Source organism: Polypterus senegalus, chromosome 10 (genome assembly GCF_016835505.1).
Source record: "Polypterus senegalus isolate Bchr_013 chromosome 10, ASM1683550v1, whole genome shotgun sequence".
NCBI classification, from domain to species: Eukaryota; Metazoa; Chordata; class Cladistia; order Polypteriformes; family Polypteridae; genus Polypterus; species Polypterus senegalus.
The window spans coordinates 161,559,729-161,827,057 of NC_053163.1; the positions used below are offsets into that span (position 1 = coordinate 161,559,729).

General features: G+C 45.8%; 7 protein-coding genes across 13 annotated transcripts in view; 1 reads left to right on the top strand and 6 right to left on the bottom strand.

Moving 5' to 3' along the window:
• Positions 1 to 31,702: 31,702 nt before the first annotated feature.
• LOC120537902 (immunoglobulin lambda-1 light chain-like) lies at positions 31,703 to 50,933 on the bottom strand. The gene is made up of 4 exons (XM_039767164.1): positions 49,992 to 50,933; positions 49,591 to 49,910; positions 36,332 to 36,365; positions 31,703 to 32,192 (listed from the first exon to the last, which is right to left on the bottom strand). The coding sequence occupies exons 1-4, from the start codon at positions 50,059 to 50,061 to the stop codon at positions 31,864 to 31,866; spliced, it is 753 nt and encodes a 250-aa protein (XP_039623098.1). The 5' UTR covers positions 50,062 to 50,933; the 3' UTR covers positions 31,703 to 31,863.
• Positions 50,934 to 60,028: 9,095 nt separating this feature from the next.
• On the top strand, positions 60,029 to 185,664 carry LOC120537906. Of its 5 annotated transcripts, XR_005635411.1 has the most exons (8): positions 60,029 to 60,586; positions 65,061 to 65,166; positions 65,253 to 65,353; positions 65,432 to 65,482; positions 80,063 to 80,169; positions 179,576 to 179,739; positions 179,925 to 180,133; positions 185,626 to 185,664. XR_005635411.1 is itself a non-coding variant. In XM_039767168.1 (5 exons), exons 1-5 carry the CDS (start codon positions 60,053 to 60,055, stop codon positions 87,507 to 87,509), a joined length of 894 nt encoding a protein of 297 aa, XP_039623102.1. In that variant the 5' UTR covers positions 60,029 to 60,052; the 3' UTR covers positions 87,510 to 87,660. The 5 variants fall into 5 exon arrangements, 2 of the variants coding, with proteins under 2 accessions (XP_039623102.1, XP_039623103.1); XR_005635410.1 differs by lacking the exons at positions 179,576 to 179,739; positions 179,925 to 180,133; positions 185,626 to 185,664 and adding an exon at positions 87,408 to 87,492; XR_005635412.1 differs by lacking the exons at positions 179,576 to 179,739; positions 179,925 to 180,133; positions 185,626 to 185,664 and adding an exon at positions 87,408 to 87,492 and having other exon boundaries at positions 65,061 to 65,141.
• acer1 (alkaline ceramidase 1) lies at positions 80,683 to 91,101 on the bottom strand. 2 transcript variants are annotated; one of them, XM_039767172.1, is made up of 7 exons: positions 90,212 to 91,101; positions 88,576 to 88,679; positions 88,325 to 88,439; positions 87,667 to 87,805; positions 85,528 to 85,638; positions 85,246 to 85,383; positions 80,683 to 81,539 (listed from the first exon to the last, which is right to left on the bottom strand). In XM_039767172.1, the coding sequence occupies exons 2-7, from the start codon at positions 88,666 to 88,668 to the stop codon at positions 81,362 to 81,364; spliced, it is 774 nt and encodes a 257-aa protein (XP_039623106.1). In that variant the 5' UTR covers positions 88,669 to 88,679; positions 90,212 to 91,101; the 3' UTR covers positions 80,683 to 81,361. The 2 variants fall into 2 exon arrangements, with proteins under 2 accessions (XP_039623106.1, XP_039623104.1); XM_039767170.1 differs by having other exon boundaries at positions 85,501 to 85,638.
• On the bottom strand, positions 91,189 to 97,963 carry LOC120537908 (acidic leucine-rich nuclear phosphoprotein 32 family member B-like). Its single transcript, XM_039767173.1, has 7 exons — positions 97,631 to 97,963; positions 94,905 to 95,054; positions 94,456 to 94,578; positions 92,683 to 92,863; positions 92,481 to 92,602; positions 92,267 to 92,315; positions 91,189 to 91,924 (listed from the first exon to the last, which is right to left on the bottom strand). The coding sequence occupies exons 1-7, from the start codon at positions 97,682 to 97,684 to the stop codon at positions 91,848 to 91,850; spliced, it is 756 nt and encodes a 251-aa protein (XP_039623107.1). The 5' UTR covers positions 97,685 to 97,963; the 3' UTR covers positions 91,189 to 91,847.
• Positions 107,639 to 171,585, bottom strand: znf414 (zinc finger protein 414). 2 transcript variants are annotated; one of them, XM_039767166.1, is made up of 9 exons: positions 171,410 to 171,585; positions 148,937 to 148,981; positions 139,992 to 140,088; positions 138,107 to 138,302; positions 136,379 to 136,483; positions 129,483 to 129,588; positions 122,790 to 123,322; positions 121,871 to 122,023; positions 107,639 to 110,335 (listed from the first exon to the last, which is right to left on the bottom strand). In XM_039767166.1, exons 4-9 carry the CDS (start codon positions 138,162 to 138,164, stop codon positions 110,259 to 110,261), a joined length of 1,032 nt encoding a protein of 343 aa, XP_039623100.1. In that variant the 5' UTR covers positions 138,165 to 138,302; positions 139,992 to 140,088; positions 148,937 to 148,981; positions 171,410 to 171,585; the 3' UTR covers positions 107,639 to 110,258. The 2 variants fall into 2 exon arrangements, with proteins under 2 accessions (XP_039623100.1, XP_039623101.1); XM_039767167.1 differs by having other exon boundaries at positions 171,527 to 171,555.
• On the bottom strand, positions 182,561 to 243,386 carry myo1f (myosin IF). Its single transcript, XM_039767165.1, has 27 exons — positions 243,237 to 243,386; positions 241,760 to 241,849; positions 241,288 to 241,382; positions 240,830 to 240,917; positions 239,777 to 239,866; positions 235,514 to 235,645; positions 234,955 to 235,089; positions 232,419 to 232,551; positions 232,053 to 232,249; positions 229,780 to 229,860; positions 228,938 to 229,024; positions 228,540 to 228,626; positions 223,811 to 223,978; positions 223,440 to 223,525; positions 221,684 to 221,765; positions 219,063 to 219,169; positions 217,308 to 217,406; positions 215,228 to 215,372; positions 212,155 to 212,269; positions 206,960 to 207,129; positions 205,913 to 206,058; positions 200,869 to 201,015; positions 193,209 to 193,357; positions 192,429 to 192,509; positions 190,429 to 190,627; positions 188,494 to 188,663; positions 182,561 to 183,707 (listed from the first exon to the last, which is right to left on the bottom strand). The coding sequence occupies exons 1-27, from the start codon at positions 243,312 to 243,314 to the stop codon at positions 183,631 to 183,633; spliced, it is 3,234 nt and encodes a 1,077-aa protein (XP_039623099.1). The 5' UTR covers positions 243,315 to 243,386; the 3' UTR covers positions 182,561 to 183,630.
• Positions 243,387 to 260,892: 17,506 nt separating this feature from the next.
• Positions 260,893 to 267,329, bottom strand: part of LOC120538290 (A disintegrin and metalloproteinase with thrombospondin motifs 10-like) — a 161,334-nt gene continuing 154,897 nt past the window's right edge. Inside the window, exons 21-22 of the mRNA XM_039767753.1 lie at positions 264,850 to 264,953; positions 260,893 to 261,270 (exon numbers count right to left, since the gene is read on the bottom strand). Coding sequence (XP_039623687.1) covers positions 260,893 to 261,270; positions 264,850 to 264,953 — 482 coding nt within the window. The remainder of the gene's footprint in view (positions 261,271 to 264,849; positions 264,954 to 267,329) is intronic.

The following is a 267,329-nucleotide window of genomic DNA, read 5'->3' on the forward strand; positions in this document are numbered from 1 at the left end:
GGAACTGCTCTCCAGGGAAAAGGTGTGAGGCTTTATAGGAAGTGTGGAGGAAGTGATGTCATCCTCGGGGCCGGGACCGGAAGCGATGTGTCCCGAGTTGAGGCGGTGGCTCCTGGTGGGATTTCCCGGGAAAGGCCTGCAGGGAACTTAGAAAGAGCGCCAGTACAATGGCAGATGTAATATCATTCATCTCTAAGCTTTTCAGCTGCCTCCTATGCACACGTGTGTCACACCTTCATCACCCTAACCTTCGTTAGGCCCCCTGTCTTGGCCACCGGTCCCTTTTCTCCATCCTTAGTGTCCAACATTTTTGAGTTTTAAGGTAGATATTGAGTTTTACTTGATCAGGGAAAAAATGAATTTAAATGATTTTAACTCAAGTCTGCCAAATTACAAAATATGACAAAAGTGAAGGGGTCTGAATACCCACTGAATCAACTGCACGTCCATTATGGGGGCACAGGCACCAGATATGATCCATGCCTATTTGGGACAGGGCACACTGACATACATGTACATGCACACTCGCCTAACATGCATGTCTGTAGGTGGTGGGGAAATCAGAAATAAGGCAAAATCCCACCCAGATACAGAGGGGCCATTCAGCCTTCACACAAACAAGTCATTAAGAACTGCAGATGAGCGCCTTGAACTGTCACACTGCAGCACAATTAACTGGGCCACTGAATCGCACCTCTCCCAAAATGAAACGAATCCTTAAAGGAAATGCATTTTGTGCTTTTTAGAGTGAAGAACATGTTCCTTTTTCACGGCATGATAAGCAGCTTCTTCACTTACCATCATCATCATCATCACCATCACCACTCACTCACAGATCTTAAGCAGATGTGTTAATCTCTGACGTAGCACAAACTCAGCACAGCAGCGACCTATGAAGGACTGTGCAAGTAAAGAAAATGGCTGGCGATTTCTCCAGTTTTAGGGGCAATTTGGGAAGAGTCAGAGCAGTTAGGAAAATGCAAGAACGGAATGACTTCATCAATAAGGGTAATATTCTTTTCTTTTATTTTCATTTATTGCAAGAGCCATCGTCTCTTCTCACAATGGTGTCACTCCAACATTCATCAAGCATGAATATGGAAACACAGGCACTGGTATCAGAATGAGACTGAAGTGTGCGAAAAGAGCATGGCGACGGAAAGTGGTGAACCCTTGGAAGTCAGAACACTAAACAGAGTAGTCCTCAAATGGCTGCCACCCTACAGATGCAGCATGAACAGAGCCTGGAAAGCGATGGAGAAACCATGCAATGAAAAGGAATGACATTGGGGAGAATGAGACACCGGAGGAAAGTTGGATAAAAACAGATGACGCGTCAGTGAGGAGAACGGACAACAGACATAATAAAAGACAAGGCGTAAACTCCAACCATAGTAAACGGGTGAAGAGGAAGATGGCAGCGGACCGCAGAAAAGAAGAAGACAAAGTTGGAAAAATGAGAATTGAAGGCAAATTCCAGAGCGGGATGGAATAACATGAACATTTGGTGTCAATGTCAATTTATTTATATAGCACATTTAAAACAACATAGGAATGCTGTGGCCAAAGTGCTTTACAATAATAGAATAAAAGAAAACATACAAATAACATCAATAGAAATAAAATAAATGAACGTAAATAAAATAAATAGAAGTAATGTTACATAATCACAATGAGGAAACCAGCAGCATTACTGAAGGACACAGAAATGAGTCTTTAATCTCGTTCTGAATCGTCGACGACTCCTTCATGTGACGAGGCTGTCAAAGTCCGGTCTGTCCCCCTTAGTTTGTCACTCGGTACGACAACTGAGCACTCTGGGTGGCTGGTGTAAAGCACACAATTCAGATAAACAGGCAGCAGCAGGGAGCCCAAAGATTTAAAGATTTAAAAACTAGCAACAAGATTTTGAAATCAATTTAAAAACAGACAGGCAGCCAGCCAGTGTCAAGAAGCTAATATTGGAGAAACAGAATCAGACTTTCTTGCCCCAATCAGAAAGAGGAAAGAACCAACCGTCATGTTTCACAGGCTTAGTTCATTCATGGACATTTCCAAGGTCTCAGTGTCCGGAATACATTGAGGAAAACCAAATCAGGACTATCGTAAAGAAGGATGGCTGGGTGGGTGGATTTCTAGAAAGAGTTGCCTTTGTTCCTGTCCATTAGGTTTGGCTCAGACGGTCTAGCCAGGTAGTGGCGGTGTCTGAGATTTGGATGAAGTGCCGGATCCCTAATGAACTTCTCAGCTTCTTGCTAGGCTGCAGTACGATTTATTGATTTCGGTGGCACGTTATTGGACATCACATTTGATTGAGCACCATAAGAAACTTACAAGCGCCAAGTGTAGCTGCAGTTCTGTGACTTTCTACTGGCTATTTTAGAGAAGGCAGTGCTGCCATTGAACCTTCACAACAATACAACAGAATGAAACACTCGAGGAAGCTGAGCTCAACTAAAGACACCGAGCGCGCTGTAACAAGCGGATAGGTGGAGGGCTGAAAATCCACTGAAATGCACGCTTGCTCATCTTGTTGGTCTGCCTTCAGCAAGGCCCCTCTGTGAACAACCAGCGACTTTAAGTTTGTGAGTAAGATGGGTTCAGAACACTCAAGGTACAGACGTGTGCGTCCTATGGGATGATCCCTCATTGCACAAAGCTAACATCCTTTACTGAAACCGCAGGAGTGCAATTTATAACGCTGCCAGTGGAAATCCACAAGACGTCTGCAGCATTCGAATAAGCAGAACTCTCCAAAGTGTTTGGTGAACTGGAGGACCTCACATTAGAAGAAACGGAACTTCAAACATTTTATTAGAACCCCTCTGTAGGCAAGTGGCGACAGGCAGATTATTAAAACATACAGCTGCTCACCGAGTGTCTGTCCTTCATAGCGTATTGTACACGTCGTCTGCACCAAGACTGTTCTCCCAAAAACCTTTAATTACAGGAACGGAAACAAAGGAATTATACATAAAAAAAAAAAGCCGTTTAATACAATGTTGAGCAGTCAGTCACATTATAAGCATTCCTAAAGTTATTGTATACACTATAGAAAGAAGAGGATCACGAAGTGAAAATAGGAAAAATAAAAAACACAGATGCAATTAAACTTGACTCAGGGTACACAAGAAAACAATTAAAAATGAATCCTGTGATTTTAAAGACAGTTGTTACAAGATGACAACCATCTACACTCAAATCTATACCAAGAAGGCCAAAATGATTAAAAAAAATACAAGAGGAGGTGATAAATTATAAGGGGGTGATAATAAGGAGAATACAAGGCAGACAGCCTCCGCCTAACTACGTTGGTCTCGCTAGCTTCTTAATGGGCTGCCTCAGCTCACCACTGGCGACTTCTTGCCTCCCATCTCACTCAATTGTCCTTTCTCTCAGTTCTTGTTTTTCTTTAACGCTGCCAGTTTGTCTTTCGTTCTGTTGGGTGAGGCTGCACAGGGCGCTGGGGGCCGAGTAGACAGCTCAGCGGGCACCATCACCAAGCACACCATTTGCATTATTCAGAAGCCGTACCTGCTCAGTCAAGGCCAGGCGTTCTATTAGCAGACTGATGAGGCGGGGGGGAAACGTTAAGATTATACAAAGTTATTGTCTGTTATACCTGCATTGTTATCACTCTTTAATTTAATATTGTTCTGATCAGTATGCTGCTGCTGGAGTATGGGAATGTCCCCTTGGGATTAATAAAGAATCTATCTATCTATCTATCTATCTATCATATAGTGCCTTTCATATCTATCTATCTATCTATCTATCTATCTGTTATCTAGCACCTTTCCTACCTATCTGTCTATCCTGGCTACCAGCAATTACCACAGCGCAAACCAGTGGCTCATGCAGTGAATCCATGACAATACCGGAATCTCAATTAGAGCCACAAAGATCCTCCTGCCATTACATCCTCTGCTGGGGTTATGTGCAGGGTCAGAGGCATCCCTACGTCTCATGCAGGGGCACTAGGCTGGGACTCCTAGTGGTTGGTGAAATCCTTGTACCCTGTGCCCTTAGCTGACCCAAAATGAGCAGGTCAAGTGAAGATTTGATTATTTCATTATATACAGAGTAGGAGCAGAACACACCGCTGACGACCCCCAGAATCAACTGGGACAAACGCAGAGGGTCTCCCTCCGCTCTGCACAGAACTCACAGTACCAGTGGACAGGCCGGCCATGATATCCAGCAACCTCGGGGTGATCTCGTGAACCCTCAGGATGTCCCACAGGGCAGCTCGATCAACTGAGTTGAACACTTTGTGAAAATCAACAAAGGCTGCAAAGAAACTCTGCCGATATTCACGTTTGCGCTCCATGAGAACCCTCAGTGCCAGGATGCGGTCAATGGTAGACTTCTTAGGCGTAAAACCAGACTGTTACGGTCGCTGGTAGGTGAGCAGGTGATCACAGATCCTATTGAGGACGACCCTAGCAAGGACCTTACCTGGCACCAAGAGTAGTGTTAACCCCCTGTAGTTTTTGCAATCCAGGCGATGACCCTTCCCTTTCCAGATACGGATGACAAGTCCCGTTTTCCAGTCTCCCAAATGGGAGCAAAGATTGGTTGCAATGCCAGGAGGACAGCCTTACCAACAGCCTGGAGAAGTTCACCCCGGATACCACAGATCCCTGCAGCCCCTTGCCTCCCGACTCAGCTGGTTCACCACCTGTGCCATCTCAGTGAGATTGGGTGGTTCATAGCTAATTGGAGGATCAGCCTCAAGAACCGTGGACCAGAGATATCCAATGTCCTAGCCGGAGGATCAGCTTTGAACAACTGCTCAGAGTGGCCAGCCCAGCGGGTCACAACTGCAGCGTCATCTGTAAGAACCGTTCCAAGAGTCGCAGTCAGGGCAGCTGATGGAGGAACAGATTTTAGATGTGCGTAACGCTTCGATTCCTCTGTAAGCAGGATGTGGGTGGATAGACCACAGATGGTGTGTCACCTGCTCACACATTCCTCTAACAAACGCCTCTTTATCTGCCATCAGAGCCCTCGCAGCCGTCCTTCTCAATTCCCGGTACAAACCAGAGTTGCCATTGAGCCATGCACTGTGACTCCTCTCGATGATATCCAGGGTGCCTTGCGAGATGAAACCCCTCCTTCTGGGAACACCAGTAACACCAACACAACCCTCAGCAACCTTCAGGGTCTTGTCATGGAGGGTCTCCCACATCACATTAGGATCGGCAGTTGTACCCAAATCTGAAAGTTCCTCACACAAACTGCCTGCAAACTCATTAGAAACAGCCTGGTTTTGGAGTCTCATTCTCGTAATAGGTGGTCACCTACTGGACCTCAGCTGGATCCTAAGAGTAGCAACGACAAGTTTGTGGTCAGAATTCACAAAATGGCCACTTCTATAGACCCTGCAGTTTTGCAAGAGCCTCCAGAGTCTGCCCACGAGGATGTGATCGATCTCCTTCACCGCACTACCAGTATTGGAGTACCAAGTCCAACGATGCGGTTCAGGGCGCTGGCACCAGGATCCAGCAATTCACAGCCCCTCACCTTTTGCAAAGTCAAGGAACATGGAGCCACTTTCACCACAGTCACCAGACCCACAGGGACCGAGACAGTCCTCATAGTCAGCCCTGCTAGTGCCAGTGGCTGCATTGAAGTCAGCCTTGACCAGAGGAGTGTCACCTTATGGGCACCCATCAGCCATCGAGCGAAGCTACGAATAAAATGTCTCCCTCTCTGAGACGTAACTCACCATGGTTGGAGCATACACTAGCCAAGTTTCCATCCAGTTTTTTGCGACGTTTTGTTATCGACAAACAGAATATACATAAAAAAAAATGTGCGAAATTTGCTGTCTCCAGCCTGTTTCCATCCAACTGGCTTTTTATCGAGAAAATGGTGTGCGTGATGACGTCAAACAACAACAACATTTATTTATTTCTAGAGCACATTTTCATACAATCAGTGGCTCAAAGTGCTTTACATAATAAAGAATAGAAAAATAAAAGACACAATAAGAAGATAAAATAAGTCAACATTAATTAACATCGAATAAGAGTAAAGTTCAATGGCCAGGGGGGACAGAAAAAACAAACAAAAAAAAACTCCAGACGGCTGAAGAAAAAAAAATAAAATCTCTAGGGGGTCGGAGGTCATGAGACCACCCAGTCCCCTCTGGCCATTCTACCTAACATAAATGAAACAGTCCTCTTTGGATTTAGGGTTCTCACGGAAGGACTTGATGATGATGGTCATACAGACTTCTGGCTTTTAATCCATCCATCATTGTTGGAGCATCAGGATGCTTTGAGTAGGTGGAGGTGGTGCAGGAAAAAGAAACAGAAGAGAGAGTTGAGGTCAGTACGGATTTTAGAGCCACCATGAATAGTAATTATGATGAATTGAACATACAGAGTATCAGGATTAAGTTAAATTAAGTTAAATTGAAGTTAGGAGAAGGCCATGTTACAGTAATGTGTTGTCAGCAGTGTTTTAAAGTGCTCTACTGTATCAGCCTGGTGAATTCCTATCGGCAGGCTATTCCAGATTTTAGGTTCATAACAGCAGAAGGCCGCCTGCCCGCCTCACCACTTCTTTTAAGTTTTATTCTTGGAATTCTAAGGAGACACTCATTTGAGGATCTGAGGTTACGATTTGGAATATAAGATGTCAGACACTCCGATATATAAGATAGGGTGAGATTATTTAAGGCTTTATAAACCATAAGCAGAATTTTAAAAGTCAATCCTGAATGACACAGGTAACCAGTGTAGTGACATCAGAACTGGAGAAATGTGTTCGGATTTTCTATTCCTAGTTAGGATTCTAGTAGCTCCATTCTGCACTCGTTGCAAACGATTTATATCTTTTTTGGGTGGTCCTGAGAGGAGTGCGTTACAGTAATCTAGTCGACTGAAAACAAACGCGTGAACTAATTTAATTTCTTTCAGTGATATCAGAGGTTTAACTTTACTTACGTCATCCCCTCCAAAACGAACTGTCACATAAGTTTTGTTGTATCGCGAAAAAAATCTGCCCGTGAGCCGTTTCCATACATAATTGTGTGTATGTCGCAAATTATCTACCTTTTGTTTTCCACGTTACACCCCCTCCACGAAACAAAGAAATGGAGAGATTATTCAGACAGTTTTTTGAAATTTGCCAGCTTACTGTTATTTCAGTTTCACAAATAATTGGAATTGTACATAATATCCGAAGACGACAGCAGAATGAAGCAGTTGCTTGTCCGACAGCCTTAGAGCTCAAAGAAAGTACCCCAGTGCGACGAAACCCACGGGTATGGGAGAGACGACGGAATAAGACCTTCTGGGAGGAGGTGGTGGGGAGACACTTCACAGAAAATCTCTGGCTGCAACATTTTAGGATGACACGGCCGACGTTTGAGATGTTGTGTGGATTCATCAGTCCTGATGTTGCGCCCATCACAGGTTGCCACCAACCACCGGTTCCAACCCAAAAGCGGATTGCCATCGCCCTTTACAAGATGGCAACCTGCGCCGAGTATAGAGTAGTTGGAGAAACTTTCAGGGTTAGTAAAACTACCGTCCATCGATGTGCATATGCTGTGTGCACCGCAATTAAAGAAAAATGAATGCGCCGTTATATCAGACTTCCGACTGTAGCGGAGGCCAATGAAATTACATACCACAATTCCTTGGTGCATCTTGTGCCACAGATTTACGGTGCACTGGATGGCACGCATGTGCCTATTCTTCCCCCGACGGAAGGCTCCCGCGATTACATTAATCACAAAGGGTGATGAAACGAGACATTTGCGTTGGCACTCCTGGAAGTGCCCATGATGCAGCTGTGTTGGCAGCACCAGATCTGTACAGGTGAGCCTACCTTTCAACATTCCTTCTCAGTGCGATGACAACTGAATTAGTACTGTAACCTGCTTCCTTTAAGGTTTTTAATTAAAACTGAAATTTGAATTAATACAAAATAACGATGTTTAATAAAAAAAAAACTAAAGTTAATATTAATGAGAGAATTTCTCATATATGCTAAAACATCTGCCATTTAATAATAAAAAAAAGTTTAGATAACGAAACACACGGTTTATTCAATATTTTGACTGGCACAGTAAATGACCTTTGCGGTTTTTGTATTATGTAGACATCCTGAGAGACCCCCGCAGGCTACAGTTGATGTGGAGGGAGTTCAGGTACCCCTTTTAGTAGCCTTTAGGAGACCCAGCCTATCCGCTACTGCATTGGCTCATCACGAGAAATAACGAGTCTCTTCATCAGACCATGTGAACCGCTCCGCCATTCTCGTTTTGATTGCGCGTCATGAAAATGGATCATGTGACACATTTATTTGCGTTAAAGCCCTTTTTTTTCTGACAAAAAGTGTTTCCAATGTTGTTTTTGCGACATCTGAAGTATCGATATGGAATTTATGCGCTAAAGTTACACGGAAAAATATTCTGTCGACATGTACAACATTTTATCGATAATTAGCATTTCCATCAGCTAAAATTTGAAGCGCTAAATATTTTTTCTCAAAAACTCCTTGGATGGAAACCTGGTTACTGAGACAACAGACAAGGCACCCAGGGAGGGCTGTAATCCGAGTCTCATAATACGCTCGTTGAAAGGAGTGACATCGGACACCATCAGAAGAAGCTAATCCGCTGCAGCAACAGCTACTCCCCGAATATGACAGCCATCAGACTGACCAGACCAATGTAGCCACCTACAGAGATCTGGCCAGTCCCCAGTCTGCGCACCTCAGAGGGGGCCGCCACTGAAATGTGGAGTTTACGCAGCTCCTCCGACAGCAAAGGAAGATGATCATCTTGCCGGAGAGATGAGACGTTCCATGCGCCAACCCTTATGGGCCGCCTCAATTGGGACCCGAGTGCTGCCGTGCAGCGGGCGACACCTCAGCACCACACCAGTTCTGATCCCCAACAGACCTGACCCTATTGGCTCTCCAATGGTTTCGACTCTTCTGGGCATGAGGCTCTCGAGGGCTTTGCCCCATCCCCTTCATGGTACGAGCAGAGCTACTCCTGCGGAGAGCAAATAGGAATCCTTTCTGTCATCTCGGAGCTTTGTGAAGATTTTTTTACGGTGGCCGGAGTGCCAATCCTGCCATCAACCCCCATGATTTCCCTGCAAGTTGGAAGATCACTTGCAGGGCCAGATGCAATTTAACATCATACCCAGGACGTATGACAAATAAACAGCTGGTGAGAATAACCTCAAAAAGAATAAAAAGGGCAAATATATTACAGAAAGCAAAAAAAACAAAAAAACAAAACCTGTTGCTCCAAGTCTTGAAGCCTGCCTGTCCGGCTCATTCACTTGCACTTGACCTCTAAACGTCACATTTCATTACACACCATCTGCTTCGGGGGGAGAGACACCTTTAAACTCTGTCTTTGGATTTCTTCAATGCCAGGGTATACCCTCCTTTTTCTGAAGGGGCATCATGCCAGATGTTTCTTACGCCTGAGCCTTCTATTGATCTTAATGGGCTAAAGAAGACAGCACAGGGCAAATGGATGACAAAGCACAACCCACCTGGCAGTTTATATGGATATGCCCTGGAATAGGTAGCCTTTTCGGAGCGGAGGGGGGGATTGGTGGGGGTGTATATGCGTATGCTGCCTTCTGACAGCCAAGAGGCTCCGCAAGGTTTTGCCATTCCTGCTTGACTTCACTCTCCTCTCCATACTGGTGCCCCTTCCTCCTTATTCAGTTTTGATTTTTTAAAATAAAAACTTGCAAACCTTTCTGAAAACAAGTTTTCCCTTTGCAATTATAGATTAATGAGTGTAGACTAAAATGTCCTAAAATAATCCATTTAACATTAAATTTACAACAAAATAAAGTGTACAGAATGTGAAGGGTCTGAATATTTTCGTAATCTGCTGTAAATTCCGAAAAACATTTAAATACAGATCACTTGCACCAGCACAGGCAAATCTAACGTTTAATCTTAACAAATTGCTGCTTAATACTTAATACTATTTAATACTCAACACTAAACACTATTTCTTTTTCTTTCGGCTGCTCCCATTTAGGGGTTGCCACAGTGGATCATCTGCCTCCATCTTTCTGTCTTTTACATCATTTTCTAGCACACCGACTCTCTTCATGTCCTCACTCACCACATCCATAACACTCCTCTTGTACTTAATACTGATTACTGGTAATTGATACTTAGATCGTTAAAACTCGTGAGATTGTTACCTTAATCTATATATATGTCAATGTATGTATGTTCCAGCATCACTTCTGAACGGCTGCAGCGATTTTCATGAAACGTGGTACACAAGTTTCTAATTGGTTGAATAAAAGCACTGTAGGGTGAAATTCATAGACACAGAATTACTAGACGCCGCATGACCAGCAGCATCGTACGTCAACGTCGCCGCCATATTGCGAGTGGCACTGCTGTGAAGTAATGGATAATGTGCTGCTTGGGATTGTACAAACCGCTGGACGCTCCGAGCCAGATCACAGGGATTACATTTCATAGGTAAGGCTGAACAATTGTTTTGGTTATATTTGGCCATTAGAAAATCCCGTTTTATATCTTATTTTATCTTAGCACTCAAGGTCACCTTACAATAGCATTAGTAAAATCAAAACAAGAGAATGATAAATCAAAATGCAATAATTAGCAAACAAACAAAGATAACTGGCAGTAACAGGGACAAATTCACAATTGGTATGCTAGTTTGAAAAGCTAAGTTTTGAGAGCAGTTTTAAAATGTGTTGTTATTGAATCGAGCGGACGGATATGAGAGAGGAGAGAATTCCCGAGGTGGAGGACCAGGAGAGACACTCGAGCTGCCATAGCACTGAGTCTGACGTGTGGTACAGAAAGTCGAGCTGCAGATGAGGACCTGAGTGAGCGAGAGGAGTGTCAGTCTGGAGGAGATTTTAAATGTTCAGAGCGGGATTGTGTGTCGTATTCAGTAGTTAACAGGGAGCCAGTGAAGTCGAGAGAGAATACGTGTGATGTGTTCAGTGCATTTAGAACAGCAGGTTATTATCCTGGCAGAAGAATTTTGAAGAAGTTGCAAGCGATGGATACGTTTGTGTGGGATGCCAGATAGAATAACATTACAGTATATATCTATAGGTGAGGTGACTCGGACATTAACTGATACTTAAGTACTGTGCTGCGTAAGAATAGGACGAAGTCTAGAAATGTTTCGGAGATGGAAGAAGGCAGTCTGAGAAATGTTACTTATATGGGAGGAATTATTTAATAATATTATTAATAATAAACTACCTGTAGTAGTTTACATGGCACTTATGCCACTCGCAATATGGCGGACGCGCTGACGTAACGTGTCGACTAGGCAACACGGTGAATGCGGCATCTATCTATATATGTCTATGGTGAAATCAACCCTAACCCACCCGCTTCTGGGTAGGATGGGGGTGATCTTCCGGTCTTGTCTGCACGTTATCATTCAGTTGATACTCGGAACGACCACCAGAGGGCGAACTGGTGATGACTGCCAGCGTTCTTTATGTTAGGGCAGCACCACTATGGAGGAATATTTCGGACAGAATTAAATAAATAAATGCGTAAATAAATCAAAGTACTGTGAAATGTGAGCATAAATAAATAAATGTATCATGAAATGAGAGCATAAATAAATAAATGTGTCACGAAATATGTTTTTCGTTGCTTATTTATTTATTTCATTTTGTCCGTAACATTCCTGCAAACCGTCATGAAATACGACTTGAAATAAAACTGTCACTTTCACTCGTCAAAGTTGAGAGGGTGGGCTCTAACGCGCCCTCTAGTTACTGATTGGTGAATCGATAGCACAAGAATTAATTAGAAAAATGCTTACTACTGCCGATGAAATGGATTCTGCCGAAGATATTACGTATTTCAGAGAGAGAATTGAAGATTTATCGGAAGAAATTACAATGTTGGCGGCCCTTTTAGACTCCGATATAGATGAAACTGTTTTTGAAATTATCGAAGAACAGGTGGAACGGACTCGACTACACTCCAGTTCAGGTGACGCAGTTCCCTGCTCTGGACGTCCATCCTTTGACAGTCAATAGAACATCTTCTGTTATGCGGTTTAAAAGTACGACAGATTGCAGATCTATATGGTGTATCGGAGAAGACGATCACAAGGCGAATGAGCCAGTTTGATATACGGTAAGCTGCAACGTCTCTATTAGTTTAGGTACTTTGACATGGAATGCCCAAAGCAGCTCCAACTAATATTTTGATCTGAGTATTTGACCCTTGTTTTACGAGTATAAAGTCAGGTGCATATTCGCAGCTACTTTTTAAAACAACTGTACAGCTCTGATCAGTGGTAAAGTTGTTCAGATCAAAATATTAACGCTGGGTATTTCAGCTAGTAATACACAAACCCATAAATGTCAAGCGACAAAACTTACGAAAGTCCAAGTACGACAAAACGCAATGCGGATTTGCGTCAAAGTGACTGGGACAAGGAGAACTGAGGTAAGCCTGACACGTAACTGGATGATATTTCACTAAATTGAGTTTAAGACATCACAGATTCCGCAACACTGCAGTCCTGACTAGCGGAGCTGCCTAACGCCACTTAAAAACATTGCAGAAAGATAACACGGAAAGCTCCTCTAGACTTGTGCTCCCACATAACGTCACTCGTTAATAATAGTAATAAATCACAATATTATACTTACTTACCACAGGCACTACTCTACTCGCTGAGGCCCAAGTATTGGTACTGTATATAAGCGTGTGTCACGGCTCCGCTGCAAACCGACTACAAAAACCCGCCAACTTCGTAGGCGTGCCCTGTAGGACAGAAAACGCGGCTGGCTGTAACCACGCCCACCGGCACCTCCCGCGCTCTCTGAGAGCGAATGAAAAGCTCGAATCGATCGATTCTACATAGCGGGAAATAAAGCGGAACTTCGTCATTTCAAAAGCAGCAACAAGCAGGTGTGCCGTTTATACAATACAATACAATACAATACAATACAGTTTATTTGTTGTATAGCCCAAAATCACACAGGAAGTGCCGCAATGGGCTTTAACAGGCCCTGCCTTTTGACAGCCCCCCAGCCTTGACTCTCTGAGAAGACAAGGAAAAACTCCCAATAAAGAAGAAAACCTCGGGAAAGGCAGTTCAAAGAGAGACCCCTTTCCAGGTAGGTTGGGCGTGCAGTGGGTGTCAAAAGTTGGGGGTCAATACAACACAATACACAGAACAGAACAATTCCTTAAGACAGCATAATAATAAAAATTTTAGAATTACGGTTTAACAGTAGATGATATGACATAATTAGGTTTGGATATTTTTAGAGTCCTGGAGACCTCATCCATCTAGCTGCATCTCCATTTGGCCATGCCATGGCTGAAACGTTGCTCCGATGAAAGGACCCCTCTTTCCCATGATTCCTGTGATCCTCCATCAGGGATGACTTTACCACAGGCAGGCAAACAACTTGGCAGGTGGGCCGTGGCACCAATGGCCACATTTGAGTACCGAGAAAAGAAACAGAATAGGTGGGGGTTAGTATTCAAATATAATTATCATGTTACTTATGTTTTAGTGCTAATGACTAACAACAGATGCCGAGTTCCAGTTTAGAGCATTCAAATGAAACGAGCGAAACTTCTCGAGCGGGTAATTAATGGAGCAGCAGTGTCGTAATACAGCGTTTGTCAACCTTTAAGTACTTGCGACCCGAGTTTTAATCGCGCCCCCTGACGTTTTTTTGAAAGGAGCCCACTAATACCAATTTGTTCTTTTTTAATTAATGATATATCATAGATGCATATTTTATTATACCTACTTAACTTTTATGGACATGTATCTAACTCTATATTTATTTTTCTAGTATCAGAATGCAGTTTAAGATAATTTGTTTTGGTTTCAATAGATGGATTTTTCACATTTTCGATTCTTGTTTTCTTTTTTCACATCTTCGCGCCCCCTTTCTTACTTTGTGCCCCCACTAGGGGGTCCCGTCCCACAGATTGAGAACCACTGTCGTAATATCAAATGATTTACTGTTTAATGTACTTGCAGTATGTAGAAGGAAATTATATTACGTGCTGAGTTGGGAGGCATTTACTTGATTAAAATAAGTAATAGTATTCAGATACATGTAGTTAATTGGTTGCTAGGAGTTCACCTCCAGTATGTTCTTACAACATTCATCCATTTTCATCTTCATTCGTCTGCTGGATCCATCTCGGCACAAGGCAGGGACAGTCCCTGAACGTTGATTTAACATCAGCAGTTCATCAAACTTGCACGTCTTTAGACTGTGGGAGGAAACCCATGGGAAGCAGGGGAGAACATGCAAACCTCAGCCTCTTTACAGTGAGGCAGCAGTGCTACCCGCTATGCCATCGTGGTGCCCCTTGTATTACACCCATAGATAAAGTAGTAGTAACACACTGAAACCTTGCAATATATCACATCATGCTGACATTATATGTAATAGCAGCTCTAAAATGCAACAACGACAGGAAATGACAGTGTGATGCCGTTATTCAATAAATTGTCCTGGATTAAATCCCATGCCTGGCTGTACATGTGTGTTTTCATGGGTTTTCCTCCTGGTGCTCCGGCTTTTCTCCCACATTCCCAAAGACAGGCAGGTTAAGTTAATCGTCCATTCCAAAATGCCCCCAAGTGTTGGACGTGTGCAGGTGGGTCCTGCAGTGGACTGGAAATTATCCACAGAACTCTACTAACTTGTGCCCACAGCGATGCCAGATTAAGGTACAGTGCATTAATGTTACAATAAAAATGTTAAAAGTCATTTAAACAAAACATAATTTAGGCCGAATGGCTGATGTTAATGATGTTTTACTTGTGATGACATTTTAATTGAATTGAAAAACATATGAAAAGAAACAATCACAACTGTTTTAAAGCAAACACCACCACCCATCAGGTGATTATTAGGAGAAAATGAAGGGGGGGGAAATGGGGCAGAAGCCAGAATGCCCATGACGGAAAGTAACAGGTTCATCCCTAAGGAGGAATATTTCACACAAAATTAAATTAATAAATATGCAAATAAAAAATACTGCAAAATCTATTTTAATAAAAGGATAAGTATCTGTTTCCGTGTATCCATCCAATTGCTAGGTCTCTTGTCATTCCAACAGATGGCGTCCCATAAACATTTGTAGTAATAAAATGCGTTGCAGTTGTCATTCCAACAGATGGCACATCACAAATATTTGCGCTGCTTTTATGAATCCCATACCAAATGACATATAACCAAGAAATATATGTTGCATTTGTCATTCCAACAGATGGCACATAATAGACATTTGTAGTAATGTGTTTTATTAGATGATGTAAAGCAAACCATGTGAGAGTATATAGGGTGTTCCAGATCTAATTATGCAATTTTGATTACGCTATAACTTATTAAGTTTATTAAATAGAAATTCATCCCGCAAAATCCCGGATCATCGAGAAGTGTGCAAACTGACGACATGAAGAATCGTCTTTGCGCCGAACTGGAATTATCCCAGCATAAATTAAAGTCATCGAGACGATCTGGATCTGCATAATTAGATCTGGACCACGCTGTAGATGGGTATGACTGAGCGTGCCCTGTGACCGATTGGCATTCTGTCCAGCTTTCATTCCTATTTTCAGAATCAGAATCGGGTCAGGTCATGTTGGGGAGCAGGCACTGGCACAGCACGTTGAAGGATCCACCACATGACGACACAGCTCGGGGTCCTGGTTTGCAACCCAACCCCCAGGCAGACTCACAGTCCAGTACCACCCTCCGGAAATGGCAGACGTTACTTGGGCATCCCCTTGGCCTGGGCCAGCCACTCACGAGCCGGATCACCCTCGGGTAATCTCACCACATGGCCATAGTGCCGTAAGTGACGCTCCCTCACAATGCAGGTCATGTGCCTCACTGGGGACTCCTTGAGCAACACAAAGTCAAACCAGTGGCACCCAAGGATTCTCTGAAGAGACACACATGAAGGAGTCGAGTCTTCATCTCATGTCACTGGATAGCAAACACGAGGCACCAGGACTCTACAGACTTGGACCTTTGTCCTTTTATAGAGATATCAGGAGCTCCACAAACCCCTTTCCAGAGACTTCATCACCCCCCCATGCTCTCCCAATCCATCTACTGACTTCCGACTCAGAATCACTTTATTGCTAGCATGTGAAACCTATCAGAATTGACTTTGGTTAGGTGCAAAAACACGAAATAGAAGACATTACCAACTGCAGACAACACCGTTTCAGCCCACCATTAACCTGACCTTGTGCAGACAGCGTGAACTACACAGACCTTGACACCAGAAGAGGTCTGGGGCAGCCACCCGTATACTTGGTTCAGGCTGCAAACTTGAGGTTTTGGTTGCACAGAATTCACAAACAGAACTGACTGCAAAGGGGTGCTTGGGTGTCTTTTATGGCTGATTATGGCGGAGGTGATGTCATCTGGAGCAGGAACCAGAAGTGACGATCTTTGGGGGGCAGAACTGGACGTGACATCATCAGGGTGGATCCAGAAAGTGACGTCACCGGAATCAGGCAGAGCTTCCCATGTCTGGTCTGCAGAGATAAAAGAGGAAGGTTTTCTGCTCTCTGCCACCCCCTGGCCTGGCGTGGAATCACCTTCTTTTGGTCCTTTTAGCTGGTGTGTGACAACAGCTCGTCACATACAGCAGTCTCTTGAAGAAAAACATTTACAACTTTCAATAATACCCTCAAATAAATAGAAAAACTATAGAAAATAATATACTGTAGATATCAAATAGTACAAGTTGAGCAAGTATGAAGTATTTATGAACAGACAAACAGCACAGTTACCAGTTACATGTTGTAAAAACAGTTAGGAGTGACCCTATGGAAGTACATTTAGGATCGGAATACTTGGAGGAAAGAAGCTGTGGAGATGACTTGTAGTTGGGGTCCCAGTAGACCTGCGCCTCCATCTGCGATGGAAATGGAATGAACAGATAGATGCCTCCTGGGTGGCTGGAGTCCGCTGCTCTCCGTTTCACTCGGGCAATGAAGAGATCTTTTAATTTTGGGAGATAACAGCCAAGGGTTTTCTCAGCTGAACAAATCATCCACTATAAGAAAAAGAGGAGACCGAAGGAAACCAAACGGTGACGGAGGTGGCCACACAATGTAGCAGTATACGCCTTGATAAGCCAAGGATGAACAATCTCCACCGGGCCTTCTTGATGATGGAGGTGATGTGCTTGTCCCATTTTCAAGTATTAGTGAAATTTGCCCCCAGGAATTTAAACGACTGGACCACAGACACATTCCAGATAGTGACTTGTCAGCAGAAGTCAATCCTCATGCCGACTGCCTTAAGAGCGCTGAGCTCCAAGTTGTTACAAGACCTCCATTCTACAAGACGGCCCACCTCTCTTTGATAGGAAGAAACGTCCTTATTAGAAACTAGCTGTCCCCCCGCAGCTCCGCACACGTAGTAGTGAAACAGGACAAAGTTAAAAATAAAAAAAAATGTAATTCTGGCCAATCGTAAGATAGGGTGTTCAGCAAGGTCAAGGGGTCCAGCGGCTGGGGGGCATCTGTTGGTGAAGTGACACTCACTGATCTTGACTTTACTGACAATGGCGTGATCTTCAATGCAGGCTCTGACTGGGGGTCTTGAGAGTCTGAGTGTCTGGGCTTGCGAGGGTCCTGATAAAAACCAAAGAGCCTCTTGGGCACGGCCATCAGCAGGGGGTCTGTCTGCGGAGAGAGTGTCGACCTTGTTGAGAGGCTTACTGACCTCGGCGGTGACATTCATGTGACTCTGGTGACTCTTCCTATGACGTCAGTAGATGGATTGGGAGGGCATGGGGGGTCATGAGGTCACTGAGGGGAGTGTGGTACAAAAAGACGAAGGTCCAAGTCTTTAAAGTCCTGGTGCCTTCTGTTTGTGAGACATGGACGCTGTCCAGTGACCTGAGATGAAGACTGGACTCCTTTGGCACTGTGCCTTTTGGGTACCGTTGGTTTGACTTTGTGTTGCTCATGGAGTCCTGAATGAGGCACATGACCTGCATTGTGAGGGAGCGTCAGTTACAGGACTACGGCCATGTGGCGCGATTACCCGAGGGTGATCCGGCTCACAGGACCTGAGTAGCTGGACCAGGCCAAGGGGTCGCCCATGTAACACCTGGCTGCGGCAGATTGAAGGTAATTTCTGGAGGGAGGGGCTGGACCACGTGTCTGCCTGGGGGGGGTTGCCAACCGGGATCCCGAGCTGGTTGGTCGTGTGGTGGGTGTGGCAACGCTCTGTACCAGTGCCTGCTCCCCAACTTGACTTGAATGCTCTGACATCAAAGATTGGCACTGTAGCTGACTGTGTTCAGCTTTGACGGGAGAGCGTGGGGCGAAAAGCGCGTGGCCGAGATATCTCCGGCAATCAGCGGCTCCCCTCTAAAACACACAGAGCTCTGATCTCTACCTCTCAAAAACATCAAACGTTACTCCTTAACAATCTCTAGATGATAATGGCTGCTGAACAAACAGGCATCGCTAGCTAAGCTTGAGGCACGGTGCGCTCCAACACGTGGCGAGATGTAGAACAACTCGAACAGAGGGTGGCGCGGGAGTGAGGAGGCGCTGCCCACTTCCCCCTCGCGCAAATAAATCGCTACCGCAAGCGAACTCTGATACTTAGCACGATGAGAGAGGTCGCAAAATCAACTGGAATGTTCAAGCAAATCACAGAAACGAGCCCGATCTCAATCCGTTAAGAAGATCTCTCGTGAAAAGCGGACAGACAGACAGAAGGATATATAGAGATGAGACCCACTATTGTTGTGTCATCTGCAAATGCAAATTAGGATGCGTACAGAATTGTCCATGGATCTACAGTCATTTGTATAAAGTGAAAACAGGAGGGGCGAAAGAACACAGCCTTGGGGGGGCTATGCTAATTGACATTGGATTCGACAGATGGGGGTCCAGCCTCACATAATGCTTCCAACCTGAGAAGAAGCTCCTAATCCAATGTCAGTCACCATTTGAACTCACCTCTGCTAATGTAGCCTCAAGCAACCTGCTCACCTGTACAGAAAGTTGGTTGATGCATGAAGGATGTTCTCGTTGTTTAGTCTGGGCAGCTTTCCCAGAAATCACGATTCCTTAACCCCTCGGTCCTGCGTCAGAAAAGGAGCCTGGCAAGGATGTTACCTCTCGCCGTGTCAATAATGGATGTAATGAGGTTATTAGAAATAAACTTGATGCATTAGGATTAAAAGTCAAGACGGAGGTAAAGAGTTTAGGGGTAACTATTGACTCTGACCTGAATTTTAAATCACATATTAATCAGATTACTAGGACAGAATTTTTCCACTTGATGCCCAGGAGGACCGGAGGAGGGCTTGTGCCTTCTCCAGACCGCGAAGGGGCATCCGCCCTGGTTATGTTGGGGGCCTCGGGTAAAGGGTGTAGGGACCCGTGGCCACCGCCAGGCGGCGCCCCGGTGCCTGGATATCCCTGGAGCCCAGCACTTCCGCCACACCAGGAAGTGCTGGGGGGAAGACGACAGGGGACACCCGGACGGCTTCTGGGTGCGCAGCCGGCACTTCCACCACACTGGGACGTGGCTACAGAGGAATGCCAGGAAGCAGCTGGAGCTCATCCGGGTTCCTATTTAAGGGGCCGCCTCCCTCCAGTCATTGGCGGAGTTCGGGTGGAAGAGGACGGAGCTGGAGAGAGGATTGGAGGCGGCCAGAGGGGCAATTTGACTGTGTGCCCTGGACATTGGGGGAACGGTGCTGGAGGCACTGGGAAGTGCACTAGTTGTAAATATATTGTTAATAAACGTGTGTTGGGTGAACTTACGATGTCCGCCTGTGTGTGTCCGGGCCAGCGTTCACACACTTAAGAAATATAACAAAAATTAGACCTCTTATATCATTGCAAGATGCTGAGAAATTAATCCACGCTTTTGTTTTCAGTCGACTTGATTACTGTAACGCACTCCTCTCAGGACCACCCAAAAAAAGACATCAAGTGATTATAATGAGTGCAGAATGGAGCTGCTAGAATATGAACTAGGAAAAGAAAATCCGAGCACATCACCCCAGTCTGAGCGTCACTACACTGGTTACCTGTGCCATTTAGAATTGACTTTAAAATACTTGTGGCATCAGGCCAGGGCTGGAGCCCAGCCGGGACGCCCAGGAGGACCGGAGGAGGGCTTCTGCCTCCTCCAGACCGCGAGGGGGCATCCGCCCTGGTTATGTTGGGGGCCTCGGGTAAAGGGTGTAGGGACCCGTGGCCACCGCCAGGCGGCGCCCCGGTGCCTGGATATCCCTGGAGCCCAGCACTTCCGCCACACCAGGAAGTGCTGGGGGGAAGACGACAGGGACACCCGAACAGCTTCCGGGTGCGCAGCTGGCACTTCCGCCACACTGGGGCGTGTCTACGGAGGAGTGCCGGGAAGCAGCTGGAGCCCATCCGGGTTCCTATTCAAGGGGCCGCCTCCCTTCAGTCGATAGCGGAAGTCGGGTGGAAGAGAGACGGAGCTGGAAAGAGGACTGGAGGCGGCCAGGAGAGAGGCGGCCATTGAGACTGTGAGGCCTGGACATTGGGGGAACGGTGCTGGAGGCACTGGGCTTTGTGGTGCACGTGACTTGTAAATATGTGTGTGGTGGAGCCAACGATGTCCGTCTGTGTGTGTCCGGGTTCAAGTCCACATCCTGCTTATGGTTTATAAAGCCTTCAATAATCTGCTCCATCTTATATTTCAGAATGTCTGTCACCTTACACTCCAAATCGTAACCTCAGATCTTCAAATGAGGGTCTGCTTAGAATTCCAAGAGCTAAACTTAAAAGATGTGGTGAGGCGGGCAGGCGGGCAGGCGGGCAGCCTTCTGCTGTTAGGCACCTCAAATCTGGAATAGCCTGCCAGTAGGAATTCACCAGGCTGACACAGTGGAGCACACGGCTGAACACTCGTTACTTTAACATGGCTTCTCAGAGCTTCATCTTAGTTAAATCCTGATGCTCTTTATATTCATTCAATTATCATTATTATTCATGGTATTCATATTCAAAATCCGTACTAACCCCTTCTCTCGCTTCTGTTCTTTTTCCAGTTTTCTGGGGTGGTGATCTGCGCCCCCACCACCTGATCAAAGCACCGTGATGTCCCTCCATTGATGGATTAAAGGCCAGAAGTCCACATGACCATCATCATCATCAAGTTCTTCCATGAGAACCCTGAATACCATGAGGACTGATTGAGGTCATTTATGTTGAGTAGAATACCTAGAGGGGACTGGTTAGGTGGTCTCGTGGCCTCGGACCCCCTGCAGATTTTATTTTTTTTTTCCAGCCATCTGGAGTTTTTTTTTTTGTTTTTTCTGTCCTCCCTGGCCATCAGACCTTACTTTTATTTTATGTTAATTAGTGTTCCCTTATTCTAATTTTTTTCTTCATCATGTAAAGCACTTTGAGCTGCATAATTTGTATGAAAATGTGCTCTAGAAATAAATGTTGTTGTTGTTGTCTATTCATCAACCTAACATTACATATTGTAAGAGACGGCCGGGACGCCCCTGAGATGGAAGGAAGGGGGACACTGCCTCCCCCAAGACACTAGATGGCAGCTCCCCAGGACTGCAGCGGTGCCCCGGATTCCCACAGGGCACTATGGGACATGGAGTGGGGCAACTCAGCCCTGCTGGGTAGTGTGGGGGCCGCTTGGGGACACTGTGGGAAGATGGTGGGAGAATAAATCCTCTCCTAGCCCGGAAGTAGTAATGGATCACGAGGACGGAATCCCTGAAGTACTTCTGGGCTGATTAAAAACCTGAATTCTCCGTCTGACCCGGAAGTGCTGGCAGGTCACATGGGTGGAAGAGCAGAAGCACTTCTGGGTCAAGGACTATTTAAAGGACTTCGGGACACCCAGCAGGTGAAGCAGAGTCGGGTGGAGGTGGATGAAGCTGGGCTGGGAGGTGTGGAGGAGATAGAGAAAGAGAACTGTGTTTAGTAGTATTGTGTTACTTGATTGCTTATTGATGGCTGTGGTGCTTGGGGGGCACCAGACAAGAAGTGCTTTTACCTGCTGTCCGGAGTGTCTGTCTGTTGGGTTTAAAGGGGCAACAGTGGCCCACAAAATGATGTGGATAACACTTCAAGGGTTCTCTGGAGGATTCAGAGTTGTTGAAAAGACCACCAGCAATCTCATCTGATGGCCGTGTTTATTTGACCACATCACCAGAAGAACTACTGGAGCTTATGTGGCGAGTTCAGAGAGCTGCAGATGAGCATAACTTGCCAGTCAAAGCAACGCTAATGAAAGTAAAGCTGACGACCAGTGATGAGGTACCTGGGATAAATGTGGATGGGGGAACGTTGGAGCAGGTGGGCTCCTGAGTATCGAACGAGGCTGACTGTGCAGTGAGGTCTGGCCGTGCGTATGGCAGTGATGGTTACGCTGGAAAGAAAATGAAAAATACCAGTCAGTCAGCACAACAGCAAAGCTGCATTTGACAAAAGCCTTGGTCTGGCTGGTAGCGACGTATGGGTACAAGGCCTGGACGTTAACGAAAGAAGAGACGCACCCGGGCTCTCATGGACCAATGCATCAGAAACTGCCTGAGAATCTCACATGAAGCTGATGACTGCTGAGCAAGTTTAGACGCCAGCTACAATGCAAAGCTAACTGCTGAGTCCCATTACAGGTACTTTGGGCATGGGATGGGACAGCCAGACAATGCCATTGAAGGCAGTTTGGTGGCAGGAATGGGTCAGAGGGAGAGGAGCACCGAGACTATGCTGGTGTGACAGCCACATGGCGTGGACTGGCATGTCTGCTGAACAGCACTGACCCGTCTGTGCAGCCAATCGTTGTGAAGCAGTGACATGGCGTGATTTTAATCCCTTGTGTTTAAAGCTTATTTGTTCAGCCTCTTAAAATGCGCATTATTGTAAGATCTTAATCAGGATGCCATTGCTTTTTTTAAAAAGTGTCAATTCTCCAAAGAGCAGATAAACAGGAAGAGAGAGCGGCGCAGATGTTTGACATTTGTGAAACGAGAGGGCACTGATGCTATTTTGAGTGTGGGGCTGTCCTGTCAGCTTCCTGCCAGTGCTGGTTATGGCACCTTCTGAATGTGTGATTAGTTCTTCTGTTGTTTCATGTTGGCCACAGAGCTTTCATTTTGCTAGAAACATAAGAATCTGTGCAGATGCGCCAACAGAACGCCATCCAGTTGTTATTCTGGTTTTGTTCCAATGCAGCTCGGCTACCACTGGGCACCTAACAAGTTTCAGAGGCGCCCAGACCTGATGGATAATGGGTGCTGCTCCTTCCATATCGGGCAGGTCAAATATGGACTTGGTGTATCCTCCAGAAAATATATGTTACTAACGTCAGGTGGAGCTGATTTATGGTGCACTAGAATAAGCTAAGAGGAAGGTTTACACGAAGAGGCCAGTCCGGCCAGGACATCTGATCAGTCCCTACTGACCCAACTGCCATGATGGCTTTCAAACAAACAGCCGCAGTGTGGCAACTCTGGAGGGCATGGCGGCCGCTCACCCCGACACGGACTGACGCTGGAGGCTCGCTCATAGAAACACAAGAGGTTTTTATTTCTTTTTCCTCGTGGGAAATGCCTTCTCCATTTCCCACAGGCCAAACACAGTCCCCCAAGCACAATACCACGCAATGATTCTTCTTTCTCTTCTCTACTCCTCCTTGGCAAGCTTTGTCCCCTACCACCCGACTCTGGCTCCCTGAGTAATGTCCGCTGGCCCCCTTATATACAGTATGTGCTTCACTTATGGGTGTGGAGGAAGAACTGCCCATGCGCCCCCTGGCAGCGCCCACCGAATCCCAACAGGGCTGTATCCAACTCCATCTCCCATGAAGCTCTGCAGGAGTCCAAGGCGCCGCTGCCATCTAGCGCTCCGGAGGAGGTAATGCTCTGTCCACACTTGTTGCCCTGGCCCTTTCCAAGGAAGAGGCATCCCGGCCAGGCAAGGGCCCTGGTCATCCACGACACACGGTTTTGATCATTTTCAGTCAAATGACTCTTAGATAGTTTGAGCAGCCGTTCTGTACGAGTTGGGAGAAGAGGAAGGTTGATTTACAGTGTAAATAAGTCAGAAATACAAAAATAAAGATTTGGGGATTGGCCCTGTATGTTGTTGGCAGAGCAGTCAAAAAGACAAACCCGTCTGTAAGCTGCAAAACAACGAAAGACAAGCGATAAATGGCGACCCAGAGGACTTGAAGTAGGGTGAGGAAGTGAGGTCATCAGGAAGGGAGGAAATGACTTGATCCTCGAAAGAGAGAGAAGGCTTTATTACTCTTTGAGGGCGGATGAGGACTAAAGTCAACATTCAGGTACAGCGGGCGATAAAAGCTGTAAAGCCGATAAATGTGAGCGTTACGTTAGACGTAGAGACTCGTTGGGTGTGCGTGAGTAGCGCAGAGTAAACGTAAACTAGGGGTGGGCATCGATCTGTTCTTAACTTACTTTTTCTTTTTGTAAAAACTTGATTGCTTTGTATGGATTGTAATAAAATTAATAAAAAAAAAAAAAGAGTGAACGTTGTCTAGAATGGCAGCAACATTGGGCAAGAGAATGAAGAGAATGCGCAAAGCAACAAACTCTGCGTATGTTATCTCTTTTTTTGTGTATTATTGCTGAATTGGACTCTGACTTATCGAACTCTGATTTCAATGCAAACAATCTGGAAATCGAAAATGAGAGTAGGATGTAGTGCTGAACACGCTCGTGTAGCTAACGGCAGCACTTTGACATTCACCCTGGGAAGACCACACAGACGTAGATCTATGGCCGCTGGAATTCATCAGATGACGCGGTGTGCACAGCGTGCCAGTGGGCACTGGGATTGCCCGCCGCTCGAGTACTTCAAGCTGCGTTTTGTTTTTCCTGAAAGTGCCTTTCAGCTTATGAGTGATAAGACAAACAGAAATGTAATAAGTCTGTGAATTTACACACTGCAGGACCTCATGGGACATAAACCAGTGACATTTGTCATAAATTAGAGTTTTATGCTGATTTATGTGTGAAGCCATTGCTTGCTTTTTGGAAAAATATTCAGGCCTGGGACAAAGGGAAAAAAAATAATTAGCCCTGAAAGAGTTAATACTCGTTTCCAACCCTTTCCCCGATGTTTTCAGACCTGGAATTGGAGCCTTTGGCTGTCCCCTAATCGCACGTGTGTGACAACAGGCAGATGAGCCTAACGCAAGATCAGAGCAGGCCCTTCAGTCATCTAATGCATGAACCTCAGAACTGCTGTCAATGTCGTCTCAGTGAGTCAAAATGTCTGCTTACCTTCTACTTGAAGTGCAGTAGCGTTCGGCATAATATGGAGACCATGGCAGAGTGCTTACTGATGGATTGATATGCTGTTGGACTGAAGCGCAGCGTTTGACACCAGTGACCACTCGATTTTACTGCACAGGCTAGAAGATGACGTTGGGCTTACAGGCAGTGACTGAGCTCGCTTGGTTTAGTTCTCATTCATCAAATCGACTCCAATACGTGCAGAAATGTGCTGACGGGACTCCATCATGACACACACAAGTGACATATGGTGTCCTGCAGGGCTCAGTACTGGGACTGTCACTGTTGTCACTTCACAGGCGTCCACTGGGATCTCTCATTAGGACACATCACTCGTATGCAGATGACACTCAGTTCTACCTTTCATTCAAATCAAATGAAGTTCCTCCGATGTTGTCTTTAATTAGTTGTGTTAGTGAATTAAAGGAGTGGATGGATGAGAATGACGCGTCTTTAAACACAACGATAAGACAGAGATGTGAATTGTTGGAGGGAGTGACGCTGATCACCACAATATTCTGTCATCGTTTAACTCAGTTGGAGTCTCCATTAATTTTACTGAATCAGCCCACAATCTCAGAGTTCTCTTTGACTCTAGCAGGTCATTTAAAGCGCACCTCACACAGTCGTCCAAATCAGGTTTCTTCCATCTTAAAAATGTTAGGAAATTCAGGCGCTTTCTAAATAAACAGGATTCGGAGAAATTAATTCCTGCGTTTATTTCTAGTAGGATTGACGACTGAAATGCGGCGTTCACTGGATGTTCAGACTGTTCTTTATTCAGCCTCCAGTTAATCCAAAATGCGGCTGTAAGAATTATTACAAGAACAAGAAAACACGAACACTTAACTCCAGTCCTTGAATCCTCACACTGGCGCTCAGTTAAGTTTAGGGCAGATTTCAAAATCCTCCTTTTAACATATAAAGCATTAAATGGCGGAGGTCCGGCTTACTTGTCTGAACTTCTCATGACTTACAAACCTGAGCGCACATTAAGATCTCAAGATGCTGGTCTGCTTAGGATTCCAAGGATTCATAAACTAACAACGGGAGGTCGAGCTTTTAGTTACAGGACCCCTAAACTGTGGGGTGGTCTGTCTGCCACTATAAGAGATGCCCCTTCGGTCTCAGCTTTCAAATCCCAGCTGAAGACTCACGACTTCAGTTTAGCACACCCTGACTAGAGCTGCTGCTCACCCTCACCTATTCTATTTCTCTTCTTGGTACTCAATTGTGCCACTTGGTGCCACAGCTCACCTGCCAAGTTCTTTTGCCTGCCTAAGGTAAAGTCATCCCTCATGGAGGATCGCAGGAATCGTCGGGTAGAGGGGTCCTTTCATCGGATTGGTGCTGTTTCAGCTGTTGAATGCCCAATTGGGGGAGGCATCTTAATGGCTGAGGTCTCCAGGACTCTAAACAAATCCAAATCATATTATGGGATATCATCGACTGTTAAATTCTGCTACGTACTCCTTAAATTTCTGTTTTTATACTGTATTGAGGATTTGTTCTGTTCTGTGTATTGTATTGTGTTGTATTAACCCCCTTTTCTTTTTGACACCCACTGCACACCCAACCTACCTGGACGGGGGTCTCTCTTTGAACTGCCTTTCCCGAGGTTTCTTACATTTTTTTCCCTATAAGGGCTTTCTTATCTCCTTAGAGAGTCGAGGCTGGGGGGCTGTCAAGAGGCAGGGCCTGTTAAGGCCCATTGCAGCACTTCTTGTGTGATTGTGGGCTATACAGAAATAAATTTGTATTGAGAAGTTCGAAAATGGCTGGACAAGTGAGAAGGTCATACATGTCCACTGCTGACAACAACATCGAGCAAGTCTGTATCATCATTCTGGCAAAACTGAAAGGCGCATTAGAAAGCAGTCTAGCTTCCACTAGAGCGGCTGGCCTCAGCATTCAGCAGGCCAAAATACACTGCAAAATAAATTAAATCAATATACTGTGAAATGGCCCAAGAAACATTCAAAATGCCTAAAGCAAGAGGATCAGCGTCAACCCCTGGCTTGTGCAATCAACTAAGAATCTTTATATTAAAAAGTATTTATTGGAGGAATAGAAAAAATACATTAAAATAGCTCAAAGAAACAATAAATTAGTAAAAAGGACTTGTCTTACAGAAGAAACACAAGAAAACCAAAGTAACAGAAGCAAGAACTGGTCAAGAGCCAGAGACCAAAATCTAAGAAAATACAACAAAATCCAGTAAAATGACCCACCTTGGACTTCAATTCCAGCCTACCTTTATAGGGCTTGCTCTTAAAGGTGATTGACAGGTGGCCCTACCTCTCAGGGATCCACCCACAAAATACAAGGAACATAAAGGAAGAGCGAAACACACCTAGATACCACTTAATGCTTTGCTGGCACCAAGTCTCCTCAGCTCTCTGCTCACCTGCGCTGCTGTAATTGTGGGTGTTGATGTCTCACCTATGCTGGTATCTGCAGAAGGATGGGCTGAGGTTGCAGAGGTGAGAGTAGGTTAGGGTGGTCAAACCTGTTAAAGAAGTTGTTCATTTGGTTTGCTCTCTCCACGTCGCTCTTGATCGTGGCACCTCGCTTCGAGGTGCAGCCAGTGATGATCTTCATCCCATCCCACACTTCCTTCATGCTGTTGTTCTGCTCCTTCACCGCCCTGAGCTGGACTTGGAGTTCCTTCTGCATGCACTTGAGCTCATGCTGATCACCATCTTTAAAAGCCCTTCCTCCCCCACACTATGCGACTCTTCAATTCCACCCGGGGGGGTAAACATTAACATTATACAAAGTTATTGTCTGTTATACCTGCATTGTTATCACTCTTTAAGTTAATGTTGTTCTTTATCAGTATGCTGCTGCTGGAGTATGTCCGGGGTAGCTGATAATTCTGCCATGAACAGATCAACACCATGGACGGTCCCAAGCCTGGCGGCGACAGTTGGAGGGTTTGGTGCAGGGCTAGCAACCCTGTCCTGTAGAAATGACAACTGCTATGGAAACAGCGAGAAATCGAAACCAACATCATGGAAGTCAGCATTGATCATCCTAAGACAGCAAGATGGATCCAGTAACAGAAACATATTAATGAAGTGGCAGTTTAGTTTGAATCCAGCTGTTCAATACAGACATATTAAAAAAGTTACGATCAAGTGACACAGCACCAGTGTTCATACAGTGGTGGCCAAAAGTTCTGAGAAGGACCCAAGCGTTGGTTTTCACCAAGTCTGTTGCTTCAGTGTTTTTAGATGTTAGATGTTTCTGTGGTGTGCTGAAGTAGAATGACAAGCAGTTCAGAAGTTTCAAAGGCTTTTAGTGACAATGACATGAAGTTCAGAAGTTTCACAGGCTTTTAGTGACAATGACATGAAGTTAATGTACAGAGTCCATGTCTGCATGTTTGAAGAAAGCTGTGTGGTGAGTGGGCACCGGCTTTGGCGTGTGGCACAGGGGTTGAGTGACGGTCAGGTGTGAAGACAACTGTTTGTTCTGCAGAGTGCAGGGGAGCAGTGGGGAGCAACCAGGTGTGTCTCAGGACGTGAGGACATGTTGTCGTGTGGCAGACTGTTGTGGGGTACAAAATCTGTAAACTTTATTCTGTAGTTTCATTATATTTTACTCAAGCCAAACAAAATGAATTTAAACACAGGACACATCAAAGCATATCTTCTTCCCCATTGTACCTCACTTTTAAAACAGTTGTTCAAACAGATTGCTCAATTGGTTTACAGCCTGGGAAAGGAAGACATGCTAGTAGTACTAAGCAACATCAAAAGTTTTATTGTTTGGGTAAAACGGACGTCCTCAAGATGAAAGAATCTGAGCAAAATTCATCCGTCATATTGACAGCCAGGGTGGCATGGTGGCGCAGTGGGTAGCGCTGCTGCCTCGCAGTTAGGAGACCTGTCTGGGTTCGCTTCCCGGGTCCTCCCTGCGTGGAGTTTGCATGTTCTCCCCGTGTCTGCGTGGGTTTCCTCCCACAGTCCAAAGACATGCAGGTTAGGTACATTGGCAATTCTAAGTTGTCCATAGTGTGTGCGTGTGGTGGGCTGGCACCATGCCTGGGGTTTATTTCCTGCCTTGCGCCCTGTGTTGGCTGGGATTGGCTCCAGCAGACCCCTGTGACCCTGTAGTTAGGATATAGCGGGTTGGATAATGGATGGATGGATATTGACAGCCGGCCAATCAGATGTATGCAACAATCATGTGTCGTGAAACCCCTGGCATGAAATATAATATAATAAATATGCCTCATCTGATGAGCGACATTACAACAACATCATTTATTTCTAGAGCACATTTTCATACAAACAGTAGCTCAAAGTGCTTTACATAATGAAGAATAGAAAAATAAAAGACACAGTAAGAAAATAAAATAAGTCACCATTAATTAACATAGAATAAGAGTAAGGTCCGATGGCCAGGGGGACAGAAAAAACAAAAAAAAAAAAACTCCAGACAGCTGGAGAAAAAAATAAAATCTGTAGGGATTCCAGACCACAGACCACCCAGTCCCCTCTGGACATTCCACCTAACATAAATGAAACAGTCCTCTTTGTATTTAGGGCTCTCACGGAAGGACTTGATGATGATGGTCACGTAGACTTCTGACTTTTAATCCATCCATCATTGTTGGAACATCATGAAGGTTTGAGTAGGTGGTGGTGGTGCAGGCCACCACAACAAAGAAACCGGAAAAAGAAACAGAAAAGAGAGATTTGGGGTCAGTACGGATTTTAGAGCCACTGTGAATAGTTATTGTGATGAATTGAACATACAGAGTATCAGGATTAAGTTAAAGTGAAGTTATGAGAAGGCCATGTTAAAGTAATGAGTTTTCAGCAGTGTTTTAAACTGCTCTACTGTATCAGCCTGGTGAATTCCTATTGACAGGCTATACCAGATTTTAGGTGCATAACAGCAGAAGGCCGCCTGCCCGCCTCACCACTTCTTTTAAGTTTAGGGATGAAGACGTCAGGAGAAGAGAACAGAGCGACATCAACGTGCGGCCGTTTCCATCTGATCGTCAGAAAAGCATCTCATGAACGAGATCACAAGCCGCCTGCGACATTCATCCTTGTCACCTCTACTTTTTCTAAAGACTATACATATATCCAGACTTTGCTATCAGTCCTGTTTTCTATTATTCTTTATTCTAGTGATATTCTTATTCCTGTAATAAATACCACGCTGTATTTAACTTGCAATGCTTTGTCTTCATGTCTGGAGTGATTGAAGTAATAAAGTCAATTTCTTTGAGCACCTGGAGCAGCTGGATGTTTGCAGTACGCTCTGTGCTGCCGGGTTTATTAAGTCTGAGGGTGAGAGCTCCACCTAATAGTAGGGAACAGGACATCAAGTAAGGCATTCTCAACTGATAAATGGCCGATAGTCAAAGATGCTGAGCCTTTGTATGTTTAAATGTATTCTTGGAGACCAAAAGTAATATTTAGGTCTGAGGTATCAATAAAACATTGCATGTTGTTGGTGCCAATAATAAGTAAGGCTCTTGAAGTGCTGAGGGTGACTGGCTGTGTTATTCCTAAGGCATTTGTGTGGTTTAAAGTGCTGGAGGTTAACCAGCTGTGTGTGTGTGTGTGTGTCATTCATAGGGCACTGTTGAGGTGAGGGTCCAAGTGTGTGTGTGTGTATATCTATGCGTGTGTGTGATGATCTTAAGGTACAACAGTAGATCAACCTGGTAATGAATCTGATGAGTACACCTGCCCCTAGGTGAAGGGTAAGTACAGGGAGATACCGATAACACACAGACTCAGACCATGAAGCCTGTTTAGTTCTGGGTAGAGGTGACGGCATGGGGACCTCATGCAGGTCTTCAGAATCCTCAAAGGCATTGCTGGAGTCAATTCAGCAGAATTCTTTCAGGTTAATAGTGAATCATGTACTTGAGGACACCAATGGAACTTAAGGGGAAGGGCATTCAGGACTAAAGATGGGAATCTGGAGCAAACTACCAAGCCATGGAGTTGAAGTAGAAACTTTAAGAAGGATCTGGATGAGATCTGAGGACAGCTTAGAATGGACAAATGGACTGAATGATCTCTCGCTTATCAAATTTCTTGTGTTTTATTGTCCAGCTAGTAAGTTATTTGAGGCAGCTGTCCATAGACAGGTAACTCATACATGAGGGGGGCTATTAAGCAGCTGCATAGGAGTTGCAGTTTATTGAAGGTAGCTGCTCATGGCCACTTGGGGGGATTATACAGCAGATCTACCCAGCGTTGACCCACACACCATAGCCAGATATAACCTCGTAGCACATGTGACCCAAAATAACAAACACAATAATACTGAGGGGCATGAAGAACTCCACAGGGTCAAGCTGCTCACAAGATTGGCCACTACGACCTCAGCCAAGTCATCAAAAGACAAGAAGATGTGAAGGTTTAGAAGGATTTATTCATCATGACGTTTACAGTCGTGTCAGACATCAATGATGTTTATTTACTAACCAACTTTAAATTCATTAAAGGAGAAGACGAGTGAAAGATGCCACCTCAGGCTCAGCCTCTGAGCACGCGTTAGTGGCAGGCGTGGAGTCTAACAGCGGGCATCGTCCAAGTGCGCCACAGCCCTGGAGCCGCTCCCTTCTGGCTTTACTTCACACGAGAACTTCCTCTCAGTGCTGGTCCACTTTATAGCTGGCAGGCTCAGGTAGCTGCTGATGGAGAAGGTGCCATCATTGTGCTTGGCAGCCAGGCTTGTTGTCACCCCAGATGTCACCTTCACTCCACAGGCTGTCCAGCTCACTTCAGCAAAGGGCACAGAGAGTTTTGTGGCGAGACACACCAGAGTGACCAGGCCATCCATGGAGATCTCCTCATCCGTGGGGCCAAACACCTTGATAGACGGTGAAGGAAGTGAAGTATCTGTAATGGAAGACACACAAACAAACTTACTTTTAATTCTTTGGGCCATTGTGTTTCTATCTGAAGTTTACAAACTGACGCTGAAATGGAAGTCCAATGAGACCAATGAGCGTCGCTAAGAGGAAGGCCTCGGACATCACTTTGTGGTCACTGCTGCTGGGACTTTATGAGCAGCTCTGGCACTGGTCAGCTTCAGTCTGCCTCCATTTTGGGGTTGGCACCCTTTTACATTCACACACACACACCTGTGCCAACCCTGCTACACTAAAATAAATACTGGAACACGGAGACGTGGCGGGGAACTTAGGTGGGAATGATTCACAAATGATTCATCCAACAGAACAGAACATAGAACCACAGACACGTGGAATAAACGAGCAGGTAGTGGCAGGGCCATCTTAACGCATGGGCACACTGGGCACCACGAGCATAGGGGCCTCATGCTAATCTCTGTATGCTGTGACCTGCTGAGTGGCTGTGTAGGTAGGGCCACCTGTTAAGACGGCCCTGGGTAGTGGGCTTCAGGGGGCTTCAACTCTGGACTCCAGGTTATTGTGAAGTAATTAGGAGGACAGCCTTAGAGCGCATTGTTGGGCCGAATGGCCCGTTCTTATCGATCCTGTTTGAATGTCCTCATCCCCACCTTACAGACGGACTTGTCACACTCTGGTGTCTCACAGCCTCACCGCCATACTTAGGGTGCGACACTCTCTCAGTACTGCGGTGGGCTGGTGCCCTGCCCGGGTTTGTTCCTGCCTTGTGCCCTGTGCTGGCTCAGATTGGCTCCAGCAGACCCCCATGACCCTGTGCTAGGATATAGCTGGTTGGATGATGACTGACTGACTGACTGACTCAGTAATGGAGGTTGAGCCTTTATGTGTGCAGCACCCTAAACAACTGAAGCATAAAGTGGCAGGGGAAGTGCAGTCTGGTGGGGCAGAACCAGCAACCTGCAGCCCTTGAAGGTTTTAGGGGACACGTCCATGAGGAGTGTGTGTGTGTGTGTGTGTGTGTGTGTGTGTGCTGCATGCGATGTGTTGCTGGGACTGCATCATCGTCACTGTTCTCAGATGGCATGCATTGGACTCTGCACACATGACAGTAAACTTGAACCTGAGCCGCACAACAGGAGAGGAAAAGGAAATTTAACATCTTCTACAGTCTGCAGTGGTCCTTCCGTTCTCTGGAGACAGCAATTCAAAGTCTGCGAGGTTTATGACAGCAGAATTAAGTTCAATGTAAGGAATCAGCCTGGGCCGGGGGCCGGGGGGCCAGTCCACCACAGGACACACTCAGGCTCACACCAACACTCACACCTCGTCAGTTTAGATTTGGCGAATAACCCAAAAACACGCGTCTCTGGGACCGGGGAGTAAAGTCACGTGGCCACCAGCAGAGAGGGCCGGCACCGCTCAGCAAGCAGTGAGGGTCTTCATCATCATAATAATAGTCTAAATATAGAAAGCAGACTTTGATTGATTGATTTTATTTCTATTTATGTTAATGTGTATGTTTTCTTTTATTCTATTATTGTAAAGCACTTTGGCCACAGCATTCCTATGTTGTTTTAAATGTGCCATATAAATACATTGACATCGACAGACTGTCACAATCAATTTATGTCATCATCCAGTTGATGTTTAGTGACCAGAAGATGGCGACAGAGAGCCTCAGACATCGCAATACAGTCCAGAATATAAGAATATAAATACTTTACAATAAAGAGTTTTTATGCCACAAAACACCTTCCAATGAACACCTCTGCAGTAATTAGCCACAATCTTATATGATATATAAAGCAGCCCGTCACAGTCTTGTGGGCTCGTATGTCTGTTGTCATCCAGTTGACGCTCTGCTGTGCTCCGTAAACGCAACCGACAGTTAAATCGCGAAAAATCCGTCGTGTTAGGCGATTTGTTTGTCGTTTAATGTTTGTTCTTGTTAGCTATTCATCTTGCAATATTCTTACTGCACGATGGCGCAGTGGGTAGCGCTGCTGCCTCGCAGTTAGGAGACCCGTCTGGGTTCGCCTCCCGGGTCCTCCCTTCGTGGAGTTTGCATGATTTCCCCGTGTCTCCAGTTTCCTCCCACAGTCCAAAGACATGCAAGCTGGGTGCATTGGCGATTCTAAATTGTCCCCAGTGTGTGCTTGGTGTGTGTGTGTGTGCCCTGTGGTGGGCTGGCACCCTACCCGGGGTTTGTTCCTGCCTTGCGCCCTGTGTTGGCTGGGATTGGCTCCAGCAGACCCCCGTGACCCTGTAGTTAGGATATAGCAGGATGGTATATTCTTACTGTAACAGTGCTGTAGTGCTAATGAATTCAATCAACCTAATAGTAATATTAATTTATTTGACATTTTTTCTTTCGGCGTCAAAAATTCTGCATGTAAAAACGTATCATCACTACACCACAAAACAACAATGAATCTGTCAGAAAAGTTTAAACAAGGCTCCGCTTTTCCCGTCGTCCTTACACTGTACCTTGAACGTATTCCGCGATTATATTTTGATGAATAAAGGCTATCTATGATATTATATATATAAGATAAGTAAGCGATTTTGTTTTTTAACTACCATAAACCTCTTCTATTTATTTTGTGGATTCAGCGGCTCTCTTTTTGTGAACGAATTGTCATTTGTCCCGCAGCATCGCGGCCAACGTGTTGGTGTTACACGCACACAACAAGGCACTTCAGTGAACAATACAAGCACATTAGTGAGTCTTCAGTGTTTGTTCATTTATTTTTATTTTGAAAGTTGTGTTTTTTTTATTATTTTTTTCTCAAACAATTAAATAAAACGTTATTTCATCTAATAATAATAATAATAATAATAATAAACCAAATGAAAGAAAAACTAGCAAAACATGTTACACTAGCGTGGATTCATCCCTTCATATTTAATAAACTCACCTACTGTATACTTTGGTTTGCGCTGAAACTAAGCAGAGAAAAAAATAAAAGCATTAACAAAAAAATCACTCGAGTTAACGGAAACTAAAGACACGCTGGCCTTGAGTTTACTTGTAAACGTCAACTGAACTTCAATGGTTTAAACTCGGGTTCGGTTCACTGAGCAGACCTGTGTTGAAAAAATTATTCTTTTTGTGTGGTGCTTCTGGGCGCCTGGATGTTAGCAGAAAGAGAACATTCTAGAAGACGAGGCTCCTGAGGTGTCTGAGCTCGATACACAAATGTACAAATATAACGTCTGAAACAAATGACCTCCGTCTTCAAGGAAGGTGCCTCAGGCTTTTCTTGTTGCAGGCTTCTTGATTTTAGCCCACTACTTATCTTCAAACGCTTTAGAAATGGTCGGACCTCTGTCCAAAGACTGTGTAATTGAGCTGTTTTATTTTTTATTTATTTCTATTTTGCCGTCTGCTCCTTAGTGGATTTCACTCTTGATTTTTGTTTATTCGCCCACACAAATTAAACGGCATCAGAAACACATGGAGGGTTTCAGTAAGGTGACCTCAGTTTCCAAAAAGTAAAACGTTTCCAAAAATTGTATTTTTGTACAGCCGCTACGTACTTTGAACGCTTTAATGGATTTTACTCTCCATTTACGATAGTTTGTTTGTTCACCATGTAAAGAAACTTCCTAAATTTAAACAGTTTACCTCAGAAATATGATGCATGTTAGTCAAGTGACCTACGCTTACAAAAAGTAAAACATTTTTAAGATGTCACGTTTTTGTTCAGCTAGTACACATTATATTATATAGCAGCTTTTGTATCTATCTATCTATCTATCTATCTATCTATCTATCTATCTATCTATCTATCTATCTATCTATCTATCTATCTATCTATCTATCTATCATTATATAGTGCCTTTCTATCTATCTATCTATCTCACTATTATATAGTGCCTTTCATATCTATCTATCTATCTATCTATCTATCTATTGTCGAGCACCTTAAATGGCTGTCTGTCACAAAATAATTAACAGAAGCATAAAGCCCCCATCAGAGCGTGAATACAGTACGGCGTCTTCTTCACCTCGTCCCACGTCACCAGACCCCGACCCCAGCTCTCTATTGTACTAATACAACAACAGATCATGTGCTGATGTTCTAAAATGAAAGATGTTTTTTCAAAAATAACCTGCACCCGAGGAGAGATGTCTGATCTTACCTTCGACGATTAGCTTGGTGCCTCCTCCGAATACCCACCATGATTCAGTGGGGAGCGCTGCTTGTACAAAAACCCACCTGGTTTGGAAGACCCCTTAAACAAGTGAGCAGGAGGGGCCGCACCACCAAGCCCCACAGGTGCAGAGTTCCGCGTTCTGCCCTCATTTGTATAATTTGCTGTTGTGTTTTTTTCCTTTTCCCCCTGTGAACTCAGACAAACCACTTCACTTGTCTTCTTCACTCCACTCCACTTCAGCATTTCACTGAATGTTCAGGGCTCACCATAAGAGCTGGTGAAGCTCACCCTTCAGTCTGATGTCTGGCTGTTGGTGGATCACATCTGTGATATTAGAGTGAAGACCACAAAGAGACAATGACTGCTAAATGTCATCTGGATGTCCCAGACTGTTGTGTGACTCACCCACTGAACTCAAAAAGCTTTCTAAGAGGTCTGAAGAAATTCAGACAGGAAATGCAGGAGTTCACAGAAAGGAGTCACAGGAGGCTACAATGCTTGCTAACTGAAGTCCCTTGTTGGTCAGCTGACACCTGCTATGCTCCTCTCTCCTAAACTGACCAAAGCGTTGTAAGATCTCCAAACACAGCCAAGGAAGCAGACCTGAACCTAGACACAGAATTACTAGACGGCGCATGACCAGCAGCATCGTACGTCAACGTCGCCGCCATATTGCGAGTGGCACTGCTGTGGAGTGAAGTAACGGATAAGGTGCCTCACACATGTGCTGCTTGGGATTACAAACCGCTGTGCGCTCCAAACCTGATCACAGGGATTACACTTCATAGGTAAGGCTGAACAATTATTGTAATTATATGTGGCCATCAGAAAATTCTGTTTTATAATCTTAACTTTAGCTACGCCAGGCTAAGCTAGCAAAGCTGTGCATTTATGAGCTCAAGTGAGCCTCCAAACAACGTATTCAGTCACTAACTGTGTAGATGTTGTTAGCTGTTAACGTTTCTCAAACTCTGAAGGTCAGGAAGCAGTCTGTCCTGTGACGTGTGCCATGCTAGTCTGGTGCCAGACGCTGTACTGGCATCATATGATCAAAGCTACCACTTGCTCACATTAAAACAAAGGAGGGTCCAGTCGAGGTGGTCAAAGTAGCCGAGCGAGTTATCTGACAGTCGACATTCAGACAAGATGTCAGCGTATCTTTGATCAGTCAGTCTGTTTGGGCTGAGATTGGTTCAGACATCGAGGAAACACAGTTTGAAATTGACGACCATCATTTGATGTTCATGTGCTCCACAAACTAAGGCTCACCACACTGACAGACTGAATCCTCAAATTACAGGATCTGAGTGAGGAGAGGAGTGCCAGTCTGGAGGAGATCAGCGAGGTGTGGAGAGCTTGAAATGTCAAGAGCGGGATTGTGTGTCGTATTCAGTCGTCAAGAGGGAGCCAGTGAAGTCGAGAGAGCATCGGTGTGATGTGTTCAGTGGATTTAGAGCAGCAGGTTATCATCCTGGCAGCAGAATTTGAAGAAGTTGTAAGCGATGGATACGTTTGTGTGGGACGTCAGCTAGAATAGCATTACAGTAATCTATAGGTCAGGTGACTCGGGCATTGAGCGATACTTCAGTACAGTGCTGGGTAAGAACAGGACGACGTCTAGAAATGTGTCAGAGATGGAAGAAGGCAGTCTGAGAAATGTGACTTATATGGGAGGAATTCCATCCATCCATTATTGCTGGAGCCAATCCCAGCCAAAAAAGGGCACAAGGCAGGAAACAAACCCTGGGCACAGCGCCAGCTCACCGCAGGGCACATACACATTAGGGACAATTTAGGATTGCCAATGCACCTCACCTGCATGTCTTTGGACTGTGGGAGGAAACTGGAGACACGGGGAGAACATGCAAACTCCACGCAGGGAGGACCTGGGAAGTGAACTCAGGTCTCCTAACTGTGAGGCATCAGCGCTACCCACTGCACCACCATGCCAACCTTATGGGAGGAATTACTTAATAATAATAATAATAATAATAATAATAATAATAATAATAATAATAATAATAATAATAATAATAATTATTATTATTATTATTTAATAATTGCCATTATTAGTATATAAATGAACATAAATAATTGCATGTAAACGATTCGCCAAACTCTGTTGTATGTAAATGACACAGTTTTAAATGTTGTTGTGTTTTCATCAGAAAACCCGGAGTCCACGTCTACCTGTCTTAGTTTAAATGGCACTTATGCCACTCGCAATATGGCAGACGCGCTGACGTATCGTGTCGACTGGGCAACACAGTGAATGCGACGCCTTTCTATATATGTCTATGGTCCTGAATCCCACCAGTCTGTCCAGAGGAGGTGCACAAGAAGGCAGCCTACTTCCACTGACTTGTCAGGCTTCGGCCTCCACTGGGCCAAAGTGTGCTTTTAATTTTAGCTCAGACGTATACCAAGAATCCTCAATAATGCAAAACGTCTCTCAGGAGAAACAGGGAAACCATGGAAAACTGTTGGCTTGAGCCTAAAAATAGTCCTCCAAAGTATCTTTATGAATAACACAATACAACCTCGCAGATGGCGCAGTGCTAGTGCTGCTGCTTTGCAGTAAGGAGACTATGGAAGATTGTGGGTTCACTGCCCGGGTCCTCCCTGAGTGGATAGCGCTTTGAGTACTGAGAAAAGCGCTATATAAATGTAATGAATTGTTAAAGGCTCCGCATATGAATCACAAAAGAAGTGCCAACCAGGCAATTGAAAAAACACCAAATCCTAAACTAAGTCCATAAAGAAAACCCTTTATCTGAAGGTGGAAGTTCCCCAAAAGGTCCCCAAAGAGGGGAACAAAACTCAGAATGAGAAACCAACAAACTGCCTGGACTTCAATTCCCAGCATGCCTTTGTAAAAGACTGGGGCCGGTCCTACAATGGTGAATCCACCCACAAAATACAAGGGACAGCAGAAAAGCACAATTACTACATAATAACTGAAGAGAATAAAATTAACAGATAAAACATAATTAGACAAATAATAAACAATCAGAACAATAATGAAAATAATGAAAAGAAGACAAAAAGAGGCGCTTGAAGCAGGAACCCTGGCTTGACCATAACAGCACCCACTTCCTGTGATGAGGCTTTTTCTGTTTTTGGCTGGGAGAGGTGGAGCTGGTGGAGACTGGGAGGCGATGCTGCTGCTCTTCATCCCCATTATTGTACAAGGGGGGTGCAGACTGTATAAGAAGCTCGTTACCATCTCTCTCCTTCCCCTGGTGTGTCCTTAATTCAGCCCCCTTAAGTGACATTGCACCCCCCCTCAGCTCTGTCTGCGTCATGAATTTGGAGCAAACTGAGCCCCAAAAATACCCCAAAATGCCCAATAGAGGGGGAAACCCATCAAACCCTGGCTAGTAATAAAAGGGCAAATGGGTCTCTATGAATAAAAGATCTCATTTTAAAAAAATGTTCACCTTGACAATAACCTCCAAGAAGGTCAAAAGGCATTGAAAAGCAATCCCACCGCCACATACCCAGCAAGAATGGTCAAAAACAGAGCTTGTCACACACGTGCCCTTGGGAGGCAGTCAAAGGGATCAAAATGGGGCACTGAGACCAGAGCTTGGTGTTGAATATTAATGCCTCTTCTCCTCTTTCTACACAACTTCTGAGGAAAAGACCACCTAAAGCGATCACTTCCTACCCGCTGATGAAATCACGCCATTTCCTTCCTACAAACATGCCCTTCCTCTTCCTCTGCTATAAAAGCCTGCTGTTTCCCATTCAGTCAGTACCAACTTTTCAAACTCCATATTAGTCAATCAGACTACACTTCAGTTGTAGAAGATACGAGGCGGGTCCCCAACTCCTTGTGCTTTATTTACAAGCTTTAGTGTCACAAATTCAGGAAATCACAAAAGGCACAAGAAATCTTTATGACTCACCAAAAACATCAAATGTTTTCAATGAACCGCAAGGGACTGCTTGTTTTACCAGCCATTATAGGACAGAGGGCTGCAGCCACTTGATGGTGATGGGCAGGTGGTCACTTTTGGAGAACCAACCACAAAATACAAGGAATGTAGTAGAAGAAAACCAAACGTAACCTTCAGAGGTAGTAAAGAGAGCAACTACCAGGGAAGTGGCGAAAACAAAAATGAATGAGAAGAATGAACAGGAACAGCAAGAAGGCCAACATGAGAGAATCCAACAGTCAGGCGGTCAGGGGCCACAAAGTAAGTGTAAGAGTTAATCTATCTATCTATCTATCTATCTATCTATCTATCTATCTATCTATCTATTATATAGTGCCTTTCACTCTATCTATCTATCTATCTGCTTCCTTCCTGTTTCATTGTCGCAGTGCATGTTGGGTAGTTGTTTCTGGCCCGAGTTCTGGTGGTGGGCTCTGAGTCTGGTGAGGAAGTGTTTTGTTTAACTTTCTTTCCCATTTTCATTTTCTTGGTGAATTGTTTCAAAGTTTTTCCGTTTTGTTTTGTGTGAAGTGGCATCTGGCCACAGCAACCATAATTGCTGCGAATTTAGAACGATTGAGCCGCCGCCATGGGATAAAACTTCTCTGTGATGTTTTTTTCCCCTTAGAAAGTGCGGTGTTGGCGGTAGGCAATGTGATCGGTTGTGAGAACATTAAGTCCGCCTCGCGAATGAACGGCGCAATCGTATTATTTTTGAGTTCTGTCGATCTGGTGCAGACGATTGTAGAGAAGGGTGTAGTGATCGGTGGCTCGTTCGTGCAGGTGTCTCCGTTAGTAACGTTATCGAATGTCTCCCCATTTTTGAGGAATGAGACGATAGAAAAAGAATTAGTACGTCACGGTCGTTTAGTTTCAAAAATCCGCTATATTCCTTTGGGGTGCAAGTCGCCGGAGTTAAAACATGTAATGTCTTTTAGGAGACAAGTTTACATGGTGCTCAACAAAATGGATGAAAGTTTAAATGTTGCTATGAGGTTTAAGATTGATGGTTTCGATTATGTGATTTTTCTGAGTTCGGATGAAATGAAATGTTTTGGGTGTGGAAGTGAGGGGCATTTAGTTAAAAATTGTCCAGTGAAAGAGAACAGAGCAGTTGTTCGTGATAACCTGCATGTCACTAATGACGATTTACAAGATCGGCCTTTACAGCTTAATGGTAATGAAAACACAAAGACACCAGAGGAAGCGCGGCCCGAGGAGAGTGTAAATGTTTCTGAACCTTTAAATAAGGGAGATGAGTTGCTTGATGTGGAGATGCACAGACCAGCATCGATGGGGGACATCGAGAATGAAAATGCAGCACAAGATTCTGCTACAGCACAGGGAAGTGTGTGGGGAGAGATTGAAATGGAGGAAGGCGATGATAACGCACCTGAGCCATACGATGGGTTTAAACGGCCTGCTAAAAAAGACAAGCTGGGAGGAGGAAGGAACCGCGCGAAAACGCAGTAATGTTACGGCTTGTGCTGCTGAGGAAGGCGAGGGTCCCACTGCAACCCCACCGGTTATGCAGGGCAGGTACGCGGCCCTAGCTGAGGCAGACAGTGAAAACGCGGCTGGGCTGAGTGAGGGAGACGAGGAGGCGGAGGGAAATGTCGGATAGTTCAACTGTGTCTGACCTACAAGAAGGTAGAGGGGGTCACAGTGCTCAGAGTATCAGAACATTTGTGACGGAAACTGAGGGCAGAAGGGGTGTAGATGTGACCGATTACTTTCCTGATGTGCAACTTTTTATCTCTTCAATACAAAGCCTAAGAAAAGAAAAGTCCTCTTCTGTCTTGTTCACTGATAAAGAGCTTCTCAGATTAAAGAATCTGTCAAGCAGGCTGAAGAAACAGTTCAAACTAAATAAGCAGTAATGGAGAGGGCAACTGCACCATTTCCAAGGTCCTGTGTATACTGGGATCTGTGGTTTATTTTGACTATTTTTATATTTTCATTTAACATGGCTTGCTTTAATGTAGGAAGCTTAAATATTAATGGTGGAAGAAATAATAATAAGAGGCTAGCTTTGTTTGAATTCATAAAGCAAAAAGACTTAAAGTTACCTTTGTACAGGAAACCCATATAGACAGCAAATCAATGGGAGTGGAGTAGGGATTGGAAAGGGACATTTATTACAGTAACGGTACAAATATTAGTGCTGGAGTAGCCATTTGTTTTCTAAGAATGTTCACGTAGTTCTTTGTGATGTTGAAGAAATAGTGAAGGGGAGGCTGCTCAAAGTGCGCGTCAAACTTCAAGGCAGTTCTTTTACTTTTATTAATGTATACGCCCCGAACGATGGGAATGAGAAAATCGCTTTTTTTAAGAAGTTGGAGGGTGTGCTGACACAATGTTCTACAAATGAAGTCCTCGTTCTAGGTGGGGATTTTAATTGCACCCTTGATACTCAAAAAGATAGAAATAACGGGCTGGAGCCGCACACACGCTCAGCCCAGGAATTAGAGAGAGTTGTGAGCGAGATGGGACTGGAAGATGTGTGGCGAAATAAAAATGGGGCACCAGACAATATACATGGGGGAGGATGAATGGGGGGATTATTTCAATGGCGAGGCTTGATCGTCTTTACTGTTTCAAGCACCATATTGGTTTATTTAAAAACGGTCACATTACCCCTGCAGGGTTCTCAGATCACAGTTTGGTGTCTTGTTCTGTGATCCTAACTGATTATAAGCCTCATAGTGCCTACTGGCATTTTAATACGCTCCTCCTTCAAGACCAAAGTTTTAAAGACTCGTGAAGAAGGAGTTCACCAGTTTACAGCAGTGGTGGGAGGTCAGGAAGACCCACATTCGTTTATTATGTCAGGAGTACACCAGAAATGTCACTAAGTCAATACAGGCTGAACTACACTGAAATCATTCAGATTCAGAAGTTTCTACAGCAGGGTCCAGATGTCAAATTGTTAGAAACCCTTGGGGTTAAAAAGAAGGGCCTTGCCCACTTATTGGAAACAAGGGCTCGGGGGGCTCTAGTGAGGGCGCGATTCCAACAGATAACTGACATGGATGCACCAACCCAGTATTTTTTTGGACTCTCAACATAAGGTCTTACATTGCATAAGACAGGATAACGGTGAGGAGACTCAGGACCCTGGTGAGATAAGGCGGGCGGTCCGGAGGTTTTATGAGACTCTTTTTGCAACAGAGGAAGGTGAGGCTGAGGAACAGCAGACCTTCTTGAAGGATTTACCGCACCTTCATGATGCAGACTCCGAAGAGCTGGAGAAGGAGTTGTGCTTAGGAGAGCTCACTGATGCACTGAATGAGTTGAATAATGGAAAAGTCCCAGGTATTGATGGCATTCCAGTGGAATTTTATAAAGACTTCTGGGATATCATTGGTCCTGATGTATTGGAGGTATTCCTCTACAGTATTAAAATGGCTGTGTTACCTCAGAGTTGCCGCAGGGTGGTAATAACACTACTGCCAAAAAAAGGTGACCTACAAAATCTCCAAAACTGGCGGCCTGTGTCCCTCCTTTGTGCTGATTACAAAATCCTGTCAAAGGCGCCAGCTAACAGATTGCGAACTGTTTTAGCTCAGGTGGTGCATCCTGATCAGAGCTATTGTGTCCCTCATAGAATGATTTTTAATAATATTTTCTTAATTCGAGATATTTTTGCAGTATCCAAACTCTTTAACTTTCCAATTGGTCTTATTTCTTTAGATCAAGAGAAGGCCTTTGACAGGGTCAGACATTCATTTTTATGGGAAGTCATGCAGGCTTTTGGGTTTGGGGACCGTTTTGTTAAATATATTCAGCTATTGTATAGTGACATTTCTGGTGTAGTTAAGGTCAATGGTGGTTTGTGTGAACCTTTTGATGTCAGAAGAGGAGTCAGGCAGGGGTGCCCTTTGTCTGGAATGCTCTACGTGTTGGCCTTGGAACCTTTTTTAGTTAAACTGAGAGGAGTGTTGACTGGTCTATCAATTCCATGTTGCACTGCGGAGCCTGTTAAGGTTTCAGCATACGCTGATGACATCATCATCGTCATTAAAAATCAGGAGGACGTTGACATTTTGCTTCAATGCCAGAGATCTTTTGAAATTGTTTCATCAGCTAAAATAAACTGGGGAAAGAGCAGTGCTATCTTACTGGGCAACTGGACTGGTTTAAAACCACCACAACTGGTTGGTGACCTGCAGTGGTCCTCTGAAGGATTGTTATATTTAGGAGTGTTTCTTGGGGATGAACACTTCATACGAAAGAACTGGGATGGAGTACTGCAGAAGGTGAAGGATCGGCTTGCTCGGTGGAGGTGGATTCTACCTCAGTTATCCTACAGGGCAGGATGCTCATCATTAACAACCTCATAGCCTCAGGACTGTGGCATAAATGCATTTGTTTAGAGCCTCCTGCACAGCTGCTTCAGAATATTCAGGAAGTTTTAATCAACTTTTTTTGGGATGGCCTGCATTGGCTTAGGAGAAGTGTCCTGTTTCAGCCACTGGATGAAGGTGGGCAAGGCATTATAGATGTGTTTGGAAGAGTTGCTGCATTCCGGCTACAGACTTTACAGAAATTGTTGTATCCTTCTGAGCACCAGCCGTGGATGGATTTGGCACAACGTTTTTTTGACCACATTGAAAACCTGAAATTTGGAAAACTCTGCTGCTGTGCCAGGTGAATAAATTTGATATGTCGGACATACCGGACTTTTATAAGAGTCTTTTAAAGCCTGGCAGATGGTGACAATTAAAGGGGATGAGGACAGCCTGTCATTGTTCTGGGTTTTGGAAGAGCCCATTGTTAATAATGTGAAGTACAGTAGTTCAGTGGCACTGTCTCAAACTTTCATTAATCATCTTAAACATGGAGTGTGCACAAAACTAAAACATGTTATTGACTGTGAAAAGTTTTGTTGGAAGAACACAAATGAAATGCACACCAAATTGGAGTGCGGTCAGTGAGAGTGGTGCAGACCTTTTTAACACAAGTGAAGGCTTCACTGTCAGCTGAGAGCTCGGCACTCCTGAGAGACATGTTTAATGAACGGACTCATCCACCTGAGGATCCTGATTTTCCTACACTTCTGGTATCTCCCTCGGGTGACTGGACAACGGCGGAGCCGAGCAAATTTCTTTCGGTGGAGAGGCTGATGGACCTGCCATTACCAACGGCTACAGGGAAACAAATGTACTGGCTGTGCGTAAAAGTGAGACATCGAGACTCCCTGAGGACGATAACAGACACTCCATGGAGGAGAAAGATGGACTGCACAGAATTCTCAGAGCCAGCCTGGAGGTCGCTATACAAGCCACCATTGACCAGTAGGGTGGGTGATTTACAGTGGAGGGTCTTACATGGGATCTTAGCTGTGAACTCCTTCTTGTCAATTATTATACCTGGGGTGTCTGACTGTTGTTGTTTCTGTGGGGAAAGAGAGACCGTGTTTCACTGTTTTATGTTTTATACAAGGCTTGAGCCTTTGTTTAATTTACTAGAGAGGCTTGTTGGGGGATTGGAAATGGAGTACACTAGGGTGGGCTTTCTGTTTGGGTTTTAAAAAAACTAAAAGAAACACAGATAATGTGAATTTGACAAACTTTATTATGGGGCAAAGTAAATTAGCTATTTGGAAAACGAGAAAGTATAAAATTGAAGGAAATGGTCTGCAAGATCCGATTGTGTTTTTTAAAATTTTAATTTTTACAAATCCACAAAAAATATGGACAAGTTTAAAACAATATGGTGTGTGAATAGTGTGCTGTGTGACTGTGATAATGAGGAACTGCGGTTTGTTTTTTAGGGGTTTTGTTGGTTCAATTGTGTTTTTTTCAAAAAAAAAAATTAAACATGTAAATGTATTTATAATAATATAATGTGTAAGTTGTATATTCGACTGATGTTTTTTGTCAATAAAGTTTGTTTTTAAAAATAAAAAAATATCTATCTATCTATTATATAGTGCCTTTCACTCATCTATCTATCTATCTATCTATCTATCTATCTATCTATCTATCTATCTATCTATCTATCTATCTATTATATAGTGCCTTTCACTCTATAAAGCCAGAAGTCTACGTGACCATCATCATCAAGTCCTTCCATGAAAACCCTAAATCCAAAGAGGACTGTTTCATTTATGTTCGGTAGAATGTCCAGAGGGGACTGGGCGGTCTCATGGTCTGGAATCCCTGCAGATTTTATTTTTTTCTCCAGCCGTCTGGAGATTTTTTTGTTTTTTCTGTCCCCCCTGGTCATTGGACTTTACTCTTATTCTATGTTAATTAATGTTGATTTATTTTATTTTCTTACTCTGTCTTGTATTTTTCTATTCTTCATTATGTAAAGCACTTTGAGCTACTGTTTGTATGAAAATGTGCGACAGAAATAAATGTTGTTTATCTATCTATCAATCTATTATATAGTGCCTTTCACTCTATCTGTCTATTATATAGCGCCTTTCATATTTATCTATCTATTATATAGCACATTTCACATCTATCTATCTATTATATAGTGCCTTTCACTCTATCTATCTATCTATCTATCTATCTATCTATCTATCTATCTATCTATGTATTATATAGCGCCTTTCATATCTATCTATCTATTATATAGCACCTTTCATATCTATCTATCTATTATATAGCGCCTTTCATATCTATCTATCTATCTATCTATCCTTGTCACTCAGACGTAAATTACACAATAACGTTATGATACGTCCTTCTCTCTACAGTAATTCGTGTGGTGGAAAGCCAGACGGTGTTAGCGGCTGTAGATATTCTTCATGATATTGTAAGTTGATGTCTTCATCTTCCGCACCATCACCACCAACTGTTCCATCAGAGTCTACTGATACGCATTGAATCGATTTGCAGTGTAACTGATCGTTAATTATCATGTTAATTTGTTTGACTTCATTGTTTCTTGCTGCTACGATTGCCTGTGTACTCATTTCTTCTGCTGATAACTCTTCAGGATAAAATTCTTCAATTAGATTTGGACTTAATACATCTTCTTTTATTGGGAACTTAAAGTGAGGAAAACATTAACATTTCTAAGAGCTGAGAGCGCAGAAGCTGTGCCTGCCAAATGCATTCACGTCAATGAGAGGACCGCGGACGTGGGCCGTGAACCGTAAATGGAGGAGAGGAGGGCAGGGCTGGAGAAAATCTCTTGGCAATAATCTCGTCTCGTCTCAAGATTTTCTTTTATATTTGAGAGACATGCCTCATCTGAAAGCGACATCAGAACAAGAAATAAAGACACGTGTGACCAGTTTTATTTGATCATCAGCCAAAGAATTTCAAGGACATCAATTGCTGAATTAAAAAGCCATCTGGGTACATTAATCTTTCACATCTTTCATTTTCCGTAAGCTTTTTCTAAAGTCTATACTTTACTACCAATTTTATTTTCTGTTATTCCTTGTTCTATTTGTATTGTCATTCATTGTTTTCCAAGTTCTATACTTTGTCTTTATATTTAGAGTGATTGAAGTAAAAAGGTTGATTTCTTTCAGCACCTGGGGCAGCCGGAGGTTTGCCATAAGCTTTGTGCTGTGAGGTTTATTAAGGCTGAGGATGTGAGCTCCACCCAATAGCAGGGAACAGGATGTCAAGTAAGGCATTCACTGTTTGATAAATGGCCTATAGCCAGGGATATTGAGCCTGTGTATGTTTGAATATATTCCTAGAGACCAAAGTAATATTTAAGTCTGAGATATATCTAAGACATCGCTTGTTGTTTGTGCCGATAATAAGTAAGTCCCTTGAAGTGCTAAGAAGGTGCTGAGTTCTGTCTGTGTTATTCATAAAGCACTTCTGTGGTCAAAAGCGCTAGAGATTAACCAGCTGTGTATGCGTCATTAATAGGGTCTGTGTGTATGCGTATATCTATGTGTGTGCGTGTGTGTGTGTGTGTGTGTTATTTTTAAGGTACAGGAGTAGACCAATCTGATAACAAACTGGAAAGTTCACATGAACCTGGAGAAAGAACGCAAGGGGTAGAAAAAGGGCAATAACACGATAAAACACAACATCCTCATCCGTAACACAGTTAAGGGTTTACACAGCCACATAATCGACTAATTTGCAGAGAAATCTTCCACCATTAATAGGGTGGCCAATAACCTGGTTTCTCTAACCAGAGTAAGGATTTACATGGCATTTCAGGTTTCTGTGAATAAGCAGGTTATCGAGGCACCTCATGGCATCACTCTTAGAATGCCCAGCACTTCATGACACGATCACGAGCGTCTGTGGGTGTGCCATACTGTTGTGGGCATTCACAGGTATTATGTGTAATATGATGGACTATTTGCGAGCACCGATGAATGCTCATCTGTCAATACAATGCATAGACCCTTAAAAATTCAAGATGGGTCCAGCTGCAGACCTCTGCAGCTCTGCGGTTCAGTAGCTTCACTGGAGAGCCAATTGGATTGTAGATTTGTGTCACCTGGTTTACTCGACTTGAGTCCCATAACTCCTCCCCCAAGCCAAATCCTAACCAAAGTGAAAGCAGGTGTTATCACTAAGGTATAATATAAAGCGACCACCTCACTCTGGAGGTCTTCAGCTGGAGTCTTTGGGAAAATCTGGCTTCTTTAATGTCACTTCAGGGTTGTGTGCTTCCTTTTCAGCCATTGCTTCTTTCTGTGAAGGATTCTTTGCAAATGGAATTTGGGCATTGAAAAAAATCCCTAAAGTGTGAACAAAACGAAAATTGTTCATGTTTAGTATACGCTACCTCACAGGATACTGACGGACCACGAAAACCTGAGCTGAGCCTTGTATGCAGTGCTTTTAAAAACCTGAGCCCCCTGCAGCTGCACAAAGCTCTTATCACCGCTGCCTGGTTACGTATTACACCTGATAAATTAAGGCTCTTTCTGGAACCTTCATCTGGATGGTCCTTTTGGGAACCAAAAACTGTTGCCCTGTGGAATCGCTCTGAAGAGCCGCTTTAGCATCTTCATTTTAAAGAGTGTAGAATCCAGCGAGCAGTCCGCAGGGGTCTCGTGTGTTACCGACCACAACAGAAGTGAAAAACGCAACAAAAAGAGATGACCACGCTGTACTTGCACATCATTGGCTGTCAGATAAAGGGGCGGGCAAAGTCGTCAAGCAGCCGCCGCGTAATTTGACACGCCCAGCAATTCATCGGACCATCAACCAGATGAGCAGCCGCCGTCCGTAAATCTGACACACCCCTTGTGACATCGGCTTAGGCACGCCGTGTCGCTCCGCTCCATTGGAGCGCGGAGTCCTTTCGCTTCCTGCGCTCAGCTCTCCCTTCTTGTCCCGATCTGTGCCTCTGTGCTACAGCCTGATTCTCTGCCGACACCCACTTCTCGCAGTAATACATCGCCGTGTCGCCCACTTCGGTGCCCTTGATGACCAGCTGGTTGTTCTCTTCGTCTACGCTCTTGCTGGTGAAGCGGCTGGACGAGAAACCGCTCCCGTAAAAATTAGCCTCACTGCTGAACCTCTTGTACTCCAGGATGAGCTGAGGCGTTTCTCCCGGGATTTGTTTAAACCATCTCGTATACTGACTCTCGCCCCTTCCAATCCAGCAATTAATGGTGGTCGTTTGCCCGACGGGGACATTCAAACTGGCAGGCTGAATCAGCGCAGAGGCGGCGCCTGTAGGATAACGAAATGAGAAGACCCGTTAAGCCAGTCGAGTTGGAAGAAAATGGCTCTCCCGGGCCTTTGACTGCTTACCTCCGATCCAGAAGGAGAGACAACAGCAGAAGAAAGCGAACATCATCACAAGGAGCATCGAGGAGTTCATTCTGATTAAATCACGGGCACCATCAGTCCTTTATAGCGGCAGGCGCGCAAGTCATGCAAATCAAGTGCGACTTGGACGACAGGCGGAAAAAACAGACTGGCAGCGACAAGGTTGAAAGTAAATCGTCGTCTTTCAAAAGTAGTCACAGCGACATTGGGACGACTAATTTTAGTGAGGCAATTTATTTGTGACATGATAGATAGATATGGATAGGTGGATATGAAAGGCGCGATAGATAGATAGGTAGATGTGAAAGGCGCTATACAGAACATTAAAGATATCCAACCATAAACCGCCTACAAAGAACCCACCTTCAAACAGAGAAGTTTCATTAGTGAATTGGCCCAAGAAAACGAACGCGACGGACTGTAAAGATGAAAAGCAGCAGGCATGAAGAAGCCTTTAGAGCGCCATGTAAACCATGGGGCTAACAGTACTAAGTGTCATGGGTAGGATTGGGGGGTCTTATTTATAATAATAATAATAATTAATAAAACGAAAATGCCCATGTATAGTATTTGGAGGAGGAGGAGGAGGAGGAGAGGTTAGCAGTACGCAAAGATACAGCGCGTTGCCGACCCACTAGTATTTGGAATCTGGAAAAATGTAGGATAGTACGAAATATGGCACAGGAATCTGTCACAGTTTTTAAATCAACTCCAGCAGCGATTATTAAACTTTATGGAAGAGAATCTGCAGAAATAAACAAAAGGCCTAGAAAATTAAACGGGTGAGGAAAATGGAGCCGTGAGAAATATTAAACGTTCGGACAGAATATGCTGGAGTGCGCTTCTTCTGGAAAGTATTGCCGTATCAATAAAATAAAAGAAGCGTCTTTTCAAATTATTAATCTAAGATAATCATTAAAGAATATTCATTGCACGATTTAAGGACGATGTTGATGTGATGCGTGTATTCTGTAAAACTGAGAAAAAAAAAAAACATCAGACACTTAAAGCGTGTAGCTCATTATTATTATTATTATTATTATTATTATTATTATTATTATTAGCAGTAGTATATGACTTGGACATGTTACGGTTAACCCTAATTTAGGTAAATAAACATAAAGGTGACATTACAAGATAAAATTATTTCTCTGTACTGTAACAATAAAATAACAAATAATGGGAAACGATTTCTTAACTTATCTAAAATGAAAAAAGAAGAATTATTCCTTAGAGAGAGACATTCTAAGATTTATTTTTACTAATTTATTTTCTTTCAGAATTTTTCTAGCATTCATTGATGTTGTTGTAAAGTAGCTTTTCGGGTATTTCACCATCTTTGCTGCTAATTGAATATTTAGAAGGAGTCGCCTTGGGCTCTTTTCTCACACACAGCTGCCCTCTGCGCTCTTCACCTTACTGGTCCTTAGTGGCCCCTTATGGTTCTTTACTGGTTTTACGGTTCTTCACCGCTTAAAACAGGACCTTTGGGTTCTGGAAAAGGGTCTTTGCATGTGAGGTTTGTTACTTTGGGCACTGCAAAGGTTCCTGAGACGTGGAAAGAACAGAAAGCTTGAATGTCTAGTTGGTTACTAGCAGGCACGACAGATTACACGACACGTGACGGACAGATTACACCTCATTTCAGGAGTGGACCACCGAATCGACAATCTGATTAAGAAGGCAGGCACAGTTATGGGACCCTCTGGAGGTGGTAGTGAAGGAGAGAATGAAGACAAGTGAGGGTCGTTACGAGCAAAGCTGCACATCCGCTCTCTGACCAGCACTGAGGACTTTCAGCCAGCAGAAGTGTGTGAAGAAACGCGACTGGGGCTCCGTTATGCCAACACAAATACGTCTGCAGCGCAGCACCGGGACTGGCACTGCTCTTTTTGACTTTGGCCAACTCAGAAGTGTTTCATTTTTTTAGTTACTCGGGTGTGAATATTAAAGGGGAGGAGTGGGGAGTGTTGTGTGTTAAAATACAATTACATTACTGGCCTTGTGTAAAAAGCTACATTTCGACCTGGGGCCAAATAAAGTGCTGTCTATCTATCTATTATATAGTGCCTTTCATATCTATCTATCTATCTATCTATTATATAGTGCCTTTCATATCTATCTATCTATCTATCTATCTATCTATCTATCTATCTATCTTTATATAGTGCCTTTCATATCTATCTATCTATCTATCTATCTATCTATCTATCTATCTATCTATCTATCTATCTATCTATTATATAGTGCCTTTCATATCTATCTATCTATCTATCTATCTATCTATCTATCTATCTATCTATCTATCTATCTATTATATAGTGCCTTTCATATCTATCTATCTATCTATCTATCTATCTATCTATCTATCTATCTATCTATCTATCTATCTATCTATCTATCTATCTATCTATCTATCTATCATATGGCACTCGTCGGTATTTTCCACCTGTCTGCTCTTTCACGCAGTCTGTTTCGGATGTCAATTAATCGGAGTTTCTTTTCGGAGCCTTCGGTGCACGATGGGGTGTTTTGGGCACTAAAGCAGGTCGCCGTGTCGCATGTCATGAGTGTAACGATGCTGACGATATGCGCGTAATTATGACAGAATTGTTTGTTGTATGAGTTTTGTTCTCTTAAAACAAAATTTTAAAAGGAAGCATTTGAAGAAGTTGGGGATTTTTCATGGATATACAACAGTGAATACAAAAAATTACAATATTTTGAATATTCGTCAATTCTTTTATGAATTTAGTGTCTGCATGTCTCACTTTGTTAAACGTTTTTGATTTTTGTAGCTGGTTAATGTGTTCATGTTTGTTCTGTTCCGTTATTGTAATTTGAATAACAGAAACACTCCATTATCTTAAAAAAGAAGAACAAAGTCGGAGGTAGAGCCCATTCAGACAGAGCGCATACGCCACTTGTAATTGCCTTTAATAATGACATTGTATTTGATACTATACTACTACTGCTAATAATAATAATTATAATAATAATAAAATGCCAAAGCCTTCCGGTTCACACAGACATTTTTCCAACGCCTCCTGACTCAGCTGTCAGAGAAGACCCCCAAATGTGAGGTGCCGCCTGACTATCAATTTTTTCCAGTTACGTAAGACGCAGAATTTTTTAGGGTCCTTCCCCTATTTTGTGGTCGTCAAGAACACCAATAAAATTATATGTTGACCATTTTGGATCATATTTAGTGAAGGGAATGCCCCCCTTATGACAGAGTAAACTAACAGGCATCTTCAGCAAAAACGACGAGGAGGCCTTGAAGTTCGCGTCATGGGGTTCGCTCCCTGATGGGACACCGGGGGTCACAAGACTTTAAAAGGAATGTTGGTTATTCAATCATGCAGGTGGAGTGTCGTTTCCTGCTGTTTCGATGTCGCTCATCACGAATGTGATCACAGTTTGGATATTTGATTCTGTAGCGGTGGTCCTCGCGCTCGCCCCCTAAGAGCCCGCAGGCACTCCCAGCAGGTTCAAAAGCCCGCATTTCATAAGCTTTCGGGTTGTTGTTTTAGACGATCTCAGGGTCGGCGATCGCGAGTATGATGTGCTGTTTGATGTTTGGTCCTTTGTAGCCCACTAGGGACATGCAGATGGTGAAAATTAGGAGGAATTTAAACTACGATTGAGAATATTTAGACTTGAAACATTTGAAATTGAAGCCCACATTTGAGTATTTTAAGCATCTGACGCAAGTCTTTAATCTGCACTTCTGCCTGATGAAGTCAATCCTCACATTTCTTATCTCAAAGAAGGCAAGTGAGACTAACATAAAAAAGTACATCATCTGCATATAATACAACGATTTCACTTAATGATTATTTAATTCCGCTTAAAATGATTAATCGATCTATTGTGAAATAGCGTAATATTTAACGTAATGAATAAAATGTTTTTCACGTTGTTAAACTGCTTTCATCATATTAAAGCAACATGACTTATGCCAGTAAATATTTTAATGTTTTGCGGCCTTTTCTGGACGCCGTGCACTTCACCGAGTTACTCAGCTCTGATTCCTTCTCAGTTTTAGAAACTCTTCGCACACTTCGTGGTGTTGGACGTAACGGGGACTCAAACATCAACTATCGACATTTCGTCGACATCAAGTGCTTAACAATGAGCAAGACTTTTTTATTGTTTGGGTATTAATAATTGGGTTGTATGAAAGGTAAAGGAACAAAAAAAATATATGCTTTCCCTATGTAGGGTGGGCAACACATTTGCCAGTGTGTATGTGCACTGTAAAAAAACAGTGAAAATACATTACATAAACCATATATTTTCACAGTTAAAAAGCTGTAATACATAATTACAATAAATAGATAAATGCATATAAATGTATATTTAAGCAGTGGTTTAGTATCAAGTAATTGTTTCAGCTTGCAAGACTATTTAATGAATAATTGCTGTATTGTAGTAAACTCACAATGGCACAGAATTGCACATTTGCATACACTTAGTGTATTTGCATCAGGGAACGCCCCCTTTTCAGCAAAGCTGCAAATTCTTCCGTACAACCTCCATATTTTTACACTGTGAAAAGCAAACACTGAGTGATGTTAGCAAAATACATTTTCAGTGTGTTCTGAATTTTTCTATGGTTCTGTAAGCTGATTTATGCGGAGTTATTCTCGAAATACTGGCAGATCAGTAGCACACCCAGCATCAGAAAAGCGACATTTCCTTCACCTCTGGACAACATGAAGTGTCGTTTGTAAATATCGAATTACAATCTATGTCTATCCATCCATTATCCAACCCGCTGAATCCGAACACAGGGCCACGGGGATCTGCTGGAGCCAATCCCAGGCAACACAGGGCACAAGGCAGGAACCAATCCTGGGCAGGGTGCCAACCCACCGCAGAATCTATGTCTAATTGGTTGTAATTTGTAACTGTGTGAGTAAAGTTACTTTTAAATAATAAAAAAACAAAACGGACTTAACGTTTTATTATATTGAAGTATTGCTGTTACACCCGTGAACTGTTTTAAAATGACGTCACTGAACTATTTAGCATGAGTTGTTTTGATTGGACTTCGTTGTAAAATGGAATTTATGTAACAGTTTAAAGTAAATGTAATGAGGATAGAACTGTAATTATTGACTTCATTACGTTTAAACTGTCTGTGCTCCTCACAGTCTTTTCATACTTAAATTAAGGTTAGAGTTACCTGCCAGCCGTTTAACCGTTAAATGACGGCCGGACTTTTTAGTTTGTGTAAGTTAAAAATAACTGAACTATCATAAACGAGTTTCTACAACTACACAAACCCCATGTCATTCGTCAAAATGAATTGAGTAAAAGTGTCCGAGGGTGTGGCGAGTCCTTTCTGCAGATATCCGCTCGTAAAACTGATGCCGCTTTACTGAGTTTTGCGGCTCCTCGGAGCGCCATTGCTTGTTCGAGCAGCATTTCATTTCATTCTCGGGTCCTTTGACTTCTTGGTCTTTGAAAAGGCTAATAATATGTTAGAAGAAATCTGAGATCTTGAATGTATGGTATAGGCGGCTGCCTTGCAGGACATAACAGATTAAGAAAACTTGAGCTTAGCCTGAGTTACCAGACGTGTGCAGTGGGGGGTCTTTTTAAAGTCACAAGTCGGTGGCCATCTAGCTGTGGTTATGGGTACTGTATGGGGTCTGGGACACGTCGAAATGAATAAAGTTCTATCCTGGAGCCTTCAAGTGGAGATTTAATGGCGTTAATGTGACATTATAAGAGAATTCTGTGAGGATACACAGAAAGAGGGCATCGGAATGCCAAGTCTTATTGATTACTATTAGATAAATAACGTGAATGGCCCCATTTTCTTAATTTTTTTTCTAATCACATAAAATATGCCATTAACCGTATATTTTCAGAGAATAATAAATATATTTATATATATGTTATTAATGATTTCATGATTACTGCCCTGTGGCCCTGACACCAGTAATAATGAAGTGCTATGAGAGATAAAGTACATCCACGGATGCCATCCCTGCTGGATTTGACAACCATCAGTTCACCTACAGGAGGAACCGATTGACAGAGGATGGCATCTCCATAGCACTTCACACAGCCCTGACTCACCAGCAGTGCCCTAACACTTATGTCAGGATGCTATTTGTCAATTTTAGTTCAGCGTTTAACACTGTAATCCCAGACAAGCTGGTCCAAAAGCTTCATAGTCTGGGTCTGTCCACATCGCTGTGTCTCTGGATCAGGGACTTTCTCACCATCAGACCTCGGGTGGTTAGAATTGGAGATCGTACATCAGCCACACTGGTTCTGAACACAGGCTCGCCACAGGATTGTGTGCTCAGCCCAGCACCCTTCACGTTATTTACGCACGATTTGCTCTGCCATCCATGCCACAAATATGGTTGTGAAATTTGCGCATGATACGACCGCGGTGGGTCTCATATCAGAAAATGACGAGACTCACTACAGAGAGGAGATACGACACCTAGCACTACAACAACAACAGCATTTATTTCTGTCGCACATTTTCATACAAACAGAAGCTCAAAGTGCTTTACATAATGAAGAATAGAAAAATAAAAGACACAATAAGTCAACCTTAATTAACATATAATAAGAGTAAGGTCCAATGGCCAGGGGACAGAAAAAACAAAACAAAAAAAAAAACTCCAGACGGCTGGAGAAAAAATAAAATCTGTAGGGGGTCCAGACCATGAGACCACCAGCCCAGTCCCCTCTGGGCATTCCACCTAACATCAATGAAACAGTCCTCTTTGGATTTAGGGTTCTCACGGATGGGCTTGATGATGATGATGATGGTCATGTAGACTTCTGGCTTTAAATCCATCCATCATTGTTGGAGCCTCAGGATGCTTTTAGTAGGTGGAGGTGGTGCAGGAAAAAGAAACAGAAGAGAGAGTTGAGGTCAGTACGGATTTTAGAGCCACCATGAATAGTAATTATGATGAACTGAACATAAAGAGTATCAGGATTAAGTTAAAGTGAAGTTAGGAGAAGGCCATGTTAAAGTAATGTGTTTTCAGCAGTGCTCTACTGTATCAGCCTGGTGAATTCCTATCGGCAGGCTATTCCAGATTTTAGGTGCCTAACAGCAGAAGGCTGTGCTCTATGGTGCTCAGCCAACAACCTCATCTTGAACACCAGCAAGACCAAGGAGGTCATTGTGGACTATAGGAGGCCCAGAAGAACAGAACATGAGGAGGCTGTAATGTGTGTGGACAATATCTGACCTGGTCTTTGAACACATCTCACCTGGTAAAGAAGGCCCAACAAAGACTCTTCTTCCTCAGGAAGTTGAGACCTGCTGGATTCTCCTCTCGGCTGCTCACAAACTTCTACAGATCTGCTATAGAAAGCGTTCTCTGTCCCAGTATGACGGCGTGCTACGGCACAGGACAGGAAGGACTTGGCATGGGTGGTGAGAACAGCACAGGGGATCGTGGGAAGTCCTCTCCTAGACCTGGACTCTGTATATGCTGGAAGGGTGCAGAAGAGGGCCAGATGTTTAGCTGCGGATCTCACCCATGCGGGAAATGGACTGTTTGCACCACTGCCTTCGGGAAAGCGGTACAGAAACATAAAAACACGCACCAGCAGACTGAAAGACAGCTTTATCCCCAGAGTTGTGAAGTCCATCTGCCCTGCTGATACACACACACACACGTACATCTGCCCCTAACCTGCCCCCTGTAGTCACGCACACCCACTCACTCTGCCTCGTAATCCTCCCCTGCGGACCCTCACACAGATCACTGGTCTCTGCAGGCCTCAGGAAAAGTCTGGACTCTTTTATACTTATTATGTTTATTACATTATTTATAGTCTATTGTATGGGCGGCACGGTGGCACAGTGGTGGCGCTGCTGCCTCGCTGTAAGGAGACCTCGGTTTGCTTCCCAGGTCCTCCCTGTGTGGAGTTTGCATGTTCTCCCCGTGTCTGTGTGGGTTTCCTCCGACAGTCCAAAGACATGCAGGTCAGGTGGATTGACGATTCTGAATTGGCCCGAGTGTGTTTGTGTGTGTCCTGCGGTGGGTTGGCACCCTGCCCTGGATTAGTTCCTGCCTTGTGCCCTGTGTTGGCTGGGATTGGCTCCAGCAGACCCCCGTGACCCTGTATTTGGATTCAGCGGGTTAGAAAATGGATGGATGGATGGATAGTCTATTGTGTATTTTAAGTATTCTGCCTTGAGGCCGCGTCGTACCAACAAAAGATTTCGTTATGTGTATGCATAATGACAATAAAGAATTCTACATCTACATATATATATATACAGTATATATAAAAGGTGGGCGCTTTTGCTAAGATTTTAAGAAGTGTTTTTTGAATGTTGATCAATGAAAAGCACCCACACTTTTATTTTACGAGTGATGTATGAGAGACTTATTTTTCACTTTTTAGTACACTTTTTAACTTAATATAAGTGTGCTTTTTAAAAAGTATTATATATATATTATTTTCAACTTTTTAGTCTTGGGTTTGTTTTAGTATCATTTTGTAATCAATATTTTAGCACTTCCATTAATACTTCTATCCGTTACTAACGTCAGCTGTTGGTGAAATCTTCAACTATTGTTCATATGTAAATTTCATTTCTTAATTATCATGGATTAATTGCTCAAAAGGGCAGCACGGTGGCGCAGTGGGTGGCTCTGCTGCCTCACCATTAGGTGACCCTTAAGGGTTCGCTTCCCGGGTCCTCCCTGCGTGGAGTTTGCATGTTCTCCCCGTGTCTGCGTGGGTTTCCTCCCAAAGACATGCAGGTTGGGTGGATTGGCGATCCTATATTGTCCTTGGTGTGTGTGTGTGTGTGTGTGTGTGTGTGTGTGTGTGCCCTGCCCGGGATTTGTTCTTGTCTTGGACCCTGTGACCCTGTGTTAGGATACAGCGGGTTGGATAATTGATCAATTAGTGAAACTGATTATTGATTCATGTATTATCACCGAAAATGAGTAAGTGTACAAAATGTCAAGTCATTTGGACATTAGTTAAATATCGATTACAAGATTTGTACCAGACAACAAACAACTGAAGTTAAAATAAGCGTGGTAAATAAATAATAATATAAATGAATACATTAAACGGTTAAAACGATCCTTTTAATGAACCTCGTTCATGAATATTTATATTTCAGCATCAGGTGGCTATTCAGCGTGCACGAATATTTTCTGACTGCAGTGTCGCCATAAACTCACAAGGATGCTGAATTAAAACACCGCGATTCGTCGAACTTGAACTCTCTGACTTTCTGGCTTGACGCAGTTGTTTCTAGCGGTTTTGTTTTTTTGGAGATGATGCCCCTGAGGACTGGCACTTTGGCACCGGATTTCTGCTGTTCAGTACAAACTTTTTAACGGATCGTCCCCAGACGTGTGTTCTCTTTGCGTGCCGCCTTCGATCCATCCTGGGGTGAAGCCTGCCTTGTCCCCCCCCCAAGCCACCCCGAATCAGACAGAAATGTGTATGTATGTACATTCTTCTGTACTGTATTGCGTTTAACCTGCACCCCGAATACGAAGGCGTTAACAATGCACCGCATTTATGGATTACGACACCGCTTTCCGTGGAGCTTACTGAGTTCGGACGCCACGATGCCCGCTCCTCTGGTTTCGGACACCAGTCCACAGAAGGACTGAGGAGGCCGGAGATCGGTCTTCTTCCAACTAAGGTAGAAACTCGATTTCGTTGCTATGCTACCCATAATAAATGTGACTTAATCCGTTCATTAAACGAGCGAAGAAATTGCAGCGCTGCGTATACACCGTTCAAAAAGTCGCCTTCTACCAGCAGAGTTCGGCTCGCCGCTCGAACAGCCCATCGGATGGGGTGTTTATGTCACGTGATTTGGATTTCGCCAATGGGAGAACGGGAGTCTCCCGCTGAGCAGGAAGGTCCCGTCACCCTTCGATTGCGTCACGGGCTTAGGCTTACCGGTTGCCTGGTAACGCTGCCCTTTACAGTGGCCGGACCCTCAGCAGCACTTCAGTCTTTCAAAAAGCCGCGGCGGGATCCGCACGTGTACAGGAAGACAGACAGGAAGGATGCACGCTTTGTACGACACCGCGGGCACGTTTCTGGCGGCGCTGACAAGGCACACAGAGGTACCTGAAGTCCAAGAGCCGCAGTCCTCGCTGGTAGCCGACCTGGTTTTTCTCGAATCGGCGCCCGTGAACGTGCTGCTTGTGGCCGGTGTCACTTGCGTGGTGTGGCGTTTCTGCGCGCGGAAGAAGGCGGCCGCCCGTCAAGCACGTTTTACCGGCGACATCTGTGAGTTGGCTTACCGGCGGCTGTGGCTTAAACAGGGCGAGGCGACGGAGGCGCTGGGCATTGGGGACGAGCGCTGCGCTAAAACGATGTCGCTAAAGAGGCGAATGCTGAAGGAGGAGGAGGAGGAGGTCGACGTGCGAGGGGCTGCGGCGGAAAACGCAGAGTCTAAAGGGGAGACCCGAGGCCCGCCGTCGCCACAGCTCGTTCAATGCCATCGTTGCAAAAAGCTGAAGCGAGCGAGAAGCGGCAAGCAGGGAATCGACGAAGAAGGAGACGGCCATCCGGCAGCAGAGGGCGCCAAACACAAGGTGAATCATTCTATTGATGTTTATATAGCGCCTTTTTAGAACGAGTTTACACGGAAAACCTCTACGTTACAAATGTTACAAAATGCCTAACGCATATATGTAGAATACAGAGTTGGCCAGCCAGTTAAGAAATTTGAAACTGCTAAGCTTTCATAAGCCCAATTAATGTTACTGTCATTGTGATACGACCAGCTGACAATGGAAAAGAGGAAGAAAAAATCTCTGGCCAGCAGCACCCCTGGTGTAAATAAACCCTTGGGGCAGTTCATGGTTGGTTATAACAGAAAGAGTCAGACACGGTCACATTCTCTGGACACCCCGGCCAACTGGCCGCCCACTTGGTGCTGGGCACTCTACCATCATCATCATCATCATCCTCATCCTCAGTGCTATAGCCCATGTAGGACGCTGGCCTTGAGGAGGACACGGCTTCAGTCTTCTTTGTTTTCCACTCTCAACATCTGAACCCCAAGTCTTTTTAGATCCTCTGCCATATTAGATTACAAACTTTAAGGAAATTCAGATACACCATCAGAAACCTAAAAACAAGGATAGCAGCGGCCTGTGTACTGGTATTTAACACGGACCCTTCCTGTCAGCATGTCTTTACTTGGCCACGTGTGGCGTTTGTGCTGTAAAAACAAGGATACTGACTTTGAAGACAACTCTTGGGATTAATAAAGTATCTATCTATCTATATATCTATCTATTATATAGTGCCTTTCACTGTATCTATCTATCTATCTATCTATCTATCTATCTAATACAGCCAATCAAGTAATTGAGAAGTAAACAAATGAAATTAAACTTAATGAGTACATCAGCTTGGAAGCCCTGAACTGCCTGATAGGGGTCGCAAGAAAAGACCCCCAGAGGCGTTTCTGAGCACACCCCGGTCGGATGAGCCTGTGGCCGAAAGTGCTCTAAGACAGCGCCACCTGGAGGGGATTTTTTCATCCCATTTTGCCACCATCCTCTCTTCCACAACAGCCCCCAGTGTGTCCGGGGTTCACCCTGTGATGGCCCGGGCTTTGCTGATAGGTTTGTTCAGACGTTGTGCTTCTTTTGGTCATTTTCATTTAATTTCTGCACTGTGTGAAAAATCTTCAGCATCCTTTGCATGTGTCCTACTCAACATAATCTTCCTCTTTTTATATTCCAAGTTCTCCATGCATTTTTTTTATCTTGTACCTCATTGGTATTAACGGCTCATCCTTAGACCAGCGGTTCTCAGACTGTGGGGTGTGGTGGGGGGTAACGCCGAATAAATGAACAAGACGTCAAAATTTTACATTTTTATTTCAAATTTAAATTTGCAAGCATATAATCACAACGAATGCATTATAACTAAAACTAAAATCAAACATTTCTAAGGCATAAATCTAATGACCAATATGTGCCTGCTTTAAAGTACACGGCCTGTCCAGGTTTGGTTTGATATTCGAGATATCGGGACCCTCGGAGCTCCTTTTCTGTTTGAAGTTTGTTTCAATGACGGGCGGCGCCAATGCCGCTGCTTTTATAGTCGCGTATTTTCAATCCAGAAAGTTCGAGACGTGTCGGTGTCTGTCGCCAACATTCGGGTCACAGCAGATCAGCTGAAAATGCGGCGCGACGTTACGGCAGCACACTGGCAGCGTAGCCAATATTGGCGGATTGAGTTCAATGAGTACTGCGTGTTGGTTACTTTCATGATACAACTAACTGCGGTGTGATATTTGGCGGACGAAAATACGTTCGTCTCGCGCAAATTGACTTTATCGGTGTCCGAGGTTTTTAAAGATTAAAACCTATTTAATCGTTTCTTTACATAAAAAAATAATGAAATAAGAATAAATAATTTATTCTTTGTTTTTGGGATTAGAATTACTACCAAAAACCACACAAGGCATTTTAACAGTTATTAAAGCACAATTGCAAATATTTCATCGAAGTTAGCCAAACGCACGCAAATCTTATGGAAGTAAAAATGACAGGATACCGCGACACCGCACGAGTGTCCTACCTTTGTTAGTTGTATCGCTTGTTATTCTCCATCCATCCATTATGCAACCCGCTATATCCTAACTACAGGGTCACGGGGGTCTGTTGGAGCCAATCCCAGCCAGCACAGGGCACAAGGCAGGAAACAAACCCCGGGCAGGGTGCCAGCCCATCACAGTGGGTTATTCTCCTCTGTTTTATATTATACAGGGGGAGCAGAATTATTCCACGTAAGGGGTTTGCGAAATATGGAAGTTTGAGAACCGCTGCCGTAGACCATCTTTAAGATCTTTCTGTCCCGTCTCTGTAGAAGGTTTTCTTCCTTATCAGTGGAGTCCACATTTACACTCCGTCTAATGTCTGTTGATCCTCCGATTTAAAAAAAATATGCTGGAGTGCGGAATAACTTTGGTTACTGGCTGTTGCAGAGCATGGCATCCACTTGTGCCGGGTGGTCATCCTTCCTCTTCTGCAGCCTCCCGAGTTTCTCTGGCGTCTTTCTCTTGGGCTGGAGTGCCGCCTGGTGGTGTAGCAGCGCCACAGCCGACGAGACGCGCAGCGGAGGAGTGTCAGTGGCCGCTCACAATTCTAGTGATGGCTAACTAAGGAAGATTCAGTAGGGTGGAATAAAAAAGATGAGAGCACTCGCATAAAGAGGGATGCCAACTGTGCTTTTCTGGCAGGTGACGCCTCACAGGTCACACACACACACACTTTAACAGACTGGCTGTCCCATTTTGAGCCCCCTTACAGCAGTGACACCCCCACTTACGGAGACCAAACATTTCCATCCACCTCGGCTAAAAACTTCCAAACTCCACGTGTTCTCTGCATTACGTCCACAGGGGTGTCTCGTTTACAGTTTACAGAAACGTTTTAAAAATAGGAAATGAGTCACACGTAACGTTTTGGAAGTACAGTGTAAAGGAGGAGCGGGAAATGTGGGCTTCCTACGCAGCCTTAGTGAGGCCGGGTTTCCCCAATCTATAAATACAGTTTAGGGGGTACACCCATTTCCCCCCCCACCTTGAGTGTTGCGATAGGACGTGAAACACGCGTAACGTTTGTAAGTACACTGCAAGGAAGGAGCAGACGAAATGTCCAGTATGGAGAGCGAGAGGATTAGTGAGGAGTCGGTGAGGGCTTTGCTTTTTATATGTAGAGATCGTACTTTATAACTTCTCCCCATCTTCCCTTCTACATTTATAACTTAAATGACAAGCAGGACTTGAGTTACACTTTAAATAAAGTATTATTGATAATAGATAGATAGACTTTATTAATCCCAAGGGGAAATTCCCATACTCCAGCAGCAGCATACTGATAAAGAACAATATTAAACTAAAGAGTGATAACAATGCAGGTATAACAGACAATAACTTTAATGTATAATGTTAACGTTTACCCCCCGAGTCGCATAGTGTGGGGTCTCCTCAGTCTGTCAGTCTGTCTGTCTCTGAAGCTGCTCCTCTGTCCTGAGATGATCCTGTTCAGTGGATTCTCCATGATTGACAGGAGTCTGTCTGCTCAGCGCCCGTCGCTCTGCCACGGATGTCAAACTGCCCAGCTCTGTGCCCACATTAGAGCCTGCCTTCCTCACCAGTTTGTCCCTCATCTTTATGCTGCCTGCCCAGCACACCACCGTGTAGAAGAGGGCGCTCGCCACAACCGTCTGATGCAGCATCTTATTGCAGATGTAGATGGACACCAGCCTTCTAATGAAGTATAGTCGGCTCTGTCTTCTCTTGCACAGATCATCAGTATTGGCAGTCCAGTCCAGTTTGTCATCCATATTCATAAATACTAACAATAAGCAAAGTACAAGTGAATATTGGCAGCCATACCACCTGGTAAATGCTGACGTGTAGTGTCAGGTGGCACACAGACTTGCAGTTACTTTAAATGTCTTGAGCTAAGGTCTCGTTTGAGGTCAGCTTTCTTCAGAGCAGGCCGCATGCCCATCTCAAAATGGCTGCCGCGCTTTGCTCTTCATTGTGTTGTCCTTTTCAGTTCATGGTGTGTGAGAGAGAGAGAGAGAGAGTGTGAGGGGTAAAGCAAGCCAATGAAGAGATTCTCTGTCCAAACCCTACAGCCAATAGGGTGTCATGACTTCAGGCAATATTTAGACCCATGGGGCACCACACAATACCTTTTACACCTGTGCCTGCCAAATACCATTTGTTGAGCTGATGTTTGCCAGCTGGGCAGTCTGGCTTTCCTGTGGGGTTCACTGGCCAAACTGGTTTTGATGCACTTCCCCTGACCCTGTCCCAAAATTACAAAGAGACCCCATCCTTAAAGAGGGGTTGGGGTACTTAACTGTACAAATAAAGACGTCCAAGATATTTATCAACTTGTACGCACAACTTCTCACCACCACAGAAGGCTCACGTCTATAGAGTTTGTGGTACGTTCTCGCTCGAGCAGGTGCCCAATAAACTTCACCCCCTTATTGGCGGAGCTCTGTGACGGTTTCTGTTGTTGTTTGCAGGTCAATGAAGAAGAAGATGATAAGGTGAACTTACCAAAGCAGCTACAGAAGACCATCCAAGACGTGGCCGTCATAGACAGCGTAAGTCACCTGAGAGCTGACAACGGTAAGTGGGCCTCTGCGAGGCAGATTAGTGGGGGCTCCCAAGTGGCCGGGTGGGCTTTCTCATGGCCGCTGTGTCTCCTTTTTCAGAGTACAAGCTGGTATTCGAAGAGTACAGCGTGGGCCCCTTGCTCGGGAAAGGCGGATTCGGTATGGTCCGAGCGGGAACGTCAAAGGAAAGCAGCAAACCTGTAAGTTCCGTTTGTTCTGAACTTGCGCTTGTTCTCCTGATTTGTTTTTTTAAAGTCATCTCTTCTGTTTCTCCACAGGTGGCCATCAAATTTGTACAACTGCCCACCAAAAACGAGTGGATTCATTTGGTAAGTGCAGGAGCGCCTTTCATGGTGATTGTGTGCTAGTATTTAACAGTTAGCACGTCTTTACTTGTGCAGATGTTCTAGCAGCACCCGCTTAGTCACACGATTTTCCCCAAATGGGTTTCCTTTTCATATTTTCTGACATCACCTGTAGTCGTATCTCCAATGGCCTCCACATCAACTCTTTGTGATGCTCTGCACATCCACCCGAGAAAAGGGGGAAAAACTACTAAAAAAAAAATGGAAGAAACCTCCGGAAAGGCAGTTCAAAGAGAGGCAGACCCCTGTGCTGGTAGGGTGGGCATGCAGTGGGTATCAAAAAGAAAAAAGGGGGTCAATACAACACAATACAATACACAATACAGTTTAAAAATAAACATTTTACAAGTACAGAGTAGAATTTAACAGTAGATGATATCCCATAATATGATTTGGATTTGTTTAGAGTCCTGGAGACCTCCGCCATCAAGCTAAACCCCCCCATCTGACCATTCCACAGCTGCAACAGTGCAGGCCCTTCTGTGATGATATAACGGATCCCAAATTATGTGCCAGTCCACCCCTCTTGGTATCATCTGCCAACTTGACCAGCGTGTTCCTTATATTCCTAGCTAAATCATTTATATTTATTAAAAATAGCAGCAGGCCCAGCACTGCCCCCTGCTGGTCACCACTCTTAACCTCACCCAATTCTGATGAGGTTCCTCACACCATCACCCTTCCTGTGTCTGAGCCAATTCTGCGCCTGTCTACACACCACACTCTGAACTGCCACTTTGTTTAATTTGATGCCCACCCCCTCATGTGGCACCACGTCAAATGTTTTCTGAACAGTCATTACGTGACTTTGGGTTGTAGGGTATGCCAGCCTTGTCGGCGGCGGCTGCTGATCTCGTTGGCACTCCGTGTCGGTTTACACGACTGTAAGTCTCTGCCATGTTGAATGTAGAGATGCCTGATGACTTCCAGCACCTCTGTGCTCACAGCCAGCCAATAGTGGGCTGCTTGACGGGGCTGCGGCTGTCCGGCGGGTTCTGCTCCAATCTCGGATCATTTATTTATTTATTTTATTTTATTTTATCCCCCCCCAATTGTGGTATGGATGATATGAGACATCAGACAGACGAGCTTCTCTTCTCTTCGTTCATTCGTTGGTTTTCAGTTCCCACAAACACAGAGCCGCTGCTACGACTAAAACTCAAAACCAAACCTGTTTGAATGGCAAGTTGCAGCCTGGTTGGGTTGAGTCAGTGCCCACGTTAGATGCCATGACTGCAGGTAACGGGTAAGATTATGTATAGGAAGGCTGCAAATCTAGAAAAGTCGTGTACTGTGACATGGCCTTTAGAAGACAGCATTTCTTCTTTGCCTCTGTCACTCTCAGTGTCACTGCTGTGCCCACATCAACATGTCCCCATCTCCTTCTTCCTATGTTTTTATGACGCACTTTACATCTGAGGACACCCGGATGGCTAATCTTCTTGTATCATGTGGAGGTTTCCTCCTCGTGCTGCCCAAACTCTTTAAACGGCTGGCATGTTTGCCCCGTGGCTCAGGGGTCTGTGTAGGACCAGGCCTTGCCCAAGTGTTTCTGCTGCCCTGTGTGAAGCTGTCAGTCATTAAAACACAAATCGCTGACATTCAGAACCGCATTTCCTGCGTCCTCGTTGAGAATTTGAAAACGATTTCTTTTGAATCCATCGTATCGGTGGGCTTCGCCGTCTGGTGCTGAGAGGTAAGCCACACAGATGACTGCTCTGTTGTATGAGAAGGCTTGCTGTCAGAATAGAAGAGAGTAATCGTAAACAGGCCGAATATAAAGAGTGTCATGGATGCCAAGTCCGTCGAGCACACGCTGTCCCGTTCAGCGATGAGGCAGAACTCCAGCCTCGCCACATTTGTGTCCGTCATGTGGTGAGGAGTCACAACAGGCACATAACGGAAGAAAATAGCAATGCATTTATGGTGGACGCTATGGCATTACAGGCCCCTGATCCCGGACCCCCACTAGACCCCTCACAGTCTCCTTTTCAACATGACACCTTCTCGTAGGCTCTCCTTTGCTGCACCTCCTCTTCAGGTGGGCTTTGTCCTCTTTCTCTCATAAGTCCGACTCTCCTCAGTCCCTTCAGGCCGTACTTGGGGGGGACGTCCGGCCCCTACTGTACTGCACCCAGGAAGCACTTCTGTCCTAAAACTTGGACTCTTTCTCTCAGCAGGGCCGCCAATTTGGACTGCAATTCCCATACTGCCCTGTGGGCTTACACATGGGAGGCCCACCAAAGTGACGCTGCCACGTATGTGACCCTTCCAAACGTCCATCGTAGAGACCCTGCATGTGTCCATCATCTGCATCCACCCAGTGTCAACATGAGATGAAGAGTATGGAGGTGGATAGTTGTATTGAGTCCCAGTGTTGATGAAGTCCTGCGCTGTACTGACTCCCCCCCCGAGCCCCCCATTGCCATGCTTAGTGTCTGCCTTGTTCACCTAAATGGCTGAGCTGGCCCTGATCACGATGCGAAGTTTCCGACTTATCCAGAGGTGCCTCCCTCAGCCTGGAGTTGCTCGCCATGTAGACGTTTGTAGGACGGGCTGAGCGAGTACTCGGGTGGTGTTTGTGGTGGAAAGGCGCTATATAAGGGCGCACAGTGACCACCATCCACACGGACTCCATTTGTGACCACACTCGAGATGTGAATACCGTAGCGTAGCTGTGCTTGCTGTTGTTCCACAAGTTAACCATGAAAACCCCAATCCATGCCTTCATTCACTCTGTTTGTATCCCAGCCTGGCGAAGCGACCAAAGTTCCGTTGGAGATCGGCCTGATGCTGCTGGTCTCCAGTGACCCTGCCCACCCTGGCGTTATTCAGCTGCTCGACTCCTTCTGCTGGTCTAGTAAGGTTGTGCTGGTCATGGAGCTGCTGGAGTCGTCCATGAGTCTCACGGACTACATGTTGAAGCAGGGTGGCTGTCTGATGGAGCGACAAGCAAACCTGATCTTCTCTGTGGTTGTGAACTCGGTGCAGTACATCCACTCCAAGGGGGTCTTTCACAGGGACATTAAGCCTGATAACATCCTGATTCAGTTGTCCACTGGGCAGGTCAAGTTGATAGACTTTGGTTGTGGTGCGTTGCTGCGCGAGGAGGAGTACACGAGCTATGCGGGTAAGGAAAGCAACACTTGTTTCTATAGCGCCTTTCACGATGAGCGAAGCAATGTAGGACTTTGTTGTGGTCACGCAGTGCAGGGTGGGATTACAGGACAAGTTGGGGGGCTTTGCAAGCTGATGTTACTCCTGCACAGTCGTGGTGTTTATGAGTTTACCTCATGAAATTGTGTCCTGAAGTGAAGCATATTGTATACATTTGTGTTTTATAATGGCTGCTGGGGGTCCCGGTGTTGAAGTAGCAAAGGCGTCAATTGAAGAAAATGGGCTTTCTGCCTTTCTGAGGCGTGTTGGTGACAGCAAAAGTAAAGTGGGAATGGCAGCACGAATCAAATGTACCGATTCAGCAGTGGGAGGAGTTACGACAGCAAACCGTCCAATCGCCAAGCTTGTCCTACCTCTCCTGCTTTAGCGCCGTCGGCTCGTATTCACGGCTCCAATCTGGACTCGCCGGTTTACGTTCCGTCCTGTCACTTTGAGAGAGTCGTGCCAAGCGGCAGCGTGCCGGCCAGCGGTGCTCACCAGAGTTTCATCGTACTTTACACGCGTCACAGTAAATGCGAACCGAACTGATTGCACTTCATTGTCGTTTGATTGAAAACACCGCTAACCGTAAGCCACCTCACCCTACCCGATCTGCACATCGCAAGTCAGGTGCTCCCTCGACAAAACGACAAGCCTTAGCACATGGAACTGAGAGCAGAGTGACGCGCCACGAGCCACATAGCGCATTGTTTAACGAGGAGGTGGTGACAATAGAACTGATGACATTTCTGAGGGAGTAAACTCATTGGCCCTAAAGCCTGTCAGTCCGTTAATACACGGGGGACGTGCAGACCCCAGGCTGACCCTGGCACTGTGTTGGTGGACCACCCTTACCTGATTAAAGTCCACGTCAGGCGCCTGTAACCTCAGTTCACTCCTCGTCACTTGACTGCACGCTACACGTGTGCCAGACCACCAAAGCACAGACCTGCGACAGGCAGTGAGCCCCCCGTATATCGTAAGGGCGACTTTTTTCAGTTATTGTTGCAGCATTTCAGTCAGAGTTCTTGTTTTTTTGTCAAGTGTTTGATTTTTGTTACTTGTTGTTTATTATTTTTATATTTCTTATGCCTGCGTTATATTCAGTGTGATTTGTGGGTGGTACCCCCAAGAGGCGGGGCCATCTGCCCATTACCATAAGAGGACCGCCCTCTGCCCTGTAAAGGCAGGGTCTACCCACAATTCCTTGTGGTTCATTTGTATGCCCTTGGGAGTTGGTGAGCATCTCGGCTTGGGATTTTCTGTCCTTTTTTTTTTTTTTTTTTGTGAATTTCTGGATTTTGTTTGACTTTGTTTGCTAGATTTGTGTTTGCGACTTGTTTGCCTTTGCAGGCCTTCCCTGCTGTGCCTCTTTTGATTTTGAAAATTAAATCTTTTATTTGTGAAGGATTCCATGTTGCCCATTGCCTGGGTTTTTGATGGGATTTCCCCCCTCAAGTGGACATTTTTGGAGCTGTTTGGGACTCACGGCCTTCATTACAATTGTGTTGTTGTCTCAAGCAGGCCGTGACATTGTGTTTTAGTGCATTTTAGATCACCACTCAGCGCTGTCTTGTTGTTAAATCTGGACATTTGTAACTTCAAGGGGGACCAAAGTCCCCCATCCCTGCCAGTCTCCAGTCTGATGTTAATCGAAATCAACTCTCGGATTGAAACTCCGCTCACTGATCTAATAACACGAAATCTGGGTGCTCCCCTGACAAGGTCCTCATAGAGTTTCTCACACTTCAACCGCTCCAAAGATGATAAAGGTGGGAAAACTGCTGGCCTGGACACCTAGGAGGCAACATTCAATGTCAGTGACAGCGAGGAAGACGAGCAGCAAAGTGAAGAGCACAGCCGCTCCTTTTTAAAATCACATCCGTGGTTTGTGTTTTACTTTTTATTTTATTTTATTTTTTTTTACCTTCTTAAAACGACATGCAGGTGCTGTTTTAGTAAGCGTGCGGAATCTCTTGATGCCGATCAGTACTCCGCAGCACTTCGGGCTTGGAAAATGGACATACTCAGAACGTTTTAAGGCTCTTCACAACGGGACCCCAGCAACCCATTCGCTAAATTCTAAAACAGACTGCGGTTTCGGTTTACATTTTTAAAATGCAAGGCAGTGTGAGGTTAAGGAATGGACCTCAAACCTGAGGCTGTGGGTTCAAATCCTGCTGCTGGCACTGTGTGTGTGACCCTGAGCAAGTCACGTGACCTGCCTGGGCTCCAGTCGGAAAACCAAAAGAAATGAAACCAGTCATAAATGTTGAAAATCACTTTGGATAAAGACACAAGCTAAATAAGTAAACGTACAACATGCTTCACTTTAGAACAGTGTCACGTGGCAAATTGTTGTATGCAATGATTGTGAAGAAAGAACTTTGGTGGTTGAGAGTAGCAAACGTAACCTGCAGAGGTAGGAAAGACAGCAAATACCAGGAAAGTCAAATCAGGCCTTGTGGTGCAAACAAAATGAATGAGCAGGAACAGCAAGAAGGCCGACATGAGAGAATCCAACAGTCAGACGGTCAGGAGCTGTGCTGTGACTTGGAGGAGAGACGTGGGCCGGGGGCAACTCTCTGTGCCAGGGTGGGGTGTGGCAGACGGTCTTTAGATCTTCTGTAATAACTGAATCTGCTTATGTCTTATATAGTGCCTTTCTTTATCTGTCTGTCCGTCAATCTATCTAATCCTGCCAACTACGCTATCTATCTATCTTATCTATTTATCTATCTATTTAATCCTGGCAAGTAGATATATAGTCAGATAGCGTAGTTGGCAGGATTAGACAGACAGACAGACAGATTATCTATCTATCTATCTATCTATCTATCTATCTATCTATCTATCTATCTATCTATCTATCTATCTATCTATCTATCTATCTGTCTGTCTGTCTGTCTGTCTGTCTAATCCTGCCAACTACGCTATCTGACTATCTATCTGTTTATCTCATCCTGCCAACTATGCCACCTGTGTAGTTGGCAGGATTAGGTAGATAGATAGATATGGATCTATTATATAGCGCCTTTTCATAATGCTCAATGTATTTATTTATCGATTGATTGATCTGTCTGAGCTCCTTCAGGTCACTTATCGTCTGACAACTGACTGTCATCACTGTATGGCAGCGGAGATCTAGCAGTTTAGAATTGGAGCTCCTGAACTTCAGTCCAGACTCTTGGGTCCTTCTACTGTACAGCAGCAGTTTTGATGCCCGTTTCATTTCCATGAATGCCCTCCCTGTGTTTCCAGGTACGCTCCTGTATGCTCCTCCAGAGTGGTTTACTTTAAAGAGGTACCGGGCTGAGCCAGCGACCGTGTGGTCTTTGGGAGTGACGCTGTTTGAACTGGTGTATGGGAATGTGCCATTTCTGCAGGAGGAGGACGTTGTGAAAGGAAAGGTGACCTTCAGGAGTGGGGTCTCCACAGGTGAGAAGGGACTTGGTGTCAAAATGTCCTGCTGTCTGGATGTGCGTCGTGCTCTCTGAGTTACTTTAAGCCAGTAAGAGTAGGACATGTCACTGTTCACTGCTTATTGTCATTTTACACTTACACAGTTGAATAGGAAAGAATGAAATTGAGTTCCTATTGGATGTTGGTACAAAATAGAAATTCAAGACAACCCAATAACACGAGCATTACGGGCAAACAACCAATGACGTGGCAGTAATGACCGAAACAAAGAATCGGTCTGTGTGCTGTCGGGAACTCGGGGGTCCAACAGCCTGTGGCCATTCCTGAGTCTTTGAAGAGGCCGTGACAAGGCTCAGGGGGCTTGACTGGTGGAGTTTGCTCTGCTGACACGCGTCTTGGTGGGCGGTGGGCAGTGAAGTGCTCATGATGGACTCCTCACGGTGGTAGAATCCAATGTCAGGATTAACTGCTGCTGTAGGCCAATAGACTTCCAGGCAATCGGATAGAGTGGCACAATGGGCAGGAGATGAGGTTGCACGTCTGTTCATGAATTAATATTTAAAGATAAATAAAAAGCAAACAGAACGCGGCTTTACAGAGCAACCCACCTGCTGGTGCCACTTGTGCAGTGTCGGGTGGCACATCAGCTCGTAGTTACAGTTGAGTCCCTGATCAGCTGTTCTTAGCCGGCTCATCGTCTGACTTTATGCAGCTGTCCCCCTTAGTGGCCTGTCCTGGTCACATTTACTGGGGTCATAAATCTATAGCCTGTCCCTTATCCTCCAAGCCTTTGTCCCTGGGGTGGGGTGGTTGGCTTATAAAATCTAAAGTGGTCCCCTAATTAAAGGTCTTCACTTACCTGGCAAGTCATAAATGTCCTCAAGGAAGAGCTGGCTCATGAAGCTGCCCTGCATTGTAAAGTCGGGTAGTCTGATAATAACCCAAACATTTCTATTGTTAATATTTTTTATTATCTGTCAGCTGATAGGCTTGATTTACCCACCAATGCATTCTTTTTTGTAACTTTTGAACTGATCTAATTAGTCAGAAGAAAAATCCAACTGCAGCCTTCATAGTCGGTGCTTTGGATGTTTTATCCCGAGAGGCGGACCACCGGATGTGTATGCCAGTGTTGTCTTGCCTGAGGCTGGCGTCAGTCACATGGCACAGTTTCTAGTTGAAGGGGATGTCAGGCCTGACAAGTGCAGTCGCCCGGGTCTGTCAGACTACACACCTGGCGGATGTCTGCTTATGTGACCAGCAGTGTGTCGGATATCTCGTGTTGTACAGATGGAGACGTGAGCCTCCCAGGTCCTTCGTACCTTCGTTCTCGACTCTCGCTCATCTCACCCACGCACAGAGCCTGTCTATGACTTGCGACGGAAGCAGAGCTGACTGATTTTATGGGGGTGGCTGGTCAGACCGAGTCGCTGAGGGTGTCCGACTACACGAGTGCCGGTCCTGTGAGTGGACCCCCAGTGCCTCCCGACTTGCTAAGATTACGTCCGTGAAGTCTGCGGCTGACAACCACTGGAAATGTCGTGTATGTCTGTGACATGGCCGCAACGGGCACTGAAGCTCAAACCTCCAGCCTTGGCCTTCTAGGAAGTCACGAGGCCTCGATTCTCTTGAGACTATGAAGGGTGAACGTCATGTGCGGCGTATCTTTACCAGGGAGCCCCCCTTCCTCTGCAGATCTTGGTGTGGGGTAGAAGGGTGTCAGCTTAGGGGGCATTGGGGCTCCTTTAGGAAGAGATGGGCCCTGTTCCACCATAACGGGTTACCGATGTGTTGGCGCTTAGTCGAGGATTGTTTAAACTGGGTATGGCGATGCTTAGAATTGTACAGGGAGGAACAAACAAAAGTGTAAAAATAAAAATGTGTATAACGTAAATTGTGAGCCAACATTTAAATGTAAAAGTAAAATGAAGAACACATTAAAAACAGCTTGGCCTAATGGTGCAAATACCAAAAAGTGAGTTGGAGTTGCAAGTAGAGGAGCGTAAGTGCGATAATACAGGCAGGCCGCTGGTTACGGACATCCGACCGACGACGTACAAACGGGGCCGCAGCTGCGACGCATGTGCCTACGTAACTTCGGCCTGGGGACGCTGCAAGCGTCCCTCGGGCGGTGACCCACCGAGGCCACAGCTGTCACTCGTGTGCAGGACGGAGGCTTGATGGGGCGGATCGCTGCCCGCCCACAATGCCACTGCAGCTACTGCTCCTGACTGGACGCAAGCTGGATGGAGCGGAGGGGGCGTTTCACTGCCCGCCCACCACACACGGCTGCCCCGTTCGTTCTCGGTGGGCGGCTGGTGACGCTGCAAGCGGTGACCCGGTTGTGGCTGAACGGGGAGGCGGGAGGTTGCATTGTAGGGTGGCTGCCTGTTGAATGGGGGCGGTGGTGGTGGGTGATTCACTACCCGCCTTTGCCAGCACTGTGTTTGTTCTCGGTGGGCGGACGCTGCAGGCAGCATAGGGTAGTGGAGGTGACTTTGTGGTGAAGCGCCCCTCGCCACCCTCATTCATTCTCGTTCTTTACGCACATAGCAGGAAGTCGTCTCTCGCCAGTACATCGGACGTGTTGACGACGGGTGCCTTCCTGCTGTGATCGCGTGTGCAGTTCTGTGCTGAGGAGCTCATCTTAACCTTTGGTCTTCACCCTTCAAGAATGTCTCTGAAACACAAACCTGATGCAAGTGCTGGCGAGACAGTAAAGAAGAGAAAAACCAGCGCCATGGAAACTAAAGTAGAAATAGTAAAAAGGTCAGAGAGACGTGACACTCCATCATTCATGGGCAGAGCACTTGGTTACAGTCGGTCACAATAGCATTTATTATAATAATGGACCTGCTCCGACTTAAGTGCAAACCCCCTGTCCCTATCCGTACGTAACCTGGGGACTGCCTGTACTGTATAGCAATCACAGAAACCTGGCTAAACAGGAAAGATGGCGATGAGGGGTACACATTTATTAGGAAGGACAGACAGAACTGAAAAGGAGCTGGGGTTGCTCTTTATGTCAAACAGAATTTAATTGCAAGTCCTCTTCAGCTGGACGATGAGCCCCATCTTAGTGAGGACGTCTGGCTTCATCTGCAAAGGGAAAGAGGTCTTATTGTAGGGGTGTGTTACAGACCACCCAGTGCAGACAGAAATTGCAACACACACCTTTTTTAGTAACATTGAAAGGTCAAGTTTATTGGGGGGCTATAACTGTCTGATTATTAACTGGCATAACCTTACAGATGGTGGAGTTTTTAGACATAATCAGCGACTGTTGAAGCACCAACATGGGGTGCAGTCTGTCTGGATTTAGTGTTTCGTAATAAACAGGATAGAATTGGGGGTGTAGAGGTGATTGGACCACTAGGGTCACGTGACCAGAATGTCATACAGTCCTCAGTGTTTTGTAAAGAGTGCAGAAGCAAAGACTAAAACTGTGAAGTTGAACTTTGGTCAAAACAAATTTTGAGCAGATGTGACAAACTCTGAGGAGGATAGACTGGGGTGAACTGTGAAATGTGGAGACAGTCGAGGAGCAGCGGAACGGGTTTAGAAATGTAATGCAGGACAGGACAGATACAGACGTACATTTGGAATTAATAGGAAACTCTACAGTGGGTTAATAAAGAGTTAAAAACAATCTGCAAAGGGAAAGTAAGGCGTATAAGACTAATGACTGCAAAGTGAATCACATGGCGGGCAACCATTAAGAAGAACATCAGGGAGGCTGAAAGACAGTTGGGGAGGATCAGAGCAGAGAAGGAGAAAGACGAGTGAAGAGATTCTTAAAGCAGTAGAAGAAGAGACGAGGAGGAGGTGAAGTGCATCAGGAATAGTAAAGGGGGACTAAAAGACACAGACAGTGAAATAGCAGATGAGCTAAACTCACATCATTCTGAGGTCTTCACAAGTGAGCCAGCGGATGAGTTCAGAGCAGTAACAGGGACTACTAAGGAGGTGCTGAGGGATTTGGAAATTAGAGAGAGAAGAGCTGTGATGATTAAATAGGCTGACATCACACAAATCACCAGGAGCAGATCAGATTCACCACAGAGTTCTTAAGGAGGCCAGCGAGTTCAGATATGAACCCATGACACACATTTTTAGGAAGTCACTGCGCACTGGAGAGATTCTGAAGGACTGGAAAATGTCAAATATCATCCCATTATATAAAAAGGGTCACAGGGCAGATCAGAGCAACTATAGGCCAGTAAGCTTAACGTGAAACATCACAGGAAAATTAATGGAAGGAATTATTAAGGAGAAGATTGAGCAACACATGACAAGGACAGGACAGTCAGCGTGGGCTCAGAAGAGGGAGGTCGTGTTTTACTAACAGGCTGGAATTCTAGGAAGAGGCAATAAAAGGAGACGACCAGAGAGGAGCAGATGAGATTATTGATGAGGACTTTCAGAAAACATTTAATAAGGTGCCACATGAGAGGGTGGGCATCAAACTAAAAGAAGTGGCACTTCAGGGTGATGTGTGCAGATGGGTGCAGAATTGGCTCAGACACAGGAAGCAGAGGGTGATGGTGCGAGGAACCTCATCAGAACTGGCCGATGTTAAGAGTGTTGACCAGCAGGGGGCAGTGCAGGGGCCGCTGCTATTGTTAATATCTAGAAATGATTTAGATAGGAATATAAGTGACAAACTGGTTAAGTTGGCAGATGATACCAAGAGAGGAGGATTAGCAGAGAATTTGGAATCCATTATATCATCACAGAAGGACTTGGACAGCAGACAGGCTTGGGCAGATTTGTGGCAGATGAAATTTAATGTCAGTAAATGTAAAGAATTACACATAGGAAGTGAAAATGTGAGGTTTGAATACACAATGGGGGTCTGAAGATCGAGAGTCCACCTTATGAGAAGGATTAGGAGTCGTAGTGGACTCTAAGCTATCGACTTCCAGACGGTGTTCAGAAGCCATTAACAGACTAAGGTCAGGTTATATAGCGCCTTGACATGTGGAGGACAAGTCACAGGAGGTTCTGCTCAGGCTGGTGAGGCCTCATCTGGAGTCCTGGGTGCAGTTTGGGTCTCCATAAAGACATAGCAGCACAAGAGAAGGTCCAGAGAAGAGCGACGAGGCTGATTATGGGGGGCTACAGGGGAAGAGTTATAAGGAAAGATTAACAGAGCTGAGCCTTCACAGTGATGAAGAGGAGACCTGAGTGAAGTGTTTAAAATGATGAAGGCAGTGACTTTAAAAATGAACCACAGACATGTGGAACGAGTGACTAAATAGTGTGGTGGACAGTACATCTTTACAAACCTTCTTCACCTCTGGACCTGATGTTTCTCATCGAGCTTGTTGAGCTCCATGGCCTCCTCTCGGCACAGTTGCTCTAATGCTCTGTGAAGCCTCTGGTGAAGCCTCTGGTGAAGCCTTCTGTTTCCATCCATTTGCTGGTTGCTTGCAGCTGCCCCTCGCTGTTTGGGGTCACAAAGATGTGATGTTCTTTTAGACAGCTGAGCTGGACAACAGGGACAGAAGCGCATGCTAGGCTGAGTGGTCTGCTCTCGTCACACTTGCTCTGGTGGTCCTCTTGAAACCTGACAAGGCTAACGGACTCCAACGTTGAAGCTCTTGAGCTTTTACTCACCAATCACTGCTGTCTGTCTTTCTCTTGAAGTCTCTGAGGTGATTTCTTTTGGTCCCGGTGGTCCAACAGGCTTTGCCCAGCACCTTTAGACCTGATCTTGCAAAGATTATTGGTGTAACGATCTTGAGGGAGATGCTGTTGAGGCAGGTGGCTTTTAGTGGAACTTCACCTGCTCTGCTGTTTCTGTCACGACGTCCATGACCTCCTCCTTTTAATTCTTCAATGTGGCTGGCTGGGCACCTGCCTGAGGTGTTTGTCCACTGTGGAGCCTCATCCACTATGCCAGCAGTAATTATGCGGGTCTGTCCAGTTTTAGCTGCCAGTCGGTGATAAGTTAGAAGCTTCTCTCAGAGGAGCAGGAGTTTCTAGAAGTAAGCAGTGACTGTTAAGTAGCTCAGCATCTCAAAGCAGCAACGCGGGGGGACGCCTGTCTGGATTTAGTATCTTGTAATAATCAGGATAGGGCTGAGGGGACAGAGGTCGTGCTTGAGGGGACAGAGGTCCTGTTTCTACCTAAGATGGCTGTGAGAGTTCAGAAAGCTCAGGGTAGAAAGCTGCTTTACATGAATGTTTTTCCAGCTTCCCATAGTTCACCATAGTTCACCATGTCCCCGAGCCACTGTAGTCTCCCAGGTGGCACTGGTTTTTCCAGTTGAGCAAAATTTGAGTGCGATGGCAATTTGATAAGTGACTTCATCTGAAGGTCGGATTTCAAGCCTGGGATTGAAGGTCTCCTGATGGTCCAGAGATCTCTGATATCCGCTGTCATGGAGGTGAATCCTGAGTCCATTTGAGCCGTCTGATTAGTGGACGGGAAATGTAGGTACAGTGCTGTGAAAAAGTTTTTGCCCCCTTTCAGATTAGGTCTCCAACCATCCCTTTTCTGTCTCCCTGCCACCTCCTCTGACTCCATCAGGAAGATGCCGAGGCTTTCCCAGACATGATGTCTCCAGTGCATACTGGGGTCTCCTCCAGGTGGGACCTCCCTGAAATGGCTCCCCATGGGGATGCCCAGGCAGCCCCCTGATCAGAAGGCCACACCACCTGAGTTGCTTCCTTTCGCTGTGCTCTACTTTGATGTCCGTGTCCCTCATGCCATCACCAAGGCTGAGCCCAGGTGCCCTGTGATGGACGCTCATTTCGGCCGCTCGTACCTGAGATCTCAGTCTTCTGGTCAGAGTCTGCAGCTTGTGACCCCAGCGGTGAGGGTTGGTGTGCAGACTGACTGGTAAATCGAGAGTTTTGCCCTTTGGCTCAGCTCCTCCGTCACCACGACTGACCGATGCCAGGACTGCGGACGCTGAGCCAGTCTGCCAGTCCATCTCCCACTCCCTTTATGCTTCGCTTAAGTCAGGACCCCGAGATCTTTAAACTGCTCCACTTGAGGCAAGACCCCATCCCAACCTGGAGAGGACCCTCCACCCTTTTCCAGCTGAGGACCACCGTCTCGGACTTGGAGGTGCTGACCCTCATGCTGCCTGATTTGTGTTTGTTTGTCAGCCCTTTGGACAAAATGGAGTTCAATTGCTGCTTAATAAGCTCACGTCATGAAGTCACGCGGCATCTGTGTAAAAGTAACGGCGGACCCCCCATAGTCACTCTCTTGAGCAGCAGAGCCGACTTCATTCATAAGTCACGTCCCCTGACTGCACACGACCAGCCCTGGAGAATCGAAGACTTGAGCACAAATGTTCTAGAAGACCCCTCACTCAGGTGGGCTTCAGTTTTTAAAAGACTGCCCTTAAACCTCTCCTCGCCAGTATATTCCGTGACCCCTGACCCACTTTGTGCCCCCTTAAACGGCTCCGTCCTCCTCTCCTGCGTTTTGTGGTCTGCCCCTTTGCTCCTTTCAGATTTTATTTTTTTACACCTCGATGGACTGGACTTGATTTTTATTTATTTGTTCTTCTGCTGCTTCTCCTCCATCAACACGAAAACTGATCAGCGGCTAAGACCCCCCTGGCATCTCGCTGCAAGATCCAGGAGTCCTGCTTGCTAAATGGCCGGGGGGTTCATTCCTTTCAGCCCCTCGCAGTCGTTTGTCTCCTCCGTCCTTCGACGTATTTATTTCATCTTTCTTCCTTTTCTCTTTTTCGGAGATGAGTGACACGTTGTGTTTCTGCTGCCTTTACGTTTTACACACCCGGCCCTCCCATCTGGAGACCTGCACGCGCCGCCGTGTTGGGGGTCTTGACGCTTTTGTTGAGTATTTGTGTCTTTGTAAAACTCAAATCCGAGTCGATAACAGAAACGTCTTTCAAGGCCGAAGCTGCAGAGACCCCCATTGCGCCTCACTGTGTCCCCCAGTCAGCTGATGCCCGTTCTCTCCTCGTGTCTCATTGGCAGAGTGTCAGGACCTGATCCAGCACTGCCTTCACGTGCAGCCCACCGAGCGCATCATGCTGGACTATCTGGAGTTTCACCGCTGGATGACCTGACGGCGCCCCCCGGAGGTGAGTGCCCCACCCTGCGCGCGTTAGGGTCGCTCCGTGTGTGTGTGTGTGTGTGTGAGAGACGGTGGGCCGCCCACATTTGCTTTCTTCGGCCCTGCGTGATTCTCCTCAGCCTGTCTGATGTCCCCGAGCCGTTTTTGGATGTCACGCCCATGGCTGTGACTAATGAGTGGCAGGTGAGCCGTCGTGTCCCCGTCACAATCCCACTAATGCCCCGCACTGACTTTGGGTTTCGTTCGTAACTTCAGCTCCACTTCTGTCCTTGTCCCAAGTGCTGGACATTTGTCACTTGTCCATGCTACTTGATCCCAGGGGCTTTGGCATTTCGGGTGGCAAGCTACCAGGGCATAAAATGTGAAGTGCCCCTGGACGGGTGCCACTTGTGTTGAAATTCACCGGGCATCGGTAGCAGCATTCACGACTTGCGTTTAGAGCTCATTCGGCGTCATTCGCTCTGTCAGTTGAGTTTCTGTTGTTGTGTTTTAATTTTTATTAAAATAAAAGACAGACGAGTTCTGTTAAAATACAATTTATTATCCAGTGGCTGAAATGAGCTTTGATCACAAATTAGAAAACCTGAGACACCACTCAAAAACAGGTGACGTCTGCAGAAGAGCGCCCCCTGTGGCCAGAGACGGGCACCACGCCACACACACGTGCAGAATGAGAGTATTCGGACCGATCTGGAAATGCCAGCCTTCTGTTCAGGCGGTCGAGACCCCGATGGAAACGCCAGTGGGATGACATTTGATGACATCTCATCTGCCACCTTGAGCGAGTCCGTCCCTCCATCTCCTGTCCCAATTATGTCATTCTGTATGTAGCCCAGGGGGATGGCAGGTGCCAGTCCATCGTGGGGCACACTGGTGTGGTCATCCATATGTGACCAGTTACCAAACAGAGGACTTTGGGGAACTTTCTAGATGTACTTGTTGGTCTGAATGGCCTGCTCTCGTCTGTTATCTCCTTTGTAGATGCCAGTTAAGCTAAGGTGCCCGCTTTTGGGAGTAGGTGAAGATTCCACCACAGGAGCACTGAGCACTTTGGCGGATTCGGCCCAAATCAGTTCTTTCAAATGCGGAACAGTAAGGCCCTTGATGCGTGATGTTACCCTCGCGGTGATTTGTGTGCCACGTTAGACTGAGTTGTCGTTCACAGTGGGCACCGGAGTCTCTGCCGTCCACCATTCCCTTCAGCACTGTTTCTGCAGCCTGGCCTTGTAGTTCACTGATAAATATGGAAGTGCCACCTTCCAGTTGTCTCCCGGCCAATAATGAACCTCTGGTTTGGCAAAAGGAATTTCATACTGGGCATCAAAGTAGGCAAAGAGTGTGCAGCCATGGGCTGATGCCACCGAGATGAGGATGTGCCTGTGGACAGAGAAGCAGAAGGAGAAGGTGAGGGATTGGCGAGTGCTGATGGCCGTGGCAACTTCACTGTTTCACCTCCATTAACTTTTCTTCATTCAGCTCAGCCATCTTATTAAACCTGACCAGGGCTGTGGGGCTGCTGGTGCCCATCTCAGCATGCATTGGGCACAGTGCAGGGGTGCCAGTTCTTCACAGGGCAAAATATCAAACCATGAGGACAATCAGACAGCTAAACGGACAAACTGGGGGGCCTCCCAGTAAGTCGTGGGCAGATCCGGTGACCCTGAGATTTGATGTCACCTGCCTGAGCCGCTGGGCACTGCCCTGTGTGCCTCTTTTGCTTGGCACATTTCTGGACTGTTGGTGCCAAGTCAGGATTTGTCTGAAGTGCCCATGCTGCTCATTGGCACGTTGGACTCTGAGCACCTGGCACTGCTGCGGGTAAGCATGGCCAGCACTGATTCCTGGCCTCTTGTTCTGGGGGGCTTTGAACTCGAGGGTCCGCAGTAGGGGGACACTTTAAAAAAATAAATAAAATAATAGAATAGCAACTCGCCCCTTCAGATGCTGTTGTAAATGAAAAATGTTCAGCTGATCACAAAGTACATAAGGAGGTTAAGTTCCAAAATTTAGTGCTGTGAAAAAGTATTTGCCCCTTCCTGGGATCTTCATCTTCATCTTTTTCTTCACAAAGAATGGCTTCAGCCCTTTAGACAAAATGCAACGCCAGACAAAGGGGACCAAAGTGAGCCCCATTCCTGGAGTGCCTGCCACCTGATACTATTAAGGGTCAAGTTCTCTGATGGGCAGCAGGCCTGTGTGAAAAGGTAACTGCCCCCTTGGCTCCTGAACGTGGCCAGCCCTGCTAACCTAAAGCTCACAGTGAGGGGGGCGTCGTCAGCACAACAACAGCGGACCTCCATCAAAGGAAAGGTCCAGTCAGTTTAGTGTTACAAAGCCATTTCTGAGGCTCTGGCGCTCCAGCATTTTCTCAAATGGAGAACATCTGGAGTTGGGGGAGTTGACTTCTCAAGGAAAACCAGCCTGGCAAAATGACCCCAAGAGCCCAATGACGACTCATTCCAGAAGTCACGGGGGATCCCAGAAGGACATCCCAAGAATGGCAGGCCTGTCCAGCCTCGGATAAGGTTGGTGTTCAGGACTTCATGACGAGAAACATATGGAGGAGAAATTGAGATTTAGGGGAGAGCAGCAAGGAGGAGGCCTCGGCTGTCCAACGGCGAGACGATCGTCAAGCCAGACGAGTCAAAAGCAGAACGCTGTAGATGGCACACAGGCCAGCATGCTTGGCGGCAGACCTGCGATGAAGCATGGAGGTGCTGCTGGGACGGGCAGGTCCTGGTCCTGGTGCTGGTGAGGCCTAACTGAAGGACCCAGGAAGTGAGCCAAACATCCTTAAGGGGACCATCCAGCCATCAGATGCTCGTGTCTTTGGGTTTTGTGGCAGGACGAAGAGCCAAAATGCAAAAATCAAGCTGACAAGTCAGTGACGCGGCCCACTCGGAGTCCTCACCTGAACGCCTTAGTGAGGACCTGAGATGAGCGGCTGACACTCGCAGACCTGCCGATGTGTCTGACTTGAGACAAATCGGCAGAGGGGGCCACCATTTCTTAACAATGAAATGAGTGAAAGTGGAAGGTAGACATTAAAGCAGAGGACGCGTTTAGCTGCTCTTAACGACGACTGCAGCCCCTTTGTCAAGAATTGAAACTACGGGGGCAAGGACTTTTTCACACGGGTGATGGGAGTGCTGGATTACTTGTTCCTTGAATGAAGAAAGACGTGTGTGTCACTTGGGTCTAAAGGCATTCATTGTGTCAAATCTGCAAGAATGGGACCATCAGCAAGGGGGCAAATACTTTTTCACAGCACAATTTTAAGTCCCAAGAGTGTAGCACTTATTTAACGGGCATACTCCTATTCCATTTTTAGTCTAACAGACCTCCTCTTGGGGACGTGTGCTGCGTTTGTCACTTAATGACGGGTCCCTGACCTCCTGAGACTCGTGAACGTCTACACCGTCTGTCACTGACGAGCTCTCCATGCACGGTGGGCTACGATCCCACTGCCATGGCCAGGTGACTTTATACCCTCGCTGGCAAAATGATTGTCTTTGGTCTTGATTTTCTTTTTTTTATTGCAGAAATCGACACTCGGGCAATAGGATGGGGCAGCAAAACTAACTGAGATATGTGGGGGGCTCGGGTACCTTGTGTGTGTAATAGCCCCCCAAAAAACTAGTTTCTTTGGCTTTGGGTGACCATTTGTATTTTGCTGTTAATGGTTATGGGACAATTAGGCTTATGGAGTCATTTCTGTACCGGGTGCAAAATCCAGTCACATTGTGCCAATCGGCGTGCAACAAGTCGCCAGTGCCACAACACTAGGGTGGGCAACAGCCTAACCTGCAAAATGCCACCTTCCTTAACTGACCTTGAAATGATGGCATCTCTGACTAGACCACCCTCTAGCATCTGAGCTCTCGCACTGATAGGGACCCTCAACATGTCGCCCCCTAGTGCCTGAGCTCTGCCCACGTTGCCCCCTAGTGCCTGAGCTCTGCCCACGTCGCCCCCTAGCGTCTGAACTCCATCTCTGATTGTAAGTTTGACTGCATCGCCCTCTAGTGTCTCACTCTGGCATGAATATCCCTGGCCATAGTGCCCTCTATTGTCTGAAATCTGCTACAGATGCTACCCTCGACTTAAATGCCCCCTAGTGTCTGAACTCCGTTATAAATTGGACCACATTGCCCTCTAATTGTAAGACTAATCACTTCATCGCCCCCTAGTGCCTGAGCTCTGCCCACGTCGCCCCCTAGCGTCTGAACTCTCGTATCATTTTATCAGGTCCTTATTTTCACACTGGCCGAATCCAGTAAGCCCCCCCACTCGTTGCGTGTGCTGACCCCAGGGGTCCTGTGAGCAGAACTTCCCATCCTGGACGCGTCGGTCCTCCGTACCTGAAGCCGCTTCATTCTGTAAGACGATGGCAGAAGCAGAGTGGGCCAGTGCCGACTAAATTGTCTCTGCTGTGCTGGCCTGAAGTTATTCTTAGTTCTACCCACCCGATGGCCAAAGTTTCTGTTTTTTTTTTATCCCACAAGGACCCTCAGGATGCCCGTCACTGCGAATTTATGAAATGAATCCTCCGACAGTCCAAGCAGCGGGCGCTTAACTTGCCACCGTGGAGCCTTTTGAAGCCTCATCATGCTGATAACCCAAATTGTTCTTTCTCTTCAGTTCAATCCCAGGCGGGGGGTCGGGGGGGCCGCTGACTGATTGTCCTCTCTGACCCCACTTACTGCCTTAGTTAATTAGAAGGCCCGACACGACCCGCCAAACATGTAGGAATGGCGACCCCTTTGAGTGTCACATAAGCCAACGTTCTCGGGCCTGCTTAGCCTGCTTCAGGCCTAGTGGGGGGCCGGAGCCCACCCATATAGCATCTGGCATGAGACAGGAGGAGGCCATTGCCAGTTGGGCTGAAGGGCACATCTTTGGGGTGGGATGGCGAGAAGGCTGCACTCAGATGTTGAGTTGGGATCAGTGGGTCCAGGAGGTGGCAGCGCCCACCTCTCATCACTGTGACGTCAAGTGTGGCGATCATGTGATGCCATGGTAACACAAAAATACGAAAGCTCCCACCGCCACGCGGACCACCCTAATCTGAGAAGGCGCTCACCAGAAGCTGTGCAGGTAGCAGAAGTTGATTCTCCTCCAGAAGCCACAGAGCAGGCGGTCACTGAGCCAGCAGGAGATGGCCAAAGCCCACCAGGCGACGGTGGTGAAGGCGAGTCGCTGAATCTGAGGATCTGTGCAGCTGTGAGGAGGAAAAGCAAAGAGAAGGTCAGACTGAGGGGTCCGCCAGCTCATGGCCATCGAGGCCAACACCCCAGCTGCTCGTCATCGGTGTGTGACGCGGCTCCGAGACTCCCACCTCTTCATTTCCTGGCTGAGGACGTACAGGATGTGCAGCGTGATGGAGTTGAGCGCGTAGGCGTTGACGGTGGGCTTAGCGAAGGAGAAGACGGTGCTCAGGGTGGCCGTGATGAAGACGAGTCCAGCAAAGGTACACCTAAAGTAGGGAAAGAAAGAACACATGGAGAAGTGAGGGGGCATCAGACGAGACCACCACAGAAGTGTTCTGTCCTCTTGGACTGTGCCCACCCTCTTCATTTGGGCTTATCTGGCCTCCTGCCTCATCCTCACCGTAAGCCTTTTGATGAACGCCATTGAAAGTCTTGATGTTCTTTTTTGTGTGGTGAAGCCCGAGCAGCGGGTCAACTACAGGGGTCTGGTGTCATGGGGGGCTTTGGCCCACCCGGCCATTTCCTCCTTTTGCCCACCTTGTGCCCACCTTGTGTCTCCTCATCACAGGTCCATACGCACTTCACACCTACTGGACTTTCCTGGACTTTCTTCCAAGTGTCCCCCACTGTTGCCGTTTCCTCTCATTTTTTATTCTCTCCTTTCTTTTTTGAAACTCCGCACATTTGTCTCCACATTCTCACTTGTGCCACATCCAGTTTTACTGCCCGCGTCTCTGCTCTGCCCATCCCGGCTGCCCTTCCTACTGTGAAGGACTGGCATTTGTATGGAAGTACTGGAACCATGGGGGCACTTTTTCACATGTTTGTTCCTTGAAGAATGAAAGTTGTGTTTTAAAAACTGCTCTAATGCCAGCCAGCCATTGTGCCAAATGTGCACCTGCAGCAGATGGGGGCACTTACTTTTTCACAGCGTGCATGCCTGTCACTCCACACTTTCCTCCTTTCACTCATTTGGCAGATTTTTTTTTTCATGCCACATACCTGCCAGTGAAGTCTGTGCCATAGAGGCTGTGAAGCCACTGGGTCCCCCTGGCACTGACAGTGTGGGCACAGTGTGGTGGGCACTGTAAGATGACTGCCTGCTGCCCCTCTATGCTCATTGTAGACCCTTTAAATAAATCATCTGGAAAGGTGGCGCCACTTCCACATTGGCATAGCTCAGGTAAAGCACTGTCACTTGGCTCCGGCTTCAAGTCACTGTGCCCCATTCTTGAAGCACTAGGTTGGCAGCCGAGCAGATGCCACGCCCTATCAGTTTGAACCTCTGCTGCCTTGGCTGAGGTGTGACAAGGCGTTACCTGCTGTTTGCTGTAAGATGATCTCCTTCATAGCCACAGCTATTGAGTTTCAGCGGGCATTGACCCGCCAACAAAGGCTGTCACGTGGCACCTTGCAGAGACAAAGGGACACCTGACCCAGCGCGGCGTGTCAAATGTCTTAAGGGACCAGGGGATGAATCAAGTGGCGCAGGCCCATATGCTGTCAGGCTATGAGTTCAGCTCTTTGGGTGGGGGCACCGATGCCCACATACGAACACTCTGCAGGGATCGTCTGATCAAACGGGCACCTGCCGTCCATCCTCTGACTTATTCCAGTTCAGGGACACTGGGGGGGTTGGCAGCACTGGATGCGACACAAGCCTGGGCAGGGCAGCAATTCACTGTGGGCCCCACTCACCCAAATTAGAGCCCCCTGATGAACCCCTGCCATGCAAGCGTTTGGGGTGCAGAAGGAACCCTGAAAAGAACACGGGGAGAACACGCCAAGCACATGCAGACCAGAGAGGCAAAGCGCCAGTGGCCACGCTTGGTCTGAACTGGGGGTCCTCTGACTTGGGGCTGGTGGGCCACAGTGAGTTTTGCTCCACGCCAGTTTCTTTTCCTTCTCGCTAATACGCTCTTTGAGAGTCCCGACCCCCTAATCTCATTTTCTGTATTCCCCATTTTTAATCGCTTCTTACTGAGCAGCCCACCCTCTAGATGGGGTCCGCTGACACCCGTGTTTCATGTTTCAGGATGGACGACTGCTGATTGGGAAGAGGAGATCAACAAGGTGGGGGGCGAGCGATGGCAGTAGAAGGGGCACAAAACAACGAGGAGAGTCACTTCCACCTTAGCCCACCAGGATCCGAGCTGAGCCCCCCACTTTGAAGCCTTCCCTTTGTGTTTACAATTCAGTGAGCAGGAGGGGCTCAACCGCAAAAACAAGCCCTCAGGGTTCACCACTGGGGGGTCCTCCACGTTTGGTGCCATAAATCCCCTCGGGCTCCTCACCTGTCCTTGATGAAGAATGGAAACCGGTGGCGTGGGAACCAGAGGGTGTAGCCGATGGCCAGGACCCAGAGGATGGACAGCTCGTCCAGCAGCTGCCCCATGTAGCTGAGGGTCATGTGGTAGTAGGCTGAGAAGACCCCTGTGAACACAAGAGAGACGAGCTGGCATTAGAATGACTGAGTAGCAACACACGGGCACTCAGAGCGACCACTAGGGGGCCACGATGCCAGTCCCCAGCCGAGCTTCTCTTCATTGTCTGACAAGATGGGCCAGAAAGAGGGGGCACACCAGTCACACCATCAGTCATTTTCAAAACCACTTAACGCAGTTCAGGGGCACAGGAGGTGCAGTGCCTACCCCAGCAGTACCCTGAACGGAGTGCCAGTTCATCAGAGGGCACTCTCTCTCACATCACACAGACCACAGTTTGAACCCGGATCCCAAGCACTAAACACTGAGCCACCGTAACTGGGCCGTAAGATGTGGTCCATAATCAGGCTGGGATTTGAACCCAGATATCTTCAGTGGTGTGCCACCCACCCAACCTCCTCATGATGATTCCCCCCACCCAAATTTCACAAGCAGTCTGCCTGTGACCCCAGACAACGAGTGGACAACATGGCTGGAGCTGCCCAAAGCGGCGGTGACAAAGAATTACCAACGATCATCATCATGAGCCACACCAGGTGCACGGCGTGGGTCCTCTGCTTGGCATACGGGTGCAGCAGGTACATCATGATAGGGGCAAAGATGAAGAAGCTGGCACTGCTGACCTGTGGAGAGATGACAGAACACCCACCATGGTGATCCAGGTTCAACCAGCACACACGATCCTGACTGGACTTGAGCAGCGCAACTGCAGCCCCCCCAACTCCCCCACCCATCAGAGTGACGGCGGCCCCTCCTCACCGTATTGTAGAATTCGGCCACCCCCTCAGAAAACTGGAAGTTGTCTTCACACCAGTCCACCTCGGAGCTCTGGTAGGCGAGGACACTCTCCATCTTTGTGAGTCCTGCAAGACAACAACCACAGTGGACCCATGAAGTGGACAGCTGGCCACAGGTGACCACTCAGCTCGCTGACTTGGGCCGGTGGGCTGACCACCATGAACACTCTTTTTACTGCCACCTGTACCCGTAGAAGCACATCTGTGGTCACTTGGATGTTTCTGATGGAGACCAAAGTGTGGCCCTGCCTGTGACGTGTCCGCTCATTCTGACCCCTGTTGGCACAAGCTCCCGGTGGACACTGTACCCCCAGAAAGTCATCTGACCACAGGGTAAAGCCATCAGTAAAGTCACCCCGGCTCTCTGCATGTATCCTACAATGTCTACCAGCTAAAGTGGTACCCTGGCCTCCTGGTCTCACCTCTACAGGTCACCTCCATGGACAGAGTGGCCCTTACAAGAGACACAGGGACTCCAGTCTAGCACCCCCTCTAGTGGACACTAATTTCCCTTCACCTGAAAAGCACAGCATAGTGGGGACGCCTGCTGGCCACATTTGACCGTTGCACTTGATGACTGATTCTGTCATTCTGCCCCCTGGTGCCCCCCATGGCACACTGCCAGCCTGCTCCTGGGTCACCATGCACGTTCATCGGTGCTGACGGCTTGTCGCCCTCTGGTGGCCCCACACTGTCCTGCAGGTATCCCCTCCGCGGCACCGAGTAGCATCTGCTCCTTTTGTATAAACTATCATGGTGGGCTTTCGATACAGAAGGCGCTATATTAAACAGTGACTGTTAGATTAATCTAACAACAAACCGCTGAGTCTGCTGGGTGCTCCTGTGATGGTGGCAATTTGGACGGGATTGCACTTTCGTTTTGGTAAAATGCTGCATAAAAACATTTCGATTGGAAAGACCCCCAATGCCTGTCAGAGCGGCACTTACAGGGTGAGGGTACAGCTTTCATTTTCTAATTTGTCCCAAATAAAGGAGCCCAACCCTGCACGGAATGAACGATAGTAGTTTCGCAGACTCCCTGAATACCTGGCGGTCACTTGCCTGTCGCCTGCGGTGTCGCCCGCCGTGCCGTGTTATTTGTTCTGGTATGTTTGTAGGGGTAGGGTGTTGGATGTTAGCCATTATGGATACAAGAAGTCGATCAAAATGACAACCTTCAGTTGGCCAACTAAAACAAGACAACATGCGAGTTTTCTGTCATGGACGTGTTTGAAAGGCAACCGGCTTCCCGGCCATCAGCACGTCCTCCTCACATCTGCTTTGTGAACCGCGCAGGTGACAACACCGGCAGCCGCCAGTCCAGTCGGGACGGCTGGGCATCTCCAAGCCTCCCCCGTAAAAGGAAAGTTTTAAGAAAGTCGTCAAAATCCACAAAGAGGCGGCCAGCCGGGGGTCCCACCCTGCTGTTATGTTCAATTGGGGGCATCAAAAGGAAAAAGGCGTGAAATGGAGAGAAAAAAAGGCAGCCGTTAACGGCGCACGAGAGCCGAAGCCCAAACCGGATGGCCGTTAAACCTCCCACTCGGACGCCAAACCGCCGGCTGTCCCAGGGCTCCCCGAGCGCCCCTAAGCCTTACCTGTGCCGCACGCTCCCAACTGCAGGCGCCCGGTGCGTCAGTGGCAGCTTCAAAAGCGTGCGTCTCCTGGAAACGCCAGCGCGCCACTCACGCTACCTGCGACAAGAGGTGACGGTCACCACCGCTGCGCTCTTAAGAACACTCGTCACCCCAGCCAGTTTTTCTGGTTTATTCACAGTAAAGAATCCGGCAGGACAACTTGGTGTCCATTCAAGAGGACCGGTTCTGCGATTAAGACGTTAATTAGGCGGCGACTGCTGCGCGGACGAGAGCCAAGTAGACCTGAGGTAACAGCCACCCCAGAACAGGTTAGATCACCCACTATCGATAGATCTCGCCAGGGAACATCCCAAAGACCACCACATCAATAGATGCAAACCGTGAGTAGGGGGTGTCGGTCCAAATGAGCGGAGTCTGCTGCAGCCAACACCAGCATATACTGGTCTCCATTTATCAGGTCACACTAGAGTAGCTCTCTTGCTGCTGCCACAACTCCCCCACGAAGTCAGTCCGGTGGGCTCTCGTTCAGCCAGCTGTGTGTACTGCCAACAGCACAAGCTGCCATTACACCAGAGTGCACGCTGCCCACGTTTAGTATTCCAGTTAAACACAGGCCTTGGTAGTTAAGACAGTGTGCAGGTGGATGGGCGTTCACATACAGACGGGCATTAGTTACTTAACACCAGTCTCTGCCCACATAGCAATTCTTTGCTTATCCTCAGAGGCCAGACAAGACCCCCAACATCAACACTGGGGCTACTTTTCCCCCCATTCATGACCCTCAAACCACCCTTTATGCGTTTTATGTTCCTGCACAGTGTGAACTCTCATCCAAAGCAGCATCTTTACCATCTCCATTCATCCCCAAGCTGTTGTCCAGACTCCAAGTGAAATTAAACTGACAAGTTAAGAGCGCATATCCATCCCATCAGAAAGGCCAAGAGCCACAGTGCCAGGCCAATGAGAGACAAAGGAGAAAAGATTCCAGTATTTATTGGTCTAGTCGTGTTGTACATTTTCCTCTAATCTACATAAACTTCTAAATGTAATCATTTAAAAACAAAACCTGAAAAATTTATAAATACATGATCAAAAATATGTCTAAGCCTCAAAACTATACACAGGCTGAAGACTGGACAATGGCAACACAGGGCAAGTGCCCACCAATCCCTCCATCCAGTGTAGGCAGTCCGCTAAAACGGCATTTAACCTGTCAATTTAAAAAACCCCACCACTCCAGAATACTCCTCTGTAAAAAGAGGCAAAATAAAAATAGCACTGGAGACCACCACAGATTCATATGTACATACATTTACAGTTGTTAAAAATGAAGTAAAATACTGTTGTGTGGAATGAAAGGCAGTCTCAATGCACAAACCCCAAATAGCTTACACGGAGGAGACGTGGCTCAAAGTGCTTCAAAACACACTGAAAGCTTTATATTTATATAGAATCTAAAAAGAGTCTCCTGGTTTAAATCAATTACCAGCAAACTAATGGAGTAGAAAAGAAAAAAAAAGGTTATCACATTGAAAAAGCTTTGAACCAGGTGACCTGGTCACCCCAACAAGTCACAAGTAACTGTAGACACTCCACAGCCACCCATGTGCCCAAGTCTGACAGTCCGGAGAAGACTTCATTCATCATCCTCATCTTCATCCTCTTCTCCTTCATCTTCTATGTCCCTTTTTCTTTTCTGACCATGAGCTGCATCTGGAATGAGGAGAAAAAAGTCAACCATTTTGAAATGTCAATTTTTTGTTTTAAAAAAACACCCCAGTAAAGGGAGGGAGGTGTGCGATTTGTATATACACAGAAAAATGACCCTTCAATTACTGATAGGCTGACTGAACCAAAGAGCACAATTTCCAAAAAGTAGGCTCCTAGTTTACAGTCAAGTTTAAGTGAGACAGGAGGTTAAAAAAAAAAACACTCAAGCCAGACTTCTACCATCCAATATGTGATGGCACAGCTGCAAAAAATTTATATATATATATATATACACACACCCCCCTGTGGAGTTTGTAGGCAATTTAAGCTACTACTGATACTTACCATCTTCATCCTCTTCATCCTCACTATCATCTTCATCCTCATCTTCTTCCTAAGACAAGATAGCTACAAGTTAAGTATCCAAAAAAGCCAACTGCACCACATCCAAGAACTTTAGTTTGTCACTACGATAGACATTTGCTTTAAAGCAGCTCATCTGCACTTTTAGGTTTAAAACCAATTTAAAACTATTTCAAGCAAACATTTAAACACTCACATCTTCAACACCATCCTCCTCTTCCTCTGCATCCAGCTCATCCTCATTGACTCCATCTTCATCAAATTCCCCTTCATCTTCATCCTCTTCCTCCTCCTCTTCACAATCTTCGTCATCTTCATCTAAAAAAGTCACAATACTAATTAAAACCAAACTAAAATTGAAATCCATGCTACAGGTCACTTACTCCTTGGGGGCCTACCATCATCGAAGTCCTCATCAAGGCCATCTGGGTCAGAGTCTGGAGCCTCTTGATCATCTGCGTCAAATCCATCCAAATAAGTGAGCTGTGGCAACAGTCCCAACACACTCTCCCGATACTCCTGCAGCATGGTCACTTCACAGTTGAACAGATCCAGGCTACGTAGGTTGGGAAGTTTTTTCTGTAATAAAGCCACCCACCATTAAACAGGACACACTGAAGCAATATGTATTGCACATTAAGCAGTATCAAAAGTTTAACAGTAAGGACAGAGTGCCAGATCTTCAGTTTGGAAGAAACCAGAATTAAAAGGCCCCAGAATGGTCTAACCCTGACCAGGTCTGCAAGTGCCAACTCAATGCACTGCCTTATGGGTCTTAAAGGCCAATTCCAGTATCCCTATAAGTGTCCAAGATGTCTTCACTGCAAACCTATTGCATTCAATGAGAATCTTATCCATTATCCAGCAGGTTACCAGGTCCTTGCACGGATGGTACTGAATGACAAAAAGCCTAAAAATTTACCATTAAAAATTGATCTCTGTCCAGGGTCAAAATTCTTAAGTATATGGTAGCATTCAAAATGTGCAGCAGTTTGCAAAAGTAAAAACAAATTCCTATACAACTTAGGACACTTAAAATGTCACAATTCTAAAGCTGAAAACATTTAGAATGTTAATGGGACAAACTACTCCGTGCAGGTGAAAAAAAAAAAAAATGTCAAAGGTGGGTCAGAACTAACTTTACAGGATGAAAGAAAAAGCTGTTAAAAAGGTGTTAAAATGCTGAAAATGGAAAGCCATTTTAGGAAGATTAAATCTGGCTCAAATTTGAACAAAAACCAAGGTTAAAATCATGGGGCTAGTCAAGTGTGGTAGAGGGTAGTCCTTTGGGTCAAAGAAAATGTCACCAATACAAAAGGTGGTGCCCCCAAACCACACCCCACCCCCCAATCTAGACAAATACCTTACAAAATAGTACTTTCTGAAGTTTCAATTGACAGTCTGCTCATCTCACTAAATTTTTTCTGAATTGTCAAGACTTCTGATGTACTATTGTTCCAGATGTTTATGATCTTACTGTTAAACAGATGTTAATGTGGCAAGTGCCAATGTACAATGAAGCTAAAGTTGCATGAAAAAGTCAGTTTTTAAATTTAAATATGGTTCAAAGCATTTAAGTGCAAAGTCCAAGTTTACACAAAGGTACTTTTCACCCAAACTATAGAAATGGAGGAGAAAAAAACACAAAAAAAAAGATTAAAATGTGGTATGTAATACTACACAAATGTTTGCAAATACCATTAAGAATAGTATGGCATCTCCTAGAAAAGTTTATAGTGAAATACAGGACGACCAGTAATAAACCTACTTTTGTATCAGATGCCAACATGTACATCTGCATAGCATGACAAACCTGTACAAGAAATGAAGCCTTAAAGGAAATTTCATGCTGAAATGAATGACAACCTGAGATGAGAATATATCCAGGTCTGCAAACGAAAAGCAGATGTAATGCAATTTCTAGATTAACACAAGACACTAATTTAGTGCAGTGTCAAGTTTAATATGCGCAGCATAATAAACATGCAGAAAAGAACTGAAACAGTGGACGAGTTATCTATCCTCATGACTTCGTTTATTACATGTACATTGCTTTGAATGCTAACAAGGCTATCTAGAATGTCTCCCTTAAAAGCAGCAGCCACAATAAATGGATAGCATTATATCAGATATGCCACAGTAAGACGAGTGAAAACCGTATTAAAAATTACCAATGGGTCCAATGTACTGAGATCTTTGATTTTGTTGCCACTGAGATTCAGATGAACCAGATTAGGGGTCTTCTCCGCAAGAACTTCCAAACCACCAGATATTCTGTTGTCACTCAATTCAAGCTGCAAGAAACAAAATACTTAGTAATTTTGTAGAAATTTACACTGTGTAGCCAATTCAAGTCTGTGGGTCTTTAATATAAGACACCCACCACAGGTGCCTACAGAGCAAGAACCACTCATTATCCTGGCCAACTTGTTAAACATGCAGCTGGGCAACTTACTCAGGTATGTTAACAATGTAAACACTCCCATTAAAAAGCCTTAATGTAAACTGTAGAGGGAGTTTGTTTTTGGTCTTGATGTGCATTGCAGTATGGCTGGGTGTGGCAATTCTATAAATTCACTCCAAGTGTTTGGATCGTTGAAAGTTTAAGAACAGCACTCACCTTTCTCAGTTTAGGAAGCTTAGGCAGATTAGCCACAGACAACAGGTTCACATTGATCATACTAAGGAACTCTAAATTTTCAAAGTCTGCTGAAAGACCAACAATTTTCCCATCATCTGAACGGCAGTTATCCAACACAAGCTCTTTTACCTACAAAGCAAAAGACAAATAAAATATTAAGATGCATCACACTAAACCTGCAAAGCAGATGATTAGTACTACTTAATGCCAAACCCGGACAATAACTCCAAATCTTTAGTGTCCTAGGAAAATGCAAGGCAACCCATTTTCAGGCTGACACTGCATTTCTCAGGTCAAAAACTCCACATGCTGTTAATGACCATAAAGTTTACCACACAGCACAGGTTCAAGTGAATCAAACTGCACATTTTAAAAGCAGTTATACAAGGTCTTAGTAAAGCTAAGAAATAAGACCATCGAGGAGTACAATACTACCAACAGGGTGAAACAAGTTTTTGGGGGCCACACTAGACTGGGAGGGAGATAATCTACTGCCACATGTCACATAAGGAGGGGATTACAAGCACTGAAATACAGTGGACATTTCATGGAGAAGCACAATGAATTTTAAATGGGCCTATATTGTGGAATACAAGATAAAAACCAGTATTAACATTAAATTGCTGCATGACCCAACAGAAGTAAGGCTCCTCATTAAGCAGCATATGGATAGAACAGAATGGGTCACCTTTAGGACATTTGCCACCTACCTTAGAGGAAAGGCCCATGGTAACCTCCCTGCAGAAAAACTATTCAAGGCTACAGTACTCTGGGTTGTCAAAGGAACTTTTACCATGCAAGCTTTAAATAAATTTGTTGCTGAAGACTGGACAGAACACACTGTGCCCATCTTACACATTGGTGCAACTCCAAGTAAATAAAGATCTCCACTTTCCACAAAACACTCAATTTGAGGGAAACGGGACCTCCATGTTTTACAGTTTACCACAATCTGGAATAGGGAGTCCGTTGCCCTGAACCACCAGTGTTCAATCAACGCAGATTAATAAAACAAATGTATATAATTATGCTTTGCGAGTATGGGTGTCAAGTCTTGTGTGATGTGTTTGAGAAGTCAGAGCTGTAGTCATGTTACACTTCAAGCAGAACTGCGGATACACCAAATGCAACTGGGGACACAAACACGTTACAAATGTGGTACCCTCAAGTGAAGGTGCAGTGCGGGTTTAATTTGTACATAAAAACACACCTGCGTGAAGGTAATAAAGGATTCCAGAATTAAACATTAAAGCAACGATTCACTTCAGAGCAGCGACTAAGATTACCTTACTGAATGGCTTTTTTGTTTTTAAATCTACACACAAGAAAAATGTTTAAAACGCCAATGAAAAAAGCTATAAAACCAAAAAAAAAAAACACATACTGGCATCAAGCGGGGTGAACGCACACTGCGTGTACCCCAAGAAGGTACACCGGCGGGCGCAGACGCACTCCGAACACACACTGCCATGCACGGAACGGGGGGCAGCAGGCATCCGCCCGCCACCACGCGAATAAAAGGTCCACGATAAAAGCTAAGGCCCAAAAGTTGCGCCCACCAGTTGAAGTGCCAACGCCACAACTACTCGCAATCAACTGGCCAAAGGGGTCACACGGCGCCAAATCACTTCAGCCCCCATGTGCCTGCAATTGATATGGCGCGAAGTTTGAAAAGACGAGGCCGTGGCTGTTAGCCATTCCAAGGTGGGGTGGAGCAGCCTTCTAAACCTTTAGGCTAGAATTTGACGCTCGATGCACAACTTATGACCAGGACATGAACGCGGTGCAGAGGTAAAGGATATTATTTCGTGACCGTTTAAAGCGCATTAAACAAAACAACGCACCAGCTGCCGCGTGACCTTCAGAAGCGTCTCGCGATAGCTAACTCGCAGAAGCGGGAGCGCGCCCCTGCCTGAATAATCATAGGAGAAGGGGGTAAAAAAAAAAAACAAAACACCACACACACGTCGCGGGGAAAAAAAAAAAAACACACACACACCGTCGCGTGCTAACAGACTGTATCACCGACTTTACGCAGGGAAAAATAAGCTCAGACCCCTCTTTAAATGATCGTAATAATCGGATTAGAAGTGCAACGATAAAGAATCGCGAAGCTACAACACGCCCCCATTTCACCACATCTGTTGTAACTGCGCGTGCGCGACCTAAAAGCCAGAAGCAAGCAGCTCCGCCCGGGACGGCCGCCTAACCACCTAAATGTAACACACATGCAAACGACATACCGGCGCAAGCTACAACAACTGGGGAGTGCGAGAGCTGTCTAAGTTACACAGTTAACTATATTTGGTACGCAAGTCTCGTACTTCACACTTTTCCTGAAACCGGCGACATCTTCAATGTTTCTTGCGTGAAACGTGTCCCCCGTTAAAAAGCGCCTTTCAGATGTCTTTTCGGGTGCTCGAAGCAAGCCTGTAACCGCATAAAAATAAGTGAGCGTAAACGGCTACGTCCGTGGAACGAATGAGCCTCTTCGGCCCACCATGTGCTCCTTTAAGAGTTCGAAGAAGTGGCCCTGTCTTGACACGAGAGATCCTCTAGACCCAGAAGTGCTCTCCCACGATGTGAGGATATTAAGATTGCCACCCCGGACCGGAGACACGGCTTTAATTATTCCTGAAGATCCACACCACAGCAACTTTAAAACGGCCTACCACGCGCGCTTTCGCTACTTCTCGCGTACTCACCTCCGCCGGCTTTCTGTTTCTTAGTTCCAAGTTGATTCGGTTTTTCATCTCCATCCTTCCTAACTCCGACAAAAAATATACAAGAGCCTATCGAAGTTACCGTTACACCAGTTTCTTTTCTATTTATGAAATTAAACGAAACACTCTTCCAAAACACGAGCCGAGCAAGCGCTCGAGTTCTCTGCGCAAATTCAGGCGCCAAGTCCTACAAAAGAGTTCACTCGAGAAGGACCGGTCCACCGCGTGTTATAAGCAGCTCTTTCACCAATCAGGAGAGGATAAATGGGCGCGCGGCCAGAGACCTTGGAAAACAGCGGACCAATAGCATCACAGCTTTCCACCCACTTCCGCTGCGTGGCCGGTATTAGCTAGAGTGTTACGTAGTTATGGACGCCATGTAGCCTGGGTATGTTTGCACAGATGCGATATATTTCGCTTTGATGTCTTAATTTATTATTACGCTTAATTCACCAGACTGTTCTGTATTGTAGTAGTATGTATTAAAATACATAGTGAACATGTTAACTGTTCTGTTTTAACTGACATATTCCATGTATCCAGCCATCTTGTGAACCTGCTTTATTCAACGCAGGGCAGATGAAGTCCCAGCAGACATTTAAGCCTGAACGTACCGCAACGTTTGATGTTGTTTTATTGGCTTTCAAAAGTACCAGCGAAAGAAGCAAGCAGTGAGTGGCTCTTTATATAGAATGAGTGGCATGACATTTTTCACAAATTTTGACATTATTGATTCACGCTTTTTAATGTAAGTCACTGATAGGCGCACCGTTTCAAACTTTTCACCTTTTTAGCTTGTGTGATGCTTTGTTAACGTGGGATTTTATTTTTAAATTCATAACGCCTGCTGATCATGTTGACGGAATTGCGCTACATAAGACGACTTGGAACTGGACAATGAGCCGTCAGGACGCGCGACTCCGCCACACGGTACGATTTTCGGTCGCTGACTTCATTCACGCAATCTTAGTGAGTCGAGGCGCGCTCCCGTGAATTTTGATCGCGTAATGTGACATCCCCAGCGACAGAACGGCAGGGGAAAGAGACAAACGTGTCGTAGTTGTGGTCTCTGTGCAGGGCTGGATTAACCATTAAGCAAAATAAGCAGATTCTTAGAGCATCAAGGTAAGGGGGGGTTGGGGGCACAACAGAAATTTTCCTTTGCCGGATTTACCATGGACCATATGGTGCAAAACTGCAAATGATGCAGATGAGCCAGGTTCCACAAAAAAGGGGCTCCCAAATTAAATACATATGTATACAATAATTAAATAGTAGTAAAAGACATTAATGATATACAATATATTTAATGTTGGGAAAACAACAAAATGTGAATCTGGTCACTGGCACACAGTCCACCGAAGCTCAGGTGATCTTTCTTGTCTTGCTCATGTCGGCTGGCCTGCTCAGTCGTCCACTTATATATATGGGGGCACCAAAATCTCTTCCAGTGCTTAGAACATCTAAAGGTCTTAATCCGGCCCTGCCTCTGTGTCTGATAGGAGTGTAGTATAACATATACAGTTAAGGTGCAAAGAACGCATTGAAGTGGGTGTCATGGGCTGTGCAGAAAATTGAGGGGCACCTCTGACTGATGTCACATGCTTGTCATACTACAACTCAAAAAGGAAACTAAAAAGGCTGAGGTTGCAGCCAAAATCACCACACCTGTAAAGCTGTCAAGGCATCGTGATAAGCAACTGGAAAGTTGTGTAGTTTGACATCCCCTCTGACAAGATGTCTTGTAATGTGTGGTCAGATTTAGCTGACTGAATGAATGACCTTATACTTACAAACAGGCCCTGAATGAATGGCCTTGTAATCTGATGTGGTAGCTGGCATCAGCTGGTATCATCGCCATGAGGTATTTCTTGTTATAAAAGGTATGTTGTATACAATATGTTGACTGAGAGGTGGTGCAGGATTTTGGACAGAACTCTGATAATGATTTATTTATTTCATGTGTATATTTATGATAATGACTGCTTGATAATTTATTTCACCTGTATATTTGGATTTATATTACAAATTACAACTGAATATTTGCACATCTCATTACTGACAGACTAAGCGACCTCCACCGGGGCTGCACAGTAAGGTGAAGGTGGCATTGGACCCGAAGTCCTAATGAGTGCATGGCTTTCAATGGCAGATGTGGGTCTAACAGTATAGTGGTCACCACTGCCATATCTAAGGGTTGGCAAAATGACCAGCCGTCCCAGCCAAATATGCACCCCCACCCAGTCTCTTAATTTTACTTAACACAAAAATTTTCTCCCTGCCCTTCCCAGGACACCATTTACTCCTTGAGGGACTTGATGGCATAAGGGACAGAAGTGATTTGTTAAAGCTGGCTGCTCTTTTTGATCACTCGGCTCACCGCTTATCCAATCCATCTATTTCTGAGCCCACTTAGGTGGACGTGCTCTGGGGACGCCGTCTTTTGTGACATCACAAACTTCCACTTGGGTCCTGTGCACAGGCAGGTCTGGTTCGAAGTTTGGAGGTTGGTGTTATTTTACTGCTCAAACTACTCAGTAAGGCAGTTAAAGATTTGCTCAAAAGTTTTTGTGAAAATAAAACCAAATAGTAATCATAAAGGCGATGAGCAACTCCCCAAGGTTCAAGATGAAACGTGAAAACAGTTGAGTGCCTTTTTGTATGATTCCTTTTTAGGGAAAGCACCATCACAAGGCTTGAAAGATTCATCAGTCTATCCCACAGTGAGCAGAATGTGATGCCCCCCACTGCAGCATGGCAGGGCACATCTACGCACCTCCAAATGACTCGGCCCTGAAATTTGCAATCTGAGCTGCAGAAACGTAGCAAAGCGTTTGAGCTCATCCATCCGTAGCAGATGCTGGTGGACTTCAGAAGGCTGTTGGTCTTCCAAAGGGAGGTCATAACAACACTCTATGGACAGGTACATGATCTGAAGTGGGAAAGAAGGTCCTCATGATCAAACTTATTATAGTACACAGAGTTGGCAATGGAGTGCGGAGATGTTGGTTTTAAGGTCAGGTTCTACCCATACAGGTCAGATGCCTGGGTTTTGTTGGCAAAGCGGTAGTTCAACTGCTCCATGCTGCTGGCACAATGGGGTCAAACCTACAGAAAGTCACAAAGGAATTGTGAGGGTCAAGAGAGAGCCAGCTAATGGCTGTAGCTTTGGAGGAAGGACAGTAGGGGGCCAAATGTCAGCAAATGGCACTCGCCAGCTGGCGAAGTGTGACAGGCAGGAACCAACATCCCACCTGTACAATGGTGTGGTATGCTGGCTCATAAATAAAGGCCACTTAAAGAAATGTCACCTAAAAAGGTCACATTTTTGGTGCTTTACCAAGAGGTTTGTAACAATGGCTGATAAGTCGTATCTCACTTTTTCATGCAGAACAGAAATAATAAAGTTTCTGACAGAGGAGACGTCTACAGGACAACACTACACAATATCAAAAACACGCATGACAAAATCTGATGTTACGCATGTCACATAATCCACGCATCAAAGTCATCCAGTCGTGTGCTCGTGTTGTCATAAATTTTGTGAAATAAACCCAGTCGCGTGATGCCAGCCTTACAAAGTGCAGCTGATGCTGCCCTCCGAATACAAATGTGGCGGTGGGAGGCAAGTCGTCATTTCCTCATGTGCTCAGTTCTAGTTTACGACCTCGTTCTCCTGAATTGCTTTATTTAAGACTGGTGTGGCCTGCCGGTGGTGGGGTTGGACTGCCCTTTGGGGGCTAGGGGGGTCTGACCCTGAACCTTTCGCTTTTCCTGCCTGCTCTGGATGGATACCATTCAATAAGAGAACGGCAGATGGCGCCAGCACCAACCGTCAGGGCGCATACTATGAAGTTGGGGGCTCCATTTTGATTCTGCCCTGCTTATTTCGGGAGGTGTTCTTTATGGCACCTCAAGCCCATCAACAGTGCACTGATTTTTGATCTTTTTCTGGCTCTCGTTTCCATTATGTACAATCAAGCACTTCATGCCTTTGAAACCTGCTAGTTGTGGTCAGACATTGCTGCTAAAACAAAAGGAAATCTTGCCATTCTTTTGGACTCAGTGGGCAGTTTTTATGACACTGAACTTTAAAGCTGTGAGTTTAGTTGTTACTTGTACTCAAAATGAGACCCCGAGCAAGTTAATTAACATTCCTGCGCTCCATCTGTAAAATGTTTGTGGTAAAAATTGAGCGATATCTGGGTGCTACTATGGAAGAGACACTCTATAAGGTGAAGTTTCCATGTATTGGTGGCCAAGCAGAAACTCGCATTAAAAACCCAGGGCAGCCACCATCTTCTGATAAGTCAGCACTGCCTCCCTCCTGCTCAGGTGAGCTCTGGTCAGTGGGTTAGGGTTGTGTCCCCAAATTCCAAGGGCACATCTTTAACATGGAAACATTCAAATTAAGCCAATCACAAGAAAGGAAATAAAAAAATAAAAAAAGGGACATCTAGGAAGCCAAGGTCAGGATTCATTTCATAATTTAGAGGACATTGAAAAGTAAATGTACCGACGATGCAAAAAAGTTTTTCTCGCAGATGTCCATTTATCCATTTTCTTACAGCACTTATCCAGAGCAGGGTTATTGGGAAAGCTGGAGCCGATCCCAGAAGTCATCGGGCGCAAGGCAGGAACAACACTGGGACAGGGAGTCAGTCCATCCACCACAATGTGAACACAAACACAGAGGCCAGCTTTGTAATTGCCAGTCCACCTGACCTGCACATGTGTTTTAAAGGCGCACATTCAGTCTGTGAGGCTGCCGTGGTTCATTTCTATCCTCATCCTCATTTGAGGACAAATGGTAATGTCATAAAACAAATAGTGAGCCACACCTGAAGGCCGACTCACCCCCCATGTGAATGACCAGCATCTCAGTCTTTGAATGGTTCAAACAAACAGATGAGGAGACCCCAGAGGTCACAGTAAGCCAAGTGCAGCGCAGAGTGGCCGGTCAATGTCATGAACAATTCTGTCACCAGCCAGTGTGGCTGGCATCAAAGCACCATCCAAATGTCACATGGACAGACATCACTTTGTAGGAACCATGAAGAAGTGCTAAGAGTAAAAGCTGCATCAAAGCTTACAAACCACACTGGAAACCAGAATCAAAAAAACATCAGAAAAAAGTTTAATACAAAGGTAATCGCTTTAAAATACACAAGTGCTTGGTGGCAAGAGTTCCTTAAAATGCCCTATGCCATGTCTCCTCACTTTTACCAAATCCAACTTTCAGTCCTGGATTTCATCAACTTGATGGGCAAAGTGCAGGGTCGAGCTGATGAATGGACCAAGTGAGAAGGGCTTGCTTTAGGGTTGGGGGGTAATGGCTGCCTACTCAGGATCTTTAGATCAACTTTTTGGATGTCTTCAGGGCACACAGGAAAACAAAAGTACAATGCGTTTAGAAGAACATGCAATCAAAGCACATGATAGGAAACAAATATGGACGGGAACTCAGAGAGCCAATTAAAACAAGCGACACCCTGACCCCACCCACTCACAGTTAGCCAGCTACAAGGCCATCTTTATTTCATCAGGCATTTCTTTTTTGGCCCCATTTATTGCAAGATGAATTTCCAGTAAGACATTCTGGGGAACATGAGCAGTGCAAGACAGAAAGTGATGACAAATGCCAAAAAATGGGACTGCCACGTCAGGTGGTGACGTACTATCTGTTACACTGGGACAGGCTGGATATCGATATTATAAAAACATATTGGGTACATGCTGATGCACTAAAAGGTGAAGCTCTTGGATGACAATACACGGCACACACAGTGAGTGCATTAGACTTTAATTTAAATATATAGTGAACACAAGTCCCATAAGTCATGGCCACAGACGGCAGTATAAGGCCCTCTTATATCTGATTTATGGGTAATGTCCACAAGTTGACAATAGAACAGGACTAGTTTAGCATCGTCCTTGCTGACACCAGAGCAGCCTCTCAGAGGAGATTTCTTCACCCTCACATGTATAATGCCCTGACCTATGTGCCAAAGGCGCCACAAACCTTCCAGCTAATCCCCACTTACTTATTTCATTTCCTTCCTGGGATGTGCAATGGGAGCGTCTCACATTCACATTAACTGAATCACTTGATAGTTTTTCAGGGTGTTTGGTCTACACTCACCGTTTTATCTCAACAACACTTTTAGTGCACACCACAAGGTGTCAGCATTTGAAGTGACTCATTTGTGGTGGCACAGGGACTTGGAGCCAACGACTGTGCCAGTGACCTTTCTACTTCAACAGGCACGAGCACCAACTTAACCTAATTAGCTTTTACTTTTCTTAGAATATGTAGTGCCATGTATATTTTATATATATATATATATATATATATATATATATATATATATATATATACATACACATATATATGTATATATATATACATATATATATATATATATATATATATATATATATATATATATATATATATATATATATATATATATATACATATATATATATATATATATATATATATATATATATGTATATATATATATATATGTATATATATATATATACATATATATACATATATATATATATATATATATATATATATATATATATATGTATATATATACATATACATATATATACATATATATATATATATATATATATATATATACATATATATATATATATACATATATATATATATATATATATATATATATATATATATATATATATATATATATATATATACATATATATATACACACATATCTCTCTATTATAAAAAATCTTGGGAGAGAAAGACTAGGGAGACGAGACATGATCTTCAACGTGAAGATCACAGAAGACACTTAAAAGACCCTCGAGACAAAAGAGATTGGCCACCGAGCGTCTTGTGGGGACCTTAAATATGACCACAGGCAGCAAAACACTCAGTCGTGTCATGGCTTTGAGCAGACACAGATCCAGGGCTCTCAGCGAATATAAAGCGTATAAGGACAATACGTTATAGATGAAACATAGACGACTAAGCGAAGAAGAAAGAGCAGTGTGAAGAAAAGAGACTCAAAGGCATTGGAGATGAAAAAAAAATGCAAAAAAAGAAAAAGAATAATCTAGGTGCAAATTCAGAAAATGAGGTAATCAGCCTGGAACAAGTGGAATGTTCAATCAGGCTCAGAATTAAAAGACAAAGTAGAAGTTCATAAAGATGTTCAAAAATGTTGGTGCTATACACATGCAGAGCAGGTTAGAGAATGTGAAAGCAGTGGAATTCAAAAGGCTCAAAAAAAAGTTGGCACGATACAAATGCAGAGAAAGTTAAAGAATATGAAAGCAGGAAAATTAGAAAGTATCAAAAAAAAGAAAGTAAAGATCGCAGTAGTACAAACAAATGGAAATTATTACCCGTAAAAGGGAAAATAATCACCATGGACCTCATGTATAAACAGTGTGTATGCACAGAAATGTTGCGTAAGAATGTTTCCACGTTCAAATCGTGATGTATAAAACCTAAAGTTGGCATAAAGCCACGCACATTTCCACAATACCTCATACACTGTCGTACGCCAGTTCTCCGCTCAGTTTTGCAGACTGGCAGCACCCAGCATCCAAGCAGTGCTACTGTTCCTGTGTGGTTTATTTTTCTTTTTCAGATCCACGTCCCTGACGCGGCTTTATAAATACACCGAAACTAACCGCATATTGTTTATTAGTTTAGTGCATCTGATTGTAATTAACCTGTAACAATATAATGCTCCACAGAATGGCCAAACTATTCTAAATACCGTAACTGCTTTAGCGTTGTTACTCTCACTGCACTTTCTTCTTCTTTCAGCTGCTCCCGTTAGGGGTTGCCACAGTGGATCATCTTTTTCCATATTACTCTCGCTGCACCACTCGGAGCAGCTGATCAGAAAGAGAATTATCGGTATACAGCATCAAGCACACACTGCCTCAGCCATGCACACAGTCTATTTGAAATTCTTCTTACATGGCAAACGCTTCAAACCTTTCCTGTATGGACCTCGCGGTTCAGAAAGAGTTTCATCCCAAGAGCTCTAAACGCACTCAATCAGCCATCAACTGCTCCTTGTAGAACTGTTAGGACTTATAAGTACAATCACCTCACTGTAAACTTGCACTACAGTTATAATATCGCACAAACTGAGCCACTTTATAAAGTGCGTATTTACATATGAAGACGATATCATTTTTAAGATGAAATGCAGCAAAATATGTTTATTACATTATACAGATAAAACTTTAACTTCATTTAAATAATCTGGTGTCGCTGGCTAGCAAAGATCTGGCGCTCCGCTCACGATTGTTCCTGCCTCGCACTGTATGCTTCACGGAGACGGGCGTGAAGGATAGGATAATTAAACATGTACTATGAAGATATTTCAATGTTTCTTAAAAGTTTTGAAGAATCAACGTTGTAAGCTTACAGATGGCTTAACGTACATTACAGAGCTGACTGTGTGGCGCTCGGTTACTTGGAGAAAGAAAAGGAAGGACAGGAATTGGAGGTTAGTATGTTTGAAGAGACAGTACTGCAGGGGTGGTCTTAGGCATGTGCAAACTGTGCACCTGCACAGGGCCACCAAGCCAATATATATTGAATATAAAACAGAAAGAGAAAATAACGACACAGCTAAAAACGGCAAACTTCGGCAAAAGTTAAACGCTTGTGTCATGAGCACAAGGTGGCTATGCAGTGTCTGCAACAGATGTGGCCATCCACCATGCATAAGATACCACATTGATATTGGCGGGCAAAGGGGCCACCGATTCTTTCTCTGCCTAGTGCCGCCATGAGCCTTGAGTCGCCCCAGAGTACTGCTGCAATAAATTATTTCATCGAAGGTCGCGCACAATCACTGCACCACCGAGTTCCCATGTTTAATAATGTGCTTTAACTCGTATCATCATGAAAATGATATCATGTATACATCTCAGTATTTTAGTTATTCAGAGAGCTGTAATGGATTCTGTGTCCTTTCGGAGGAAGAAAGACAGTTTAAGAAGCAAGTAGTGATTCACACACATAGAAGAACACATACAAAACAAAGCATTTAACGTGCTACTTTAATTACGATGTGATTTGAGAAACTGGTTAATTAAATGATTTTAAGATGAAGTTTATGATGTTCTACTTTAATGACAAAATAAACTACGTGATTAAAGTGGAAATTTCAAGATTGAAGTTGACATTTTGTGCTTTTTCCCCCACTGTGTGCCTTTTTTTTTCTCTGTACCCTAATAAGTTTTCATATGACACTCAGATGGTGGGCTACGACTCATCTTTTCACGGCGACTTTGATATCTGACAACTTCTTTTATTATTTCGGGCACTGTGCGACTTTGTGAACTTGAGCTTTCGAGTTTCTCCAACAGACTATGTCAGTCGATCAACTTCCTTTTGTTGTTTATATCACTGTTTAAATCAACAAGTAGTACGTTTTTCTTTGCCTCCACTTGGTATTCGCTAAAATTCTTCAATTTTCCCTCTTGCTTTTCAAATTGTCTCTGCACAGAACACTGAACTTAAGGGATATTTATATTGATTTGCATATTCAAAGAGGCGTAATTCTGGGAGGAGTTGGGGCGGGACAGCAGGCGCGTGCACGAGCGTTACTTTTCACGCTGACCGGGATTTATGTAGCGGAAGAATGCGGAAGTTGGCGAACGCACAGATTTATGCATCTGCATTTTTCTGTGCGTAAGCACATTTCGGCTTTTGTGCTTATGTCATGTTATAGTGTGAGTTCTACGCACAGCGTTATGCATGAGGCCCCAGGTGTCATAGAAAAAAAAGCAGGACAAGGCAAGGTCAGAATTAAAAAGCAAAGAGTAGAAAACAAAGTAAAACATCATAAAGAGGTTAAAAAACAAGAGGGTGAAACACATGCAGAGCAGGTTAGAGGTAATGAGAACTGGAATTCAAAAGACCCAAAAAAAAAAACGCAAGTGCAATATACATGCAGAGCAAGATAGAAATATATATATACACACACACCCATACAGTGAGGGAAATGAATAGTCTCTAATTTTTATGGTAGTTTCATTTTAATGGGAACAGACAGAATCTTACTTCCCCCACTGTACGTACACACACACACACAGTACATACATACGCACGCACACACACACATATATATATATTTTTACTGATGTGCTGCCAGTGTACTTACACACATTTTCCTCTCTCGCTGTCTTTTCCTATAATTTCTATTTTCTAAATTTCGCATTCCTTTCCTGTCCAGTCACACAGATAACTTAAAGCTCTAAGAAAGTCTAATTAATTAAAACCAGCTTTACCCTCATCTTCATTTTAAGTTTTCTTGGTCAAAGGTGTCAGCCAAACCATAAGAGGTGTGTGGTGGCCGTGTCTCCTTTCCACATCGGTCACATTATGTATGATGCTCACTCTGTGTGCCATGCTTGAGTTTCTGCTCTGTTTCAATTGGCGTAACTAGTAAATAAACACTAAATAAAAATTAAAAATAAATAAATAGCTCACATGCATCTTCCAGCAAACAGTTGTAATGTGCATTCCGGAGATGTGAATTTGCTGCCTCCATCCCTCAAAGGCAGTATTGCGAGTGGATAATGTGATCTCCATTTAAATGGAACGAAGTGGTGCAGAATTATTATCCTGATGTCACTTGTATAAATTATTTATTTTCAAACAGACATTTAGCCATCACGTTCCACTCTCTGCACTGCTTTTTATGGTTGGTTCTTCACCCTGAATTTGACCACAAACAGGTGAAGAAACTGCACTAAATTATACTCTGCCTTGGTCTCAGGCCCAATCAACACCCTCGCTGGCGCCCTAAAATGCTTTTTAAATTTTTATTTAAGCATTTAGACTTGAATTATGCTGGCCTTAATAGGAATGTGAAAAAGGCTATTTTAAAAACATTCAAACAATTTCATTTTCCACTAAACTCTCACCAATCACCCACTTCAATCACTCCAACAACTTCTAATTTAATTGGGGGCATAATTTCTGTTTAATTTTTTCCCTAAACAGCAGGGCAGTTAAAAGGGAAACTCTTAACTAGAGAGAGAAAGGGGACCAAAAAGAGAAAAAAAAGAAGCGTCAATCACTTCCGATTCTCTACAGTCCTGGCATTGTCCCGCTGTCATTTATACACAACACAAACGAAGTTCTTGTAATTTACCTAACAGAAGCTAACTCCATTTTCCTAACTCTCTCTCCTTCTTTCTCATTAAATGTTTCTTTGTCTGCACTTCAAAGGAAGTTGAGGCAGCACAATGAGAGCAGCTCTCAGGAAGTGCTCCAGACGGGACGTTAGCAAAGCCTTACCCTGCACTCCAGGCCGGCACTTCAACAGGGAGGCGGCTGGTTGAAGTCAACTCAAATTGAAACCCTTTGGTTTAGTAAATTCTAGTGGGCTTATTCTTGCTGCAAGACGATATGTAACAATTTATTTATTCAAAAGAAAACCAAACAACATCATATAAAGAACAAAAGTTAAGTATGTCGGTGAATGCACTTTCAATTAAAAAAAGTAGAAATTTTACCCTAAAATGTTTGTGCTTGGTCTTGTGACTTTTTTAAAAAACATTTTTTTTTATTACTTCTTTCACCTTCAACCCCACTAAATCCCATACAAGCCTGGTGGAGTGAGGGGAGCCTGTCCTAGAATCCATTCCATGTTCAATTTGCATTGGCTTTCCCTACAGTAGCAAAAGCTATAGACACACAAGGCCCTCAATTGTTACGAAACATCTCCTCAGTCGCATGCATTTGTGTAAATTTCTCATATTCGAATTCCTTCTGTTTAGCATATTAAACACGACAACAGTGAATAATTCAAAAGTTCAATAAACAAGACTGAAACAATAGCTCTTCATTGACTGCAAAACATAAACGATTTCATAAAATGAACAATCCAATGTGAGAAATAATGAATGAAAATGTCAAACTGTAGTGTACAGAGAACTCTAGTGCAACATTAAGTGTGGAATTTAACAATTCTCTCGGAAGACAACCTGACTGACCGAGAGCTAAGTGCTAGCCACGTATTTTTCCAATTTCATAACGTAAGGACATTTTTACAGAAAGAAAGCCCATCATTGGAAATCTGAAAGGCTTTATGTAGAAGAACACATGAGGCGTCTCACTTATTACCCACCTCACTCGATCCAGAATGGCATCAAAGGAGCCCAGTGACCTAGCAGGTTCACTTTATTCTGCTTGGCTCCTCTTCTACTGTAATAGGCTATGGGGACCTGGGCACGCATGGAAAAACTGTTCAAACTGTTAATCTGAATTATAAATAATTAAAATACAGAATAATCGTTAATTAAGAAAACTAAACCGCTATACAGACTTTTCTGTCTGTATAACCTGATATGCAGAAGACAACTTCCAATTTCAAACTAATTCTGAAGTTCTTCTTTCCATCATGCAGTTAAACCAGAAAGGAATCAAGCCGAACCAACGCTGCCCATTTCCAATTATGTATACCATTGAAAAGAAGAATCCAGAAGCCCAACCTCTAATCCCAATAGACACTGGAGTTAAATTTTAGAGCACGTTTGTCCATTATTAACTGTAAAGCACAGTTCCCCTGCTGAGAAGCTGTCATAGCTGAGAAAACAGGGAGCTCTCCATTTCCGGTGTCAGCTTTGAGTGAAATGATCGAAGGCCGACTCCAAACTCTGCAACAAAACAACAAAAGAGTATTAGAGAAACACAAATGGAATTGTTCACCTCTCCTCTATCTAATGGCACAATAACGAGACACACTGGAACAAGACAGGACTCAGCCATGCGACCAGACTCTACTGATGTAGAGTCTAAAGTGATTAACAAAATACCTGGCAAATAAATGGACTATAGAAAGCCCGACATCTTCAGGCCGGACCTGAGGAAGCAATGACCCCTCAGATGTCTGTCGACTGTCTGATGGCGGGGGGTGAGCTGGAGTCGAGTACAAGTCTGGCCTTAGCAGTGAAGCTAAGCAACACATCAAATATTGGGGACACGAGCTAACAGCCAACACACACTTGGATTGGGAGATCATGCTTTGCAATATGCTAGAATTTTATAATTAAGAAACAAATGCCATTTTATTAGAGTGACAAATACAATTATTATTCTGATTTTAAAAGCTTTTATAAAAAGGTAACACAGAACAACAGAAGCAAATTCAAGGCACAGTAATGCAAATGGATGGAATGTTGGTTTAAAAAGGCAAAGGAATGGGTTATGTGGAGGGGATGTTTTTGTAATTATGTGATATTAAATATGGAGTCACATAGAAATTAGTACTGAGGCCGTAGCTCATTTTAACCGGTTATCTACATCACTTTTCATCTTTTATCCCAGGCCTGCTCTATCCTCAGGAAATATTCCAAGCTCATCCAAGTAGTACTAATAATAATAATAATAATTCATTACATTTATATAGCGTTTTTCTCAGTACTCAAAGCGCTATCCACACAGGGAGGAACCAGGAAGCGAACCCACAATCTTCCACAGTCTCCTTACTGCAAAGCAGAAGCACTACCACAGTGCCACCTGTGAGGACAAACTAGGGTGTTGTACCGTGTTAGCCATTATGAATGTAGTGAGAAGTCAAGCAAAATTACCCCATTTTATTGGCTAACTAGAAAGATTACAATATGCAAGCATTCGAGGCAACTCAGTCCCCCTTCTTTAGGCGAGATGTAATCCTGAAGAATTGAAGAAGGGGCCTGAGTTGTCTTGAAAGCTTGCATATTGTAATCTTTTTAGTTAGCCAATAAAAGGGGTCATTATGCTTGACTTCTCACTACAGCTCATCCAAGGGAATTTACAGATTTTCCTAGGCCAGTCAGGAGACATATACTTTCCACCGTGTCCAGTGGGCTGTGCCTGTATGGAAAATGACCAGGGACCTTGCCCCACTGGGACGCCTGGAGAAGCAAGGACTGGAAGGGGGGCAATATCTTCCCTGGTGCGCAAGAGGGCAGCACCCCTGGACAGCATCAGGGCCATGGATAAGAAGCTGGGAAGCTCAACCTTGTGGGGGTCTGTGGCCACCACCAGGGGGCACCTGGACAGCTCCGGAAGTGCTGCCGGATGTTAATTAGGAAGCACCTGGGGCACTTCCGGTTGCAGTATAAAGGGGGCCTGCTTCACTCCACTCGGGGAACCGGAGTCGGGTGAAAGCTTGGAGCTTGCAAGAGAGGAGAGGAGGCGGCAGTAAAGGCAAGACGACTTGAGAGAAGTAGAAAGAACTAAGCTATTGTGGCTGTGCTGTTGTGCAGAAAATAAATGTGTGTGTTTGGACATCATGTGCCTCAGTGTCTGTCTGTGTCTGGGGCATCTTCCACAGCCTGGGATAACTCTTTCTACCAATACAACACAATTTATTTTTGTAGAGCCCAAAATCACACAAGGAGTGCCACAATGGGCTCCAACAGGCCCTGCCTTTTGACAAACCCAAAGGCTGCCTTGACTCTATAAGAAGATGAGGAAACCTCCTGTAAGAGCCAATCTTAGAAAGTCAATGCTTTAAGTTAAACTCATATTAGTGTTTGCTTAATTTGAATAGAATAGCTATAGTATAGTCTTGGACCCCCTGTAAGTTAATATGAGATGGAACGTTCTTGCTATATCTGAGGAACGGTGTGTTTACTGACTGTTTAGAAATGGTGCAGCTGTATAAAGAAACTTAAAGAAATGAAACAAGATTTATAAGCTTTACACAGAACTTTACTTTTCTTTGCAATATCATTTTTTTCTCTATTGTTGTACAAACTGTTTTACTTTGAAATTTTATTAAAGTTTTTAAAATGAACATATTTTGTCTGTGGAATCATTTCAACACGTCAAGCTTTTGCTAAAATCCAATGAAGCATACAGAAGCTGCAGAACTTTTTGGCAAACGCAGCTACAACATCCCCTACCAAAACCCTCAGCTGGCTCCTCATGATCCTTATGGGCAGCACTTCTACCCATAAGTTCTCATCTCATCGGTTAAACAGCTAAGCAAAGATTCTCACATCAGCTGCTTACACTTGCAATGCTCATTTTAAACCTGATGGACCACCAATGTATTACTGGAGACACACCAGTGAGTTGCACATACGTCGTCCATTTAGGACTTGTTTTTCAAGCCTTATTACAGGGCCTATAAAAAGTATTGATGTCACTGGAGGTTCTCACATTTTATTGTTGTATAACACAGAGTCCCAATGGATTTGATTTTCCTTTTTTGAAACTGACCAACACAAAAAGACTCTTTAACATCACAGTGAAAACAGCTCTCTGCAAAGTGGTCCAAATGAATTACAAACATAAAACACGGCATTGGTTGCATAAGTATTCACTCTTTTTAATGTGTTACCCTAAATCATCACTGGAGCAGCAAATGGGTTTCAGAATTCCCATCAGTTCAAGAGAGATCACCTGCCAGGGGGTTTTCAGTGATTGTATAAGGAAAAGCCACATGTGGTGACTCATTATGGTGGCATAAAACACAACACAACTCCATGAAAAGCCTAAGTCAGAGGATGGAGACAATAATATCCAGTTAAATCAAACATTGAGAAAAGAAAAGAGTATGGCACAGCTGTAAATCTGCTAGATCAGGCCGTCCACAAAAACTGAAGACAACGGGAGAGGAAGGGCACCAAGAGATCTACGAGTAGGAGTTACAAGCTACCCTGGGAGACATTGGAGAGACTGTGCAAACAACAGCTGTTGTCTCACCTGTCACAGCATAATGGGATAGTGGCAAAGAGAAAGCTGCGAAGATCTTCTCTGCAGCAAGCCCTGGAAGGCTGGTGAAGGTAAAATGAATGCAGTAAATTATATGGAAATCCTGGAGGAAAAACCTGATGCAGTCTGCAAGAAACCTGTGCCTTTGGAGAAAGCTGCACAGGAATGAGTTAAAAACAATTTAAACATCTAGGAGTGAACAAAACAGAGTCCAGATCTCAATCTAACTAAGAATCTGTGGCTGGACTTGACAAAGACTCTTCACTCCCAATCCCCATGTAATCAGACAAAGCTTGAGTAGTTTGGTAAAGGAGTTTGAAGAAAAAAGGGAAAAGCTGCTAAAGGGAGACCTGCGCACAAAGATTCAAGGCTGTCATGGCTGCCATCTGCTAAATACCGACTTGGAGGGGGTGAATGAATACTCATGCGTTCGATTATTTTGTGTTTTGTATCTGCAATGAATCTCTTTGTAGAGATATTTTTTCACTTTGTTATTCAGTGTCAAAAAAGACAACATCAGTCCACTGTGATTTAATGTTGTGTAACAATAAAATGTGAAAACTTCCATGGGGGTGACAACTTTTTATAGGCACTATAAACCTCACTTTGACTCTCACCTTTAGAGTCAAGCTATCCAGCACAAAAATTCAACACAGACGTAATGATGCAATTAAAGGAAACTCCTAAAGAGAAAAAAAACGGCTGAAAAAAGCTGGAGAATCACTTCTAAGGCTCTGGGACTCCGCTGAAGCACATCATAAGAGCCATGATCCCCAAATGAAAAACACTTAGGAGTGCAGTCAAATCTTCCACATAAAGTGACTATTATATTACCACTCGACAATTCACTCTGAGCCAAGTTAATTATACTTTTGCCTTTTTATATTAGTTTTTATTTCTACATTTTTCTGACCTTACCTGGAAATTCAGTTTAGTTTTAGTTTTCCTTTATCGTGTATTTTTAGTTTTAATTAGTTTTTATCTCAGAAAGACATTTCTATTTTATTTTTTAGTTTCAGTTTTAGTTTTAGCAATTATGGTCTGGTTAAAGAGCTACTACAGAGTATAGTTTTGTGTCACAATCAGGCAGAACTGTAGATTTAATGGATTTGAATACATTAGTGGACACTTACTCTACCACATGGTTTACTATCTGGTTTTGTATTTGTCGGATGAAAGCAACCATAATCAAAACCAGATACGGAATATGAACAATTTTATACAATTTTATAATTTTTTAAATTAATTTGTCATTTGTGTTGAACAAATTTGGACTGATGTTTGGCACTTTTAATCTTTTTCCTTTTATTGCCCAAAATGGGCCAATCTGTAATGAAATTTCGGTGAATTTTAAGGTTTGAAGGTTTTTTTTCCCACTCTAAATGTCAATAGCACACAACATATCTCACTCCAAGACAATGTGCTTATAATGAATGCCTTCAATATTACATTCAAAAATCTCCCATGCTGGGCTCTATTGATCTCTGATTCCATCTCAGGCACATCCAATTTATAGACAGAATTTTGCCACCTGCAGACCTGAAAAGATACAAAAAAAATCAAAAAACAGATTCTACTGTGTTCTGACAGGTGTGATCATGAAAATCATGGGGGCTTGGAAGAACAGAGGTCTTAGGCCTGAATCAATGAGCAGACCCCACCAAACTTATTGAGGGAAACAAAGTAACACAAGCCATGTGGTGTGAAGTTTAGCGGCAGTGAGACTTGAATAACCCACCATAAGAATAGTAAACCCTTAATGAGGAGAGCAAGAGCAGGATATAGGTGGATGGGAACAAAACAACAGAGACAGCATCTGAGTTTAAGAGCAATATATATGGCATTATCTAAACTTGTTTATCCAGAGCAGGATGGGAGGAAACCTGGAGCCTACCCCAGCAGGTTTGGATGCAGGGCAGGAAAAATCCCTGGTATGCAATATGAATGATAACGATGATGTTAAGTACAGAAGGAATATGCAGAAAAATTGAAAAAAGGGGGACAAATATTTTAAAACATAATTCTGCTACTGGATTATTTTCACAAAATCAGGTATTTTGAGCTGTGAATATAAACTAAAAAAAGATAAATTAATAAATATAGCAGCGTTTCTCAACCTTTAAGTATTTGCGACCCGAGTTTTCATAACAGTTTTAACTGCGCCCTTCTAACGTTTTTTTGACAGGAGCCCACTAATACCAATTGGTCTTTTAATTAATGATATATCATAGATGCATATTTTATTATACCTACTTAATTTTTATCGACATTTATCTAACTCTATATTTATTTTTCTAGTATCAGAATGTAGTTTAAGTTAATTTGTTTTGGTTTCAATAGATGGATTTTTCATATTTTCGATTCTTGTTTTCTTTTTTTCCCCATCTTTGCGCCCCCCCTTTTTGTTACTTCGCGCCCTCCTAAGGAGGCCCGCCCCACAGTTTGAGAAACAGTGAAATATAGAATAAACACAAAAACACATCGGTATGTTTAGTTTTTCACCAGTTGGCGGACTCTCTTCTCCTACCTACCTGTAGTTCAGTAGAGACACTGCCAGCTCAGGAATTTTGTACCGCTTTATTGTTAAGCGACTTTTTTAAAGCAAATGTGATTGGTCAGCAACAATATGCTGATCTTGTATGATGACCTACTCAGTCTCACAATCAGCGCCATTTTATTTTCAGGAAGGATTTCTCCAGTGCGAAGTGGTAGGTGAATTACTGTCAACAAAAAGCAGGTACCTGAGAAATAAACTGAAACGTTACTCATTCGTGATATTTCTATCCATACGGTAAAGGTTTTGTTGACCACCAAATTCCAATTTCAGGCGTTTAAATTACATTTTGATATACAACAAGTGCAAAGAAATGCGGCACAGTAACTTGCTTTCTATTTCACAAACTTGACGCGCCCATATTCAGCCCGCTCTGTCACTGCAAATGCTGCGTGAATACCCGCTGTCCGTCACCAGCCGCCGTTCACTGGATGAATACATGCAGGCAGCTCATGGTGGATTCATTTCTGTTTTAGAGTTAAAAGTTACAAGGGTTAAAGACTAATGGGAAAACTATCCATTCAAAAATGAAAACTAAAAATACTTTAGTATATTATTATTTTATTTCACTTAGTCTTTCCAGCTACTTTGATAGTTTCACTCAGTTTTAGTTTTTCATTTTGGCTTTGTTAATTATATTATTTCAGTTTATGAAAATGTTTTTTTAATATTAGTTTCAGTTTTGATTTTAGTTTTTGTTAACTATAATAACCTTGCTCTGAGCACTAAAAAACATGTTAAAAGCAACTTGACCAGACATCCTGCATTCCCTGGTAAAGCTGCTAACATCAGTCTTATGGAACAGTCCAGTTAAGAAAGAAAGAACAATTTAATATTGGGTTTGCTGAATCTTGCTTTCTTTTCTTTGTATTTTTATTGTTTTGTTGTTTTCTCTAGACTGAATTGTTGCATTGATTAAGTTATTATTCTAAAACCTCGCTTCCACTCACAGACCTCAATATGTGCGTCTTGGGAACTGCAGGTCTGACATTGTGTGCAGCAATACAGGAGCGCCGCAGGGGACTGTACTTTCTCCTGTCCTGTTCAATCTATATACATCAGACTTCCAATATGACTCAGAGTCCTGTCATGTGCAAAAGTTCGCTGATGACACTGCTATTGTGGGCTGCATCAGGAGTGGGCAGGAGGAGGAGTACAGAAAGTTAATCAAAGACTTTGTTAAATGGTGCGACTCAAACCACTTACATCTTAACACCAACAAGACCAAGGAGCTGGTGGTGGATTTTAGGAGGCCCAGGCCCCTCATGGACCCTGTGATCATCAGAGGTGACTGTGCAGAGGGTGCAGACCTATAAATACCTGGGAGTGCAGCTGGATGACAAATTGGACTGGACTGCCAATACTGATGATCTGTGTAAGAAAGGTCAGAGCAGACTATACTTTCTGAGAAGGTTGGCATCCTTCAACATCTGCAGTAAGATGCTGCAGATGTTCTACCAGACGGTTGTGGCGAGTGCCCTCTTCTACGCAGTGGTGTGCTGGGGAGGCAGCATAAAGATGAAAGACGCCTCACGCCTGGACAAACTTGTTAAGAAGGCAGGCTCTATTGTAGGATTAAAGTTGGACAGTTTAACATCTGTGGCAGAGCGACGGGCATTAAGCAAACTCCTGTCAATCATGAATAATCCACTGCATCCACTTAACAGGATCATCTCCAGACAAAGGAGTAGCTTCAGTGACAGACTAAAGAGATCGTTCCTCCCCCACACTATGCGACTCTTCAATTCCACCCGGGGGAGTAAATGCTAACATTAATTTTATTTTAATTTTTTATTACTATTTAATTTAATATTGTTTCTTTGTATCAGTATACTGCTGCTGGATTATGTGAATTTCCCCTTGGGATTAATAAAGTATCTATCTATGTATGTGTTTTAAGCAAGCTGACATACAGTACAGTCAGACAGAACATGTAAAACTTCAAGACCGTTCTCTAAAACTTCATTCATTTTCTAAAGTTCCCACTTCAGGGGCACACTAGAGTCAGTGATCCCCCTCAGGAGAAATAAGCACAAGATGTGACATACCCCAGAAATGGCCACCTGTCATTAGGTTCACATAAAGACGTAACATGCATCATCACCCAGCCACTTAACAACACTTCTTTGGGTTGTCAGAAGAGACTAGTCCTTGCAGGAAAGCTTAACGCAATTCAAGTTAAGACCCTTGAGAGTGGAGAGGCAGCTGAATCTGAAGTGACACACTGCCACTTGTGCCCTCTGTAAACAAGTCTTCTTTCCCTTACCTTGCCTTCTCATCACCTATTTCATGTGGAGTCTGTCTGCTTCTTGTATTCTACTCTATTGATTGCTGTTTATACAGGTTATTAGTTTCACCACAAAACTCTTAGTGGTTAGTTTAAAGCATTTGACTTTTGCCTTGATGTATTATTCACTTTAATCATGGGGGTTGGTGGCAGGATTGGCACTCCGGCCACCGTAAAAAAAACTTCACAAAGCTCCGAGATGACAGAAAGGATTCCTATTTGCTCTCCGCAGGAGTAGCTCTGCTCGTACCATGAAGGGGATGGGGCAAAGCCCTCGAGAGCCTCATGCCCAGAAGAGTCGAAACCATTGGAGAGCCAATAGGGTCAGGTCTGTTGGGGATCAGAACTGGTGTGGTGCTGAGGTGTCGCCCGCTGCACGGCAGCACTCATGTCCCAATTGAGGCGGCCCATAAGGGTTGGCGCATGGAATGTCTTATCTCTCCGGCAAGATGATCATCTTCCTTTGCTGTCGGAGGAGCTGCGTAAACTCCACATTTCAGTGGTGGCCCCCTCTGCGGTGCGCAGACTGGGGACTGGCCAGATTTCTGTAGGTGGCTACATTGGTCTGGTCAGTCTGATGGCTGTCATACTCGGGGAGTAGCTGTTGCTGCAGCGGATTAGCTTCTTCTGATGGTGTCCGATGTCACTCCTTTCAACAAGCATATTATGAGACTCAGATTACAGCCCTCCCTGGGTGCCTTGTCTTGTTGTCTCAGTGTATGCTCCGACCATGGTGAGCGATGTCTTGGTGAGGGAGACATTTTATTCGCGGCTTCGCTCGATGGCTGATGGGTGCCCATAAGGTGACACTCCTCTGGTCAAGGCTGACTTCAATGCAGCCACTGGCACTAACAGGGCTGACTATGAGGACTGTCTCGGTCCCTGTGGGTCTGGTGACTGTGGTGAAAGTGGCTCCATGTTCCTTGACTTTGCAAAAGGTGAGGGGCTGTGAATTGCTGGATCCTGGTGCCAGCGCCCTGAACCGCATCGTTGGGACATGGTACTCCAATACTGGTAGTGCAGTGAAGGAGATCGATCACATCCTCGTGGGCAGACTCTGGAGGCTCTTGCAAAACTGCAGTGTCTACAGAAGTGGCCATTTTGTGAATTCTGACCACAGACTTGTCGTTGCTACTCTTAGGATCCAGCTGAGGTCCAGTAGGTGACCACCTATTATGAGAATGAGACTCCAAGACCAGGCTGTTTCTAATGAGTTTGCAGGCAGTTTGTGTGAGGAACTTTCAGATTTGGGTATGACTGCCGATCGTAATGTGATGTGGGACACCCTCCGTGACAAGACCCTGAAGGTTGCTGAGGGTTGTGTTGGTGTTACTGGTGTTCCCAGAAGGAGGGGTTTCATCTCGCAAGGCACCCTGGATATCATCGAGAGGAATTGAGAAGGACGGCTGCGTGGGCTCTGATGGCAGATAAAGAGGCATTTGTTAGCGGAATCTGTGAGCAGGTGACACACCATCTGTGGTCTATCCACCCACGTCCTGCTCACAGAGGAATCGAAGCGTTACGCACATCTAAAATCTGTTCCTCCAAGAGTCGCAGTCAGGTCAGCTGATGGAACGGTTCTTACGGATGACGCTGCAGTTAAGACCCGCTGGGTTGGCCACTCTGAGCAGTTCTTCAAAGCTGATCCTCCGGCTAGGACATTGGATATCTCTGGTCCACGGTTCTTGAGGCTGATCCTCCAATTAGCTGTGAACCACCCAATCTCACTGAGATGGCACAGGTGGTGAACCAGCTGAGTCGGGAGGCAAGGGGCTGCAGGGATCTATGGTATCCGGGGTGAACTTCTCCAGGCTGTTGGTAAGGCTGTCCTCCTGGCATTGCAACCAATCTTTGCTCCCATTTGGGAGACTGGAAAACGGGACTTGTCATTCATATCTGGAAAGGGAAGGGTCATCGCCTGGATTGCAGAAACTACAGGGGGTTAACACTGCTCTCGGTGCCAGGTAAGGTCCTTGCTAGGGTCGTCCTCAATAGGATCTGTGATCACCTGCTCACCTACCAGCGACCGTAACAGTCTGGTTTTACGCCTAAGAAGTCTACCATTGACCGCATCCTGGCACTGAGGGTTCTCATGGAGCGCAAACGTGAATATCGGCAGAGTTTCTTTGCAGCCTTTGTTGATTTTCACAAAGTGTTCAACTCAGTTGATCGAGCTGCCCTGTGGGACATCCTGAGGGTTCACGAGATCACCCCGAGGTTGCTGGATATCATGGCCGGCCTGTCCACTGGTACTGTGAGTTCTGTGCAGAGTGGAGGCATGATCTCTGTATTCTTCCCAGTTGATTCTGGGGGTCGTCAGCGGTGTGTTCTGCTCCTACTCTGTTCAATGCTTGTATGGACTGGGTGTTGGGTAAGGTCGTGGGGTCCAGCGGCTGTGGGGCATCAGTTGGTGAAGAAAGGTTCACGGATCTTGACTTTGTTGATGATGCTGTGATCTCTGCTGTGTCAATGGAGGCTCTGATCAGGGTGCTCGAGAGACTGAGTGAGGAGTCCGAGTGTCTGGGCTTTTGAGTGTCCTGAATAAAAAAGAAGATCCAGGCCTTTAATGACCTCTTAGGCACGGCCATCGTCAGCAGTGTGTCTGTCTGCAGAGAGTGTTGACCTTGTTGACAGGTTTACTTACCTTGGCAGTGACACTTTCTATGAAGTCAGTAGGCGGATTGGGAGAGCATGGGGGGTCATGAGGTCACTGGAAAGGGGTGTGTGGTGCTCCTGATATCTTCAAAAGGATGAAGGTCCAAGTCTTTAGAGTCCTGGTGCTTCCCGTCTTGCTATATGGTTGTGAGACATGGACACTATCCAGTGACTTGAGACGAAGACTGGGCTCATTTGGTACTGTGTCTCTCCGGAAAATCCTTGGGTCCTGCTAGTTTGACTTTGTGTTGCACACGGAGTCCCGAATGAGGCATATTACCTGCATTGTGAGGGAGTGTCAGTTATGGCACTACAGCCATGTGGCGCGTTTCCCAGAGAGTGATCCACATCATAAGATCCTCATTGTTGGGGACCCGAGTGGCTGGACCAGGCCAAGGGGTCGCTCATGTAACACCTGGCTGTGGCAGATACACAGAAGCAAAAAATGCTACTAATGGAAAGTGAGGATTTTAAACTTCCTGACTCTGCAAAAAAGGAAGGCCTAATTGAACAACATGCTATGCTAAGTGCCTTGAGCATGGGAAAGGCGCTATATAAATAAAATGTATTATTATTATTATGCTAGATATCTTATTTATATCTCATTTTCTTGTATTGTTTTTTTAATGTGTTTAATGAATTGTAAAGTGTCCTTGAGTGTATGAAAGGCGTTACATAAATAAAACTTATTATTATTACTATCTGCCAACCCATGAGGGTACTGTAAAGTCAGCTACAGCACATACAGTATTAGCTCTCCTTCACTCAGAATACACGCCGTTCTTTCTTTACAGACCTCAAGAGCTCAAAGCTCCTCAGAAACGTCAGCACGGACACAGCACCCTAACTGGAAGTTTCCTTAAAGCAGATATTAAACAGAACATTTTGCCTAATGGCACTTGTTACATTTTGTCCTCTGAGGTAGACAGGGATCTACTGAGCAGTTAAGAGACATTATGAGTGCCTCCCACCTGACGCTAACACACATACCCATGTCACTTGACAGGCGCCCGCTGGAGCTCTTTCGGTGCTCTTCAACATGCTGAGTCATCTCCTCACGAGACGGTGTGGAGTGCGGGCACTGCAGGCAGTTATAGCGCCCTCTTGTGTGCTCCCAGACTATTCGGCTGTTGAAAGACTGCCCTATGAATGAAAGGAAGCAGAGGGGTAAGCCCACCAATTGACCAGCTGGTTACACGTAAAGTATGAAATAAAATAAAGCACAACATTCTCAGGGATTGAAAATTGTTGGATTAAAAGTTTATGTCTTCAAGAACTCTGGTAAAATATTATAACTAGCACAAGAGATACTAAATTATGGTAGTTTTTAACTAGAAGATCAAGCAAGACACACATGAGTAGAAATGAAAGAGATGACAGTCGTAATGATGTGTAAATGAAGTTGCTGCATAGCACAAATGACTAGGATTATAGTAACTGGCGCCGCAGCAAATGAAAACATTTTCCTGTTGTCACACACGTGCACATGGGAGGCATCTGAATAGACCAAAACGATGTAGTTCCATGCCAGGCCAGGGGGTGCCAGGGTGCATTATACCTTCCTCTTTTATCTCTGCAGAACAGACACAGGAAATTCTGCCTGATTCAGGCCCGAGGACGTCACTTCCGGTTCTGGGCCTCAGTGACATCATTACCACCTGCCGGCCTTAAATACGAGACAACTTCCACTGTAACTTTAGTTCTGTTCTGGACTCAACTCTGTCCACATCTGTGCTACTTGTTTGTCTTTTTGCAGCCAGGCCTCAAGTATACGGGTGGCTGCCCCAAACCTTTTTTGTGTGTCGAGGTTATTTATTTCGCACTGTACAGTAATTACCACCTGCAACTTACAACTGAAAAGCAATCTAGCATCAGTACCAACACCCAAAAAAAAAAGATGCCAGCTCACCTTGATTTTTCTTCCATACAGCATTGGATATTGGAAGGCCTCCCTGGTTTGGAACGTACGGTCGGAGACGCTGTTGTGCAGCTGTCTGGGGGAGAGAGTAGGCAGAGGCCTGCACATACGGCAGCAGGTTTGGGGAAATTGACGTGTTCTGAGCCTGGCCTGTAAAGCGCATTGGTGCGGGTGCAAACAGAGAGGGCCCAAGCATCTGGAAAGAGTTTGAGGCCGAGCTGACCAGAGGCACTGCATCAAAAGCAGTAGTGAGGCTCGGTAAGCTACATGGCAGGATCGCCGAGGAGGTTGCAGCTTGAAAGGAAGCTGGACTGACAGGAGACTGGACCATGCTAGAGGCCGAGGCAGGGTCTTTATCCAGATGCTGGATGCTATTTGCCAGTTTTGGTGGTTCACAGGGTGGTGTGCCTGTTTTTGCTTTCTCAAGCTTCTGAGGTGTTCTTTGTTTAATAACTTTTGAGCAGATGTGGAGGTGTTTGAAGAGAGCTCTGTGCGTTCGAAACCTCAGCCTGCAGTTTTCGCACCTGCAACCAATAAGAATAAAGAGAATTCAATGTATCACGGTTTAACAGAACACACGAGTACCAAACATTAAAAGGCGCAGGCCGGGAGTTATTTGAAAGCATCACCTCACTGGAAAAAGCATCTGAGGTATCAAACCCGACTTGATGAATTTTTACTTCTGTAAAGCCTGCAAATGGGCTCTAATGCCGTTTTGAGGTGTAACCTCGTCTAAAGCCAGCTTCTGGTTTCTCTACTTTGCAACTCGGTAGATGGATTTAAAAAAAACAAAATAACGTGTCAATAAAGGCCACGTTTACAGGATTTCAGCCCAACTGTACTTTCTAAAGAGGCTCTTTAACATCTTTAAACAGACAGCTTAGTTAGGACTCTCATTTTTTTATTGTCACATTGATGGGAGCAGAAAGATTTGCCAGTTTTATATCTGTACTTAATTTTATAAAGACGTACATACCAGAAATTCTCTTAGAGGCAGCATCTTTAATTATACTGAACTAATGCTTATAAAGTGCAGCAGTAGACACACACACGAGACACACATGACGTCATATTGGTGGCCGATTAGGATAACGTCACGCACCTACATCTACATAGAAGTGTGCAGCAATTCAATACAAATAACAAAATGCCACTGAAGAAAGTGCTTCATAAATATGCAGCTAACAGAATTTAAATTGGCTAATTAACAACTTTTGGTTATAAATTCATTTTTGCTCATGTGCTACCAACAGTTGTAACAGTTTATGAAAACGCTCCAAGAACAGCAAACAGCTGGGATGTTAAAAGTTGGCAGAATAAGGCTGGGTGTATCACTGTACTGTGCCCACAGCCCGACTGCCATCGCCAGGTGTGGCCCACAGCCCACATACGTACTTTGACGTTACCTGTGCTGGGATTCTAAATGAAGAGAACACGTGGCTGGCCACCTTGTACACACGAGTTGTTCCCAGCAGTCTGTGATTTTAATCGGACGTCTCTTTTACTTTCACATTTTGTTATTCCCCACTTCCCATCTTGCTGTGCTAATACAGATGCCCCTTATCTTTTTAGACAAACAGCAGATATCATAACTTTGTTCCATTTATTTCTTTTAAATATCTAAGCCATAATCACTTATGTGGAAATGTTGCTGAACTATACGCTCTTTAGCATTTATTATTGTATGTGCCCGTGTGTTTTACTGTTCCTAACTGGACACAATTAAAGGAGTTAATGCTGCATAAAAAGTATTATCATTTATAACTCACAATAAGAAACAGCTACAATTGTAAGATAAGGCAAAAATACAAACGACAAACTGAAGGGCATTTCTGGTAACACAATTCCTTCAGCTGCTCCCATTGAGGGGTCACCACACGGATCATCTGTCTCCATCTCTCCCTGTCTTTGACATCATTTTTCTGCCACACAGAGTGCCTTCATGTCCTCCCTCACCTCATCTATAAACCTCCTCCTTGGCCGTCCTCTTCTCTTCTTGTCTGGTGGTTCAATCCTCAGCATTCTTTTCCCCCCCGATGTACCACTCCATCTCTCCTCTGCATGCGCCCAAACCATCTCAGAGTAGCCTCTGTCACTTGGTCACCAAACCGGTGTTGTCCCCCTGATATCCTCATTCCTAAACCTGTCTACCGTTGCTACTCCCAGCGAAAATTGTAGCATCTTTAACTCTGCCGCCGGTCTTTTTGTCAGTCCCACCGCCTCCAAACCAAACTACATAGTTGATCTCACTACTGTTTTACAGACCTTCACATTCACTCTTGCAGGTCCTCTTCTATCACAAATCACTCCTTCCACTCTTCTCCACCCAGCCCACACTCTCTTCTTTACCTCTCTGCCACACTCTCTGTTGTTCTGGACTGCTGAACCCAACTATTTAAATTTGTCTTCCTGTGCCACCTCTGCTCCTTGCAGTCGCACCCTTCCACTACCTTCCCTCTCATTCAGCACATGTACTCCTAATGACTCTCATCCCCCTTGTCTCCAGTGTGTACCTCCATCTCTACAGGTTTGTCTAAACCTGCTCTCTGATCTCACTGCGAACATCAAAGTCCATGAAAACTCCTGTCTGACCACATCTGTCAACCTGTCCATCACCAAAGCAAACAGAAAAGGGCTCAGAGCCGATCTCTGATGTAATCCCACCGTCACCTTGAACCAGACTGCCATTCCTACCGCACACCTCATCGCTTTCACACTGTCCACATACATTACCTGCACCACCATCACATACTTTTCTGCTACACCCGACTTCCTCACGCTGCACCAGAACTCCTCTCTTGGCACCCGGTTATTCACTTCCTCTAAGATCACAAACACGTAATGAAATTAAAGCAGAAACCCGCCGGCTTATTAGCAAAGATTTCAATTACAAGTGCCGCTCAAGAACTGTGTCCATATTAAGGCGTTGTTATCCGAGTTTATCAACTTTTTAATCTGGAATGAGCTAATACTATTACCATATTTTCTGATTTTTAAATTAAAATAGGCTCTCTCTGATTTAACATTTTGAGAAACCCCACAGAAAAAGGCTACTCTCTTGTAATAACACTTCAGATTTCATGAGCACTCACGGTGTTCAAATTCTGAACACAATCATCTTTCATTGTAATGGAATCATTTCAGTTTATTATTATTTGATTACTGCTTCATCCCTTGCCAATAAATGCTCAATTTTAAAAAAAAAAAACTAAGGAACATTTCAGTAACAGTAGTATTTCAAGATTTATTCACATCATAAAAACCTCAGTGCAGAGCACAGAAACAACCAACCACCACAACTCATAAGGATCTCATCAGAGCAGACCAAGTCTTCATTAGTAAAACCATACACTGATTACAGCATGAACGGAGATCATCAAATCTGCATGTTTACCAGTCTTTGTGCATTAACAAGAATAAAGTCAGGAAACAATCTAAAATGATAATGCTTACATTTTACTCAGAGCAATAGCTAACTTAATAAATAAGAAATCTGATATATCTGAAATAAACGATTTGACAATTTAAATAAAACTAGATCATGTAAGATTGCAGATTAAGAGGTCACATCTTACCACCCCAAACAAGTCAGGTTAAGGGCCACACGTAAGACGTATCCCACCAAATAAATCATGCAGGCCATTATTGCACAAGTTGTATTTTACTTCTACACAAGTGGAAAACTTCCCCTTTAGCCTGAACCATTTTACAAATGAAAACTGAAGTTAACTAAACACTGAAATCAATGGTGAGCGGCAATTGAACTGCTAATTTTTGGGACTGATAGTTCAGCATTTGCCTATCCTAATGTTTTACTTGAATGCATGAGGCGGGACTCACTTTTACAAGACAAGAGACCCTCTTGAAGGTTTTGGAGAAAATGGGTGCGGCAATGACAATTACAAATGGTGTGCTTTCTCCCAACAGAGGAGGAGTGTGAATACTGCTCCACCACTAAACAATTTACCTAAAGAAGAAGGGTAGCAGACTCGAGCCTACTGAACCTTTCAGCTCAGTAAGTGGGCAATTCACACAAACACGCACCTAAAACGACAGCATTAACACCTAACAGCTTCTTAACACACGAGTGGAGGAAACTTGGCTTGGAAACAGCAACTTCACCATGGCTCATGGCCCAAGTATCACTCGGTATAGTTAAGTCCTCATATCCAGGCCACAGAGATGCTCTGCTAAATACTGAACAGACTGGCATCAGACTCGCCTAGCCCAGATCTAACAGAACACAGGATCTGTGAAAACCGACCAGGTACACATTTTTGAAATTTTCTCAGTTACTACTTTTCTTACACGTCTAATTTGTGCTTTTCACTTCAGACCAGAAAGGCTTTAGAGCAAAACTAGTTCAATGTTCATGGTTACTAAACAATCACACTAAGACGTTGATCACAGTAACCTGGTCAGTCCTCATCTCGTTGTTGTCAATGAGATTTCACTTTCAAAACGGTCGTAAGATTTTAGAGCAAAGCCACTTTACACTATTTACAACTACAAGAAGCAGTCGATTTAGCACAAAGTCTTAAACCTCAAACAATGGTCAAGCCTGCTTGCTTATAAACTGTAGCTTTTCCATTTTATAATCTGTAGAGGTTGTGCTGAACACTCTTCCTGGGGATGATGTGGCTTATAAATATTTTCTTTTTACTGAAACCACTTGGATACGTGGAAGTGACCCTTTCCAGCATTTATGGCTTCACCAATGCGTGGCATTTAAATAAGAAGAAGGGCCTCGGCCACCTGCAGGAAGGTGCAGATGGGGTGGGAACTGCCAGGGCCTCCATAATACAAGACTATTTTAAAATATTCTCCAAATACTGTCATTATTTTCTTTTTTGACCACATTTTGAGTTGAAATAACATCCGTGTAGACAAAAATATATACATTTCATAGAGCTAGTAAAAAAACTTTTTTTTTTTTTTTTTTAATTATGGATTCAAAGTATCTCAACAAATATTAAGAATTCTCAGGACAGTGCAGAACACACTTTGGTATGGGGGACTCCTAGTGAAATAAGCCTTTTACATTTGGAGTAGGATTGGAAAACAAAAATGAGATTTGAATGTGTCACGTTTCAGATATCAACAATATTTCAGATATTGCTTGAATACCACGTGTACTTAAAACCATGTCTACAGAAATCAAAGGAACTATTATTTGGAAACATTATTAAACTTTAATACACAAGCAATACTTGTGAGCTTCCCCTTGGGAATAATAAAGTTTATCTAATCAAACTGTGCACTTCTCAAATACTGAAAAAAGTCCATTAAGGGCGCAACCTTTGCTCCCTTTTAATTACTGAGCTTTATTGCAGCTCAGGCTTTATTCACACAGAGATGGATTTTGAATTACCACTTGTGGTACACTTGTAGTAGCAATGCATTGTGCAATGGAAAAATACCAATAAAATGCACAGCTTCTACACTTCCACGCATCTCACAATGCAAAAGTTGGCACTTCTGCAAAAATCAGCATAACCCCAACCACCCAAAAAATCAAAAACTAATTGCATATAAAAATCATAACATTTGTCCTTGGTGTTATCAATGAGTTATTATAAATACTGCAACACTCCTACTGTATCTATTCACATACACACACACAGCATACTGCAAGGTATCTTGAGCACTGGAAAGGCGCTATATACATAACATTATTATTATTACTCCCGCACTGGCCACTCATTTGTAATTCAGTTATCTGTGCCATTAAGTGGCTCATTTGTGTGTCTGCAGTATTGATGCAATTCATTAACACATATAACTGATAATAGTTTTATATAAACTACTAATATGGGTAAGACTTTATTTTAGGTGCTGCAAAAATGCATCTATTACTTGTATACTGATATGTAACAAGACATGAATTAAGGTGTTTTTTATTTCAATGCATGATTCTTTTTTATCTCCTGGTGCTAAATTCACCCTTTCAGACTAATAAAGTACTAACTATTTACCTGTTATATTATTGCCTTTCATATTTATCTATCTATCTACCTTTGCATGCTGTCTTTCCTCTGATTTATTGCTAAACTGATAAAATGCACGCACAGCCACTTCCTCCACTTTGTGCTCCAGGAGTGTAAATTCCCAGTTTTCATGTTAGCAGGTTGCTCTTTCTTTGAAAGACGACAGTAAGTTTTCTTAAAAGGACATCAAAAAATAAATAAAACTTTGAGAAAATGTTCAGGTTTATCTTCAACCAGACTGGTGCACCGTGTTCTATCAGGAGTACATTAAATTCTCCAATGAGATCTCATCAATGAATGTAAATATGATATACAGTAAGCGTAGCATCATATTGTAACAATAATGTATTTCTTGACAACCAGGGATTCTGCAGAAAGACATGTAAAAGACACACCATTAAAAGAAATGTGCTCCTTGACTTTGCATAGAATGTCCTTTGCTCTCAAACATTTACTCAGGTGGCCTCTCTGTCTATTATTCTGAAGCAGTGGGCAGCATTTTAAAGTCCTTGGGGGTCCTTGACACATCTAAGATATACATTTGTTTTGAATCACTGAGAATAAACAAGAAAAGTCTGAGGCTTCATTCTCTTGACACAAAATAAGCACAGGCATCAGAAAAGTATTTTATTTATTTAATAATAATAATAAAAGAAACCTTACAAGACAAACGCCAGCTCTAAATCTGAGCACTTACAGAAAGTATCGGTTGGGTTTGTAGTGTTGTCGCATGTGGTCCATAAGCTGCTGCATGCTGGAAAATGCTGCCATGCAGTTAGGAGAACAGCAGTTAAACAGTTTACCTGAAAAGAGAACACAGCCAAAAAGTAAATTCATCACTCCATGATTACTGGAATGGTGTAAGAGTTATTAAAACTGGTATTTGTCTGGTATGACACTGACTTTCTCTTTAATGTCGACTTCAATCTTGGCTACAAAGACTGGTGGCTTATCTATTAGGAGTTAGATTCAAAGCTTCCAATTATTAGACATTTAAGAGTTTTGTTGTTATGATGTTCATGTCTCTTGGCCTTGCATTAACATGGCTGTCTTCCCTCAGTCTGGGGGTCTGTTGTGTTCTTCTGCTTGCCTGATTCTCCCATTGTGGCAGGGATAGACTAACCTACCTGTATCCCCGTCCGGGACATGTCAGGTTTGGCAAAAGAACAAATAAACACGTTTGGCACTGGAAAAACACGACAATCACACAAAAGATACTGTTAAAATGGAAAGTGGACGCCTCTCTGACGGTCAAAAAGGCTTCCCAAAGGCCAAAAGACGTATTTGGAGGTTCACAGGATGGCATGACCCTTTTCTACAGAACTGTTAACTGAAAGTGCTGCAACCTCCTTGGTCATTGTACCACCTGGCAATATCCTCGCTATGAACAAAAGCCACAGAGTAATATGCAGAGCTTCTAAAAGGAAAGGGTGCTCTCGCACTTCTGTGGATGAACTCTTTGTACAGACTAAAACACAAAGCCGTAAAGAACTTATTTGGCACCATGTGCCGTACTGTGCCACTTTTCTTCTATCTGGTAAACAGCTTCGGTCTCCCAGGTGGCATTGTCATACTTACCCACAAGCTGAGAGATGAATTCATTTAGCATTCTGACTATAGAGTCTCGTGTGCTCCATGTAGTTTTGATATTTACTGCTGCAAATGTATTTTCTATTAATGTTTCATTTATGAGATTTCTCCAAATCAAATTAAACTGCAACAGGTGCTGTGATGAGAAAGTGAATGACTAACTCTTCAATTGTTATTCTCTTAATGCTCCTTAAATATTACAGAATCAAGACGTAAAGCACAGGGTTGTGCTACACTGCCTGGAAGATTACTCTGTGTATTTACAATTCTTTCATTTAGAGTGTTACCTGAATAGCCTAAATTAGCTGTCACTCACTTTATAATGATGTTGTCAGTCCCCTCTTTGAATGTTACAGTGGACACCAGCATCACTTATCACTTATGTGTGTATAAGCACAATACGCCAACATTATTTTATTGACATTTAGGCTTTGAACAACACAGCTAAAACACATTAAGAGAATATTAATATAGCATACGGACAATGCTTACTAACCTTTACCATTGGCCATTAAATCCTAAATGTGCACACATTAGTGTTCCACTGCCAAATTATCTATGAAATCAGAAGCATCAGCTGTGCACACATGAAGAGGCCACTACACAATTTGCTGTGTGATAACAACAATAGTCTCAGCTTTCTGCTTATTTTCAGTTTAACTTCTGCTCTCAAAGCAGTTTTTTTAAAAGCAATAAAGAGAATTTAAAACAGTTGTCTGAGGCAACAGACTGTAAATGACCCAGAGTACACTTCAATTCAGCCCACGCTGTGGTGGACTCTTCTGCGGATTCTCCATATGCAAAGCCCCAGTATTTCACTGTTCTTAAAAGTGCATGGTGAGGAGTCCATAGTCCAGCATTCTAATAGAACAACAAACAATGTGCCCACTTAACAAAAAAGCAAATCCACTGATTAAAAATGGCAGACCAATCTGCATATTCCCATATGATATCTCAACAACGTACACACGGTGGCGTATTTGAGCCACACAGAAAAAAATAAGGACTAATGAAAATGTCTATTCTGTGATTTAAGTGGAAATTTCGCATTTAATCTTGAAATGTCCACTTTAACCTCTTAGTTTACTTTGTCATTAAAGCAGACCGTCGTAAATGTCATCTTAAAACCGACCTAGTTGTTGAATCGCTACCTGCTTCTGGGGCTTCCTCCTGACCTGACAGTAGCGGCAAGCAGCATCGCCACACAGAACACATTCAATTTATAACATTCCAGCTCTCTGCACATTTAGAATTCTTAGATTTATACTTGATATCACTTTCATGATGAAATGCATTAAAATATGTATGTTACATTTACAGGTAAATCGTTAACTTTGTTTAAATAATGAATACTGTTAATAGTTAACATGTTGGGGCAGCATGGTGGCAGAGCGGTAGCGCAGGGAGTCATGGCCCTTGTGATCCCTGCCTGGAGTTTTCATGTTTTCCTGGTGGGTTTCCAAAGACATGAAGGTTTGGGGGATTTGGTGAAGCTACAATGACGCCGGTGTACGTGTGTGCACCTTGCGATGAGCTCCTGCCCCGTCCAGGTATTTTGTTTCTGTCTTGCGCCGATGCTGCTGGAATGGGTGCATCTCCGGATTGATGGATGTAATCCTTTTCAGAGATATTGTGACAAGGTGTCCTCGGAATTAAATGGATGTTTCGGGCACACGTGTCACGTCGCGTGAAGTATAAACCTGGCCTTAGGCGCCTTACTTTTCAGATGACGATCTTGAGCAGGGCTTATTTTTGGGGTAGGGCTTATATTACAGAGCAGCCTGAAAATCATGCTAGGGCTTATTTTCAGAGTAGGTCTTCTTTTCGGGGAAACAAGGTATTATAATAAAAAGTCATCCTTTCCAACACAAACAGTCACAACAATAACTGATATGTCACTAATCAGTAGGACTTAACCCCTACAAGTCAGCCGGGCCAACACACAAGAGACTTTGGTGGTTTATGAATAACTTTGCATCATAATTACAGATCGACTGGCCCAATCATGGATATTATGATCCTGCAGGCACGGAGGGAAAATGTACGCAGTAGAGTCGCTCAAAGCAGCAGTTGGGGACTGTTATAAATAAAAGTGACAATTTATGAAAACAGAAAATGAGAAACTGTAGTTGGGTGGAAAGACCTGCGCTCATCACAACTTGCTCATTTATAACTAGCTGGGGTGCCTGGTACTGTGCAGGGTGAGGGCAACAACTACATTTTGGAAAAAACATGGCCTATGGTGTTCTCCAGTGCAAATACAAAATCTTTACTTTTATTTTGGCTGATGCCTTTATCCATGGTGACCATTAATGATACAATTGGTTACATTTCTTTTGGTTTTCCAATTGGAGCCCAGGCAGGTCAACAGTGTCAGTAGCGGGACCTGATCCCACAACCTCACGGTTTGAAATCCAAGCCTTAACCACTATGCCACACTGCCTAAAATCTGTACCAAATTTGATTGAGATGGGTTCAATTGTGCAGATTTGAACTCTGGACAAACAGACATAAGCACATATTAAACTTTATAGACGTACACAAATGGCTATGCACCACATGGTAAACACTCTACTTCCTGGTATAAAAGATTACTGGGAGCACAAGACACAAAGCAGGAAACTAGCTGGATGGGATGCCAGTCAATCATAGGGCCAATTTTGAGTCTGCCACAAACCTAAAAGTCAGATCTTCAATGTTTGAGGAGATGCCAGAGCACCTGTGGGAAAACCAGTGTGGGTAGGACCAGGATAGAGGCTGAAAACATCGCACCGACTCGGTGGAGATGCAAAAACTTACACTAGACAGTTACCGGGCAGCAGCACTGCCCACTGTACCAGCTATGAAAAGTACTTTTACTGCTAACATTTTGTAATCATCGCATCTGGGCTTTAGAGCCTCTCCAAAGTCTCTGGCATTTACAAAAAATAGCTCCAAAATTGTGTGTGTTTGTGTGCATATACTGTACATACATACATTTTAACAATTCTGCTCAAAAAAATTAAAGGACCCCTTTTTAATGCGAGTAGAGCATCAAGTCAATGAAACTTGTGGGCTGTTGATCTGGTCAGTTAAGTAACAGAAGGGCTTGTTCATCAGTTTCAGCTGCTTTGGTGCACTAGAGGGGGGCAACAATGAGACGACCCCCAAAACAGGAATGAATGGTTTAACAGGTGGAGGGAGGCCACTGACATTTTTCCCTCTTCATCTGTTTTTGTCACTTGTTTTGCATTTGGCTACGGTCAGCGTCACTTCTGGCAGCATGAGGCCATACCTGGACCCTACAGAGGTGGCACAGGTAGTCCAACTTCTCCAGGATGGCACATCAATACCACATGTCATTGCCAGAAGGTCTGCTTTGTCTCCCAGCACAGTCTCAAGGGCATGAAGGAGATTCCAGGAGACTGGGAGGCAGTTACTCTAGGAGAGTTGGACAGGGTCGCTCGTTGAAGGTCCTTAACTCATTAGCAGGACCCACCGCTATCTGCTCCTTTGGGCAAAGAGGAACAGGATGATCACTGCCAGAGCCTACAAAATGAACACCAGCAGGCAGGCCACTGGTGTGAATGTCTCTGATCAAACAATCAGAAACAGGCTTCATGAGGGTGGCCTGAGGGCCGGACATCATCTAGTAGGCACCATGGAGATCGACTGACATTTGCCATAGAATACCAGAATTGGCAGGTCCACCACTGGCATCCTGTGCTTTTCACAGATGAGAGCAGGTTCACCCTGAGCACATGTGACAGAAATGAAAGGGTCGGGAGAAGACATGGAGAACGTTATGCTGCCTGTAACATTGTTCAGCATGACCAGTGTGGTGGAGGGCCAGTGATGGTCTGGGGGGGCATATCCACGGAGGGACACACAGACCACTACAGGCTAGACAACAGCACTTTGACTGCTATTAGGTATTGGGATAAAATCTTTGGACCCATTGTCAGACCCTATGCTGGTTCCTCCTGGTGCACAACAATGTGACGAGAGTATACATATATATATAAAGGAAAACACCTCTGTTTTTAGGATAGTTCGGACATAGCCTGGAGGTATGTTTTGGGTCACTGTGTTGCTGTAGGACAAACCCTTGACCTACTAGATGCTCACCAGAAGGTATTGTGTGGTGCTGCAAAATGCTGTGGTAACCCTTGTGATTCAGAATGCCAGTCACTCTGTGCAAGTCACCAACTCCGCCTCCAGCAAGAGAACCCCAGACTATCTCACTTCCTCCTCCGTGTGCAACAGTTGGCGTCACACACAGAGGAACGATCGCTTCACCAACTTGACGGCACACAAACACCCTAAGTGATGAACCAAACATTTCAAATTTTGATTCACTGGTCCATAAGACTTTCTTCCAGTCTGCAGTAGTCCACAGCTGGTATTTCAAGGCCTTATTTTGTCCTGTAAGGAATGGCTTTCTTACTGCCACTCCTTTGGATTCTGTTGGCCACTACTGTACTCAGTGACACTTTGATTTTTTTTTTGGCAATTTCCCTAAATGTCAGGCCTACACTTCTACCGGTAATAATGCTCTGCCTCAATTCATTTAATGGCCGTTTTCTTTCCATTACCACAGAATACTGTCCAAGTAGTACTTCAGAGGATGTAGTAACACAGTCTGTTCCAACTCTGCTTTAAGACAGACAGAGGGTTTTGAAGTAATCAACAGAGGTTGGGACACCTGTACAAATTGTTTGCTTTAACTTGCAAGGCTTAATTAATTTACTTTAACTGCTGCAGAACATCTGTAGGTTGTAACCTATTAGTTGCTCCCTGAAGAAGGCCCATTTGTAATATTTACATTTTTGCCAACCTGTACTTTGAATTTAAACCACTGACAATTTACTGCTTACCTTTTCAACATTTTAGGTCTTCTTTGCATTTAAACTGATTAATTTTGAAGAAAAACGGAGGCGTTCTAAAACTTTTTGACCAGTAGTGTGTGTATAAATTCTCAGACCATCTTAAACTGATTCTGGGTTGCAGGGACTGGGGCCTATCCAAGCAGCACTGGGTGCAAGAACAGAAACAGTCCTAATAGAGCACCACCCATTACTGGGTCCACTTACAAGAACACCTACATTCACATTCAAAAAAGAAGGACACCTTTAGCTGACATAGAAAAGGGGTCACTCTGACTAAAAACAAATCTATTTCACTGCCTTTAAAACTGATGACTACACTTTCACTTTGTCCCACTTCTATTTCTGATTGAAGTGCCTGATCAACCTTCTCCATTCAGCTCGGCTCTGTGCTTCCTCCCCAGTCAGAACTGTTTCCTTCAGAACTTCTTTTAGTTTATCCATCCTCCTCTGCTTTGGCCTCCTTGATTTCTCTTCCCATGGTCTTCCATTCCCACCCCTCTTTTGCCCACATACTGTAGTCCTCGTCTCTCTCCACTGCATCTCCATATCACTTTCCTGTACTTTGTTACATTTCCCTCCCACTTTTGTTGTCCCTCTGATTGTCTCATTTCTTATTCTGCCCTTTTTCGTAACTCCACACATCCATCTCAACATTCTCATTTCTGTCATATCCAATTTCTTCTCCTGTTCTTCCTTTAAGCTTTCACTGTGTAAGACATATTTATAAGCATAAATATTAAAAGAAAACTGCACTGAATGAAAAAACAGACAATTTTCAATATTGTCTCAGCTCCTCAGTATTGGTCTGACTGCTACTAGCACGCTTGGCAATTGTTGACACAAAATAACAATACAGTACTAAATTTAAATGCATAAATATACATTAGATTTTTCACACTTTACCTTTGCAAATGTAACAACCCATGCAAATATCATACTCTTCCCATTTATTATTCATTCCTTTTTTTAGGTTTATTGCTCACCAGCATTAAGTCTTACAACTTGCTTCTCCATTGTTATAAAGTGGGTTAAACAGAGCCAAACGTCTGACCCAGGAGTTTAGTAGAATATCAAAAATGTCAACCGTTTAAAATGTCACATTTTCAGCTTCAATCGCATGCCACCAAAGACGTACCTGGCAAGGACTGCACGAGGATGTGGCTTTCTGCATGATTCTTCAGTTCCTCCTGGTCCTGGAAGTTTTGTCTGCAGCCAGTGAATGTGCACCTGAATATTCTTCCTATGAAAAAGGAAAGAATCGTGACAGTAAATATCAATAATGCAGGAAAAGTAAACTGTAGAGGAACAATTGAAAGACTGCGTCTCCAGCCTGTCTTTCTATATTTCAAAAAGGTAATGACACCTTACTTATTTTTTCTTGACACTGATACATGTTGACACAGCCACTCACTTTCCTTTTACCTCAGATATCGGAGTTGGGAATGATGTCACACTGCTTTCCAATAAAACATTCACAAAACCAATATGGGCGCGTCCAGGAAAGCCTGTGTCATGTTTGCCCTATCAGAATAAATAGTATTTGATAATAACGCATTACGCCATATTCTGCATATCCAAAAACTGTAGCAACATGTCCACAGGTAGAATTTGGACAGCGCTGTGCGTACGACTCATTTAACGAGACACAAAGAGACAGAAGTGCCAATTGACAGTGTAATACTACAGTTCTCACTAAAGTTTGTGGAATACTTAGTCATTTTGAATCGACGTTATAAAGTTGGACAAACCTGGACTTGACAGAACAGCCCTGAGTTTCCGAGTTGGAGATCAGACTTAAGGGTAGATTCCAGCTGAAAACTCGGACTAGGAACTCAAATATTCTGACTTCCCACTTCAAATGGAATAGTTGCATGACTATTGATAAAGTCTACATTTCAAAAGATGTCAAACTGCATTAACTGAATGCGTATTAGCTTGGTGCAAGGTTTAGGGGCTAAAGGACACGGTCACTTTCTTACAGATTAGTTTGTCATTAGATGTCTGATGAGACTGGCACGTTTCAATACAACATCAAAGGCACACAACTGCTCAGGGTGGACGCTCCCACTCGCTCTCTAGGGCCGTCCACCCTGAGACGTAAAGTCACGACTTGGGGGTTTCAAGCCGCCACTTCTACCTCTGCACTAAAGGAAATCCGCATTAGCTGGCAGCACATGTGGCGGCTTTTCCTATGCAGTGGCTCTCTCTCAGCTGCTCAGACGCCTGCCGCCATTAACATGTTAACAACACACGTCAGTGGTTCAAAGAAACCGAAACACACACAAAACAAAAAGAAAATTAAATAAGAAAAAGCAAACCTTTTCAGTCAATATAATCTCACTCTCACGTGCAGTTTGTGATTTTCAGTCTCTGAATGGCCTTGTTATTTTTTCTTTTTTAACATTGATGATTATCAAGAACGCAATTGTGCAGAATCTCTTCTTTAAATTTATTTTATTTATTTATTTATTTATTTTTTGCTGCAAACAAATTTAAAAATCATTGTGGAAACTGAAGAAACAAACAAAAAACCCAACACTCAACAGCCCTTTAAGCCTTCAGTATGTTGATACCATTATTTTAATCAACAATAACTTCAGCTTCCAATGAAAATTATTTCTCTAAAAAAAAAAAAAAAAATGGAGTCTTCCCAAAAGCTACCAAGGCAAGTATGGTGGAAAGGTCACAAAAAGACTCCTTGTGCTCAATAGCTGACTTTTTAAGAAGCACCAAATTCTGCAGCAGTTTCAATGTAAATTTAAAAAATACACAGGCAGGGCTAACAAAAACCTGAAGCGATTTTAAAACATGACTGTAACCTGACAGTTATGAGTTTATAGCACCAAAGCAAAGGTTCAAATACCTTGCATAACAGCAGTAGGCTGCAACGTTCTCTTTGCACTTGTTGAGAATTCTGACATTTTGATGCCAGCCAGGGCACCAGGCACATGGTAAGAAAATCCAGCAGCCAAAAATGATGTGATGGCTGCTAAAGTTGGCAAGAGCTTCAGTAGAAGACAGGAGAGCCTGGCAGCTTCAAGCGCAGTTCATAAGTGCTCCTAAAACGAAACAATCAGTACATGAATGTCAGTCACATCTGGGAACGAACCCGTGGCTTCTGCAAGATCTGCACAAGGAGTCGGGCTGGTCTCTTCACTCAGTCCGTTCATTCTACTTGTGTAAGGTCGAGCAGTTTGCAATTTTCAAACGTCCCCAAACACAACAGGCACAACATCACTCTGAAACAGGTCAAACGCTGCTTTGGGAAAGTCACCATTTTCATTTCATTACCAACTCATATGAAACATGCCAATCAGATGTCAATTATTACAAGTATTCACGAATGCATATGAACTTTTCCCAGATCATAAAAGCACCATTTTAATAAATGAATAGTTTTACTTTTTACATGTGGATCTGTAGGCAGTAGGGGGGCTTCAGTGATCCACTGACAATGTTCTTCTTGCACATTCTGAGAAACTCCCATCAACCACAAACGTGTTAAGTAGACACAATAGACACTGCTTGAGAATAACGCCTATTGTCACTGTCTCATGGTGAACGAGACAGCAGCATCTCACTCAGCTTCAGAATTTAAAAAGCTGTGGAAAAGCTCTGCCATATTCTGCAGTTGCCGTCATCATTCTCAGCAGCGCCCATACTGGCCATAAAATGGAGTTCCTATGAAGCGTTAACGTGCAGCTAACGAGCACTGAAAGCCTCGACTTTAATGAAAATGTTCAAAACAACAGATTTGTTCAAGTAGTTTTTCAAACACAAAGGGGCTTTTTCGCCAAACCAAACCTTTCCTAGACTTGCTTCATCCACTTCCCCTAAAATAACTGTATAAATTCTTGCTTACTGTAAGAGCCATTTGCTAGTTCTTTAAGTTATATAAATATTAGTGTGTAGTCTATGGAGGTTCTTACAGCCCCCATAAGTTGAATTGAGTTGTTATATTCTAACTAGGGCGCTCCGGTTTCCTCCCACAGTCCAAAGACATGCAGGTTAGGTGGATTGGCGATTCTAAATTGGCCCTAGTGTGTGCTGGGTGTGTTTGTGTGTGTGTCCTGTGGTGGGATGGCACCCTGCCCGGGATTGGTTCCTGCCTTGTGCCCTGTGTTGGCTGGGATTGGCTCCAGCGGACCCCCGTGACCCTGTGTTCGGATTCAGAGGGTTGGAAAATGGATGGATGGATATTCTAACTATTCCTAGGCTCTCTGACAACACATTATACTCGGTTTGTGACCTGCCTTGCCGTGTGTATGGCGCTGAGGGCACGTGGTTTAAAGACAATGTGGTCTATTGAATGTGTAAAGCGTGCAGAAGAAGAAGTAAAGCATCTTTAAGAATAGAAAAAACTAAAGTTTGACAAGAAAAGCTACGACATTTTTTCACATTTTTTGCCTTTTATTCTACGTGTGTAACAACCTTTTTTCTTTATTCTTGTGTGGATTATGTGCTTTGAATTTCACTAAATATTTTAAAACAAACTTTTGGACTGAGAGATTTCACGCGTTTTACCCGTCTGTGCTGTAATCCTGCCTTACACACCCGCAGCTACACATATCATGGCACCAGAGAGTGACAACGTTTTACAAGCTGGTGGACATGTAAGCAAGAAATTTGTCGATTTCACCATCCTATGATTACATAACGATACTACTACTAAAGAACAGCAGGGGTCCAATACTCCTGAGCAGTCCCAGAACTCTTTGCGAAGGGGCATGTTTTTAAGAAACACTTACCACATTCATTCAGGAGCCACAATGTTCAGAACTTCAGGTGTCCTTTAAGCATTTCAGGTTCTGCAGACACCATTTTCACCCTGCATGTAGGGTCCATCTGAAATGAGCATCATGAACATCAGAATTATGAGCAGAAGAATGAAAGCTCAGTTTACTATATTAAAAAAAATGCTAAGGTGTGTGCGTGTGTGTGTCCAGTCCCTCAGAGCAATCTAATTTGGCCAGTTTGGCTTTGGTGACGAGACAAAAGAAGAAAAGCGAGTGATGGACATGTGAGAAGGAGTAAAGGCATATGACACACGGAGAGAGAGTCGCCTCCAAAGACAACAAATATAAAACCGAGGACAGTGGGTGAGAATTCCGCCTCAAAAATAACGAGAGTCTGAGAAACAGGCTTTATGAGAACGTGCTCGAGAGACGGAGCGCCGGTGAAAAGAACTTCAGACACACAAGGATACCGAGGAAAGTCGCCTAAGGTACACAAAGGGCAAGAGAAAGCAAATGTAGCACGGTTAGCAAACAATAATGTCACATTAATGGCCTTCATGCAAATCACATGTGCCTTGTGCAGAAAAAAAGATGAAAATTCTTTTTATGTGAAACATTTCAATCTTAAATATGTGGTCAGCTGTATTTCACGGAGTGTTTCAGGTAACTCTGAGTGTAATCATTTTATAAAAAAGTTACTTAAAAAAAGCTGTTGAGATCTAAGAATGAATTATACAGAGAGATAATATCAGTAATATCAGAGTCAGGTTGGACAGCATGCACTGGTACAGTGCGCTCTCACACCCACCATACAACGAAATGGCTCAGTATCCTGGTTGGCAAGCCCCCAGGGCAGACATGCAGTTCAGTCCCACTCTCCAGAAATGACCCTCTATCTGCCACAGCCAGGTGTTAAGTGGGCATCCCCTTGACCTGGTCCAGCCACTCTGGCCCTCTACAAGGAGGATCCTTTGACCTGATCACCCTCTGGGAATCGCACCACATGGCCGTAGTGCCGTAACTGATGCCTCCTCACAATGCAGGTCATGTGCCTCATTCGGAACTCCATGAGCAACAAACACAAAGTCAGACCAGCAGTAACCAAGGACTCTCCAAAGAGACACAGTGCCAAAGGAGCCCAGTCTTCGTCTCAGGTCACTGGATAGCGTCCATGTCTCACAAACAGGAAGCACCAGGACTCTAAAGACTAAAGCAGAGATGTCAAGAGCACCGCACACCCCTTTCCAGGGACCTCATGACCCCAATGCTCTCCCAATCCATCTACAGTCTTCATAGGAAGAGTCACCAGAGACGAGGAAAGTAAACGAGGTTGACACTCTCGCCACAGACAGACACACTGGTGATGGCTCTGGCAATACACATTTTCACTGGAAAAGACGTAAAGGCAAACTGTGAGGCAACTGACAGCTAAATCTGATATGAATAACTTTTCAAATGTAATGAGCCTATTACATGATAAGTGGGGTTGACAAAAGTACCGAAATATCAGTAAGTACTGATTTTAACATTTCAAATTACTCATTCGTCATGGGGTCAACTCTATGGAGAAGGAGGAGGTTAGGAGCCCACGCTGATACAGCACATTGCCGCACCCACCACATGACAAACCACCTCAGGATCCCAGATTAAGACTCGAGTGCAGCCATGCAACGGGCGACACCTCAGCACCACACTAGTTCAGATGGCATTCAATTTAAATGTCCTTAAGGTTGGCAGTGGCTTTTGATAGTTAAGTCTTATAGGCTATCGACTGTTTCCACTCACTCGGAGGTGTTAATAAGATGGCAACTCCAGTGACGTTGGAGCCTTCACCCCAAAAGCTTAACTGACAAAGAGGGCAGCTGGAGTGGCATCTGGAAATACACCCAAGTCTGTACGCAAAATGTGCTACCACACAATAATACCAACTAGAGGGGCTTACACACCCAATTTAGGCAAACACTTGAAGGACTGACACGCGAGTCAAAACAAAGAATTTCAAGAGGCATCTCATTTCTAAATTACTACAAACTTGTACACGGCTGCATTTCAAGCAGGGATGTAACTTTTTTTTATTTCTACAGGTTAAAAACGTTTTTATAGTCAGCTAAATGTTTAACGTTTCAAGACTGGGGTCTGCAATTATTTTTACCCCCACTTTTATTCTCTGCTGTTCGTTCTGCACTCTTTAGCACTGGAGCTCCGTCGCACCCTCAATTCTGAACCCCTCATTGCAAAGTGTGCTGTTGTAGCGCCTTACTCCTCTGATTTTATTACATACAAGTTTTAATTTTACTCATCCCATTTTCTATATAATGTGAGACGCTATAACTTTTTAGACTGTGTGCTCGTGTTCTTCCAGCGGTGCTTCAGAGTGTCTATTAAGAACGCCAAGGCTCAAACAAAAGTGCACGGTGGCTTCTTGAGAAGAGGAGCAGGTTGACGTGCTGGTCTTTCTAGCACAATATATTTGGAAGTTACAAAGACATCAATAGTCAAATGTCTGCTGTTAGCATTGACGCAAAGCCTTCAAGTGTGTCACTGGTCTGTTTGTGTGCGACTTTCTGAAGGTAATATTAATGTTCTTTTTACTTGTATGTTGATTACTCGCTTGTTTTCATATGTTTAGGTATATTGTTTACAACACATTGCATTACCTATTTAATTAATGACATTTACAATGTCTCATTGTGTTACCGCAATAAAACAACTGGCTCTCATCAATAAAAAAAAAAAAAATAGAGTTGACTGGATTTTAGAAACTTTTTATTGTTTACAGAACTTTACTCTTACCTTTTATAAAAGATTACACAACTTGAAGTATTTGCATTTGGATAAAATTTCTATTATTTGTTTCCAGCACTATAAAGATTTTAATGCGTATACAATATCAATTTATATGAATTGAGTTACATTATATACTATAATGGGTATCAGAAATAATATCACATTTGAGTAGTTTTCTTTGTATCATACTGGGAGTTTGAAATTTGGTATCGATAAAAACAAACTGTTATCAGAAATAGTGAAGAAAGGAGCAAAAAAAAAAAAAAAAATAGATCTAAGCTCCATGTACTTGTGCTCAGAGCCCTTAACGAGAATAAGGGCAGCAAAAAAAAAAAACATAAAAAGACACAGAAATACCAGTTCAACACTCACTGTGCTGCAAATTCATTCAAAGGGTTTATTGTGTTTATTCTTTCTGTGTTTATCAACCAGTGTGCCAAGGCATAGAGTGGTGCGCCTTGAGAGCTGCCCAGGTGTGCAACAGAAACAATAGTGTGATGCACTTGGGTCTGAACCTGAGAGGGACAAGCGCCGCAGCTGAGGCCTGTCTGAGGAGCACACGACTACCCGGCGAAGCTGGCATAAAAGCAGGATTGTGAGCAATATGATGCAGACGTGTCTCCAGGTTGCCAGTGTCCATCGGCCTGGGTTGGTGGTCGCCAGCGAGTCTCACAGGATCAGTGCATAGTAGGCATACAAGTTGCCTATAAGTCAGAGAGTGGTGGGCAAAGAGACGATGCAGCTGGGATATGCCAGCTAAGTGCTCAGCAAGAGCCGTGCCTGCTTTTTTACTGGCTTCTGCGGTAGTCCCGACCCTTTGGACAGTTGAGCATGCGTATCTATACTAATAAAAGGCAAAGCACCGACTGACTGACTCACTGACTCATCACTAATTCTCCAACTTCCCGTGTAGGTAGAAGGCTGAAATTTGGCAGGCTCATTCCTTACAGCTTACTTACAAAAGCTGGGCAGGTTTCATTTTGAAATTCTACGTGTAATGGTCATAACTGGAACCTATTTTTTCGTCCATATACTATAATAGACTTCTGCTCAATGCCCGTGGGAGGCGGATTTACGTAATTTAGTGCCTGCCCATATAAGGCCGTCCGTCAGTGGCAATCCAATAGAAACACTGCTGCTAAATACTCACGGGTGAAGGACTGTGCTTATGCAGAGGAAGATGAGATGGTCAGGGTGGTGTTTGGCACAAACTCAGCGAAACTGCAAGAGAAACTTTTAAGTGCCGGGTCTTTGCTAACATTAAATGCAGCCGTGGGGTGGAAAAAGTCAATGTCACGCTAAAGGAAGACAGTGTAAAAAACCTGTGCATGCAGTGTGTCGCGTCTCAGATAGAGAGGAAGACGAGCTGTTTACTGATGCAGTAAGAAACAACCACATGCCGTGGCCAATGGTAGTGGCTTCGCCTCTAGCGCCAACGTCTGAGGTTCAATTCCCGAGAGGGGATGTACTAAGTATGTACGCGCGCTTCCCGATTTATTTTACCCTCACGTCCCCTTGGTTTGAGACGTATGAAAAAATATGCGGTTAACGCAGAAAGACAGATCACCAATTGAAGCTTTATGAATAATGGATACTTTATTGGCCATCAATGATTGTTTTGGTAAAGCCATACTCAGTGTATTCATTAGATGAACGGTAAAAAAGTAAGAGTGAGGGGAGGATGACTTATTGAGGCACGCAGGCAAAACCACAATAGCACGCGGGCTCGATGTACTGTAGTGAGCGTTAACTCGATCTGTATTGCGCAATCACATTTGAAAAAATATATCTTTTCAAGTTCTATTTAGTCGACACAAATATCTTTGGTTGGAATGTAAGGCGAATTTACTCTTTACATTTGTATGGTGAAGAAAAATTTATGCAATGATGCCTACATTTAACTTACATTCCTACCAAAGATATTTCTGTCGACTAAATAAAAATTCCTTCTATTTAAAATTTAAATAGAACTTGAACAGATACGATAGTTCATAATATCCAGGCAGACTTGCACATGAGAGCGGGAGTCATCCGTTTTAACAAACAGCGTATTGCACTGATACGAAATAGCCTGCCATTTAATTATTTAGGAATGGATAAATAAATTCAGATTTTGTACAAATAATGTTTTTCATTTTTCTTCCTTGATGATTTCTGGCACCCCCAGCAACAGTTGCTCACAGTACCGCCGCTCTCTATACGCAGAGTACGCAGTCGGCGTAGGGCACCAACCCCCAGGGGGGCACCATCCCAGCTGCTCAAAAAAATCGTTTTTATATTTTATAATAATAAATTAATATTAATAATATACATATACAAACAAACAAAAATATAAACGTATATATTGCATTTTACGGTGAACACAGAGTAGGCTAAGCACACGTGATGACGCGCGCGGCACGCCCTCACCTCTGTTACGGCTGCCTATTTGGCCATAAATGATAATAATTGAACAATATGCCTGGTCCTGGAAAGAGACATCAACAGTCCGGCGCCGAGAAACGAAAGAAAAAAAAAGCCCAAGATGAAGCCCGTGCATCACTTTCAGGTAAGTTCATAATCCTGTGAAACTTTATTTTATTCTGTCGACGTTAATAATGTGTTTTAATGTCAGTAATAATTTCACCATTAACGCATCTTTCTTAATATGAATACAAGCAGATCTAAATAAACAAAATGACTTAAAATGCATTATATTAAAACACAGAGGCAATTATGATTATTGATTAATAATGACCATATAGTGTCATTAAGTAGGTGTTTTTTTTATTATTTTATTTTTACTTCCGTAATATTTGGGGGAGGGGTCACAAAAGTAAATTTCTGCTTAGGGCACCCATGGCCCTGGTTGCTCGCACCCCAAAGAGTGTATGTATATATATGTTTATATATGTGTGTGTATGTATATGTGCTATATGTGCAGTATGTATGTATATGTAGAGATATATATATATATATATATATATATATATATATATATATATATATATATATATATATATATGTGGATATGTGGATGTATGTGTATATATGTATATATATATATATACAGTATATATATATATATATATATATGTTTATATGTGTGTGTGTGTATATATATGTGTATATGTATAGATATGTATATATATATGTTTGTGTGTGTGTGTAAATATATATGACAGCAACACTCATCACTCACAACAGTCACAAAACAATTACATTGACAATCATGTTACGTTATTTTCAAAATGTTTCCTTTTCTTTTTCATTACTTCTTTAACACACTACTTCTCCACTGCGAAGCGCAGGTATTTTGCTAGTCTTATATATAAACGTCTACGTATGGAAGTGTGTGTGTGCCTGCCCAGGCTGGAAGTGAGAGGTGGAGTCGGGCTAAGGGCTCCACCTCTGAGGATACACAAGCGAGGCCAGCATGTTGACAAAATGAAACATCCGCCTTTACAGAAGCGTGGCGAGCACATCAGCAAAACGGCATACCTTTTCATTTTCCTCCCGCCGTTAATACACAAGCATGGTGGCAAAATGAATCCTCCTAGGAGAGAGACGCCCAGAGTAGTTCCTTTCAATCACCTTGTAGCAGTGCTACATGATTAAAGTCGTCATAAATGTATTTTGTAGCATTGTCGTGTTGTCCTGTTGGTCTGTGTGTCTATGTAAATATGCTCCCCTGGAAACTAAAGGGGGAGGATGACACTGTGGAACTGTAGCCCCTCATGATAATTGATTCGCTATTTAAATGGAAGGACAGAAAGAAAAAAACAAACATCCCGTTCTACTAGACCGCCATTTTGCTACAGAGACAGAAGAAAGCACCGATCCAAATCATTCACCCCTTTGTCTACCTGCCGCTTTCAGCGCCTGACACAACATCTTTGCACCACAAAACCCCAGGGTTCTGGATCACGCCACGGACCGAAGATCAGCACGGTGAGGCTGTTTCTTGTTGTTTCGGGAGAGGAGTGAGCCCTCATTTTCATTCGTGTAATTTCCGTAGGACAATTTTTCCAGCTGAATGAGGTTCACAAACGTTCTCCATTTTCTGTTAAATCTTCTGGACTTTAATGTGCGTTTCGTGCTCTCTGTGTGTCTTACGGAGTTCGTGTTCAGTGTGGGGTCGAGGGAGGGTTTGTATTGGATGTTAACTTTGTGCTGCACTTTTTCTTTTTATTATTACTTTCCGCCGGACATTTATGGAGTTGAATGTTATGTCAGGGTTGGTTGGGGTGTGATATACAGTAGCTCACAAAAGTGAGTAGACCCCTCCAATTTTTCTAAATATTTTATTATATCTTTTCATGGGACAACACTGAAGATAAGACACTTTGATCCAATGTCAAGCAGTCCGTATACAGCTTATATCACAGTGTCAATCTGCTGTCCCCTCAAAATAACTCAACACACAGCCATTAATGTCTAAACCGCTGGCAACAAAAGTGAGTACACTCCTAAGTGAGAAATGCCCAAATTGTGCCCAAAGTGTCCATATTTTGTCTGGCTGCCCACCATTATTTTCCAGCACTGCCTTAACTCTCTTGGGCGTGGAGTTCACACGAGTTTCACAGGCTGCCACTGGAATCCTCTTCCACTCCTCCATGACGACATCACAGAGCTGGTGGATGTTAAGAGACCTTGTGCTCCTCCATCTTCCCCACAGTTTCTCAACAGGGTTTAGATCTGGAGACCTGCTTGGCCAGTCCAGCACCTTTACCCTCAGTGGTCATCTTGAGGTGTGTTTGGGGTCATTATGTTCAGTTTCCGAAGGGGGGGATCACGCTGTGCTTCAATGTGTCACAGTACATGCTGGCATTCATGGTTCCCTCAGTGAACTGTAGCGCTCCAGTGCCAGCAGCACTCATGCAGCCTCAAACCATGACACTCCCACCTCCATGCTTGACTGTAAGTAAGACACACTTGTCTTTGTGCTCCTCACTTGGTTGCCGCCACACACGCTTGACACGATCAGAACCAAATAAGTTAATCTTGGTCTCATCAGTTCCAGTAATCCATGTCCTTAGTCTGCTTGTCTTTCTTGAGCATCATCTTTAGAAGAGGCTTCCTTCTGGGACGACAGCCATGCAGACCAGTTTGATACCGTGTGCGGCGGGCGTATGGTCTGACCACTGACAGGCTGACCTCCCCACCCCTTCAACCTCTGCAACAGTGCTGGCAGCACTCATACGTTTATTTTCAAAAGACAACCTCTGGATGTGACGCCAAGCATGTGCACTCAACTTCTTTGGTTTCACCGTGGCGAGGCCTGTTCAGAGGGGAACCTGTCCTGTTAAACCACTGTATGGTCTTGGCCACCGTGCTGCAGCTCAGTTTCAGGGTGTTGGCCATCTTTATGTTGAGCAACAGTTCTTTTTTTTCAGATCCTCAGAGAGTTCTTTGCCATGAGGTGCCATGTTGAACTTTCTGTGACCAGTATGAGAGAGTGTGAGAGCGATGACACCAAAATTAACACACCTGAGACCTTTTAACAAGTCACATGACACCGGGGAAGGGAAAATGGCTAATTGGGCTCATTTTGGACATTTTTCACTTAGGGGTGGACTCACTTTTGTTGCCAGCGGTTTAGACATTAATGGCTGTGTGTTGAATTATTTTGAGGGGACAGCAGATTGACACTGTTATTATACAAGCTGTACACGAGCAACTTGACATTGGGTCAAAGTGTCAGATCTGCAGTGATGTCCTATGAAGAGATGTGAGAAAATGTGAGGGGTCTACTCACTTTTGTGAGATACTGTATATATACTGTTCAGGGTTTGTTCATTTTTTTATTATCATTATTAATGTATACTCACTTTATTAATTTGCATATGGTTTGTTGTTTGGCTTATTTTTGATCGTCGATTGGGGGACGTTTATGTGGAAGAAGTACGGCTTGTCGGGTCTGACATCCTCAACTTGCCAGGCCACAAGTCTTGCTGGGGCAGCTGCCGGCTTTGGAGAGCGATTCGCCCGTTACTGTACAACCTGACATCTCTACATTTCAATTTTTTTTTCTGACGATTCTGACGAGTTTCTAGGACCTCAGGCTTACACAGCTAGTACCATATAATGGGTATGTGGTGTGCCTTGGGATGTTTGTGGTTACAAAACTGTGCCAGCACAAAAAAAAAAAAAGGTTAGGAAACAATGCTGTAGAGGAAAGTTTTACTTACCAACTTTACCCGCTGCTTTGGAATTTGGATTTGCGATTCCTCTTTCTGTAAGAGATGAAATAAGAGAGGCGCAAATCAACAATGGGAATCGAGTTTAAAAATGTATGCTTGGTGCATTAGTCAAGTACATTCAGGGACTCTGTGGACTGTTTTGAGAGGTACAGCATTTGAAATTTTTCTTTACTAACTTTATCATTGACACAGAGATATCAAATGTCGTCCTTTTCCATTTTTTGTAGCCATGAGTCACATTCAAGAGCAGCTGTGATATCACCTTGATTTTTGCTTCTGTACCAATTTAACAAGTTCGGCATCCATTTGGATTGCAACAACAAGCACCCCCATACAGTTTTCTTGCCAGCCGCACCAACACGGTTCACCCTTCTCTGTTTCTATACGTGACGAAAGGAGGACTTGTAAATGAGTTCATGTCCTAAAGGCCTCCTATCAAGATTATACTTCAGGGCATATTTTAAAAACTGTAGTGACAAACTAGCCGACATCTTTATTACTTCATGGGGAGACTTCCCTCTTACTTCCAAAGGATGACAATTATTATACTAATTACACAAAAATTGTACGGTCTAAGTAACCACAGACCGGTGGCACCAACTCCAGTCATGATGAGGTACTTAGACATGAATACATAGAATATTCCAGATAGTCTGGACCACCGCCATATCCCTTACACTTTATACCATCCTCACATGTTTGTTTTATTCCGATAACCATTTTCTTTATCCAAACGTTCACGCCTGAGTCCTATTTATAGACTACAGCTCATCGTTTAATAATGATGTAACCAGAGAAGCGGTCCACCAAGCACCTCCGTTTTGGATTTGAGGCTGTCCTCAGACACTGAATTTTGGACTTCCTAACCAAGAGACCTCGGCATGTGCTGATGGGTGGCATCACAATCTCCATGCTGGGCCTCAACACGGGGACTCAACAGGGTAAGGTGCTGAGCCCCCTTATTTACTCCTTCATCGACCCAATTGTGTGGGACCAGACTCGGCTCCAACCACATCAGTAAAGCTGGTGATGACTCCACCATCACAGGCATAGTCACCATCAATGATGGTATGGCTTAGACAGAAGACCACAGTGGTGCCAGGTCAGCAAACCCAAGGAGCTGGTCATAGATGTCAGAAAGCAGAAGGCAGACGACACTGAAATCTACATCAGAGGGGAACCTATTGAAAGAGTGAGCAGATTCACATTTACTGGAGTGCCCATCACTGATAAAGTGAAATCCTCATTAGCACCTCTGCTCCCTTAGGCGTCTATCCAAGGGTGGCCTCCATTTCTCCTTCTGTTTTCACAGACTTCTAAATGTGCCCGGAGGGTTGGGGTTAGGGGGTCCATCTTCACTGGCAGAGTAACATCCTGGTCCAGCACCTGCTCAAGCTCAACAGCGTAGAGGGTGGTGTAGGACAAAGTTGGCTATGCCCATTTGGCACACCAGGCCTGTTCAGAAAGCAGATTTAACAGGGGTGTACAAAACCCCCACTAGCACTCCAAACTAGGTGACTGGACTGCAGCTTGTACTGGGATCTGCCTGGACTTCATCCGATAACAAAGGTGTAAATCAGAGATGATTCAACATCTCCAGTATCTAGAGGCCCCTCTACAGACCTCTTGAGACACAAAATGGACCCAAGCAAGAACAAAGACGCAAAGTTCAAGCGATGACAACTAGAATGGACAGAAGAACCCACCTATTAGAAGATAACCGATTTTGTAACTGGAAGCTGTACATGTTGATCAAACTCACCATTACATTATAGGTAGACCCCTTTTGCTAGGAGGACTGTTACACTTGATGACTTGACATTGAATTCCTGCATGTACGTGCGAGTAGCGTAGAGTAAGCAACGTCTAGAATGGCATCGACATTGGGCGAGACAGTGAAGCGAATGTGCAAAGCAAGATACTCTGTGCATATTACCGCTGAATAGGACTCTGACTTCTCAAACTCCAATTCGGATGTAACTGATCTGGAGATTGAAAGTCAAAGTCCAGTACCTGCGTCAACTGGTCGGTCCCCAGATGATCACGCAGCAACGTTTACCTGGGAAGACTACAACAGACACTCACTGAAATCTGATTTTGATGCAAACAATCTGGAAATTGAAAACGAAAGACAGCTACCTGCATTAGGCGATCGTAGTGCTTGTGAAGCTGACGCGCCTATGGCAACAATCGTCCTGGGAGGACTACAAAGACTTTGATCTGTGGGTGGCAAGTTGGCTACTGGACTACAAACCAGTATGGCGTGCCAGCGGACACCACAGATTATCAGCCACTCAACTACTTGAAATCGCCTTTCAGGTTGAGTGATGACACACACAGGTATGTAATGAGAGCGTTACTAGTATGTGTATTTACGTGGGCCGTAAACCGGAGTGAAGTCTGTTATAAATAAGTATTTGATGTTATGTGTGAAACCATTGCTTTGTGTGCTTTTTAGAAAACTGAAAAATATTCAGCCCTGGGACAAAATTAATAAAAAAATAATTAGCCTTAAAAGAATGAATCCAATCAGAAGAAGGTTCAACCTTCCTTTAAACTCACATGCATCACATCTCTGAAAGCAGAAAAATCACCTCTCACTCTGAGATATTCATTGAACTCCCTGGGGATTCTCTCCAGGAGGAGGAGGAGGAGGAGGAGGAGGAGGAGGAACTCTCCAGAATGACTGAAGTCACCCGAATCTGATCTCTGAACCAAACAGCTACGAGCCTCTTAATGGAGAGCCGATGTCGCCAACGTCTTATCTTTGCGGACTAGAAGCTGAGAGCCAGTCTGTCAAGCCAAAGCCGTGTGCCAGTAGTCTGATGAGGCTGAGAAGTCACCTCTTGGAGAAGGGCACTTCAGGATCTAAACTCCGAGGCCAGAATGAGTGAGGCTTTTCAATATGAAGGGGCAAAAGACAGCAGAAGACAACATGAGGAAGCAGCAGCACAGCACTGAGAAGGATCACGTAGCAAAGAGAAAGCATGAAGAATCTTCCCCTTGAACCCGGAGCAACAACTCCACACAACACTGGACACCATCCATAAAGACTTGGTATCATAAAACTATCTGTGCCAAGTGTGAGGGATTGCCGGTCGTGTATCCCGGCCAACACCCCCAAACCGCCAGATGGAGCCATCCCTGCAAAATGGAAAAGCCCCGAATTCCAGCATGGCATCATTGAAATTGGAGTCTTTCGTCACAGCCTTGCTGGATACCATGGGGGCCACCGGAGGACGATGCAGGGAGGCCCAGGGACTTATACTTTCCTTATAGCCCGGAAGTAACTCACAATTACGGAAACGGAAGAAATGATATACTTCCTGGCTGGAGAAAAGAGGAGTTGTGATCTGACCCGGAAGTGCTAGGAATCACATGGACTGGGGAAATCATAAGCACTTCCGGGTCAAAGACTTTAAAAGGACTCTGGGAAATCTCAGCAGTGAGCGGAGTTGGGAGGCAGGGTGGCTAAGCGTCTGGGAGACTGGAGGATTTGTTGATTGGTATTGAGTATAGTGGAGTGGTGGTGCTTTGTGCACTTTATTATTATAATAAATATTCATCTTTGGACTTTTACCTGGTGTCTGACCTGTGGTCTGAGGGTTCAAGGGGTCAAGAAAGCCCTAAACTGTCACACAAGATAAAGCAGAACTCTAACAGTAAAGAGCCAGCCTGTACGTTACTGGTTTGCCTGTCTAGAGTGTCTGCGTCCAGTCAGTCACCATTGTCCTATAATCCTTGAGTTTATCAATAAACTGAATTATTCTGCTTCTAATAACGAGTGGGCCTCAGCGACACTGACTCGAGTCTAAAGGCCAGAGACCCCTTCCTACAAGGGAGCACGGGAAGGTAAATATAGTAGGACCCTTACCAAATTATTGGATTAATCCGACATTATTATGACATCCGCCAGGGTGGCCACCTTATTAATTATTAGTCATCAAAATTCCTACAACGGTGAAGATGGAACAGAACATTAGCAGCAACCAATTAAGCTGTCTGGTATTCAGGACAACACGACACCCACTGTGTTTGCAACGGGACAATTAAAGAGCTCAGCCGTCCTGCACAGTCGCTTTTGTCACTCCTCCATTCAGGGCCACTGGCACTCACAGCAGTGGGTTCAGCGACAGTTTCTACCCACCGGTGCTAAGGCTGCCAGACAGTCAATCAGAAGAATTCAAAGATTGTATATGTGAGACAAGCTACGGCTGCTTTTTATTTATGCATTGATTTCTTGGTATTGTACTTCGTAAAAGAAAGAGTTTTATTGGACTGACATGTCAATAAATGCGACTTATTCATAGCATGTAAAATATTATTAATAGTATTTATAGAGTGCAGAAAATGTATTTTTTAATAGCATTTCACAATTTCATGCGGATAAAAAGACTTGTGGTTGCTACAATTGCATTCACAGACTCCACATTCTAATTGGTATAAAATTTATGATAACTGATGAGCTGTCACTGTAGTTCATTTTTTTAATAAATACTAGCAAACAGTTCTAATCTAGGTTGACATCAGGCAGCACGAGCGTCTGTTGCGATGGCGAGGCCCTGGCTGCATGCAGGACTCCATTGCCGCTTCCATAACTCGTATCGGGGATTTCTTTTGACATCAATAACGGCGATCAGTTGTGCAAAAGTGGAAAATATACAAGGGGAAATACAGAAACTCTCTCTAAGGTAAATTTGAAAAAGTAAATTAATTAGTGTCTTAATTCACATTAAATGCTTAAGACCCCATTTTTTGAAAGTTTACAAATGATTTTGTCACGGCCGACTCGCTCTCCTAAACCGGCAGCTACACCACCAAGACCCGTGGCCTGGCAAGTTGAGGACGTTTGACCTGACAAGCCGTATTTCTTCCATATAAACTTCGCCCAATCGACAATCAAAAATAAACCAAAAAACAAACAGTATGTAAAATAATAAAGTAAGTATATATTGATAAAAAAGAAATGAACAAACTCCAAACAGTATTCGTATATATCACACCCCAACCAATCCCGGCATAACATTCAACCCCAAAAATGTCCAGCGGAAACTAATAATAAAAAGAAAAAGTGCCGCACAAAGTTAACATCCAATACAAACCCTCCCTCGACCCCACACTGAACACGAACTCCGTAAGACACACAGAGAGCACGAAACGCACATTAAAGTCCAGAAGATTTAACAGAAAATGGACAACGTTTGTGAACCTCATTCAGCTGGAAAAATTGTCCTACGGAAATTACACGAATGAAAATGAGGGCTCACTCCTCTCCCGAAACAACAAGAAACAGCCTCACCGTGCTGATCCTCAGTCCGTGGCGTGATCCAGAACCCCGGGGTTTTGCGGTGCAAAGATGTTGCTGTCGGGCGCTGAAAGCGGCAGGTAGACAAAGGGGTGAATGATTTGGATCGGTGCTTTCTTCTGTCTCTGTAGCAAAATGGCGGTCTAGTAGAACGGGATGTTCTTTTTTCTTTCTGTCCTTCCGTTTAAATAGCGAATGATCGGATGCAGGTGATGGGATTGACAGGACCAATTATCATGAGGGGCTACGGTTCCACAGTGTCACCCCCCCCCCTTTAGTTTCCAGGGGAGCATATTTACATAGACACACAGACCAACAGGACAGCACGACGAAAGACGGGACTCAGCACAAAATACATTTATGAGGACATTTATTGAGGTGCCACAGCCCACCTGCCAAGTTGTTTGCCTGCCTATGGTAAAGTCATCCCTGATGGAGGATCACAGGAATCATGGGAAAGAGGGGTCCTTTCATCGGAGCAACGTTTCAGCCGTGGCATGGCCAAATGGAGAGGCAGCTGATGGATGAGGTCTCCAGGACTCTAAAAATATCCAAACCTAATTTTGTCATATCATCTACTGTTAAGCCGTACTTCTAAAATTTTTATTATTATGCTGTATTAAGGAATTGTTCTGTTCTGTGTATTGTATTTCTTTTTTTATTTCAAACGAGTACAGAGTGCGCTCTATTTGAGTTAACTGAGCGATAGCTTATGGCTGTTGCAAACACCAGGGGATTATTCCTGCTAGATTCAACAGGCCAGGCTTATTCAGGCCTAATTCAGGTTCCACTAAAAAATAATTGCGGCCACACCTGGCGACTGAGGCAGCTGAGCATCACCTCGTGGCATGCAGGGCACCATCTGGCTATTAAAAGATTTGCACAATGAAGGGTTGATTTTTTTGAATTTGCTGGTAAATAAAACTATAAAATACATTTATCCTTAACAAAGTGACAAAGGCTAATGTTCTTCAAGCCTCCCAAACGTTACTGGTGCCGCACACTGCACTCCTGTTTGAGTAATGGCACCTGTAGGCTCATTAGAAGCCCGCCATCCAATTCCTGGCAATACACATACAGGCCGGTCCTTGTTAAAGGACACCCTCCCGTCATCCTGACCCACAGCGGGAGTGAGGTTTGACCCTGGGGGCCTTCCAACAGGGGCTGAACTGCGGCTTTATTTTTGGACACACAGTGCAATGCTGGGACAGCGTAGCTACTAGCTAAACAAACGGGCTTGATGGCCTCCTCTCCTTTGTCAAATTTCTGATGTTGTTATGCATTTTGACATATAAATCAGGACGTGGATTCCATTTGTGGCAGAGGAGCATAACAACAGGCTATCAGCAATTAGGAGGATTTTAGAGTGATATGATCATCGTGGGCAGCCCAATTTACTTTACCACGCACACGTACCCAGCTTTTTCACTTAACAGTTTCTCGTCATTAACTGAACAATAAATACAGATTAAAACCAATACTAAAAAAATAAAATAGTCTTAAATGATTGTGAAATGAAATTGTGAATACCAAGACAATTCAAAGTATTGCTGATGTTATCACAGCACACATTTCAAACCAAGTTTGTCAGGAAAATCACTTTGTCAAGTGTGTGACGTGCTGTTCGGAGATGACGTCAGCATATGGAGTAGGCATCAGCTGGCTATTAAAGGACAGGCTCAATATATACAGAGTGAGCCACAATGAAGTGCCACATTTCTCAAGGTCATTGAGTGAGGTAGTGGGTTGGGGTGGGTGGTGGTGGTCCTTTAATTCTAATCCTAATTCTTGATAAATTCCAGTCAGGTTTTAGAACAAATCACAGCACAGAAACGGCACTCGTTAAAGTAGTAAATGACTTGCGGGTAAATACAGACAGAGGCCATTTATCTGTTCTCATCCTCTTAGATCTGAGTGCTGCATTTGACACCATTGATCACAATATTCTTAGAAATCGCCTTAGTCAATGGGTGGGCCTCTCTGGCAGGGTCTTAAATTGGTTTGAATCCTACCTGACAGGGAGAAAATTCTTTGTGAGTTGTGGGAATTACAACTCAAAGACCCCTGATATCCTATATGGTGGTCCACAAGGCTCTATCCTGGTCCGCTGCTCTTCTCAATCTACATGCTTCCGTGAGGTCAGATTATCTCAGGTTACAACGTGAGCTACCACAGCTATGCTGACGACACACAGCTGTACTTATCAATAGCACCTGATGACCCCGACTCTCTTGATTCACTAACACAATGTCTGACTTGTACAGTAATCCCTCCTCGATCGCAGGGGTTGCGTTCCAGACCCCCCCATGATAGGTGAAAATCCGCAAAGTAGAAACCATATGTTTGTATGGTTATTTTTATATATTTTAAGCCCTTAGAAACTCTCCCACACTGTTAACATTATTAGAGCCCTCTAGACATGAAATAACATCCTTTAGTCAAAAGTTTAAACTGGAGCACACTTCAAAGGAATGCGTGTCAGGAGCAGAGAATGTCAGAGAGAGAGCGAGAGAGTGCGCCCGAGAAAAGCAAACAATCAAAAAACCAATACGTTCTTTTGGGCTTCTAAGTATGCTGAAGCGTCGTGATAAAGCGGCATTTTTTAGAGGAGTGTCCGCATCCTCTCGGCAAATGGCCTCTGTGCAAACAGCCCCTCTGCTCACACCCCTTCTGTCAGGCAGAGAGAGTGAGAGAGACAGAGAAAAGCAAACAATCAAGCACCGCGCGGGAAGCATATCGTATATCATTGAGGGGTTTTAGTTAATATGTAATACGTGCTCTGATTGGGTAGCTTTTAAGCCATCTGCCAATAGCGTCCCTTGTATGAAATCAACTGGGCAAACAAACTGAGGAAGCATGTACCATAAATTAAAAGACCCATTGTCCACAGAAATCCATGAACCAGCGAAAAATCTGTGATATATATTTAGATGTGCTGACATTTAAAATCCGCGATGGAGTGAAGCCACAAAAGTCGAAGCGCGATATAGCGAGGGATCACTGTACTTCTGAATGGATGAATAGTAACTTTCTCAAGCTAAATAAAGAGAAAACTTAAATTTTAGTGATTGGCAATAATGGATAAAATGAGGCTATTAGAAATAAACTGGATACATTAGGATTAAAAGTCAAGACGGAGGTAAAAAACTTAGGGGTGATTGTTGACTGTAATCTGAATTTTAAATCACATATTCATCAGATCACTAGGACAGCATTTTTTCACTTAAGAAAAGTGATGATGAAAAGGATTATACCTTGCCTGAAGAAGGGGCCTGAGTTGCCTCGAAAGCTTGCATATTGTAATCTTTTTTTAGCCAATAAAAGGTGTCATTTTGCTTGGTTTTTCTCTACATTCACTTAAGAAACAAAGCAAAAGTTAAACCTCTGATATCATTGAAAGATGCTGAGAAATTAATTCACGCGTTTGTTTTCAGTCGACTAGATTACTGTAACGCACTCCTCTCAGGACCACCCAAAAATGACAGAATGCAGCTGCTAGAATCCTAACTAGAAAAAGAAAATCCGAGCACATCTCTCCAGTTTTGATGTCACTACACTGGTCACCTGTGTCATTCAGGATTGACTTTAAAATTCTGCTTATGGTTTATAAAGCCTTAAATAAACATGCCTTCCAAACGCACTTCAGCATTCCTCCTAACAGTGATGTCCCAAATCAGAAAACAATTCTAAATGTAGACAGATTGGTTCAACGTTGAACAGAAAATCTCCAAGCCGTCCTTGTACTGTACAAATGCGTGAAAACAGCCAAGCTGTTAGGGCATCCATTTTGCAGTCTCCTAGACGTTCAGCGCCCTTCTGCCTTCGGCATTTCCAACAGTTCGTTGATTCTGCACGAGGACCTTTCATTTCATACAGAATGATGCTTGTGCAGGAACTCACTGAGAGAGACTGGGAGAGCCGTAGAGAGCTGTGTGCCAACATTCTGCAAACCGGTTATTGAGATGCCATTGTCATGTGACATCAGCGACGAGGCACATTTCCATTTGAATGGTTGCATAAATAAGCAAAACTTTCACTACTGGACTGAAACCAACCCTCATGAACTTCATAGTTCACCCCTGCACAGTTTGGTGCGCCATTACAGAATTTGACATTGTAGGTCCTTACTTGTTTGGCCGGGGGGCAGGGGAGCAACAGTCACCGTCACTTCAGAATGTTACGTTGAAAAGCTAGAGAACTTTTTGTAGCCCGGCTGGACGAAATGGAGGTGATGGATGCCTGGTTTCTACAGGATGGAGTAACAGCTCATACGTTGTGAAGATCCATGCAAGCTTGGCAGGAGATGTTTCCGGAGAAGCTGATCTCCCTGCGTGGCGATGTCAGGTGGCCTTCATGTTTGCCTGATCTCGCTCTGTGCGATTTCTTCTGAAGTCAAAGGTATCCACACACAGTGACCTCAAAACCTTGAAGCCCTCAAGGATGCCGTTCACTAAAAAATCGCAGCTATTCCCCTTGAAATGGCCGAATGACTCACGCGAGCGTTCAGAAATCGTCTCCAAGAGTGCATCACTAATGCTAGACCTCATTTTGAAAACACGGTGAAAAAAATCTACTTTGTATCCCCTGTCTTGTGTCGTAATGAAATGTATTTTATCTTGTAGTGTTTTTGTAGAATAAACATCTGTAAGGTGGTGGTACTTTTTTTGGCTCACCCTGTATATGCCCTGCCACACAAAACTCTATAATTAAAAAAAACACCTTGACCGCACTGGTGCTTTACACATTGTAGGCTATGGGGCATGAAGGAAAAGCTTAAAAACTTCCCAAATACGTCCATTTTTCAAGCCAATGTGACATGTTTTTCACCATTCTGCTGTTCTGGGTGTTCATCTGTCATTTCCTAATCAGTATGCTATCAGGTAGAAACTCAAGTATTTCAGCATTCACTGCTGTTTGCCGAGGTGTCTTCTCTGCTTGTCACCAATTGTCTTTACTAGGATGTAATTAGGAAGGAAACCCCAAAGAATAAAAAGTGAAATAAAAAATGACAAAATAAGAGTTCAGCTTTTATAGTTATAGCAACAACAGAACTATTTCTAAATCTCTGTAGCTACAAACTCCAATCTCTGGGTTTCATTCACAGCGTTGGCTTCCAAACCACAGACTTGAAAAATTGACGGACAGGACCTTCGCACCGTAAGTCTCCTTTTTGACATTAACTTTCCGCCTTGCCTGTTAGTTCAGGTCCAGAATGAGTGGCGTGAAACACGGCAGTCTGGTCTATCAAAGAAAACCGAGTCTCTAGGCCGTGACAGTTAGCACACTTGCCATTCAACCAAGAAATCCAGGCCTGCTTCCCACCCAACTTCATTGACCAAACCAATGGGGCAGGAATCTCAGAAGCACAAACTATAAATAATCTATTAAAAAGTAAAGAGATATATAAAAGTAAAAAGGTTTAAATGATGAACTGTCAAACCACAAACACACACACACAGCACATTAGCGGTGTAAAGGTCCCACACTGCCACAGGAGAGGCCATATTGTCTCTGAAGTGGGGGGTAACAAGTGTAATCTCTCAACAACTCACTGACATCACAACTTTGCGGACCCCACTTCTCCATCTTATCTGAGGCTACTCAAGTCAGGTTTTTGAGACCCACATTATGGCCCGACTGCACCACCACCACTCTCATGCGGCTTAGAAATGGAGCACACGACCACACGACCACAACCACACAGTTAACTAAAATCTCAAAAACAAATGAAATCCACGAGCACATGTAGTCTAAACACAATCCCCCCTTCCCTACTTTACATTTACACTGCTCTTTTAAATAATAAACAGACAAGAGAGCAACTGTTTCAAACAGTGAGTATAACGAAACACTACAGTGTGATCTGTCGACAGAGATACAGTTAAGATGGCGGGGTGATGTTTAGCATGCTTGGCTTTCCACTACCAACTCCACGCTCGATTCCTGCCCATTACACTTAACATTTCTGCCAGTCAAACATTTCCTTTACTATTTCTGGCGAAGTCACAAGCTACTCTGGGACATAACAACACTTATTTACTAAACACAAAAGCATCATGGGTAATGAAGCTTGGTACCATATAATTTGTAATTACTTCTTACCATTCCACTTTCTCATCTGAGCAAAGGCAATGAAAATAAGATGCTTTCTTATACAAGTGAATCTCGTGCTACTGCATTTGTCTGAATGTCAAATAACCAAAAATAAAATGAAAACAACACAGCTATATAACAAACTGCTCAATCAGAGGTAAAAATGGCTCACTGACCGTGAAACTGTTAGCGCAGCTGCAAGGCTCTCCTCTGACTGTGCCAAGTATGCCTACTGAAAAACGATACACTTTATTTTTTAATCAAAGATATAATAAACATGACTGAGTGGTGCCTTTTATAAGCCCCGTGTGAATTATTTGGGCCAAGGTGCACAAAAGTAGAATTAGAATTGGGGATTGATTCATATCGGGTGGCATCGGTGGATCGTGGACTATCTTACAGACAGACCTCAGTATGTGCGTCTCGGGAACTGCAGGTCTGTCATTGTGGTCATCAGCACAGGAGCGCCGCAGGGGACTGGACTTTCTCCAGTCCTGTTCAGCCAACATACATCAGACTTCCGATACGACTCGGAGTCCTGCCACGTGCAAAAGTTCACGGACGACGACACTGCTATGGTGGGCTGCATCAGGAGTGGGCAGGAGGAGGAGTACAGGAACCTAATCAAGGACTTTGTTAAATGGTGCGACTCAAACCACCTACACCTGAACACCAGCAAGAACAAGGAGCTGGTGGTGGATTTTAGGAGGACCAGGCTCCTCATGGACCCCGTTGATCATCAGAGGTGACTGTGCAGAGCGTGCAGACCAATAAATATCTGGGAGTGCAGCTGGATGACAAATTGGACTGGACTGCCAATACTGATGATCTGTGTAAGAAAGGACAGAGCTGACTATACTTCATTAGAAGGCTGGCGTCCATCTACATCTGCAATAAGATGCTGCAGATGTTCTACCAGACGGTTGTGGTGAGCGCCCTCTTCTACGCGGTGGTGTGCTGGGGAGGCAGCATAAAGATGAAAGACGCCTCACGCCTGGACAAACTTGTTAAGAAGGCAGGCTCTACTGTAGGAGTAAAGTTGGACAGTTTAACATCTGTGGCAGAGCGACGGGCACTAAGCAAACTCCTGTCAATCATGGAGAATCCACTGCATCCACTGAACAGGATCATCTCCAGGCAGAGGAGTAGCTTCAGTGACAGACTTTTGTCACCGTCCTGCTCCACTGACAGACTGAGGAGACCCCACACTATGCGACTCTTCAATTCCACCCGGGAGAGTAAATGCTAACATTACTCAAAGTTATTGTCTGTTTTTACATGCATTTTTATTACTATTTAATTTAATATTGTTCTTTATCGGTATGCTGCTGCTGGATTATGTGAATTTCCCCTTGGGATTAATAAAGTATCTATCTATCTATCTATCAAATGGCTTCCTCCCATATTTCATTCAAAGCAAGAAAGTCAAATAAAGGCAGAATTTGGTATCTCTAATCAATTTAAAAATGGTATGAAGGCTTATCAATGACACTCCCTCAATCCACAGTCAAGACAGATTGTGTACAAATGGAGGAAATTAAAGGCCATTGTTACCCTCGCCAGGAGTGGTCGACCAACAAAGATCAGTCCAAGAGCAAGGCACACGTGTAATAGTCGGCGAGGTCACAAAGGACCCCAGGGTGTCTTCTAAGCAACTGAAGGCCTCTGTCACATTGGCTAATGTTCATAAGTCCACCATCAGGAGAACGCTGAACAACAATGGTGTGCATGGCAGTGTGGCAAGGAGAAAGCCACTGCTCTCCAGAAAGAACACTGCTGCTCGTCTGCAGTTTGCTAAAGATCACATGGACAAACCAGAAGGCTACTGGAAGAATGTTTTGTGGATGGATGAGACCAAAATAGAACTTTTTGGTTTAAATGACAAGCGTTATGGTTGGAGAAAGGAAAACACTGCATTCCAGCATAAGAACCTTATCTCATCTGTGAAACAGGGCAGTGGTAGTATCAGGGTGTGGGCCTGTTTTGTTGCATCTGGGCCAGGACGGCTTGCCTTCATTGATGGAACAATCAATTCTGAATTATATCAGAGAATTCTAAAGGAAAATATCAGGCCATCTGTCCATGAACTGAATCTCAAGACAAGGTGGGTCATGCAGCAAGACAACGACCATAAGCACACAAGTCGTTCTACCAAAGAATGGTTCGGTGAATGTTTTGGAATGGCCAAGTCAAAGTCCTGACCTTAATCCAATTGAAATGTTGTGGAAAGACCTGAAGCGAGCAGTCAATGTGAGGAAACCCACCAACATCCCAGAGTTGAAGCTGTTCTGTACGGAGGAATGGGCGAAAACTCCTCCAAGCCGGGGTGCAGGAATGAGCAGAAGTTACCAGAAACATTTAGGGGGGGTCACAGGATGTCCTTGACTATCCCAGCAATACCGGGAGTAAGGCAAGAAAAAAACTGGGCGGATGGCCCACCAGCACCATGCAGGTCATGATGGCATAGCCAATCAGAAAAGAATGTGCAACATGCAATAAAGTAACAGAAAACTAGAAATAAAGTTGTTTTATGTTTTTCCTTTGATCCAGTTATGTACTATCGATATCTTGAAACTGTATACTCTGGTGGCACAGCGGCCATTATTCATGCCTTAAATCTCAGGATGGGAATGCATGTTATTTACGTCACAGCACAATAAGGACTAATGTACTTTGGTGATTTGAGAACTACTGCTGACACAATTCCAGTATTCGGTAGTAAAGCAGGTAATCATACTCACCACTTAATACACAGAGAGAACATGCAGACCCCACGTAGACCCTAGCGCTGTGAGGCACTACCATTCAAAATGATTAGACATACAGGAATCCAAGGCAATACATACATTGGCAGCAGAGACACAGAACGTGGTTTACAGCCCACCATGCGGTACCCACCCAGATCTATAAATGAGACAAACATCAAAAACACTCGCAACTCGTATACGAGAACATTGCAATGCCTACGGTCTGTGATTTACACACATACAAGTTTGACCGGACACACATTTAAATGGGAATTCAAGGCCAACACTACAAGTGCCAGAGAACTGGCTGAATCGCGGTTATCCAATGAAAACGCCATTGACGGACATCTGGACATGAACTCAGCATATGCAGGCTTAAAAAGAGGAATATGCACATAATAAATAAGACTTCATGATCAAACCTCCTCTATGCCTAATCATTTTCCTCTGATGATGACTCCTGATAGGAGCTGAAAGCTTAACAATAAAAACTATTTTAAGATACGCAATTAATTTTCCCCCATTCTGGATTTCCGGCTACAAACATGCAGAACGCATCACAGACCTTCGTTTCCATAAACTATGTTCATCTGTCATTCAGTTCTTGTCACCTGACTGCAAGCACACTGAAGTGCCCCCTCGATTAGCTGTCACTGGAAGACTAAAGCATGCGTGTGCACGATATCAGAAGCAGCTGGTAATATCTTCACAGAATAACACAATACTTTTTGCAAAATAAAGCAATAAACAATGTTTGAGAGGCAGCGAAACGCTTCTGTAAAATAGTTTGACGGTATGTTCAGACAGATGCAATTGCAAGAAAAAGTAACTGAAGCCTTTGGAATTCCCTTGGTTTCAGCATTGATTCCTACTAAAATGTGGTCCGATCTTATTTTTATTTTTTTTGTTTTTCTCTTTCTTCGTCTTGTAAAGCAATCTGAGCTCCATCATTTGTATCATCCATCGTGTAAATAAATGTTGTTGCTGTTGATCTTCCAAGTCACAATTGCAGACACACACATCTGCCTAAACTAATAACACCCAACAGTTGGATGTTTTATGTCTTCATTGAGTACACTGAGCCATCATTCACAATGCAGGCCAGACAAAGGACGTGACCCTTTGTGTTAAAGTCTTCTCTCCAAGGCATTTTAATGAAGGAGACAAGACTGGAAGTGTGGGTTGTACAGGGGCCTTGCCCTTTAAATAAAGGCATACAAAGCCTGGCTGTAGAGAAATCTGACTAGTTAGTGTTGACCATGCCTCGGTCCAAAAAACTGTCAAAGGACCTTAGAGGATGCATTATGGAGAAGCCTGAACCTTGAAAAGACTACAAAGGCATTGCTAAAAAACCTGGGTGTTCATCACTCCAGACAAACTGTCAAAATATGGGAAAGACTGAGGGCTGTAACTCTCTCCCCATCCCCAGTAACGATCACTGCAAAAGAACAAAAGGGCAAACCTGAAAGTATAGAAGATAACAATCATACAGTCATGGCCAAAATTATCGGCACCCCTGGAATTTTCCCAGAAAATAGTTGCAATTCCAAATGTTATGGTATACACATTTTTATTTCCTTTATGTGCATTGGAACAACACAAAAAAAACAGAAAAAAATCCAAATCTGACATCATGTCACACAAAACTCAAAAACCGGGCCGGACACAATTATTGGCACCCTCAACTTAATATTTGGTTGCACGCCCTTTGGAAAAATTAGCTGAAATCAAGCACTTCCTATAACCATCAACAAGCTTGTTACACCTCTCAACTGGAATTTCCGACCACTCTTCTTTTGCAAACTGCTCAAGGTCTCTCAGATTTGAAGGGCGCCTTCTCCCAACAGCAATTTTGAGATCTCTCCATAAGTGTTCAATAGGATTTAGATCCGGATTCACTGCTGGCCACTTCAGAACTCTCCAGCGCGTTGTCTTCAACCGTTTCTGGGTGCTTTTTGAGGTATGCTTGGGGTCACTGTCCTGCTGGAACACCCATGACCTCTGACGCAGAACCAGCTTTCTGACACTGGGCCCTACATTGCGCCCCAATATCTTTTGGTAGTCTTCAGATTTCATGATGCCTGGCACACAGTCAAGGCTTCGAGTGCCAGAGGCAGCAAAACATCCTCAAAGCATCTCAGAACCTCCACCATGTTTGACTGTGGGGTACTGTGTTGTTCTTTTCTTCGTAGGCCTCATTCTGTTTTCTGTAAACAGTAGAATGATGAGCTTTACCAAGACGCTCTACCTTGGTCTCATCTGTCCACAAGACGTTCACCCAGAAGGATTGTGGCTTCCTCAAGTACATTTTGGCAAACTCCAGTCTGGCTTTTTTATGTTTCTGTGTCAGCAGTGGGGTCCTCCTGGCTCTACTGCCATAGCGTTTCATTTCATTCTGATGTCGACGGATAGTTTGAGTGGACACTGTTGCACCCCGAGTCTGCAGAACAGCTTGAATGTGTTTTGAAGTTGATTGGGCTGCTTATCCACCATTCAGACTATCCTTTGTTGCAGTCTTTTATCAATTTTCCTCTTCCGTCCACGTCCAGGGAGATTAGCTACAGTGCCATGTGTTGTGAACTTCTTGATTATGTTGTGCACGGTGGACAAAGGAACATGAAGATCTCTGGAGATGGACTTGTAACCGTGAGATTGTTGGTATTTTTTCACAATTTTTGTTCTCAAGTCCTCAGACAATTCTCTGCTCTTCTTTCTGTTCTCCATGCTTAGTGTGGCCCACTCAGACACACAGCAGAAAGGCTGAGTCCACGTTTCTCCGTTTTAACTGGCTTCAGGTGTGATTGCTATATTGCCAGCACCTGTTTCTTACCACAGGTGAGTTCAAACGAGCGTCATATGCTTGAAATAAAACGATTTAGCCACAATTTGGAAAAGGTGCCGATAATTCTGTCCGGAGTTCTTTTGTGACATGATGTCAGATTTGGCTTTTTTTCCTCTGTTTTTTGTGTTGTTCCAATGCACATAAAGGAAACAATTTTCTGGGAGAAATGGCGCATTTTCTGGGAAAATTCCAGGGGTCCCGATAATTTCGGCCATGACTGTATCTCAAATATGTAATAGCATGTATTAATGTGAGCATAGACAAGAAATAAGTAAAATGTATGCCAAGTGGTTGATTAATAAAGCCATGTGCCCATATTTCTTGTAAAATAGATGTTAAGGAAAAATATTTAATTTACTACATTTTCTCAAACCCTGTCATAAGTTATATAGCACATTAAATGCTCGGGGTTTGAGAAAATCTAGTAAATTAAATATTCATTTTACGATGAAGTTTAGTGTACAATGTTCGACTTTAATCTTGACATAAATGGCGAGAATAAAGTCAACATGTCGACTTTATTCTCATCATAAGTGTAGAAATTAAAGTGGAAATGTCAAGAATAAAAACATGTCAACTTTGTTCTCGACTTATAGTTTGATTTTTTTCTTCCCTGTGTCTGTATTGTTTTTTCTTCACCGTTTCCCTAATACGATTCTGTAGGGCTATAGCACAAATAGCATTAAAAATTCAAGTTGCGGTTTTATTATTTATGTATATAGCGCGTAGCTTGAAGCAAAGTCCATATTAATGCAATATACCTTAATGACGGTTCAGTTGGTAAAGATGTCATCACCAAGTTGCACTTGTTTTATTTTATTTTAATTTGGTGAATACTGTGTAATGTACCTGGGCTTGAAGTCTTGAAGTAATAGTATCATTACTGGAAGTTGCACTATTATTTATTTTATTGTTATTATTTATTAGTTTAAATATGCTGCAGATTAATGATGGTTTACTTTAACGTGTCAGTGGACAGAGATTGTTAAGATTAACAGAAAGTGTAGTTGGTTGACAAAACATATTCACACTTTATTCCTTTTCTGAGACGTGTTCAGTGACAAGCACCTCTGGATATTTTACAAAGTCTAAATGCCTCTTTGGATGGTTTAAAATATGTTGAAAAAATTATAATTTAAGTTTTTGCAAAATTTGTTCAATAAAAAGGTTCTCTATTTTGACTGCAACTGTCACGCAATGTGATTCCTTCTCTCCATTAGTGCCACCCCCTTGAAAACGATCACTTTATGGTGCCATGTGTGAATACTCGTGTGCACATTAAAATGTTTTTTGTACGATTCTCCTGACAGTGGAGTAGGTTACTCTTAGCCAGTCTACTGCGGTAATCGCAGTGGAAAATGTGGTTAACATCAACGCATGCATGGGAAAAAAACACCATTGAATACCACAAAACGGGTACAATTTAGAAAAATACCGCGATATAGAATTGTGGTCATACCGCTCAGCTCTAGCCTCTAATTTATTATACCTTTATGTTTATGCATTATATAATTAGTAAAGCTTGCAAATTGTATTTTGCGCTCATTACAATTCCTTCTGAACGCTTTGAAATCATTTTGCTTTGCTTTTTGTCTAGTGCCTACTGCCTCTTGACTCGTCTTGATGTCTAGTTAAGCAAGACGTTGAGCTTTTTGTGCCCCCTCCATATAATCTTAGCTCATATTTTTATGCCGCCTCAACGCACACCAAGGGTGCACCTGCTAATGGCACCTAAGAGGTCAAAATTATTCACTTTTACAAAACTACGAAAAAATAGGGATGGGTAATACAGGCAAGTGGAGCAACGTTTAATGCTGTTTTGAAGTCACCGATTACAAATATGATAACATTTTTGATATTTGTTCTTCACTGGTGGTCCGAGCCCTTGAAGCGCCATTCCCAGAAGGTTAAACATTTCAAACATAAGCAAGCAGAGTATTCATTTTAGATGACTTCAAGGTCAGTGACTATGAATACTGCGTTATCTTTGATCCTTACTTGGGGTCTAACCTCTATGGGTAAAAAAAAAAAACATTTCTGTTACAATAAAGAATATTTAGACTAAACACCTGAACTGAAGCATGAATATTTGGTGCGACTATTCTCATTTAATATGTAATTCTACCTCCTATTGCAATTCAAGAATCCCTCTGCATGCTTAATAAACATTTGAAGATGGTCTTATTTGGTGAATTTCTGTCTGTTATGTTTTTGTAACCGTGAAGTAAATTATTATATTTCTTATGATAACTCAGTCTATTTTGTTATGTCCACGATGATTCCTGATGGTGCCCATATTGTTTTTGCTAAGCATGATTCTTTATTGTAAAAATGTATCTGTACTTTAATTTAGCTGCTTCACAGCGAACCACAAACAACCTTAAGTACAAGTGAACAGCTGCTTCAAGCGAAGACTTCCTAGCTTGGCACAAGCACACCAAACAGTTGTCTTCACACCTGAGCTACACCTGAGCTACAAATCACCAAAATAATAACAATAATAAACTCTTTACATTTATATTGCACGTTTCTCTCTACTCAAAGTACTAGACACAAGGGAACCACTTCAACCACCACTAATGTGTGGCATCCACCTATATACAACACAATACAATTTATTTTTTGTGTAGCCCAAAATCACTCAAAAAATGCAGCAGTGGGCTTTAACCGGCCCTGCCTCTCGACAGCCCCTCAGCCTTGACTCTCTAAGAAGACAAGAAAAGACCCTTGTAGGGAAAAAATTGGAAGAAACCTCAGGAAAGGCAGTTCAAAGAGAGGCCCCTTAACAGGTAGGATGGGCGTCAAAACAAAGGGGGTCAACACAAGACACAAAACAGAACACAAGTCATCCTCCATGCAGTATAAAAATAAAAATATTACAAGTACGGAGTAGAATTTTACAGTCGATGATATCACACAATATGATTTGGATCTGTTTAGAGTCCTGGAGACCATTTGGCCATTCCACAGCTGAGACTGGGCCAGCCAATCCGATGAAAGGACCCCTCTACCCGACGATTCCTGCGATCCTCCATCAGGGATGACTTGACCTTAGGCAGGCAGGCGGGCAGTGGCACTGAGTGCCACTATATGATGCAACGGCAGCCATTATTGCACCAGTACACCCACCAGACACTAGCTGTTAGGTGGTCCATGAGGACTGATTGAGACTATTGACGTTAGGTGGAATGCCTACAGGGGGCTGGGTGGTCTTGTGGCCTAGAACCCCTGCAGATTTTGCTGTTTTTTTTTCTCTAGCCGCCTGGAGTTTTTTTTTTTTTCTGTCCTTCCAGGCCATCTGACCTTACTTTTATTTTATGTTAATTAATATGTTTGCATTTTGTCTTTTTTCTCTTTCTTCATTCTGTAAAGCACTTTGAGGTCACATCTTTTGTATGAGAATGTGCTATATAAATAAATGTTGTCATTGTTGTGAGGGGGTAATAAAGATAGCAAATTAGAGAATGGAGCGGATTAGGGGGCCAGAATGATTAGGCCATGGAGGGCAATTTAGCCTGGACATTGGGATAAACTCTACTCTTCTCGAAAGATGCCCAATGATCTGAGTACAAAGAGTCAGGACCTCGCTTTTATGTCTCATCCAAAGGACAGCACCATATTCACTGCACAGTGTCATTGGCATGCACATAGACACCTCAGGGTCAGCGCCCCCTGCTGGTCTCACCAACACCTCTTCCAGCAGCAACCCAAGCATTTTCCTAGATCACGGGTGACAAACTCCAGGCCTGGAGGGCCACAATGGCTACAGGTTTTCATTCTCACCCTTTTTCTAATCAGTGACCAGTTTTCACTGCTAATTCACTTCTTTTCCTTCATTTTAAATAGCCCTGTTAGAAGGATTCAGTCCTCTGAATTGATTTGTTTCCTCATTAAATGGCAGCCAAACAGAAATAAGGCAAGAAACGAGCCAACAGATGACCAGCTAAACTGGTGCTTCAAACTCCAACCAGTTTCTTAATGAGAAGCCGATGCTTGCTGTTAATTAAACCCGTTATTTAATTCCATGGCTTGTTGCGGCTCGCGTTCTGCCACAGCAGACATTTCCAAAACTGTCGATTTTCTGTTTTTCATAAAAATATTGTCAAAGTGTTTTGGTGATCTGATCGATCAGCCTTACTAAGACCTTCACCTTTCTTTATTTTCAGATATTGTGTGATGGGCACAGGTGAGCTGGTCATGTGGCAGCTTGTTCTGTGTCTCATTATTGTTTGGCTGCTAATTAAGGAAAAAGAAATAACTAAGGGGCCTGAGTCAAGTTAATTTAAAAGAAGTAATTAGCAGCAAAACTGGTCACTAATTAAGAAGATAATTAGAATGAAAACCTGCAGCCACAGCGGCCCTCCAGGACTGGAGTTCGACACCCTTGTCCTAGATGGGCTCCCATCCAACATGAAGTATGGCTGCTGAACCAAAGCCACACATCCGCCCACACCTGTGAGGTCCTATCCCGTTTCTCGACCCGATGCCACCTCTGCGTGGTCTCAAATCTCAGTCCAGACCCTCTTCATATGTAGCTCCTGGTTGGTGGAATGAGCTGCCCACCTGGATTCGGATTTCTCTCAACGTGTTTAACAAGCCTCTCCCGTTTAGTGAGTTTTTTTTTGTCTTAACTGTTAGGTTTTTGTAACTTTGCGGTATTTCTTCTCATTTCTTAGAAGCTCCCCGAATGAAGGCGGCTTACGCTAATTTCGACTTTTTACTTGTGAACTTGCTTCAGCGATCTGCGCCTGATATGTGAAAAGCGCTACAATAAAATAAACGGAGTGAGTGAAAGGAGCGTAGGATACAGGGGCCTACATCGGCAGTAAAGGGTACAAGTGTGGAACCAGCCCTGGACGGGACGCCATTCCTCAAGAAGTGCCACTGTCGCACGCCCCTTTTGGTGTCACTAACAGCGCCCTCGTCTACATTCCGTGGTGTCTTCATGCACTTTTCTGGACTTTCCGAAGCTGCTCTTGGCATTCATTCAGCTGCGCTTTAACTTTACCGTGCTGCTGACCCGACTCGTCTTATTCGGTGTTTTGTAAGGGACCTTGCGCACGGATGATTACGGGGATCCCCCCTCCTGTGCTGCGCAGATCGCTTCGTTCACTCGCCTCCGTTACGTTCTGACTGAGAGCAGCGCGCGGGACACCCCGCTGTGCTGACGCCCACCGCCGCCCCTCTTCTTCTTGTTATGGGGGGTCGGCGGATGAACCTTTTCAAGAAACAAAACAATGGAAACACGTGCGGCGGGCTGTTTATCTGCGAGCGCACCAGCTGTGCAGTCACGCACATTTTTTTTTTTCTTACATCGAAAGTGCCGGCGGATCAGCAAACAAAACCCTCCTTCAGCATTCATGTTAATTTGCGTTGTGCGTTGGCGCTCCGCGACACAATTACATTTTTTGTTTAACTTATGAACATAACCCCTCACGCCTCCAAAAAAAAAAAGAAAAATCTTCGTTACTCACCATAAGAAATCTGGAAACAGAGGAGCCAAATAAGACGGGAGTTTGTATTCAAAGTAAGTACGAAATATGGTGTTCACAATTCAAGACAAAAAACGTCAACAAACACTGGACACCAACCTCCTAGTCGTTCAAAGAATACGTGGACGACATTTTGAAACGCTGCTGTCGCGAGACGTCAGTGCGCGGGCACGAGCAACCTCCATTCCGGGCATTCCTAATAGCGCATGCGTGAAAGCGTTCTTCTCGGCGGGGACTCCGTCAATCTGGCGCGAGGCTCCAAGTCGAGGTAAGCGAAGGAAGGCAGCGGTGGTGGGCTGCTTTACAGGTACCCGCTCTGTCTTCCTCGACATAAAATGTAGGCATCACCCTTTTGAAACTGTATGTCATATTTAAATGAAACCTGGAATATTGTTGCATCTTGATATCATCATTTTGAAATTTCATATCAGACTTTACAGAAGGGTGCTCCGGTTTCCTCCCACAGTCCAAAGACATGCAGGTTAGGTGCATTGGCGATCCTAAATTGTCCCAAGTGTGTGTCTGCCCTGCCCGGGGATTTGTTCCAGGCTTGCGCCCTTTGTTGGCTGGGGTTGGCTCCAGCAGACCGCGTGACCCTGTTTTAGGATATAGCGAGTTGGATAATGACTGACTGACTTTACAGAAGGGGTGCCAAACTCAGATCCTGGGGGCAAGAGCAGCGTTTGGGGGTGGCAAGTGGGGCGACCGCTGCTTTTGAGGTCCACGTGTCAAGTTCGAGCAGATTTGTCAAGTTATATTCTCCAGTGTGTGTGTGTCTCTCTCTCTCTCTCTCTCTATATATCTATATCTATATCTATATATATATATATGGAAAAAGTTTGGGAACCCCTCTTAATTCATTGGATTTTGTTTATCATTGGATTTCAGCAGTGACATTAAATTTATTGGATTAACTGAAAATATGCAATATGCAGCATAAAAAAATTAGACGGGTGCACAAATTTGGGCACCCCAACAGAGATATATGACATCAACACTTAGTTGAGCCTCCTTTTGCTCCTTTGAGCCTCTAGACACTGACCTCCTATGGCCTTTGATGAGTGTCTGGATTCTGGATGTTGGTATTTCTGACCATTCTTCATACAAAATCTCTCCAGTTCAGTTACATTTGATGGACAACCTGCTTCAAATCATCCCATAGATTTTCGATGATATTCAAGTCAGGGGACTGTGACGGCCATTCCAGAACATTGGACTTCTCCCTCTGTATGAATGCCTTTGTAGATTTCCAACTGCACTGTTTTAGGTCATTGTCTTATTGGAATATCCAACCCCTGAGTAACTTCAACTTTGTGACTGATGCTTGAACATTATCCTGAAGAATTTGTTGCTATTGGGTTGAATTCATCCGTCCCTCAACTCTAACAAGGGCCCCAGTCCCTGAACTGGCCCCACAGCATGATGGAACCTCCAGCAAATTTGACAGCAGATAGCAGGTGTTTTTCTTCAAATGCGGTGTTCTTCTTCCGCCATGCAAAGCGCTTTTTGTTCTGACCAAATAACTCCATTTTTGTCTCATGAGTCCAAAGCATTTTGTTCCAAAATGAATCTGGCTTGTCTAAATGAGCATTGGCATACAACAAGCGATTCTGTTTGTAGTGTGAGTGCAGAATGGGCTTCTTTCTCATCATCCTGCCATGCAGATGTGCTGAATTGTAGAACGATGTACGCATACACCATCTGCAGCAAGATGTTCTTGCAGGTCTTAGGAGGTGATCTGTGGTTGTCTGTCACCATTCTCACAATCCTGCCTCTTCATGTCCTGCTCTTGTATTTTTCTTGGCCTGTCGGACCCGAGTTGGTTTAACAGCAACTGTGCCTGTGGCCTTCCATTTCCTGATTCCATTCCTTACAGTTGAAACTGACAGTTTAAACCTCTGAGATCGCTTTTTGCAGCCTTCCCCTAAACCAGGAGACTCAACAATCTTTGTTTTCAGATCTTTGGAGAGTTGCTTTGAGGATCCCATGCTGTCTGTCACTCTTCAGAGGAGAGTCAAAGGGAAGGAAGCACAACTTGCGATTGACCACCTTAAATACCTTTGACTACTCATGATTGGACACTCCTGTCTATAAAGTTCAAGGCTTAACGAGCTCAGCCAACCAAGTAATCAGCATTGAGTGGTGACAGGCATTCAAATCAGCACAATGACAAGGGGACCCACATTTGTGCACAGCCAGTTTCACATTTGATTTAATTTCATACAACTAAATACTGCGTCTCTAAAATCTTTTTTCAGGAAACACCCCAGTACTCCTAGGAAATGAAAGACATACCACTGGTATCTTTATTGTTGAAAGGAGAGTCGATTATTATGCTGGCTGAGAGGGGATCCCAAACTTTTTCATATGACTGTATATGTGTATATATATATATATGTATGTATATAATATATATATATATATATATACACACACTCCCCTAAAGGATTATTAGGAACACCTGTTCAATTTCTCATTAATGCAATTATCTAATCAACCAATCACATGGCAGTTGCTTCAATGTATTTAGGGCTGTGGTCCTGGTCAAGACAATCTCCTGAACTCCAAACTGAATGTCAGAATGGCAAAGAAAGGTGATTTAAGCAATTTTGAGCGTGGCATGGTTGTTGGTGCCAGACAGGCCGGTCTGAATATTTCACAATCTGCTTAGTTACTGGGATTTTCACGCACAACCATTTCTAGGGTTTACAAAGAATGGTGTGAAAAGGGAAAAACATCCAGTATGCGGCAGTCCTGTGGGCGAAAATGCCTTGTTGATGCTAGAGGTCAGAGGAGAATGAATGGGCCGACTGATTCAAGCTGATAGAAGAGCAACTTTGACTGAAATAACCACTCATTACAACCGAGGTATGCAGCAAAGCATTTGTGAAGCCACAACACGCACAACCTTGAGGCGGATGGGCTACAACAGCAGAAGACCCCACCGGGTACCACTCATCTCCACTACAAATAGCTTCGTGCCCTGGATGTGCATCCCAAAAATCTCCATCAACTGCAAGATGCTATCCTATGAATATGGGCCAACATTTCTAAAGAATGCTTTCAGCACCTTGTTGAGTCAATGCCACGTAGAATTAAGGCAGTTCTGAAGGCGAAAGGGGGTCAAACACCGTATTAGTATGGTGGTCCTAATAATCCTTTAGGTGAGTGTATATGTATATATATATATATAGAGAGAGAGAGAGAGACGACGCCCGCCGTAGCATACCGTGGTGTAAGAATAGGAATGAAAAACGGTGCATTGCCTTCGTCAACCGGATGAACCAGAAGAGAAATATATATATAAGAGATATATACTTGAGATGCTTCTAAGAGGAACCCTTTTAAAATACCTCTTCAAGGTCAAATTCTGTACACGTACGTCTTTAAAGACATTCCATAGTCCACCCTCATCGCCCGAAAAGGGTCGCCAGTATAATCCCTTCCTAAAATAGGAATAGCCCATTAGTCGCTGGGTTGGCTTCTCCTATCTATAGAAAAAAGGCATTGCATCCAGATTAGACTACGATGAGGTCATCCACAACTTTTCCAATCAGAAGGCAAGAAAAGTGAATTTTTGTCTCTGAACCTGGAAACCGGTAAGAGATTTCATGATGATACCACTACGTTCATTTCACACTTCCTGTCGAAACACTGAAAGTCACATTGTAGGCCATGAACATGTCCGGATATTAATGCACAAAAACACGATAACTGGCTGACGTGACATGAACGTGAGTTATGACTAAGATATCCTGCATATCGAGACTCAAAGTATACTTGCAATTTGGATCCTTTTCTAGAAGAGGCCCTGCTAATTTCCATATGACACCGCATCACATTTCGCACTGTTGTGGTATTGTCATGAATTATGAATTGCACTTTTTTAATAGATTATATGTTATATTCTGATAAAGTCCGCGTGTTATCTTGTAAAAAATTTAGCTGAAGACTGTAATGAGAAAATCCGGTGTATGTTAACATTCTTTTTATTATAAGTTTATACAGTCCACACATACCCGTAACAGCGTTTGACATAACCGGCCCCGCACACCCCTAAGGCTGCCTCTGCCCAGGGGGCACCAATGGCTGCAGGCTTTCATTCCAACCTCTTTGCTATCTGGTAACCATTTACTGCTGTCTAGTTAACCAGACTTCTCAGTCTTAATTACTGCCTTAGTTTCACAGGTCTGCAAAATTAAACCCATAAAGTGTTTGGATTTGAGTAAGATGTCCTAATTCAGGGCATTTGTAAGAAATGTAACAATTTAAGTCATGAGGTTATATGTGCACAGCAAACAAGAAGAGTTGCCTCAAATACCTGAAATGGCAAAAATGTGGTTAGTTCAGAAATTAGATTAGATTGGTTTAGATGATCATCATGCCGGAGAGACAAGACGTTCCACGAGCCTACCTGGCTGGGCCTCCTCAAATTAGGACCGAGTGCTGCCGTGCAGTGGGCGACGCCTCAGCACCACACCAGTTCTGATCCCCGACAGGCCTGACCCCATTGGCTCTCCGACAGTCTTGACTCTTCTGGGGATGAGGCACCCATCCCATTCATGATGCGAGCAGAGCTACTCCCTCAGAGAGCAGAACGGAGAGCCCCATCTGTCGTCTCAGAGCTGTGTGAAGTTTTTTTTACGGTGGTTGGAGTGTCAATCCAATTGCAGGGCCGGATGCAGTGTAACGTCATACCCAGGTCATACCATACCATCTGTTGGCGAAGAAAGATTCAATGATCTTGACTTTGCCAATGATACTGTGATCTTCTTGGAGTCAATGGAGGCTCTGATTGGAGCTCTCGAGAGTGTGAGCATCCGGGCTTGCGAGTGTCCTGATAAAGGCCTTTAATGATGTCTTGGGCACGGCCATCAGCAGTGAGTCTGTCTGCAGAGAGAGTGCCGACCTCGTCATTGAGAGGTTTACTTGCCTCGGCAGTGACATTCATGTGACTCTTCCTATGAAGTCAGTAGATGGATTGGGAGAGCATGGGGGGACATGAGGTCACTGAGGGGTGTTCCTGATATCTGCAAAAGGATGAAGGTCCAAGTCTTTAGAGTCCTGGTGCTTCCTGTCTTGCTATATGGTTGTGAGACATGGGCACTATCCAGTGACCTGAGATGAAGACTGGACTCCTTCGGTACTGTGTCTCTCCGGAAAATCCTTGGGTACCGTTGGTTTGACTTTGTGTTGCTCACGGAGTCCCAAATGAGGCACATTACCTGCGTTGTGAGGGAGCGTCCGTTACAGCACTACGGCCATGTGACATGATTATCAGAGGGTGGTCTAGTTCACTGGACCCAATGGCTGGACCAGGCCAAGGGGACGCCCATATAACACCTGGCTGTAGCAGATAGAGGGTCATTTCCGGAGGGTGGGACTGGACCGTGTGATGGGTTGCCAACTGGGATCCTGAGCTGTTTTGTTGTGTGGTGGGTGCATCAACACGCTGTACCTGACCTGTGTAGATGATAAAGTTTCTTAATCCCAAGTAGAAATTTGGACACGTACAGCAGCAGAAACATTAAAAAAACCAAACATGCAGGCTTGCAGGACAAATAATACAAACAATCAAAAGATAGATAATAATCAATCATTTGCATTGTACAGAAATAGCACAATAAACTTACGGAGATAGGCATTTAGTCTGGGACAGTGTGAGCAGTCATTGAGTTGCCTGCCGTGCCGGTGCTCAGTTATTTTGCACCCCTAGGCCAAGCTTATTAGTGTGCCCACCGACTGTTCGGTAGCTAACCTCTGCGACGGGCCTTTATCCCCCCCCAGCACCCTCCCGGATGTCTAATTCGCCTTAATGGAGGCATCGGCCCTTGTTGCCTGATCGCAGCCAGCAGAAAGTATCCCCAGAGGCACACCATGGAGGAACTAGCATAGAAAAATGCTGCTTTATTAAAATGGTTTAATAGTACACTGGTAAACCCTTTTGTTTCAATTGTGTCATGCATTTTTATGAACCTCAGTTCACCAGATATGCCTTACATCTCTTGTTCTTTGTATGTCTTGCTGCCTTTTATCACTGGACCTTCTACCCTTTACATCCCTCTTTCTTATGTGCTCATCGTTGCCTTTTTTTGTTGGACATTTAGGCCACATTGTGGATGCCAGACAGCGGGACACACAGACACATGCCACACAATTTACCATCTTATGCTGGCCACTTGTCTTTGTTCACTCTTGTGTGCTGGACGGCATTACGCCTGGGGAAGGACACAGAATCCTGGCCAGACAGACATTTTATCACTTTACTTATCTATAAAGGTGAGGTGAGCCTGTTGCTGAAAGTGTTATTTTTCATGGTTGCATCCAGTTTTGCCGCCATTCTCTTTTCCACTGTAGCTTCCAATGTGTCCAAAGTTAGAGCCCTGTGATGGATTAGGACTTCCTGATAATTTTGTTCAAGCATTGAACAATCCAGACAAGAACAGGCCACTCAGCCCTCCACAGCTCACCCGTCCTATCCAATTCATTTTTCTAAAATAACATCAAGTCGAGTTTTCAAACCTGTCTACCACACTACTTGCTCACTTATTCTGCGTGTCGCTAATGTTAGTGTGAAATGTGCCCTTCACAAGTTCCCAGCTGTGTCTCCGTGTTTTCTTGACAAACTCATTTTAAAGTTACTGTCTTGATTAACTGGACTAATGCATTCAGGCGAGATGTAATCTTGAAGATGTAATCTGAAGAAGGGGCCTGAGTTGCCTCGAAAGCTTGCATGTTGTAATCTCTTTCGTTGGCCAATAAAAGGGGTCATTTTGCTTGGCTCTTCTCTACATTCATAATGGCTAATACGGTACAACACCCTAGTACTGGAAATCCAGCTAAATAATATAAGATGCTCCAGTTTTGTTGCTTCCTCATAGAATTCCAGCAGGTTGGTAAAACACGACCTCCCTCTTCTGACCCCACGCTGACTGTCCAGTCAAACTCCCATTCTTGCAATGTGGAGCTCAGTCTTCTCCTAATTCCTTCCATTAATTATATACTATAGTTGCTCTGATCTGCCCCCTCACCCTTTTTATATAATGGGATGATATTTGCCATTTTCCAGTCCTTCAGAATTTCCCCAGTAATCCGGACAAACATCTAAGAAACTGGATACATGTATTCATGACTTATTAAAGTGCAGTGAAGAGGAACGACCCAAAAGCAATAGTGTTCAGCCACATTGACTCATCTGGAGATAATTTTACTTGGATTGCAGCTCGAGTTAGGACAAGAGGAAACTCAAGAAGCGGCTGAGGTGAGGTTCACAGATGAGAACCCAATTGACGTGTGCATCATTTGCTTCTGCCCAGCTTTCGAGTTAAAGCCACTGCACTACACTATCAATGACTCACACCCCCGTCTACTTGAATTGCTGTCCTCCCCTCCTCAGGAATTAAAAACTTTAATATGACCTTCTGTTTTACCTCCACTTACTGAGAATGTATACATGTAGATACCGAAGTAGACAAACACAGACATACAGACTTAGGAGTACATCATTGGACAACAGATCAAGAGAATGTGCCAACTTCAAAATGTTTACTGGTTACTGTCTGCCACTAGATGTCACTGTGGTGTGCTGTTTCAAATGTTTTAAATCACCGACTGTTTTTGTGAATCCGTCATTTCCGTTGATTCGGTCTCTTGTGTGCTCTATTGGTGCCATGCCTAATTGCCAGCTGTGTTGCACACAGAGCCACCTCCACAACTTTAGACAAAAATGAACCTGTGAGCCGCGCTAGCAGTTTGACTGAGTCACTGGGTATGTCAGACTACACACCTGACGGTCACAGGAGCGCACCACACCTGCCTCCAACTCTCTAAGATGAAGTCAACGACTGAAAATCCAGTCAGGTAATGTGACCAGGCCTGAAGCTGGTCATCGGGTGGCTGCAGGTTTGGCAAAAAAGAAACAATTGAGGCTTATGAATCTTAACAAGTGAACAGTTTAAAATTTAGGCAAAAGAAGTCTGCTCAATTAGACAGTAGTAATAAGTTACTAATTGAAAAAAGAGGTTGCTGTCAACATTAAGGAAAGGGAAGATCATTAAGGTTTGGGGTCCCACGGGGTGCCTAATGAAAGAAAAACAGTACAATTGCTGGATATGGCTTTGCTGCTTAAACATGAATTTCCTTCTAAAGGTCCAACCACCTCGGCAGCTACTTCTCAAATGAACATCGACTTCCGGTCAACGCCCGCTTTAAACTGAGCAGGAGGCGGAGCTTCAGATGGTCCTCTGGAAGTCAGGTCGGCTTTTTTATCCTGCAGCAGTTCCTCCGCTCTAAGGCAGGGGACATAACAAGAGGTTAGTGCAGATGTCATTTTATTAATCATCCCTTTGCTTCCCCTGAAAATAACCCATGAGACCCTCTCCGTGCTTACATGTGGGACACTACAGTGAAAACGAGTGTTCTCCGTGGCCCTCCAGGATGTGAGTATGACACCCTTGTAAGTTTTTTAATCATCACAGTTTCCATTCTGCTTTTCCAGATTTTATTCTACTGAATGCTGAACGGGGAGGGCAGCTGCCTCAGTGTCAGACCCCCTAGTGTGGTCGCTTAAATGACCCGAAAACGAGGAAGGAAAATCAAAATGATCATACGGAAGTCCTGACTTGAACCCAAGAGAGAGAGAGAGTGGCAGATCCTGACATGACTGGCTGCTAATGTGTCAAAATTACAGCAGTTCTGCAAAGAAAGGTGAGTGATGTGAAAGACTGACGTCAAGGGATACAAAGCGTTTAGCGGTAAGTAACACTTTGGGGGTATTTACTTTTTCACGTGGGTTATAGGGGTGCTGGAACGAAGCTTAAACATTGTATTGTGTGTTCCCTCGGGGTCTTTTTCTCAAATGCTGTCATTTCGTCTTAAGGTCTGAGGTTGGGAGATATGTTTTTAACAGCACAGCACCACCCAGACATTGAAGCCTTCAGCCTAATGCAGGTCAGTCGGTTGGGTGGTCTTTTAGAATTGTATATGGTCAGATAAATAACAGTGTAATAGCAACTTAATATCGAACACAAAGTAGACAAAGTAACACATTAAAATTGCATGTCTTCATTTTAGGAATATCAGAACTAAACAAGTTGGAGTTGTATATGGCTGAGCATAGTTATGATGACAGTAACAGAAACCTGCCTAAATAACAAAGAGGTGGGTGAGTATGACATGGACGGCTACACGTTACTTAGGAAAGAGGGGCAAAAAATGGAAAGATGGGAGAGTCGCCATTTATGTAAAACAGAATCAAAATGCAAGGCTTCTTCAGTTGGATGATGAGCCGCACCTTAGTGAGGACGTCTGGATTTGACTTAAACAGCATTAGGGTTGAGCCCTCATATTAGGGGGGTGTTATAGACCCCCTAAATAGAGACAGTACTTTCAATGTGCATCTTTTTAATAATATTAAAAAAGGAAGTTCATAGGGGGGATATTATAGTCACCCGCATTGTGAAGTGCCCATTTTTAAACCAGGCTTAATGGTCCATTGGATGGTGAACTGCATTTATGAACCTCTGTTTACCAGATGTGCCTTACATGCCTCTTTCTCTGCGCATCGTGTTGCTTTTCTCTCCTGAACAGTTTACTATCTTATGTCGCCCACTTGTCTTAGTTCATCGGACAGTCCTGCCCTCTTGTGGACACCAGACGATATTACTCCCAGGCAAGGGCATGAACGCCGGGGGTCTGTCCACTTTTCAGGAGAGAACTCCTTAATAGATTTAGATCAGGTTTTTTTTCTACAATTTTCTTCCGATTGATTTTGCGACTTCTCTTATTGCTCTAAGAATCAGAGTTTGCTTGTGGTAGCCATATATTCACGCTAATCAGAGACACAGGCCAAGGGGAGAGGGAAGCGTGATGTCAGGAGTGGGGAGCCAGACGGGGCCCCCCTCGTTGTCCTGTTTTACTATACATATATATTTGTGTGTGTTGACTAGCTGTTCCCCGCGGCTCTGCCCACGTAGTACTGAAACAGGACAAACTTTAAAAATCAGTTAAAAAAAACAAATGTAATTCTGGCCAAACGGATGGTACAGTAGGTAAGCTCCCACATCAAACGTTGGCACTGTATCTGATCGTGTTCAGCTCTGATGGGAGAACGTCCACCACGTGTGGAGAAAAGCACATGGCCGTGATATCGCTGGCAATCAGCTGCTACCCTCTAAAACACACGTAGCTGAGCTCAAAAATGTCAAACGTTACTCCTTAGCAATCTGTAGATGATAATGTCTGTTGAACAAACAGGTATCACTAGCTAAGCAGAAGCGAGGTGCGCTCCAACACGTGGCGAGAGGTAGAGAGACTTGAATGGAGGCTGGCGCCTGAGTGAGGAGGGCCCTACCCGCCTCCCCACTCCTGAGGCCCACAGCCTTTCTCTCTTGGATTCATGCTAATAAATCGGTAAGTGCACGGCAACTCTGATACTTAGCATGATGAGAGAAGTCGCAAAATCAACTGGAATTATAGAAAAAAAAAAGATCTAAATCCATTAAGTAGTTCTCTCATAAAAAGCGGACAGACATACACACAGATGGATGTTATATATATATATAGACTAGCTGTACCCCGCGGCTCCACCCGTGTAGCAGTGAAACAGGACAAGCTTTAAAAATCAATAAACAAGAAGGTATTGCTAGCTAAGCGGAGGCAAGGTGCGCTCCAACACGTGGCGACAGGTAGAGCAACTCAAACGGAGGCTGGCACGTGAGTGAGGAGGGCCCCACCTGACTCCCAACGCCTGAGGCCCCGCCTCCCCCTCCCCTCGGCCAACAGCCTCTCTCTCAGATTCACACGAATAAATCGGTAGCGCAAGCAAAGTCTGATACTTAGCATGATGAGAGAAGTTGTAAAATTAACCGGAATGTTCAAGCAAATTATACAAAAAAAAACCTGATCTAAATCTGTGAAGTAGTTCTCCCCTTTCCAGGTAGGTTGGGTGTGCAGTGGGTGTCAAAAGAAGGGGTTCAGTACAATACAATACAATACAATACACAGAACAGAACAAATCCTGAATGTAAAGAACTTACTTGAATTTTCAGAATTCAAAGGTTAACAGACCCTGATACCCACCCACAATCTCTAGAAGAAAATAAAAGAGAAACCAATTGAATGAAAACCACGGGAATGTGTCCAATAGCAAGTTTTATTGTGATCGTAAAAGAAGAACAACAGCCAAAGCCTTTTATTCCACACTCAAGTCAATACTGAAAATGAAAACAGGAACAGTAAAGCACCAGCCAGCGTGTGCACACTTCACAGTGGCGGCAGCATCTGTACAAATCCTCTGGGTCGCACATCTGGAGCTCTGTACATTGTGCTTGCCATGACAGGTGCTATATGTCTTCGTACGTGTGACATGAGTAACTGTGCATCCCAGCATGCAGTTCTTCAAGCATCACTTGTGTTCAGAACTGAAATCCGTTCGTTCGCCATATCTGTGTAATTCAGAATCCTCTGAGATCTCATTGTTGTTCAGCTGGCATATTTTGCCTTTTGCAGTGAAATGCTCATTGTTTCTAGAAGTTTTATATAACTGAACAGCAACTCTGCCCTTGAACCCATGCCACATTGGGGGGGGCTGACATGGCCTATCCGAGGTCCCGCCATGTGCCGTCGATGTTGCCTTTGCCCTCTGTGTGTTCCTTTCTCTGACGGGTGGCAGCCGAGCCGAGCAAACCTGAAGTTGAGTTACTTGGTTACTGATTTTGATTTCTTTGAAAGTGCTTGTTAAAAAAAGAAAGAGACGTACAAAAATAGATTCTGTGATCGTCATCTTTGTTTGTGTGCTTTGAAATTTTTCGTAGTCCCATTTTCCTCTTCTTTTAAAAGCGATTCACAGAGTCCATTTGCATTTGCTATTCAAGAAGCTAGAAGGGCGACTTCTCTTCAGCTCGTCACACTTCTTGTTGGTCAAGTCAAGCGACTTGCTAGTGTAGGATGGTCATTTAGAGAAACAGTGCAGTAGTCCTTGTAGTTCCCTTGTCATATTGCAACAGTCTCCTGTCTTTGCCCGATGTTGGCACGCACCTTATACAATGGACATCCCCCCACCCCCCCGTTAACAGTGGCTAAGCTTTGTGCAGCGCAGATTTTTCCCCTCCAGACTGCTGCACATTGATGAGGATGCAGTTAGTGATTGTTAACAGCGGCCTGCACCATCTGCATGGATACTGCTGAACTCTCCTCTAAGGAAGTCAAATTTTCTCCACGTAATTTCCTGGGAAAAGTCCTTCTCTTCCTCGAAACCTCCCTCGCCACCAGCCTGAAGGGTCTGGAAAACAACAAAAAAAGCAACACTTTAGTTTCAGGGACAGCGAGCTCCCCCGAGTGCCCAGGGTGTTTCATTGTTCTGCCAGTGTTATGCCCACAATAGTCTTGCAGCCTGGAGGCAGCTATGAGTGAATTCTACTTAAAAGTGGGTGGGAACGATTGGGCGGCTCCCTAAGTGGCCAATCCAAAGCCTTGTGAAGGCGGAGCTCCAAGTAGGGGTGGTGCTCTTGTGAACGTCATCTGACAGACAGCAAGTTTCCGATTACAAGAAACCGTCTACAGCTGAAACGTCTCCTAAAAAGCCCCTCTGTAAATGTGTGTCCGGTGTGAAGAGAGCGCACCGCATGGGTTAAAAATGAGCATAACCTGATGCAAGGGGAAGACCAACAGAGGATACATTGGCATTCAAAGACCTCGATGGACGAATGGTACATGTGAAATGTCGCAGCTGCTGTGTGTGCTCCCTGTCGTTCAGTTATGATTGTGTCTGAGTTGACATGAGCCTGAAATAATTGACAGCTACATTCGTGAATATCGTAAAATAAACGATGTGTCACATTCCATCCAAAGGACTGCTGCTAAGAGAGCTGATCAAGAAGAACCACAGGGGATGACGATTTCACTCCTCAAAACACCCCAATCAGACACGGTGGTGTGTGGCGCTCCCAGTATCTCTGCAAAAGGATGAAGGTCCAAGTCTTTAGAGTCCTGGCGCTCCCTGTTTGTGAGACATGGACGCGATCCAGTGACCGGAGATGAAGACTGGACTCCTTCGGTACTGTGTCTCTCCGGAGAATCTTTGCGGGCTGCTGGTTTGACTTTGTGTTGTCCATGGAGTCCCAAATGAGGCTCATGACCTGCATTATGAGGGAGTGTCAGTTACGGCACTATGGCCGTGTGGCGCGATTACCCAGAGGGAGATCCAGCTGGCAGGATTCTCACTGTTGGGGTAACAGCAGATAGGTGGACATTTCCGGAGGGTGCAACTGGGCCACGTGTCTGCCTGCCAACCAGGATCCTGAGTTGTTTCATCGTGTGGTTTGTGCAGCAACATGCTGTACCAGTGCATACTCCACAACCTGACTTGACGTGACACGGAGACCACCAGCAAAGCACCCAGTGTCTCCCTTCACATCTAAACAAATAACTAAAGTAAGTTGACGGTATTGTCTAACTGGAATTAAACAAAGAATACAGCCCCAGCATTTTATCACGTAGCATATCCATAGCCCACAGTGCCCCTCTAAAGCCTACGTGTGTCAGCATCTTTTGTTCTCTCCCTGTAACCCTGGCTGTTTGAAGTGCACGGACTGAAGGAATGGGGGGTTGTAGTAAGGACCCTCTGGGCTGAGTTTTTTAACAGATTTTTCTCTGACGTGAATTCCTGTTTAAGAGTCACGTCTGGCCCTGTGAGATTATGGCCACAAAGAGAGGAAGTGCATGTTAGTGTTTGAGGAATACATAAATCCAAATGTTAGTCATAAAAACGCAGACTCTGAGCTGATTCGATTACTAGCTAAAGCTGCAAAAACGTTTCCCAATGAATCCACAATGTTGGACACCAGAACAACAAAAAGTCAGTCAGCAGAATAAACCTCCAGGGGGTCCACAGAGAAAGTCTGGAGACCTCGGCCAACTAGCCACCCACCCCCTGCTGGTCATTCTATATTAGAGTCTGTGCTGGGCCATCCAGTAATCCCAGGGCTTTCTCAGGTGTCACTGCCATGGGCCAGAGAACAGCGTGGATGTACAGCGGTGGCACCAACCGCCACAACACGATGTGTGGGAGTCATTTGTATAGAAATACAGGGTCGCCCACATGCGCAATGGGAGGCAGCTAAAGGGCTCAGAAGAAGGTCATTCCCAGTCAGACCAGAGGGTGGCAGAGTGCTTTAATCCTTTCTCTTATTTCCCCGCAGACTAAATGCAGGAAATTCCGCCTGGCTCCCGTGATGTCACTTCCTGTTCCGCCCCAGAAGATGTCACTTCCATTCCAACAGAAGAGCCCGCCTTCTAATGGCTTCATTTCCCATAGACATAGAATTACTAGACGGCGCATGACCAGCAGCATCGTACGTCAACGTCGCCGCCATATTGCGAGTGGCACTGCTGTGGAGTGAAGTAATGGATAAAGATGCCTCACGCATGTGCTGCTTGGGATTGTGCAAACCGCTGTGCGCTCCAAATCTGATCACAGGGATTACATTTCATAGGTAAGGCTGAACAATTGTTTTGGTTATATTTGGCCATTCAAAAATCCCATTTTATAATCTTAACTTTAGCTACACCAGGCTAAGCTAGCAAAGCTACGCATATATGAGCTCAAGTGAGCCTCCAAACAACGTTTTAGCTAAATGTATTTAGTCACTAACTGTGTAGATTGTTGTTAGCTGTTAACATTTCTCAAACTCTGAAGGTCAGGAAGCCCTTAGACGGCATTTGGAGAAAGCTGTCCTGTGATGTGTGCCATGCTAGTTTGGTAACAGATGCTGTACTGGCATCATATGATCAAAGCTGCCACTCACTCACATTAAAACAAAGGAGGTTTGATGATTCCTTCTGAGGGTCCAGTCAAGGTGGTCAAAGTAGCCGAGCGTGTTATCTGACAGTCGACATTCGGACAAGATGTCAGCGTATCTTTAATCAGTCAGTCTGTTCGGGCTGAGATTGGTTCAGACATCGAGGAAACACAGTTTGAAATTGACGACCATCATTTGATGTTCTTGTGCTTCACAAACTAAGGCTCACCACACTGACAGACTGAATCCTCAAATTACAGGATCTGAGTGAGGAGAGGAGTGCCAGTCTGGAGGAGATCAGCGAGGTGTGGAGAGCTTGAAATGTCAAGAGCGGGATTGTGTGTCGTATTCAGTCGTCAAGAGGGAGTCAGTGAAGTCGAGAGAGCATCGGTGTGATGTGTTCACTGGATTTAGAGCAGCAGGTTATCATCCTGGCAGAAGAATTTGAAGAAGTTGTAAGTCGATGGATACGTTTATGTGGGACGCCAGCTAGAATAGCATTACAGTAATCTATAGGTCAGGTGACTCGGGCATACTTCAGTACAGTGCTGGGTAAGAACAAGACGACGTCTAGAAATGTGTCAGAGATGGAAGAAGACAGTCTGAGAAATGTGACTTATATGGGAGGAATTATTTAATAACAATTCTTATTATTTAATAATTGCCATTATAAGTGTATGGGAACATGCTTCAGAGAGGGGGCGCCGGTGAGGAGATGTCAATAAAGGCGTAAGACGCACACAATGACGGAGATGCCTTCAAAGACTGATTGTATACAACTGGACAGGAGGTGCGAGAGGAGCCTAGAAAACAATGACAGGGTCTGAGAAGCAGGCTTTATGGGAATGCACTCGGCAGATGGGGACGCCGGTCAAGAAGTAAGGGTCGAGATATACTTGATGCTACACGACGCGTACACTTGCAGATGCTACCGCTACGCAAGAGGTGTACTGACTATATTTGAATGTGTACTTTATGTAAATCTGGAGGACTCCACCGGGTGGCAGTGCGAGATGCTGTTGTGAAGAAGCAAAACAGACGACAACAGCGACACAGAAGATGGTACGTGAGACCTGTAAAAGTACTGCATTATTACGATGAGGAATATGTGACGCTTGAAATGAATGAAGAAAAGCACCATGAATGTTTCATACGTCAGCATTTAAGTTTGATGATTTGCTTCACCGCATCGTATCATTCATCAAACATCGAAGCGCACACATTGATCCTTTTGGATCTGCATTGCGGCTTGACGTCACACTGTGTTATCTTGCAATGGCCGAATCCCCACTTCTTTTCTCATGCATTTTCTGCTTTGCACCGACATATCCGTCTCGAATTTGTTTCCATTTTATCTTGTACGTTTCCACATCGACTTTCAAAGAGCTGCTGATTTGATGGCAGCAGTTCTGACAGGCGTCTTTGTCACTATGGAGATGTTGATTGTAAACAACAATGCCGATGTCACATACCAAAACTCTGACACACACGCCACCCAAATTTTTGTTGGTATTGCCACTCATGCATGCGCTGCGTTCATTTCTGACGACGTGCTCAGAGGACGTGTCACAAGGGCGCGTGGCAGCCATGATGTGTATGTAAGTATACACCAGCCCTAAGACACATGCTGAATGAGTCACCTTCAAAGTCTGAAAGATAGGAGGCGAGCAAGGTGCCTCGAAAATAATGGCAGGGTCTGAGGAGCAGGCGTTACAGGAACACACATGAGAGAGGGAGCGTTGGTGAAGGCACAGTAGTAAAGGCGTAAGGCGCATGCTGAGAGAATTGCCTTCAAAGTCCGAAAGTTTAAAACCAAGATAGGAGCGGAGAAAGGCATCTCAAAAATAAAGATAGAGACTGAGAATTAGGCTGCATGGTAACAAACTCAACAGAGGGGGCGCCGGTGAAGAGACATTCAGACCCCGTGAATAAGGAGTCGTCCCACCAGATGACCCATAGCATCACTTCCACCTCACTGTGGCCCCTCCCCTTAGGTCAGTGGACTGTGAAGGACCACCAGCCCCGGAATCACCGCTGTCTCCGTCTTCAGCTTTCTTTTAAATGCTGGACTTCTCACTCTTTTCACGTCTGTTCACTTCATCATAGCGATACAAATAAACGTACACTGGGATTTCAAAACAATTATTAATAAATGATAACCACAATGGCAGAAAATGAATAAAGAACCCTGATGTGCTGTGGCTATCGTGACCCTTTTGTCAGATAACTATTTATAATGACTTCTTTCTGGATACAAAACAGCCTCACCTTCATTGAGGATGTCGATGACGTCGTTGACGTTGAAGCTGAGCTCATCCGTGTCCTGCCCCACATACTGATAGAGCGCCCGGCACCGAGGCCCTTGTACGCGAGGCTGTGGCTTGGGTTGGCTCGCTGGTGGCGGGCGATGCTGGCTGATGCTCTTCTTCCTCTGCATCCTGCAAACAATATTAAAAATAGTGAGTGGCGAGTCTGTAAGAGGGCTCCTTGTGTCATGCGTGCCTCATTGCGGCCCCCCAGGACTCATGCGTGTGCCTTGGTGTAAAGTGACAGGGACGTCATGGCCTCTGAATTGCTGGGGTGCTCCTTGAGCTTCATTATCTACGAAACTTATCTGGAGTGCCTGGCAGTGAGAGGACCGGAGCTCACGTGGCTCAGCTTATTGTAAACTGACAGTGATGTGTCCGTTATCTGTTATCAGTCTATCATATAGTGCCTTTCACATACAGTGCCTCTCCTATAGAGTTATCATAGTGCCCTCCATATGTATTTTTCTATTATATAGTGCATTTCATATCTATTAGGGTGATGCATACATCATGTTAGCTGATTTTTTAATTTCTATCAAATAAAGTTCTTTATTTTAATAATTATTCTTTACATTTATATAGTGCTTTTCCTGCTATTCAAAGCGTTTTACACAACCACCACTAATGTGCAGCATCCACCTGGATGATGTTACGGCAGACATTTTTATTCCAATACACTAAACGTGCATGAGCCATTAGGTGGTGAAGGGTGAGTGATAGTTAGCCAGTTAGAGACAGGAGATGATGAGGAGGCCAGGATGATCAGGCCATAGTGGGCAGTTTAGCCAGGACACAGGGATACAACCTACTCTTTTCAAAGGATGCCCAGGGATCTTTCACGACCCGAGAGTCAGTTTTACATCTCATCTGAAGGACGGTGTCATTTATACAGCACAGTGTCCCTGTCACTGCTCAGGGGCATTGGGATCCAAATTCAGACCTCCGAGTAAGCGCCCCCTGCTGATTGGTTGTTGGCCTTGGTTATCATGGCAACGGAAAGTGGTGATGTGCATTGGACATGCGTTAAGAATTTCACTGAACTCGGTACTGATGTCAACTCGACTACTACTGTTATCTTATATTGTGCCTTTTACATCATATAGTGCCTTTCAGATCTATTTATCTATTAAACTGTGCATGTCCTATCCATTTTTCATATATGTATATACTGTCTTTCTTATCTATCAATTATACAGCTCCTTTTACATTTATTATAAATTATATAGTGACTTTCCTATCTATTATATAATGTCTTTCATATCTAGTTGTCTATTATTACAATTATATATTTAGCAGATGCCTTTATCCAAAATGTATTAGAGATTTCTATACTTTGCTGCCCTTCATACCTATCATATAGTGCCTTTCACATACAGCTACCCAACTATGTATTTTAAAGTGTCTTTCACATTTATCCAAGTATATATTTGGTATACTGTATTCATAGGGGGAAATGTCTTTTCTTGTGACCTCTGGAGGTCAGAGCACAGGGTCAGCCATTGGAGCAATCATTAGGTTAAGGGCCTTGGTCAAGGTCCCAGTGGAGCAGGATCTCTTCTGGTAGTAACGGGACTGGAACCGGCAACCTTCTAGAAACCAGTGGAGATCCTTAGCCTCTGAGTTGCCACTATCTATTATTAAGTGCCTTTCCTATCCATGTATCATATATCACCTTCTCTGTCTATCAATCATATAGTGCCTTTCACATCCATCTGTCTATCTTTCATATAGTGCCTTTCACATCCATCTGTCTATCTTTCATATAGTGCCTTTCATGTCTATCTATCTATCTATCTATCATCATATAGCGCCTTTCACGTCTTTCTCTCCACACAAAGCTCCTTTGCCACGCCTAAACCAGCCAACCCTACATAAACAATAAGCAGCACCTTACCCGGCGACCCCCTGGTCGGGCACGCTGAGGAAGTCCAGGTTGTTGGAGGCAGCTGGGGTGTGCCTGGCTTTAGAGGCAGCCCCCTGCTTCGGTAACATCCCGACTGGAGGCCGGTTCTGTTTCTGGGGGGATGAATAGGCCTGCTCATTGCCTCGGGGACCCTTCTGGGGGAAGCGAGCCGCTCCATTCTGGTAAGAAGCTGCTTCAACAGAGAAGGTTAGTTAGTGCCTGGCCTCGTTTTTGCACCTTTTATATTTCTAACGGCGAGAGGAGAGAGCGCATTTGCTCCTCACCCTCTACATGTTCTAAATCTGCCGTTGCAATTCCACAATTCACACTCATTCAATACAAATACAAGTATAGAGTGATATACAAATAAAACATGGATTTCAATTTTGACCTTAATTGAAATATTTAGTTGTTTTTAAAAGCTTTTAATTCTGACGCTTTAATCAATTTTAATACAGACTGTTCAACAAAAGGATAACAAGAAAAACAAAAGAATATTATATTTAAGGTCAAAATTTAGTTTTTAAATATTGGATTGTTTTTTTTTTTCTTAGCCTGATCCCATTTTTGATAAAACTGAAAACCGTTTATGGTCTTACCTTTATTTGTAAATGAAGTCCATGCGCCTATCCTTCCCCATGAAAATCTCCATCACTTTCTTGTAAAAGTCCTTTAGTTTTAAAAATCTTAAATCTTCCATTTTGGCAGTCAGTCGGAAACAATAATAAAGCTAAACGGCCCGCTGCAGTGCACGTGACTTTCTGACGTCGCTAACTTATCGGCGCCTCTTAGAAGAACAGCAGCAACGAGCACCCGTTGGGCTCACATGCGCCCCCTTCAGGGCAGGACGGTACTGCCTGCCTCAACTTGTGCCTTCTCACTGCAGTTTTACGTGCGATCAGCAAGACTAAATATGTCATTAAAGATATTAGCCAGACTGTGGAAAGTCAGGGTGTGTAATAAACGTGTCTGCACTCCTTAGATTGGCGACACACAGAGAGACAGCGACAGGCACGCGCCAATCAACCCCGTCAGTGTGTGAGGAGAGCGCAGTCCAAGGTGAGGTGAGGCTCGTCACTGCGCACCTCGCGTTTCTCTGCTGTATTTGAACAGGAAATGCGCCAATTCAGCAATTTTGACTACAACAATTATCACAATTATTAGAATCCTACATAAAACAAATGTGTAGCACAGAACAGTGGACACATTTATTTTTATGTTTTCATTATTAGTTTTTGGGCGGCACGGTGGCGCCGGGTTTACTTCCCAGCTCCTCCTTGCGTGGAGTTTGCATGTTCGCCCCGTGTCTGCGTGGGTTTCCTCCCACAGTCCAAAGACATGCCGGTTAGTTGCATTGGCAATTGTAAATTGTCCCTAGTGTGTGCATGGTGTGTGTGTGTGTGTGTGTGTGTGTGTGTGCGCCCTGCGGTGGGCTGGCGCCCTGCCCGGGGTTTGTTTCCTGCCCTGTGCCCTGTGTTGGCAGACCCCCGTGACCCTGTAGTTAGGATATAGCGGGTTGGATAACGGATGGATTATTAGTTTTTTTTACTTTTCATGATGACCTGCCTCCCCTGACCGAACGTCCCTGTGAATGCCATCCCTCATTTGTCTTTTTGTGGTCTTCTGTTTTTCTGTGTTGAGTGTGAGGCATCAATTTTATTTCATTACTTTAAAACGTGGCAGCACTGATTGGTTTTGTTCTTTCCCATTTTAAATGCTGCAGTCCTTCCAGCTGTGGATGGTGACAAGAAACTGCAAACTCAAATGGCTGGCAGCTTTTCTGCTCATTTAAGGCACCATCAGAGTTTAATTTACTTGAATTCAGGTGGGATGCGGGCGGCCTCGCTGAATAAATTGGGTTTCTCATCAAAGTAACCAGCTGGGCTCAAAGTCCCCCACAAGTGTCTGAGGAGAGAGTCCAGCCAGTTTTTTGGAGATTTTGAGGTCCGATGGAGGTCACTGTGGCCTTTTCTGGTCTTTCTTTCACTTACCAGTTGGTGGGCCCGGGGCCTTCCGAGAAGGAGCTTGTTTCCTGAGCCCTCTGCTCTGTGGGACCCCCTTCTTGGTTGGCTCTGTTCAGAAGAACACAAAGTCACATCGTTTATCAGGTTAGGTGATCTGGACCAGCAGAGGCTCTTGCAGGTTCGCGGCCCTCGCTCTGCCTATAATCAGCTAGTTGGGACTGTCACTAAATGAGTTTCAGGGGGCTTCAAACCCGAGATCCCCGGCCGCTACACCCATAATTGTGTGAGAGGACATCTTGATGGCCAGCTGTGAGACACACAGGCCTGTCCTGGTGTGTGAGTGGGTGGTCTGGGTGGTGCAATGGCGTCCAGTCCAGTGCTGATGTTGTGTAAGGCGCAGTGCAGGTGGGACACGTTATTACCACACGTCTGATCACAAACAGAACGGTGGAATACAAGGGGCCAACAGGCCACCACTTTGTGTCACTTGATTCATCCACATGGCTGAAGTGCCCCCATCAATTGTGTGCCACCCAGCTAAGCTCAGTGCTTAACACTGGGGTGAATGCGGGTGAGGTGGACGCCTGGGCTTTTTGGTTGGCTCAGCAGAGCTGACCTTTGACCCTGTCAGGTGTTCAGTTAACTCAAATCTAGGAACATCTCCCCGATATGGACAGCATAGTGTTGTTAACCAAACTATAACTGAACTTGACAATGAAATCAAATAAAATAAGATTTTTCAGTGGGCACAGCATCTCCATCTTAACTAGCAGGACCGGGGGGTCAGCATTGAGCTCAGTCACTTACTGGACGTCTTGGGGAGGCCGTCACCGATGGTCACCGTCAGCGTCTTGCCTCCGATTTTGAGCTGCGCTGCCTCCCCTTGGCCTCTCCCGAACACCACCACACGAGACCCTCCTCCTCCCCATCCCTCCTTCTTCACCTTGAACTCGATCCTGCAATGAAACAACAGCAAATTAAAGAGGAGGATCACAGGGCACCTGCCCAACTGGACGCTCTCAAGGAGCTAGAGGCGGCCTGCACGCTTGCGGCCCTTCAGTTCTCACTTACTCTGAAGGTTGTCAGCAAAGGGGGGCTTTCAGACTGTCAGAATGCTGGGTGGGCTGCACATCCACCTATCAGATTGAACACTAGGGGACTCAATGTAGACAATCTGAGAACTAATTGACAAGAAGAAGGGTGGCAGGATTGGAGCCCATGGAGGATTGGTGGCTCTGCTGGCATCTAGAAGGTCATGGGTTTAGAAGGGGTCGTACTCTGCTGGGCACTTGAGCAAGACCCTTAACCTGAAAATTGCTGTATGATATCTGACCCTGTGCTCTGACCTCCAAAGTTCATGTGAAAAAGACAATTTACCCTTGGGGGCTTAGTAAAGAATATCAAATCAAAATCAATAAAATCAAACGTGCCCACTGCCCCCTAACTCATAACGTCATCTACTCGGAGGCACGGCTGCTTTTTCAGAGTGCCAAGGAATATCCATCCATCCATTATCTAACCCGCTATATCCTAACCACGGGGTCACGGGGGTCTGCTGGAGCCAATCCCAGCCAACACAGGGTGCAAGGCAGGAAACAAACCCCGGGCAAGGCGGCAGCCCACCGCAGGGCACACACACCCACACACCAGGCACACACTAGGGACAATTTAGGATCGCCAATGCACCCCACCTGCATGTCTTTGGACTGTGGGATGGAAACCCACGCAGACACGGGGAGAACATGCAAACTCCACGCAGGGAGGACCCGGGAAGTGAACCCAGGACTTCTTACTGTGCCACCGTGCTGCCCGTATTATATTATATTATATTATATTACACTGAGATGGACTGGTGACCTGTCCAGGTGTTGCTCCTGCTGAAGCACAAATTGGGCATTGCCCATTCTGCTAGGCTCTAAGTGGCACACAAGGCCTGTTAAGATGGCTGGTTTAGCGAACCCGGGTCTTCTAACTGCGAGGCAGCAGCTCTACCCACTGTGCCACCATGCCGCCCATATTTGAATATGAATTCACAAATTCTGCAAAACTAAACACAAGTGAAAATTTGCACTCTATACAATATATACTAACACCACAAAAAAGATGGAATACGTAAATAATGTCTTAGCAGCGTGGCTGTGTGTGCCACCGGACGGGGTGTCAATGAGGAGTTCAGCATCCTAACAGCTGGATGGGAGCAGCCATTCCTGAGCCTGCTAATCCTGAGGTCTGATGCCGCGGTGTCGTCCACCTAAAGGTAACAATGAGATCAGTGCAAGGCTCGGAGGACTGGGATCGTTGATAGACTTCCTGGCTTTCCTTCCACACCACCTGACACGTACGTCCCCTCCAGAATGCACTACCCTGTGCATGGCTTTGCAGTTGGTGGCAGTGCGGGTGTCATAGCAGGCAGTGGTGCAGAACTAAGATGATGTAAGCATGTCAGGTCCCAATTGTCAAACGTCTGTGTTGTTGAACCTTCTTCACCACTTTTGCGGTGTGAACAGTCCACGTGAGGTCTTTGGTGATATGCAGGTACAACACCTGGACAGGGTGCCAAACCTCACCAGGGAGGACAGACACACACAGGTCCAGCCCATCTAACCTGCACGCATTTGGACTGTGGGAGGAAACTCATGCAGACAGTTGATGTCAAGATGGGTGCGACGAAGGCCAGTATCTGACATTCTTGGGCTGGTGCTGGAAGAACATCTTTGGACAGGCTTTCTTGACAATACATACAATGTTTTTACCTCACTTGAGGCTTTGTGACAGCACAGTTCCCAGAAAGTGAAATGACTCCCAACCCATCCCAGCTGCAAGTGGCAGGTGAACAGGTGGCAGATTCCTGTGGCTTTTGAATGATAAGGTCCAAATTCCAATTGCACCGCACTGGTCAGATGTTCCACCTTTCATCTGTAGATGGTCTCATCATTGAGAAGCGTCCAGCTGCCGTCAGGACCGTTTTAGGCCTCGGACAGAGCCAAGCACTTCAGACGCGATGAGGACCATAAATTGACGCCCCCTTCTAGAGCCCCGCCCCTGTTTGGCTGGTCAGCTGACGCCCCTCATGATAATTTCAGCTCCTGCACTCAAATGTGGATTCAGCATTTATTAAACTTCGAAACTATCGATGAGGTAGGTAGGAGGAAGTTGTTTTGGTGTCATTTATTAGAAACGAACTGAACAAAAAAATCTTCACATTTTGTATTTTATAGAATACGTTTTATATCTGTGTTTGCCGGGTCTCATTCACGAGTCTGCACTTTTCAATACGTGAATTGTATGGCGCGCTCACCAGAGTAGCGGCTCTGTGGGTGAGGGTCTACACTGGTAATCAGAAGACTGACCCCCACAGAAAAATGAGAAATGCTAAGGAAGAAGACGAAGATGACGAAGAAGAATAAGTTACATGCGGCACTCAGCTATGATTAGCACTACATATTCTTATAGACTCGAGTCGAATTTGTGTAAACAATCAAAACATGGAATACTAGGCGCCAGACGTTCAGGAGCTCTTTAGAGTCCAGTCTTAGTGGTCCTCTCTGGGTTCTATCATTAATACTGCTGCACAAAATGTGAATATTTATATTAACGATGCATTAATGGTGGCGGAGTTTACGCCCCAGAGAAATGACGCACTCGCCCTCAGAAGTATAAAGTCGTCGTTTGAATCGCCCAGCTAACGCCAACAAGAGCCGCCCAGAACGGCATCAGTGATAGGAATACCGAGACCTGATTTACAGAAGTTGTAATAGCGGCGCTCTGTGATATGAGAAAAAGCATCTTGGGTGTCCAGGCAGCTGCTGATGGACTATGAAGGAACAGAAAGGGTGGCGGTGGAGCACTGAAAGTGATGGGGCTGACTAGGAGAGGGGCTTCTGACATGTGAGGGGCGAACCCACCGTGTGGGAGATTAGAGAGAGAAAAGAAGGAGTGAGGAGTTCAGGGACAAAAAACAGGACAGGACGTGAGTGGCAGGAGACAAACCGGTAGATATGGGGAGCTTCCTTTCATTGCTCTGGAGGTGTCCTCCATAACCCAGATAACGAAGTGGAGGTCAGGGTACGGTTTGCTACAGAACTAAAGCTCCAAAAAAACTCCAGCACCTCGGAGTTGTGTGGGCTCATTACAATACAGTGCAGCATGCTGGAGAAGGAAAGACCAGTATGGGTGACATGGGCAGCTCGACATCTCGCATGGGGCACCTTCACCCAAAATACCGAATGGCCATTCCAGCCTCAATCCATCAGGGCCGCATGCTCCGTAGAGTCCTCATTATGCACAAAGAGGAGCGGCAGTTATGTAAATCAAGGGGTGCAGACATCAGGCAACTGAGGGGGACCCCCCTCCTCTGCCAGTCGTCCACATCTAGTACTTCTGCTCGTGCGTGGCATATGACAGGTAAGGGACGCGCACTCCGTTCATTCTGCTGTGTGCCGTTAACGAAACTGAAGGAGCGCGCACACGAGACACTGAGGTGACAACACTGACTACCCGCTGTGGACACCGAGGGGCGCCTTCAAACCTGGGGCCTTAAGTGGGCTGTGCCCAGCACTGGGAAAGGCCATTTATTAAAATAAGGAAGTTAGGGATAGGAGGAAGAATGCATAGGAATGTATTGGAAGTTTCTATTTAAACGGTCTATGCAGGTAAGGGTGGGCTCAGGATAGGCTGGATTGTTTATTTTATATTACTTTTTAAATGTTTATTGAATTTATTAAGGGGCGGCATGGTGGCACAGCTTTAGTGCTGCTGCCTCGCAGTTAGGAGACCCTTAAGGGTTCACTTCCCAGGTCCTCCCTGCGTGGAGTTTGCATGTTCCCCCCGTGTCTGTGTGGGTTTCCTCCCACAGTCCAAAGACATGCAGGTCAGGTGAATTGGCAATCCTAAATTGTCCCCAGTGTGTGCTTGGTGTGTGTGTGTCCTGCAGTGGCCTGGCGCCCTACCCGGGGTTTGTTTCCAGCCTTGTGCCCTGTGTTGGCTGGGATTGACTATTGCAGACCCCCGTGACCCTGTATTTAGGATATAGCGGGTTAGAAAATGGATGGATGGATGAATTTATTAAACACTAGCAAAATACCTGCGCTTCGCAGCGGAGAAGTAGTGTGTTAAAGAAGTAATGAAAAAGAAAAGGAAACATTTTAATAATAACTGTGGAGGACTGCCGGCTTCCCATGCCGGTCCTCACCCCCAGGTCGCCAGGAGGAGCTCTCCCGACAGCAGGATCATGCCCTGAGGTCCAGCAGGGCCTTATGGACTTTGTAGCGTTTATACACAGCCCTGCTGGATACCTTGGGGACCACCAGGAGTCGCTGTGGGGGGGCTTATGGGCTCTGTGATGCCGTATGACCCAGGAGTACGTCACGGTCATGTGATGGGAGGAAATGTCGTGCCCCCGGGTTGAAGTGGTGGATTGATTGCCCTGACCCAGAAGGAATAAGGAACTGTGGACTGCTGGGACAGGAACACCTCCGGGTCAGGGGCTATAAAAGGACGATGCCTCAGACCAGACACTGAGCTGTGCTGGGTGGGAGAGGAGGAGAGTATTGTTAGAGAGATTGTGTTCATTTAGTGATTAGTAGGAGTAGAGTGGACGGTGCTTTGTGCACATTGTTGTTAGATGAAAATAAAGAGTCTTGGACTTTTACCTGGTGTCTGGAGTTGTACCTGAGGGTTCAAGGGAGCACTAGCGCCCCCTACTGCCACATAACGTAACATGATTGTCAAAGTAATTGTGTTGTCATTGTCATGAGTGTTGCTGGCATATATATATACAGTATATATATACACACACATATAAAATATATATATATATATATATATATATCTACAGGTATACTAATAAAAGGCAAAGCCCTCACTGACTCATCACTAATTCTCCAACTTCCTGTGTAGGTAGAAGGCTGACATTTTGTAGGCTCATTCCTTACAGCTTACTTACAAAAGTTAGGCAGGTTTCATTTTGAAATTCTATGTGTAAAGGTCATAACTGGAAGCTATTTTTCTCCATATACTGTAATGGACGTTAGCCCAATGGCCGTGGGGGGTGGAGTTACGTGTGACATCATCACGCCTCCCACGTAATCACGTGAACTGATTGTCAACGCAGTGCGTAGAAAACCAGGAAGACCTCCAAAAAGCGCTTAAGAAAACCTGCATTATATAATTGAGAAGGCAGCGAAACAATAAGAAGCGAGCGAGTGACATATACTACCATATTCATGAGTTCTGCTACCTCGGAAAGAAAGCAAGGTGTAAACCTACACTTTAAATGAAGTTCATAGACAGGCTGCCGCTGGCGTTTCTCATGCCCACAGGTAATGCGGGATACAAGTTTAATGAGAGGACGCAGGATATAAACGAGAGTTTTGATCACTTTGTAACTAAGTTAAAATTGCAGGTGAAGGGGTGTGCTTATGCAAATTCCGAGAGACTGTGTTTGTGGGGGATTGACAGTTAAGGCGGGTGGGGGAGTCAAGTCATCATCTCCCCTCCCATTCATCTCATTTCACTCTGAGCTGAGCTCTGCAGCTAACGCCGTCATCCGAAGCAACTTCGTCAGACTGCCACCAAATACTCACAGAAAAATCCACAAGTTCATACACACGCTGTCTCTCGAGTTTCTCCACACTGAATCCTCCAGGCACTACTTACAAAAGGTCACATTGACAATCGTGTTACGTTATTTTTAAAATCTGTCCTTTTCTTAGCACAAGCACAGCCGAGAAGCTTCGATGCATGTGCTCCATAACGCGTTAAAAAATAATGCATTTAATCACACTTTCAATTCCAAGCAATGGGGAACTTCTGTCAATGCATGATGTCCTGGTACACCGATTACATTGATCAGCGCATCCCGATTCATTTCACCCTCGCACCACCTTAGTTTGAGAAGAAGTCTGAAAAAATATGAGGTTAACACAGAAAAACAGATCATAAATTGAAGCTTTATGAATAATCAATTCGCCATCAATAATTGTTTTGGTAAAGCCATACTCCGTGTAATCCTCCTTCCATTTTATAATTTTTCCGCCACTAGCCACGATTAAATGAACGGTAAAAAAGTAAGAGCAAAGTGAGGGTCACTTATTTAGGCAGGCAGGCGACAGCTCAATAGCTCGAATTTGGATATCAGTAGGTTCTGTTTAGTCGCCAGAAATATCTTTGGTAGGAATTGAAGTTGAATTTAGTCTTTAAATTTCTATGGTAAAGAAAAAGTTATGCAACGATCACTAAATTTAACTGTATAAAGTCAAAACTTGAATATATAAAGTCAGCGCTTTATAGCAACCAAACCACGCTTTTATCAAGGCTTCTGTCGGGTAGTCTTTTGAAATGAAATTTTCCTCCAATCAGTCGTAGCAACGCGCTTTCTTCCGACTGCAACATTTTTGTAGCTCTGATGCGCTGATCAATGTAATCGGTGTACCAGGACATCATGCATTGACAGAAGTTCCCCATTGCTTGGAATTGAAAGTGTGATTAAATGCATTATTTTTTAACGCGTTATGGAGCACATGCATCGAAGCCTCTCAGCTGTGCTTGTGCTAAGAAAAGGAAACATTTTAAAAATAACGTAACACGATTGTCAATGTGACCTTTTGTAAGTAGTGCCTGGAGGATTCAGTGTGGAGAAACTCTAGAGACAGCGTGTGTATGAACTTGTGGATTTGTCTGTGAGTATTTGGTGCCACCCTTCCTGTGTCTGAGCCAATTCTGTTCCACACCCTGAACTGCCACTTCTTTAAGTTTGATGCCCACCCTCTCATGTGGCACCTTATCAAATGTTTTCTGAAAGTCCTCATCAATAATCTCATCCTCCTCCTGTGTTGCCTCCTCATAGAATTCCAGCCTGTTAGTCAAACACGACCTCCCTCGTCTGACCCCACGCTGAATGTCCTGTCCTTGCCAGGTGCTGCTCAATCTTCTCCTTCGTAACTCCTTCCATTCATTTTCCTGTGATGCCCATTAAGTTTACTGGCCTGTAGTTGGATATGATCTGCCCGCTCACCCTTTTTATATAAAGTGATGATTTTTGCCATTTTCCAGTCCTTCAGAATCTCTCCAGTGAGCAGTGATTTCCTAAAAATGTGTGTCAAGGGTTTCTATCTGCACTCGCTAACCTCCTTAAGAACTCGAGGGTCAATATCATCTGGTCCTGGTGATTTGTTTGAAACCTTCTTACGAGTGCCGTCATGCCCTCCATTGTGCAGTAACGCTGAGACTGCACACACTAGGTGGTCTCATATCCTGGCATGTGCCTCCTGGTAGTTACCCCTAGTCTTCCTTACCAGACCCACTCTCCTTCCAGGCTGTGCCCTGTGAATAAGGCAGCCATTGACATCGCCTTCCCCACAAGGTGGCTGCCCAGGTTTGACTGTCTCATTTTGTTACAAACTGGGACAGAAACCAGAGGTGCCGCCTGACGCTCATCCGATACATTTGCTCACTCGGGAGGCCATACCTGTCTGAGAAGCTGAGGTGCAGTTTGCTTCGGGTTTGCTCTTCAAAGCGCTTGCACAGCAGACTAAGGAACTCCGTTTTGAAGGTGGACTCCAGCAGGCTGTCATATTGGGCCTCGTGGATCACAAAGAAGTCATCCTGCCTCGTGCTGTGGGGAAAAAGAGAGTTGGGTTATGTGAAGCACCGCCGCGGTCAGAGGCAGGCACTGGTCTGAAAATGTCTGCGGGTTTGTCACTATGTCACCCCTCAGCACTGGGCAGGATTGTCAATTCTGGTGCCACAATACATTCCAGAATAAAGAGACTCAGTGGTCAACTAGGGACCACCGTGTCAAAGAGACACCTGTCTGCCCCACACCCACAGTAGCCCTGCGTCACCGTAACTCTCGCTGACCAACGACGTCACGTGCTCCCTTTACCCCATTGTTATAAATTATTGGGGAAGTGGCAGCAGAAATGGAGCAACCAGCTGTAATGTTGTTCTGTTTAGTAGGAAAGAAGTAAGGAGTCTGGTTTCTTTGAGGAGGGAGCAGGAGATGCATGGACCAAAACTGTAGTCAGGAGAACATCTGAAGTCAAAACCGTAAATCAAAATGTAAAGTGAAAGCACAACATTTACTTGAAAAACCAATGCAGAAAAAACAAACGAAAAAGTCTCCTGCTCTAAACACCCCTTAGAAAAGAGACACCTAACGACATAAATAGCTGTTTGTTTTGAGAATCCAGAATCTTGGACACCATGAGGTCCACACGGTCTCCTTATTGACTTCCTGGAAGTGACATCACCACATGCAGCACCCTGGCATCACATGACATCAACATCCACAAAATGGCCTCCCAGACCGACAACAACATACAAGATGGTGGCAACATTTAGTGACTAATGAGATAAATTGTTATTAATCCATTGGTAACACAGACAAAACAACTCTATACGATCTTATAACAGTGGAACCCTCTGTAATTATTTTAACCAGCCGAGCCGATTGCAGTGCACAGTTGTCAATGCACAGCCATTTCCGTGGAGTTAATTATCCCTTCTTCTACTCAACAGCTTTTTAAGTAGCTCTATTCACCAATATCAGTCATTTTGTCAGTTAACGCTAGCGAGCTGGCAGCATGTAGGCTTTGTTCCATCGCTGTTCTTCTTTTGGATTTTGATGTTTTACCTTTTATAGGTGAACAGGATTGAACTATTTGGTGAGTACTTTTCAATTTATTTATAACCAGCCCGGAAGTAGTTTTCTCATGAAAAGCGGACAGACAGACAGACAGACAGACAGACATTGGATTTTATTTATATGTGTACAAGCTGTGTAAGCCCATGCTGGACAAACCTTGGGGTCATAGAAATTATTAAAATTGTCAGATAAAAAACTGAAAGGAACTCCTCTGGGCATCTCTCTCTCTCCTAGGAGGATTCGTTTTGCCGATGCGCTCACCTCGCTTGTGTATTAGCGGCTAAGCGAGTTTTCTGTTTCCTCAGAGGCAGAGCCCTAAACCCCAATGCCACCTCTCACTTCCGGGCCAGACGGACAGACAGACAGACAGACAGACAGACACGCATAGATGTTTATATATAAGACTAGGAGGCTCCGCCCTCTGCTCACTTTGCTCGCCAAACCTGAGGCCGGGCGCTGGGTCGCCATCTAAACCACAGCTGAGCCGCTCTGTTAGAGAAAGGGATTGCATTTAAAGATACGGTACAAGCGCTCACCCCCTGTTGGGGCCTAGTAGGCCGCCTCATGACTGTCTTGATATTTTTATTTATAATTTGAAAATGGAATAAGAATCTGAAAATCTAACAACATTACATTAAAGTTCGATAAACTATGAAAAGAATGATACCAAACATATATATGTAGGTTTTAAAATAAGCCCAATTTAAAGCGTGACAAAAAAGTGACATTAAAACGTCACTGTTGTACTTTTAGGCTCAGGAATTCATAGATGGATAGACAGATAGATAGATGTGAAAGGCACTATATAATAGATAGATAGATAGATATGAAAGGCACTATATGACAGATAGATAGAGCGAAAGGCACTATATGATAGATGGACAGATAGATAGATAGATAGATAGATAGACAGATGTGAAAGGCACTATATAATAGATAGATAGATAGATATGAAAGGCACTATATGACAGATAGATAGATAGATAGATAGATAGAAGTAAAAGGCACTATATGATAGATGGACAGACAGATAGATAGATAGAAAGATAGATAGATAGATAGATAGATAGATAGATAGATAGAGTGAAAGGCACTATATGATAGATGGACAGATAGATAGATAGTGTCAGGGATGCCAGGGGCCATGACCCGGCCGGGACGCCAGGAGGGACCGGAAGAGGGTCAGAGCCCTGCCTGGATCACGGGGTTTTGCCTTCCAGGTTGCTTTGGGGGCCACGGGTCAAGGGCATGGAAGCCTTTACCTGTAGGGGCCCGTGGTCACGCCAGGAGGCACCCCAGTGCCTTGGGGACCTGTTACCCCAGCACTTCCGCCACACCAGGAAGTGCTGGGGGGAAGATTTATGACAGCGCCCGGAGAGCAGCCGGGAGGACAGCCGGCACTTCCGCCACACTGGGGCGTGGCCAACAGAAGATTGCCGGGAACACCTGGGGCTCATCCGGGTCCTCTATAAAAGGGGCCGTCTCCATTTATTCGAGGCTAGAGTCGGGTGGAAGAAGGACGAGGCAAGAGGAGTTGTGGAGGCGGCCCGAAGACAAGGCATTGTGGCCAGGACTGTGACTGTTTTGGGGTTTGTGCACGTGACTGAGGTCTGAGTGACCATTGGCTGGGGTCTTAGTGACCTATTATTGTAAATATTTTTTATAATAAACGTGTGGTGGTGTTTTAAGACAACATGTCCGACTGTCTGTGTCCGGGCAAAGTTCACAATAGATAGAAGTGAAAGGCACTATAAGATGTAGATGTTACTAATTTTTTATCCATGCAGCTGCAGTCTGATTTATTCTCCTTTACTTTTCTAATAATTGTTCAATGTATTATTAATTTAATTTGATTCATTGTTTATGGTCTTTTAATTTCCATCTCTCTATTATAAAAAAAGAATCCTGGGAGGGACAGTAGGGATACGAGATGTGATCTTCTCAGAAGACACGCAGTCAGTGAGAGAACATTTAAAACAAGTTCTTGGCCGTCTGACCTTGCAGTTGTTGGATTGCTTTTGGCCGACACGCTTCATGTGCTCCCAGCTCTTAAAACAACGACACGCAGAACACGCAGCTCGCCAGCAGATGATCCGACGACATCTCCTTAGCGTGCGTTCAGCCAACCCCCCCATCATGGCATGAGCAGCGTTATACGTCCTACAAGAAGATGTAACGACGCCCGGGGCTGGAAATAAAGGACAAGTATTGTTTTTACTGAAGTTTTAAAGTAAAAGTGAAAAAAATGCATATGTAACAATTCCCATGAAAATAACGATCTGTTTAAATTGTATATCCGGTACATCAAACTCGGGGGTGGGCAAGCGAAGCACGTGGGGGGCAGAGCCCCATTCAATATAAAAATCTAATCCTTGTCTTGCAGTTTCCTCCTCAAATGTCCATCCCCATATCTGAGTATACCAGAGAGTCGAGGGGAGAGCACTCGTGATTTTTCTCGATGTCTCTGCATCGCTCTGTCACCTCCTGGCATTTCCATGCTCACAATAATCCTTGGACACGCTGTGTTAGCATAATGACAGGAGGTGGTGGCACTGAGCTTGTGTTCTAAAAGAGACAGAAGAACCGAGAATGGAAATTGAAGCGACGAGAACAGGAAGTCCTAACACAGAAATTCTTTCAAAAGCATCTAATACTTCACTTCTGTTTCTTTATTTCAAAGCCACCATTTTGTTTCTTACAAGCTGCCAGGTGCCACTCATTTTGCCAGGCAGACTAGCAGGAAGCCAAAAGGTGAGGACAGAAGAGACTAATGAGAAAGAGCTTTGAAATGAGTCAGAAAGGATATTTGAAAAGGGTTTTGTTATCAGCTAATCTGCACAGGAAATACTTTTTTTTCCCAGGACCTTTTATCCCCATCACAAAGTCTTTCAAGGGTCATGACCTCTGTGGACACGCCCCTAGCAACAAGGGCAGCTGTCCTAATAACGGTGGAAATGGCCCCACCATGGCCATGAACTGGGTGGGTGTCACATAGCATGTAAGTCCCAAAAGTACTTCCAGAAATGCCCACTAGAGGGGGAAATCCTGTTAAAAAAGCCCTGACTAGACACAAAAGGGCCTTGTAGACTCTTCGTGAAATAAAAGAGTATTCTTCATGTTCATGTTCTTGTTCTCCAATAGCAGTGATGCTTCATGGAGCACAAAGACAAAATGCAGTTGCCGGTAATGTGAAGACAGTCCGAGTCAAACCCGTCCCAATACAGAGTCCAAAACAGAGCAGGAGGTTGAAAATCGAGAAACGTCACCAAGTGCCAAGCGCATTCACAATGAACCACCAGGAGCTGTGGACGCCCCTCTGGATTTCCCGCCAGTGATTGGCAGGTGGCCCCGCCTCTTGGGGACCACCCACAAAAAAACATGAAGCAGACTTAGATGCAGATACATGAAATGTAAAGAATACTGCAGATCACAAGCACAAGAAAAGAGCAACAGATACAAATAAAGCAGGAACGTACATGAAGGGCACAAAACAAGCATTTGAACGCAAGCCAGGGAAGGAGCCAAGGCTGAGATATGACACAAATAAACAACTCCATGATTTGGGGGATATGAAAGCCCCCAAAGCAAGTGTGAGAACATTCAATTTTTGTATAATAAAGACACAGTAAAGTCCTGCCAATCAGATTGCTAACTTGGCCTGTGCCAGTGACTGATGGTGGAAATGCTAGTCTGCCTGATGCCCGTCCGCCACCCACCGCTGTCATCAGACGCCACTGTCACGTCAGGATGACGAATCTGAGTGAAGGTGGGGATGTGCCTAATAAACTGACACTTGGCGTATCGCCCGTCGTCATCTGCCTCTCAAAGTCATGGCGGGCACCGGTAAAACGGGCTGCTCGAGTACCTGAGAGACACACTCTGGATCGCAGAAATCTCCAGCTTTCTCTTGAGCACCTCCTTGATTTGACCTTTTTCCGGACCCTTCTTCACCTTCTCTCGTCCAATCAAATAAATTCCTTTGGGCGTCAGGATGAGGTCACGTTTTATTGACTGCAACAAGAGGAAGGGATGACAAGGATTAGAAATTTGTACTGCGGAACCCCCATTTGAGAGGGTGTTGAATGCGCAAAGTCGCCGATTTGACACCAAGAAATTGTGCAAATGTCATGTGACATTATTGGACATTGACTTGCCTGTGTCACATGATGTGAATGGAGGACATTGTGAAGGACAGCAGAGCGATGACCTGTAGGAGATGTGCCACCACCCCTAAGGGCACCTTACTTGCACATGTCACCAACCACTGCTTCTCCAGTTTTCTTTTTCCAGTTTTCTGTGGTGGCAATGCCACCTGATCACACTCGCCTTTGATCATGAAAAGGACATGGAGCTCAAACTATTGACGAGCCCTCTGGCATCAGAACTTCTTCTACCCAGGATGCACCAGATGGTGAGGTGTTAGCCTAAGTAACTCAATTTCTCGTTCGACTTCCTTCAACAAAGTGCTTTGTGTGTGGCTAGCATGGCGGGTCACGGCCTTCTGTCCTGTTTGAAGTGACGCTATGGGCATCGTCACCATTGCTGTTTCAAACAGAGAGTTGACACCTGAAACTCGGTTGAGTTATGTGTTGTAGTTCAGTGGAGTGACCACAGGGGGGCATCTGCTGCAATATGGGGTCTGAGTGAGTGTCTGTCATGTTCTTGGTGTGTTTGTGAGTCCTATTGTTGTGCCAAGCCATCTTGTGCCAGCTAGTGGGCTGTTGTTTCACAAAGAAGCCAGCAGATGACACCAACAAGCATGCCAGTTGTGTGTAGAAAGACTCAAGATGGCTCTGAGTGGAAGGAAAAATCCCCACCTACTAATGTGCTTTGTAGTAACTGGCATTGGTGCTCTTTAGAAAATCCTCGAGGTGGCATTCCTGCCTTAAAAACAAAATGGACGTAAGCCTACCTTGAAGCGGCGGTCAAACTTGTTGACGGAGTCGGCAAATTCAATGCGCTCCCTCTTTGTCAGGAACTGGCGGAGCTCAGGCTTGTCCTCCATCCCCAGGTAGTCCCCGACAAAGTTCCTGTTGATGCTGTTCCTTCGCCTCTCCTTCCAGTTGTACAGGATGTCAGAAGCTGTGGGGATGAGAACATCCGGCATCAGTCGGAGCTACAAGGGGCACAAGGTTGGGCTGGGCACAGAAAGGCCTTTGAAGATCTTAGGTGAAAGGAACACACGACTGCTTACTGGCACCTGCTCTGCCACCTCCTGGCCACCAGCTGCCCTGTGGTATTGGAAATTGTCACCGAGTGCCAGGACACCATTGGAAAGACAGCAGTGGACACCTTTGTGTGAAGCCTTCAGTTTTTTGGCAGCCGGACACACGGACTAACCTTCATGCTGCCAACTCCAACAGACCGACACGTTCATGGAGAAGGCCACGTCTGAACCCAGAACTGAACAGGACGGAGGTCACGCAGTCACAAAGGTCTCTCTAATAACCCATCAGCCTGTAAACGTGACGGACTCGGGACGAGCCATTGGGACACGGAAGGGGCCTTGCAGTCCAACGTGAAAAACACGTCAGCCACGCTGGGAATGCCATGGCTGTATTTTTAAACCAATGTAACGGTATCGTAATTAAAAAGGCAGGGGTGTCCATTTCGATCAAAGACATGAAAACTTCAGGGTGACCCCAACTGTTTATATAAAAGGGGGTCGAAGCGTACAGTCAGTCATCTGCACAGAAGGCTACTTAGAAAACTGAAGAGAAGCGACTCCAGGCTCGCTGTCCACGCTCATCTGTTTTTAATTGTCTGCTCGGAGTCGCTGGCAGGGGTCTCGGGGGGGGTCTCTGCCACATGCCAGGAAGTCCACCAGAATGCAATGCTTGTGAGTTTCTTTATTGTTTACTAGCCGTTCACTGCGGCTCCGCCCACATAGAAGTGAAACAGCACAGCGAGGAGGGCCCCGCCCACTCCTGACATCACACTCCTCCCCGGCCCACAGCCTCTCTCTCAGAATAGCGCAGATAAATCAGAACTGCAAGTGAACTGTGACACTGAGCACAACGAGAGAAGGCGCAAAATCAACCGGAATGTTCAGTCAAATTCTAGGAGGAAAAAAAGATCTAAATCCGTGAAATAGAAAAAAGTGGAGAGACAGACGGAGAGACGGACAGACGGAGAGATGGAGAGACGGATAGATGGAGAGATGGACAGATGGAGAGATAGATAGATAGACAGACAGAGAGACGGACAGACGGAAAGAAAGACAGACGGAGAGATGGAGAGAGAGACAGACAGACAGAGACGGAGAGATAGAGAGACGGAAAGACAGACAGATGGAGAGATGGACAGACGGACAAACAGAGAGATGGAGAGACGGAGAGATGGAGAGATTGAGAGATGGATTTTATAAACTCCCCAAAAAATTGAAAGGAACGCTTTTTAATGAGAGAATCGCATCAAGTCAGTGACACTTGCGGGCTGTTGATCTGCTCAGTTGAGTAGCAGAGGGGCTTTGGTGCAGTAGAGGGGGCAACGATGAGAGGACCCCCAAAACAGGAATAAATGGGTTAACAGGTGGAGGAGGCCACTGACACTTTTCCCTCTTCATCTGTTTTGTCACTCGTTTTGCATTTGCTATGGTCATTGCCACTACAGGTAGCATGAGGCCATACATGGACCCTACAGAGGTGGCTCAGGTAGTCCAACTTCTCCAGGATGGCAGGCACATCAATACATGTCATTGCCAGAAGGTCTACTGTGTCTCCCAGCACAGTCTCAAGGGCATGGAGGAGATTCCAGGACACAGACAGGCAGTTCCTCATGGAGAACTGGACAGGACCACTCGTTGAAGGTCCTTAACCCATCAGCAGGACCCACCAGTATCTGCTCCTCTGGGCAAAGAGGAACAGGATGAGCACTGGCAGAGCCTATAAAATGACCTCCAGCAGGCAGGCAGGCCACTGGTGTGAATGTCTCTGAGCAAACAATCAGAAACAGACTTCATGAGGGTGGCCTGAAGGCCCGACTATGTCCCCTAGTGGGCACCGTGGAGCTCGATTGGTACATAGAATAACAGAATTGGCAGGTCCACTTTTCAAAGGTGAGAGCACATGTGACAGACGTGAAAGGGTCTGAGAAGCCGTGGAGAACGTTATGCTGCCTGTGACATCGTTCAGCATGAGTGGTCTGGTGGTGGGTCAGTGACGGTCAGTCTGGGGAGGTATATCCATGGAGGGACACACAGACCTCTACAGGCTAGACAACAGTGGGCACCTTGACTGTTATTAGGGATCGAGATGAAATCCTTGGACCCATTGTCAGACACTACCGTATGCTGGTTCCTCCTGGTGCACGATAATGCCCGGCTCATGTGGCGAGAGGATGAAGGAACTGATGCCACTGACTGGCCCCCACCCTCCAATAGAACACCTCTGAGTGGGACATTATGTTTTGGGCCATCCGATGCCTCAGCCTGTCCAGGAGCTCAGTGATGCCCTGGTCCAGATCTGAGAGGAGATCCCCAGGACACCATCTGTCGTCTCATTAGGATCTCGTCAGTCTTGCATACAAACTACTGAGTACGATTGTGAGTTGCTGTAATGACATTCCAGCCAAATGGACTCGCCTGCCTGTCTGCTGCCTCATTTTGTTCCCTTTGATTTTCGGGGTGTCCCTGTGCCGGTTGATCCTTTTCATTTCCTTCCTTTCGTTCCTCACACATCACCATACCAGTCCATAGCAGTAGAGGTGGCCAGCAGGGTTTTTTTTCCCATTGAGATCTGATGGGTGTGCCTTTCATTTTTTTGAGATTTAGAGATGAATGCATTGACTGGCGCCCTGCCCGGGGTTTGTTTCCTGCCTTGCGCCCCGTGTTGGCTGGGATTGGCTCCAGCAGACCCCCGTGACCCTGTAGTTAGGATATGGTGGGTTGGATAATGGATGGATGGATGTATTGAGTGGCACTGAGAGTTTTATTAACCAGCTACAGTACATTATTACTCGTCCAAGACATACTTGATTAAATATTTGATATCTCTTGACCACGCGTACCCTCGCTGTTCTTCCTACGCCTTTCTTTGGTGTCCTGGCGTATCTCGACTCGTCTCTCATTTCAAGGCCTCCTTTCCTCTTTTTTGATGGCCCCCATTACTCCTCGTGAATCCGTCCTTCATATTTTTGTGCACTCATCTCGTCTTTGAAGGCGACTCTCAGCGTTCCTCCTTCACCTTTCCTCAGTTACCCTCTAGGCCGGCACCCTAACCCTAACCCTAACCCTAACCCTGTCTCAATCACATTCGACTGAGCAACCAAAACAAAAGTAACCAATCAGACCAAACACAAACTGACCAATCGGGTTGCTTGGATGGAGCGGAGACACACACACACACACACACACTCACAGTAGATGTCTGCCTCGTGTCTTTTGAGTCACTGGCACAGCACAGGCACACAGATGTTCATGGCTGACTGAACTGGAATGCTGTGGTTGTGTCCCCAGGTTTGCACTTCACATTCACCTCTCGGGATTCGGCTTCACTTGTCAACGTTCTTTGTGCTCCTCATGTTTTCCTCCTGATGCAGGAGGACATGCAAGTCAAGTGTGTTCAGTTTTCCTCAGTGCTCGACCCTCCATTGGTCACCCGTATGGCTGTCAGTTACGCAGAGCAGGGACAGAAAATCTGCCACCCCAGCGTCTCCAGAACTCCAAGGTACAAATAGTCACATTCCAAGGGTCCAATGTGGGGATCTTCAAGTAAAATGACGCACAAATGTGACACTACAGCATGAAGACCAATCCTGTGGGTGTGCTCATCAACAACATGGCCGTGACTGCGCAGGAAACGCTCAGAATAGTGGGATGTGTAAAGAACACGGGTGACAAGCAGCAGCCATGGTGAAGCCACCATCACGATGACAAAATAGAGGGTACAATACGGCGTAAGGGAAGGTGAAGTGTCTGAACACAACAGAGCCACTCGCACCATCCTGGAATCAGAATATGCAGACTGCTGAGCCCACAGGGTCCTACGTGATGGGTGGTCTGTGAGCACCACAACACTGGAGCACCACAAGGGACAGGCCTGTCACCTTTACTCTTCTGTCTGCACACTGCTGACTAGAAATATCACAGCAGGTCACGTCACCTTCAGAAACTCTCAGGTGATTGTGCGCTGATTTTGAGGTCTTTGAGAATTGTCTGCAACTTAACATAAAGAGCTGCAGCATCAAAGAGCCCCTGTGGCCGGTCAGCATTTAGAAAGTGGACACATTGGTGCAGAGCTGCAAGTACCTGGGGGTCCACATCAATGGCAGGCTGGATCACTCTCGTGACACACAGGACTCGTCTCCTTAATGTGAGGAGTGACGTCTTTTATATCTTCTACAGCTCTGTGAATGCCCACCCTGCCAACTTGCACGCCACTTCCAAGCCAAGAAATCGCTAAAAAGTCATCTTTCAAGAACAGCATCCTCATAGATGCTGTTGTATATGTTCCAGGGGAGCCACCATGGACAGCTCAATACCTCCCCCGGGACACTTGGTGGCAGCCTCCGTGGCCGACGTTGATTCCTCAGTCTCCCGTGTGGCTCCATTGGACATGAAGTCCTCCACAGCCTGGTTGGGAGCTGGGGTGGCCGCCAGGGGGTGCTGCTGAGACTCAAGAACCCGGATGGACGATTCATCAGCCCCACCCAGAGGTGCAATTGGGACCAGGTGGTCAAGTACCTGGAACACTTCTGGCTGGACTATTAAACGGGTCAGCCTCCGCCACTCGACAGCCAGAATCGGGAGGAAGAGGACGAGGTGGCCTGGGAGGAGTGGTGGTGCAAGGAAGAAGGGTTGTTTTGCTTACTGTTGAGTGCTTTTGGGACTGTGCTGGGCCTGTGGGGCACAGGAGAGGCACGTCCCACGGCTGAAGAATAAAATAAAAAGCCTGTGTGGTTAACACGTGCCTCTGTGTAGTCTGTGCCGGGTCGGGTGCTATATAGCGCCTTTTACAATGTCTAAGGATGCTGTTGTTCAGTTATGTTTTATTCAGATTAATTGTTTGATTTTTGATTGTACAGCCACCTTGGGGGTCTTGCTAGCTGCTCAAATATAAAATGTATAAATAAATAAGTGAAGGTGCCCTGCAACAGCTGGAGGCTTACCTTCCTCTCTCATCTGCTCATACTTCCTTCTTGCAATGTATTTCCTCCAGGCTTTCTGAATGGTCCGGGCAAACGTATCAAACTTCCGCTCCCTCATTTCTTCCAACAGGAAAAGCTGCAGGACAGAAAAGTGAAATCAGCGTGAGACTGTGGCAGTGCCAGGAGCCAATCGCTCATACAGGTACATAGACAGGCAGAGTGAAAAACGTTATGTAATGGATCCTAACTCTTTACATTTATATAGCGCCTTTCTCGCTACTCAAATCGCATTACATACTGAGTGGGGAGACACTTCAGCCACCACCAATGTGAGTGACGCCACAGCGGCCATTTTGTGCCAGTGTGCTCACCACACGTGAGCTATTAGGTGGTGAAGGGGTGACAGAGAGATAGAGTTAGCCAGTTAGGGACAGAATGACTGGGCCAAGGTGGGCACTTTGTACAGGACATCGGGGTACACTCTACTCTTTTTGAAAGATGTCCAGGGATGTTTAATGATCACAGAGAGTCAGAACCTTCATTTTACATCGCATCTGAAGGATGGCACCATTTTTACAACACACCGTCTCCCCATCACTTCACTGGGGCATTGACCAGGATAACAGCCCCCTGCTGGCCTCACCAACACCTTTTTCCAGTAGCAACCAAGACTTTTTCCAGATGGTCTCCCATCAAAGTAGTGGCCAGGCCTGAACTATCTATCTATCTATCTATCTATCTATCTATCTATCTATCTATCTATCTATCTATCTATCTATCTATCTATCTATCTATCTATCTATTATTATATAGTGCCTTTCACATCTATCTATCTATCTATCTATCTATCTATCTATCTATCTATCTATCTATCTATCTATCATATAGTGCCTTTCACTCTATCTATCTATCATATAGTGCCTTTCACATATCTATCTATCTATCTATCTATCTATTATATAGTGCCTTTCATATCTATCTATCTATCTATCTATCTATCTATCTATCTATCTATCTATTATATAGTGCCTTTCACATATCAATCTATCTATCTATCTATCTATCTATCTATCTATCTATCTATCTATCTATCTATCTATCTATCTATTATATAGTGCCTTTCACATATCTATCTATCTATCTATCTATCTATCTATCTATCTATCTATCTATCTATCTATCATATAGTGCCTTTCACATATCAATCTATCTATCTATCTATCTATCTATCTATTATATAGTGCCTTTCATCTATCTATCTATCTATCTATCTATCTATCTATCTATCTATCTATCTATCTATCTATCTATCATATAGTGCCTTTCACATATCAATCTATCTATCTATCTATCTATCTATCTATCTATCTATCTATCTATCTATCTATTATATAGTGCCTTTCACATATCTATCTATCTATCTATCTATCTATCTATCTATCTATCTATCTATCTATCTATATGCCTTCACATATCTATTCATTCATATCTATCTATCTATCTATCTATCTATCTATCTATCTATCTATCTATCATATAGTGCCTTTCACATATCTATCTATCTATCTATCTATCTATCTATCTATCTATCTATCTATCTATCTATCTATCTATCTATCTATCTATCTATCTATCTATCTATCTATCCTATAGTGCCTTTCATTCTATCTATCTAGAGTACATCTTTTTAGAAAGGCATTTTGTTAAATTATTTCTATAGATCATCTTTTTTGTTCATTTATTCTTATTTTGTAGCACTTTGAGATTGTTAAATATAAAGTGCAATATAAATACAATTTTTTAATCTTACTATTATTATTGACTTGAATGAAGTGTGTGGTTACAGCAGCCCACCGGCGTCCCATCGCGTCTTAGCTCTTTATTTCTTCACATCACTTTGACTGAATCCACGCACACCCTAATGGCGTTCTCCTTGACGGCAGTCTGAATCTTTAAAAATGTTACAAAACTACCTCATGCCTGTTTTTTTTTTTTTTTTCTATCTTTAAAATATTAGACTTTTTTTAAAATCGGAGGCTGCTGAGGAACATTCATTTCTAGTAGGGTTGATTACTTGCAGGCTTTCCGTCCATTCCAAGTGCTGCTGCAAGACTCCTTACAAGACCCAGACAGTCTGACCCCATAACCCCCATCCTGGAGTCGTTGCATTGACTTCCAGTTAAGTTCAGGGCTGATTTTGGAGTCAATCCTCCTCCAAAGAGCAGCTTCGCTATCAGAAGTCCACATTAATTACAAGTAAACACACCCATTAAGATTTGAAGATGCCAGCTTACTAAATATTAATAATACATCAGCAGTGGCCGAGCTTGTAGCTACACGACTGACTTGCCTGCTGTTATCGGAGAGGCTCCTGTTGTTATTCTGCTATAATTTGAGGCCTTTATTAAATTTTTTCAGGCTTTCCTGATGTTACGCCATCTTCACTGAAAACTCCCCAAAGTCCAGACTACTAAGAGATCTGTAAGATGGCACCAGTGCTTGTAATCAACCAATCGGCATAGTTCACAGGAGCCCCACCCACAATCGTTCCTGATTCAACAAAAAGTAGAAACCCTGCAGGAGGAGGAGGGGGAGGAGCTAAAAAGAGTACAAGGAACTCGACTCGACTTGATGTTTTCTTGGAAGAAATAAGTGGAGAGGACTGGCGAGCTTTGTTGGGCAGAATGGCCTGTTGTTGTCTAAACTGTTCTAATGTTCTAATTACAAGTGGCTCGAGTTCCTGTAGTGGGAAGGCTACAAACTTCCATGAGTTTCTAGAAACTTCCTGGCTTCTGAAACAAAAGTTTATTCATGGTGTCCTGCTGTGCCACTTGGTGCCAATGCTCTACTTGTAAGCTTTTTTCTGGCCCTTGGCAAAGATCCTACAGATACTGAGAATCAAAGATGAATGTCATCCTGTCAGACAGCCCAGCAAAGGCTCTACTGGAGGATATCCATGGCGCTGTGGGTGGTCAGTTAGCCGAGGTCGCCAGGACGGCCTGACTTTGTCTGTGACTTTGCATTACAGTGGGTGTGTGGATGCCCCATGGTGGGTGGCGGCTCGTTTTAGGGTAACACGTATGCACAGACATACCGACTCTGGGTTTTTGATGAACACTTTGCTTCTGCCCATCTGGAACTGGTCAGCGTCCATATTGACTGAGCGCAATAAGTGCTGGACACCTTGGCGCGCATCACCATGCCAGTAGGGCCACGTCTCCGGTGTGAGGATGGCATACCTGTGGGGAAAAGAGCAAAATCGTCAGAGGGTAAGAATGACAACAGTGGGATCTGTGGATGGTGACAGATAGATACATACATAAATGTGAAAGGCGCCATATAATAGATAGAGAGATGTGAAAGGCGCTATATAATAGATGAATAGAACTTTATTTGTCTTATGGGGAATCTTGGCTTTTTACAGAAGCTCATTAAATAAGGAAATAGATAGATAGATAGATAGATAGATAGATAGATAGATAGATAGATAGATAGATAGAAATGAAAGGCACTATATAATAGATAGATAGATAGATAGATAGATAGATAGATAGATAGATAGATAGATAGATAGATAGATGTGAAAGGCACTATATAATAGATAGATAGATAGATAGATAGATAGATAGATAGATAGATAGATAGATAGAAATGAAAGGCACTATATAATAGATAGATAGATAGATAGATAGATAGATAGATAGATAGATAGAGAAATGAAAGGCACTATATAATAGATAGATAGATAGATAGATAGATAGATAGATAGATAGATAGATAGATAGATAGATAGATAGATATGAAAGGCACTATATAATAGATAGATAGATAGATAGATAGATAGATAGATAGATAGATAGAGGTGGAAGACTCTCATAAAAGGTATAATAGACCCTACAGCTCCCCCTAGTGTCACCCAAGAACCCCGACAGGGCTGTCATACAGGACCGCAATTCCCAGCCTGCCCTGTGGGTACCCACCAGTGGGATTCTGCCATCTTGTACATTGGGGAAAACATAACCTGGGAAGCAGCCAGCCTCTGAGTAAGCCTTCTGTTCTGGCATGGCACCAGCACCCATCCTGGTGGGGATGCCAGATCTAGCATGGCACTCACAATAGATAAATAATTATACACACACACTCTGGTCTAAACACACACCAGAAGACTCCAAAGCAAGAAAATTAAAAAGAAAGAAGGCCTCTGCCTTGGCAGTCCCAGTCCCTGTGAGGCGCTATACAGGCGCATTGGCGTCGGTGCAGAGGGGTTTCTTAATCCGTTGTGTGAAAGTCCCCGGTGTTGTTGTGTCACATTGCTCATGATGGTCACTCCGCCACCACCTCCAGCAGGTCCAGATAGCATCCCACAGCTGAGCCTGGGGTGGGGACTGTGCTACAACAGCAGGAGTCGAGAGGTGACCACTCAGCCCACTCGTCACTCGTCCGTTTAGCTGAAGGCTTGAATGTCACCGTGTCTCCTGCAGGTCCTTCTTCAAGTTTGTTGAGGTTTCTGCTTCGGATCCATGACTCCCACCACAGTGTGTGTAAAGATGGGCTTCAGTCCTCCCTACATGTCCCCATCATTTCCTCTGTGTGGCAGTGTGTTTGTCCCTTTGTGTTTATATAGAACCTTCACAGAGGCTTGGCTCAGAGTGCTAAGTGTCCTGAGTGATGGGCACAGACAGTGACTGGCATGTGGTGTCCCTCTCTCACTTTCTGCTGTGTCCTGCCACCCCTGCCCTTCACCTCTTTTTGGGCACTCTGCCATTTCCTGCTTGCTAAGCATCTGATGATCCACCCGTGACTTCAGAGGAGGAGGATGTGATGACGTGAGGTGATCAGCTGAAAGAAGACGTCACATCACAAAGTGGCCGAGGGTCAGAGGGACCAAAACAGAACAGGAGGTGGAGTGAGTGGTGGGCGCTCATCAGCACAAATGAGACCACAGACCCCAAAAATAAAGCAGAGAAGAAAAAGGAAAGACAAAGAAGTCGAGCCCCAGGCTCCTCTGAGGCCTAAAATCCAAACAAACTCCACAGCAACAAACATTGGAGTGGGGGGCTCACCGGAAGGTGGGTGGCTTAAACGTTTCATTCTTGAGTTCCCATCCCCTCATTCCTCCCCTGCACAGTCACCCAATCGGAGAGAGAGACCCCAACACCCACCCAGCCCCTCACCTCAGCAGGAACTTGTTGAAGATTCTTCTGTAGGCAAAGCCAGCTCTGCGGACCCTGATGTTCTCCCGGAGACCCAGATACTCCACCTGGTGCTTCACCCTGTAGGTCAATGACAGTCACAGTAGGATTTACTCGGGGGTCTCATATACAGCAGGCAGTCGCACCGGCCCACCCTGCTGTGGCCCAGGTCTTCAGCTAACATGACCCCCACCCACACTAGTGACACTTGGCCGTGTAAGGGACACTTTGTCACTGACCTCCCAAGATGACCCTGAGAGAGTTGTCTGGGTACAAGTCAGGAGCCAAATCTGAGTGCGATGCCAACCAGGCACAGGGCACAATCAGGCACACACACACACACACACACACACACAGAGATATTACAGAAACACAAAGCAATTGTTTTTACCCATGAAGCACCTTGGGAGGCTGTTCACTGAAGCAAGTGCCGGTTCTAGTTCTAGATTTAAGTCTACAGTCCTGGCGTGTACTTCCTCTCGGTCCAGTTCTACTTGTAGACCTCGCTGCAGGCCCAGCTGGAGTTCTATATTCCTAGTTCTGCGTCGAGGTCTGGCTGTGTTTGTAGATCCAGGCCCAGGCCTAAGGGGAGTTCTGGTTCTAATTGTGGTGCAGTAGTCTTAGTTCTGGGTCTAAAGCTCTAGTCCAGGGTGCAGTTCTAGTTCAACATCTAATTTGCTTTCTAGGTGGAGGACAAACACAGAAGCAGATGTGCGGGTGGCCTATTTAGAGGCCTCACTGGACTGTTGATGGAATGACCAGGTCAGTGACGAGGAAGAGGAAGATGGTGGACGGTGAGATTTGAGACCGCAACTGAGGTGTCCTGCTGGGCAGAAAGGCACAGGGTGGTAAACCTGTGAAGGAAGCCTCACCACTCAGATGGCACGTGGCCTTGGCACTGACTCACAAGGGTCTGTGGGTTGTGCCCGGGTGGGCGAGGCTCTGACAGCTGCTTGGGTGTGCTGGAGGGCATCGTCACAAAGGCCTTTTGGTCAGGCCAGGCTTCCTGCCATGGCTTGTGTGTAAAGTGTTTCTTTTTGACGTCTCTGTGCTCTCTTCATTGTTTTTAATAATATTGTTAATTTCATTCTTTTTACTTATCATCCAGTTTCTACATGTGAGAGCAGAAAATGTCGTCCTCTCATGTTCCTTGTATTTTGTGGGTGGATCCGTAAGAGGTGGGGCCAGCTGTCCAACACCATTAAAGGACGGCCCCCCTGAGCCTATAAAGGCTGCTGGGAGTTGAAGTCCGGGGCGGTTCATTTGAATGTGCTCTGGTGTTGGTGCTTCTGTCGTAGTTTTCTTTGGGCTTTTTCTTCTTGTGATTATTCTTGGGGATTTCGAATTGGGACTCACGTGCTTCTGATTGCCTTGTAGGCAACTCTTTTTTTAAAATATTTTGTTATTTTTCCACCCTCTTGTGAATGAATCCTTTATTTATTTATTTATGTATTTATTTATTTCTTTGTGAGACTTGTCTCAGCATGCCAGAGTTTTACGGTTGTCCCCTCCCTTCCTTGACTACGTTACGTTAGTGTTTTGTCAAATATTTTGACCTTTTGAATCCAAAGCGCCATTTTGCCTGCCTACAGAGTGGGGACCTCAGGCTGCCTTGGAGGGCTGCTTGTTCAGAGCAGGCTGGCGAGGACCCTGAGGCCTGTGTTTGTGTGCCAGTGTGTGTGGGTGTTCATAATGGAAGGCCCGGCCCGGCTCTCCACATTCATTCTCACCTCTTACCTGCTTTCTTCCCAGTCCTTGGACCTCTTGGTCTCGTTGGGCTTGATGCAGCGGATGTAGTGGGGCGTGCACTTCATCAGCGTGTTCACCAGGTCGTTGGCTTGTTTCTGTTGAATGTGGGCACAGAAGGAGGCCATTAAACACTTTGGATTTGAACACAAGTTCATCTTGAGGACAGAGTCCGGCTAGACTGAGGTGGCCGTCACCGGCCCCTCAAATCACTTCACCTCTCGGGCTCAGCTCAGGATGAGAGTCCCCTACCTGTCCTCGTGGAGGACCAAGAATGAGGGGGGCTGCTGGTCTGCTGGCCTCTCACCTCTAGGCAGGGCAGCGACACGACCTTAAGTTTAGTTTAGTAACCCTCATCTAATCTTTGTTTAGTTTTTGTTTTTAATATAATTAATTCAGAGTGGGTTTATCTGGCACTCAGGGCTGCGGCGTTGACCCCTTGGTCCAAACTGTTTGATTGTCTGCAGCTAGCTGAGAATTGCAGTCAGAGACTCAGTCAGGCACCTGCAGCTTTAGATCTACTGTACATCTAGCTATAGTTACATTCTATTCTATTCTGTTATCCATCATCCATTGTCCAACCCGCTATACCCTAACTACAGGGGTCTGCTGGAGCCAATCCCAGCCAGCACAGGGCGCAAGGCAGGGTGCCAGCCCACCGCAGGGCACACACACACACACCAAGCACACACTGGGGACAATTTAGGATCACCAGTCCACCTGCATGTCTTTGGACTGTGGGAGGAAACCCACGAAGACACGAGGAGAACACGCAGACTCCACGCAGGGAGGACCTGGGAAGTGAACCCTTAAGGGTCTCCTAACTATGAGGCAGCAGCGCTACCCACTGTGCCACCGTGCCACCCATATTATATTATATTATATTATATTACACTGAGATGGACTGGTGACCTGTCCAGGTGTTGCTCCTGCTGAAGCACAAATTGGGCATTGCCCATTCTGCTAGGCTCTAAGTGGCACACAAGGCCTGTTAAGATGGCTGTTTTAGCAGGGATGTAGCAGTTTAGCTGGACCCCCAACACACACACACACACATCCTTGGATCTCAGCTCGGCCCAACACTTTGGTCAGCCCTGATATCAAAGGCCTCAGTCCGAGTTGAGTTGCCACCCAAATGGACATTCATGTTAGACTTGAACCTCAGGCTGACCTCTGGCTGGGTGTGACAGACAAGACAAGACCCCCATGAGCAGGCACTGGCTGTGTAACTGGAAGGGATGAGGTGCAGTCATCTCCTCGGGGGTCATTGGGGAGCTCAAAGCAGACAAGGACTTGGGGCTGAGACTCTTTTGGCCTGAAAGCTTCTCACCATAGAGCCTTGGAGCTGAATGCCATCTGCTAGCTCGAAGATCCACTCTGCCATGCCAAGCACTGTGCCAGTGGCTGAGCCCACTGACAAGCACCCGTGACTTCAAGAAGAGCACTTTGGTGCCTGCTCTCTTGTGCCAAGATCGAATGGCACTTTTTCTCTATGAAGTGGCAGAGGGCACAGCAACAATAAGCTGAGGATGGCAGCATCTCAGCACACCACAGACAAAGGGCCACACAGCGAACACCGACTCCACAATCTGAAGACTTGGTGTCGTAAAACTGATTATGTGTGAACTCTGAATGCCCGTAAAGCGCCAGCCTCTTCTGTGCCACGTGTGCGTCTGTCTTGTGCCCCATCCTCTCTGCTCATATCAATGCAGTTATCACATTTCTGTAGTCCTTACATTGTCACATCTCCTCACGGGGTCTTCATGGCATGTAATAACCTGCCAGGGCGAGAGGGGGCGCTGTGGTCGCTATCACTCCGTCTCACCTCACAGCACTGAGAGACCGCCCAGCGAGGGCACTAAGCCACGCCCCTTCTGGGTCATGTGATGTAACACTTTGAGCGACCTGCCGGGCGGACCTCCCGAGGGGCTGTTTGCTTTGGAGTTCGGTAATTAAACGGGACGACCCCATTTGTGCGGAGACCTGTCAGTCCTACTCCTGGGCACATTATCAGTAAATTGTATTACTGTCCGTTAAAGCAAGTGGGCTTCAATTACTGTAATATAAGACAGAGAAAGGTAAGGAAGGTAAAGTGGGAGTCTTACAGAATTATGGAATAACTAATAACTAATGAAGTGTCGGATTAACGTCGATTAACGTCGACCAGTCAGCTCTTCTTCCCACATACAATTCCCTGCCCTCATCTGGCGTCCCTGGGTGGGCCACGAAAACTGAGATCCCTCGCGTAATCCTCCGCTGCCTTGTGCCGGATTATTGCAGGGATCGGCTCCAGCTGCCCTGTGACTCTTCTCTAACTGCTGAATATGGCTGCCCGAGCCTAAAGTAAGACCCCCACAGACCCCCAGGTGACTTTGCTCCCTAACAGAGAGCTGCTTATACTTTTAACAGTGCAGCATGCGGACCACCAGGAGGAGCGCGGCCACAAGCGTCACATCGCGCAGGTGCGTCACGGGGGGACTGGCGGGGTGCCGTCACCTGTCCCGGGGTCCCCCGATGGCAGACAGAGAAGCTGATTAAGTGCAGTGAATCTGAAACAAGAGATGAATGAACAAGAAGTGCCCACCCTCCCTCAACACGGCCCGGGCTCCCACCTTGATCTTCGTGCTTGCTGTTGAGGGTCGGCCTTTCTTATCCACGCTGAGGTTCTCCGGGAAGAGCCCCCTGATGAAGTCACTGCGGAGGATGAACAAAGATGCCAGTCAGCTCACAGACAGGGGGACATGACAACCGCCTGGCCCGATGGCTCCTTCACCCCTCGTCTGTCTTCTCTTACCTGCTTTCATTACTGATGTCTTTAGTTTCGCTGACTCAGGTCAGTTATGTCCAGCTGGGAGCCTCATGCCAGCTAAAGTGCCAGTGAGGGTGAGTGTGGAGGGGTGGGGCCACCCGCCAATCACCGCCAGGTACCGCCCTATTGATGGGAGGGGCCTCTCGTAGTTCCTGGCGGCTCATTGCGTCTTTCTGTGTTTTCTTGTCTCTTGTGCTCTGCTTGTTGTGAAGTCTTTTGTGCTCTTCGGAGCTTTGGGCTTTTTTATTACTTTATTACTTTATAAAGCCCCTTTGGTGTCTAGTCGGGGGGTTGATGGTGTTTTGCAGCCCTCTAGTGGGCACTTGGACATGCAGCAGTCCTGACAATAGGCTTAGCTTGAGCAGACTGCAGATATGAATGTTGGCAAAGCCTTAATAATGCCAGCTGGATGGTAATCAGTTCATCTCTCTTAGACCACCAGGAGCCTCCCTGTCTTAGTATGCTGGTCAGTCGCTGGTCTGTTTTGGTCTCAGTGGCCTTGTGTCCATTAAAAGGAAACCCAGGAGTGCCCCCGTTAGCTGACAACTGAGGCAGATGTGGCGGGTGGGCATCTCTTCACCACCAGTCACTGCAGTGCAAATCTTCATGCATCGCAGTGCCAGTCTTTGCCAAGTCGGCCATCGCAGAACAAAGTTGGCTCATTGGGCACAAAAAAAAAAAAACTTGTGTCCAGAAATCCACAAAAATCCAAACCTGAGCCAAATTCCAAAACCCAACATTGCAAACAGAAGAGCAAAACAGTCAATGAACTTACAAAAGGGGGGCCAAATTAGAAAAGCAAGGAGACCCCAACACTGGCGCTGCCTGTCTGGAGCCTGCCGGGCCCTGAAATTAGGGGCAGGACACCCATGGGGTCACGGGGTCAACAGAGAAAGGAGAAGAGAAGAAGGTGAATAAAAATAAAGAGAAACCAGGATGGGAAAGAGGATACAAACAAAGACCCTCATTAAGAAGCCAACGGGAGACCCTGCTAAGTTTCTTGACAGCCACCAGGGGGCACTGTGGGAAGGGGCATTCCTCTTTTTAGAGGGGTTCCACCTGATCCATGGGTGCACTGCGGTGGCACCAGAGGATAAAAGACCCCACCCAGGTGAGCTGGAGTCGGGTGGGAGAGGAAGAAGAAGAGAGGGTAGAGGTGAATTTGTGAAGATAAAAGCGTTGATTCTTGTGTCTGTGAGGTTGTGTCTGGGGTGCTGCTGCGCCCTCTACAGGTCACCCACCCAGTATAAAACACACGAGAATGACTTTGTGTCTGGTGTGATGCCCCGTGTTTTGTCTTCTTCCATTTTGTGTTTCACTTGAAGATGCGCTTGATGAGTTTTAACTTCTGTGGCCACCTCATCAGCAGTTGCTATGGCAATGTGATGTCACTGGAGCGACCATATAAAGTCTGGTGGGTGTGTCCTGAGTCACCCAACATTAAGGACAACTCCTCCTATTGGTGTCCAGATCTTTAGTGTTGAAACGGCCAGCCAAGAGTAAGGGGAAGGGGAGGAGCTTAGTGTGCATTTGCATGTTTCAAGGCGTGGCATACTTACTATTCGCTGGACTGCATGAGCTCGATGAGGTCCGTGAAGAGCACATCTCGGTTGCGTTCGCAGAAGCCGTTTATGTCGTAGGACACCTGGGGAAAGACGACGAAGGTCAGACCTTTGAGGACTGGTGCCACTGGTGAAGCCCCCATCTCCTCTTATCACTAGGTAGCTGATGCCAGGCTGTCTGCCCCTTCCACAGCCTTTTAACCCCTTGGTGTGGTGGTGCTGCTCACCAATGGTTATGGCTTTGGATTTGTCATAACAGGCCATCTGCCTGATACCCGCCACCCCGATTTAAAACTCTTCTACTGTCTGTGCCCTGGACCCTTGCTCCCCTCTGCCCACCCTGCTCACCCACTCCTCCTCTGTCACACCTTGCCTGCGTAGTGGTGGACGACGAAGCCGGAGTTCCAGCTGTTGAAGTGTTCGTGGGTGCCCACTGCAGCTTGCAGCTTCTGGAGAAGTGTGCCATCTGCCCCCTCACCCTTGGCATGCATGGTGGCGCAGACATCATCCAGAACACTCATGATGCCAGGGGGGTTCTGCAAAAACATAAACAAGAGCAGCATTTAGGCATAATGGGGTCCTCCCTCGTACAGGTCAGCACTGGAGAGCGGCACATGTGCCCCGCTGGCATCAAAGCTTGCACGTCAGAAGGCTCATCGATTAGCACCTGAATGACATTTGGGTCCCCGAAAGTCAGCGGGCTCAGGTTTGGGCAGGGGGGCTGCTCTGTGGAGGTTCTCACCGTTGACCTCAGCCCCTCATGTTAGTGTGAGTCTTGGATGCTTTGAGGTGGTCCACCTTGAGAAAGGCACTAAATAGAACGAGACCCGACTAACGGGCAACTTCCTGCTCTCGCACTTCAGTCGTGCTTGCTGAATAAAGTGGAGCTGCTGATGTGAAAGGCACTATACAGTATGTAAACCGTAGGACTGCTTCTGAAAGTGACGGCTAACGATTCCTCTAATCGAGGAGACAAACACGAGAGGGACGGCTGCTTGTTATGGCCGCACTGACACTCCGTGACGTGAACTTGGCCTTCCTGAGCCCAATCTGCTCCAAAATATCTCAGGAATGCCCACTAGAGGGCGCAAACCATCAAACCCCAGCTGGCAGCAAAAAGGGCAAACATAGAATCCTTAAAAATAAAATGATCTGTTTCACAATACCACAAAATAAACTTCTGAGGAGCTCAAGAGGCCAAAGGATTTGCCTGAAAATAACAAAGACAATCCAAGGCAACCAATGTCCGGTAAACACAATTCCAAGGAGAAGTCGCGAAACGGAGGACAAAAGTGGAAAATCCAACAAATTCACAAAAGCACAAAGCTCATCCAAAATCCAACAGAATTCAATGAACCGCAGGGGACCACGTGGCTTTTCTTCAACCTTAACTGTGCTCAGGAGAGTCCCTTGATGGTGACAGGCAGGTGGCCCTCCCTCAAAACACATGGCACATGGAGAAAGGGAGATAAAGAAACAAAATGATCACCAATGTTAATATAAAAAAAATGGAGAAAACAGACAGAAAAGAGACATCTGAACCCGAAACACAATGCAGCACGAGTAAACCAGTTGGACCAGTAAAGGACAGTGACTTCATAATGGGTGAAGCTCAGCTGAGTAAGACAATCTGGGCAGCCCTTTGACAAAGGCGCTATATTAAAAGAGAAGGCTACTGGGACGTTAGGCCGTGCGGTGCGCCCGCTGTGCAGAGTACTTGAGCCCACAATGCACTGCACCGCTCCTTCTGGTCTCCGCCCCTCAGCCTTTCCTCCTCAGCCGCTGTCCATGGTGCTGAACCTGCCTGCTTCTTTTGGCTTTTGTCCCTTTTGTCCGTCACTCGGACGTCTTTTCTTTGTATTTGGACTTCTTGTTACCCCTTCAGTAATATTTTGTAAATATATTCATATTTATTCTATTTATATATTTTTGTATATTTATTAGTGAATGCTGTCCTGGCCGGCACGGTGGCACAGTGGTAGCGCTGCTGCCTCGCAGTTAGGAGACCCTTAAGGGTTCGCTTCCTGGGTCCTCCCTGCGTGGAGTTTGCATGTTCTCCCCGTGTCTGCGTGGGTTTCCTCCCACAATCCAAAGACATGCAGGTTAGGTGGATTGGCGATTTTAAATTGGCCCTAGTGTGTGCTTGGTGTGTGGGTGTGTTTGTGTGTGTCCTGCGGTGGGTTGGCACCCTGCCCGGGATTGGTTCCTGCCTTGTGCCCTGTGTTGGCTGGGATTGGCTCCAGCAGACCCCCGTGACCCTGTATTCGGATTCAGCGGGTTAGAAAATGGATGGATGGATGCTGTCCTGTTTATTTATTTCACCTTACTGTCTTTTGTGTGGGATATTTGTGTTTGTTTCCTAGGGTCCCCGGTGTTGGACCAAATGGGGCAGGGTGGGGTGGTGCCCCCCAGGCAGGCCCCCCTGACACTGCAGCCCAGCCTCATATGCCACGCCAGCGGGGTGACGTTGTGCCTACGCTTCTCTCCGTCGTCTCCTTTCTTGACACGTGGATGGTGGGAGTGCGTGTTCTCTATAGCCGAGTGCTGTCGTGTTTCAGCCAGCATGTCTCCCCTGCCTGGGGTTCAAAGTGTCATTTCTTGTTGGTGTTTCATTATTTTATGCAATTTATTTATATTTCTGCTTACTTCATTTATTATGCCCGTCTTTCTAATTGGAAAAGGTGAAGGGCTTTAGTTCTGTCCCTAGTGCTTTGTGGGCGGTCCCAGAGGGGGCGGGGCCACCTGTCCATCACCACTATTGAAGGCAGGGCCTGCCATGGGCCCTGGTGGTTCACTGAAGGCGTTGGAGCGGCGAGTCCCTGTGAGTGTCCGCGTCTTTGCTATTTTCAGCTTTGGATTTGTGCCTTGGGGCTGTAGCTGACTTTTTGAACCTCTGCTCCGTCTTGACTTTGATTTTTTGGATGCTGTATTGAGATTCGCTTTTCTTTGTTTCCTCTTTATGCTCTCTGGAGTTTTGTGCCTGCACAGGCTTTTGTGAACGTGGACCTTCTTTTAGTTTTCTCCAGATTTCCCTCGGCCCCCTGGGATTCCAGTCGGGGTATTCTGATGGTGTGTCCCCCTCTAGTGGGCCACATTGGAAGTGTTTTACAGCTGTGCTTTTTGATCTCAGCCACTTCATGGCGAGTCGTTTTTTGATCGTTGGTGTGATTAAACGTTTAAGATTTGAGACTTTTGGACTTGGCTTCATGCGCTTGTGTTGGCCTTTTGGGTCTTTCCCTTTTTCGGTTCCGTCTTGGTCTCGTTTCTTGAATTTTGTTAATAAAACGTCTAGAATATCAGAGAGCTCGTTTGCTGTTTGGGGCCAGAGGTGTATGTGGTTGCCCCCCGCCGTCCATTTGAGATCACTGAGCGGATTCTCAGGACCACCACACTAACACTGGGTAGGACCTCCTTTAGCTTTCAGAACAACTTCGTGAAGGAGATTCACCCAAATGTTGGCTTCATGACTTTGAGATTGTGGTCCACGTTGACGTCATTGTTGGTCCCCACAGGTTTGTCAGCTGCACATTCACCTCCTGTGCCACCACAAGTCAAAGGAGTTCTGCTGGATTCAGATCTGGAGCCGGGGAGGACCTCATGGCCATGGTGCCAGCTCACTTTGTGCCATGGTATGACGTCAGGCTGCATTCACGAGTAGCAGATGGGCACGCTGTGGCCATGAAGGGAAGCACATGGTCAACAATGGCAACACTCAGATAGGCCGCGGCATTCTAGAGATCATTGACTGGCATTAACAGGCTCAAAGTGTGCCCACTCCACTACACCACCACCTCCGCCAGCCTGCACTGTGGACACAAGGCATCGATTCAGCCTGCTGACCCCACCATCTGGGCGCCTCAGTAGACCCATCAGGCCAGGCCACCAAGCTCTTCCTGCCTTCGCCTGTCCAGTTTTGGTGAGTCTGTGCCCACGGCCGCCGCAGCTTTCTGTTGTCAGCTGACAGGAGTGGACCCCGACGTGGTCTTGTGCTGTTGTAGCCCACCTTCCTCAAGGTGAGAGGTGCTGTGCCTTCTAAAACGCTTTTCTGCGCGGCACAGTTGGACAGAGTGGTGACTTTGTGTCACTTCAACCCAGTCTGGCCATTGTCACTGCCCACAGAAGTGACACTCACCAGACTGTGCCACTCTGAGGAAACTCCAGAGGCTGCCGTGTGTCCAGAAATACTCTGGTGACGCAGTCACAGTCCCTGAGATCACATTTCTGGTGTTTCACGTGGACATCAAGTGAAGCTCCTGACCTGTGACTGTCATGCTGGGCGCATTGTGCTGCTGCTGCTGCCACGTGATTGGCTGATTAGATCATTACAGGCACACGCAGGCGTGCAGGTGGTCCTAATACTCTGACCGGTGGGTGTCAGCTTGAGTTCTCTCACTAGGCCGTATCTGGAGCCTTGAGGCCTGGTGTTGGAGTCAAAGAAGATGACCATGATGTGGGGGCCAGAAGTTGGCACAGCACTCCAGGTTACTTAGCTCAAGTCTCAGCGCCCTTGTCTCGTATTCTGCACAGGGGGGCTGCTCTATCCAAATCGACTTCTGGAGACGCCTAAAGACCTTCCTGAGATCAACGACGGAACGGTCAGCCGTAGCCATGAGTGGCCCCCACAGGACCATCGGGCCAAGACCAACACCTGAAGTGAAAAGTCAGACAAACCGTTCTGAAGTTCAGAGGCCTGCTAACCACCATGATGACCACCATGATGACGTGTGGACCACGTGCCTCACAGCAACCAGACACACACACAAATCTAGAGACATACAAGGTGGGGTCCAAGAAAAAATGAGGGCGCTAAGGGGGGACACGACACGTCAATGGAAGAAGAGAAGAATCTCAAGGGAAGAACCGAGAAGCCCCAACGTTAACAAACTGCTCAGCAGACCCATCAGACCTGGCCACCACGCTCTTCCTGCCTCTGTGCCCACCGCAGCCTCTTGGCGCTCTACTTCTGGCTCTTCATTTCTCCGTCTTGTTGGTTTTTGTTTCCCTGTACTCCTCCGTTCCACACACAAGACAGAAGCCCAACATGGAGCGTCACATGAATGCCCAGAATCTGAAATGCCAGCGGCCCACGTGTCTTACCAGCTTATTTTCAATCAGGTCGCAGACCACTTTGTTGTTAAAGTACTCAATTGGGGTCCACTTGATGCCCTCCTGCACGTACTCCTCCTAAAAACGAGGGAAATGGAGAAAGGTGAGCAATGCAGCCAATCACAATGGAGACACTGCCCTCACCCCTTTTGTGACTGCCAGTCATAAAGGGGTTGACACAAACTCCACCCCCTCAGTTACAGCCAATCACAGAGCACGATGAGCTGGCTGACCAGGGCCAAGCCAAAGCCACAGAGAGCCCCGGGGTTCAGGGTCTTCAGAATGTCTCTGACTTGTGAGGTTAGTGGCACCGCCATTTTAGACAAGGAGCGCCCCTTGAGGTGTTCAGGGCGCAAGCTGGGCTGCCACCTAGCCATGCCAGGGCTCACCTGCTCCGCCTTCAGCGTCAGCTCGATGAAGATCTGCTGCAGCTTCTCGTTCACAAAGTTGATGCAGAACTGCTCAAAGCCGTTTTTCTAGTGAAACAGAAAGAATGTCAGTTTAGAGCACTCGACACGTGGCGCCCCCTAGTGCCCGGCCCTGTGCACACATCACAGGCAGAATGTCAGCTCCCAAATAAACCCTTCATGCTTCAGGTAATTTAAAGTACCAGTTGAGGGGTTGGCGCTGCTGCTGGACACAAATCCTAGTGGACTGTGCACATTCTCCCGGTGCCCATGTGGGTGTGAGCTAACTGCCAGTTCCAAACTGGCCATCATGGGAGTGGGCCGTGTGATGGCCTGGCACCCTGCTCAATGCTGCGTTCTGCTGGGATGGGCTCTGGCCACCTGTGACCCCAAAATGGTTTGAGGATATCATGTTATAGGAAAATAAAATGCAATGATTGGCTTTCTTTAATGCATTATCTAACAAGTCTGAATTCATTATGAAACAATTCAACTGTAGCGGGCTATCAGGACCACCCGGGTGGCATGGGACTGAGTGGTCACATTCAAGAGAGTGCCCCCATTACATACAGCTCCAGTGTGACCATCGAAAGGCACTATAAATGCTAAGGGTGTCCTGTAGAGAAATGCTCTTCGGGGAGGGGGCACTGGGCCATGGCACTGGGGGGTGTGTGGCCAGCAGGGGGCAGCAGGGGAGCCAAAAGGCTTTTAACAGCACTTGGCTCTTGTGGCCAAAGAAGCTCGGGACCTAAAGATGCCTACTGGTCTTAAAGTGTCTGATTTGGTGGGATTCGTGATGGGGGCCTGGAGGTCACCCGAGTTACCTTAAAGATTTCGAAGCCGTAAATGTCGAGCACCCCGATGCTGTACTCCTCGTAGGGCTTCTGCATGGCCTTGTTGATCGCCTGGAAGATGAGAAGAAACTGGGGTGAGGGCGAGCCACACGTGGGCACACACACACACACACACACACCAGTGCACCCCAACAGACAAGTATAGACAAGTGTGCACACACACACTCACACTCACACACACCGTCACCATCTCACTCACTCCCCCTTGCACTGCTGCTGACTTCACGCCGCCCTCTCCAGATGCCCACAGATATCAGTGAATCAACAGCAGCCTTTTGGGGTGATGCCATCGGGTCCCCACAAGTCCCTGCCCTCATTAAGTCTGCTTGCTCTTTTGTGCCCTTTGATGGCGCCGGCTAGGACGTCGGTGGCCTGTTTGCTTTGTGACCGTCTAGTGAGGGGCTTCAATGTGATTTGAAGATCGAGGGCGGCCTTAGTGGATGTGACTGCGAGGGGCTCACTGTGGACACAATAGGCCATCATAAAGAGGCAGGAGGGAGTGAAGAGCCGTTAAGACAGACAGGCTGGACGCCAGTGGATGGGTGGGCGCAGCACATGGCAGAGACGGGGTGGGGACGAGCCTGAGAATGAAAGGAAGCAGGCAGACTGGGTCAGGTGATGATAAGGAGGACACCACTGGGGGAGACAAACCCTACGTGTGGAGAGAGAGCGCTCGGTGGGCCCCAGAAAATACAGAATGGCACAGGGGGGGCACACGCTACACTGGTGAAGCCCCTCTGGCCGAATGCTGATGGTAAATCTAGAGGTACAGCCGTCAAACCGATACAAGACAACGGCTCTGGGATTATCGTGAGTGACTGAGAAGACCAGAAGGTAATGACGTCAGTGGCAGGCGAAAGGACAAGACTGGAAATGAAAAGAAGTCGAGGAAACAAAGAGAAAAAAAAAAACGAAGACAAAACGAGAATCAGAAAACCGAAACGAGCCTCAGCCTTGGCCTGCCGACGCTAAGAGATTTGTGTTACTGTTTCTAGTGGGACGTCGGCGATCGGCGTCATGTGACCTGAACACACAAGGGGATACACAAATTATAACAGAAATACGGGGACTAACTGGCACTGCTGGCCTGGCGCGGTGAAGCCCTCCTGTCCCACCATGGGTACCTGGCATTTGACTGCTGCTGTCTCAGGCAGTGGTGTCACAGGGTGTCACAGGGTGCAGACCACACTGAGTGACAGCCTTATAGAGGGTGACACCAACAGGACTACCTATTACAGTTTTGGGCGGAAATCGCAAAGGGGGGGCCGCTACCCTCCCATTAAACAATCGAGTCTCCCTTTTGATGGAATGGTCGAGTGCCCGCGTGCCATTAAGAGTTGGAACTCCTGCACTGCATTACATGGCCAGCTACCTGCACGCTGCATCATTCAAAGAATCACAAACTCTGTCACCAAGTCACCCTGGGCATGTGGGGGTCTTATTCTGCTGTAAGAGTGGGCTGGCAGCCCAACCCGGCTGGGACGTCCAAGAAATGGGCTTCTTTAGGGCACTGCCTCCCCCAGAACACCAGGTGGCAGCTCCCCTGGATTGCAGCTGTGCTCCAGATTCTCACAGGGCACCATGGCACTCAGAGTTCTTATCTCAGCCCTGTTGGGTACCATGGGTGCCGGCAGGAGGTTCTGTGAAAATGGAGGAGCCGTATGGCATGGGGCTAACCCAGAAGTGCCTGGAGACCACGTGGACAGAAGAGCAGAAGCACTTCCAGGCTGGCCAATGTAAAAGGACGTGCCAGCCTCACAGGGCCGAGCCAGACTTGGGTGGAAGGAGCGGAGGAGAAAGAGACCAAGAGACAGAGAGGGAAGAATGACTGTGTGCTGTGCCAGCTACATACCTGTGGCTGTGGGGGTGGCAAACGCTCAAGGGAAGCGTTTTCTGAAATAAATAAGCTCTTTGTGCCCAGTGCCTGTTGTGTTGGGTTTGGGCAGCATGAGCGCCCTCTAGTGTCCACACCGGCCTTGCTTACTGTGCTGCCTAATGCCAGCACTAGTGATGCCACTGGTCTCAGTCTTCCCAGAATTCAGAGATGAGCCAACAGCAGTTGAAGTTTCCTGGCAGCGCCCCCTACTGATCATTTCCTTTCTCCACATTGACAGCTACTCTTTACTCGCACACACACACACACACATCTGGACTCACAGCCTCCACTCGTCCCCCTACTAAGTCCCCCACAGCCCCTCCGTATTTCTAGTACTGGACCACCACACTGGACCTGTTGAGCTCACCTCCACCAGAAAGTCAAAGAGCCGTGCATATAGCGCCTTTGACAGGGCATCGCGCGTATAGCAGGCCTGCTCCCTGTTCAGGGTGACGTCAATCGATTCTGATTTGCCGACCCCTTTAATGTCCATCTTGCGGCTGGTGAGTTTCTCATTGAGGCGGTTCTGGTCGATGCCCAGAAGGTACGCTGGGAAGGCCAACACTGGCAGACAGAAGAGAGCGAGTGCCCGGTTAGTTTAGTCAAACGCACTTAGTCCACTTACCGCCAGTCACCGGTCTCTCTCTCTCTCTCTCTCTCTCATCACTCGTCATGCAGCTTGGTGGTCCAATCAGAACACAGTGGATGTGGGCGGGGCTTAGGGGTGACTTACAGTCCAGGCTCTCCACCTGCGCATAGTTGCCCACTTCGATGAACGAGATGTTCCCCAGGTGCAGGATGCCAGCCACGATTTGGAGGGTGTACCGCTGCTCCGTGGGGGAGATGCCAATGACTTGCATTGCTTCCTGAGTAAGAAAGGAAAATAAAACAGAAAATCTCGACAGCAAGATGGGCATGAGGCGGGCACTGCCAGGCAACACTCTTATGCTAAAATAATTGCATTTCTGCTCACTAAATGCACTTCCAGTTCTGAGCCAATAATGAAAAACAAAAAGGAATGTAAAGAAAAAATAACATCACATCATCAGGACCAAAGGGACACACACAGACACACGCAGGACACGGGAATGAGCCCAAGTCCAAATGCCATTTGCCCTGCTTGGGCACAATCTGAAGAGCATCAAAGTGTGCCAGCTGCTGTAGGATGAAGGACGTCTGCACAAGGACTGGCAGGAGACGGAGGAGCAGAGACGACAGCAAGCAGGAGAATTGAAAACCGAAGAATGGGCAGAAGGTCAAAACCGGCGGGCAAGGAGATCGTCCGTCAAACTCAAAACGCAATTGAAAAAGTCGAAAACAACAGCAGGGGTTCAAAAAAACAGAACGACAAAATGAAGATCTGCCAATACAAGGCGTACCCATCAAGAGATGCCAGGGTGATCTTTGTGTCGTCGTCACAAGTGAGTGCAATTCTGGGCCAGATCTCCATAGCAACGCACTACACGGGAAACAAAACGTGACGAAACGGGATGAACCTTCTAAAAAGAGGGTCTGAGACAAAATCAGAGCCCATAAATGAATTCCTTGGGGCTCAAAACCTTACAATCCCGAAACAGATTAGTGGGAGCGGCACCAAAACTCGTCAAAGTTGGACAAGGGTGGGCTCGCCGTGTTTATTATGGGATGGCCTACTTTGTCACTCACGCGCACGTAAACACACGCGTGTTGTGTTTGTGTAATATTGTGACACTGATTCGTGATTTTCCCATCATGCATTGTGCTGACGCTGCTGTTATCTGCCTTGTCTCCTGTATGTGGAGCCCAAGGGTGCGGGGCCCCCCAGTTTTACAGATATTTGAGTGGGAAGCTCCAGTCCCACTTTTTGGATCCCTGCTTCTGATGAAAGTTTCTCAGTTTTGTGAAGTTTGCATTTCCTGTCGTTCTTCTCGAATTGTTGGGCTGCTCTGCCTCTTGAAATTCTCTCAGAAATATCGGAGTATCGTCGCACTTGGCTGGCGGTTTGTCCTGTGCCTCTCTCTGCGTCTCCTGGTGCGTTTGTGAGGTGACTTCTGAACACTTTAAAGTCACTTCGCTGTCCGGGGCCCCCCTACCCACCAGTTTGTGAAGCCCCCCCACCCACATACCATTGGGCTCGTCCTGATGTCCGGTTAGGCAAGCGTCTTGAGGCTTGGGGTCAAGGGGGTCTTATTTCTTGTCCCGCCACACCTGAAAACTCCTCATTTCTCCACCATCTTTTTTGCAGGAAATGAGCAAAAGGTTTAGAGCAGAAATGATCTGGGGGTCTGTGCAGGGCACATCAGCTGACCCCCCTAATGGGGGTTATGAGGGCTCGAAGCTCCTGCTTTTCACAAAACTGTGATGTTGATGTGAAGTTGCTGATGTTGAATGAGATCTTATGTTTGATATTTTGATTCTTCAGCGGGGGTCCTAGCCCCCCCCAGCAGCCACTTCTGGAAGGTTACAAACCGAAGCATGTGGGGTATCATATTATGAATATGAGGCTATTTTTGATTTCTGTTCCTTTACGAACCCACCACGGACCTTCATCAGAGGGTGAAAATGAGAACATTTAGACTTGAAACATGTAAACTGAAGCTCACACTTGAACGTTTCCAAGATCTGACGCAGCTCTTCTTGCTTATTGAGTCAATCCTCGCCCTTCTTATGCCAGTTCAGACTGCTTGGCCTGCTTTCTGGGTTTGTGGGGGCCGCGGGCCTGCGGTGTGAGTTTGTGGTCGGGCCTATGAGGAGGGCAGGGTGGCTTTTATGTATTTGATTTATTTGTTTTTGTACGTTTTGAGGTCCACACCTGAATTTAGGGTTTATGTGTGTCAGATCTTCACAATAAGGGACTACCCCACCCATGAATGGCACAGTGTGCCCCGTGTTCTTTGTAGTGATTGCTGACGTTATTTCTCGTCTTTTCTGGAGAAACTGACTGAGCAGGGCCTACAGCCGTCATGAGGTGAATCGGCCCACCAGCCGTCCTCTTGTCTCACAATCTTCTGCTTGATGCCAAGTAAACCCTGCTAGGAGGTGGCATCCTCACCCTACTGCTCCAGCAGTACAATAAGGAAAGGAACCATAAATGCAAAAACCCAAAAGTCCCACCAAGGAGTCAAAGCCCAACAGCAGATTCGAAAAAATCCAAAGGCTGAAATGGGAACACGAAAGACGGGGCCGTCGACCCAACTTACGGGGGCCTGACACTTAAGGAATGGGCAACGACGGGAGGGTAGAGAAGAGGGTAACGGCGAATCCAGAGGGGGCGACAGCGAGCCACTCACCATCGTCTCCTGGAAGTCTTTGCTGTCGACGGTGCCATCCACTTTGTAGGTGCCAGACTGGTTCAGGTAGAAGTAATAATCGGGGGTCATGATGCCCAGGGTCTCCATCTGCTCCTTGGTGGCTCCTTCTAAGAGCTGGCAGAGAACAGCACAGTGTTAGTCAACTGGCCACCTTAGAATACTCGAAAAGAAAAATCGTTACATTCCCTGGGAGGTGGCAGTGCTGGTGAGGAGACCAGGGGGCAAATCTGGGGTCCCCTAAGTGTGGAGCTTGTGAGTCCTTCATTTTGGATGGGGCAGGTGGGGCACTAACTTGGCTCAGGTGTGTTTGTGTTCACCCTGTGAAAGACTGGCACCCAGTCTTGGTATTGTTCCTGCCTGATGCCCTTTGCTTGCTGGGGTGGTCTCCACACACCACATACAGTATGTGACCCTGGCCAGCAGAGGGGCTTCAGTGAAGGCACACTCATCTGGTTGCAGGGGGTGTAATTGTGACCTGTCCATCCTGAGCTGGGACCTTCGAGGGTGGAGGACCACCTGACACCTGAGTGCCTCTTACCTGGTAGAAGATGTGGAAGTTCCTCTCGTTCTCGTTCTGGTTCACCACCCGCGATTTCTCCAACAGGAAATTTGAAATTTTCCCTCCGTCCGGCTCACCTCCGCGGCTGAACTGGATCTCAAAGTACTTGCCCTGGAATCAGATGGACAAACGTCACACGACGTGGGGGGTAAAGACGAGAAACTGTCACCAAGTTGAATGTTCTTCTCTGATTCTACTGATGATGTACAGTAAGCTTCTATAAACGTTTTAAGGGTCTCCTAGCACTGCAGACTGTAAGAAGCAACACGGACCACCAGATGACAACATCAAGAGGCGGGATGGTGCAAGACCAGGACACCAAAGCCAAGCGTGTGCGTGTGTGTGAGTGTCACTTCTCAGGTAAAGGGTCCTCGCGTTTCTCTTTTGAGTGTCACCTGTTTGGGACGTTTCACCTTCGACTTTTCAACCTCACGTTTTCTGCTCCCAATTCTGATCCAAGCTGCCCTCACATCCACAAAGGCTGAGAAATGAAATCTGTCGGCATGACAACAGCAGCGGCGCTCTGAGCATGGTGGTCCGGCCGCACCACTCGTCCCTTACACAGCTCTTGTCCTTTGACTTTCTTGAAAGCCCACATTGAGTTCCTGAAGAACAGAAGATGCTCTCAGTCCTGGATGGCAGCCAAGACCCCTGTGGCTGAGGGCGTGCGGTTTTGAGTCCTGTGGTCGGCTGAATGGCACTGGGGGTGGGGGGGGGATTCTCACCACTTCCCCTTCCTGCTTCCACCAACACCGCCTGGTGACGTGACGTGCAGTGGGCCGAAATCCCCTGCCATCTGCTTAGAGGGACGTAAAAAGTGTTGTTGACGTCACTGGTCTTCTTGGCCCAGTTCACGTCACAATGTAACACAATCATTTGTCACGGTCACCTTAGGGGATTAACGTTTGGATTTTTCAAGCCACATTTAGTTTTTTCCCTATTATGGTAAACCTTCAGTTGTTTTGGAGTGAAGCACCTTTTAGAAATTACAACACGGGACGTCCCAACCCTGGTGCTTCAAAACGGCCGAAAGGACGAGGAGATGAAGGAGAGGGACAAGGAGATGTCTGACGCTGGCAAGGGCCAAAAATGCGAACATCAAAACCAAAAAATACGAGTGAAGACCCTCAATGTCAGGCGTCATAAAGCTCACGGTGCTGTGAAAAAGTATGTGCCCCCCTCCCTGATTGCCTTTATGTTTCATTGTTTCTGATCTGAAGACACGTTTAGTAGAATATGAACGTCAGGGCTTGGGGTGGTGGTGGGCTGTCTTGGCCTCTTCAGCACTGGGTGGAGGATGGCACCTCTGGATTGGCAAACTAGGGAGGTGGTCTCCATCTGTAAGAAAGAGGACTGGAGGGGAGCTCCATCTTTAGGGGGGGATTACACACCTCAGCCTCCCTGGGACAGCCTGTGCCAGGGATCTGGAAAGGAGCCTTGGATTCTGGAGGAACAATGTGGATTTCATCTCAGCTGTGGAACACTGGAGCAGCTTTATACCCTCATATTGAGGAGTCAAAGTGAAAAGGCATACGACCGTGTCTGTCGGGGTGTCCTGTGGGGGGCGCTTTGGCTCTGCTCTTGTGGGCAATTTGGTCTCCACAGTATACAACTGGCATGAGAGTGGGGTTCAGGTCGCCAACGGTAAGTCAGACTTGTTTCTGGTTGGTGTCGGACTCTGCCAGGGCTGCCCTTTCTCTCTAATTCGGGTCACCATTTTTAGGCAGAGCCAAGTAGTGAGGGGGTCCAGATCGGTGACCTAAGGATGACAGCTCTGTTTTTGCAGATGATCTTCTCCCACTGGTTTCGCTAGGCTGTGACCTTAGTGATGCACGGCGGTTTGCAGCTGAGTGTGAAGTGGCCAGGATGAGGCTCTGCACCTCCATGTCCGAGATTGTGGATCTCAGCTGGAAAAGAGTGGAGTGCCCTCTTCAGGTTGAGATGAGGAGTTGAAGTGTCTCAAGGTCTTGTTCATAGGAGGGGGTGATCGGCCGGTGGGCTGGAGCAGTGTCTGTAGTCGTGCAAATGTTGTGCCCGTCAGTCATGGTGAAGAAAAAGAAGAAGCCAACCAAAGGCAAAGCTCTCGATTTACCAGTCCACCTCTGTTCTTACCCTAACCTATGGCCACAAGCTTTGGGAAGTGACTGAAAGAACGAGAAGTGGTGGAAGTGAGCGTCCTTGGTGGGGTGTCTGGATGACAGATGGGTTGAGGAGCGCAGACATTCAGGAGGAGCCGCTGGTCCTCCACACTGGGCTGGGCTGCTCACTTGGATGCCATCTTGAGGTGCCCCAGATGTGCCCACCAGGTGGAAGGATTATATTTGCCAGCTGACCTGGAGACACCTCGGTATCCCCCCGGGGGGGGAGGGGGTTGAGGGAGGTGGTGAGATGTCTGGGTGTCCTTGTGTAGACTGCTGTCCCTGTGACCCTGATAGGTGACAGAAAATGGAGGGATGAATTGGCAAACGGCGACCTGAGTAAACACAACACCCACTTTTAAATGGCCAATGGGTTTGTTGAGGGGAAAAAGATCACCAACACATCTGGCACCCTTGTGAAAAAGTAATTGACCCCCTACATGTAAGACTTGGCTGTGCACCTTTAGCAGCAGTCAAACACTTCTGGCGACAGGAGCTGACACTTTGGAATCTCAGTGGAGAAAATTTGACGCTGCCACAGTTTAGGGGGGCAGATACTTTTTCACATGACTGGTACTGGTGTTGGTGAGCTTTTTTCCTTCAATAAATCGAATGACAATTTAAAAACCGATTGTGTTTTGTATTTTAATGAAGTGGTTTGGAGATCAGAAGCGATTTCATTGTTATGAATAATAAAAAATCGAGAAAGTCAGGAAGGGGGGCAAATACTTTTAAACGGCGCGGTAAATAAGGCTTCACTCCAATAACTAGGCCTCAAAACGCCAGCGAGGCCTTGAATCGTAAGCCCATCCTGCAGAGCTCAAAGTAAGCCTGGAAGAGGGGGACGGGACAAGTCCCCCGGCCCACCTGACAGACACAAGCCACAGTAACTCGAAGTCCTCCGTGCTCTCCAACCTGGACACACAGAAGCCATCTCAATGGTGGCACAGGACACGACACGCCGCCATATCAATGCTCACACATTACAGCTGGTGCCAAGCAATGAAAGCACAAAATGGTGTCCCCAAAGGGGACATTGAGGGCCAAATGGCAATGTAATGACATCATCAGAATAATGATGCCAAAAATGGAGTGTCCCCTGCAACACGTGACAACAAAATGTCCATTATCACTGACAACGCTCAGCAGGGCAGTATAAAGAATCGTCATAATCATCTTCGCTGTGTCATCGCTGTCCACTTAGCCCGTCCTTCACAGACACAGCAACCAAACTGAAAGCGGAGGAATAATCCAGCATAACACAAGATGACAGGCTGGGACCGGCTTAGTCCAGTCCAGGGTCACAGAGGGCTTCAGTCTACCCCTGGACAGGGCACAGTGCCCCCTTGTGGACACACCCACCCCCAATTCACCCCAGGCCGTTGGGATAGGGCTGGATGACCAGCAGAGAACGTGCAGCCTCCACCCGGTCTTTGAACCCTGGACGTCAATCTGTGAGCCGAGTGAACGTGAATCTGCTTGAGTCACATGACTGATGACTAATCTGGGCCATACCAGGGTGAGTGTGGCGCCAGGCCATGCCAGGGTCGCCACGTGGTGGCAGGTACCTGTTATCGTCACACAGCTCCTTGGCATGGAGGCCCCTCTGAACATCACAACTGGCACCACAGACGTCTTTAAAGCATCACTGGACCCCGATGGAGGTGGTGGTGGTGGTGGTCTAACCACACTAGAGCAGGACTTGCACCCCACCTGATTCACAGAATTCCACTTCTTTAAGCCACTGGGCTGAAGCTGCCACACAGAAAAGATGAGCGGGTGGCAGCATAACTTTGAGACCCCCGCTCACCTTCATGACACAAAGAGCGGTCAAGTTGAAGATCTGAGCCTCGGCCGCCGATGGGCAGCCGTGCCCTCCCTTTGCCCGGCCACCTCAGTGAATGGAGAAAACAGGCTGGCCAGCTGGCAGGGTGAAGTCACAGAAGAAGGGGGACAAAGATGACAATGACAATGGGAATGGGCACAGGGAGCTGGACACCATACTGGATGGGGGCACAGGTGCCCCGTACCAAAGATAAGGCCTGCAAAGCTGTCAATTGGCACTGTGCTTACTTCAAACAGGAATCATAAAATCCAAACTCACAAATCTGCTGGAGTTGTTGTTGCGGACCGTCTTGGCGTTCCCAAAGGCTTCCAGGAGAGGGTTGGACTGCAGGATGATGTCCTTCACGTGCTGGAAACAAAAGAAAAGGTGGGACAAGGAGTGAGTGGACCACTCGTACCCAGTGGTGGGCGTGCCGTTTCTCAATGTGGAGACCCAGCGGCCTTGAGTCCGAAAGACACGCAGGCATCACGCTGGAGCAGAAGAGGGAAAGGAAATCGGGAGAAACGCGGCGGGAGGACGCAGTGAGGTGGACCCTCGTCTTTGAGCACATCTCAGACTGGTGGCTGCCACAAGCGGGCGCTGCAAACCCCACACCTCATGGAGATCATCTTGTGGTTGGCACGGCGTTGTGTGTTTGGGATGACGGAGAGGAGTCGGGAGTAACGAGAAGAAGAAGACGTTAATAGCAGGGAACTTGGCACTGAATGAGGGGCACCAGAATTCAAAATGAAAGAAATGGAATAATAAGAACAACTACAAGACGTAAAATGTACCTCATAATGAAGAGAGTATAAAATGATAATAAAATCTTACACAATAATAAGAATGATAATAACAACACTAATTAATTAAAGTATCTATCTATCTATCTATCTATCTATCTATCTATCTTTCTATCTATCTATCTATCTATCTATCTATCTATCTATCTATCTATCTATCTATCTATCTAATTAGCAGATTAACTCTTCATTTTATATAAGCTTCTTATTTTATTGATTTTATTAATTCCATCCCTCAATTCTCAATTCTTTTGATCCCCCAAATTAGCTGCTTTGCCTCTTTTCTGACTGCAGGCCATCACCCAATCAGTCAATCAATGAGCCAATCAGATCCCAGCCTGATAAATGAGTGGCCCCGCCCCTGCTCGCTGCACCTCCACGATTCCAAGTCGGCCATTTTGTGTCCCGAGTGCCCAGCTCGACGGCGGCCCGCTATGCCTCTCTTTCTGTTGTACACACACACAGGTGACTGAGTGGTCGATCGAGTGATGGCGTCCCCCTCGTCCACTGTCACTGGCAGTGCGCTCACCTGAACCTTCTGGCCTCCGCCCGACACCTTGGAGATGTATCCCATGATGTATTTTGCCGCCACCGTCTTTCCGGCTCCACTTTCACCACTGTGAGGAAGAACATGAAGGTGGACAGCGTTAGTGAGGGTCATGCCACCCATGGACTAGTGACGTTAACCCTTTGCCCTCCCACCTTCATCTTGGTCATGTCTTCGTCAGGTGGCACATCCTGCCCTGTCACACTTGTTCCCAAACACCTACTTGATTATGTTGTTGTTGCCAGAAGGTCCAAGTAGATGAACACAAAACGAAGGGCAAATCAACCCAAAGAGCCCAGGGAGCCCTGCTGGGATTCAAACTTGGGGGTCTCCTGACTTGACCCCAATGTGTTGCGGTTCTCACTGAGTGTCCTGGGCACCCCCTTGTGGTAAGCCCTTTCCCACACACCCCTCTGCGGAGTCCCCTGCCACCTCCATACCTGATGATGACACACTGGTTCTCGCTGTCGATCATCATGTTCCTGTACATGTTGTCAGTCAAGGCGTAAATGTGCGGCGGGTTCTCGTACTGAGCCTGCGAAGAGAAAGGGGCAACATGTCAGACGGGAGGGAGAAGGGGCGGGAACGGTCCCAGGACACCAAAGCTGGGCACCATGTCACTGACTCAGCCTGGCACTTTGGGGTGAGAGTGGCTGACGAGCAGCATTCTGGCACCACCTAGTGGTGGAGGGAGTCATCCATCCTAAGACACTTTGAGCAGACATCCCAGAATAGACGAGGCTTATTCATTCCACTGGCAGCATGGGGAATGCCAGGGTGTACGGGCAACGTGGGAGCAGTTCTTTTATAAAAGATAATGTCCTGATGTACAAGGAGACTCCAGTGATCCTCTGCCCAAACCTCGACCGGTGGTCCCCCGTACGGCATCTGCAGGAAAGAAGGAATACTCACGGCCCCCTGGTACAGCTCGACCTCTCTGTCCGTGAAGTAGGGCATCTGCTTGAAGGGGTTGACCGAAATGAGCACTGAGCCGATGTAAGTCTGTGGGGGGAACGAGTCAAGGAACCCGTGGTGCTGAGTTACAAGTGCCCTCTGACTACGGGCAGGACCAGCTGGGCAGGGCAGGGCAGCTCTTGGCTTTGTCACAAACTGCACCAGACACACACACACACACACTTCGGACCTGTGAAAGCAGAGGGGTTCTGTGTGTGCTGCCTTGCACACGCACACGCACACACACACACACACACATCCAGACACACACACACACACACACACACACAGACACACACACACAGACACACACACACAGACACACACACGCACACCGTGTGTATTCACAGACTCTCATGTTTGCACACTCTCTATTCACATTCTGCCCCCTTTGGCCTGCTTTCAGTACACACACACAATACCCCCACCCCCCTCCACACACACACACACACCAACTGCCCCCCATGTGTGTCCACTTCCCAAAGTCCGTTTCCTTTAAAAGAGGGAAGTTTCTATTTGCCGACTCATGTGAAACAGGAACCTCTCCACCTGAGTGTCCCTGCGGGTGTACGGCTTGGGCTGGTGGTGGCAGTTGGGGGGGTCTCAGAAAATCCCCCCTGGCCCGTCCACTGGCTGACCTTTCATGGTGTGTGACACAAAGCTGGACTTGCTGCCCCACATGATGTCCACATAATGATAGGCGCCAGAATTTGTTCCTCTGCTGACCACTGAAAATGGGCAAAGCTGCAGGCACCTGCTGTGGGGGCCTTGCCCATTGGCCACCAACCTCCCTCTGCACCCCTGCATGGGAGCGGCCATCAAAAAGCTTCTGGAAACTGCGGGAAGAGGGCACCTGCCCCCCCCTCACATGTGTAAATACACACCAAGAGCCACGCAAACACACACACTGCTATATTGGGTCACAAAACCAGTGCTGTTGGCATCACTTACAAGTGGCACATCACAGACCCTCATAGCCCACCCACCAACCAACTGTCAGCCCCATTAAAAATTACCCCCTAAAGGCCACCAAGAGGCAGTGTTGACCTGAGGAAACCTGTGGGCTTTAGTGGCAGGAGACCCTCTTTTCTCAGGGCCCCACCTGGCTATTCCTCAGGTAGGCAGTGCTTGGCACCTCAGAGGGCAACCTCATCAGAATGCTACAGGTGTGCCCATTGTTTGGTCCACTACATAAAGCCCCCATGTGTGGTATGAATGAGCCCCCCACTAGTGCCCCCCTAATATCTGCCTTCCATACCCTGTGCCCATTTTAAATGGCAAATGACCTTCAGCCCCTATCAGGTCTCCTTTATTGTCATCTCTGGGCTCCCCTGTCTCTCCTTTGCCCTTGCCCATCAGAGGTGACCCCCCCCAGCCCATCTGGTTTCACCACCAGTGGTCTTTTCACCCCTTCTGGCTCATAAGTGAAGGATACAAATATGTAGTCGTCGTTGTAGCGTTTCTTGAGGTTCTCCACGATGGCGTCATCAGTGATTTTGGACAGGAGGACCATATCATCCACTCCGCTCTGCTTGACATTTTGGCTCTGCCAGTGGTATTTGCTGCCCTAGAAGACAAAGCGGGAATTGAGTGATGCTGTCACTTTAGAAGGTCAGTGCCCCTGGTAGCCTGTTGCTGGCTTTCTTTAGTGCCTTCACATGTGCAGACCAGCTTTGTTGAGCATCTCCTGTGCCCCTCTTAGTGCCCGACACATTGGGGGCGTTGGCCTTTTTGTCCAGCGCACATGATATTGACTTGGCACTGTGCTCATAGGTAAACCACCTGCTTTACCCAGGCACCTCTTCAAGCACCTCATCCACATTCTGAGATGCTATGCCAGCTTGGCACTTTTAAAGACACTCCAGGCAAATCTACTAAAGTAGATTTGGTGCTGATGACCATCGGACCCTCTTGGTCCCCCACTAGAGCCCCCCTCATGACTTCCTTTCACATTGACTTAACAAGGCAAGAAATCCATTCCTTGAGGTCACAGACCCCAATTTAGGCACAAAGAAGTCCAAACAACGCCCAAGGAGAAGCAGAAAAAGAAAAAGACGAGGAGCCCTTGATAAAGAACTCATGACAGCCAGAGGGTAATCCGTGTAAATACGATGACTGGTTTAGAAGAGAAAGGCCAACAACGACTTGTCTGACAAGGCAATCCGAGGACGGAAAAGTCCCAAAGCGGAATCCGAAGATCAAACACCAGACACTGAAGTGGAGCAACACGGCAACGAGCCACTGAAGGATCTGAGCCCGGCATTGGACCATAAAGAGAGGGGGCGGTCCTTAACAAGTGACATCAGGCTGGCCCTGCCTCTTCAGATGAGGGTTGCCACTGGGATGAGGGCAGTCCATCAGCAGTGACATCAGGGTGCCCCCCCAACGAGGATGAGGGTGGAACGAGCACTCAAGGTGTCATTCTGGTCGTCTCCCATCAATGCCTCAGACTGTCCCCAGATGTCCAGCACCATTTCAGAGGGTGCTAGTCGGCCAGCCCGTGAGAACCGTCACTTAATTAGCCTCTCATGTAATGACACGTCTGCTAAGGGACATCAGAGAAGTAAGCAGAAGGTCAGTGGCGTCTTCTGTCAGGCCCAAAAACTGAAAGTGAAGATCAAAGTCAGAAGTCCGATCTACTGAAGTCTAATTGGGAATTCATAATCCCAGGACTGGTATGGAATGGTCCATGCAGGTCATGTTACACATCACCAAGCCCGATCCCAGGACCGGTTAAATGACACTGTACTGGGGGTACATTGGGGGTCCGGACTAATATGAACACAAGGCTACTAAAGGACCTCCCCCCACCCCTCCCTCTCTCTCTCTGCCATTTTCCATCTCCTTTGGCATCCATACTCAGTCAGGCCAGGCTGACTGGAACCATGCAGAGGGCACGATGGGTCAAAGGCCAAGCAGACTAATAAGAGGAGGGGTGAGGACAGGATGAGCTGTGACTCCGGTTGCAGTGACTTTGTTGTCACACTCTTCTATTTGGGCAAATCTTAATCAATAAATGTCCACTTGTGGTGCTCCATCTTGTCACCCAAGGTCATGTGACAAATACAAGGCAGTGTAACACAAGAAGACTCCATGATGGGATTTCAGACAGTTTGGGGGTCATCCCAAGACACTACCACAACCAGACATCGTCCAATCACCAGCCTTGGTGATGTCATGAGCCTCTGGGAAAAATCCACATGGAAGCAATCGACGCAAATGTCATCTGAAAATGGCCGCACCCATGAGAAAACCAAAATGGAGTGACGGGAAGATCTGAGGATGTCTTCAATCAAAAAGTCAATTCTGGAGTCCACTGGGAGACTTTCAGGTTTTCAGAAAGATGAACTCAAGACTGGCGGCTCTAAGAATATCCTGCGGAGGGTGGCAGGAGGGAGGTGATGATTTCGTTTATTTGTCATCTCTGATCTTGGACTCGTCTGGGGGCAGACAGTTCATTTCTGCTCTCCTCCTAATCTTGTAGTCGTATCCTTACTTTTGGAAGCTGTCTGCCATTTTGAATCTTAGCAGTCGCCACCATCTTCCTAACCTCTCGCTAGGTCCGCGTTGTCAGGGCGTGGCCTCTGAGGTCGCGACTCGGCGGGTTGAGAGGTCGTCCGAAGCTGCAGTCCCTCCTCTGATTGGTGGGCTTTGCTAGAGTATCGCGGCTCTGTTTCTCAGCCTCCTACCGCTGAAGCTCTGGCTCCGCCCCCCGCCCATTTAAAGGCGCCATAACGCCGAGGCTCACCTGTCCTGCTCTTATTCGTCTTTCTCTCTCGTTTGGATCTGGATTTGGATGTTCTTCACTTTTATAAGTCCGTGTTTTTGGTTTTCTGTTCCTTTGGACTTTTGGTTTTGTTTTAAGGATTCTGACTTTCTGGACAGCAGGCTGCTGTTGCTTACTTTAGTTTGCGTTTTGTGGTCAAATCTTTTGTTGATTTCATCGTCGTTGTGTTCCTGTGTTGTCGCTGCTTTGGCTTTGTGTTTTATGAGTGAACTCTTCATTTATTTTGGATCATTTCAGACGCCTTGGTTTTGAGGCCCTCTTGCTCGGTTGCTTCAGCCGTTTCTTGTGGGGGTTTGCAGGTCGTGACCTCAACAGCCTTCACGGGACGCGTTAAAAGCTCAAACCGTCGTATTCCTCGCCCCAGTTTGCGGACCACCATAACCCTTTTTGTCGATCCTTCTTTGTGGTCTCAGGGCGCCACTTCTCTCTCTCTCTCTCTCTCTCTCTCTCTCTTTCTCGGTTTTCGACTCTCTTTTCGTTTCTTTGCCGACGTCTTTTCTCCCGTTTCACTTTTCAAAGACCCTTGCTAGTCACCTCCCGTAATCCTGACATTTTTAAAGCGTCCTCTCGCCCCCATTCAGGTGTTTTTGAAATGAATGTTTTTTTAACCCTTCTTTGTTGGGCCTGCGCAGGCCAATAGCCTGCTTGTAAAGTTTAGGGCCAGGCTGAGTTAGTCATTCGGCTCGTGGCCAACCTCCGGGCTTTTGTGGGGCCCAGCAGATCGGGAGTCCAGGTAAACGGTGGCCCGCTGAATGTCCCGAGATACGCGGACACGACGTCCCACCAAACTCGATGGCATCAGCAGGTCAGCTGGCACAGATTGTGGCTTCACAGGTTGTCAGCGCCATGCAGTCTCACAAGGCACTGAGGTTTTTGTAAAGTGAATTTGGAGTGAATCGTTGGACTCGTCACTGGGCCGTCTCCCTTTGTGACTTCAGTCACGTCACGTCTTCGCCTCCAGCTGCTTTAAGGGTCTCTCCTCCTCAGCTGCTCTCCGTGGTCCTCGGTCAGACTGGCTGCTCTCCTCCGCTCAGGACACCAGATGAGGCCTCACCGGCGAGTTCTAGAACTGAAGCACAACCTCAGCGCCGTATCATCTAACATCTAACATCATCTAATGACGCTACCAAGTCACGGCAGGAAGAGCGACCAGCAGGTCAAGTCCACAACGGCTTGTAACGCCTCCTGTCGACACCGAAAAACACGAGCCAGAAATCACCGAGAAGCCACACACCAAAGCCTTTTACAAAGCAGTGCCACCCTGTGAAGGGTCACGTCAGTCTTGTCACAACATGCCACGTCCCCTCACAAACGGTTGTCACCCCCTGGTAACAGGGCCACCGGCACAAAAGAAAATGGCAGCACAGAAAAGTCAAAGCACAGCGTTAATCATTACATGTGAAATGTTAGACGGTGTGTGCCTCTGCCCCTCGGACCACTACGGCTAGACCCTCGATCCCGCTCTGAATCCAAAGCTTCTGCCTGTGACCTTTCAGCCAGGGCTCCCCTGCTAGCTGAGAATCAGACGTCTCTCTCTGTCTGTTTTGTTCACGTTTTAGGTTGTTTGGTTTTGTCTTCTATGGGTGGTCCCTAAGGTGGGGGGCCACCTGACCATCGCCATCATGGAACTGCCCTCATCCCTATAAAGCCTGAAGAGACCCACCGGCCCATGCGGTTCATGGAATGCGCTCAGTGGCTGGTGAGTTTTTTGCTCTTTTGGAATATTTCTGGATTTTTCTGATTGTCGCTCAGTTTTCCTCCCAGATTTTGATTTTTGGAATTTGTTTGCTTTTGGGTTTGTCAGCTTTGAAGGCATCGCCTTCGGTGTCTTTGTGCTCCTTGCCGCATTTTTGTAAAGATAAATCTTTTTATTCTTTATTCTTTGATTCTGTCTTCGCCCTTTTGTGTGACTAACTAGAGTCTGATGGTTTCCTCCCCTCTCGTGGGCATTTTGAGTTGGGACTCATCGTACTCAGGGACCCCAAAATCACGACAGAAACGCGATGAGTGCTGGGGGAGCGACGACCTCCACAAACTTATCGGACTTTGTATCCTTCTTATGACAAACTGTGTGAGAGGGTGACAAGGTGGAAAGGAAAAGAACAGCAGTGGCATCTGCTGAACGTCAAGCACATTGCTGAGGCGGCCCAGAGAACGAAGAAGAAGAAGAAGAAGAAGAAGAGCAGCGCCATCTGCTGAGCGCCTGTCATGTTTTGAAATGACAGACTGCTTACATTAAGGGTTAGTTTTGCTCAGATGAACCAGGGTGACCTCAGTTTGCAGGACCCTTAAAGCCGTTTAACCACAGGGGTCAATTAACACCGAATGCACCCTACTGTATGTTCTGCCTGCAGGGCCCCCCTTGGCTGGAGTTCAGGTGTCACTTTTTTGGATTCTTCGCCTTATCCTATGTAAGTACGCTGGCTGGGTTATGTTCCGTGTGTTTTGTGGGTGGTCCCCCAAGAGGGTTGGGCACAACTGCCAATCACTGCCAGGATCTGCCCTCCCCCCTGAGGGTCTCCCACAGTGCCTGGTGGATAGTTTAACATAACGAAAAGAACTGAAAATGAAGAAAACAGACCCAATAAATAAGTGTGAGCCCCTCTGGGGGTCCTGGCTGAAAGATGGCATACTGCAGCGGGAATTTACACCTTCATGGTCTGGAGGGCGGAAAACAATCCGACTGCCAGAGGATCAAAAACTGGTCTGAGCCTGGGAATGGAAATCAATACGGAGGGAAGTGAGTGAAGGAGCAGAGAAGCAAGGAGTACAGCTGGCCAATCACAAGTGTGTCAGGTCACATGACCCGGAGCCTGCCACAGAATTCCAACATAAACAACCGCCTGCCTGATGAAGAAGAGACAGAAAGAGCGACGACACGAGAACCAACGTTGGAGACTCAGACTCGTCAGAAAGAAAGACGCCGAGAGAGCGGAGACCCCCTTCATGGGAACGTCGCCGAACGTCAATGTGAGCTTCACGCCAGCCGCCAAATTAACAAGCCGCCCTGGGCAGCACCCGCCTTGGCAATGCTGATTGTCAGGAAGCTTTTCTGAGACGACATCCAGCCAGACTTTGGCTCTCTATTTCATTTTTGATGTCGAAACGCCGCGTTGCTTCACATTTCCAGAATTTGTCTTCATATCTGGAGGGATTGAAAAATTAAATAAGAGGGCATCTGCTGGGTGAAGACGGCTGCTTTCTTACCCACAGGGTTATCAATAGAAGACCAAGCGCGGTAGAAGTGAGACCCCTGTTGGCTGGTAAGTGGCAAATCACCAAAGAGTGTTGAGCGCCCGTATGTCTGTGTTGGTGGCAGTGAGTCCTGTGGGGGGTACTGACAAGTGACAAGTGGCCCCCTTATATGTGTTTAAGTATAGGATATTACAGAGTGACCGGCAGTTGGCCAACGCTTACATGTGATTGTGTAAGCAGGATCTGTGAGTGTGTGTGTGTGTGTGTGTGCTGATCTTAAGGTGCCGAAGTAGACCCTCCAAAATAAACACACTTGCTACGTCCCCCTCAGCCCGCGGTAATTCAGCGTCAAGTCCTGGAGACCAAAGACAGACAAAGGCCTGTGCCAACGGCCCTGTGCTCTCAGGGTGTCCTCACACACCACAATGCAGTGGCGACATCTGCTGAGCGTCAAGCCAAACACAGGAGTGACGAGGGCCGAGAAACAAAAGACAAAGAGACAGCGCAGCACATAGCAAAGTGACAGCTAAGCCATCGAGCAGCCGCTTAATGTTGTGACTCCACGACGACGACGATGATGATGACGATGGTGGGCACGTACATGCCAACACACGAGGAGACGGTCAGACGGTCAGAGCTTCATCCTCATGTCAATGTTCACTACTTTTGAAAGTTCAAATCCCTTTTTGATATTTTTTTATACTGAAAACAAAAGAACGAGTCACCAGAATGGAGAAGCCCCTCTTGCCGTGTACGGACCCCCTTTATTAACGTACTGGATGCCCGTGATTTTTTTTTAATCTTATTCCCGAAATAATATGTGAACAAAATAAAACTTTATATCTGAACTACTGAAAAGCAAAGGGAGGCTCCTGTCCACCTCAGGGATGTGACACTGTGACAGTCACCAGGTGACATTTCTGACCTTCCATTGTGTATTCTGGTCTAAGTTTGTGGCTTCAAAACCAAACCTGTTGCTACCATTAGGGTTTAAGGGGACACATCATGAGGACACGAGCTTGGTTGAGGTTTGGGGTCTTGGTGCCCACACGTCTGATTTTCAGCTTCTCCTTCTTCTTCTTGTCTTTGTCTCCATTAAGTCAGAACAGTCAAAGGGTGACAGAAGACAAAGTGCAGCGCCACCATTTGCTGAGTGACGGCCACTTCCGCCTCTGCCTGTGTGCTCGGCGCTGACGGTTCTCCTTTTAGGTGTCACACACGCAGAATTTAGAAGCCAGCAGCAGTGACTTCCCCTTTTGACCTCTGAGTCATTTTAGGTGACATCACTGTCCTCCTCGATTAAAGGCACAAGTGAGAGTGTCACATGCGCGTGACTGGAGTGGCCCCCCCTACCCTGATGTCTGTCTGCAGGGGTCACAGTGGTGGGCTCCATGATTGGGGGGGTCAAGCCACGGTCAGGGGCTGCATGCCCCCCCCCACTTGTGACTCTAAATTAAGTTGTGGCCTGGTGGGTGTGATGGCGTCCCCTCCAGGCAGGGCTGGCCAAGACCCTGAATTTGACTACTGGACTACTGGATGAGTGTGTGGGCTCAACACCTTCATGAATATCCAATCTGACATCTGGAAGGCATCAGGATGAGAGACCCCTGATGACGATGGAGGCCGGGATTTTAGGTGGGGGTCCTAGGAGTGCCTACTGGGAGGCTGCTGTTTGGTGAAGTGGGCCTCAGGGTCCTTGTGGGGTGACAGTTGGTGTCCCTCCAACCCCACACTGAGAGAAGGTATATAAATGACCTGGGGGGGACTCAAACAATCAAGCTGCCCCCAATTCAGGGGGGCTATTTTTCATTTTCATGTTAAGCTCAAATGTTCTGGACAGTAACACAAGGGGGCGCCGTTCCACTTTCTAATCAGCATCCACTGGTTGGATGGGGCCAGTCGATGGGGAGTGCCAGTCTGTGCCAGGGTAATGGCCTTGTGGGTAACAATGTGAGGATGGAGAATTCGGTCTTTGGGGTCAGTCAGGGACGAGAGCTGCGGTGGCCGTCACTGAACCTGTTCAAGTGTCCAGAAGTCATTGGGGAACAGCAAATAATCCGGGAATGTCGTCACCTGGATGGTCATGGAGGGACAAGGCCTCACTGAGCGGGCAGCACGCTGGGCACTCCGGCTGCAGCTCTGCAGTGTGTCACTTGTGGCCTGCTTCTTATTTTTACTTTATTTTTACTTCCTCTGCTGGCTTTTCTCTTCCTGTCATCGTTAGTTACGACTCAGCCAAAGGGGCCGCACTGTGAAGAGCTGCACTGTGACACGCAGCCATAGGTGGCATGGTGGCATAGCGACTAGCACTGCTGCCTCACAGTCGCTGGCTGGCATCCGTATGTGTGGAGCTGGCATGTCCTGTCATTTGAAGACCCTGCATTGGCTCTCTTGGTGACAGCCACCACATACTGGACAGGCTGGAGACCCCGAGGGTTACAGTAAGTGGAGAGAAGAGGGGGGCAAAAAACACCCACCAGGCGTATGGCAGATCAGCGCCACCAGGGCTCAAAGTCTGTTACTCTCATGACTGCCACTGGAGGGCAGCACATCCGCTTCACCTTCCAGAATGGACCCTCGACTTCAGGGCTCGTGTGCCACCGCTATGGCCTGGTCACTGGCATTTGTAATGGCAGGGGCTCAGTCAGGCAGGCAGTGCCATATGTTGGCCGTATGCATGATCCTCTCAGAAATAGCTTAGGAAAGGCTGAACGGCAGGACTGGTGGTCTGCGTGCCAAGCTGTCAACATTTTTGACCATCATGGATACAAAAATCCAGAGGTAGGAGTGGCGTGTGCCACTGACCACGGCTGGATCAGCTCAGGCATTACACAGATGGCACTCTGTTCTTGTGCTGCCTGACCACCTGTGTCTGTCACCAGGGTCACCACTGGGGTGGAAACTCCCTCTGGCCTGTCACCTATATGATGCATTGCAGCACAGGGCACCTGTATGAGTTAACGCCACCCAGACAATAAGCAGCTTAGGAATGGGCACTGGCAAAACTGGTGGTGTGACGGTCCTGTTTTTAAGGTTAACTGTGCCCAATGTCACCAATCTCACTGATCACAGGGCATCATTGAGAGGTTTAACAGCTGATTCTGATGACAATGGGCACAACACGGGGGGAGGGTGGAAGGACACAGCCACTGATGACCACTCTGCTCTCGCATGACATGCCCACCATAGATGACCCGTGTTTGCAGCTCTCAGAACTTCCTGATGCCCACTCTCTACCTTTGCCTATTTCAAGAAGGCTGGCTTGGGAGTTGGGTGTCAGGCTGGGACTGGGAACTGCGCCATGTGTTGGCACATCGAGATTTTCCATTGCCATCTCTGGTGAATTTCTTTGTGTGGCCAGTGTAAAAAGGGCATGGACACTTATGTGATCATCTTCTCTGCCCACTGGTCACGCCTTAGCAGAATGCGGGCCAGCAGGGCACTCAAAGATCTCAAGCCTGGTAAGACAAGCAGAGAGGACCCTATGGAAGGTGGCCCGCGCCTCTGTCCTATGTTGCATCCCCTCCAGTTTGTCCCTTTATGTCCTCAGTGTTCAGGAGCCCAGGCTCCTCGGGTGTCACCTGAAGGTAACAGATGCCCATCTTTGCAGCCCACCTTTGGCTGGTGAGCTCCATCCTCTTTCCGCTTCTCTAAACAAGACCTGAGGTCTTCAGGGTGCCAAGTGGTCCTGGTGCCCCTGGATATCTGCTGGAGTCTGGTGGGAGATTCCAGATGTGTGTTTGTATCCTCTGGGTCCTCGCTGTCTGTTCTCAGTGGGGTCTCCTATTTGCCTGATGGGTGGTTGTCCCTTTACTCGACCCCTCGTGTATTTCAAGGGGGTCTCTGCTCCACCTCTCGGTTTATTCCCCCATTATTGTGGGCCACTGTGTGCCTTTTGGACCGTCACCCCAATGGGCGCAGCCTTCCAGTCCTTCACGGCAGGTCGAGTGAGAGATGCCAGGTAACTTGATGGGCACCGCCTTGGGAGGAAGATGATGAGGACATGGGGAGGGCAGCCAAACTGGTGAAGTGGGATCTGAACACTGTGAGGTGGCAGCCTTACCCACTGTGCCACTATGACAGTGGGGTGAATTCATTGGGTGGTTGGAAGGCCCTTTGAATGATTAGTCAGGTCGTTAGCTGCTGGGCTGTCTGATTGGCCGATTAATCCCAGTAATAAATGAGGCCTAGTGATGAACCAATCAGCCAACGGCTCAAGTGGTCAGACGAGTTTCGGTCGACTGATACCTCGTTGGATTTCTTCTTCATACCCTTGATTGCCTGTCCTTGGTCACAGGGTGGTCTGCACTGCTGCCCACTACAAACTGGACCCGTTACTCTCTCAGTTTTGTTTATCACACACACGAGGGGCATCAGATCATCAAACACACGATTCATGTGGCACGATGGGAATGACTGTGGCCTCCTGGGACCTTCTGTGTGCAGTTTGCGTGTTCTCCTTGGCTCCATGTCGGACCCCCCTAAGGACCTGCTGTCACGAGTCACAGACACCTTTGTGTGTGATGGACTGGCGCCCCCTACAGGATTGTTTAGACTTGAGGAGGTGAATCGATGGACTCATGTGACTTAAAGCTGGTGGTATGGTGGCACGATGGTCAATGCCCCCCTGTCCTGGGTTCAGCACCTAAATGAGAACAAATCCTTTCCTGATGCCCCCCTCTAATTTGTATGTGCCCATCTGTCTGATGTCACATCTAGCACTGAGGACGAGGCAGGACCCCACCCTGGATGGGATGCCCATTGGTCACATAGAGAACCTTCTTCAGAGATCCACCATCAGGACCGCCGGGGTCAGGGCCCCCTCTGCTCGGCCGTGTCTTCGGACCGCCCACAAGTCGCGTCTCTGCGCACTTCCTCTGCTCTTACAGTAAAGTGGACGCCATCAGGCCCTAAAGATAGAGTGGGCCATTTTAGCAGCGCTCAGATAGCAGAGGCGCTTCAGCGTCCCCCCGCCGCGCCCCTGCCACTGACTTTATCTTCACATCTGTGATCGTAAATGGTCTGCCAGCGATAACTCATAAGGTCATTTCCTCCGTTATTCATCGTCTCTGGTCGAATCTGAAAATGTCGCCTGATGGCCGTCAGCGGGTGACGTGTAATTGTCCACTATACCTCTAGGGGGCACTGGTGCCCACCTCACCTTCTGCTCCCCTAAAACTCCTCTGGGCAAGGGGGCACACGATGTCCGGGAGGGGGTCTGTGAGTGACTGCGGCCTTTACTCGCCCCTCAATTCACACTCAGACACGAAAGGCTCATTCCAGGTGAGAGTCGCCCACTCAAAGGAGGGCAAAACAGCCACAGCGGGAGAGTCGGGGCCCTCCACCTTGTTGGGGGTCCTAAGCACGGGCAGCAGCGACGTCTTCCGTCCATCTGTAGGTGAGCGAGCTGTCTGATTTTTAGACCTTCTCTTTGAACTTGGGGACAATGTGTTTGGTGACAGGCACAATCAGGACGTGGCACACGGTTACCGCAGAGCCTGACCCTGATGACCCCACCAAAGAGGGCACATCAGCACTCTCGGCTCATCTCCCTGTCAGGACCACCCTGTCAGTTGGATTGCCATTGGAAATAAAACCCTCAGGGGGTCCGCTTCAACCCTTTGCCTACAGCGCTGTAAATGAAACCCACCCAGGCTGACCAAGGGCTTACAGTATGTGGAGGGGCTGCGCTGGCGGAGGGGGCAGGCCCACCCTGTCACTTTACAGTCTTCTGTGTGTGTGGCCCCCTAGTGGACAAAGAATTGCTCACCACAAATGGCATCACCGACCAGTGGACACACTGCAGAGGGGTTAGGACTGAACACCTCACTGTAATGGCAATCGCCAAGGAAAGGCGCTATAGGGGGTCTCCAGGACCCTCAGCGAGTCTCCCTCTGCTCTTTGCTTCATTGATCTGCATGACTTCCTCGGCACCCATCTGCCATTCCGTCCATTTTCTGATCCCCCACATATTCCACTCCAGCAGTCACAAATCCTTGTGGGTCGAAATGGGTCGAGGTGCCCTCGCTTAACTGAATGGCACCCCCTGGTGCCCAGTTTCAGAGGTGCAACTGGTTTCAGTCAGAACAAGATGGTGCTGGGAGGTTTGGGGGTGAGGGGGGTATTGCCACTGTCACGAGTGATGTCCCCATCAGCCACTAGCCTATTGTCACCTGCTGAGGGCACTCACTGTCACCTCTGACACTTTAAATGAACTGGCAATGAACCAAAGTCTTCATTCCTGTCAAAATGACAAAACAGGTGACATTGAATGGCAGTGAATTTCATGTCTGTGACCATCAAACTGTCTGTCATAATCGGTGACTGTCACCACCATTGTGGTGCCAGTAGGGGTGTAGCCAAGGGGCAGCTTTACAGATTCAACAAAGTGTAAATGCATGTGGGTGGGTGACACCCTGCAGCCCCCTATTTAGCTGAGGACCCCTGGAACCTGAGATGATTCAGCCCTCTGTGAAGTCAAGGATTACAAGGTCAGGGTAAAGTCCACGGAGAAGCCACCAGTTCTGGTCAACCAGACACTGGGAATCTGAACAAAGCAAATGACAACAATCTCAAGAGGCAGTGGGGACAGAAGGACACAGAGTGACATCAGGAAATCGATGACCTGACTAACGGCCTCCAAAACGCCATCCTGACGTGGGGCTTCACCTCATCTTGTGATTTTACCCACAGTGCCCGTTGACGGGTCAGTGATGCAAACAGTGATGCGCTGGTACCCCGAGCCAGAGAGTGAGGTCAAGGCGCTATATAACATGACCGGCGCCTCACTTCCCTCAATTGTTTGTCCTCGGTCACTGCAGGTCACCGCCATTGGACACTTCAAGCTGGTGCTCGCAGCTAACAGGGGCTCACGTGGCATGATGGCCATGATTGTGGCATCCCAGGACTTTGACCCGGGTGCCCTGCCCAGCTGGAATGGCTTCAGTGTGGAGTTTGCATGTTCTCCCAAGTAGGGCTTTGTGCCTGGTGGTCTGTTGCCCCCCACAGGACTGTGTTTGCCTCCCACCCACGGCTCCTGCAGTAGAAATACTGGGAGGAGATGACTGGACGGATTGTTGGCATTTAAACTGGGTGACACTGCAGTTTGAACTCTCCTGGGTTCAATCCCTGCCAATGACGCCCAAAGTGAACAGAAAAACGAAGAAACCACACAGACGACAAGAAAAGGGAGCAGGAGGCCCAAAAAAATGACACCAAAAGCAACCAAACCCAAAAAGTCAAGATGACAAAACTCCGAGGCCGGACATCCCAGGAAGACGTGTGGTGATGTCACTAGCCACGCCCACCCACACCCATGCCAAGCTCAAAACCAAAGGATTGGACACCAAAATGACATCACCAGGAGATGTGAACTTTGATGATGACCATGAAATGATGCCTGTCCTCCGATTGGTCAACACTCCAGACACATTCCGACATTCCTGACATCCACGTGGCCTTCCTCCTGCAGCCCACCGTTAGTTTAATATTACGGGTGCCTCATAATGGACGGGTGCCCGTCTGGGGTTGGCACTGTCCAAGTCCCAGCTCCTTGTACTAGAAGAGCAGATGGGCACAACCTCACTTCAGCGTGTTTAGAGTGGCACCTGAATGTTCACCCTGCAGTCAACTGGCACCCTGGGCAGCTGCTGCACCTGAGGACTGCCATGTTGGGCTCCAGCTTCCCAGTGACGCTGCCCTGGGTGTGGGCAGGTGTAGAAAACGGATGTAACGGCAGCCAGCAGAGGGGCACAACATTGACACCCTGTGCAACCCCAAGTGGACCCCCTGATGAAAACATCAGCTAAAAAAATCAACGGGGGTCTGCCATCGGCTCAGTCCACTCTTTCTCATTAAAGCTGACAATGAACACATCAGTAACGGCCGAGGACGTGGCAGGCAGGTGATACCCACACAGGCAGGCCCGGAGGTGCCAGGAGCCATCACAGCTGGTGCCCTGCAGGGGGCGCCCGCACTCTGGAGAGCTCACTGGTGCCCACTCACTGTAGGCCATTGCACCAGGTCACTCGTCTCCGTCTGGACGAATGCCTGAAACAGAGGTGCCCGGTGGTAGCTGGCTGTGCCACTTCTCTCCCGCTGTGTTCTTTGATTGTCTTTCACGTCTTATTCTTGGTCAATGAGGGGCACCATGATAATGCCAAATGCCCCCCAAGTAAATGTGCTGGTTTGGTCTTTTCACATTTATGTCTTTGTGGTGTGGTGAAAAAAATGTGCCAAGCAGTGGGCACCCAGTGATGGAGCCATTTTTGAGGTCAGTTTATTTCATCAAAACTTGTGCCATGGTGTGAATGTTCTAAGCAGTCTACCGAGTCTAAGAGTCTGGCAAGCAGGGGCGGCTCCTGCAGGGGATGCCAGTCTCCTGTGCCAGTCGCCACAGATCACACTAAGGTCACTAACGGTACCCCGTGTCAAAAGGCTTGCTGGAGAGGTGATATCTACACACATGCCAATCAAGTGGGGGCTGATTCATTGACACCTCACTGGCATGGGTGGTCTTGCGGGGGGACATGTTGAACTTTCTGTTCAGTTCCTCTCCCCCCCACACTGTGTAGATCATCTCTATAAATAAACTGCATGAGAGCGACTTTAACCGACAGCCACGACAAACAAACAAGAAAGAAGAAACAAGAGCCGCACTCAGCTGAGGGTGAAGTGACACCACGGAAGTGACAGGCGAGGTGATGCTGGGGATGGCTTCGTGTTCAGAGACGAGGTGGGCACAGAGGGGCCTGCTTATGGAGGAGGCCATCATGAAGCCCCCACCGGAGCTTCACACACGTATTGGATGAGATGAGTGTGGTGATGAAGGGCAGAGGGCTGAAGAGGGGAGGAGCACAGGGAGACCCCCAAGTGGACCCGAGACCTGCAACACACGCATTCTCAAACCTGCTTGGCTCAGATTGGCATTAGTAACAGCAAGGATGGGACCGGATGCCACCCTGCTACAAGAACTTCTGTGACCCCCCCCCAGCCCACCTTATAGCTGGGGGTGTAATGGTGTGGGGGGGGGTCAGGCTCGCTCCCTTTGCTCATCCCTCCTCCACCGTGCACACCTTGTGCCCAAGCAAGACATTCGTGGGTTTCACAAAGTGCCAGGCATTACACTCTGACCCCCAGGGCTCAATGCCCCCATTGCACCAGCATGCCATGCTGTCTGGACATGCTAAACGCACAAAAACAGGAAGCTCATCCGACCCCTGACAAGTTCCTCATCTGTGTGGTGGCTCTCGTGCCAGATAAGAAGCTGGCACCTTAACCGCTCTCCCGGCCATCCAGGCGCCGTGCACGAGGGAGTTTACTTCTCTAATTATGGCGGCCTGGCGGCTCCTTGTATGGGCAGCTCTAGCCGTGCGGCTCTTCTGCACAGTCACCCCGCCTCTCTGTGGTGGGGGGGTGGGGTGCACTTTCACAATGATGTCACAGTGGCACATCCGCCCGCCTATGTGCGATGAGCTAAGTGCTGAGAGCTGCTGGAAATACAACTGCAGAGGCTGCAGGGCGCTATATACACTCAGGCTCAAGCCCACTCGTGCCACCTACAGAGGCTCCTGCCCTGGAAATACGTCAGGCCACATGGGGGCACCAGAGTCCTCTGGGAAAGCGGCCTCTCAATGGAACTAAAGGGGCAATGCACACTGGGGGGCACAGCATGCACAGAAGAGAGGTGGGAGAAGCTGAGGGTCAGCCCGGGGGCTGCAGGGGGCACTGGTGGTACAGCAGAGAAGTGGAGGGGCATTATGCTTGAAGCAGAGAGCACACACTGTTGGCAATTCAGCATGAAGTCCCTAGTGAAGGCGCTAGACATGCCTGATGTGTCCTACAAGAACACTAAAGATGGCAAATCAATCAACCAATCGCGGCGCCAGCAGTGCCAGCAACCTTTTACAGAATTAGCGACACTTCAGTTCTCAACTACAATTCTTTCTGTGTATGCATTGCAGTTGGTCAACAGACAGGGTAAGCAACCAACTCAAGGTCCTGCCACCAGTCGCCAGGGGGCATTGAACCACCTGAATAAGAAGAGGAAGGCACGTCTGGACGCTGGCTCAGTGTCTGTACTCCTACAGGAGGTGCCCACGTGTGACTCCATGAAGTGCCAGTCGAAGCCCACATGGAGCCCCCCAAAGACAAAGTCTGCTACTGACGCCCCCACCCCATTGGATGTTGAAAATAGAGAAGCCTCCATTTGAACCCGCAGACTAAAGTAATGGAAATGGAGCTCTTTGGAATTCATAATCAAGTGTAAGGGCGACACTCTGGGGCTTACATCGAGCCTCTTGTGGCATCTTATGTTAGGTAATATAATAACACTGGCTGTGCTGCCCATCTGAGACGGGTAAAAATCAAAGTCAGCCACGTAGACCTCGGCGTTAATGCTGGACGTGCACCGTCTAAAGGAATCTATTTTGTATTCATATAGTTATAAAGTGCATTGCATTTGTCATTTCAACAGATGGCGCATCACAACCATTTGTTCTAATAAAATGCATCAATACGAATGCTTGTAAGGCGTCATCTGTTGGAATAACCAAGGCAATGCATACGTCTCTGTTATATGCCATTTTGATTGGATTAGTAAAAGCAGAGTTAATGTTTGTGATGTGCCATCTGTTGGAATCTCACAGACATAGCAACAGGATGGACACACAGACACTTATCCTTCTATTAAGGTGGACTAGCTGTGCTACTCGTCTAAAAGGAGCTGAAATCTAACTAATCAACGTAGACCTCAGCGTGAATACTGGACGTGCACCACCTATTGGAATGTGTTTCATAACGCATGTAGTAATAAAGTGCGTTGCATTTGTCATTCCAACAGATGGCGCGTCACAAACATTTGTAGTCATAAAAAGCCACAGAGTGTAATTGCAGTCTGCAACGCCTACGAGGTCAGTCATGTAATGCCCCAACAGAACAGAATGCCCACAATGTGAGTCATGAAACGCCCATCAAATGCCAGGCTACACTATGGCTAAGATTAGGGATGTGGAAGGTTATCTGATTCAGAGGGCATTTTGTGACTGATCTTGTGGATGTTACATGAATACGCAGGCTACATTTACAGCCATCTGCCAGAGGGGATCCTACTCCGTTGGGCCCCTGAGCAAGGCCCTTAAGCTGAAGACAGCACCTGGGGTGCTATACAATGGCTGGCACCCAAAGGTCAGGCGAAAACACAACTTCCCCTCAATGATTAGCAAAGTATATCAAATAAAAAGAAAATCAAAAATTCTTATAAAATGGTTTACCGCAAATGTGTGTGATGCCCCATCTGTTGGAATGACAGAGACACTGAAACTGGTTGTGTCCGAGGCTGACCTCATATACTGCAAATGGCCGTCTGAAATGACCTAAAGGGCAGTGCTATGAGTGCCCCTCTCCCCTTGAATTCTAACGTCACTCCCCATGTCACCGGGTGCAGCTCTTCACTGAGAGGTGACACAAACATGTCACAGCCCACCCAGGCTGCAGGGCAGATTGGCCGTTGACTTCTGTGGAGGTCTGCTTAGCTAGTTGTGTTAGTCACAAGGCTGATCCCTAAAACCCTTCTGACTACTGCGGAAGCCGGCGGCGATGTGGGACATCCGGAGAGCAGAACAGAAGACCCAGACAGCCAGGTGCCAGCAGGGCGTCCAAAGGGTGACCAGACATCACACCTTCTCCATGTCTACAAGGTCAGTGCGGGTGGGGCTGATAAAACTCAAACGCTTTGACACTTTGACTGTCCACACACCGCACGTCGAGGAGTCGTTTCTACACTTTGAAACATCAAGGTGCCAGGGTGGTCCTTCAGAGCGATGCCACAGGGGCTCCAAACAGTGAATGAGCACTAAGAGATGCTCACCTGCAGGTTTAGGCACCGCCATTGGGGTCTGATTTTTAAAGGACCCTCGCTGCACACGTCCATTCCTAAGTTCAGGTTTTCTTAATCTGTTATGCCCTGCTAAGCTGCCAACCATACATTCAAGATTTCAGTTTTCTTCTCCATATCAGGAAGTTCTTCAAAGCACCAAGAACTAACTTCATGTGCAGTGACCCCGACCCAGAATGAAATGGTCAAGCAATGGCCCCCCACACACCCACCCACTTAAAGGACCGTTTTTAGGAGTGCAGAAGATGCCCGGAGGTTTCTTCTGACAAAAGCGCGCCGGGCAGCCCGTCCTCCATCTCGACGCCCACACGAACGCAGAGGCCGAAAGGAGACCAGAGGGGGGCTGAGAGTGGAGGTCAGCGGAGTGTTGTAGGATGAAGACCCCGGGTGAGCAGTCCCGATTACATCATCCTCATCCTCTTGGGTGTGCATTATTGATGTCACGTGGGCACCCAGAATGCCCTGCCGGCCCCCGTGCCAGTCTAACGGGGTGTCCTGTACGATGTGCCCGGGCGCCTTTCTCTTCATCTCGGTCAGGGTTTCTCCTAAGTGACGACCGTTTTTGCTCCACCACATGCGAAGACCTTTGGTGGGCTAAAAGGGCAAAAGCAAAAGTCCGCCCCAAGTGGGGATAGTGCAGCTGTTTCTAAAGGTCGCTGAGAAGGTGAAATTCGATGGACTTGATTGTCTTGTTTGATTCGAAGGAGGAGTCAATCACAATGACCCCCTTTATTGGCTAACCAGACAGATTACGATATGCAAGCATTCGAGGTAACGCAGGCCGCTTCTTCAGGCGAGATGCATTAGCGTGTGGGCGCCCCCTGTCTGCTCGGACAGACCCCCAGATTGAGATAACGGTGTGGTGAGGTGAGGTGTGTTCTTTGTAGGCAAGCGCCGAGTGTCAAGTAGCATCCTCAGCCCGCCATGAAACTCACAGCCTCCATGATGTAGTGTAGCATTCGTGCCAAGTGTGCTAAGAGTGACAGTGATGCCATCACACTACGGCCATAATGCCAACACTTACCTTACAGATGCCCCCTCCTAACATTGCGTATGTGCCAGTGACAACAAAGTGACAGTCACTTCCCAATTTGGTGACCACCCCACGCCTCAAAAAATGACACCCTAGGCGGTTGTCTATGTCACCCAATGGGCTGGCTGGCGCTGGCGCTATAAGTGCCTAATGTGTCCCACAAAACCTTAAAATGTTTCCGCATTGCTTTAGACTGCGCTGGCTATCAATCAGCCAATCACTGCGCCACTAGGACAAGCAGCCTTTCAGATATAGTGCCTTTTGGAGAAACAGCGACACTTCAGAGGTGAGCACCTGTTCACAACTGGCAGCAACCACAATGCGTTTTTTGTTGAGTCCAAAATCACACAAGGAGGCCTTAACAGGCCCTGTTTTGGGGCAGCCCCCCAGCCTTGACTCCATGAACCCCACACACCAAAAAAATAATCATTGCACGGTGAACAAAAAAAAAACAAAACTGGAAGGAATCTTGGGAAAGGCAATTCAAGGATTGCTCCCATGTATGTCAGCAGTGGGCCTCGGCTTTTTAAAGTGCCACCTCAATCAGATGAGAACGGAGCTTCTGCCTCGCTGTTTGTACTCCCATTGTGACTATGTGAACCAATCGGTCAAAGCCGACCACCCTAAAGAGAAGGGCAGCACCCACAGCGCCCAGCGTCCCATCCTGGCTTAGAAAAGAAAGAAGTGCGAAGTCGGGGCTGCTCATGTCTGTAAGCCAAGAGCCAATCCGGGACGGGACGCCGCTCTCAGACACGCCCACATCCACTCGCCAATTAACGGCTTCTCTTCAAAACACGTGAGCACTCCGCTCGCGGGACTCCAGCCTGAATATCTGCAGCTGCGCTCTGGAGCTCCAAGTAGATGGAGTCGTCTCCAATTGGCAGTCCAAGTGGGTGGAGTCGTCTCCAATTGGCAGTCCAAGTGGGTGGAGTTGACGCGGTCCAGCTGCAGTCTCTCTTGGGGGACCTCCAGAGTTCCGCCCAGTTACATGACATTAGACTAAGTGGGTCTTCTATTCGGGGTGTGCAAGTAAAAGCATCCCCACCATCATCTGAACCGTTCCACCCAATCAGATCTCTTGACACTTTCTCTTACGTAACTTGTCGCCCGAGGGAGAGCTCCGCGCTGCCAGTGGTCAGATACCCACACCGACCGCCAATTTACACCTGAAGCGTGTCGCTCAGCCCGGGCTCCCCTCTGACCACTTCGCTTCGACTCCGAATACAAACAGCAGGCGGCGCTCTGGAACAGGAGTCTGTGTTCGCTCCTCCGGGTTCGAGCGTCATTTGCGGGGTGACTCACAGCGCACTTCCGGTCACTTGATGTTTTGTGATCAGTTTAATTGTTTGCTGAACTGAGCGCCTGAAATGTCTCGGGACTCACCGGTGCTCACGCACATATTGGTTCTGCCGTTTGGAGTACCGGGAGATTCAATCTGCCCATCCATTTCCTTAGCCCGCTTTATCCTGCGCAGCGCCGCGGCGAGGCTGGAGCCCATCCGAGCGAGCATCGGGAGCAAAGCAGGAACAACTCCTGGACTGGCCGCCAGTCCACCACACGGTGAACACACACCTCAGGGGGGCAACCCACATCCCCTGCATGCCTTCGTACTGTGAGAGGAAAGCCACGCTGATACGGGGAGGACGTGCAAACCCCATGCTCGCAGAGAGCGCTCGGGACGTGCAGAGCCCGGTCTCCGGGTAGCTAAACACTACGCCACCGCGCAGCCCCCGCACGCTTAACACAAATCCATCCATCCGTCCGTCCGTCCCCATTCGGCTCCCAGCGCAGCTACACATCGGAGGTCGCTTTGCTTTCTCCCTCCTCAAGAGCTGATTACAACAGAGGCGCCAGTTCCTCTTGCGCTGCCATTTCTAAATGCGGTGCTCTGTGGAGTCCGTTGGGGCAGGAAGTCAGAGACCACCGGGTCAGCTGTTTTCTTTATTTATAAGACACAATAAAGCAGCAAACGGCGAACCGATACGCGGGCTTATTTGATTTGATCTGCCGGACCCTCGCCAGCCTCGCGTATTTATCGGCACTTTGTAGTTTACGGGCCTGAACGTGAAAGTTTCATTTGGTTTGTCGCAGCGGCTCTGCTCACAATGTCGCCGGCCCGCTCACAATTTCTGACGCCACGTCACATTTCTTTTCTTTTTTTTTTTGGCTTCATCTGGTGCTGACCCCGAACCAAACTTTGCTCCTCCATATAGCGCCTTTCACCACATCCACTGTCTCAGTGTTAATAAGAATGTGTCAGTGAGATTCATGTGTGACTTAAAAAAAATGAGCCAAGTCACAAAAAAGTGACCTGACCGGAACTCGGGGACAGAAATTAGCAGCGCCAGGTCAGGCAACCTGGAACGCAGAATGGACCCCCGAGCGACACTGCAGCATAAGGACCAAGAAAACAGAAACGCAGATCTGGGGGTGGGATTTGGGGGAGGACAGACAGACAGACGGACTGAGGGACGGATAGGCAGATGGACAGGCAGACAGAGGGGACTGGGTGGTCTCGTGGTCTGGAACCCCTGCAGATTTTATTTTTTTCTCCAGCCTTTGGAGGTTTTTTTGTTTTTTCTGTCCCCCCTGGCCATCGGACCTTACTCTTATTCTATGTTAATTAATGTTGACTTATTGTGTCTTCTATTTTTCTATTCTTCATTTTGTAAAGCACTTTGAGCGACATTTTTTTTGTATGAATATGTGCTATATAAATAAATGTTGATTGATTGATTGATTGATTGATTGATTGATTGACGGGTCCACAGAGTTAAACTTCAGAGTTTATAAAGAGTTGGGCCATAAAAACACTGAAGAGCTCATTCAGCTCTGGCCAGTTTACTGTGCAGAGAGACGTGTGAAAGGCGCTATACACTGGGACAAAGGGGGGCTGAGAATGAGAAGAACAGAAGCTGAGCTTTGAGAGAACGAGGGTCCAAAAAGAGAGAAAGAGCGCGACAGGACAGACGTGAGTAAGGAGTGACCGAAAGGAGAACAGCTGGACAAAACACCAGAACTCAATGACACAACAGGGGCTAACGTGTGCAGTGCGCATAAGACCCCCAAGGGCACGCCCAGCCCTCTTCCCCGAGAAAGACCACATGTGTCATGTGTGTGCTGCGCTATTCGCACCTCGCCTGCTGCAGGACTTCCTGTGACAACATGCGATACTTCAAGCCCCCTGGTGACAAGACGTCACCCATCAGCAGCTCCTTTCTGGTTTCAAATCCCAATTGTGGTTCTGGATGTGTGGACATTAAAGGTGAACTTAAAGCGGACCACTGAGGTTCACAGTCACCTGGGGGCCACAAGGCATGGCAAGTCCTATTGAAGACATGGCAGCAGCAGCGCAGCCACAGGAGGACATGGACACCTAATGAAAAGGGGGACGAGGACCACCATAATCATGTGTGTCATGATGGTCACTGACCAGGTGATAACTGGCCAAGGTGGTCAGCACTGATGCTGGCACTGGGCACAAGGACCAATACAGGAGGACTGTCCCCAAAGAGCCACCCAGTGTCCATTTAGGGCACATGTGTTGTGGGCACACAGAAGGACAGCGGTGTGGTCAGTCTTGGTGGTGAAGTGTTGAGTGGAGAGCCCTCTGGCACTGAAGGTGTGGTGGGAGAGCATGGAGAGGTCATCTATAGTGTGGACACACATGACACAGACTCACAAACTGGCATCGCTCATAGTGAATGGAGAAGACCACCACCCCTCAAAGACCAGAGCTGTTAGCGAGCAGGTGGCGTGCATGGCGTCACTGATGGGAGTGACCAGCACTGGCCACCAGGCCTCACAGGGACATCGATTGACCTCAAGACCCAGCTTCTGCCCGCTGATGATATGGCAGTGAGTGATGTGCCCAGTGTGCCAGTCAGTGTGCTTTTTAATCTCACACATGTGGCACTCTGATGTCCTTATTTGGTCCCCCAAATGGGGGATCAGAGCTACAGACCCCCCATAGCCAAGGAGAAAATTAGAGAATTAAAAGAGGACAAGATGTGAAGAGCTGACCAGACTGACCACCTTCAAAGGTGTCACACCTGTCACTGTGGGCTGCTTTGTGAGATGCCCTGCAGTGGTGCTCGCTGGGCAAGGCGCTATATAAAATAACCAGTAAGAGGCAGAGACCAGGCCAGGAGAGAAGGTAATGGAGCGAGTCTCTCATCTTCTTGTGTATCCTGACATGTTCTGGTAGTGAAAGGAGCCATTTTAAAGTTAAGACTGGCAGTTAGTGATGTTAGCTCTCAATGCCAGGGCCCTTGATTTCAAATGCCACTCAGGTGGCATTGCCTTTAATTTTTTGTCTTGTCAGAGCTTTGCCTTCAGCTTTTGGCTCAAACTCCAGGAGAGGGCCAAGAGAGAGCTGCCACCGGGGGGCTGCTAAAGCATCTGATGAGGACGTTTAGGCACCACAGGTGGGGGACACGCCAGGGGCGCACCTCGGTCACCATGACCCGCCTTTACCATCCTGAAAGGGCAAACCTGTGCAGAGAAGAGCAAGAAATGAGTTGTGCCAAAGGGCAGCCAAGGAGCTCCAGCCGCAGGCCGGTCAGGTCCGTCGCTAAACAACCAATCAGATCGTGTGTTTGTGTCAGATGATTTAGAGAGAGGCTGTGGATTGGAGGAGCTCGAGGCGTTCACATCAAGTGACTCAAAGAAAGAAGACGACGAGATCGGCGTTCATAGAGTCGTGTAGGAAATCAGAAGACTGAAAACCTCAACAGCAAATGATGGCTAAGCGCCATTGCAGTCGTGCAATCTGATTGGCTGGTCAATGTGCTGTAGGCGTGTCAGTGCCACTCGACCAAAGACACCGAAAAAAACAGTAAAGTGACCGACAAAACGTTCAGAAATGTCAGCAAATCACCAGCCGCTCTGCTCGGGCAGCTCTTTACACAGAAATGAAAGGGGGAAGATAATTCACAAGTTTAGGCCATCTTTACAAAAGACAGAAAGAAAGAAAGAAAGAAAGAAAGAAAGAAAGAAAGAAAGAAAGAAAGAACACAACAATGGCAAATTGTTTTTAAAATGCCGTCCCCGATGTTGGCCACTATTTAAGAATTCAACGGTAAAACACAGAGACAGAAGATGGTGACGTGTCCGACGTGTCCAATGTGTCCGTGTCACTTTTTCTCCACTTTCTTCCCATTTTCCTCCTGCGCCCCAGAGACGTGAGTGAAGCTGACTGGCAACTCAAGACCAGCCCCATGTGTGCCCTGCAGACGCCGAGTACCCCATCTAGGCATTTTTGGGATAGCCAGCTCAGCATTGGAATAAGCAGATTAAGAAACAGGACAGCCGGACAAACAGATGACATGGAGGACCACATGGTGTCACCTCAGCGCAGTGCGGGTCCTTTCCAGCATCTACATGGAACACTGACATGAAACCCATGAGGATTTGGTAACACAGAGAAATTCCACCCATCCCTGGTGATCTTCAAGCTGTGCCCAGTAGATGAAGACCCCATGCCCCCCTCCAAGTCCACTGGCATTTCTTTCAGTGAGGAATTGTGGGCCGTTGCCTCCCTTCTCTGTCATTCAAAAGCATTTAAAAATGAAGCCCTCAACAGGTTGTGAGTGTGGGTGGCCCACACCCCAGAGTCCCA

Excerpts from the sequence above, each read along its gene's own strand:
- LOC120537902 (XM_039767164.1), bottom strand. The coding sequence starts at position 50,061 with ATGAACTCCTCGATGCTCCTTGTGATGATGTTCGCTTTCTTCTGCTGT. Across the intron at positions 49,911-49,991 it reads TCTCTCCTTCTGGATCGGAG|GCGCCGCCTCTGCGCTGATT; the intron begins GTAAGCAGTCAA and ends GTTATCCTACAG. Across the intron at positions 36,366-49,590 it reads TGTCGGCAGAGAATCAGGCT|GTATTCGGAGGAGGCACCAA; the intron begins GTAGCACAGAGG and ends GAATCATGGTGG.
- LOC120537906 (XM_039767168.1), top strand. The coding sequence starts at position 60,053 with ATGCACGCTTTGTACGACACCGCGGGCACGTTTCTGGCGGCGCTGACA. Across the intron at positions 65,167-65,252 it reads TCACCTGAGAGCTGACAACG|AGTACAAGCTGGTATTCGAA; the intron begins GTAAGTGGGCCT and ends CTCCTTTTTCAG. Across the intron at positions 65,354-65,431 it reads CAAAGGAAAGCAGCAAACCT|GTGGCCATCAAATTTGTACA; the intron begins GTAAGTTCCGTT and ends GTTTCTCCACAG.
- acer1 (XM_039767170.1), bottom strand. The coding sequence starts at position 88,668 with ATGGAGAGTGTCCTCGCCTACCAGAGCTCCGAGGTGGACTGGTGTGAA. Across the intron at positions 85,384-85,500 it reads CTCAGCCAGGAAATGAAGAG|CTGCACAGATCCTCAGATTC; the intron begins GTGGGAGTCTCG and ends TCCTCCTCACAG. Across the intron at positions 81,540-85,245 it reads TGCTACCTGCACAGCTTCTG|GCACATCCTCATCTCGGTGG; the intron begins GTGAGCGCCTTC and ends CTCTGTCCACAG.
- LOC120537908 (XM_039767173.1), bottom strand. The coding sequence starts at position 97,684 with ATGGAGATGAAAAACCGAATCAACTTGGAACTAAGAAACAGAAAGCCG. Across the intron at positions 92,603-92,682 it reads TGATGAGGACTTCGATGATG|ATGAAGATGACGAAGATTGT; the intron begins GTAGGCCCCCAA and ends TGACTTTTTTAG. Across the intron at positions 92,316-92,480 it reads AGGAGGATGGTGTTGAAGAT|GAAGAAGATGAGGATGAAGA; the intron begins GTGAGTGTTTAA and ends ATCTTGTCTTAG.
- znf414 (XM_039767166.1), bottom strand. The coding sequence starts at position 138,164 with ATGTCAGAATTCTCAACAAGTGCAAAGAGAACGTTGCAGCCTACTGCT. Across the intron at positions 129,589-136,378 it reads CCTCGTGCAGTCCTTGCCAG|GTAAACTGTTTAACTGCTGT; the intron begins GTACGTCTTTGG and ends TTCTCTTTTCAG. Across the intron at positions 110,336-121,870 it reads GCGCCTGTCAAGTGACATGG|AGTTTGGAGTCGGCCTTCGA; the intron begins GTATGTGTGTTA and ends GTTTTGTTGCAG.
- myo1f (XM_039767165.1), bottom strand. The coding sequence starts at position 243,314 with ATGGTCCTCCTGTCCAAAATCACTGATGACGCCATCGTGGAGAACCTC. Across the intron at positions 229,861-232,052 it reads TCTTTGACTTTCTGGTGGAG|GCGATCAACAAGGCCATGCA; the intron begins GTGAGCTCAACA and ends CTCATCTTCCAG. Across the intron at positions 190,628-192,428 it reads GGCCCCGGGCCCACCAACTG|CTTCTTACCAGAATGGAGCG; the intron begins GTAAGTGAAAGA and ends CTGTTGAAGCAG.